General features: G+C 41.1%; 1 protein-coding gene across 5 annotated transcripts; it reads right to left on the bottom strand.

The window, feature by feature from the left end:
• Positions 1-108119: 108119 nt before the first annotated feature.
• On the bottom strand, positions 108120-247811 carry Eya1 (EYA transcriptional coactivator and phosphatase 1). 5 transcript variants are annotated; one of them, XM_052175936.1, is made up of 18 exons: positions 247485-247811; positions 242304-242353; positions 240626-240753; positions 219134-219211; positions 208642-208711; positions 208173-208318; positions 204820-204957; positions 190016-190098; positions 189435-189621; positions 166195-166334; positions 164165-164248; positions 145435-145524; positions 122777-122835; positions 122497-122657; positions 121491-121605; positions 121267-121388; positions 117961-118061; positions 108120-110153 (listed from the first exon to the last, which is right to left on the bottom strand). In XM_052175936.1, exons 3-18 carry the CDS (start codon positions 240747-240749, stop codon positions 110073-110075), a joined length of 1779 nt encoding a protein of 592 aa, XP_052031896.1. In that variant the 5' UTR covers positions 240750-240753; positions 242304-242353; positions 247485-247811; the 3' UTR covers positions 108120-110072. The 5 variants fall into 5 exon arrangements, with proteins under 5 accessions (XP_052031896.1, XP_052031897.1, XP_052031898.1 ...); XM_052175937.1 differs by having other exon boundaries at positions 204820-204942; XM_052175938.1 differs by having other exon boundaries at positions 204820-204942; positions 208173-208315.
• Positions 247812-288358: the final 40547 nt, after the last annotated feature.

Raw genomic sequence — 288358 nt, 5'->3', positions numbered from 1 at the left:
TGGGAATGCTTATGCTCCAGGGGCTTGGAACTTATCAGGAAAACTCCTTACTGAGATTTCCAGGAAATGGTTGACTAATTAAGGAGCACAGAGGAGACATGAAAGAACAGAAGGAAGTGAAGCAAGCAGCGGTTGTGAAGAAAGGTCGATCACAGAGACTGCCTCGCTGCAGAAATCATTGTACAGCTTTGCATTTTACACTTGGGTTCATGGTTCATTTTGAGTTCCTTATTGTGAAGAGGATATGGGGCTCAGAGAACAACACCACAAATGTGCTAGCAGGGAACTGTAATATAGCACCCAAGTATGCCACTCAGGCCTCAAGCTACTTTGAGTTGTAAGAAATTGAGAAGTAGCCAACACAGGCAAAACCCTTCTTCTACCCATTACATTGCCAAAAATAAATAACTAAACTTCACAATGAGAAATGTGTCCGTTGAGGGTGTTGCCATCCTGGAAAAAAAGAACTAATCAAAAACTTAGCACCTGGGACACTTTGATCTGTATAATAAGGAAGTATTCGCTGTTGTTCATCTTCCCATAATTTGCTCCCAACTCCTGGGAAGTTCAAGCCCCATTTCTGTTCTCCAGGCATTTGATTCTTTTTCATATATATTTAAGATTAATTAATTAATTAATTATGAGTACACTGTCACTCTCTTCAGACACACCAGAAGAGGGCATCTGATCCCATTTCAGATGGTTGTAAGCCACCATGTGGTTGCTGGGAACCCAGTGCTCTTAACTACTAAGCCATCTTCCCAGCCTCAATTCTTGTATTTTTATGTTAGTCTGTGCATGTGTCTATAGCTTAAAGTGCATGTGTTTCTTCTGTCTTTCTGGTGTTAGTTTTGACAGAGATCCCCAGAGAGGATGGAAGCCATATTTCTGTTCCCTGTTGGGTGGAGATTTGTTTTATAAATGTGGACACTTAGTGGTTTCAGCATTTTTTGTTAAGGTACAAGTTTATCAGGACATTGTTTGAAAATATCTTTATTTTGTGGCTTATTTTGAGGTATTCAGTAAGGTGTAAATATTTAGCATTTATACATCATCAAAATTATCTGGTTTTCCCATCCACTTCCTATAGTGATATTATAGCTACAAAAGCATACTGACTCCAAAGCCATGAATATTTAATACTATTGTATTTGCCTCCTTCCATTTTATAGTTGGTGCTCTTATTTAGATCTGTGATTTATTTTGAGTTATTTTTACATTGAGTTATTTTTTATAAAGTGTGAGGTAAGAGTCCCGATTCTTTGACATGAAGATATCCAGTTCTCTGGGCAGTTTGTCTTGGCATCTTATCAAGAACAACATATATACAAAGAAAAACAAGTACGAAAAAGACACAAAATTCTCCCTAATGTTCAGGGGGCTATTTCTGAGCTCACTTTCATACTGTTGGTCCATGAACTGCATCACTCTGTATTGTATAGTGTAGGGTCATAGTGAGCTTTGAAATCTGGGAAACTTTGTTAAGATTGCTTTGGCTGTTCCTCATGTTTCACAGTTCCACAGAGATGATAGGACCACTTTACTCTTTTCTGGGTATTTGATAAGGTGTTTGTTGGGTCTTTAGATCATATTGAACATGATGCCACTTCCTCTGGCTTCTACTTCATGAATATAAGAAGTTTTCATTTACTTACATCTTTGAAAACTAAAAATAAAATAAAAAAATTCTACTTTTGGTAAAATAGTCTCAAGTTTTATACACTGTGTCAGGATTTTGTAGACAAACAGAATTAGGAATTAGCACCAAAATGATGAACAGTGTGTGGTTCCACAAAAGAAGGAGGAGTCACAGGCACTGGGAAAGTGGAATCTGAAAACAGGAGCACCAAGAGCTAGTGGGAGGGAGGAATGAGAAATAAGGAGCCTCAGCATCCAAGAGCAGCTCACACCCCAGCACACGTTTCAGATAAAATCTACCACGTGGATAACCTTGGAAAACATTGTAAGTAGTCAAATGTTACATAGTTTAAGTGAAAAAAACATCCAGAATAGAGCAACTCCAAAAGGAGATGAACAGTTGTTTAGAGCTACAGGAGTGGGTGGGGCTTAGGGCTTGAGTAAGGGTTGGGTTGTGGGAAAATAGTGAGCTCAAATAGTGAGCTGGTCATTGTCAGCCAACATGAGAACATGTACATATATTCACGATATGTACATGATACAATTTTCTCATGTTGGATATATATATATATATATATATATATATATATATATATATATATATATATATATCAAATGAAGTCCTATCCTTTCCTATACCTATACCAAGTAGGGTACTGCCTATGTTTCCTTTTAGCAGTCTCAATGTTTCAGATTATATGTTTAGGTATTTGATTCATTTGGAGTTAGTCTTTATACATGGTGATAAATATTGGTGTAATTTCATCCTTTTATTATTGAGATCTAGTTTTTCTAGCAGCATTTGTTGAAAATTCTTTCTGTTTTTTTAGTTCATGTTTTTGGCATCTTTGTCAAATATAAAATCCCTGAAGTTATGTGTGTACTCATGCTTAGATTTCATATTTCTTTCCATTGGTCAAGATCTGGAACTGTAATTCCTCTAGTATTTTTTTAACTCAGAATTGTTTTGGTTATCTGGGGTCTTTTGTGGTTTTATATTAATTTTAAGATGTATGGTTTTTTCCTCCTTTGTGAAGAATGAGAAGAATTTTAATTGGCAATGCATTCAGTCTCTAAATAGCATTAGGTAAAATGGTCATTTTCACAGCAGTAATCCTACCAACCCATGAGCATGGAATATCATTTAATTTTCTTTCTCTCTCTTTCTTCAGAGGTTTAATGTTTTCATTGTAGAAGCCCTTCACTGCTTTGGTTAGGTTTATTCCACATTTTGTTTATGGCTATTTCGAATGGGAATGTGATGGTTTATATATACTCAGTCCAGGGAGTGGCACTATTAGAAGGTGTGGCCTTGTTGGAGCATTTATGTCACTGTGGGTGTGAGCTTTAAGACCCTCACCCTAGCTGCCTGGAAGTCAGTATTCTACTAGCAGCCTTCAGATGAAGATGTAGAACTCTCAGTTCCTCCTACCCCATGCCTGCTTGGATGCTACCATGTTCCCACGTTGATGATAATTGGACTAAACCTCTAAACCTATAAGCCAGCCCGAATTAAATGTTGTCTTTATAAGAGTTACCTTGGTAGGCAGGCGGTGGTGGTGCACACCTGTAATACCAGCACTCTGGGAGGCAGAGGCAGGCAGATTTCTGAGTTCGAGGCCAGCCTGGTCTACAGAGTGAGTTCCAGGACAGCCAGGGCTATACAGAGAAACCCTGTCTCAAATAAAAAACAAAAAACAAAAAAACAAAAACAAAAACAAAAACAAAAGAGTTGCTTTGGTCATGGTGTCTGTTCACAGCAGTAAAACCCTTACTAAGACAAGGAGTATGTCTATAACCTCCATCTCTGTATCCTAGTTCTTAGTGTAATAGAAAAGCCCAAAGATCTAAGGTAGAACCAAACATGACTGGGAAAAAATTGATGAAATGATTCCTAATGATATTCTGCTATACTCATAGATCTGTGCCTTGTTCACTTGTCAACAGAGAGGTTTCCTCTGGCAGCAAATGGGAAAGGGTGCAGAGACCCACGGCCAGACATTATACAGAGAGAGAGAGAGAGAGAGAGAGAGAGAGAGAGAGAGAATCTACATTAGAGGCATTCACTTGGTCTCTCCCCTTAGAGATCAGGGAGCCCTACTGAACCAGAAGAGGAAATATTGTTGTAGTTAGAGGGAATGGAGAACACCAGGAGAAGATGGCCCAGAAAATCAACTAAGCAGGGCTCACATGGACTCACAGAGACTGAAGTACAAGCACAGGTGCTGCATGGGTCTGCACCAGGTGCCCTATATGTATGTTATGTCTGGTAGTTTTGTGGGACCCACTGGATGGGTCTGCACCAGGTACCCTGTATGTATATTATGTCTGTTAGTTTAACAGTTTTGTGGGACCCATAACAGTGGACCAGAATGTCTCTGACTCTTTTGCCTGCCCTTGAGATTCTTTTCTTCCTTTTGTGTTGCCCTTCCCAGCCTCCATATGAGGGCTTTTATCCGGTCTTATTGTACCTTGTTTTGTCCTGTTTGACTGTCCTCTTCTTGGAAGCCTTCTCTTTTCTAAAGAAGAAATGGAAGAGCAGTAGATCTGGGAAAGAAGGGAAGTGGGGAGAGCTAGGAGGAGTAGAGGGAGGGGAGTGACTGAGACATATTGTATGAGAGAAGAATCTATTTTCAACTTTAAAAAAAGTTATTGATTGGTGCAAGTTGATTCTGTATCCTGCCACATTGCTGAATTTATGATTTCTGTACATTTCTGGGATCATTAATGTGCAGTATGATGTCATCTGCAAATAATGATAGTTTGACTTCTTGTTTCTATATTTGTATTCCTTTAATGTCCCTGCCAACCTTATTGCTAGTTCTAATGCTTGAGCACAATATTGATAAGGAATGGAAATAGTGGACATTCTTAGATTCTGACTCCAGTAGGATTGCTTCAAAATTTTCTCCAATTTGGATGATGTTGTCTGTGGGTTTCTCTTATACAGCTTTAATTGTGTTGAGGTGTGTTCTATATAGCCCTAGATTATCTAGTATTTTTTATTATGAAGACATTGGGTTTTGCCAAGAGCTTTTCCTCCATCTATAGAAATTATCATGAGATTTTTGTCAAGTCCATTTACATGGGTTCTTACATTATTGACTTACATATATCAAAATAGCCCTGTATTCCAGAAACAAATCCAATTCAGCATGGTGGATAATCTTTTTGATAAATGTATTCTTTTGTAAATATTTTATTAAGCATTTTTTATTTTATATTCATCAGGGATATTTGCTTTGTGCTAGCTAGTCTTATGTCAACTTGACACAAAAACTAGAGCTGTCTGAAAGGAGGAAACCTTAATGAGAAAATGCCTCCATTAAAATTTACCTATGCTCATGGATCAGTAGGATTAAAATGGGAAAAATGGCCATCCTTCCAAAAGCAATCTATAGATTGTACCAATTCCCATCAGAATTCCAATACAATTCTTTACAAACCTTGAAAGAACAATACTCAACTTCATATGGAAAAAACCCAGGATTGCTAAATCTATCCTGTACAATAAAAGAAGTTCTAGGTGAATCGCCATCCCTGATTTCAAGCTGTACTTCCCTGTACATGCCTGTATTTCAAAACAATAGAAATTAAAAACCAATGTGGTATTGTCATTAAAACAGAAAGGTTGATCAATGGAATCAAATCAAAGAATAGGAAGTAAACCCACACACCTATAGTAGGAGGAACAAGGTAGGATGCTTGAATCTCACTAAGAAGGGGAAATAGATTAAACATTGAGGGTAAACAGAGGGAGGGGACTGGGTGGGGGATGAGTGCGGATGAGAACAAGGGGAGAGTACTGGGGAAGACAATTGAATTTGGGGGGCAGCATCTCTGTGATGAGCTAGAAACCTAGGACAATGGAAACTAACAGGAACCCATGATCATGAGCCAAGCTAAGAATCCTAGCACTGGGGAATAAGGAACCTGAACCAGCCATCTCCTGTAACCAGGCAAGACTGGAAATGGAGGGATTGGAACACCAACCCAGCCAAAAGACCTTAGATCCACAATTTGTCCTGTCTATAAGATGTTCAGGAGTAAAAGATGGAGCAGAATTTGAGGGAAGGGCCAACCAATGACTGGCCCAGCTTGATACTCATATATTGAGAGGAAGCCCACTCCTGACACTATTAATATATTCTGCTATATTTGGAGACAAGAGCCTAGCATAACTTGTCAGAGAAGCTTCACCCTGCAACTGAGGAAAACTGATGCAGAAAATTAAGTGGAGCTTGGGGAATCCTGTGGAAGAAGGAAAAGAAGGACTGAAGGAACCACAGGGGTCAAAGATACCATAAGAAAACTCACATTATCAACTAACCTTGGCCAATTGGGGCTCATAGAGAACTGCCAACCAGAGAGCATTCATGGGACAGACCATGGGACAGATCATATCAACTTAATATGCCAAGGTTGGCTGAAATCCATGGGAGACCTTCTTTTTTTGAGGAGAAGGGGAGGAGGAATAGATGGATAGGAGGGGAGGTAAGTAGGAGGAACTGGGAAGACAGGAGGGAGGGGAAGCTGTGATCAGGATGTAAAGTACATAAATAATTTAATAAAAAGATTCAGCTACAATGTATTTTCTTAATTAGTGATGATGGGAAAAGGGAGAAGGGAGACCCACAAATATTAGCCATAAAATACAGGATAATCTATTGTGATGAAAGACCTAAGCCCCTCATGAAAAATATTAGACCCCTAGTGAACTTAGAGCCTGAGATCTAAATAGAGTTGGTACTGCTTGTTTAGCTAAGCCCCACCTTACTGAAAACTTAGTTCTGGGAATTGGCATGGCCCCAGGGCTGGAACATCCTGCTCCAGGAACTAGGTAACCCGCAAAATTTGTAATTCTCCATTCTGTACTTCCCCATTCTGTGCATGTTTTTTCCTCCAACCCTTGCCTTGTGATTTTTCCCATTAAATACCCCTGACTTCAGTTGCTCAGGGTCGAACTCCTCTACCTCTGCGTGGGAAATGAGCTCGGCCCCAGTGCACTGGTTTCCTGCATAAATCTCGTGTGATTGCAGCAAGGACTGCTTTTTGGGAGTTCTTGGGACTTGTATTATCCCGTGATTTGATTGAGGGTCTCCCTTCTCTGGGGGCCTTACATTTGGGGGCTTGTCCAGGATTTGAGCCCACCCTCATCTCTAAAGACCGACTTTGAGGTAAGGGGCTCCCCTCTGGAATGTGTGTGCCAGTTGATGTCTTTGTTCTGAGTGCCCTGAGTGTCTGTCCTGTTCTGTTTTCTGAATCTGAATCTGAGGAGTCACATGCTTTTGGTGTGCAGCTGTTCTCTTGAATCGTGAGGACCAGAGGATCGTTGTCAGCAGATGTGCTTGCAGGACCACAGGCTGCGATCTTGGGAGACATCCCATGAGGTTTGGGGGAACTCCAGGGATGCCTGGAAGATTCCCATCTGGGTGTCGGAGAGGACATGGTAGTTCTACTGAATTGGAGAACTTATATGTCTTCCTGATCGTCTGGTTTTCTGATCTGGTTCTGTCTGTCTCAGTGGATACGAATACTTGTCAGTCTTTGTTTTGTGTGTCTTTGTCTACAGTTTGACCATTGGACGGGTACCGTGGTTTGTTTTCTGTCTGTCTCACTGTTTGTCAAAGTCTATAAGCCTGTCTGAAAATTTCGGTTTTGCTTGCAAGCGTCTGGGGCTTGGAGTGCTTGTCTGGTGTGATGAGTTCTATTGGCAGCCATGCTAGAGTCAAGACCCTGAAGAGGGCTGAATAAGGCTCTTCTTCATCTGTAAACAGCAAGACAGTAACAGTGGGAGCTGTGTTTTGCTGAATCTGGTTTATCTGGTTCCTGCAGAGTGTGTAGGGGTACTTGGTGTCTGAAACTGGGCCCCTCTAGGGGCAAATTGTGTGTTGATTTTCCTTGTTCTGTGTTCTTGAATCTAGAGGCCTGAAAGTGGCAGGGTCAGGCTGTCTGTGTGATGTTATTTTGTATCTTGTTCTGTGTTCTTGGATGTAGACTGACAATATTTTTTGGACTTTAGACTGACTGAAAAGCAACTCTCTCTGCGGTGCCAAAATCAGGTCATGTGACTCAAGCCCGCCAAGTTAGAACAAAAGGAGAGACAAAATACTTGAGCTTTGAGGCCCCCTGGTGGGGAAAATAAGCCTTAACAAGACACTCAAGGTGGCGGATGTGGGAATTCTGGATTTAAGTTGAAACAGACGGTTTGTTTCATTTATTTTAAATTGTTCGAATTACTATGATGGATATGATGCTAAACTTTGTGGTTATATTATTCCACTGGGAGAGAGGTCAAAATAAGGGAGCTTTCCAGGAGACTAGATTCTAAAATATTAAATGAAAAATCTGTCTTTGTGATACTAAAATCTTTATGATTGTTACTAAGTTCAATGCATAAGTTCTTATTTGATACAGATTTTATTATGATACAAAATCAACGTTTTCATTGGTATAAATATTAAAAATGTGAAAGTACAGGATTTACACCCACCCAGTCCTTCTTTGCTGTTATTATTACAGATCTGAGATGTTTAAGTCTGTGAGTTTAGGGCCAAATAGAAATAGAAGGTTCTGAGTTTATTGTTAGGGTGTTTTCTAGGTTTTAATCAGAAATAGCTGAAGATAGTTTAACAGACAACAGTCCACACTACTTTATATAGATAGTTGGTTTTCAAAAACATCAAAAATCCATGGAATATGATATTTTCAGTTAATATTGGTCACTCTTAGATTTCTGATGGGGTTGAAGACTATTAGTCTCATAGACAGCCCAAGCTGTTTAATCTTGAGAAAGCTGATATAGATTTAAATAAATGATTTTTAGGTGACATAAAATTTAAAGCCAAGACATGAGTCAATTTTTACAATGTTAATTTTTTTAAGTGTTAATTCTGACAGTCTTTTAAAATAATACAGATTAAAAAGTTTCTGTTTAATTGACAGGGATGATAAGCTAGGTGTTATGTCTATCTTATAGTTTATAATTTACAAAATGGTAATAATTATGCTCAATAGATATTTAGAGAGGACCACAGAGTGGAGCAGGAGAGGACCTGAGACTACCTATCCTGATATCACGGTAGCTCTCTCACTAAGGGTGTATTTCCCAATTAATAATTGGGTATAATTAATCTCTTTGAGACTGTTTTATTTGTAATACATGAAGCCAAAAAATCCCCTCAGACAAAAGGTAAGAGGCACCTGAAGGACCAACACCAGAATCCATTGGCAGGTCTCGAGGGCATGGCGGCAGCCCATAAATTTGACCAAGATATGTAAGATTAAGCAGGGACCAGATGAGTCACCTGCAGCTTTTCTAGAGCAGCTCATAGAGGCATTCTGCCAATATACATGATATGACTCCAGGGGCAAGGAATATAAAGTTACTGTGACAATGGCTTTTATAGACCAGGCTAGTAGAGATATCTACTTCCCCATTCTGTACTTCCCTATTCCATGCATATTTTCCTCCACCCCTTGCCTTGTGATTTTCCCCTTTAAATACCCCTGACTTCAGCTGCTTGGGGGGTCGAACTCCTCTACCCCTGCATGGGATATGAGCTCAGCCCCAGTGCACTGTTTTCCCAAATAAACCTCGTGTGATTGCAGCAAGGACAGTTTTTTTGTGAGTTCTTGGGGGTTGCATTATCGCACAATTTGAGTGAGGGTCTCCCCTCTCCGGGGGTCTTTCAGTGGGTGGTGCCATTCTTGAGCAGATGGTCCTTGATTCTATGAGAAAGCAGGCATAGAGAGCAAGTCAGTAAGCAGCACTCCTCCATGGCCCCTGCATCAGGTCTTGCCTTCAGGTTCCTGCTCTGTTTGAGTTCCTCTCCTGACTTCCTTTGATAATGAACAACAATAAGAAAGTATAAGCCAAGTAAACCTTTTTCTCCCCAACTTGGTTTTTGGTCATGATGTTTTTGAGGCAGCAATAGAAATACCAAGAAAGTTGGTACCAGCCTAGTTTTGTAGGAGCTTGGAAGATAATAATATTGAGAACCTTGCAGAAGATGGAGGCCATGCTTGCGAAGTTTCAGAAGGAAGTTTAAAGATTCTCCCAAAACCATTTTCTATTTTTCAGTTAAGATCTTGTCATTCTAGTCAGCTGGGGCTAAAGTGTCAGGAGTGATTAACAAGAGACCAGCACTATTGAAATGAAACCTTATGTTAATGGTCAGCTGGAAATAAGAGATTAGCAATGATTAAGAAGAGACCAGCATCACTCACTGAGGTCTAATCTTCTGGAGAGTGTTTCCTGAGAGCACACGGATTCTGTGTTCCAGGGGTGACCCAGTTTGCTCTACTTTGTGCTGGCAGCTGAGCTTGGTAGTAGAATCGTCACCCAGGTGGTCCCATATCATGAGGTGAACACTAAGAACAGCAGCAGTGGAGTGGAGCCAGCTGGAACCTAGGCCACAACAACCTGTGTGCTGCAGAGGGCAAAAGTGGAGAAGAAACCCAAGCTCCTTGGAGGATCATGGGACTTTGTGAGTAAATCCCAGATAATTGGGCATTGAGCTATTTATATTGTTGGAGTATTGCTTGGTTCAGATATAACTGTGCCCTGGTTCTTCCCTCTTAAAGAAGCTATTTAATTTAATTTTGATTTTAACAGAGGCTTACAGTAGAAAGACTTTGAACTTTTAAAAAACAATTTTCCTTTTATAGAAATCCTTCCTTCCTTGCTTCCTTCCTTCCCTCCTTCCTTTCTTTTCTTCCTTCCTTCCATCCTTCCTTTCTATCTTTCTTTCTTTCTCTTCTTTCTTTCTTTCTCTTTCTTTCTCTCTCTCTTTCTTTCTTTCTTTCTTTCTCTCTCTCTCTCTCTCTTTCTTTCTTTCTTTCTTTCTTTCTTTCTTTCTTTCTTTCTTTCATTCTTTCCTTCCTTCCTTCCTTCCTTCCTTCCTTCCTTCCTTCCTTCCTTCCTTCCTTCCTTCCTTCCTTTGTTTTTTTTTAAGACAAAGTTTCTCTGTATAGCTTTGGACGTCATAGAATTCACTGTCAGAATTCTGTAGGCTGTAGACTTTAGAGTGAGTTCAAGGTCAGAGCTTGAACTCATAGAGATCTGCCTGCCTCTGACTCCCAATTGCTGAGATTAAAGACATGTGCCACTACCTCCACCTGGCCCTATTTATTGTTTTGTTTTGTTTTGAGACAGGGTTTCTCTGTATACCTCTGGATTTCCTGGAACTCTGTAGACTAGGCTAGCCTAGAGCTCTCAGAGATCTGCCTGCTTCTGCCTTGCTAGTGCTGGGATTAAAGCTCACTCAACTTGAGATGGGATACTTTAAAGAGACTGAAATTTTAGTGTATTTGAATTTGCAAAAACTGTGGGATGTTTAAAGTTATCTATGTTTTTAATGTGAGATCTTGGGGATGAATAAGAAAGGTACATGTGGCTCTATAGTGATGTGCTTGTGTGTCAAGGTCACAAGGAGTCAGTTGTACTGGCTAGTCTATGTCAGCCTGACAAACAAGAATTATCTGAAAGGAGGGAATCTTAATTGAGAAAATGCCTCCATAAGATCTGAATGTAAGGCATTTTCTTAATGGTTGACTGGGGAGGGCCCATCCCTGGGCAGGTAGTCCTGGGTTCTATAAGAAAACAGGCAGAGCAAGCTATGGAAAGAGAGGCAGTAAACAGCTCCTGAATCTAGGTTCCTGCCTATTTGAGTTCCTGCCCAGACTTCCTTCAATGAGGAATGGCAATAGGAAAGCATAAACCAAATAAACCCTTTCCTCTCCAACTTACTTTTTTGGTCATGGTGTTTTGATGCAGCAGTAGAAACACTAACAAAGAAGGCCTGTAGATCTGTCTGTCTGCCTATCTATCTATCTATCTATCCATCTATCTATCTATCTATCTACCTACCTACCTACCTGCCTACCAACTACCTACCTATCCATCCATCTCTCCACCTCGCCACCTATCTATCTCTATTTTGTTGTGTCTTTACCTGGTTTGGGTATTGGAGTGATACTAGCTTTATAGAAGGAGTTTGGTAGTGCTATTTCGGTTTCTTTCTCATTGTTGACATTGTTTATTAATAGTTTAGGATTGATGGTCCTCTTTTTGTATTTGGTAGAACTCTGTGAATTCATCTGGTCCTTCTTTAAAGCTAGAAGGTTTTGTATTTACTATTTGATCTCCTCAGTTGTTATGGGTCTTTGTTGACTCTTGACTTTTTGGTTTAATTTTCATACTTTGAATCTAGATATTTATTTCTACCAGGCTTTCTGGCTTAATTAAGTACAGGTTCTTAAAATATTTTCTTATAGAATTCTGAATTTCTTTGGTGTCTGTTGTAATGTTTCTCTGTTCATTTCTGATTTTGTAATTTTAAAGTATCTCTTTCTTTGGTTACTTGGGACAAATGTCTGTTGATGTGTTATTTATGTTTTAAGGAAAAGCAGCTCTTAGATTCTTTGTATTATATTCTTTATTTTTGCTTTATTAGTTTATCTGATTTTTATTGTTTCTTGATATTAGGCTAAACCCTGGAGAAGGCATTTGAGGTCTGGTTGAGAGGAAAAACTAGATGTTATTCCCTGATTATTTTGATTACGTTTTTCTTTCTATTTAGTTTGGACTATAAGCCCAGGTCACTTTGATTACAACCAAGATGGACCAGATCTCTAAAATGTTCCAATACTGGGGGTGGGGATGGCAAGATGGCTCCCAATATGTGGAGATGTTAAAAAACTCTGACATGTACACTTTAATGGAGTGAAGCACACAGTACATGATCTGTATAAATGAATGTATAAAAGTAGGGGGTCAGGTCGAATTAGTTATCCTGCTGGGTCTTTTATCCCTTGTACTCTTGAGTAATGGCAGTGATACTCTTAGAGATGCTCCCTAGCTCCTGCATTTTACAGATGAAAAAATTGACCTTTCAGTTAAGTCCTTGTTTCAGGTCACAGTAGCTTATGAATGACTGGTACAGGATTTCAAGGGAGGCAGTGTGGGAGCAAAGTCTTAAGGCCAATCATGACCTCTCTTAGCTGAGAAGGCTTATTTCTAGTTAATCTCTGATCACTCCATTTTAAAATTCTACGACCAGCCTTTTTTTTTTTTTTTTGTACTAATGTAGAAAAATATAAATGGAGGCTAAAAGCTGCTTAAGTAACATAAATGGCCCTATAAAGTTGACCATCCTGACAAAGAAACAGAACAAGTCATGGAGTCTGTTTAAGTTGACAGCTCAGCTCTCATGTGTCAAGTGGTTTTCCCTGTATGGATACATTATTCAAGAGAATTTATGTCTAAGAGCCTATTTCTTAAAGAACTTGAAATGAGAAATTTAAAACAATGATTTTTGTCCTGCATTAAATTAAGGCAGGGGCATGAGGCTCTATTTTCCTTTTGTAAAAAAAACTTTTGCCATCTGGTTCTCAGTCCCTTTGACATAGTTTTCAGGCTATGAAATCCTGTACATCTTTATGAAGCTCGAGATTGACCTTGAAGAGGGAAAAGTCTTATTTTATTATGCTGACACCACACATCATAACTCTTATTTTGCTTGGAGATCTCATTCAATGTCATCACCAACATGTGCAACAAGAGCTACGTCATGTTTATGGCTCGGGTATTCCTTTTATTTTCAGTTGAAGTTTTCCCATAAAATCTCTATTGAAAAGAATCTCCGTGCAGTCATTGAATGTTATTGCTTGGAACAGAAATGCTAAAACAATTTGCTTATTTAGGATCTTGAGTTTTTCCAAGATTTTAAGTGTCTCACTCAGACCCTCAAGAAATGGCTTTACAGCCAGAGCAGTAGTGACATAAATCTGTGGCTTTTCTTGCCATGTATTTTATGGGGTTGTGTTACTGCCATAATATATTTTGTATCTCCTTCCTTGTATTACAGTACAATTGGTAAATAATTCCATTTTGAATCTTCTTTCTCAGATATATTTCGGCTATGATTGACATTCTCTCTAGGTTAATCTTTTAAATTTTCTCCTAAAGGACCAAACAATGGTTAGAGACAGAGCCTGTGCACTATGCAAAGACCCCAAAGACACTTGTATGCACATCTCTAAAATAAGATGCCATTTGCTTTCTATTTATCATCTTTATGTGCAAGGTCTTCGTGTTGGACAGAGGTCAGTTTAATCTTTATCACTGGCTGAAAGACTGAAACACTGCCCTAGGAAGCCGTGACCAGGAGAACCTGTGGGGCCATTGAGAGCCCTTGGAGGTCAAGCCCTGGAAACAAGATCCCATGGAACGGGGAGCAGTGTGTAAGGGAAGTAGTTGAGGTCAAAGTCCTGGGGGAGGGGATGACAGACTAGCAGACTTTCCATAAAGGCAGCTGAGCTAGCTATGACTTGGTATGTAAAATCTTGGCATGGTAAAATGAGCATGGCTTTGGCAATGGATTAGATTCGCATCTTGAAGAGCAGGTTTTGAATACATGAGCTAAGGTCTGAATCTGAGCTTTTCTCCATTTAAGTGAGTATTATTGCAGTTACCTTGATACCACTGCAATAACTGTCTCTTTATTGTCCTAGGTGCTTTCTATAGGTACTCCTGCTTAATCCACAGTACAATCCAATAAGGAATTAGCTGCTATGCTCATTGTTTTAAAACAGGCTCTTAATTTTTATGCCTGGATGACTGGATACTTGCTTTGTAGACAAGACTGGCCTTGAATACACAGAGTTCTGCCTGCCCCTCCTTCTGAGTACCAAAGTTAAAAGCATGCACTACCTCCATGGGCCCCAGCTATTCTTGTTGGCATGGATAATGAAGCCAAGCTCAGAAAAGATGAATAATTTTCTCAAGATTCTTTCCTGTGACTGAAAAATAATTGAGCCAGGATTTTAGACCATGTTGTCAAATTCCAGATCATTAGACCCGTAGGTGAATGACCTGGTACTCTTATCATTCAAGGACACCTAAGCTGGGTAGTGGTTTCGCACGCCTTTCATCTTAGCACTTGGGAGGCAGAGGCAGGCAGATTTCTAAGTTCGAGGCCAGCCAGGTCTACAGAGTGAGTTCTAGGACAGCTAGGGCTATACAGAGAAACCCTGTCTCAAAAAACCAAAATAATAATAATAATAATAATGGAACCTTAGGACTTAGCATCTCTATGGAAGAGGTCTTGGAACTTGGCTTTGGATCCACCTCACTCACTAGGCTATGCAACAGTGGTCTATGGCCTTGGTATTTAGGCATGGCCTGCAGCTTGGAGACAGTATCAGCAGCAGCCTCCCTGCTGAGTTTATGAGAATTGTCTCAATCCCCACCCTAGCCTTGCTTTCATGTATTAGAATCTATCCTCCAACAAGATTTCAATGGGTTTGATCTGCTCACTATAGAATGGGAAAATAGTCCTATTTCCCATGCTTGACTGGTGATTTGAGAGTCAGATGTACTACATGTGTTTTCCTTGTTAATGAAGTACAGTGTTCTTTGGGCTTCCTGTGGAGAGCTTTGCTTTCCAGCTCTTGCACAGAGTACTTATGCTGTTTCTGGGGACCCACCATTTCTTGCTGAACCTTCCTTTCCTGAAGCACATACTGCTGTGGAATTTTTGTCTCGATTCTCTACAACATATCAGTTTTGCAGGAGGCATAGATTTGACTCTGGTCTAAATGAAATCTATGACTTTGAGAAATTAAGCTTCATTGGTGTCAATTTTATATTGTTATAATTTTAACACATATTGATTGTATGAATTAAGGGGTTCCACTGTAGAATTTGCATGCATGCATCTATCACATCCTGATCTCATTTACATCCTCCTTTGTCTTCCTTATCTTATCTCTCAATCCTAATGCCCTCCCACACTTTCAGGCCCCTCCCTGTCTTTTTTCTCTTCCTTTCCCCTCCTTTCCTCCTTTTTCATTTCACTTTGCACAGGTGAAATAAAACACAATATACTTGTTTTATTTTGCTCAATATGTTATCTTCAAGTTTTATCTATTTTCTTATAAGTGACATGATTTCATTACTCTTATGACTTAATAATACTTGATTGTGTATACATATTATATTTTCTTCTCTTGATAGATACCTAAACTTCTTCTACATCTTAGTTCCGATAATAATAATGCAATAAATGTGAAAGTATTTATTTTATATGCTAGCTCATATCCTTTACACATGTGTTCAGGAGTGGTATATCTGGAACATATGGTACTTTTGTTTTTTGTGGTATATCTGGAACATTTGTGTACTCTTGTTTGTTGAGAAACTCCCATAACTGATTTCCACAGTTGTAGCACAAACTTGCATTCCTATCAATGGTATATAAAAATATGTCTTATCCATATCCTTACCAGCATTTGTTATTTATTTGCTTATTTGTTATTTAGTTATTTTTGGGAATTTTTCCGTCTGGCGTGAAATGAGAGTCTCAGTGTAGTTCTGATTAATATTTCCCTGATACCTAATAGTGTTGTCCAACTCTTTATGTGTTTATTGGCCCTTCGCACTCTTTTGGAAGGGTGTTCACAACATTTGCCCATATTTTTATTGCCATGTTAACTTATTAGTTGTTTGTTTACTAATTCTTTTAAAAGTTCTTTACAATTAGCCTTCTGTTGGGTAAATATCTGTCAAGATTGTCTAATTATCAGCAGATCATAGCAAGAATGAAAATAATGCATCTTCTCTGTTCTTTAAGCCAATGTCATGTCTGCTCTGCTTTCCCTAGTGCACCAACCAGAGAAGGAAAAAACATTGGAGGGAAAAACAATGTACTAGATTGTGTTATTTCTTCTGCTAAATTTGTAAACACTATAATCCTTTCAAATAAATTTCACAATATTGTTTGCTCTGCTGTAATAACAAAAATACTCTCTTAAAGAAAAGAATCTCTCAATGAAAAATGAATTTAGATATGTTCAAGTTTCCTTTTTGTTGCTGTGATAAACATCACGACAAAAGCAACTTAGGGGAGGAAAATTTGTTTGGTTTATCCTTCCAGATCATGGTCTATCATTGAGAAAAATCAGCGCAGGAATTCAAAGCAGGCCTGTTCCATATTTCATGCAACATTCCCTCCAGCCAGAGAGCTCATTCACAGCCAAAGAGGTACAGCAGGAATCATAGAGGAATGCTACTAGGCAGCTACCTCCCAGGCTTATGCTCAGCTGCTTACAAAGCTCAGGACCACCTACCTAGGGAACTATACTGCTCACAATAGGGTGAGGTTTCCTCAGTCAATTAACAGTCAAGGCAATCCCCATAGACATGCCCATAGGCCAATCTTATCTGGTCAGTTCCTCAATTGAAAGACTCCATTTTCTAGTTGACTCTTGACTGTGTCAAGGTGACAGTTGAAGCTAACTACAAGATCTAAACTCATAAAATATTAAAATATGGTGGAGTGTTTAGATAGATGTTCATGCTATTGAAGTAATTGACTTTCATAGCAATAGAAATTACATATTAGTGACATTTATGATATCAGGATAGTTGATGGGTGCAATTTTAACTGATACAATAGTTTTGTAGAAAGTTATGTTTTATATATATAAGAAAAATGTTTAGTCATCAACAATTGAGGGTAAGTAAAAACCCTCAAGATTAGTGTGATGATATTTCTTTCATTTATGGAGCAAGCTCATTCCTGAGCAGAATATTAGCAAATATTCATTTATAGCTAAGGAGGAGCCATGGTGAGTCAATGAATAGAAAAATCATGAAGAGGGACTATTTAAGGGTGTGTTTATTGTGTGTGTGTATAAGAGATTGATGGAGAGAGAGAGAGAGAGAGAGAGAGAGAGAGAGAGAGAGAGAGAGAGAGAGACACCTTGAGAAAAATGACCTATAGTGTTTATGCTGGACAGATAGGCTGGTAGGGAAGGAAGGAGACCTCAGCATCAAGTAGGGAGTTGTTTACTCAAACTAGCTTTTAAATCAATGAGATGCTTATGATAGTTCAGGAGCCTCGCTAAAACATGGAAAAGCAAGGAATCTTTGCCCAGTGCTACTTTTCTAAATAAAAACATACCTGTCTTAATAAATACCTAATAAAGGTTCTATCTTTGTACCAATTTATTCATCCTGATACCTACCTGACTAATATATATTGAAATTCAATTCAGGATTGTTTTGTGATTCTAAAAATAACAATACAAGATTTCATTTTCCTTACAGAGGCACTTTAGTTGGTTCTGGACGCTTTTGTTTTTCATTGACCTTCATGAGAACCCTCAGGAATTTAGAATTGGATGCAGACTGTCCACAATGGAATGGTTGGCAATCTGTAAACACACCTGGTTACTAGTCTTCTGCAGGGAACATTTGGCAATTCAGAACAGGGTCAAAGGGGAGGAACACTAACCAGTCTGAGCCAGTCTCCAAAGTCAAAGTCTATTTTAAGGTTCAATTTATTCTTTCTAGGTAGAGAGTTCTGGAAACAGTATGCACAATGGAGCTTCTAATTAATCCCCAGTATCTCTGTCAATCCCTGACTTACCTTAGAGGCAAAAGCAGGACCATTGTCTGATCCAATTACTTGGGGCACTCTGAATCTTGGAAAAATTTCCTCTAATATCTTCTTAGCTACCACAGTAGCTGTTTCCTGTTTGATAGGAAATGCCTCAACCCATCCAGAGAAAACATCTACAAATACTAGAAGGTATTTATAACCTTATTTTCCTGACTTAACTTCTGTAAAATTGACCTATCAATATACTCTAGGCCCTCTCCCCTAGGTCTTTTGCCCTGTTTACTCTTGGCTGCATAAGCATTCACTTGCTGGCATACCTTACATTGTTTTATCTTATACTATCTCTCTGACCTAGAACCTGAGGTCTATTATATATACTTTAAGTCATTTAACTGCTTAGACAAGCTTTCTATCCCCTACATGAGTCCATCTGTGCATTTGGTCTAGTGAGTCTTTTGCTTGCTTTCTGGCAAGCATAGTTCTCCCTTCTTGTGCGCACCATTGTCCTTCCTTCTCTTGGTAATAGTTGGTAGGGTGGCTAGCAATCTGAGTCCTTTCTTCTTCAGCATATTCTAAGTGATGCTGCCCCTTAGTCCAATCCCATTTCCCAGTGGGTGTCTCTTGCAGGCCCATACCTGGGATAGGCTCCTGCATAGCCACTTCTTGAGCCACTTGATCTGCCTGGTTATTGCCCAGGGTCACTGAATCTCTTCCCTTCTGATGTCTCAGGCCATGAATACTATTCACAGTTGCTGGCCTCATCAGATCCAAGATTTCTGCTTGTTAATTTCTTTTCCCTCTGATATGAGCAGTCCCCTCAGTATATAGCTCAGTGGACATGGGCTGTGGCAAAGGCATGCCTGCTTGGGACTCTGTGGAGGAAGGGTGTATAGGTTGGTCTGTCTCCCTTTGAGTGCCAGCACCAGCTGTCTTTCAACAGGTAGCCCAAATAACTTAATTTTCTTTGGCAAATTTGGGCCTTCTTGACTGAAGCTCTGTATCTCAACCTTCCCAGCACCTCCAAGAGAAATTTAGTCTCCTCGAGACAGTCCTCCTTAGTCTTGGGTCCAAGGTTTCTTCACAGGCAGGAGGGAGTATTTCAAGCTGATTGGTGCTTCCACAGGATCCCTTCTTCTAGGAGCCTGGTAATGTGGGAACTGATTCTGTCCCGGACTCCCTTCACATAAGATATTGGTGCAGAGATACTGAGGAGGGTTGGGCTCTGAGCTCCACATGGATGGGGGGCTGGTAGGTAGCCCTTCCTATCCCTGCCATCTTAGCCTAGGCCCAGGGAAAGGCCACCAATCTAGGTTCTGGGGTGCCCTGTCTGAGGTCTCAAAGAACTTGTATTCATCCTCTAGCCTGAGAGTCAGAACTTAAGAGTGTTTTTTTCTGTTGTGGTAGACTTTCTCAGCAACCTGCACTAAATCCCTCAGTGACTTATCCTGTAGTTGCTTTAGTCTCTAAATCTCTACTAGCTGGGTCTATAAAAGCTATAGTCACAGTAGCTGTCTTTGTGCTCCTCACTGCTGGGGTCATAGGGTGTATATTGGTGGAATACCTCCATGAGCTGCTCTAGAAAGGCTGCAGCGACTCATCAGGTTCTTGCTTAACCTCATATACCTTGCTCAAATTTTTGGGTCATCATGCAGCCCCCCTGAGACCTGCCAATGGAGTCTGGTAGACCTTCAGGTACCCCTTAGGTCTAGTGAGGAAAAGCCCACTGTCCAAGACAGCCTGGCCAATTGATGGTGCCTCCGTGTCTGAGGGGGAATTCTTTCTGACTTCCTGCATTATAAATTAAACAGTCTCAAAGAGATTAGCTTGTCCCTTGGAAAGGGGGCTGGAGGATTGGGCCTTCGAGTTCTACAAGTTGACCAAAGAGAAGGGCCAGTATTGCATAGCCTGATTGTCCTTTTCCAGAGGCCCATATGCCCTTAGTGGGAGAGCCACTATGGTATCAGGGGAGGTGGCTCTCAGGTCTCCTCCCATTCCTCCTCCTGTAAGAGGGAGGGGTGCAATGGCCCTGGTGCTGTATGGGCTGAGGATCCCCTTGTTAGGATTCTGTCTAAACTCCACCCCACAGTTACCTGGCAATAGCCAGGTAGGTCTGGTCCACTATAAAAGGGAGTGCTTGCCCTTCCTCTCTCTCTTATTCTCTTACTCTCTTGTCTCTCTCGCCTTTGGTTCTCTTGGGCTCTCCTCTCTCCCTATTCTCTCTTCTCTCTCCATATAGTCATGGCCAACCTCTACTTCTCTACTCTCTCCTTCTCTCTGACTTTCTCTGCCTCTACTACCCCCTTAACTCCCCTCCCCATGCCCTGAATAAGCTCTATTCTATACTATACCATCTGTGTTTGGTCCCTCAGGGAGAAGGGCCTGCTGAGGCACCCCTCCCCCCACCATAGAACGTATTCTTATGCAGCTTCCTCTTGTTACAATCACAACACCTGGAGCTGATACTGGTGCTGGTGGGGCTGTGGGGGCCAGGATAGGGAGATATGGAGGAGGAGGGTCTTGGAGCAACAGGTCAGCTGCTGAAGGGTCTTGGAGGATTGACTTCTTCTCAGGTTTTGATCTCTCCTCCTGAGCTTCCTTCTTCCTGAAGGCCAGAAACTGTAAGGTGGGTCTTGGGAAAAGAAAGGCTTTAATCTATGAGGGAGGAGGAAGGTCCTCCACTAGATTCTTCTAGGTAACTATATGGGGCACTTGGTCCAGGTGCTCAAGGGATCCTGGCCTAAAGACTCTCTCCTCTCCTGCTTTGATCACCCGCAATTCAAAGGTCCCTACAGGTGGCTACCCTACCCCAATGGTGGGTCATTCAGAGAAGCAGAGAGTAACTAAGTTGTCTTTGAGTCTGTCCAATGTAAAAAAAAATGTCGTCAGTCTAAGTCCAAGACCATAGAACAATATACCAACAAACACAGAGAAAAACAATCAACACAGAGACAGCTCGACTCTGCCATGGGCCCAGTTATAGACAGTTGGCCCCTTCCATTGACGCAGAACAGAGTTGCTCAGCCAGCTCCAGGCGCACCAAGGCAAACCAGGTGCCCTTGCCAAATACAGCAGGAGCCAGATAAACCAGGTTAAAACAAGACTCAGCTCCTGCTGATATTGCTGTTCCCAGAAGGAGTGGAGCCTTTCAGGCTGGGGAGGGTGGGGGGTGGGACTGAAGTGTCCTTCAAGCTCCCCAAGGTCACAACTTCTGCCCTCTGCACATGACCACACCAGACACCATAGGCTCTCTGAGCCACCCTCACCCCCACCCCCGCCCCCACCTCCCAAGCTTGTAAGCAAACTGAAAGTTCTAACAGACTTACAGACTCAGACTTTGACCAAACGCAAGACAAACAAGAACCACCACGGTACCTGATACCTCGGATTCACCGCTCTGGTGCATCCCCACAGGGGGTGATTCCCAGCCAACTCACCAAGTGACTTACTGGAGACTTCCTCACCACCACCACCACCACCACCACCACCACCACAAGTGAACAACAAGGAGCCAAGAACGCAAATGCAAGAAGAATTTTATTGTTCCAGCATGCTGAGGTCACACTGCACCCGAAGAAGAGAGACCCTGCGAGTTTTTAAACAGTTTTCAGAGCAACAGCCATTGTGCACAGTGTGATTGGCAGAACAGTGTGACTTTTAAATTGATTGTTCTTTAGGGAATGAGGTGGCAAGGACTTCCATTGGTAGATGACCAACAGTCGAGGAATGTGTCTACCATGCTCTGGGCCTCCCCCACCTGCAGGTGACTGATGGTCAGTTCCACCCCCCAACCCCAAGCTGTGGTCTGAGGAATGTAATTAGCCTCTGCTTTCTGGAGAGGAGGGGGCCTATGTGCTCTATGACCTTTCTCTTCCAGGAGGGGAGGGGTCTGGTAGAATTTTCTGAAGTTCCTGAGCTCTTCACAGGCACAGGTTGGCAATCTTTAGACATACCCTGGTTTTTTAGTTCTCTGCAGAGTGAGCATTTTTTGCATACCTATCCTTCATTGCTTTTAAAAATCACTTCCTCAAGGAGGTCTTCCAGGCTACCATACTACTACACATTCTTTGTACTTTTCTTTCAACATCCTGTAGATCTTTTCTCAGAACTGCTTAATCACACTTGTGATAAATCCTCTCTACATTAGTGGTGATTAACAGCATCTAGAGACAGCTTTCGTTGTCACAACTGGTACAATTGCACATGTTTAGATGTAGAAGGTGATGACTCAACCTGCCCACCAAGTGCACAGAATAGACCCCAATCCAAGAAACTTGAGTATTGATTTTCTTGCTTTTTACATGAGGTTACTACAGTGGCCAAGTCTGCTGGATTTCCAGTATGAATCAGGACTATAGGAAATAGTAGGCATTCAGAACCTGGTCTCTGGATTGATTTTTAATTAATTGAATAAGTAGAAATGAAATGAAAAGTATAGCAGTCTAGTACTCTGACATAATATATGTGGTCTGCTTTTAAGTGTAAAGTGGAACTAACAGCTTACGTTGGAATTAGAGACCATCAACTTGGTAAAGTTGACTATGTAACAGAGCACTTTTCAAAGTTTTGATTAGCAGAAATAATAATGGAACATGTAAAAACTAGAGCCCATGCTTAATGCTCTTCACTTAATGATGAGGTTGTATGCTAAATCTATCTCTGTAAATTGAAAACACAGAATCTTGATAGCCTACTCAATATCCTCAGTTAACTCAGAGCACTGCAGAGGGGGTTGGACTGTGGATTGTGCTGTTAATGAGCAGCAAGGCACTTCCAGAGAGTGTCGCTCTGTAACTCAGAGACAGCTCAGTGGTTTCTGCTGAGTGTGAATGCTTTCATAGCACAGAAAAGATAAATTACCCTAAGTGTAGCCATGGAAGGGTAAAGGTCATCTCTGTATGCGGCTGTTCATCTAAAGGTCATGCCAGAATGTTGCACTGCACTTGTGTGATTCTGTGTTCATTCTTACCCCCTCAAACAGTTGTTTACACTGATGGTGAAGAGAGAGGACACGGATGTCAGCCTGTGTGTGGACCAGCAAAGGAAACAGTTGCAGAAAACTAGCATGTTCTTGCACAAGCTGGCCCTGAGGACCTTGCACACCATTCCATGTTTCCTACTAAGTTTCTAGGTGCCCTCTGTCTTCCTGTCTTTACTGTGCTTTGAGCTTTATCTGAAGAATGTTCTGAATTATAGTGATGACAGTGTTCCAGTCATCATATTGGCTACTGAGAAGCTGAAGAATAGTTTGATAGCTTCTTTTGTGTAAGCATGTTTTGTGATACTGGAATCTCATACCTGTTTATCTTAGTATCTTTAAATTTTGTTTCCCTTCAGTTTTATTTTAAAACACTTATTCCTCTTCTCCCATCTTATATGTTTGATACACATTGTCTTATAAAATATTTTGAGAAATAATTTATATTGTAATTACTGAGCAATTATCTTATGCTTATAGATTTCTAGGAAAAAAATTAAAGTAGCATACTTTAAATATCTAACAGTTTATCAAAATGACTATGATGTTGACGGACAGCATTTCTTTAAGTCAAGAGCACAATCTGTTCATGACATCCTTCACTCGCTGTTTTTAGAGCATCGTGTATAGGGCTGTCTGAGAATGTAGACCCGAAAGGAGCATTGGATCTACCCTAATCAAATTGTCTCTGAGTAATGCAGCCAGTTGCCCACCCGCATAGCTCAGCATTAGCTCCAGGCTTATCCTGACTGGATAGGTCTGTGGCTAGTATGAAATTTCTTCTGGTCTTGGTCTTAAAAAGTAATTACTGTTGAGAATTAACAACTTTTAATAAAATTTGGGGTTTGGGGACTGATAAGTGAAAATTAATCATGATGTAGTTACTGGCAGGTCATAGCTATTAGTCTAAGCAATTCTTGTGGCCTATGAATTGTGAAAACAGCTAAGATATTTTAATCTACTCCCTTGTACTTTCCCATGTACTTTTGACCCTAATACTTCCAGGTATATAATATTGATGTAGCTACTCATCTATCTCTCTCTCTCTCTCTCTCTCTCTCTCTCTCTCTCTCTCTCTCTCTCTCTCTGGAGCAGCTCTCTCTTATACAGACATAGTTTATTAACCAAGCCAGCATAGTTGGACATTAAAGCGGTTTGTATCATGAGTATTATTAAATTGACAAGCTTATTTCTGGATGCAAATTATAAATATAACTTTAAACAGCATGACTCTGTGATCCAAAACTGGAACACTTAATGACTTCAATTTAAAATTCACACACATACACACAAAGAGAGGGTGAAACGTGTATATGCAGACCAATATAGCTGGATAATTTTGTAACATTCAATTATGTGAACAGCAGTTAAATACTTTGTGTTTATGTTTAGAGAGAGACAACTTTAAGTTGTTAAGAAATTAAACATGTAGAGCCTAATTCCTTTTTGCATATGGCATGCACACATCTAATCTAGCTGAGTAGCATGAAGGAAATGCCAAAATTTAATTTAATATTGTACCCAGTTTTGCATCTTCTTGACCACAAATTAGGCTGGAGAGGTTTCTTTCTTTTTAAAGCAGAACCTGGGATCTTGGAGATTGAATTTCACTGAGCAAATTGTTCAAGAATTAGCCTGCTGCTGATGGAGCACAGTGGCCCAAGCTGCTTTCACAGGTAGGTATTAGGAAGACTATTTTATTTTCAAATAACTGAAAGGAGGTAGAGATAAAAGAGAAGGGCGGGACCATGAATCCCTAGAGAGTCCCCTGCTGTACAGGTGGGATTCGGAAAGCGCCTGCTGTGTGAGAAGGGCGCCATTATGAAGAAACCCTCCTCACATTTCTCTTCAGAAACAATCAGAAAGGTTCCTGACTGAGGACACCTTTCAACATTGTCACACTGCCACAGCAAATTTAATTCAGCCAGGCTGACTTCATGCTGTGTACCTCTGTGGAAACTTTTCTTTCCCTCTGGCCCCGGCCCCACCCCCACACTCGTTACCTAGGAAACAAGGGAAGAAAAGGCAGCAGACTCAGGGTAGCACCAGTCAACACCAGGGCATGTTGAAATGTATTGCTGTTATAATCCTGGGGTCAGAGTCTGTAAGGTGTTCTCCTTACTCTCCAGCATAAGGAAGGAAGAGAAAGAAAGACATTGATGTTTCAGGTCTTGGTATTGCAGACAGCTTCTATCTTGACTGATACTCTGCTTAGTTTCAATGGTTCTTTAGAACCAGGAGTTAGAACTCTGGAAGGACTTTAGCCCGTGCTGAGGCTTGTAAGCAAAGACTCTGTAACAGTGGTTCCCAACGTTCCTAGTGTTTCGACCTTTAATACAGTTCCTCACATTGTGGTGACCTCCATCATCAAATTATTTGTGTTATTTAATAACTGCAATTTTGCTACTGCTATAAACCATGATGTTAATATCTTTGTTTTCCAATGGCCTTAGGTGATCCCTGTGAAAGAGGTCACCAGGTGAAGACCCTTTTGAGAGGTTCCTCTCGTTAGGGTCTTACAAGCATCAATTTGCTGCAGGGAATTATGGTCAATGCATAGCTGAGCCCCATGCAAGGCCTGGTGGGACCTATTTACCCTGCCCATTCCATGCAGGGTCATGATTTGAATTGTATCTCCTTGGGTTCATAGCAACCTGCTAAGATTCCAGAAGAACTCTTGGCCTAGCCTGACTCAATCAGTGTTCCCAAATAGCCTAGTGGCCTTTGTTATCACATGCTAAGAAAATCAAATGATGCTCCATTTTATCCAGATGACACTTAAATGCAGTGTGTAAACTGGGCATTCTGTAGGGATCTGTCATGTTAAGTTTTCAATCACTTTTCTATACTGCATTGTCTTTGTAGTGAGATCTATGGTGTCTTCAAAAAAGACCTTTCTGACTTTGCTAAATTGAAAAACAGGGAAATGAAGGCAAAGCTACAGGAACAAGTATCCAACCTGTGTCCAACTCAGTTGCCCTTCTCTTTAGTAAATCCAAAACACAGAGAAATTGCTCCAAAGCCTGTGCTTGAACCAAGTGCTGCGCACACTCTCTGTGGGTAGATTATCTTTCCTGGGGCCCCAGGGCAGGCTCAGCCTTCCTGCACCTAGACATCAGTTTCTGTCGGAAAGCAGAGACACAAAGCCTCCTTTAACTCCCCTGCAATGTGCGGTAAGATGAAACATGCCTGCTGATGGGTAACATATCTGTCCCCAAAGACACTGTTCCTCAGAACCCAGCATTTGTTGGCTCTGGGTGGAGGCTTTTTAGCATTTGCAGCATGGTAGGAGGTTTGGCCCATAGCCCTTCTGTTGATTGTCTCCATCCCTAGCCAGAATAATCAATTACCAGTTCCCTTTCTTCATCTCTTCACTAATTTTTTTTTGCATATTTCCCTCTGATTCCTGGGTATCAGAGATGATGTGCATCATTTTCCTATCACTGAGATTCCTTAACAGCATAAAGACAGCCATGAACACTTCTTCCCTGGGTAGGGCTTCAAATGTGGGAGTGCTCTTTCTTCTTAGCTGACAGAGGGCAGGGGAAAATAGTGATTTATAGAAGAAAGATGCTCATTTGTGAATGAAATAATGGCATAGTTTATTTCCAAAGGGCACATTTGATGAAATATTTTTCCCTTTAACTATGTTAAAGACAAAAAACAAAGAGACAAACAAGAAGGCTGCTATGCATGTCTTCTGTCCTGATCCATCTGAGGATGGCCGCTCTGTGGGGCCTTTTCCTATCTGCTGTATCAACAAGGTAAGAAGAAATCTATAGGAAATAAAAGAAACAAAGAGGCAAGACCCAGGAGAACCAAGAAGTCAATGTGCCTTTCGTCTGAAAGTGGTTCTGCATTAGCTTTCTCCAGGCCTCCCTCCACCTGCTGCTCCCCTGAGCCTCCTGCCCCCCAGCAAGAGTTCTTTCCAGAAAGGACCACTTGTTTGTGACCTGCCTGCTCTGCGGCTCTCTAGAGGTTTAAATTCCCTGCAGTTCTGGTTTTAACGCAGGGCTTTCCCATAACTAGCTCTCTTCCATCCAAAAGAGAATAGCTCAGATCTCACTAGAATCAGACTCTTCCATCTATGTCAGAGACAGGAGGGATCTGAGATGGATTATTTTGAGGAGTGTCTCACAGAAGCTGCAAAAATTATTCTCTGGGTCCCATCTCCAAAGAGGTATCTAGATCGTCACACTGAATAGAGATCATGTGTTAGGTGTCTTTCCAGGACAGTGACAGAGACAGTGACAGGACCTACGACAACTTACAAAAAAGAACGGTTTGCTTTGGCTCCCTGTTTCAGATTTTTTTACCTAATGATAATTTTGTCATCACTCATGGATGTGGTAGGGCAGTACGTTGATTGCCATGGGAACAAGAGTCAGCCACTTCTTACCACACAAGGTAGAGGATGGGAAATAGGGAGCAGGGGGTGAGGTGCAGGAAGTGGCCAGAGAACCAATAGTATTTTCCTCAGGCTGTGCATTTAGTAACCTAACTTCCTTCTGTGAAACTTTGGACTAGGGATATGCTTCAGTGTGTGGCTATAGCAGATCTGAGCTATTGGTACTGTCTGGACTCCACCCCCACAGTTACCTGGCAACAGCCAGGTAGGCCTGGCCCACTATAAAAGGGGCTACTTGCCCCCTCCTTGCTCTCTTGTTCTCTTACTCTCTTGCCTCTTGCTCCTTTGCTCCTCTCTCCCCATTCCCCTCCCCCATCTCCCCACATGTTCATGGCCGGCCTCTGCTTCTCTATTCTCTCCCTCTCTCTGCCCTTCTCTGCCCCTACTACTCTCTTAACTCCCCTCCCAATGGCCTGAATAAACTATACTATACTGTTGTGTGGCTGGTCCCTCAGGGGGAAGAGATGTCTTGGCACAGGCGCACTGAGGCACCCCCTTCTCCCACACCTCACCACACCCCCCATAGAACATATCCTATCTCTCATCTTTTTATGACCACAACATAAGCAGTGAAACCCCCATCGGCCGTGCTGGTTCTCTGTGCCGGCCTCTTTAGTACACATCCCAAAAATAGTTTCTCACCTTGTCAGGGCATTTTCAGGGATGTCGTCTCTACTTTTTTGGTTGAGGGATGCAACTACTGTTTTGGTTTGGATGAGGTTTAGGAACTGCAGCAGAGCCAGTTTTGGTGGCTTCGATGACTCTAAGCCCTCTTTCTGTTTGGTTTGCTGCCTCTATTCCTTGGAGAACCCTCCAAAGGACTCCTTGCCAATGCTGCCTGTAGTTCTGTCCTCCTAGTCCTCTCTGGCAAGACTCCAACACTATCTTGAATATCTGCTATCAGAAGAAACGAATCTTAAGAGGAGGAGCGATCTAAACTCTGAAACTGGATGGGTTAGCCCCTTACACACGCTCCCTCACGTTGCACTTCTGTGCCGTCTAGTAGGCTTTCGGAGAGTTGTCACTGGCATTGCCACCCTCTTCCAGCTTCCAATAATACCCGTGGAGCTTCATACAAGCAGAGGGCAATGGAAAACTTCATCCCCTCTCTTTCCAGAAGACTTGTATCACATCAACATTGCGGAGCAGTTTCTCCCTCTGTTCACACCCTTTCCCAGGGCAAATGCCCTTAGGTGAGTTCTTTGAAGCCTCCAACATTTCTCAGTCTCCTCTTTGTTTTGCTGATTAAGCTTAACCCTCTTCCACTCTTGGTCTTGGTTTAACTACAGACCGAGAGAAAAGACCTATATCTCTGCTAACAACCATCAAATGTCTCTTGTTTTTTTAACCTAGGTCACTAGAAAAATATTTCATACTTCTGGTATATTTTTTTTCTATTTTATTTCGTTAATAATACTCAGCCTTTATTTATACTATTTATATTACTTGAAGTCCAACTAGACAAAAAGAAACCACTTCCTTAGCATGTAAAGGGGATATAATTTAGGGGAACTGGTTAAATCAAAGGTGGAAGATCTAAGATACCTAAGAGGGGAGGATGGGTACCCAGAGACAGTGGTAACTAGGAGTTGTTAGGGCATGAATAATAGAGGGACAGTTGGGGGCACAGTCATAGAATTGTGGATTGGCAGACCTGATCAGTAGGAATGGAAGTCTCAGAAGGGATGCAATTCATTAAGTGCAGAAAGGGCCATCCAGGGCAGAGGGGAGTAGGCAGGGCCTTTCTAGTCCTTTCCACTAAGTCTCTTGTTAGTTGAACTCAGCCTAGTTGGGAGTCGTAGATGCCAAGAGCCTGTATACAGATTATACAGCATGGAAGCATCAGAGTGACTCTGAGGTTGACTGGAGCAGCAGTGATAACTGCAACTTCCTAGGTGACAAATTCAGTGAAGCTTTGAGTAGTTTTCTTAGATTTTTCTGAGTTATATTGGTGATAACACTATCCTAAGAATGCTCTTGGCTTCTAAGAGGCACTGTTTTCCATTAGTTCTGTTGATTTTTTCTGTCTCTTTTAGGAACTTCTCTCCTTCTCCTGCCCAACACGTAAATATCGATGTTGTCCAGGATTCTCTCTATCTTCAAGATATTAATTCTTTTGGATACTAGTAACTTTAAAATGTGTCACTGACTCAAGTCTTTCTCCTGGAGTCTTACCTCTTCTCCACAATCTTTTTCAATCTAACAGGTACCTGTTCCCAGCTCACTTCCTGTTCATTCCTATATTGCTCAGAGGTAATGCTAGCCATTTGTCTGGAACTACAATCAATCTGAGATTTTATTTTAATCATCAGACAGCAAAGCTGCCTGGCACAGGTTCAAGGGAGCTGGGAGGTCTCCTGTTTAGAGGCAATGAATGTTTTTGCTTTTCATGGTAGATGTGAACTGTTTGAACAACATGACTCTACTGGTTTCCCTTGTCCCTATGTTCCACAGCTTCAGTGGAACAGTTCAAGTGCCAAACCTAATGTGTATGGAGTCTGTATAACCTTGGAGAAACCATGACTTTAGGGGACCCCAGCTCCTGTTGTGAGTTTCTGAGATTTTTTTTTTTCTTTTTGCTCTGGAAGAAGAAATTACAAGTATGATATTAGAGATTGAGGCAAGCCTGTTTACTTCCAATGGATGATTGTTTTAGGGTTATGCGTGCTACAGACAGCCTTGAGTAAACAAAGATAAGGATACTGTCTTATGAAGAAGATGCTTTAAGTTCTGCTATGTTCTCCTTCTGATGCCTCTCTCATTATTTGGCTTCCTGTCTAGCTAAGAAAGCTCTTCTCCTCCTCCTCCTCTTCTTCCTCCTCCCCCTCCCCTACCTTCTCCTCCCCCTCCTCCTTCCTCTTCTTCCTCTGCTCAGTGGTCTCACATGTCACCCTTTACATCTACAGTAACTCCCTTCAAGGACTCTTAAGAAATTCAGCATGTGTCTTAAGTTCGATGTGTTGCATACACGTTACCCTTTACATTCAATTGTGAACATTTGGGGTAGGAAGGATTTGTGTACCTTGTCTCTCACTTGCCCTGCCTCCTCTGCAGGCAGCTGGTGGCTCTTGAAGACATCCAACAAAACCCTGCCCATCCAGGTTATGTTGTCTCTGTGACATCTGCTTTACTCCTTGTCAAATGGTCTGTGATATCTCCTGGGTTTCCATGCATGTATCTATAAGATTTAGCATGCTGTTATAGGAGGAGTCATTGTGTTGACATCCTTTGTTTAATGAGATGATTAAGAAGAATGTGGGTGGGTGTGTATCAGCCAGGATATTTATATTGTTAATGTGCTCTCATGAGAATGCTAGGTTGAAAGTTACTTCCCTAAAGAGAGCAAGCAGCCCCAGCCCCAACCTTCTGCCTCAGTTTGAGGACCATTTCTTTCAAACAATACTAAAGACTCTATCTCCTTTTGTTTTGAGCATTTGTAAGAGTGAGTTTAGAGGAAGCTGTCTTTAATCAATCTTGGATGACATGTTTTTAGAGCTTTGAAGGCTGGCAAGCAGAGAGAGTCTGGCAGAGATGTGGGCACATACATTTCAAAGTGGCATCCAATTCTATTTTTCTTTTTTGAGTAAATTCAAATTTGGTCATGTTTCTTTCCATTACTATAAATTCTAGAAAATTTAATGTTATTCTAATCTCATTGGAAAAAACATGTAAGTACTTTCACAGTGAGTTAATCATCGCTCAAAATTGTTTTTCATCTATCTTTCATACAAAGATAAAGCCAGCCCACTAGAGACTAATTAAGGGAATGCTAAAAAAAAAAAAGTAATTCTAATGACAGTGACTTTAAAAAATACTTTAGGCTTTATAGAAATATTGTATCAATATTGTATGTTTTATTCATAAAACATATTACTTGGATTTTTATGGAGATCATGTGGATTGTATACATTAGGTAGAACATTTGGACAAGGTTCCTGGAAAATTATTTGATTTCTAGTAAAGCTGATTAAAATTATGGTTTTAGTCTTAATCAAAAATATTAGGGAAATGGGCCCTTTATGCTTTATAATCTGCAGACATGATGTCTCTTTTTTTTAAAAAGCTAGGCTTAAAAGAAGAGGTGACTGACCCCGTATGTGCTGAGTAGTTGCTATAAGCAGATACATAGTAAGGTCCTCGTAATGCAGATCACCCAGAGTTGAGTCAAATTTTAAAGCCTGCTTAAGGTTTTGTGTAGGTGATGAGTGGAATTTAAGGTGCTCAGAAGTTTTGGTGTATCCAATATGAAGCAGTTAATCTGGATAAAACTTCTGACAGCTAAATGGTGCTGTCACAATCACAGTGGCACTTTGTTTCCCTGATTTTCAGACAAATAAGACATTTGCCTGCTGTTGAATCCTTTGTGTTTCAACCATTTGCTGCTTTAGTTACTGTTTTATCCAAAAAGCTCCAGAGGAGAAATGGTTTGAATTTTTTTTAAGCGTAGAATATTTGCACATATATAATAAGGCATCTGGGGCTGAGATTCAAGTTTAAACACAAACTCACTCATATTTCATGTGTATGACCCTTGTCCACACAGCCTGAGGACAATTTACAGACTGTCTTTAGTGGACCACATGTTGACAGTGACTCTGTGCTCAACCTCAGTCATGGCATTGCATACTGCTGGGCTCATGGTGGTGCTCAAAATAACTCAGATTTGGGAGAATTTGGGATTCCAGAATTTGGTTTACAGATGTTCAGCCTGTGCCAGCGTTTATCAGTCTAAATTGTTCCAGACACCAGCACAGGCAGCTCTTAAAATGGCTCCACAGAAGCTTGTCATGCAGCGGGGGTAGATGGAAGACACCCAGAGCTCTGTCTGCCTGGTGTAGGCCTGCAGCTGGAGCCACTAAGAGAAAAAGTACGTGGTAGAGAGATGGCAGAGAAAGAGAAGTAGAACAGTTTGAGCACTATGACGAGAGGAAGAACTGGAGACTCAAAGGTGGTAAGGAACAACCTGATGTGACTAGACTGCCCTGCCACCTGAGGCCACTGGGAAGTATGTGCTGCCACTGAGGGTTATGTCTGAGTCTATGGCCACAAGGTGTGTGAGTTGTCATGAGGGTATGAGAGCAGGAGAGCTGGCCCTGCCCCTTGCCAGCTGCTACACTTGGATGAAATAGCCCTGACAGTGCTGGAGAGCTGGCATTGGTGGTGTGGGTGCAGGAGAGCTGTCAGACTGAACAACTCAGCTACTACCCAGGTCCAGACCCAGGGCTTTGTGTTGGCCCACCCCAACATCGATAAACTGCTAGAATGCATAATGTAGCAGCCAGTCCTGCAGATGGAAAGCTACAAGATCTCCATGGCAGGGCAACAATAGGATATTTGAAAGGAGTCCCAGTAAGGATCCAGTCAATGGCCCAGGACTGAAGGAGTCACGTAAAGCATTTGAGGCTTGGCACCATGAAGAAAGTCTATAAGAGGCTATTGATAAAACCTAGTTGCAGTGGAAGACCCAGCGTATTGGTGATTCCAGTACCATGGGATGATCACCAAGAACAGCAGCAGCATTGGAGTGAATCAACCTGAGCTTAGAGTGCTACAGAGAACAGAGCTGAAGAAGTAACACCAGCCTTTGGAGGAGTCCAGAAGACCATGTGTGGATCCCAGACATTGAAACAAGAAGCTGTAACATTGAAGTTGCTTTTCAGATCCCAAAATGTTCAAGATGCCAGAGCTATGGGATATCTGCTGAGGAAAGCTGCTAACAGGAAGTGGAACCAGCCCAGGAGAATGAAGTTCGTTACAGTCAACAAAGATGAAAAAGGAGTTGGAGATCTTAAGACTGCTTTGACATGAGACATGGAGATGCAGAGTTTGGAGTTTGCTCAGCTGGTTTCCTGTCTTGCCTTGGGGATTACAGTTAAGTGATTGGATGACTCTCAGAAGAGTCTTTGAACTCTGGACTTTTAACATTGTTGAGCCTGCTATAGATGATGGAGACTTTTGAAGTTGGACTAAATGTATTTTGCATTGTTATGTTTAGGTATGGCCCCCATAGACTCATATGTTTGAACAAGCATATGGTGGCCAGGGAGTGGAATGTGATGGTTTGTATATGCTTGTCCCAGGGGGTATCATTACTAGAAGGTGTGGCCTTGTTGGAGTAGGTGTGTCACTGTGGGTATGGGCTTTAAGACCCTCACTCTAGCTGCCTGGAAGCTAGTATTCTGCTAATAGCCTTCATATGAAGATGCAGAACTCTCAGTTCCTCCTGCACATGCCTGAAAAGATGCTGCCATGCTTCCACCTTGATGATAATGGACTGAACCTCTGAATCTGCAAGCCAGCCCCAATTATGTTGTCCTTATAGGAGTTGCCTTGGTCATGGTGTCTGTTCAGAACAGTAAAAACCTAACTAAGTCACTTTTCTTGGGATATTTAAAACCATAGTAATTCTTCTGACATGATTCTCCTTTTAAAAGCTGTAAACACCATTGAAAACATTACAAGTTATTGTTTCACTGAAAATAACATTGAAAAAAAATACCTTTTAATCTAAATATGTTGCTCCACTCAGCTGTTCTAAGGTTCAAGTTCACTGAGTTGGTTCATTTTGAGTCCACGAAGAAACGCTATTTTTGATACACTATATAATATTGATCACCAGCCAGGGACACATACCCTAAAAATTTGTAATAGATCAAAAAAATCATAATCAGTCCTTAAAATATTTTTAATGCCCGTTTGCTATTAGTAACTTATTATCAAACCATTAAAAATGAAAGTATATTGCTCCTTGTGATTTCCATTTTGGGGCTGTGAGCTATTTGTCTTTTTTATACATCCATCTATAAACCCTGCTGATATGGGTATCAGCTCAGCCCTGGACGGTTTTACCTGTGTGGGAAGGGAGTTACATGCAGTGATTTAAAGAACACTCAGCACAGTGGCCGTGGTATCCTCCTCAATGTGGTGAAGATAGATTTAAAGCAACCATTTTAATTTTGATCTAAAAAAAAAGAATTATAAAGATGCAAATATTTAACAATTAGGACTTAGAGGTAGATAGTACATAAAAACAGATGAAGAATTAGAGAAATATGAATATTAAAGCCCAAATCAGTAACCCTTGTAACAATTACTGTTTAATCATTGTTAGAGTCAAGCTTGAGTCCCAACCACAGATTCTTGTCAGATATTAAATTTCAGTTCTGATTAATACTTGGCTTGTTTTGAGATAACTTGTCAAGGCTAAGAAGGAATTGCTATCTACAGCCAATGATGTTTCCTTCCTCTTTCAATCCTCCCCTCCTTATTACTGACTATATGGATGTTATGATAATAGCTTTTGTCAGATAACCACATTCTAGTTTCACTTCTTTCTTTATCAAGATTCAATTAACATTTAGTAACTTATTTATGTAGCTTAGAAGTTCTTTGTCTTTAAATATACTTTGAGAAATTTAGTACTGTAGCTGTGTCATTTCCCCCTCCCTCTCCATCCTCTTATCCCAACTAGCCCTTCCCTACTTCCTCTCAAATTTATGGGTTCTTATTTTGTAATTATTGTCATTGAATTTTTATGCACACATACAGCCTGTTGAGTCCTGTCTTAGTTAGGGTTTCTATTGATGTGAAAAGACACCATGACCAATGCAACTCTTATAAGGACACCATTTAATTGGGGTTGGCTTACAGGTTCAGAGGTTCAGTCCATTGTTGTCCAAGTGGGAGCATGGCATCATCCAGGAAAACATGGTGTAGGAGGAGCTAAGAATTTTACATCTTCATCTGAAGGCTACTAGGAGAGGACTGGCCCTCATGTAGGTTGGAAGGAAGGTCCAATTGCCCACCCCCCATAGTGACAAAATTCCTCCAACAAGGCCACACCTACTCCAACAAGCCCACACCTCTTAACAGTGCCACTTCCATGGCCAAGCACATTCAAACCACCACAGTGATTTTATCACACACCACTTGAGTGTTGCTCAGATGCATGGCTAGGTAACCTATATAGGGGATCTTAGCTCTAGGGAAGATCTAATGTGCTGAGTTTCAGAAAGAGAGCTCTTCCATCAAGCTGTCTACCTACCTTTTGGTGCTTTGTTTTAAAAATAGGCCCTGTAACTCACTATGTAGCCCAGGCTGGCTTCAGCACACAACACCTGTTCTTCAGGTATTGAGATTATAGGGACTGCTCCTCATTATAAGGAGGGCAGACTCCTTTCATCTCAAAGTTATAAAATCAGAGTTGAAGTTCACGTATGGATATGAAGGATATACAAATTGCCAATGCGAATAAAGAGTTTGATGTCATTGCACTAGAAAATGAAGTAATTTAGGATTGGAATTTATGGCAAAACAGCAATTATTGCAAAGATGATCTCCATCTATCAAAGGAAAATCTAGCCAGTTCCTAGAAGGTAAAAGAATTTAGCTCAAAACAGCAGGAACAACCAAGAAATGGATATGTCAGATGGATGTTCCTGGCATATGGCCAGAAAATGATGTTTAATGTCTTGCTCTGAAAAACTGCCTTATGCCTCTACCCTGAGAACATTGGTCATGTGAGGAGAGGTCACAGTACCATTAGAACCAAATACTTATTCTTTTTAATCACTCTTTTATAGCTCTTCAAAAAGGGTTCGCCATAGGGATGCCTGTAAATTCTGTTTAGGCGAAGAGCACAACTGTGTAAGTCTGGATATTGCCACAGCTATGGCCAAACAGCAGTACACTGTAAAAAACTGCTTAGTAAACCCTGTCATCACTTCTGGAAGAATATATCATTTCCAAGGTCTGTAATGTCTAAAATATGTATTATGAATTAGTATTCACAATATCTGAAAACTGATATGGACCATGCTATTTACATGAGGTCTTTGCTTTTAGATAAGTTTCTCAGCCAGCATCCAATCTGTCAGGACTCCAGCTGGGTCATCTTACTCACTCATCACAGCCTCATTCCTTCCCCATTGAAAGGCTTCCTGGGGTAATGTATGCAGGGAGTGGGAAGGCCAGGTCTTCTTGGCCAATCGTTTTTTTTTTCCTGTTGCCAGTTAATCCCTTGTTATTTGTAGGTCTACAGGGACAAAAAGTGAAATGGAATCCTTCCAATTCCTGGGACTGGTATTTTCTATCATTTCCCAAAGCCATTAGTACTTAGCACCCAAAAAAATTGTCCATTAAATTATAATGGAAAATTATTCCATACTTTGTCTTCTCTCCACTTTAGCCCTTGATTTAGATGCTGGTGTGGTGAAATATAAAATCAGATTGCTTAGGCCACATGATACAGTGGCAGTATTTCTATAAAGATATCTTCTCTTATCATTCCTCTAGATGTGGTATCATAACTCAAGTATGTGTACATGTGAGAACAATATTAGGTTGATGTTTCTATCTCAGTTAAATCTTGTTTTAAAAATATACAGAAAGCAACTGATGGAAAACAAAGTGCCTTGTCTTAATTTGTTTAAGCTGCTCTAACAAAATACCACAAACCAACACCTCTCTAACAATAGAAATGTAAACTCACACCCTTGGAGGTGGGAAGTCCGAAGTTCATTCAACATCTCATGGGGCTGCTTTCTGGTTTGTAGATGGGAGTCTTGTTGTGTGTTGGGGGACATAGGGAATCCTAGGTTTTCTCTGGTGTGTCTAAGGGCATTAATCATGTTCACTTCATGAGTGTTACACCCTCAAAACCTAATTGCCTCAAAGGCCCACCATCTGATATTGCAGTGATGAAGATGGTTTTAACACACGAATCTGGGAAAGCCACAAACACTAGTCACAATGTTCCTTCAGATACAGTTGCTGCTTCATGATCTACTCACTCTTTCAGATTTGTTTCTTCTTCTTCTCCTTCTTCTCCTCCTTCTCCTTCTTCTCCTTCTTTTCCTTCTCCTCCTCCTTCTTCTTCTACCTCTTCCTCCTTTTCCTCCTTTTCCTCCTTTTCCTTCTTCTTCTTCTTCTTCTTCTTCTTCTTCTTCTTCTTCTTCTTCTTCTTCTTCTTCTTCTTCTTCTTCTTCTTCTTCTTCTTCTTCTTCTTCTTCTTCTCCTTCCTCCTCCTCCTTGCTCTTCCTCCTCCTTCCTCCTCCTTCTTCTTCTTCCTCCTCCTCACTCCTCCTCCTCCTCCTTCTTCTTAACCTGTAGTGGAAAACTGGATTCTTATACCCAGTTTCATTCATATGTTTCTATCAACTCTTTTTTTTTTTTTTTTTTTTTTTTTTTTACTTCTTGAGAGTACCAAATGGTGTGTCTGCCATTTTAATATGTTTTTGTCTTAGCACAGGTACAGTGTTGAACACATCTTCTGACATGCCCACACCACTGGAAGGAAAAGAGCATTTGTCTTAGTGTTTTCATGCAGGCAGGATAGGTCATTTCTTCTCTTGGTTCCAAATAAAGTAAGGAAGCAACTAGGTTTACTACTGCAACTGAACAGAAAGGGCGCTGGTCTCTAAATTAATATTAAAATTAGTACATTTGTGTCCACAGTAGGAGAGCACAAGCCCTCCTACCGTGCAGATTACTAGAGAGGGTGATGCTCCTGTGAGGTATATGGGAAGAATTGCTCCAAATTATAAACTCAAAATTCTTAAGCAAAGAAATACTATAAGAGTAACAAGCTCGCTCTACTAGGATTGACTTGAACCCTATAATCCCCAAATCCCAGTCCTCCGATTCCTGTGATTGCTTTTTTGCCCTGACTACAGCATGTTTCTGGGATAGTGGAGAAAGTTGCTTGTGCATAACTGTAAGAGAAGTCCAGTAGGGACGTGCCAGCTCATGGATGGGAAAAAATAAGTTTGCATATAAAATACAAAACCATAACTAATTAACACCAGGCAGGTGGTCTTGATGGAAAGTTAAAATTCAAACTGGGTCACCAGGGAATACACACTTGGCAGATGAAAGTGGAACTGAAATGACTCCCCTGAACCTGCCAACCGAGCCTTGTGCCAACTGCCCTTCCAGAAAGGCTTCCTGTGCCAGTCAGTGCTGGGAAAATTGAGCCAAGGACAAATGACTGAATTTCTGAAAGTAGATAGGATAGCATTAAGATCTGGAGGCGTTCAGATTTGTAAAGAAAGTGGGAGCCTGGATGCGGTTCCACATGTACTTATTAATAATAGCAGCAAGGACCATGGGGAAGAGGCTAGCCAAGCACTCAGCAAGAAGGGGGGATGACGGGGTGGGGGAGTGGCGGGGGCGGGGTGGGGTGAACATTTGCTGGAAGAAGTTGCAGTTGAGAAGAGAGGAACTATTTAGACCCCCATTGAGTGCCAGCGCTAAACAGCACCAATAAGACCTGAAGTATCTGAGTAACAGCCAGGATTTGCTGAAGTGTTAGGAGTGAAAAAGAAGTTTTACTGCCAAATGACTGTCAGGAGAAAGCAGGCTGAGAGGGCGAGATGAAATAGAGAGAAGGGCCTTGCAGAAGGTGTGATTTCTATCAGGGGGCCGAGAGGACAAGTCAGCCTGCTTGCTGCTCCTCCCCAGGAGTATATAGATGGCAGGACTGCAGTCCTGGAGGGGCCTCTGGGAGACAGTCTGGCTCACAGCTCTCCTTTCATAGCAGGGCAGGCTACCTCACTGAGAAAGGTCTTGCAGGGACCATGCTGTGAATTCTTTAGCAGAGTCCAGAGGAAACTCAAGTTTCTGGCCTTTATACTGGTTTCCCTTTGTACCTGGAGACAAGAAAATGTTGATTTTGCTGCTCAAGCATTTATTCACTGTGTTTGTACACAAATGGAATGGCAAACAAAGCCCTGATGAAAACTGGAGCTTGTGCAAACAATGGATTGAGAGTTGTTCACGAACAGATGTGATATAGGTAGGTTTATTGCTAGGTTTTAAGTAGCCAGCCCTGTTCTGGACTGAGTATCAGTTTGGAGGACAACAGCTTTCTTTCGGGAAGATAGTACTCTCTCTAATGATGAAAAATATCAGCATGCTTATCATTGTAACTAGAAAATATAAATTCACTTAGTATAAGCATTGTTTTTCGTGACTAAGAGGGAGATAGTATTTTGATACTAGCTGGTCTTCCTAAAGTATGTTGTGATTTTCTAAAAATTAAGAAATTAAAAATTGCATATATAACAATTAAGATAATTATATATTGATAATGTATAATTGAAACTGTATAGGATTATTTCACATAGGTGAAAAGATAGCTACAGTTAGCTTTGTTTATCACAGTGGTCCAATTTTCAGGGAATTCGATGAGTGCTGATGGTTCAGGCTACCCTCAGCCATGCTTGGGTGAGGCTGTACTTGCCTGGTTTGGTCCATGCATCTCCCAGCCCCAGACTTCCTCATTTATTTCTTGATCTCTTGGTCTTCCTCCCTTTTAGGATCTCTTTGTGTTCCTCTCTGTGGGACTTGTCTTCCCCCCCCACCCCCCCACCCCGCAGTTTCCTAATAAAGCCTTCATGTTGAAAAATTATCCCCAGCTTCCTTTCTGTTTTTACCCAGAGCTCTCTCTGCTGGCTGGAAATGCAGAGGCAAGTACAGAGAGAGTGAGGGGTCATTGCTCATAACTCATTAATTCCCAGTAAAGATGAAATGAAGGCATTTCAGAGGTCACAATCAGCTTTGTTCTCTAAAGGTAAGCCTTCCTCTCCTCTTTCAGAAAATCATCAAGGTGTTTCCGGCACTTAGTCTCTATCCAAGAACCCATTTCCTTTGTAAGAAGCAACCATTTTCTATCACACCCCCTTTTTGTTTACTTTTGAGATTGTGTTTTAATTACTACATTTCTTCGTTTTCTTTCTTCCAGATTATGTCATACCCACGCCTCTCTCCTTCACGCGCACGACCTCTTTTTCCATCCAATGTTGTTATCCCATGCACGTGTGTAACCTATTGAGTCCTTACAATGTCACTTGAGTGGATTGTCTTTAGGGCTGACAATTTGGCACAACCAACTGGTGTGCTCTCCTCTGGGTAGCACCACCTCTCCGGCTCCCAGCTTTCCTCGGTTGCCTATAGTTTTTTGTGTAGGGTTGAGGACCTCATGGGTTTTTTCCCTATGCAGTTTGGCATGTCTACTGGTGTCATCCTTGTTCAGCTCACTGTTGGTGAGACTTTATAGATGTAGTTCTGATATTACTAGAAGACACAATTGCATAGCGAATTCCCTTATCCTCTGGCTCCTACAATCTTTCTGCTTTATCTTGAGCCTTAGGGTGGAAGTGTTGTAGACGTATCCATTGGGGTCGGGCTTGAAAACTGTGCATATTGATTGGCTGTGGTTTTCTGTAGTTACCTCTATTACAAAGATAACTTTATAAAGTGTAAAGACAATTATTTATAGATTGATATTAGTAATTTCTGCCTTAACACCACTCATTTCTACATTCATTTAATAATTTCTTTTTTTCTTTTCTTTTCTTTTCTTTCGTTCTTTCTTGTTTTCTTTCTTTCTTTTTTTTTTTTTTTTTTTTTGTTGTTGTTGTTTTTTGTTTTCCAAGACAGGGTTTCTCTTTGTAGCCCTGGCTGTCCTGGAACTCACTCTGTAGACCAGACTGGACTCAAACTCAGAAATCTGCCTGACTCTGCCTCCCAAGTGCTAGGATTAAAGGTGTGCGCCACCACTGCCCAGCGATTCATTTCTTAATTCTCTTCCTATTCCTTAAAACCTGAAAATTGTTCTCTTTTGAGTCGCAATCCTTATCTTAACACCATCTTGGTAATTATGCTAATGCTGTGGCTGCTGTAGTGGTGTCCTGTAGGGACAATGTCCAATGGGTGGTGTTATTGTCATAGGTGAGGACAGTATTGTTGTAATACTTTTGCTTTAAGTAGATACAAGTTTGCTTTAGGTAGATACATGATAGGCAAAGTACAGACTGTGGGTTATCCTGTGTTTTGCTGGCTTAGGATGCCATGCAGTCCCCAGGAACCTGGTCAAATATCTGTATATTGCTTCAAAGGTGTTTCATGGATCTGCATAATGCACAGTCAGTTACCTTTAATAAGGGAGATTATTATCCATAGTCTGAGTGGATTTATGTCTTTGTCTATGCTGTATAGTTTTAATATAACACCATAGACTGAGTAATTCATAAAAAGAAAGAAAACTGTTTCTTAATTGTGGAGGTTTGGCCCATCAGTATCAAAATGCCAACATCTGTCCAAGGCCTTGGCATGGGAAGGCAGAAGAAGGTTGACCAAACAGGAGAGTAAGAGGGAACCATGCTGGCTTTTGATAACAATTTACTTGTGGTATTCCATGCACCATCTTGATAGCAGCATTTGTCTATTCTCACAAGTAGATCCTTCCTGACCTCATCAGCTCTTGTTGGATGCTACTTTCCAACACTGTGGCATTGGGAATTTCTTTTCCAGCACACAATTTTGGGAGACATATTTAAGCCTTACCAATATGATTCGGTCAGATCTGTAACTTTCCTATAAGGAAGAAATTCCTTCAGCTCATGGCCTAGCCTCCAGCTTGCACTTCCCAGTGGCCCGCACTATGCATTTTGGACTGCCTCCAAACCCCTATCACCACACACAGCAGCTCCTTGCAGTAATTCCTACCACACATATCTACTGCTGATTCTCTTCTCTGGTTGAACCCTGACTGATACAGAAAGAAGCTCTCCCAGGAGGCCAGGTAACAAGTGTCCAGGACAAGGCTGCTATTTTATACTGTGGTTTCCCTTTCCTGCTAGACTGCTCTATGTCTTTCAGGGGGCTAGGGTTCTCTGCCTAATCAGTAGTCATACATCTGTCAGGGCATAGCAAAGGGCTGCTCAGTTTATCATATGAATCTATGAAGCTCTGAAACGTTCCTAAACAGTTTAAGGGTTATCGTGTACTCTTTGATTTTACAAGTAATAAGTTATCACTGAGTATATTTTTATTATTTATTCCATCAAAGTAGAAATATTTGAGATTTTCAGTAAGTTAGCTTAGCTTGTAACTTAGTTACAGTAACTGGGATGTGTGTGTGTGTGTGTACGTGTGTGTGTGTGTGTGTATACGTGTGTGCATGCATGTACTTCAATTTGTACCCATTATTTCACTAGAAGTACATTATTGAGACAGACAGGTCAATCAATAGAATTGAATCAGAGACCCAAGGTGACAGTGTCCTGGCAGGCCCTGCGCCCGCTACCACTGACCATCGCTGGCCAGCCGGGCTGAAAGTGGCAGTGGATGTACAGTGCCTTTCACTGCACTGAAGCTACATCAGAACTCTGCCTCCCGCCAGTCAGTTACTAGAGACTCTCCACCATCTTGGCTATCAGATACTAGAGAGAACCAACAGCCCGAGGTATTCAGACTTAGCCCGAGGCCAACATCGTGGGGGTCTAAGCCCAACAGGCTTGGCCTGCGCCCAGGCCCTAGGCTGTTTGGGGGGCTGTCGGTGTGTCAACCCGACTAGGAGGTTGTTAGCCCAGCAGACACTCCCAGCACTCTTGGGGCGCATGCACTCCGCCATCTTGTCTACTTGACAGAACCAATTAACAGTCATAGCCCGAGGCTAACATTGCTCAAGTCTAAGCAGCCCAGGCTTTTGCTTAAACTCAGGGCCTGAGCAGAAAGGCTAGCCTTGTGTGCACCAACCCGGTTGGGGTTACTGCTGCCGGGCAGAGAGAGCTTGGCTGATCCCTGCAGAAAAGGTCCCTGCAGCATACACCATCAGCACCACCTGGTTCACAGACACAATCTGGGGCAAGGCACACCAGGGCTACAAGGGCACCCAAGAGGAGGGCAGTACATCAGCAATCTGTGACAGAGGAAAGCCAGCCATCCAGTGTTGTAGAAATAGCCCTACAGCCTCACAGGAGGCTCAAACGTCAGCCAGAGACAAGATCAACTAACACCAGAGCTAACAAATGGCAAAGGGCCAACATAGGAACAGTACTAACAGAAATCTAGGCAATGTGGCAGCATCTGAACCAAACTCTCCAACATCAGCAAGTCCTGGATATGCCAACACTCCAGAAAAACAAGATTTGGATTTAAAATCACTGTTCATGATGCTGCTAGAAGAACACAAAAAGGACATAAATGAATCTCTTAAAGAAATACAGGGGAACATGAATAAGCTAGAAACTCCTATAATGGAAACACAAAAATCACTTAAAGAAATTCAGGAGAATAAGGCTCAAGAGATAGAAGCCAATAAAGAAGAAACACACACACACACACACACACACACACACACACAAAACCTAAAAGAAATGCAGGAGAAAGTGAGTCAATTGGCAGAAGTCATGAAAGAGGAAACACAAAAATCTCTTAAAGAATTAAAGGAAAACACAAACAAATGATGGAACTGAGCAAAACCATCCTGGATCTAAAAACAGAAGTAGAAACAACTAAGAAATCACAAAGGGAGACAACTTTGGAGATAGAAAACTTTGGGAAGAAATCAGGGGCCATAGATTCAAATATCACCAACAGAATAAAAAAGATGGAAGACAGAATCTCAGATGCCAAAGATACCATAGAAACCATGGACTCAAGAGTCAAAGAAAATGCAAAATGCAAAAAGCTTGCATCCCAAAACATCCAGGAAATCCATAACACTATGAGAATACCAAACCTAAGGATTATAGGTATAGATGAGAGTGAAGATTTACCACTGAAAGGGCCAGCAAATATCTTCAACAAAATTATGGAAGAAAACTTTCCCAACTTAAAGAGAGAGATGCCCATGAATATACAAGAAGCCTACAGAACTCCAAACAGACTGGACCTGAGCAGAAATACCTACGGTCACATAATAATCAAAACCCAAAATGTACTAAACAAAGAAAGAATATTAAAGGCAGTAAGAGAAAAGGCCAAGTAACATATAAAGGAAGACCTATCAGAATCACACCAGACTTCTTACCAGAGACCATGAAAGCTAGAAGATCCTGGGCAGATCTCATGCAGACTCTAAGAGAACACAAATGTCAGCCAAGACTACTATACCCAGCAAAACTTTCAATCACCATAGATGGAGAAAGCAAGATATTCCATGACAAAACCAAATATACACAATATCTTTCCACAAACCCATCTCTACAAAGAATAATAGGAGGAAAACTCCAATACAAGGAGGGAAACTATATCCTGGAAAAAGCAAGACACTAACCTTCTTTCATCAAACCCAAAAGAAGATAGCCACTCAAATATAAAAATAACATCAAAAATGACAGGAAGTAATAATCACTATTCCTTAATCTCTCTCTCTCTCTCTCTCTCTCTCTCTCTCTCTCTCTCTCTTTTTTTTTTTTTTTTTTTTTTTTGGATTTGGTTAGTTCTAGACAGAGTTTCTCTGTGTAGCCCTGGCTGTCCTGGAGCTCACTCTGTAGACCAGACTGGCCTCGAACTCAGATGTCTGCCTGCCTCTGCCTCCCAGAGTGCTGGGATTACAGATGTGCACCACCACTGTCTGGCTATTCCTTAATATCACTTAATTTCAATGGACTCAATTCCCCAATAATAAAACATATTTAAGAAAACAGGACCCTACATTTTGCTGCACACAGGAAACATACCTCAGTGTCAAAGACAAAAACTACCTTAGAGTAAAAGGCTGGAAGACAATTTTTCAAGTCAATGTTCTCAGGAATGAGCCAGAGTAGCCATTCTAACATCAGATAAAATTGACTTTCAACCTGAAGTCATCAAAAGAGACACAGAAGGACATTTCTTGCTGGTCAAAGGAAAAATCCACCAAGAGCATAAGCTATTGGTGATCTGTTCAGGAACTTTTCCCTGTGCCCATGTCCTCAAGGGTCTTCCCCAGTTTCTTTTCTATTAGTTTCAGTGTGTCTGGTTTTACATGGAGGTCCTTGATCCACTTGGAGTGAAGTTTAGTACATGGAGATAAGAATGGATCAATTCGCATCCTTCTGCATGCTGACCTCCAATTGAACCAGCTCCATTTGTTGAAAAGGCTATCGTTTTTACCACTGGATGTTTTAGGCTCCTTTGTTGAAGATCAAGTGACCATAGGTGTGTGGATTCATTTCTGGATCTTCAATTCTATTCCATTGGTCCACTTGTCTGTCACTGTGCCAATATCATGCAGTTTTAACACTATTGCTCTGTAGTATTGCTTGAAGTCAGGAATGCTGATTCCCCTAGAATTTCTTTTGTTATTGAGAATAGTTTTAGCTATCCTGGGTTTTTTGTTGTTCCAGATGAATTTGAGAATTGCTTTTTCTAACTCTGTGAGGAACTGAGTTGGGATTTTTGATGGGGATTGCGTTGAATCTGTAGATCGCTTTTGGCAAGATGGCCATTTTAACTATATTAAGCCTGCCAATCCACGAGCATGGCAGATTTTTCCATTTTCTGAGGTCTTCTTCAATTTCCTTCTTCAGAGACCTGAAGTTCTTGTCGTATAGATCTTTCACTTGTTTGGTTAGAGTCACACCAAGATAATTTATATTGTTTGTGGCTTTTGTGAAGGGTGTCATTTCCCTAACTTCTTTCTTAGCCTGCTTATCCTTTGAGTATATGAAGGCAACTGATTTGCTTCAGTTGATTTTATAACCAGCCACTTTGCTGAAGTTGTTTATCAGCTGTAGGAGTTTTCTGGTGGAGGTTTTCAGGTCACTTAAGTAGACTATCATGTCATCTGCAAATAGTGATAATTTGACTTCTTCCTTTCCAATTTGTATCCTCTTGATAGCTTATGCTCTAAGATCAAGAATTGACAAATGGGACCTCATAAAATTACAAAATTTCTGTAAGGCAAAGGACACTGTTAAAAGGACAAAACGGCAACCATCAAATTGGGAAAAGATTTTCACCAACCCTACATCTGATAGAGGGCTAATATCCAATATATACAAAGAACTCAAGAAGTTAGACCCCAGGGAACAAAATAACCCTATTAAAAATGGGGTACAGATCTAAACAAAGAATTTTCACCTGAAGAAATTCAGATGGCCGAGAGGCACCTTAAGAAGTGCTCAATATCATTAGTCATTAGGGAAATGCAAATCAAAACAACCCTGAGATTTCACCTTACACCAGTCAGAATGGCTAAGGTTAAAAACTCAGGAGACGGCAGGTGTTGGCGAGGATGTGGAGAAAGAGGAACACTCCTCCACTGCTGGTGGGGCTGTAAGATGGTACAACCACTTGGGAAATCAGTCTGGCGGTTCCTCAGAAAACTGGACATGACACTTCCGGAGGACCCTGCTATACCTCTCCTGGGCATATACCCAAAGGATTCCCCGGCATGCAATAAAGACACATACTCCATTATGTTCATAGCAGCCTTATTTATAATAGCCAGAAGCCGGAAAGAACCCAGATGCCCCTCAAAGAGGAATGGATACAGAAAATGTGGTATATTTACACAATGGAATACTACTCAGAAATTAGAAACAATGAATTCACAAAATTTTTCGGCAAATGATTTGATCTGAAAAATATCATCCTAAGTGAGGTAACCCAATCACAAAAGAATACACATGGAATGCAATCTCTGATAGGTGGATATTAATCAGCCCAGAACCCCTGAATACCCAAGGCACAAATTGCATAACAAATGACTCCCATGAAGAAGTATAGAGAGGGTCCTGATCCTGGAAAGGACTGATCTAGAATTGGAGGGGAATATAAGGAGAGAGAAAAAGGAGGGAGGTGATTGGAGAATGGATGGAGAGAAGAAGGTTTATGGGACATATGGGGAGGGGGGATCCGGGAAAGGGGAAATCATTTGGAATGTAAACAAAGAATATAGAAAATAAAAATATTAAAAAAAAACAAAAAATAAAGCTTTACTAAAAACAAAACAAAAAAAGAAGAAGAAGAAAGAAAGAAAGAAAGAAAGAAAGAAAGAAAGAAAGAAAGAAAGAAAAATCCACCAAGAAGAACTTCCAATTCTGAACATCTATGCGCCAAATGCAAGGGCACCCTCATTCGGAAAAGAAACTTTACTAAAGCTCAAAGCACACATTGCACCTAACACAATAATTGCAGGTAACTTCAACACTCCACTATCCTCAATGGACCGATCAGGAAAACAGAAACTAAGCAGGGACACAGTACAACTTATTGAAGCTTTGGACCAATTGGATTTGACTGATATTTATAGAACATTTCACCCTAAAGCAAAAGAATATACCTTTTTCTCAGCACCTCATGGTACCTTCTCCAAAATCGACCATATAATTGGTCACAAGACAGACCTCAACAAATATAAGAAGATCGAACTAATCCCATGCCTCCTATCAGATCACTATGGAATAAGAGTGGTTTTCAATAGCAACAAAAACAACAGAAAGCCCACATACACATGGAGGCTGAATAATATTCTACTCAATGACACCTTGGCCAAAGAAGAAATAAAGAAAGAAATCAGAGACTTTTTAGAATTTAATGAAAATGAAGGCACAACATACCCAAATCTTTGGGACACAATGAAAGCAGTGCTAAGAGGAAAACTCATAGCCATGAGTGCCTCCAAAAAGAAACAGGAGAGAGCATACAATAGCAGCTTAATGGCACACCTGAAAGCTCTGGAACAAAAAGAAGCTACTTCACCAAGGAGGAGAAGAAGACAGGAAATCATCAAACTCAGGGCTGAAATCAATTAAGTGGAAACAAAGAGAACCATACAAAGAATCAACGAATCCAGGAGCTGGTTCTTTGAGAAAATCAACAAGATAGATAAACCCTTAGCCAGACTGAGCAAAGGGCACAGAGAAAGTATCCAAATTAACAAAATTAGAAATGAAAAGGGGGATATAGCAACAGAAACTGAGGAAATTCAAAAAATCATTAGCTCCTACTACAAAAGCCTATACTCAACACAAGTGGAGAATCTGGAGGAAGTGGACAATTTCCTAGACAGATACCAAATACCACAATTAAGTCAGGACCAAATAGATCATCTAATCAGTCACATAACCCCTAAAGAAATAGAAGGGGTCATAGAAATTCTTCCAACCAAAAAAAGCACAGGACCAGGTGGTTTCAGTGCAGAATTCTATCAGACCTTCAAAGAAGAGCTAACACCAATACTCTTCAAACTATTCCACAAAATAGAAACACAAGGAACACTGCACAACTCCTTCTATAAAGCCACAATTGCACTGATACCAAAACCACACAAAGATCCAACAAAGAAAGAGAACTTCAGACCAATTTCCCTTATGAACATCGAAACAAAAATACTCAATAAAATTCTTGTCAACCTAATCCAAGAACACATAAAAATGATCATCCATCATGATCAATTAGGCTTTATCCCAGGGATGCAGGGTTTATTCATTATATGGAAATCCATCAATGCAATCCACTACATAAACAAACTCAAAGAAAAAAACCACATGGTCATTTCATTGGATGCTGAAAAAGCATTTGACAAAATTCAGCATCCTTTCATGCTTAAAGTCTTGGAAAGAACAGGAATTCAAGGCCCATACCTAAACATAGTAAAAGCAATATACAGCAAACCAGTAGCCAGCATCAAACTAAATGGAAAGAAACTTGAAGCAATCCCACTAAAATCAGGGACTAGACAGGGCTGCCCCCTTTCTCCTTATCTTTTCAATATTGTACTTGAGGTACTAGCTTGGGGAATTAGACAACATAAGGAGGTCAAAGGGATACAAATCAGAAAAAAAGAAGTCAAAGTATCATTATTTGCAGATTATATGATAGTCTACCTAAGTGACCCAAAAACTCCACTAGAGAACTCCTAAAGCTGATAAATAGCTTCAGCAAAGTGGCAGGTTATAAAATCAACTCAAGCAAATCAGTAGCCTTCCTATACTCAAAGGATAAGCAGGCTGAGAAAGAAATTAGGGAAATGACACCCTTCACAATAGATACAAACAGTATAAAGAACCTTGGTGTGACTCTTACCAAACATGTAGAAGATCTGTATGACAAGAACTTTAAGACTCTGAAGAAGGAAATGGAAGAAGACCTCAAAAAATGGAAAAACCTCCTATGCTCATGGATCGGCAGGATTAATATAGTTAAAATGGCCATTTTGCCAAAAGCAATATACAGATTCAACGCAATACCCATCAAAATCCCAACTCAATTCTTCACAGTTAGAAAGAGCAATCCTCAAATTCATCTAGAATAACCAAAACCCCAGGATAGCTAAAACTATTCTCAACAATAAAAGAAATTCTGGGGATATCAGCATCCCTGACCTCAAGCAATACTACAGAGCAATAGTGTGAAAAACTGCATGGTATTGGTACAGTGAGAGGCAGGCGGATCAATGGAACAGGATTGAAGATCCAGAAATGAACCCACACACCTATGGCCACTTGATCATCGACAAAGGGGTGGAAAACATCCAATGGAAAAAAGATAGCCTTTTCAACAAATGGTGCTGGTTCAACCGGAGGTCAGCATGCAGAAGAATGGGAATTGATCTATCCTTGTCTCCTTGTACTAAGCTCAACTCCAAATGGATCAAGGACCTCCACATAAAGCCAGACACTCTGAAGCTAATAGAAAAGAAACTGGGGAAGACCCTTGAGGACATTGGTACAGGGGGAAAGTTCCTGAACAGAACACCAATAGCTTATGCTCTAAGATCAAGAATTGACAAATGGGACCTCATAAAATTACAAAGTTTCTGTAAGGCAAAGGACACCATCAAAAGGACAAATCGGCAACCAACAAATTGGGAAAAGATCTTCACCAACCCTACATCAGATAGAGGGCTAATATCCAATATATAAAAAGAACTCAAGAAGTTAGACCCCAGAAAACCAAATAACCCTATTAAAAATGGGGTACAGAGCTAAACAAAGAATTTTCACCTGAAGAACTTCGGATGGCTGAGAAACATCTTAAAAAATGCTTGACTTCCTTAGTCATTAGGGAAATGCAAATCAAAACAACCTGGACATTTCACCTTACACTAGTCAGAATGGCTAAGATTAAAAATTCAGGAGACAGCAGGGGTTGGTGAGGATGTGTAGAAAGAGGAACACTCCTCCACTGCTGGTGGGTTTGCAAATTGGTGCAACCACTCTGGAAATCAATCTGGCGGTTCCTCAGAAAACTGGGCACTTCACTTCAGGAGCATTCTGCTATACCACTCCTGGGCATATACCCATAGGATTTCCCAGCATGCAATAAGGATACGTGCTCCACTATGTTCATAGAAGCCCTATTTATAATAGCCAGAAGCTAGAAAGAACCCAGGTATTCCTCAACAGAAGAATAGAGGCAAAAAAAAAAAAAAAAAAAAAAAAAAGGTATATATACACAATGGATTACTATTCAACTATTAGAAACAATGAATTCATGAAATTCTTAGACAAATGGATGGAGCTGGAGAGCATCATATTAAATGAGGTAACCCAGTCTCAAAAGATTAATCATGGTATGCACTCACTAATAAGTGAATATTAGCCTAGAAAATTGGAATACCTAAAACCTAATCCACACATCAAATGAGGTACAAGAAGAACGGAGGAGTGGCCCCTGGTTCTCGAAAGACTCAGTGTAGCATTATAAGGCAAAACCAGAACAGGGAATAGGGAAGGGGTGGATGGGAGAACAGGGGGAGGGAAGGGGGCTTATGGGACTTTCGGGGAGTGGGGAGGGGCAGAAAAGGGGAAATCATTTGAAATGTAAATAAAAAATATATCGAATAAAAAGTGAAACCAATTAATTAATTAATTAATTATTTAATTAATTAAATGGACATCATCAATAGGACAATATAGCAGCCTACCTAATGGGAAAAGATCTTCACCATTCCTTCATCCTACAGAGAGCAAATACTCAAAATGTATTTTTTATTTGTGTGATGAGACAATTTTTGGTTCCTGGAGGAGTGGGGAATTTAAAACATCTCCTGCTTTTTTCAGACTTTACCAGACACTGGGGGAAAATCATTACTGAAGACTAGTCAGTCACATGTTAATTAAGCAATTGATTTCTAATTTCTCAGATAAAAGAAGCACTCTTTATTTGAAAAACAATTTTATATCCACTTTCCATCTTAAAATGAGATTCATGGATAATACAGCTGGCCTCACATATACTAGAAAACAAAAACATAGTATAAAAATTATACTGAAAAACAACTGGAACTGACAGATGTTTACAATACCTGTTTCTGAATATAACTGCATAGACATGGCTATTAGAGAAGAACATGGAAGTGGAAAACATGTGAATAGTCCATGGGACCCTGTCAATGCAACAGCCATCAATAAGGATAAGATAGACACGCTGCCCTAGTGGTCTATCTAGTAGTGATACAATTAGTGATGTGGTTTCCTGATACAATGAGCAATTGTTGGAACCTCTTGGAATAAAAAGCTCCATATTTCCTTGATTTGCATGGTGGTTGCATTTGAGGAAAACACTGGCTATTCAAACAGTACAAAAATACTATCTGTTAAAAATCGAGTTAGATTCCATGCTCGGGGAATTTAAGTATGATTTTATAAGTCCCAGACAGAAGAGAATGTTATTTATCCTGAATCCCCTAAAGAACATTTAGCACATAGTAGGGAAGTGATACATTTTGTCATAAGTGTATGTACATTTTTCTTCTCCATGAAATTAAGCCAGACATCTGAAAGTTATGCAGGGTAAGAGGCAATTACCCGCTGTACAGTACTGCCCCAGACACCACAGAGGACAAGTATCTGTCACTCTTCTCACCAAGGCCTGTAATGCACCTAATTATTGTGAGTCCCTTAAAGCCACAGCCACTAATTTCAAAATTGCTCCTTTGGGGTGCTCCTATTTAGAACCACAAAATGAAGTAATGATGGGGGCCATGGTGTCTACTAGATCCCTGGGAAAATGTGCTCACAAGATGATGCAAGAGTCAGTAGAGATGAGGCAGCCCTGTTTAAAGGACCATGCTTTGAAGTATGCAAACAACGGCGTTGACACAACACTGGGAAAAGAGAAGCTTCCATGGGCTGCAAAGCAGAGCGCAAAAGAAGCTCTATGGGAAGAAGAGAGAGATGGCTGTTCTGGCTGTACATGTCAGTCACTTGTTCCATAGCTGTGACAAAAGACTCGACAGAATAAGTTGAGGTTGGGACAATGTAGTCCGGTTTCTGTCTTCAGAGAGTACAGATTCTTGTCCCTGTGCATCTGGTCTGAATGCACTTGGACAGGATGTCAAGGAAGTCAGAGTGTGCGGGATTTGCTGACTCATTTCCTAGTGGATGGTTAACAGAGGGAAGGGGAAGGGTACAGGAAGAGGCCAAGGTACAACTGCATCTTAGTGAGGCTCTCCATTGCTGTGAAGAGACACTGACCAAGGCACCAAAGGAGAACATTTAAATGGAGCTGGCTTACAGGTTCAGAGGTTCACTCCATTATCATCAAGGCGGGAAGCATTGCAGCATCCAGGCAGGCAGAAGTTAAAAATTCCACATCTTGATCAGAAGGTAGCCAGGAGAATACTCAAAGCCTACCTCCACAGAGACACACTTCCTCCAACAAGGCCACACCTACTCCAACAAGGCCATAACTTCCCATAATGCCACTCCCTGGCCCAAGCATATTCAAACTACCACAAGCTGCAAGGACACTTCTCTGGTGACCTAGTCCCACAATCTAGTGTGGCCTCCTATCTTCCCATTACTTTGTAACAAAGCCATAATATTATGAATACATTAATGAGACAATCCATTGATGAGGTAAGATCTGGTTCATGGTCTCTGGAAATGCCATCACAGTTACACCCACAGATATACTCTGCCAATTACCTAGGCATTGCTTAATCCAGTCAAGCTGATAATGAAAATTAACCATCAACAATGGACCACTTAGGAAAATAGTCCTGTCCAGTGGTTGATGGAGCCCATACTATTCCTCTCAGGAGTTTGTAGTCAGAAGACGGTAAGTGGATTAAAATCATTGTAATAAAAAGAGTAGACATTTGAATATTTGCCCCAGCAAGCCATTCTCTGCTCTTTCCCATTGCTTAAATATGTGAATTCTATAAACAATACTAGTGCAGGAGAAGTCAGAGTTCCTGTATTTTAAGTATGACGTGAGCAAATAAAGAATTCTAGCTTCCAAACAGTTGACTAACCCATTTGACCCATGGGTCATGACAGAATATCTTAGGGCTCCTTGGAGGTATGAGAAGAGGAAAATCACGTGTGTTGTATATGTAATAGTTACAGGGGTGTTCTGAGGAAGATGTTTAAAGGGTAAGTTTTTATCATTCCATACCTTAAACTAGTGAGCTGATTTAATTTGATGAAACTTCCCGAGAGATGGAGCCAAAACACAAGGTTGAGCCCCAGAGTGAATCCTGGCCTGTTTAAGAAACTTCATGCCCTTTGTACTGGCCAAAAGGAAAGAAAGGGCTTGGAGAGATCCAACTGATCCAAATGGGATAAATGTGCCTGGGAATATGAGATCTACTCCTCTAGTCATGGGGGGGGAAAGCCTGGATGATATCCCCGACCTTACATGATCCTCATGAGAGTGACAGCCCTCAAAGCAAAGTGTTGCAATCCCGAACTCAATTAGTCACTACAATTATTGCTAGCTGAAAGAGATCTTTAGGCATTGACGTTAATGGGCAAATGACTGCACTTTTTGATTACTCTGAAATGTGTATTGTAAGGAAGAGGAAAGATTGTATGAGATCATCGGGTACCTACTGAGAGATTCAGGGAGAGAGCTGAGGACCCAAAGGAGGGTGCATAGATTGGAATCATAGCATGCTGGGAGCAAGAGTAGCCCTGGTGTCTCCTTGTGAGAACTGAGAATAAGTCTGTGAAGTGTCTGTCCGAGGTACAACAGGAACCCAAGTCCTTTCTTGGTCTTTTTCAACTCATCGGCTACTCAAAGATCCAAGATAACACAGTTCTTCATGGCCTTGTCTTCCTAGGCAGGGAATCCCCTCACTTGAGCATTCCCTTTGGGAGCATTGTTCTTGGGGAGGTAGATTCCCAGAACACCAGTGATATTGTAGGTACATTTTTCCTCCAATTCAGTGGAAGCTCTACAGTTGTAGTGACTCAACAGTTTTGTTTTGGGGAAATCCTGTAAATAGATTAGATCCATTAATAAGGGGTAATTTCAACTATATAGATCCCCTAAGAAGGGTTTTCCCTAGCCCTGATAATGTAAAACCCTCTATTATGCAGCCTGTCCTCTCTCCCCTTAAATTGGTCAGTAGAAATCCATATTTACTCTTATAACTACAAGTATACTAAGGCAGTGTTTTTGGTCCCTATCATGTAATCAACACCATATACCAAGGTTATATTCTTTTGATGAGAAGAATAAATTCTGCAGCATTCTTTCAGGTCAGTTCCTAACTACCCCTTGATAGGAACCCAAGTTCTATACAAGTACCACATTTCTCTCTGAGACTCTCATGGCCATTTCACCTCTACAAGTGTTTTGCTCCTGACTCCTGACTGAGTCACACAGAGCTCCAGAGAGGCAAGTGCCAGCACACCATTGGGGCAGCTCTGCCAAAGAGTGGTCATGCTCTGTGGCACGGTATGGCACAATATATCAACTGCTGACATTTCTGCTCATAAGCCAAATAGAAGTAGGCAAGACCTATTAAGGCAACTTTGTTCTGTTTCTCCTCCTCTCCCCCCCTCCTCCCTTTCCTGCTCCTCCTTCCCCTCCTCCTCCTTCTTACCCTCCTCCTTCCCTCCCCCTCCACCCCTTCCTCCTCCTCCTTCCCTTCCTTCTTCTTTTTCTTCTCTTCCCATCCACCCCTCCTCTCCTTCCTCATCTTCCTCCACTCCCTCCTCCCCCTTCTTCCTCTTCCCTCTCCTCCCCTTCTTCCTCCTCCTCCTTTGTCTCCTCCTCCTACCCCTCCTCCTCCTCTCCCTTCTCCTCTTCCTCCTCCTCCTCCTTTTACCACCACTCCTAAGTAAGGCTGTAGAAATGCAGCAGCCTGGACTAACAAAAGGAAAGCAAATAAGCACACTGGGAAGAAGAGACCTGTTGTACAGTAGGAACCTTTGGCCAGCAGTGCTGCCTTCCAGCTGAACCACTTACATGTCATCGGGATGCTGGAATCTGCAAAGGCAGCTAAAACAGGCCCAGAGTCCACAGCAGTGATGTCCAGTATCCCATGCCCTTCATTTCCTCCTGACAATCACTTTAATCTGCTGGTTTTCTTTTGTATGCTATCAACAACTAAAATCAAACATACAGTATATACTATTTTGTCTGTAAAAGTTCAAGTGGGAGGTCCCAGTACTGACCCTTTGTCTCATCATTCTCAGAGCCAGCCCTGAGCTCTTTGACCTCATCTTCTACTGTGCTGTGGGGCATCTTTGTTTCACTATTTCCAGTTCTGTTTTCCCATGGCCTCCCTAATGCTTGCTTCCTAAGTACCACATCCATGGCTGCTACATTCTGTTTGACCTCTTTCCTACCTTTTCTCCTGGATTGCTCTCCTAAATCCTTTGCAAAGCCATCAGTGAAACCTGGATGTAGAAGGTCAGTGGTACTACAGCCCATGCCTCTGTTCCCTCTCTGTTAACCCTGGGAAATTCCACACAGCCCGCTTCCGGCATGGCTTCTTCAAAGTTTCTCCTTTTCATCTTGTTCACTGGCTGCCCTGTTAGGCTGTGTAGATGTTGCCATGTGAATCTCTCATCAGTCTGTCTCAACACTGAGATACTAACTTAACAATTGAGATTTGGAAGGATAGTGTAACACATTTTGACAGAAATCTCTGACTTCCAGAATCTCTAATACCAGGTGGTATTAGAGATTTCTAATACCAGGTGGTAACCTGGTATTTTCTGAAGATGTTCTATGGGGTCCTAGCTATGAATCTTGGTAACCTGATATTTCTATTCAGTGGCCAAGATTGCATTGGAAATAGAAAAATTAAAGACTGCCCATCTTTTCTCATTGCCTACCCCACCACCCTCCATGGGGCTAGGGAAACAGCTAAGGAAAGTTTTCAATCATTTCCTTGAGGAATAAAGACAGATCTGCTGAAGAAGCATGAAGGGCCACAGAGGCTGATTCTTTCTCTCAGGTAGATAGATGATAACAAACCCAACCCTCTTCCTGGAGCTCAGGATTGACAAGCAGATCATGTTAATGAGCTCCATTGGGGATGGTACCAAAGTCTAGAGAGATAGGCAACGTATGAAGGCATCCACTTGCATCATGATTTGAGCTTGAAATTGTGGCCCTAACTGAGGGCAGAGTTAGCTGTGTTTGCAGTGTACTTACTTCTGTTAAGGAACTAAGCCTACTGTATGTGTTCCTGAGGGCAAAGTCACACAGTCCTGAATGCAGGGCCTCCTTGAGTATAATTCAGCATTTAATTGCTCATCTAGCCTTCACTGTTGGTGTCACACATGCTTGTGATTAGATGCACTTGAAAGCCCTCCACTGATGAGAGACTGCTCCCTTCCTTCACAGAACAAATTAGGAAGGGACCTATTCAAAACACTTAATTCTTAAAGCCAATTTCTTTCGTTTCCTTTTAGTTCTAAGTTGCCTTCAAGTTTCTAGAGAGTTAAAGCAACCACTACCACAGGGAATTCCGCATCTGACTCATATAAAGCACATGAAACAGAATATAATAACTGTGGGTAGTTTGCAATTAGAGCATAAGTATTGTACAGATGTGGCGTCTCACATCTACCCGCAGACCCTTCTTTTTCTTCCCACTTTTTCAGGTTGGGAACTTGGGACATGGAAGCCAAGTCTTTTGTGCGCCTCACTGATCAGCAGAAGCCAGGAGGCAATAGGTTTTGGTCAGCAAGTGAACATTTCTATGTATTTTTCATTACTTTACTCAGAAGGAGAATCTTACTGTTCCTTAATTTTCTAATTTTGTGGTTCGGTTTCTTTCTCTTCCTCTCTTTTATTAAATCAATGAATGATCTGTTCTTTTGAAACTTTTGGATCCTGGAGCTGGTACGAGAGCTCAGATGGGGAAACTCAAGCATGAGGACCTGAAGTCTATCCCCAGGACACACATGGGAAGCCAGGGTGGTGCTGTGTGCTTGTAGTCCTGGTGCTGGGCATGTGGAGGCAAGTGGATGCCTGGAGCTCACTTATCAGCCAGCCTGGTCTATGTGATCTTCAGGCCAGTGTCCCACTGCCTTAAAATATAAGGCAAAGGCTCCTGAGGAATGACACTTGGCTTGACTTCTGTTCTCTATGTGTACCCACACACACATACATACATACATAGCCTGGTGAAGAATGAGTAGGCATTTTTACCCATGCCATGTTGCTTGACTATCATGGTCCTTTGGCAGTGTTTTTTGATTCATGGTATTGACCTACAAATGTCAGAACAGTGGTTCTGACATAAAAAGGAATTTATTTAGTAGCATAGTGACTTAGATACTGTGAAGAAGCTGACAAGATGCTACTTAGGTCTCTGAATAGCCTACTGGCATATCCACAAATCAGCTGTTGTTTGACCATGTTCTTTTCTAGGGCCAAGTCTACAAATGAGGCTAACACCTCAAATAGCATTCTTCAGGTGCATTTGAGGCATAAAGTCATAGGTGACTTCTGAGATCCAGATTATTCAGGAATCTGAGGCTTGAATCCATCTATTTTCCTTTGCATGCTCATTTCCATGACAGCAACACCAAACATTTTCAGATGAAGATTTTGGAAATGGACTCACTTATTTTTCTCATCTCTTCTGCCTTCCCATATTGAGTAGTTTATAGAGATTTATATTCTATAAATTTAAGTATATGTGCAATACATTTAAATTTACATATTGTTTATTAAAAGTCATTTGACCTATGTTGTATAGTCTTTGCAAAGTGCTTCTATACCTACATCTACACCTTTTCTGTTGCTTTTCCTCTCAAGCATTTTATTATTTGGTCATGCTGAGAACTGAAGAGGGCACTTTAACCTGGGTTTGACTCAGGCTGATTTGGCTTACTGTAATTACCATGAATGTATCACCTAGACATCAGCTATGGTGAAGAGTGAGTATCGAATATAAAATATTGAGGAATCAATTTAGAATTGTACAAAAATCTCAAGATGTTTTAGAAAATTCCCAAACCATTAAAGAGCTGGGGCCATCTGTCCACTTGCTAATGATCTTTAGATGTGGCTTATTACTGAACAAACAATACATGCTAAATAGTAGCAATAGTTGTTCATTCCTAATCCCTTTACAGGAAGAAAGGAGCAAAAATTAGGCTAGATACAGGTATATGTCAAGAAGGTCCTAGTAGGCAGTGTGAATGGAATTACCAGTGTGGGTGAAGAAGGGTCTTCAGGATACAAAAGCCTCAGACTAAGGTCAGATTTCTAAATCAGAAGATCAAGCATGGGGCTCAGACATCTCAGCTTTTTCTAGAACATTCTTCAGTAGTTATGATCCCTGTGTTGTGAGGAAGAACTTCTCTTCCAGTCTTGCTGGAAATATGCTTTCTCCTGCTGTGAATATTGTTTGTGTATCATGTGTATCTGTATCTGTGTCTTGTGTATTTGTATCTTTATCATGTGTACCTGTATCTGTACTTGTACCTGTATCTGTTTATCTGTACCTGTATCATCTGTATCTGGAGTCAGGAGTCTGGAGTTAAAAGATATGGATTTAATTTTGGACTCTACATTAAAGTTCATGAAGTTGGGCATGTTTCTCTTAATGGCTTTTTGCTTCCAAGTACTAAATGGAAAGGCTGAGATGGCAATGGTGGCTGGTAAGACCAGAGAGAATAGTCCAGTATGAACCAGTGATAATTAATGATCATCAATGGGACTGTACTTGTTTTACACAGTTCTTGTTCACTGCTGTTCTATGTTGGAAAATCACTTTCTGGTCCTTATTATAGTTCCCAGTGGTGTTGAACTTTATTCCTAACAATAGTATCAATATTTTTAAAAGTATATAACTTCTTGTAGGGGGCTCTGTGTAAAGCTTGTATCCTGTGACTACATGCCACCTCTGCTCTCCAGTGCTACAGCCCTGATACAACCTGTCTTGTTCTAATCTGAGTATTATTCTGGAACCCTTGGTTAGAATAAAGTCTCTTGCCAGAAGAAAAAAAAAAAGCATGCACGTTTGAAAATGTGATGGATAAGATAATTCTACCTTCCTCTTGCATGAAGGAGGAGACATCGGTTAAAACCTAGTATTTCTTTTCAATGGACACACCGCACTGGATGTGTGTGGTTGGCTCTTGATGGCTGCTGTGTTGTTTCTCAGCTGTGTTGTCAGTTGCTCAAGGGCAGCTTTATCCTGCACATGGATTGGCAGAGCTCTGAAAACAAGAGGCATGTGTGCCAGGCAGGCCTCTGGCACAAACAGGGCTTGTTTACTGTGCTGGTTTAAATTGCTTCTTGTATGTACTAGTATTTATATGTATGACAACTGGGGGCTGGCTAATTATGTGGTTCTTAGTAGGAATTGAGCTCTGTTGGAAACAGCCCAGTCTCTGCCCACTATTTATAACCTTCATATGTCCCAAATTTTCCAGTTCTGATTTCAAATATTCTATCCCACTGTCTCCAGAAGTACACTTTATGCTTGTCAGACCACATGTCAATTTATGGTTTGAGAAATATAGTCACAGTATTATAACTGGCACCCTAAACCCCACATTTTCTGACTGTAAGATTGGAATCCCATCTTTTAACAACAGTTTGGACACACATAGGAAGAGTAAAACAATCTTTTTATTTTTCAAACATACTTGGTAAGCAATTGGCTCAAAACTTCATCTAACAACATGTTGAATGTAGGCTAAAAACACTGGAGCACTGGAGAGGCTGAGCCTCGTCGTGCCTGTTGGCTAACACCTTTCACAGAAAATTCAGTCACAGCATGAAATTATGATAGAGACTTTCCTATTACTGCAAACTACAGACCTCTGACTCAGATATGCCATGTTACTTCCCAGTCATGGACGGAGACACACATTTTTGCTCTAGTATGTGAGGAAGGGACAGGCTTCTAACATGATTAAGCTTCAATTTTACATAGCCACATAGGCACAGCATCTGCCCCATCTTCTTAACACTTATTTAGGATAGCTTGAGGGTATGGACATTGTATGTGAGGTCTTTAAGAACATATCATTTAACATAACTCACTCCTTTCTTACAAGTTATCACAAATTATTTCTTTAAGTTTGTAATCAAAATCAGACTCTATAGACTTGAGACCAACCCCTAGGCAGTAATTCATGCCTAATTCTGGAAACCTGGTTAAAAGCATGTGACTGGGGAGGTCAGAAGCCCCAGGGAAGGGGTTACACTTATTGTTCTGCTAAATGAACAAACTGCCTTCTAAATATTTATCTTTGTTCCCACAAATTTGTGTAACTTGCAGCCTTCATCAGAGAAGCTTCATTTGGCAGAGAGTGGCAGTTAATAGAAATAACTTAAAATTGGCCAAAGTGAAGAGAATATGCAGAGTACAGAGAGATGTGGAGTACTTAACCCTAGACTGGACATCTATATAGCCTCTTTCATGGCTCAGAGAAGAGGGGTTGAATATAAGAGTCAGGGGGTAATGCTATGAAGCATAATATAGCCCATTATTGTCTTCAACACAGCCAATATCGAGGATTCAATGGCTCGAGTAATTGAAGAGCAGGGGTAACTGTACAAATCCTGTACAAGACTGGACCCATTACCAGTTTATCATTTGAGTGAGAGGGAATTCTGAGGCTCACCCCTCACTGAGGGACTATGGCAATTAATAGGAACTGGAGGAAGCCATATCACTCTCTACTGTGGTGTAGCCACTGATAAGCTGCCTTTGTTCCAGTAAATAAACTCAACTCATGCTCATATAAACCACTGTAGCTAAACTTTGTGGGAATTAAAAAAAAAAGACCCTAAAGTGGTGTTTGTTGTTATTGTTGTTTTGGAAAGAAGAGTTTCAATGGGAGAGAAAGGAGGATGAGAGGAAGTGATGGGGTTGAAAGACACAAAATTCAACATACATATTAATTAATATATATTAATACTAATTAAAAATTAGGGATATGCTTCAAGTTTCTCTTAAGTCAGGAAATTATTAGGTTTAATAACAGAAGAGTGGCATAATTTGAATTAAAAATGTAATATTGCTTGCTAAATTACTACATTTGTATAGGCATGCTACCTTCTATACATTTATATGCATTATTTTATTAGCATATATTACTTGCTAAAATGGCTGGGTTTGGGGTTGGAGAGATGTCTCAGCAATTAAGAATGAATAAGTATTGTTCTTGCAAATGACTTGAGCTCAGTTTCTGCACCCACAGTCAAGTAGCAGATAGTTAACAACCACCCATAATTCAAACTTCAATAGTTTTTAACTACTGCTTCTGGATTCTGCTAGTACCTATACTTATACATGCACATACCTCCCATACATACTCACAATTAAAACTTTATGATTAAAAATTAGACAGTTTCATCTTGACATTTTCTTACTTATATACCATTCAGTTTTCTGAGTGTCAAGGTTTATTTTATTCACCAGATGTAACTTTTTTTGTTCTCCCCCCCTTCTCCCTTTTGCTCCAGCCCCACTTACTCTCCAGGCCCTGCTCCCTCTGGTCCATAGGTTCTTTTTATTCTTATTATTTATTTCTCGTTATGGATGGTTGTGAGCCACCCTGTGGTTGCTGGGATTTGAACTCATGACTGTTTCAGACCAAAGTCTGCCATGGGATAACCAGGCTCCTCTGGTCCAGGAAGGCACAGGTCTGGCTGAGATGACAGACAGAAACAGCCACACACTCACAGAGGCGGCTGGATCTGAATGTATTTTGGAGCTCTAAGGCAAGGATTTTTATACATGGAGTTGGTATTACCATTTCAAAAGATGTAGCCAGTGAGGCAGGCACAATTATCACAACCATTTGGTACAATGCAAAATCAATCAGGTACAATGTTTCCATTGTAACAGATACAAGGATCAATTTACAGATACCATCAAACTTCCTAATTAGAATATAGAATCACTCATAGTTTACAGTAAACCTTCAAAGAGTTTGAAGTTTCTTATACCACCTAGGTCTTAACAAGTTCTTGTGAGAAATCCCTATCTAACATTTAGCCTTTTACCTTGTAAAACAAAAAACTTCCTGACTTAATCAATGCTTTCAGTACCAGAGTGCCAGAGCCATCTTCATACACATACGCACAGCCACAAAAACCTACATGTGGTTGGAGGTTGTAATTATGTAAACAACTATGAGGTAAAGCATTGCAATTCTTAAAAGGGAGTTTGGTGGTCAGTGAATCGACTTCAAAGACCAGATTATCAGCCAGGTTATAGGAATCCCCATGAAAAGAGAAAAGGAGGAAGTCAGGGCAAACTGCTACTTGAGAACTACAGGCCCGTCTTAAATAGCTAGGAAGTACGAGAGTATAGTAAATTGCCAAGTGAGATTTTCAGCTTCTAAATTTACAGAGAGTTCCGTTAATCCCAGGAGACATTTTTCTTTTTTGCCTCTATCTGTAAAATATCATTTTTACAGACTTCACTGGGCCACCGTGGCACATGACCTTTGGAAGAGCAGTTGGTGCTCTTAACCGCTGAGCTATCTCACCAGCCAAAGCTTGCCCTGTATATTTCTTTCTGAACTCCTGTCTGGCTACTTCAATTCAACTGTTCTGGGTCAAACTCTTCCCTAAACTGACTGATTCAATCTGACTTCTCTCAGCTTCGCACTGAATTGCTCTGCTTGACTACAAACTATGACGATTCTTTCTAATCTTCTGGCTTCTTCTTATTATCTGCTTCAACTACCTCTGCTAACCTGCACTGAACTGTATGAACTCATGAATGAACTCAACTCCACTGTACTGCACTGACTCACAACTGACTACATTGCTATTAAATAGCTTCTCTTTCTTGTGTTGTTCTTATGAGAGTTGGGTGTATTCTAGCTCTGACTTACTCTGTCAGATCTTTCTCTGATTCATCACTTCATCTACTGCTCAGCTAGACATCACTTTCAAACATGGCTGCTTCTTCTATAAACTACTTTTAGCTTAGAGGTATATACTACGGGCATGTCTGTATTTCAGCCAGATCATGCAGACCTAGGTCTTTGGATTTGATCCTTTGCCAGAGCAGGCATATTACTGGATTAAATTTCTTCTATAGCTGAGACTCAGTGATTAGGAAACTGGTGGAAATCCATGAGCCTGGAAGATTTTTCCATCTTCTGAGTTCTTCTTCGATTTTTTTTCTTCGGAGAGTTGAAGTTCTTGTCATACAGATCTTTGACTTGTTTGGTTAGAATCAAACCAAGATATTTTATATTGTTTGTGACTGTTGTGAAGGGTGTCATTTGCCTAATTTCTTTCTCAGCCTGTTTATCCTTTGAGTATAGGAAGGCTATTGATTTGTTTGAGATAATTTTATATCAAGCCACTTGGCTGAAGTTGTTTATTAGCTGTAGAAGTTCTCTGGTGGAGTTTTTTGGATCGCTTAAGTATACTATCATATCATCTGCACATAGTGATAATTTGACTTCTTCCTTTCCAATTTGTATCCCTTTGACCTCCTTTTGTTGTCTAATTGCTCTAACTTGAACTTCAAGTACTATATTGAATAAATATGGAGAGAGAGGACAGTCTTGTCTAGTCCCTTATTTTAGTGGGATTGCTTCAAGTTTCTCTCCATTTACTTTGATGTTGGCTACTGGATTGCTGTATATTGCTTTCATTATGTTTAGGTATGGACCTTATAATCCCAATCTCACCAAGACTTTCATCATGAAGGGATGCTGGATTTTGTCAAAAGGCTTTTCAGCATCTAATGAAATGACCATGTGGTTTTGTTTGTTTTTTTTGAGTTTGTTTATTTAGTGGATGGATTTACATATATTGAACCATCCCTGCATCCCTGGGATGAAGCCTACTTGATCATGGTAAATGATCATTTTGATGTGTTCTTGGATTTGGTTGGCAAGAATTTTATTGAGTATTTTTGCATCGATATTCATAAGGGAAATTGGTCTAAAGTTTTTTTTTTTCTTTGTTGGATCTTTGTGTGGTTTTGGTATCAATGTAATTGTGGCTTCATAGAATGAGTTAGTTAGTATTCCTTCTGTTTCTATTTTGTGGAATAGTTTGAAGAATTGGTGTTAGGTCTTCTGATAGAATTCTTCACTAAAACCATCTGGTTCTATGCTTTTTTTTTGTTGTTTGTTTGGTTGGTTGGTTGGTTGGTTGGTTAGGAGACTTTCAATGACCACTTCTGTTTCTTTAGGGGTAATGAGGTCATTTAGATGGTCTATCTGATCCTTATTTAACTTTGGTATTTGGTTATCTGTTTAGGAAATTGTCCATTTCATCCAGATTTTCCAATTGTGTTGAGTACAGGCTTTTGTAGTAGGATCTGATGATTTTTTGAATTTCCTCAGTTTCTGTTGTTATATATCCCTTTTCATTTCTGATTTTGTTCATTTGGATACTGTCTCTGTGCCCTCTGGTTAGTCTGGCTAAAGATTTATCTATTTTTTTTTTTGATTTTCTTAAAGAACCAGCTCCTGGTTTAGTTGATTCTTTGTATAGTTCTTTTTGTTTCTACTTGGTTGATTTCAGCCCTGAGTTTGATGGTTTCCTGACTCTACTCCTCTTGGGTGTATTAACTTCTTTCTGTCCTAAAGCTTTCAGGTGTGCTGTTAAGATGCTAGTGTATGCTCTCTCTGGCTTATTTTTGGAGGTACTCAGAGCTATGAGTTTTCCTTTTAGCACTACTTTCATTATGTCCCATCAATTGGGGTATGCTGTGCCATCATTTTTATTGAATTCTAAAAAGTCTTTAATTTCAGACTCAATGCAATCCCCACCAAAATCCCAACTCAATTCTTCATAGAGTTAGAAAGAGTAATTCTCAAATTCATCTGGAATAACAAAAAACCCAGGATAGCGAAAACTATCCTCAACAGTAAAAGAACTTCTGGGGGGAATCAGTACCCTGGACCTCAAGCAGTTCTACAGAGTAATAGTGTTAAAAACTGCATGGTATTGCTACAGTGACAGGCAGCTAGATAAATGGAATAGAACTGAAGACCCAAAAATGAACCCACACACCTATGGTCACTTGATCTTTGACAAAGGAGCTAAAACTGGAAGTGGAAAAAAAGATAGCCTTTTCATCAAATGGTGCTGGTTCAACTGGCAGCTAGCATGGAGAAAAATACAAATCAATCCATTCTTATCTCCTTGTACTAAGCTCAAGTCCAAATGGATCAAGGATGTCCACATAAAACCAGACACAATGAAACTAATAGAAAAGAAACTGGGAAAGAGCCTTGAGCAGATGGGCACAGGGGAAAATTTCCTGAACAGAACACCAATAGCTTATGCTCTAAGATCAAGAATTGACAAATCAGGACCTCATAAAATTAAAAAGGCAAAGGACACTGTCAAGAGGACAAAATGGCAACTAACAAATTGGGAAAAGATCTTTACCAACCCTACATCCATCAGAGGGCTAATATTCAATATATACAAAGCACTCAAGAAGTTAGACTCCAGAGAACCAAATAACCCTATTAAAAATGGGATACAGAACTAAAGAAAGAATTTTCACTTGAGGAATATTGAATAGCTGAGAAGCGCCTAAAGAAATGTTCAACATCCTTAGTGATCAGGGAAATGCAAATCAAAACAACCCTGAGATTTCACCTCACACCAGTCAGAATGGCTAAGAATAAAAACTCAGGAGACAGCAGGTGCTGGCAAGCATGTGGAGAAAGAGGAATACTCTACTGTTGGTGGGATTGCAAGTTGGTACAACCACTCTGGAAATCAATCTGGTTGTTCCTCAGAAAACTGGGCATGATACTACCAGAGGACCCTGTTATACCACTCCTGGGCATATACTCAGAGGATTCTTTAGCATGGAATAAGGATACATGCTCCACTATGTTCATAGCAGCCCTATTTATAATAGCCAGAAGCTGGAAAGAACCCAGATGTTCCTCAATGGAGGAATGGATACATAAAATGTGGTATATTTACACAATGGAATACTATTCGGATGTTAAAAGTAATCAATTCATTAAATTCTTAGGCAAATGGGTGGAACTGGAAAATATCATCCTGAATGAGGTAACCCAATCACAAAAGAACACACATGGTATGTACTCACTGATAATTTGATATTAGCCCAGAAACTCAGAATACCCAAGACATAATTCACAGATCAAATGATGCCCAAGAAGAAGGAAGAAGAGGCCTCTGGTCCTGGAAAGGCTTGATGCAGAAGTGTAGGGGAATATCAGGGCAGGGAAATCGGAGGAGGTTGATTGGGGAACATGGGGAGGGGAGATGGCTTATGGGACTTTCAGGGAGGGGGGAACCAGGAAAGGGTAAATCATTTGAAATATAAGTAAAGAATATATCTAATAAAAAAAGGAAACTGGTATGAAATGCTGAGGTACTGAGCTATGTAGCTGGTACTAGAAGTCAAGCCAATGTTATTACAGCCACTTTAAAAATTCTTATATCATTCTCCAGTTCTCTAAAATATAACAGGTGAGATTTAACTAAAATCATTATGTATCAGCCTTAAACTCCCTATTATTTTAAGGAATGTTTGTAGATGTCATCAGCATAATAATGACCATTGGCCATAATGCAACATGTTACACTATGACAAGAGTGTGTGCTTGGGCAATGGATTACTGGCAGTCTAAAGGTGTGCTATGAAGACATCAACTGGAGGATATTGCAGCCCTCCAATGACTTTGCATAGCCACACTCTATCTTCAGATCTGGCACTTCTAATGGCGCACCACAATGTCATTCAGGCTGTACATTAATATGTTTTAGAAAGCATGAGGGATGAGTCCCCCTATGCCATGTGTGTCAGTAGGTCTAGTGTAGATAGCATCAGTACAAAATGACAGTTGCCAGATGCAGGCACCCAGTTGTTCTTTTGGATGTATTAAACTGTGTGACAACTTGACAAAATGCTAACAAATTGAGAATGCAATCACTGGGCTGGAGAGATGGCTCAGAGGCTAAGAGTGTTCTTTCAAAGGTGCTGAGTTCAATTCCCAGCAACCTCATGGTGGCTCACAGTCATCTGTAACGAAATCTGATGCCCTCTCTGGTGTGTCTTTACTTACCCAAAACAAATCTAGAAAAAAAAAAAAAGAATGCAATTACTTTTTCTACAAGAAGAATTGTCCCAGAATCTAGAGTGGTACTTTTTCCAAAATTGGAATTTGAAAACCATTATGTGTGATTAAATGAGGGATTAGCATGTCTTTGAAAATGAGAAAAGTCCCTTAGAAAATTACAAAATTAGAAAATTTGAAAATATAGAAAATTAAGGGTAGTTCTATTCTCAGAGGTCTCTGGATGCCTCAAAAAGTATACCACCTGCAAAACCTAAATATCCTAGCATCCAGTACAGCCTTCATGCAGAAGAGGTATATTATAAGCAGTCTGAATTATATGAATATAGTGTCTGAATTATGGCCAATCAGTGTCTTAAGATTAAGAACTGGAATTCTTTCCGCTCATAGAATACCCACTATGTTCTCAGAGAAACTGAGGCAGCATTTGGATTCAGCTGTTAAAAAGAAAATGAAGAATTTGAGCAGTCTAATAGAATGACCTCCAGTTAATCAAACAGCTATGGAGTATTGACCTACTATAGAGGAAAAAACCAAACACATTGGAAATTTGCAAAATATCATTTGCCATGCTGTGAGTTAGGTCAATTACGATTAAAAAAAAAAAAAAGCTTTTCAGTTCAATAAGGCTAGAAAACACCTTCCCAGCATCAGGTTAGTGAACCTTGGAATGAACTGGTTGCTGAGACTTTAACCTTATCCATTATGATAAGGGCCACTATAAATAAAATGGGATCATCATCATCCTTGTTTGAATTTCATGTGTATGTGATGTGGCAGAATGTATTCAGAACTTCATTCTGCTTTAGTGAAATCTGTCTCAGACTTGCTTGTGTGTGTCACCATGCCTGGCTTTCTTACATGGGGTCTGGGAATTGAATTCAAGTCCTTGTGCTTGAAAGATTTGTACTTTTCAAACTGAGCTGTCAGGCCATCTCCTTGGTCCCAGAGTACCTCTTGACAAAAGCAAGCCACACTTTTGCCTCTACCTTCTTTAAAACAACAACAACAACAACAGCAACAACAGCAACAACTCCATCCTACTCCCTCCTCGAAGGCCCTTGGGTCAAGAGGTAATCGTTTACCTGATTGAGGTAATCAAGGTCAAGAGGTGATTTGATTAAGCTTGACAAGTTGTGAATGGAGAGCCCTCCTTCTCCAGGATGCAGTGGCCTTGCCCAGAGGCAGCTGCAGGATGGAAGCTCCCTCCTGCTGGTAAACTACTATTCCATCTGTCTAGGAAAACCGAAGGCCAGGGAAGAGGAGGGCGGGCCAGAGGAGTGAGAGATGTGTGTGCGCCAAAGTGCAGTGTGCACTGGCTTCTCAGTGGTGTGCATCCATCATTTTCATAGCTGTCCCGTCCACCACAAACCAAAAGTCTGGGGAGAGGAAGGCCGATGAGCAAGCAGAAAAGGAAGGGGAGGTTTAAGGGGAATTTATACGAAATTTGGTTTGGTTCTAGAAAGGGGAATGAAAAGTGATTTAATAGTTGAACTGACTTAGCTGAAAACCAAGTTTCCTCAATTCTGATTTCTGTTTCCTTTACTGTCCTACTCTTTTAAAGCTATTGTGTAGATATAAAGACTATGAACTAAGATTCTATTTCCTTTCTCTACGTTGAACTCAGTGGGACCTTCAGGAAGTCTGGGATTTATAAGATATGTAACTTGGCTTCGTGCTTCTAAACCAGGAACTCAGGTTTTCAGAGGAGGCTTGCTGGTTAGCGACCTGATGGGTTTTATTTTAAATTATTAAACAGAACAGTTTTTTTTTTTTTTTTTTTTTTTTTTTTTTAGATCCAGAAATGACTAACTGTAGATTTGGTACATTTTTTTGCAGTGTTTGTATTCTTCAAAAATAGTTCAATGTGAAATTATGGAAGTTTGGTTCCATCCTAGGGCAGTTTGGGATATAGTCAGTGGCTCAGTCAGTATTTGTGGGAAAAGTAAGTGAAGAGCTGGAGCAGCTAGGATTCATTCATTGGCTTTCATACTCTTGATCCAGCTCTAGAACTCAGTCAGCCACAGGCTGGAGAGAACGCTTTACTGGTAAAATTTGTTACTGATACAACTCACCAGGCAGATGCTCATTATAACACATGGAATTAATGGGGCCAAGGACCTCAATTTAGCGCCTCTGGGGGCCAGTTATCTCTGTTCTATTTTGTGGCTGCCTCTGTAGCCCATAACCTTTGCCAGCTGTCGCACACCAGGGCATGTTCTTTGTTGCAGAGAGGTCCAGGAAGGAGAACAGGGGCATTAGCTCAGATCCATCACGACTTTGGAGAAAGAGAGCTCAGGCATATGTTCTGCAGAAAAGACACTTTTATAATTAAGAGGTAACTACACGCTCCAGCCTGGTGAGCTTCTCAGTGTATGATGGTTTGAACCATATTGGCCACAGAAAGCTCCCCATTTGCTGAACACAGAGTCATGCCAAAGGCTGGACTTGAGCAAAATGATCAGCTCACAGGATTCAAAACAAACTCAGGCATATTACAGCCCCCTACCCCTTCCAGGAAGTCCCTTTTTGCTAAACCTATATATTTCACATTATTTCAACATTACCTAGAAACATTCTTTGCAAAGTAGACTAGTATATTTTCTTCCTGGCAAGCCTCACCTTGATCTGCATTATCATTTAGGCCCCATCTGAAAACACCATTAATTTAAATAAGCAACAGAGACTGAAATAAAATTCCATTCGTGCTTAACTCTCCAATGCGGTTTGAAAATGTTTTCTTCTCCAGCCCAGTCTTATGTTACACACTGGATGGTCTTTTCTTTGACCACCTCATAAAAAATAGCTCATAAATACTTTTCATGTGTTATTTAAACTAGCAGGACTCCCTGAGGCCCTGCACTCCTATTTTTTTTAAGTCCTTTGTATATTTCAAAGGGCTTTCTAACCCAGTCGCAGAGGTAAAAGTGTCTCCTAACTTGAGAGAGTCATGTCCTGTCACTATCAGGGCATCAGGTTCCTCTACTGATGAACATTTCTCAGCAGAATGTTACCAATGTCTAATATGCTCTCCTGGTTAAGTGACCCTTTGTGCGGTCCATGCCAGTGTAGGAATATGCATGTCTTTTCTGAGGCATCTGATGCTAGAATTGGGATCTTTCTGCTGTACGTGGCACCCTGACAAACAAGAGCTCTGTTTCATCATAAAGGTGAATTAACTTCTAATTAATGAAGAGGAAAACAGAAGAGTGTCTGTCTGTGTACAAAAGTGCTGTGTTGTATGTGATAATGTCCTGGCTCGAGACTCTTTCCCTCACAGTGTCTTAGTGCTTATATTTCATATTTTGCTGCCCTCTCCCACTTTGAAATAAACTTTAGCTGGCTCTGTAGTTCATTCAAGCATCTCACTCCTCATTTCAACTTCACATGAATATATCAATATATCGCTGCTCTCATTTCCACCTATGTCACAGCTTTGGAATACAGAATAGGTTTCCGAAGTCAGTTAGGAACCACCTCGCTCAGCTTCCCTCTACAGAAATTCTTCCCTCAGTATTCCCCATGGGCTCTCCTTCAATGTTTGTTTCAGTATTCTTAAGTAAAGACACATGTTCTCATAAGTATGGACTGTGTACTTACCCCTTAACTTATTAGAGATTCTTTTTAAAATTTATTTATTTAGGTATATGTATGTGCTGGTATACGTGTGTGCACACAGGTGTTTGTCAAGGCCAGAAGGGGGCATCAGATCTCCTGAGCTGGAGCTAGAAGCCATTGTAATCTGCCCAATGAGGAAGCTAGGAACCAAACTCCCATCCATTGCAAGAACAGCAAGTGCTTTTAAGTGCATAGCCATCTCTCTTCCCAAGAATCTCTAAATATGGTTGATACCATCAACCCTCTGAAGCCACTCATGGTCAAGACAGAATTCATGGGCATGGATTCCGATGAATTTTTCCGATAACATTTATTCATGGGATGATGAAAGCAAAGAAACAAAGTACATGTCCCATGGGTTCCTCAAAACGCACATGCTTAATTCTTAGAAGGTGACTTCCCTTTAAATGACCTCTGAGCTTCGTGAGTCTCACCTCAGGGCTTCTTTTAGTGTGGTCTCCAGAGCAGCAGTGGTGTCTCCTATGATAATGCAGGTCCCCAGACCCTGTACTGTTCTCCTACACTAAAAGTGGAATCTAGTGATTGTCACAACAAGCCCCCCAGGTGTCTCTAATGCACGTCCAATTTTAGAAGGGGGGATCTAAATGTAATTACTCTATCAAAGTAGATACCTTGGCTTTCTCAGCCTCTCTCTTTTCCCCTGTCATGAAGTTTTGACATTTTGAGGAATGTCTTCAAGATCTTCAAAGTCTCCATGTTTTTTGTTTGTTTGTTTGTTTGTTTTATTCGATATATTTTTTATTTACATTTCAAATGATTTCTCCTCTCCTAGCCCCCCCCCCCCAAAGTCTCCATGTTTTAAAATCAGACTTCCTAGGTCTCATCTGATGTTTAGTGGCAACTCCCTACCTAGTCCCATAACTAGTCTTGCTTTCCCAGACAATTTACCCTGTATTGAAAATCTGGTCGTCTACGCATACAACATCCCAATGACACAGTTAGCACATACGTAGCAGCTCAGATTGAGTGGCACTTAGAGTGAGTGACAGGAGGCCTGTGGAACCTGAGCAGAATGCATGCTAGATCCGCATCTCTGCATCTGTGTGCTCACTCGCTGCTTGCCTTCCACCCTTGGTAGACGGTCATGCATCCCTTTCCCTTCTGAACTGTATTGCTCTAAGCACATTGGACAGCATTGGAAGAATGCTCACCATGTCAGACATCCATCTTGATAGCCAAGAGTGAGACTCACAGAGCGTGTGAGTGGTACAGGGATGCACAGCAGTGCATCCAGAGCTGGACAGCAATGGAGCTGGACAGCAATGGAGCTGGACAGCAATGGAGCTGGACAGCAATGGAGCTCAGGATGATCCAACATCTCCTGGATGACACTCACGCAGGTTTTCTTTTCTTTAGATACTACCAGTGAAATCCAGGAGATTTGATTTAATCCCAGGGAAAGCAGGAACCTTTCAGGTTTTTGTTTTGTTTTGTTTTGTTTTGTTTTTGTTTTTTGTTTTCTGCCGAAAGCTGGAGAAACCTGAGGAGTGTTTTGTACTGTTGGCGTCTCCTGCTGAATTCCCATACTATCAAGATTCTCTTACAACATCTGGCTGTTTTACAGGGGATTTCATGGAGCAAATCAATTAACATTTTTAAAAAGTAGGGTAGAGAGAAAGGAAAAGAATATTTGAGTGGTAGCCTAGCCTTCTGAGAATTCCCTGGGAGGCAGCTAATGGCAAGATTGCCCAAAGCCGTGTAACAAATCATATCCATATAATACAGCTATTCTTAAGCAAAGTCGATAGCAAAGGCGTGCATTTAAGGAGATAGAATGTTTGCTCTGCTTTAAACATTACATGAAACACACATGCATTGCAGAAGTACATGGTGTCCTGTGAATATATATAATTTTTGTGTCACTGATTAAAATGAATTCACATTAAAGCCATATGTAAACAATTTAAGTTTAGATTAGGGTCATTTGATTCTTTGGGCTACAGATAACACATACATGTACATAATTCAGTTGAATACTCACAGCTCCACAACTGATATATCTTTTTTTTTTCCTAACAGTGGGGGCTCAGACCAGGACTGTGGGTTAAGTTTGTAGATGGAGGTCCTGGGGGGTGGTTCTTCCAGGATGTAATCATTGGATTCCAACTGCACAGTGCAGGAGGATCTTGGCAATCGCTCCTGTAAACACTTGACGAGTGCTTGATGTACTCAAAACATACAGGCTCTTTCCACTTGTGAGCTTAAGCCCTGGTGACCCACTTCAAACACATCAAATGGCCATTCCCATGGAGTCCCTGCAGGAATGTGCACAGGCAACAGAGCCCAGTGCCATGCATCTACTTCTGTGCTGAGCCAGTAAATGCCACATGGTTTCCCATGTTTCTAAAGGCCCTGGGACAGTGCTTCACATAGCACCACTTCACCTTCTTCATAGCAGGTGGCAGTATATGTGTTAACGAAGGAATAACAATGCGGGTCAAAAAAACCTAACTGATGGCCATTTTTAACCTTGGAGGACCATCACTTTTGTTTTGTTTTGTTTTGTTTTGTTTCCAAGTTCTCGTTGCTCTGATTGGGAGAAACATTCTGTAGCAAGGGATGATCACTCATGTGTGTTGAGAGCACGATTGAGGGAAAGAATGTGTTCACCATCTCTATCACAAATTACCAAGTCTATGAAATCAGCAAATTAGACTCAGTGAGTCTGTTTTTTTTTTGTTTCTTTTTCCCTGCACATGAATTTTCCATTTCAATCCAGGCTACCACTAAGACAGAAAGTCCAGGGGTTACTTTCATCTGCCTTTTCATACTGAATTTATTGCCTTATCTGTAATATGGGGATTAAAATATTGGGTTTATGACCTTCCTAGGGCACAGTGAGTATCCAATAGCTCATAATATGAACATGCAGAGTCCCAAATGTCAATGAATGTAAGGTATTGTTAATATGACTTTATTAAGAGTTCTAAAGAAAACACCATTCTGTGACACTCCACATTTGTGGGGCAAACATTAGGATCTTTAATTAAAATGACTTTTGAGATCACAAGGTTTGACCTAACTTTAATCACCTCTCAAACGTGATCAAATGAATTTTCCATTAAGAACCTTTTTAAAAATAAAAGGGTCCTCACTGTCGTTTAACATCTATAAACAAGGCTGAGGAGAAAGCGGATGGGGGGGGGAGCAGTTCAATCCTAAGTAGGCCATAAAAGGAGACCGGTCACTGTTCTTTCATCTGCCCCCAGCCGCTTTGAATCTCACTTTTCATTTAGATATTTACCTCATTGGCATGTCCCTTGCCCCCAGGATAGCACAGAGACGCGAGTGAGCAGTCTCCAGTCTCTTCCCACTCAGACTTGCTGTGACCAGCACTGGACTATGATCCATTGGAAAGGGAGCACAGTAGTCACTTCAGAATGGAGCCTTCCCAGTCTGCTGTGTTCTGCTGTAAGTCAAGGGAGACTTTCATCAAAATCTCTCCTAAGGCTTTTCCAACTGTGGCTAATCCTCAGCATAACCCTGGGGAAACACCCCCAGGGTTCCCAGGAGTTGCAAAGGAAGCCCCACTGAGTTGGGAAGCTGCTGGAGAAAAGGTGAGAAAAGGAAATGAGTGCCTCTTAGAGCCTTGGTACCTCTCAGCATATGCAGGCATGCCCAGAAGTTCACAGAGCAAGATAATCAGAGGACACAAGGAAATTTGTTCCAAATAAAAATAAACTCAAAAATGGACCGAGAAGCAGATTGCTTTTTCATAGCTGAAAGATTCTGCATTTGCCAAACAGTGGAATCAAAAGAATCTGCCTGTAATCAATGACTGTCTTGTGGCCACTCCTGGAATTCTCTTCAGGACCAATTTCATTATTAATAGTCATTCACTCAATAAACATTTACTGAACACATTTCAGGTACTGTAGTGGGTATTGGAGAGAAAAAAACCTGTTGTGTACGGAACTGTTCCTTGTCCTTGGGGTACTTCTTTTCTGTATTGCATGTTTTATACATACCCATTCAGTACATATGTGGGAAAGCTTACACCTTTACCTTCAAAATGACATGTAGGAAACCTATTTCCTCTACTTAAAGTATTTCTCTGAACTGTTGAATCATTCTTTGTCCTTTCAGGCTGGAGCTTCTCTTAGCCTGCCTCATGGATACACACACACACACACACACTTTTCTTTAGGGGTCTTTATGCCTTGGAAGAATAAGATTTCTAGAGAACTTATATTTACCCTCTGAGCATGTGACACAGTAACTTTTCACATTATAGGTGCCTAAAAATGTTTGTTGAATGAATAGAAGAACAAACGATTCAAACATGACAAATCATGTAAGGAGTAGGACCATACTCGAAGATGAAGCAACCATCAGTTTCATAAAGATACCATAGGTGACTCTTCAAGAGGACAAGAAAGCATGATAATCTAAATATGTGATCTGAATATCTAAAAGGAAATTCCCAGCTACCTTAAGGAGAAATTTAAATAAAACTTAAATACAACACACTTTCCCTCTTGGAATTTAGTTGATAAACAACCAGAACAAGTTGTAGGATTTCACAGTCCTTAACACTTCAAAACTCAGACAATGCTATCAGATAGAATTTATTTCTATTGTACATTTGTTAATATGACAAACTTAGACAATTAAACACTGAATCCCCCCCACTCTCCCTTGCTCAAAGTTGGTGTCTGACACTGGTTAATTCTCATTGTCAGTCTTGAGCTTAATGTGAGTGAATTCTCTGTGTTTACAGACATTTCCAGGAAAACTTAGAAGAGTCTGATGAAAAGATGTTAGGAAGAACAGCCATGAGAGCTTGGCGTACATGTGTCTGCTTACTGTTGCACTGCTGTGAAGAGATGCTAAGGCCCAGGCAACACTTAGAAAAAACACAATTTAACTCCGGGACTTGCTTATAGTTTCAGAGGTTTAGTCTATTCTCATGGTGGGAAGCATGGTGGTGCTGCATGGGTAGTTGAGAGCTACGTCCTGATCTGCAGGCAGAGAGAGAAAAGAAAAGAAAGTGGCGGGGGTAGGGGAGAGAGAGGAGAGAGAGACAGAGACACAGACAGAGACAGACATAGACCTAGACAGGGACAGACAGAGGCAGACACTGGGTCCGGTGCCAGCTTTTGAAACCTCAAAGCCTCCCCACTAGTGACACACCTTTTTTTGACCCAATGATGTGCTTAGCAGGAAAAAGGAAATGAAATTAAACAAAAACAGGTTTCCAAATATGCTGTAGTTACTTGACCAACTTAAAGTCCCCCAAAATGTTAACATCCATAATTGTGTACTTGGTAAAGGATCATCCAAAATAGAAGCCAACAGGAAAAAGGCACATTAGGCCAAGATATTCCTTGAAAGCACCTAGTCACACCTCCTAATCCTTCTGAAGTATTGTCACTCACTAAGGACTAAGCATTCAAATCTATGCTTACACAGCCATTCTTATTCAAATCAACACAGCAAGGGCTTTAGAGTTTCTATTCTTGTCATAAAACACGTGGCCAAAAGCAATTTGGGGAGGAAAGAGACTATTTCAGCTGATAACTCTCTCCCTGAGAGCAATCAGGACAGGCCCTCAAGGACAGAACCTGGAGGCAGGAACTGAAGCAGAGACCATGGAAAAGTGCTGCTTAGTCGATTGCTTCACAAGGCTTCTTCAGCCTGTTTTCTTATACAAGAAAAACCACTAGCTCAGAGGTGAGCTTGGCTCTTCCACGTCAGTTATTGATCAAGAAAATGGATGGTATAGTTGCTTACAGGCTAGTCTTACAGAGGCATTTTCTCAATTGAGAATCCATCTTCCCAGATGATTCTGGCTTGCGTTAAATTGACAAAAGCAAGCAATCAAGGCAATGTAAACCAGTAAAGCTAGGTAGTCTTCAAATAATAGATATAAATAAAGATGCTAATAACTCAGGCTCTAGATAAGCAAATAGATCACAAAGTAACAGAGTGACAGATGATATACTATCAGCCCCAAGAAAGCATGCCTGCCAGGAAAACAAACAAACAAACAAACAAAATGTCAGCTCATGTTCTGGAGTTCAGCACTGGTTTGGAAGCATGCTTCATAAAGTATTCAAACATGAAATTTCCATAGAGGAATTCAGGACGTATTTGGGGATGGAGTTGCATGCCTCCAGTTCTGCTCAGCCCTTGTTGTCTTTCTAAGCTGGGGAGTAGGGGTGGCAGTGGGTGTTTTTTTGATAGATTCATGGTCCATATTGGGGGGTTGGGTTGTCCTTTCCTACTGCATGGCATGTTGTAGTTACTTGGTTCAAGGCTGGGATTCGCTTTCAAGGAATATCTTGGCCTAATGTATCTTTTTCCTGATGGCTTTTATTTTGGATGATCCTTTACCAAGTATACAATCATGGGTGTTAACATTTTGGGGGACTTTAAGTTGGCCAAGTAACTGCAGTATGTTTGGAAACCTGTTTTTGTTTAATTTCATTTCCTTTTCCCTGTTAAGCACATCATTGGGTTAGAAAAGAGAAACCTGGGGTTTTTGGATGTGTGTATGTTTAGTCCTCAGTCCAGAGGAAATACTTGAAGGGGGGAGGTGAGGTACTTGTGACTTCCATGGTTCCCTTGGCTGAAGAGCCTGAATCTCCAGCAGACCTGCCTGAGGTGATTAGTGGAACATGGGAACAATAGTCATTCAACACCAGCATGGCATTACATAAGCACGTTCCTTCCCTTCTAGAATGTGGGAGATACGTGAGAAGCGAAGAAGAATCTGTAACCCCACCACTCATATTTTCCACAGGCCTCCAATTACCCTTTCATCTGTCCCAAGTATGGAGGGTGATGTTAAAAGCTTATGTGAGAACCTGGCAGAGTTTTATATATAAATGTTGTCTCTGGTCTGGTTTCCAAAACCATTCTAGTAATTTGGAAAATTTGCCAGTGAGCACCGTTTGTTCTACAGGAATTTTCAGCTGAATTTTTAGACAGTGGCTTTCTGTGCTGGGCTTGGTGTTCTTTCTTTAGAGAACACAGAATGTACTCAGCAGGGTTGCTTGTCCCTGTTGTGGCAATGGTATTTGGCTTTCCCATGACAAACAAATCAGTATGATCCTTACAGGACATCAATTGTTATCATACGAGAGAAGCATCATGAAACGTAATGGACTGTCTTTGAGAAATTTATACTTGGATATACTTGACCTTGTAAAACAAATGCCAATAAAATGCTAATCTAGACTAACCTCATCCAAGAAATATCTACTGACACTTATTGTGAACAACAGGATTCCTATACAAATAATGTAGATTACAAAATAGACTTTACTTTCCAGTGAACTTTGTCTAGTGAAACCTTGTAACTGAGGAACAGTGCTCAGTTGAAGAGCAAGATATCATAACCACTAAGCTCCAAGGGTAATACATGGATGACTTTTTCTATCTCCTGGAAGAGTAACAATGCCAGGGCTCTGGTGTCCCTCTTGCTTTCCTTGTATTTAAAACTGAGATTTGCCAGGTGTCATTTACAATCATAGCATAAACCAAGAGCTGAGACAAGCCTTAGGATCAGGTTGTGCACAGGCCTGCATGACAACTCATTTGAGGAAGGGATTATTGGTCTGTCTAGATGTGGGATGGATACCCCTTTCCAAATCTTGGCTCCAGATTTATTTCCAGTTAATGCAGTTTGCACAGTGGCATACATACATTATAGAGACACTTAGTGCTGGTCAACAGTGAGAGACACACAACCAAGCTCACTGTCTCCTACCCCTGCCTCATTAGTACCTTGCATGACCCCCCTCCTTTCCACAAACCCTCCGTCTAATACACCCAGTCCACAGAATCTCTGAAACTCTTTTTTAGGTGGATGAGAATCATGAGCAAAGTAAAGAAGCACCGGAGGCCACATCTTCTCCATGTGCCATTCACCAAAGCTCAGAATGTAGTAGGCTGAAGTGAAAGCTCTCAATCCCAAGCCGGGAAAAGTTAAAACAGAACAGACAAAATGAAACAAAACAAAAGCATCCATGGTCATCCCCCATCCATTTCAGCATCTGATAGATGTCAGAGTGGATTTGGTGACCAACATGCTTGTCAGAAACATGCTAGTGCATTGTGACATGTTCCTGGATGACTATTGCTGTCTGATTTTATTAAAACTCTGATGAAACACATCTCTTCTTCCATAAAGTTCCTCAATGTCTTCTTCCCCTAGCCTGGTGTGCTTGTCTACAGGATGGCTAGCTGGATTTCAGGACTTCTAAACAGTTATCATTGATATGCTGGTAAATGACTTGAACATCTAAGTTCTCACCTCAATCACAGGGCACAGAGTCCTAGCAAATCTTTTCCACCAGAGGAAACAAAAAAGTCTTGGCATAAAAGTAAAGGAGAAGAGTATTTAAAATGGAAAGCCCCTGTAATATCCTGCTACTTCATTTTACCTATTGACAAGAAGTCAATTTCTCAGCTTGTTACTGAACTTTTAAAAATACAGAGGTTTTCTGGTTATTCTCTCTTTGGATTCTGGGTTCTTTTCACTTTGAAGTGAGCCTAGCTGGTGAGTGGTTGGACACTGAACTAATGAGATTTTACTGTTTGGAACAGCTGGTCACATCTGGAGGCCCCTGGAGCCTAAAGGCAACTGCTGATTTACAAGGCTTCTGTAATATACACAGCCTTGGCTGGTGCTTTGTTGTTGATTTAGGCTAGAGCAAAGGTGTAGATTTTGTGATGTTGTAAAAATGTCAAGTGATTGATTTGAGAATATGTAATACCTATAGGTAGCTCCCACTAGGAGCCAACATCTTGTGTGGTGCATACTTGGGGGTGATTTCAGAAGGTTCAGTTTTAAATATGGCAACACACTCTACAAAAGGGTCTAGATACACTTGCTCTTTAAATAGGCACGGTGACACCTGTAATCCAGGATTCAGGGGATAAAGGCAGGAGGATCATCGGTTCCTGGTCACACTGGGCCACAGAGCAAGACAGTCTCAAAATGAAGCAAGACAACAAAGCAACACATGACTGACTACTTATTTAGATAGGTCCTAATTCCATCTTTCTTTTCTGTTTTCCTTCCTTCCTTTATTTCTTCCCCTCCTCTACTTTTCTCATTCTTTTCTTTGCTGCTTCATCTTGGTGGTAACTAAATGAAAACAAAAAATCTAGAACTTGTTTACATCTTATCATAGATCTTTAAAAAATATGGGCATTTTCCTGAGGGTCTATATCTCCATTCCTTAGGATCACTGACAGCCACATATCTTCCCTTTCTATTATTCTTAGAATTATTTTTCTTCCAACTGTTTACTTCATATAAGGACCCAAATAAGGCCACATACAACATTTGGTTCCTAAAACTCCTTATTCCAATAGTCTCTGCTAAGGACTTTTATCTCATTTGCAGACAGGGAACACCGAGGTAGTTGTTTGAAGAGGCCATGTTCGCCTCTCTCTGTGCATTTCACCTCTGCTTGTTTCTTAGCAGGGTCATTCCTGTGTGACTCTGGCTTCTTCCCTCCGGTTATCTTGTGTTTTCTTTGGTGTTTGATCCTCACCTGTCTTGGAAGTGTGTCAGAAGGGGCACCAACCTGGGTGTAGAATGCAAGTCACATGTCTGTAACCTTTCTCGAATTAGTCCAGGGCTTGTGAACTGCAGAAAATGGGCAGTGAGCCTCCACTTTCCAGAGTTCTCCTGGGCCTGGAAGTCAGCCCTTGTCTCTCTGTGGGAGAAGGGAAGGCTGCTTGTAAGAAGACACATGCATACAATTATTTATCTCTTTATAAAAACAGAGAGGTGCAGCTCTGATGTTGAGGTCTCTTTGTTAATCTGCGTACACTCCCAGATGGAGTTTTAAGCTTTAACATTCATAGAACAAATCCAGAAAGTACAAGTTCCTCTCAGGTTGGAGAGAGACCTAAAATTCCTTGCTGGTCCTTTGCTTTGGTATGTGAAGTAGTGGGAGCAAAGAAATACAGGAGATGCTTTCATAAAAGCCTCTGTCCACCTGGCCAGTACTCCTTAACTTCCTAGGTAGAGATGTACATACTGACCCTCAGAAACAGCATCTTGAAGACTCAGACTTTCAGGGATTTGTCTTCTCTTCCCAAATCAGTTCAGAGCCAAGTTTGCTTACAGAGTGTACTATCCGGATGCCCTTGAATGCACTCCTTGCTCTAGAAGCACACTGTCTAGTCAGGTATTTCAGATGCTCAATAGCCATGGGAGGTTAACACTTCCATGATAGACAGCAGTACACAGAAAACATTTCCATCAAGTGAGGAGATATCTTTGGGTAGTACAGCTCTCTCCATTTAAGTGGGGCCATCTAACTAGCCTTCATTTTAACTGTATTCTATTTACTTGTTACTAGTGAATTAGTTGAGGCTGTTGCTGTCTGAATATGAACATGTCTGTCTACTGACCTGAGGGAGGTAGCTTTCAGGGTTCAAAAGGATTTGTATATAAACCAGCAGTACCGTTTCTTTCTTATTTTGCCCCATTTGATTCTCACAGAGCTAGGTCAAAGCATGAGCAGCGTGAATTCTTAGAAGTTTCAGTCCTACTCATGTTTTCAGACTCTGCAATGACAGATCAGTCCCGCAGGCCAAGCTCTGGCTTCACCCAGAGTGTCCCTGGATGCTGCCCTGGGTAGCTTTGTCACTTTTCTGGTCACTTACACCTCTTTCCTCACAGTTCTATCTCTTTGTTTGTAGAACTACATCATGAACCCCAGTTATACAGTCACCAGAGTTTTTAGGTTCAAAGCCTAGGCTCAGGCAGGGTTAGGGATGAGGTTTATACTTAAATACCAGAAGTCTGTACAACTAAGCACTCCTGGTTGAGGTATGGTTCCACCCATCACTGGCACATCTTTGTCTCTCTTCCTGTTTGTCTGGAAAGGTGTCAGAATTTTATGGAACCTCTTCCCGCTCTATCTGGTACCAGGACTTCAGCCTTCCTTTATCCAAGGAGAGGACTCCTGGGATATTTTAATCCTCTGGAATCCATTGTTTCAGTGGAACGATAGCCAAAGAGGAGAGAAGGCATGCATGTCTCTGTAGAGTAGCACCTCCTCTCCAAGACTCTGACATAGTTGCTCACAGCATGCCCTGCACAAGTTCTGTTTTAACCCCTGTCTACCTGACTGGGCTTGAAGTTTTCTGTTGCCTCTAAGCTTTGCTAATGCTTCTGTCTCCTTTCCTTCCTTACCCTTTCTGACTACTGAACCTGTTCTAAAATGTTCTAGCTCTGTGTCCCTATAATTGAGACTCTCTCTCTCTCTCTCTCTCTCTCTCTCTCTCCTAACATCAAAGAGGGCTATATTTGAATCACTACTCAGCCATGTGTTTCTGGTCTTTCACAAACCTCAATTACTCAAGTCATACCATGCCCGTCTCTCATGATAAAAATAAATAAATAATGAAACCCTAGATTACTTATATCCCAAGCATCTTTGGATTAACTGCTTGCTGGCCATTTCCTTTAAGTCTCAGTTGACTTGGGATGACTCTGGCATAGGTCCTTGTATGCCAAGTCTCTTCTTTCCCAGTTGAAGCCACGGCTTTGTTACGACTATAACACTGCTGTTTACAATGTTATAGTCATAAGACTATATACTATATACTATATAGTCAAAGACCCCAAACACTTTTTGCTTCATTTCAAACCTACCACTTTCCTCTGCTCATCTCAAAAGGAAGCGAAGTCTCTTCCTGGATTCCAAGTAAATACTTGTTTGTTTATTTGGCATATATGTATAGTCGTTATTGTCTTCTGCTTTTCTTATATTCTCAGCTGTATATTTCTTTCCTCTTTACTGGGTTGTGAGTCCTTCAGAGTAGTAGCCTGAGAGTCTGAACTCAGGTTCCTACCTCAAGCCCTTAGTTTAACCTTGTATGTAGATATTAGCCATCTAACAATAAGGGGGCAGGGGGAGGTCCTCAGGGATGCTTGAAGAGCAGCAGGCTAGTGATTTCCACTTAATCTCTTGCTTTGATTCTCACACTGATACGACAGGAATAAGAAAATGTTAGTTAATTTCCATATTGCTTTGACAAAGACATGGCAGGAGCATCTTAAGGAAGGAAGAATCTGCTTCAGGTCATGATATGACGGTCTAGTTTCCTGGGCCACAGGGGAGTGTGGCACTTGGTCACACTGGGTCTGCAGTCAGGAAGCAGAGAGAGGTAGACTATTTGTGAATAGCTTTTTCCTCCTGTTTAATCAATCTAGAACCCCAGGCCATGGATGGTGCTGTCCACATTTCTCAGTTCAACCTCTGTGGAAATACCTGGAAGTTTGTCTACAAGACAAGTTCTACTTTGAGTAAGTAGGCAACCATGTTGAATCATGATGGCTGGGGAGGATCTGAAGTTAGGGCCCCAGAATCTATATTAAGCCAAACATGTATGCATGTGTCGATAGCCCAAGTATTGCTATGGTAAAGACCTGGGAGGCAGAGATAAGTGAATCTCCAGATGCCCACAGGCCAGCTAGCCTGACTTATGCAACAGAGAGAAGAGTCTGTTTCAAAGTGGAAGGGAAGGGTTGGCACTTTGTCCTCTGACCTCACACGTGCACACACACACACACACACACACACACTTTTTTTTTAAGACTAACCATCACAGTATTAGAAATTCTAAGCACACAGTTCATCATGTGCTAGTCCACTCCCACTGAGGTCCTATCCTTTTCTAAGTGAAAAATTTCCTGTCAAGTATAGCAGGGTTTGCCTCCTGGCAAGGCTCTTTACCATCTCTAGGTATTCTGCCTCTGGGATTATTTTTCTAGTGAATTCACTAAAAATCAAGCAGCAACATTATCACTTTGCCCTGCACTTTTCATTTGCCACATTAATTCACTTAGCATGGCATACAGTATAAAGCTATGACCTAGGAAGGGAATAGGAGCTTGCCTGTGAACCCCTGGAATCATACATGTTATTATGTAGGTGTGTGTGTGTGTGTGTGTGTGTGTGTGTGTGTTGGTAGGGGATCAGAACTCACAGATTCTATCAGATTTTGGAGCTGTCTCTGTCACATAAAAGGTTAACACTTCCAGGTCAGATAAAAATGGCTTCCTTCCCCTCACACTAGCATTGCTGATCTGTTCCTTTGTGATCCAGGAGTCCTGTTTGCCAAGGGAGTGAGTGGGCACAGTGCAGACCAGGCCCTGGACAGGCAAGAGTAATTTTACTATTTTTTGTTTATAAGGGCTCTTTAGTTAACTCTAGAAACATCAAAGCAAGACTGACTTGTGTCTTTCCGTACTCTGCAGGCCAAGAGTGTCTGGTGCTAAAATAAATAACTGGCAGTTTCATTAGACTCCACAAAAGGAAGGAAAAGTTTGTGTTTCATACCTTTTATATTATGTAAAAACATTGCTATGCAGACTTCAATTCTTCAATCTGTTTATTTAAACTTAAAAAATAGTATTAAATGCTATAAATAGAATAAACCATGTCCAGTTATGAGCAGTTACAATAAGTATGTAGCTGGTAATATAGCCTTAGAAATAATAAACCACTTATCCCTGATGGTTACCCTTAGATTTTATTAAGCTACAGTTGACTGAAGGAGGAGTGGGTGGGTAGGGGCAGGTTCTACTTGTTTAAACTGTCGAGAAAACCTTTAGTTCTTATTTTAGGTCCACTGTAAGTCTTACATAATCATGGAACAGCTGAAGTGTGCCAACCAAGACTCAAGTTTGTTTTACTTTGCAGAGAAATCCGAAGTCTGTTCATCAAAGACATCTGTTTATTTTCAGTTCATTTTGTTTCAGCTCTAAAGATGCCTTCGTTCATATCACATAAAGATGTGAGGATCTGAGGCTGCTACCCTGACTCTATTGGAGGTATGTGCAGAATATTACTGGCTATTACACAACCCAGTTACCCTGACTCCTCCAGAGGCACGCGCTAAGTACTGGTTAGTACATAACTCAGTTACCCTAACTCTATTGGACGTATGTGCTGAATACTAGCTATAACATAACCCAGTTACCCCAACTCCTCCACGGGTGCATTCTGAGTATGGTTAGTATACATAACTCAACAGTAGGTTGTATAGGGGATGAAAATACAGCTACTCTTAAATGCACTCAATATAGTAGGGGAAGATTTGTAGCCCTAACACTTATACTTGGTGTTAGAAAATTGATTAGATTGTCTTTGTTATAAAGTCCTTTAAAAACCCAATATCAGTTTTGTATGTGTCTCATAATATTTGGGGAAGTGGGATTTACTTCAAGGAGGTAGGTTACTGGGAGAGTGTCCGGAAGGATCTATCTTGTACCCAATCCCTTTCATCTTTCTGTCTCTGCTCTCTGCCAACTTCATGGTGAACTGCTTTGCTGCATCATGTGCTCCCGGAAGCTCAGCCCAGCAGAGGCCTAGAAGCCACAATGCCAGTGTCTGTGGATGGAAACCTTGGAAAGTGCAAGACAAAGTACATCATTTGGCCTTTGTATCTGTCGAGCATTTTGCCACAGAAATGTAAATGTAACTGACTCTTTTGTATAATTATCATGAACTACACTATTTATATTGTAGATATCAGAGAAAATCCAAAATAATGAAAGAGAAAATAAATACAATGAAAGTTTTTTTTTTAAGCAGAAAAGTCCTTCTTAAAATTTATGTGAACTCCCAAGGAGACTAATGAAGTTAGTAATGTTTCAAAACTTACCTCAAAGTGAGAGTCATCAAAATAGCTATTTTGTATAGTATAGAGATAACCTATGAACCAGTGGGACAGACCAGAAAATCCAGGCATGAACTCTCACATGTGATCACATGATTATTGAGCAAGAGTTCTAAGAACACTTAAGGAAGTGGTGGTATATTAGCTGCTGTTCTAATGCTGTGCTAAATACCACGACCTAAAATAGCTTAGGGAGAAAACTATTTATCTGACTTACATGTCTGTCTTAGTTTGGATTTTATGCTGTGAAGAGACATCATGACCAAGGCAACTCTTATAAATGAAAACATTTAATTAGAGCTGGCTTACAGTTTCAGAGGTTTAGTCCATTATCATGGTGGCAAGCATGGTATTGTGCAGGCAGCCATGGTGCCAGAGAAGCCAAGAGTCCTTTATCTTGATCTACAGGCAGCAGGAGACTGTGTCACTGGGCATAACTTGAGCATATATGAGACCTCAAAGCCCATCCCAAGAGTGAAATACTTTCTCCAACAAGGCCATACCTACTCTAATACACCTTGTAATAGTGCCACTTCATATATGCCACACAACCAAACACATGACTCTAGGGAGGCCGAACCTCTTCAAACCACCACAACATATTTTATCCATTAAAGGAAGCCAAGGCAGGAAGTGAAGATGGGAATCTGAAAGCAGAAACTGAAACCATGGAGAAATCTTGCTCGCTAGCTTGCTCCCATGGCTTGCTTTGCCTGCCTTCTTATACTGTCCAGGACAACCTGCCCAGGGTTGGCACCACTCACAGTGGTCTGAGACTTTCCAAATTATTCCTTAATCCAAAAAATGCCCTACAGACTTGCCTACACACCAACTTATGAAAAGATTTTCTCAATTGTAGATCCTCTCTTCTGAGACATATCTATATCTTTGTTAAGTTGATAAAAACAAACAAACCCAGCCAAGACTTTGGAGAACCTGTATACCCACATATAAGTGAAGTTGTACTTTACTCTTATATTATATATAAAAAATAACTCAAAGTGGTCCAAAGATTTAAATGGAAATGCTCAAATATAAGTAAATTTTGTAGATGAAAAGATCAATGACATTCAACTTGACAATGACACTATGTTGTGTTATTGTGCTTCAGTACGGCTGGGAAATTGAACTAGGGGCTAAGGTAAGAAATATGACTTCAAATTCAAGACTGTTTCTAATTCATGTGATCGTAAGCATGCATGCTCTCTCTTTTCTTTTGGTCCTAGCTTTCTTATGTGTAAAAAACCTGGGAAATGAGAATGGTACGGGGTATAAGCATGGGAAGAGCTAAGGTGCGTGAAGGACTTCATGGTGCCTGGCATGCAGCTTGTTCTGCTAGTGCAGGCAGGAAAGCAGTGGGCTTGGAGTCCAGTTTCCTAATTCAGATGCAAATGATAGGCTTCACTACTTGTAGTATTAGGAAATAGATATACAGTGATGGAGGACTTTTTAATTCTGAGTTATTAGAATTAATAGCAATCTGCATTCCATAAAGATATAGCAAACACATGCATCAATTTTGTATGGCTCTTTGTATTAGGAACTTTCTCATTGTTGAGACAAAATACTTGACAAAAGCAGCTTCAGGAAGGATAGATTTACTCTGGCACACAGTTTGAAGGACCAGGCCGCCATGCTAAGGAAGGCATGGTAGTAGGAGTGGGAAGCAGCTAGTTACCTTGCATCCCTAGTCAGGAAGCAGAGAGATGGATGCTGGGCTTTGCTTGCTTTTTCCATTTTCATTCAGTCCCAGGCCCCAGCCCATGGAGTGGTGCCAACTACATTTAGAGTAGATGTTCCCACCTCAACTAACCCAGCATCTAGAAAATTCCTAAGGTCACACCCAGATTTTTATCTTCTAGATCCTGTCTGGTTGGCAGTGACTGTCACACTCTTATATCTGTGGCTCTTGGTACAGCATCCAACAGGCATTCTTGGTATAGACTTTCAAGCTTATCCTTCACCAAATTCAGACATTCTTAGTTTCGTGTCACATATGTAAAAAAAAAATCAGATAATGTTTAGTGTGGTTATCAGATGAGTGTATTTATTTAGTTGTTCATATTTGTATACTCTGCAGAGATCCTACCATACGTGCTTACTTTTAACACTGGAAAAATATTCAAATATCCTGCAGAGAGAAATGGGAGCCATTCTGTGTCCTGTCATTGTGCACTGGATCCTAGATGTGGCACTATGGCCTTCACTATAGTTTGGATCCGCACTATCCTGCACAGACCCACATGGTAAAGAGTATTCTGCAGAGTGGCCCTATTGGGGTTGGTAAAACCTTTAAGGGGGTGAACCTAGGATGAACTTTTATGCCATTGAGAGTATACATTCAGAGTGCATTGCAGGGTGCTCTGGGCCCTTCATGTCACTTGATTCTTGGTTTACCTTGTGCTAAAGACCTAAAGTATTGTAGCAGAGTGAGCATGGACTGGCACCTCTTAAACTATGAGACCACATCATTTGCAAAGATGGAAGGTTGATTTCAGGCATTTGTTGTAGTAGTAAACATTGGAGTATTGCCACTCTGAAGTGAACTGAAAGTATTGGTCTTTATTGGTCACATGCCATGTGCACCTTCCTGAGAGTCTGAGATGCTTGAAGAGTAAAGGACTTTGGGTAGGCATCTACATCAGCTTTCTTTCTCTCTGCCTTGGAGTCTAGCTCAACTGTTAGGAGCACAGAGCTAGATCCCACCCAGGGTCTGGTACATATGTCAAGGGCACAGTGCATGGATATTTACCAAATGCCCATGGAAGCACAAGTGGAAGTAATAGTGGAAAGATGAACTCAAGGAAGGATGCCCCTGTAAGAGGCTGGGGACCCTCAGAGCAGGGCAATTAGAAGGAAAAGCAGGGATCACAGACATAAAATATCTGCATACTTTGGACTGTTCTTGGACACTGTTCTTGATTATACAGAATCAAGAAATGAGTTACCATCTTCACTCCTGCAACTGAGCAGGCTTTTATAGCCAGGAACACAGGGAACACCCAAGTGTCAGATCAGTTGAGACTTGAGCCACCAGGGCCCCACCTGTATCGAGGAGCTGGGCAGCACAACAGCCATTTGTGCACCTATCCTGCCAGGGGACATCTGCTCTGCAAGGAATCCCACATTTAGAGGGAGTCCCTCATTTAGAGGTGAGGCTACCGTCTTTGCTGCTGTGACTGAGCAGATGGGTACAGCCAGGAATGCAGGGAACACCTGCATGTCAAAACAGCTAGAGCAGGGACCACCAGGACCCCACCTGAACCCAGGACCTGGGCAGTGCCACAGCACTCTGTGCCAGGGGAGAGCCAATCACCCAGGGGTGCTGAGACAGTCTTGCAGGCACACAGGAGGGACAAGCACCAGCCAGAGATAGCAGGACCAACTAACACCAGAGATAACCAGATGGCAAAAGGCAAATGTAGTAAAATTTCTAACATAAATCATGGCTACATGGCACAATCTGAACGTAATTCTCCCACAACAGCAAGTCCTGGATACCCCAACACACTGGAAAAGCAAGATTTGGATTGAAAGCCACAGCTCATGATGCTGATGGAGGGCTTCAAGAAGGACATAAATAACTCCCTTAAAGAAATACAGGAGAGCACAGGTAGACAGGTAGAAGCCCTTAAAGAATTACAGGAAAGCACAAACAAACAGGTGAAGGAATTGAACAAAACCATCCAGGATCTAAAAAGAGGGGTAGAAACAATAAAGAAACCACAAAGGGAAAGAATTCAGGACATAGAAAACCTAGGAAAGAAGTCAGGAGTCAACAGAATACAAGAGATAGAAGGGAGAATCTCAGATGCAAAAGACATCATAGAAAGCATTGCCAAAACAGTAAAAGAAAATGCAAAATTCAAAAAGCTCCCGACCTAAAACATCCAGGAAATCCAGAACAAAATGAGAAGACCAAACATAAGGTTTATAGGTATAGAAAAGAGCAAAGATTTCCAACTTAAAGGGCCAGTCTTCAAAAAAATTATAGAAGAAAACTTCCCTAACCTAAAGAAAGAGATGCCCATGAACATACAAGAAGCCTACAGAACTCCAAATAGATTTGACCAGAAAAGAAATTCCTCCCATCACATAATAATTAAAATGCCAAATACACTAAACAAAGAAAGAATATCAAAAGCAGTAAGGGAAAAAGGTCAAATAACATATAAAGGCAGACCTGTCAGAATTACAACAGACTCCTCACCAGAGACTATGAAAGCCAGAAGAGCCTGAGCAGATGTCATACAAACCCTAAGGGAACACAAATGCCAGCCCAGGCTGCTATACTCAGCAAATCTCTCAATTACTATAGATGGAGAAACCAAGGTATTCCATGGCAAAAACAAATTTATACAATATCTTCCACAAATCCAGCCCTTCAAAGAATAATGAATAAAAAACACCAACAAAAGGAGGGAAACTATACACTAGAAAAAGCAAAACATTAATCTTCTTTTAACAAACCCAAAAGAAGATAACTACAAAAACATAAACATTACATCAAAAAAAAAAAAAAACAAAAAAAAAAAAAAACAAAACAAAACCAGGAAGCAACAATCACTACTGCTTAATATCTCTTAACATCAATGGACTTAATTCCCCAATAAAAAGACATAGACTAACAGACTGGATACATAAACAGGACCCAACATTTTGCTGCATACAGGAAACATATCTCAGTGTCAAAGACAAATACTACCTCAGAGTAAAAGGCAGGAAAACAAATTTCCAAGCAAACGGTTCCAGGAAACAAGCCAGAGTAGCCATTCTAATATCAGATAAATTTGATTTTCAACCAAAACTCATCATAAGACACAGAAGGATACTTTATACTCATCAAAGAAAAAAAAAAATCTACCGAGAAGAACTCCAATTCTGAACATCTATGCTCCAAATACCAGGACACCCTCGTCATAAAAGAAACTTTACTAAAGTTTAAAGCACACAATGCACCTCATACAATAATTGTGGGTGACTTCAACACTCAACTCTCCTCAATGGACAGATCAGGGACACAAACTAAACAGATGCATAGTGAAACTAACAGAAGTTTTGGAACAAATGGATTTAATAGATATCTATAGAACATTTCATCCTAAATCAAAAGAATATACCTTTTTCTCAGCACTGCATGGTACCTTCTCCAAAAATGACCATATAATTGGTCACAAAAACAACCTCAACAGATAAAAGAAGACTGAACTAATCCCATGACTCCTATCAGATCAATATGGAGTAAGAGTGGTCTTCAATAGCAATAAAAACAACAGAAAACCCACATAGACATGGAAGCTGAATAATGCTCTACTCAATGTTAGCTTGATCAAGGAAGAAATAAGGAAAGAAATCAAAGACTTTTTAGAATGTAATGGAAATGATGGCACAATATACCCAAATTGATGGGATACAATGAAGCAGTGCTAAGAGGAACACCCGTTGCTCTGAGTGCCTCCAAAAAGAAGCTGGAGAGAGCATACAATAGCATCTTAACAGCACACCTGATAGCTCTAGAACAGAAAGAAGCTAATACACCCAAGAGGAGTAGAAGGCAGGAAATCATCAAACTCGGGGCTGAAATCAACCAAGTAGAAACAAAAAGACCTATACAAAGAATCAACAAAACCAGGAGCTGGTTCTTTGAGAAAATCAACAAGATAGATAAATCCTTAGCGAGACTAACCTAAGGGCACAGAGACAGTATCCAAATTAACAAAATCAGAAATGAAAAGGGAGATATAACAACAGAAACTGAGGAAATTCAAAAAATCATCAGGTCCTACTACAAAAGCCTATATTCAACACAAATGGAAAATCTGGATGAAATGGACAATTTCCTAAACAGATAACCAAATACCAAAGTTAAATAAGGATCTGATAGACCATCTAAATGACCTCATTACCCCTAAAGAAACAGAAGTGGTCATTGAAAGTCTCCTAACCAAACAAAAGCATAGGACCAGATGGTTTTAGTGAAGAATTCTATCAGACCCTCAAAGACGTCCTAACACCAATTCTTCAAACTATTCCAGAAATAGAAACAAAAGGAACACTAACTCATTCTATGAAGCCACAATTACATTGATACCAAAATCACACAAAGATCCAACAAAGAAAAAAAAACTTTAGACCAATTTCCCTTATGAATATTGATGCAAAAATACTCAATAAAATTCTTGCCAACCAAATCCAAGAACACATCAAAATGATCATTTACCATGATCAAGTAGGCTTCATCCCAGGGATGCAGGGATGGTTCAATATATGGAAATCCAACAATGTATTCTACTACATAAACAAACTCAAAGGAAAAAAAACACATGGTCATTTAATTAGATGCTGAAAAAGCATTTGACAAAATTCAGCATTCTTTCAGGTTAAAAGTCTTGGAAAGAACAGGAATTCACAGCTCATACCTAAACATAGTAAAAGTGCCATACAGCAATACAGCAGCCAACATACAAAGTAAATGAAGAGAAACTTGAAGCAATCCCACTAAAATCAGGTACTGGAGAAGGCTGTCCTCTGTCTATATTTTTAAATATAGTATTTGAAATTCTAGCTAGAGCAATTAGACAACAAAAGAAAGTCAAAAGGATACAAATTGGAAAGGAAGAAGTCAAATAATCACTATTTGCAGATGATATGATCATATAATTAAGCGACCCAAAAAACTCCACCAGAGAATTCCTACAGCTGATAAACAACTTCAGCAAAGTGCATGGATATAAAATTATCTCAAACAAATCAGTAGCCTTCATATGCTCAAAAGGATAAACAGGCTGAGAAAGAAATTAGGGAAATAACACCCCTTACAATAGTCACAAAGAATAATAAAGTATCTTGGTGTGATTCTAACCAAACAAGTGAAAGATATGTATAACAAGGACTTCACATCTCTGAAGAAAGAAATTGAAGACCTGAGAAGATGGAACCCATACTCATGGATTGGCAGTCAAGCAGTACTACAAAGCAATAGTGTTAAAAACTGCATGGTATTGGTACAGTGACAGGCAAGTAGATAAATGGAATAGAATTGAAGACCCAGAAATGAACTCACACACCTATGGTCACTTGATTTTTGACAAAGGAGCTAAAACTGGAAGTGGAAAAAAAGATAGCCTTTTCATCAAATGGTGCTGGTTCAACTGGTGGCTAGCATGCAGAAGAATGCAAATCAATCCATTCTTATCTCCTTGTACTAAGCTCAAGTCCAAATGGATCAAGGACCTGCACATAAAACCAGACACACTGAAACTAATAGAAAAGAAACTGAGGAAGAGCTTTGAGCACATGGGCACAGGGGAAAATTTCCTGAACAGAACACCAATAGCTTATGCTTTAAGATTAAGAATTGACAAATGGGACCTCATAAAATTACAAAGTTTCTGAAAGGCAAAGAACACTGTCAATAGGACAAAACGGCAACCAACAAAGTTGGAAAAGATCTTTACCAACCCTACATCCGACAGGGGGATAATATCCAATATATACAAAGAACTCAAGAAGTTAGACTCCAGAGAGCCAAATAACCCTATTAAAAATGGGGTACAGAGCTAAACAAAGAATTTTCACTTGAGGAATATTGAATAGCTGAGAAGCACCTAAAGAAATATCAACATCCTTAGTCATCAGCGAAATGCAAATCAAAGCAACCCTGAGATTTCACCTCACACCAGTCAGAATGGCTAAATCAAAACTTAGGAGAAAGCAGGTGCCGGAGATGTTGTGGAGAAAGAGGAACACTCCTCCACTGCTGGTGAGATTGCAAGCTGGTACAACCACTCTGGAAATCAGTCTGGCGGTTCCTCAGAAAACTTGGCATAATACTACCAGAGGACCCTGTTATACCACTCCTGGGCATATACCTAGAGGATTCTCCAGCATGTAATAAGGATACATGCTCCACTATGTTCATAGCAGTCCTATTTATAATAGCCAGAGGCTGGAAAGAACCCAGATGTCCCTCAACGGAGGAATGGATACAGAAAATGTGGTATATTTATTTACACAGTAGAATACTACTCAGCTATTAAAATCAATGAATTCATGAAATTCTTGGACAAATGGGTGGAACTGGGAAATATCATCCTGACTGAGGTAGCTAATCACAAAAGAACACACATGATATGCACTCACTGATAAGTGGTTATTAGCCCAGGAGCTTGGAATATCCAAGACACAATTTATATATCAAATGATGCCCAAGAAGAAGGAAGAACAAAGTATGGATAATCTGGTCCTTCTTAGAAGGGGGAACAAAATACCCACAGAAGGAGATACAGAGACAAAGTATGGAGCAGAGTTGGAGGGAAAGACTATCCAGAGACTACCCCACCTAGTGATCCATCCAATCAATATACAGTTACAAAACCCAGACACTATTATCAATGCACACAAGTGCTTAGTGACCGAATCTAGATATAGCTGTCACTGGGGAGGCTCTGCTAGTGCATGACAAATACAGAGGGAGCTGCTCTTAGCCAGCCATTGAACTGAGCACAGGGTCCCCAATGGGGGAGCTCAAGAATGGACCCACAGAGCTGAAGGGGTTTGCAGCAGCACCATAGGAGGAACAATGGTATGAGCCACCCAGTACTCCCAGAGCTCCCAGGGACAAAACCATCAAGCAGATAGTACACATGGTTTTACCCATGGCTCCAGACACATAGGCAGCAGAGGATAGCCTTGGTGGACATCAAAGGGAGGAGAGGCCCTTGGTCCTGGAAAGGCTTGATGCACCAGTGTAGGGGTATACCAGGACAGGGAAGTGAGAGAGGGTTGATTGGGGAACAGGGGAGGGGAGATGGCTTATGGGATTTTCGGGGGTGGGGGCAACCATGAAAAGGGAAATCATTTGAAATGTAAATAAAGAATATATCTAATAAAAATGAAATTAATTATCTCTAAACATAAGGCATTGTATTTGAATTATATTTTGCCAAGGACAATGATTAGAAGATGAAAATAATTTATTTAAACTTTAAATTCCACTAAAAGTGCTTTTAATAAAATGAGAAAAAGTATTGAAGTCCATGCTGATTCAAAATGTCTATCAACAAGTCCACTTGTACATTTAAAAACCTCTGGAACTAGAATGTAGTTTAGTTGGTAGAGTACATGCCTGGTATTCATGAAGCCCTGGTGCAACCCTCATTGCTACATTGTCTGAGCATAGTAATGCATGATTATAATCCTATCATTTGGTGGGCAGAGGCAAGTGGGTCAGAGCTTTAGAGTTATCTGTGGCTACTTAGTAAATGAAGACCATCTTAGAGAACACGAGACCCTCTAATTGCTTAATGCCTCTTTGCTTCACTGAATATAGGTAAATATACACATATATGAAGTTATATGGGGACATATGCATATATGTATCTATATATTTGTTTTAACTTATAAAAGAAAGCATTAGTGTGGGGGCTCAAAGTTCCATGGAACTGAAATCCATGAGTGTCATAGCAGGGATCACGACAGCAGGCAGGAACCATGCTGTTGTCTTGTATGTCAGCCCATGGCACATGGCAGAGAGAGTGTTAACTGAGATGGCATAGACTTCTGAAACCATAAAATCTACCCCCCCCCCGCCCCCCGTGACCCTCCTTCTCCAACAAGGCCATTCCTCCTAATCTTTCCCAAATACTTCCTTCAACTGGGGACAAAACATTCAAATAAATGAATCTATGGGCCCATCCTCATTCAAACCACCATAATATCTCCATCTCCATCTCTCTCTATCTTCCTCTTCATCATCTCCATCTCTATAGCATCTCTCTCTGTTCTATTTCTATCTCTATCTCTAAATATCAGCTATATCTACATGATGCATATCTCTATTTCTTTCATTCATTCTCTCTCTATATAGATATAGATAAATACATATAGATTTCTCTCTCTCTCTCTCCAAGTTACTACATATACATATACACACACATGCACACACACACACACACACACACACACAAAACCATCATTGCAGAAAATAATTTTAAAAGTTAAAATGTTCAAAATTGTACCAAAGATAGTTACCATTTATAAATATTTACAGACGTACCTTTTTCTTGGCAATTGTTGATCAATAGAGTATGATAAATATTTATGTAATGTTTACCTGGCCTTGGGCATTATAAATACTTTAGAAAATGCTTTATAATATGCAGACGGATTTGTATAGATTACATGCTATTTATAGAAGGAACTTAAGCATCTGAGGACTTTGATATACAGTCAGTCTTGAAACCAATGTCCCACTAATGCTGAGGGGTGAATGAATCATCCATTATAATATTCTCTACTTTGGATATTTATACATTGTTTTTATATGATTCATATATATCATATATGTATATCATGTATCATACATATATTCTATACCTTCATTTTTTTGTTTCAGCAGACATCTTTAGGAACATAGCTGTATATCATTTGACTTATGGTGCTCAATATTTCATTGTATAATGGGTACTTCAATGTATTGTTAGTTCTTTTGTGTTCTGGAGCTCTAATGGATCAACAGGGATGAAGCTTGCTTTTATGACATGAAGACTAGAGGAAATTCAGGCAGTCAAACCAATCCAAATAAGCTTGCTAAATTCTGGGTAGGTCTTTCCCTTTTAGCACAGAGAAGTTCTCACTGTGCTGGGACACACATTGGTCAATACTCATACTACCTTTGTGGTTGTCATTAAGCATATGTCCTTGTGATCTGACTGTGATGATCCCCATCCAGGGTAAGTGCCACACTAGCAAGTGTGTAATTGTGTCAACCTTAGCTTCTGATGGTGTTGGTCAGCTTTTTGTCTATGACAAGAGACTGCAGCAACCAGCTGAAGAGTAATAAACCATTTTGGCTCACAGGTTCACAGGTCTCAATCCATCCTTGAGCAGCTCTGTTTCTTGTGTCTATGGAAACCCAGTACACCATGGTGGAAGTGAATGGTGTAGGTGCTGCTGACCTCACGGCAACTGGGAAGCCAGAGAGTAAAAGAACCTTGGCACTACCTGTTCCAACATCTCCTAGTTGTACAGGAAATGTCTGCTCACAACTTTGAAACATTTGTTTTAATCTTGGGTGCATTTTTTCATCCATTTCCCATTGATTTCTGTATCTTCCTCTGCTCTGTTTTGAATTCTCTGACATCATGTGTTTCTATCTTTTCTCAATTGCCCTTTCACTCTGAGTTCTGTGTTGCAATAAGCAGAATGCTCTTATGCCAGCACTCTTCAATTAACCATCTCCCAGGTGAGTCGTACCTTCGCTGGGGCCAATTTTCCTAGCATTGCTTTATTTTACATCTGGATTCACAATCAGGGTGCTACAAGTGTACCTGGAAGTACACGGGTACACGGGGCTGACATTATTATTTTTTTCACATGGGTATTTAGCTAAAGCAGTATTTGTTTAAAACTCTTGTCTATTTTCTATGGTCTTGGCTCCTCCTCCTCAAGTGGCAGGGCATGTATAGCTCTTCTCTCTGCTCTTTTCCTGTTCAGTCTAGTGTCACTATCACTCTTCATTGCAGGAGCTTTGGGACCAACTTTAACAGCAATTTGTATAAGCATTCCAGCTTTGTTTATTTTCAGGAACCAGCTTGGTGTGTGTGTATGTGTGTGTGTGTGTGTGTGTGTGTGTGTGTTGTATGAATGTGTACATGCTCATGTGTGCATGAGTGTATACCTGCATGTATTGAAATGTCAGTGTACATCTGTACACATACATATGGAAGCCAGAGATCAAATGTTCCTCTTATCTTTTGAGAAAAGATTCTCTCTGAACCTGGCGCTCACTGAGTAAACTGGGCAGGCTGGCCAGCCAGTGATCTGCAGGGTCCACCTGCCTCTGCCTCCCAGCGTGAGAGAGCGGGTGGACACTGATGTAACTGAACGCTATGTGTGTGTTGGAGATCTGAATCTCAGATCCCCCTGCTTGCACAGTGTGGAATTTAACTGACTGAGCCATCTCCACAGTCCCCTTCACGATGTCTGTTTTTATGGACTGAAATTTAATCAGCATCAGTTTGAAGAGGATTGAGCATAATATCATCTGTTCTAATTCATGAACATAGTATATCTTTCCATTTCCTTAGAACTTGTTTGATTTTGGCCAATAAAAATCTGTAGTTTCAAATTTCATTTCATACACACATTTAATGTTCAACTTGCACTTAGATTAATGTGTCAAAAAAGCTGGCAAGTATTAGAACCACATTAAACATTTTACAATATTATGATTTCTGGACCCTGCCTTAGGCCTATTATACCATATGTTTATGGGAGTAAGCAATCTAAGAAGTCTTCTGGATTCTACCACATTTGTTTGTGGGATTAAAAATCTTTTTGTGTGTGTAACAGGGTCTGACTGTGTAGCTTTAGGCTATCCTCAAACTTGTGATTCTCCTGACTCAGCTTCTCAGAGTACTGGAATTGCATATATGTATGACTATATCTGGCTTAGTAAAAATCTTGTAAAACATTTTGGTAAAATTTAATTGGCATTTAAATGATTAATACGTGTTAGCCTTGCCACCCCACCCCGTCTCTCTCTCTCTCTCTCTCTCTCTCTCTCTCTCTCTCTCTCTCTCTCTCTCTCTCTCTCTTTCTGTGTGTGTGTGTGTGTGTGCTTGTTATGACATAATATATAATATGGAATATTAGAAATATTTTATTCCAATAAGTTATTCTGTTCATGTATGATATTACTGGGAAGTTGGTAGAAGTTAAAAAGTAGTCTACGAACTAAAACAGAAAGATCTATGGCAACTAAAAGTTTAAAAGCCAAGAAATAGGAAGTTAAGCATTATATAAGCTGATACTGTTCCACAATATATATCTACATATGATACACACATGTGTGCACACATAAAAGATAGTCACATGCAGTATCCTGTGAGGAATGGGAAGCTTCCTGGCACTCCTCCTATGTTTCAGCACCTAATGAGCATTAGGACTATCAATGAGTGAGAGCCTTGCCTCATGGAAGACTAGACGATTTCAGTGGTGTGATGAGGCTATTGCCTATGAAGTACATGAACCCAGTGGTTTGAATTCTTAGTGGTTTCTAGTAGTCACGGGTGTGGGTAAGGACTGGCCACATTGCTATGTGCTCATCAGAAGAAACTGGAGAACAGAAATCTAACAAAAGATTCTACAAACAACCCTTGAAAGGATGAGGACAAGGCAAAGAAGACAGGTTATGTCACTGATGTTCCAGGTCTTTCTTCAACTAGAAAGGCATTCTGACAATCTTAGTATATGTTTCTGGGAAATGGCCTATTGTCAGGACTTCCTATCAGGAGAATCATAATATTTCATGTGTTCAACTTATTAACAAGGCATATCCATGTTGTAGAACGTAGAAATAGACATTTAAAGCGGTCAACATGGGGGGGGGCATTTTAGATTTCATTTTGATAGAAGCCAAGTTTGGCACTAGTAAGGTAGATGAGTTTCTAAGGTATAAATGATTCTCTTATTTGAGCTTTCTTGATCCTCACCATCTTATCTGCAGCTCTCAGTTCTGCCAGTACACTCCTGAGAGACCAGCCTAGGTGTGATGATGTAGCTCAGTGAGGAGAGCATTTGCCTGGCATTCAGGAAGACTTGGCTTTCCCCAATAAACTTGGTGTGGTGGCACAGGTGTGGTGGCACAGGCCTGAAATTCCGGTATAGACCATTTGCGGCCCTGGCCTACTTGAGAACTGTTTTTTAAGTAAGTCCTACCCTTATGTAACAGTTTCTACATGAAATTTTTCTAGACATCTAGACTGACATATTTTTCAATACCTGAATGTTTTATTAATTGGCCCATAATTTCTGTTTAATTAATTGAATGCCAAGGGTGTGTGGACTTGATTCTCTTTCCACCTTTATGTGGGTTCTGGGGTTGAACTTGGAGTACCATGCTTGTGGAACGAGGCAGAGTATATGTACTTACCTTCTAAATTACCTACCTGCATTTTTTGTTATTGTTGTTTCAAATTTTGATCTGTAATAGATGAGGCTTAAGATTGCTAGAATGAAGACAAAATGAGCTCTGGCAGAATATATGGCTCCTGGGAGCTGTGGGACCTCTGCCCTGAGCCAATGTTCCTACATGGGAACAGTTGCACACTAGCTGAACAGAGGCTGCCATCTCTCCAGGACCTCTCTTCACAGTGTGACAGGTTGCTACCACTCTGTTGTTTCCCAAGCTCTAAGCATGCCTTTTGCTCATTAACACCACTTGCTTGTTCTTACAGTTTTTTTTATAATAAACAAATAACTTCTCCACCCCTGTCACTATTGAATGAGGGAATTAATAACGATCAAGAGTGTTCTGGATTTCTAGAATCTACATCTCTCACATGTGGACACTTTCAGTCACCACCTATAGGTTATGTTCTGAGGGTGCAGTGCTGGGTAATTTTCATTATGTTGAGAACACTGTGACTAGCACACACTAAGACTGCTGAATCATCTCTAAGGAAGATGACTTTATGGGGGGGGGGGAAGTTCTATTTATGGCCAGGTGTTCACTGAAGAATCATTATGTAGCATCAGACTGAATATCATCTACATTCTGCTTGTTGGCACCTGAGTTCCCAAACTTGGCTGCCGTCTGTCTGGGCATGTGTGTGCACAACATACATTTTTCTATGCCATAAGATTCTCACATAAAAAGTGCAGAAAGCAGCTCTCAAGGACTGTCAGGTCCTCTCCTGCCTGCTGTGCTTGCAGAATTATTTGAAGTCAGTTTCTGACAGATTTAGATGTGATCTCTTCTCACCCCCATGTTCTCCTTACACTTCCATGAAACTCCCTATTCTTTGAAAAACAGATCAAATAGCATGTTGTCCAGTTTTCCCAAAATAACCTTAGCCATTTTTTGGCACTTCACCTCCTGTTCTTCCCCACACCACAGACACAGCCAAGGCCCTCTCTGACACCTTTTCTTCAGTATCATGTGACCCCACTCAAAGGGAAGTAGGAGCCTTGGCCCCTAGCCTGGAAACATGCACATAGTAGGTTTTCAGAACGTGTTGCATGAATAAAACACCAAAGGGAAATATTTTCCTGGCATCTTTAGAAGGAAAATCTTCAAGGTCTGTCTTTGTGAGGCTGTTTAGAACAGTCTGTTGTTTTTTCTGATTCCTGCATTTTTCTTTGTTTTTCATGGAATCCTTGGTGCTGAGATTTCCTGTCAGGCTTTGCAAATAAACATCAAGGTCAGGGGCTGGAAACAGTTCGGGGCTGTCCTGGTACCTCTTGATTCCGCTGGGCCAAGAAATGCTTTCAAGCTTGAGGGCAGAAGTTTTTCAAAACAAATCTGTTCCAGCAAGGGCGTGAGCCCCCTCCATCCACAGGTGCCCCTCCTTCTTGCATTTTTAACTACTTTGGAAAGAATAGACATTCTGGAAAGTCTTTGGTGTTTTTGAACTTCTAGGTGAGCTGGGTGATGAGGCCTGTGGTGATTTCTCAGTGAGAGGTCCCTACAGTGGGAGACTTGGGACAGCGAGGTGGTGACAGATGCCTTTCTCAGGGGCCAGGAGGGAGCAGGCGTCTTGCTCTGTCTGCCATGTGCTCCTGCTCTCCTGGCTCCTGGCTGGCTGGCTGGTCTCTTCCTCAGAGGAGCTTTGGTCCCTAAGCCCTGGTGCCTGTCCAGGCCTCCTTTGTGTCCGAACTAAAGGAGGTTTAGAGGACTCCTCTGCACTTTCCCTGTACTTTCCACATGTTGCTGTGTGAGGCAGGCTCTGTGCTTGCAAACAAATACAAGGAACTGGTTCACTGGGTCCTCTGCTGCGGAGCTTCTTGGCCCACTTGGAATGACAGAACACCCTGTTCCTGAGACTCCCAAAGAACGGATGCTGTCAGGTGTCTGTGGCCTTAGGCCCAGTCTAGAGATGGCTGAGGTTGGGTCTATACCAGAGTCCAGCCCTGTTGGGACTTCAGGGGTGACTCGAGGTGGATAATAAAGATCTTCATGTTGAGGGTTTACAGTCTTTCCAACCTCTTTCTGCCAGCCTCTTCACTCCATTTGAAACGGCAAAGTGACATTTCCTCAATTATACATAAAGAGTTCCAGCCTGCTCGCTGGAGCCACGTGGGGAGCCTGGCTGCTTAATTCTTACCCCCCCTCCATACAGTTCACCACAGCACACACATTCAATGAGATATAAAATTACTTCCAGACAGCAAAGCCCTCTAGTTGGGGAACAGTGAGATAATTTGGAAAGAGACCCCAATGGCACACACACAAACCGTTGGACCTGACTTAATTACCTGCAACTCTGAATGTGGCTCCTGTCCAGTGCTGGGGAGGTAATGGAGACTGGGATGCCCGCCCCTCCGACCTGCTCTGCCTCTGGCACACCTGCTGCGCGGCTTCCTTCCACCTCTCAGTCCCTGGGGCTTCCCTGGGACAAGTTCCCCACGTCATGCTTCGGTTATTACCGCCACCTCCCACACGTCTGGCAACCTTCTCTTCCGGTTCACTTCCCTCTCATAAATCAAATGAATTTGCATCCAACTGTCAACCCCCAGATTAAGATTCTCTGGTGGCTTCATCATAACAGATAAAACCCCAGATCCTGATTCAAAAAAGAAAAAAAGAAAAGAAAATCTCACCAATATTTTTTAGGATTTTCTTTCTTCTCCTCTACTGTCTTTCCACATTCCACACAGCTTTATTTCAACAAATACTTTAAATATCTCCCACATATACTGCACTCTCAATTCCCAATATTTTTGTTTACCTGTCCATCACCTACATTGCCAACAAATGCTTTAGTTTCATTATCATAAACACAAAAGCTATTTGTTAGTCCAGCATTGCCCTCTAGAATTCAATGGTAGCAATGGCTTTTTCCTTTCTGGAATTTCTTGCCTCCCTAAAAGAAGCAGACAGTATAAGAGCAAGCAACAGTCTAAACATGGCAAAATGTAGTGACTTGAGGGAGGAATCTAACAGGGGCTTTGAGAGTGGCAGGGGAATAGAAGTCTTGGGTGACAGCTGTCCCTTGGATGGTCTGGACAGAAAGACACATGCAGGGTGCAAGACTTAGGGTGCAATGTGAAAGCTGGGGAACATCAGAGAGTCCTCTCTGTAGGGAACACAGGCCAAGGCTGAGGCCTTCACATGCACATTCAGGGATCCAGCCAGCGTCTTAGATGATTAAAGCTTGCTTAAGAAGCTAGGAAAGGAAAGGAGGGGGCACACGGGGCTGGTGGGGACTCACGGGGCTGGTGGGGAGTGGGGTGGGGGGGCGCACGGGGCTGGCGGGGGGGCGTATGGGGCTGACTGGGGGGACAGACGACCAGACGACGCATGGGGCTGGCGGGGGGAGGGGGGCCGATACATGGGGCTGGCCGGGGGTGGGGTGGGTTAGGGTGGGGGTGACACACAAGGCTGGCGGGAGCAGCCATGCCATGCCCATGCAGCTCATCTTGGAGACCAACTGTTATTCTGAAACAGGTTCCTCTGGCTACAATGCAGGCAGAGGGTCAGAGTGCGGATGGGGGGGCCATACAAGAGGTCTGGAGGACACCAGTGATGTGACTGCGGAGACAGTATGGGAAAAGAACACATTGGAATAAACACCTAAAGAAGGACTTACAGGATGGTGATGGCAAGGATGCCCTTTCAGTGAGGCTTACGCTGAGCTGGCACCTTTTTTATTTTTATTTTTTGTCTTTCATGCAGACCAATGAGCAAGCTACCTCCTCTTTAGGACTTTGTTTGCTGTGTTCTCAGGATTTCCATCACAAAGTTCTTGGCAGCTCTTACCCACCTCCTTGAAACCCAGTGCTATCCCTGTCGCAGGGTGTCGCTTTCCACAGTTGTTCTTATGACACACAGCAACCTCTGAGGACACCATGGGCATCGGATCCCTTGGAACAGCAGTTCTCAATCTGTGGGTTGAGACCCCATTGGGAGGTGAATGACCCTTTCACGGGGTTGCCTAAGACCACTGAAAAACAGATATTCACATTATAATTCATAACTGGCAAAATTACAGCTATAAAGTAGCAATGAAAACAATTTTATGGTTGGGGGAGAGTCAGGAGAACATGAACTGTACTAAGGGTCGAAACATCAGGAAGCTGAGAACTATCACCTTAGTGGGGCGCCTGCAGCAATGTGGGGAGTGGGACTGAATCATCCGGGCTTCAGAAGCATAAACATGGTCACGTACCACACAGGAAAGGAATGGGAAGGAACCAAAAAGGATCCTTCACACCCCGGCCTGTCTCGCAGGCAGGGCATGGTCAGTAGCGCTCATCCCAGCTGCTGGTAAAACAGTGCAGCTCAAGCACCACCCAAGGTGGATGAAATTAGCATAAAGGGCAGGGCTCAATCAGATATGTGCCAAAGCACTCAAGAGGTTGCCAAAAGTGCACCTCTGGAGATCAGCACTCAATGCACAGAGGCCTTTGCTTTGTACCCAGGCTGCTCAGGGGTCAGGGCTCGGTGGCTGGCGGGCAGCATGCGGATAGAGGCAAGGCAGAGGGCCAGGTGTCAGGAAGGACCAGTGTAGAAGGGCAGGACAGTGAGGTGCCACCTCAAATCACCTTGGATATGAACTTCTGGGTGCAGGTATTTCTAGACTGAGCTAACTGAGGTAGAAAGATGCACGCTAAGTTTAGGCAGGACATTTAGGTTTTCACAGTTCAAGTCTTTTACTGGGTACAAAACAAAAGGAGAAAGCAAGCTGAGCCTCTCTCTCTCTCTCTCTCTCTCTCTCTCTCTCTCTCTCTCTCTCTTTCTCCTCCCTGACTATGACTGCCCTGTGACCAGCCACATTCCTCCTCCTACCACTATGGCTTTCTGCTATGATCACCTGTATCTGTAAACCATACACCAAAATAAAAACAAACTCCTTCCTTATGCTGCAATGAGAAAGGTAATCCAACATCCAATTTACAGCCTGTCTGTCTAGAACCTTGGTGCTCTGAGTCAACTGTGATCAAGTCAGGGTAGGCCCTGCCTTGCCTGCAGCACAGAGTCGTCCATCTCAGCAAACTAGAGGGAGTTCATCTTTAGGGAGGTTGATCTAGCTTTGGTCTCTAAGTGTGCTCCCAGAGGCTGTACTCTAGCAGACATCCACCACTGTGTAATCACATTCAGGGGCTGGAGATGCCGGAGTCCTCTTTGCAGAGCGTCTTTTGGCAGAACATCCATTTTTCTTCCATCACCGATGAAACTCCCAGTACTGTTCGTTCTCCTCTGCCTCCGCTATTGCTTCTGACAGAGTTTGCCAGTTAGCTGAGGTCAGGATTTCCTTTTTACAAACAACCTGCTTTCAGTCAGCGGGGCCAGAGGTTTCCTAAATTACAAACCCTTTCATTTCGTCTGCCACAAGTCACCCTGTCAGTTCCTATAATCACACAGAATGGAGGCGAGTGGAAACACTCAGGGAGACACAGAAAGAAAGATGTGCTCTGGCGAATGCAGCTTTGGGAGTCAGAGAAAGGCGTGGATCCTGCTAGACTGTTGCAATTGAAGCTTCCAGTATTTGCAGGGAAATTTCTTCTGCATCATAAGCGGACCAGCAGGGTCTCTCTTCTCCAGGTTCTGTTAAGCAAATGGCCTCCTTTACAGTCATTTGAATTGAGAAACAACCATTTCATATGCAAATGTTTTGAAAAAACAAATGTAAAACATTATTGGGAAACATATCTGTTTACCTTGCTTTTGTAAATGTTGATTGGAAGATAATTTTGAAAGCAAAAGACTGACCTAGGATTGAGACTCTAAGGCTTAAAAAGAAGCCCCCATCGCTAGTTCTCACCTGTGGGCACTCATCAATCCTTTAGGCTTCCTGCTTCTAGGACTGGCTCTTTGTTCCCCTGCATCAGCTAGCCTACCTCCTTCCCAGTCTAGCCTGCTGTCAGTCTTGCCTTTATTCCACGTTTTATAGGCCAGCTCTATGCTTTGAGTCTGTAGGAGTCCGTGCTAGCCTACTGCTGGCCTCCATCAGCACTGCTCACAGAGATGGTTCATGGAAGTGAGTTCTCTGACATCCACTAGCCAAAGATTTGTCATCTGGGGCCTGTTTTCTAGGCCTAGACTCAGCAATGTTGTGCTCATCTATATGGAAATATATTGGGGAAGCTGATTCTTCATGTGGGCAGAAAAAAAACCCAACAAACCTGTGTGTATTATTCTAGAGCCTGTGTGGCTCTGGAATAATAGAAATCTAAGCTTCAATTAATGGTCAGAGGGGAGTCCTTTAAAATGGTTGGGCTGATTAGAAACAATGAATTCATGAAATTCTTAGGCAAATGGATGGAGCTGGAGAACATCATACTAAGTGAGGTAACCCAGTCTCAAAAGATCAATCATGGTATGCACTCACTAATAAGTGGATATTAGCCTGGAAAACTGGAATACCCAAAACATAATCCACACATCAAATGAGGTACAAGAAGAATGGAGGAGTGGCCCCTGGTTCTTGAAAGACTCAGTGAAGCAGTATAGGGCAAAACCAGAACAGGGAAGTGGGAAGGGTTGGGTGGGAGAACAGAGGGAGGGAAGAGGGGCTTATGTGACTTTTGGGGAGTGGAGGACCAGAAAAGGGGAAATCATTTGAAATGTAAATAAAAAATATATCGAATAAAATTAAAAAAAAATGGTTGGGCTGGGGGGTGTGTGCCATCTTATAATAGGGGGTGACATTAGAAAATCTGCTAGGCAGTGGTCCAACACTTCGAAAATATTAGCTTAGTTTTTCCTTATAATTCTTGAAATAGCTCACTGTTATTCCCATTTTAGGCAACCAAGAATACAGTTAAATGTGGCTTTGCTATGCTAGGATTGCAGGCTGTCTGTCCACAGACTCAAGGTTGTGAACTAGAATGCCCTGTCTCACAATGGCACAGACAATGCCCCTTTACCTCATATGTACCCCCATTCCACTGTGCCTCAATTCCCCTCCATGTACCGTCTTAATCAGTCTGAGAGTTGCTATGTCAACAAAGCCAGATTCCAGTTTTCCATCATCCTCATCCTAACTGGATTGGCCTTGCCCCCACCCCTCTTTCTCTACTTCCTTCACTACAGCCCACTGTCTACTTAGCAGATAGGGTGATGACTGCAAGAGTAAATTAGATCCAGCAATATCTGTGTCTGCTCCTCAGTGACCTCTCTTTCACTTAGAACAGCATCCAGAAACTTGGTTTCCATAAGGAGCCTTTCTAACCCGAGTTAATTCACCCACTAATTCACCCACTGTTCTACCAACTTTACATTGCAGTCAGTTTACCATGGGTCTTGTCCCATGGTACCTAGGTAAGGTGGGGCAGTGACACATGAGATGGTGAGTCTACGGGATGGAATGTGAACTGCCCATAAAGGCAGAGGTAGGCGGGAAAGACATTCAAGAGAAGGATTCTGTGCTTTGTGACATTAAAACAAAGAGCTTTGCCAAAGACGATGGATAAGAGCTAGCTATGGTGTCTGTGGACTGAAACTAGAATGCTAAAATGTTCTGAGTGAAAATGAAGTGGGACTCTTGGTCTATGTACTGACCAGGGGGTACTGAAGTCGTATTCACTACAGCAGTGCAAGATAATGCCAATAGGCAGGGACAAGCTGCATTTGTAGGCTCTGGAAAAATAGAAATCTAAGCTTCAATTAATGGTCAGAGGGGAGTCTTTAAAATGGTTGGGCTGGGGAGGGGTGCCATGTTAGAAATGGCAGAGATTCATCTTCTGAGTGTACAACCCCCACACTGTCTAAGATGCATACTTTCCTTACCTAAGACCTGATACTCCCATCCCTTCCCACCTCTAACTTGTCAAATATTTCCCTCTCAGCCCTCGCAACTTTCACATTGGACACCTAGTTACTCATGTGACTTGGGGTAGTAAGTGCCTGGGAAAAAGTGGACATCACAGGGCTGATGAGCAGGCCAGACAGACAACTGTGTGTTCCATTGTCATGTATTTTTACACAGGAATGTTGTATTCCTCAGGTTAAAGTCTCAAGAGAAAGTGAGTTGTATAGTTTTATAGTCTTCTGTCAGTGATTAATCTGGCAAATCACAGAGATATATGTTGTGAATGTTCCTTTTGGACAAAACTGCCTCATATTGCTGTCTCTTGGGTATTTAAGTGGGCAGAGCTATGTTCTGTGATCTGAGATAAATTATACCTAATTCTGTCCTATCATAGATAAATTTGAGTGAGGATCCAGTTGATGCAGTCTGGGGGAAATAAAGAGCTTTTCCATTCTCTAGTCCTTATGATGATCAAAGAAACAGCTGCTGCCTTGCCGCTCAGCTCCTAAAGGACTGATAAAGCCATCACCGGGTTGTCCGAATGACTTCCTTTGGCTGCAGGGTTCTAATGCAAACAAGATTCAGCTCCTCCACATAACCAAAACCAGAAAGATGATACGGATATTCAAGGAACATACAGTACTGCACAAATCAAGTTTATTAATTTAAACACAAAATTATTGAAGAAAAAATTCTGTACACAATCGTGGACACAGCACACCTGTTTACAGTAAGGCCAAGGTCAAGGCTGTCTTTTCAGTCTGCAGAATACAAAAGCATCAAATGAAGAGTTTCAACACTGGCCATGTCTGTCTGCCTCAGGGGAGAAACTAATTCCATTATTCATTTTAACAATTTGGAGAATTTACAATGACTAATTTTAGCAGCAATATGGACTTTTAGAATAGGAAAAAGTAGGGTGGTTTTTCTGCTACTCTGGGTCAAACCTGGCACCCCCAAAATTAAATAATATTATTAATAACTTAGTAATAATATTAACTAAAATTGATCCAGAGGGTAATTTCATGGCAATGCAAAGTTCACAATGAGAAAGACTCCTGACCGTATACAAATTCATTATTTTCGAAGAATCTTTTTTATAACATGACAAACATGATCATTTTTGTGTCTCTCCCAGCCCCCTCCAGGTTTATGTCTGTCTTGTCATACATAGAGAGCAACATTATGTTTCTGATGATGGCCATACAGAGCCACCATGGGGTAATGAACCTTGTTCGGGTGGGGAAGGAAAGAGTAAGAGGTGGAGTAAGAAGTACTGCTGACCCAGTTATGTAGCAAAGTCCTCATTGATACAAACAAGAACCCCAGACACGGTAATCATTCTGAGTGCAGGAGACTCTACTAGACTCCAGTTAATTTTATTAATAAAATATATCTATCATCTATATTCTTTCTGTGGGATGAAGCATTCGAATAGTCATTCTTTTCCAAGTAGTTACATATAATACATTAGTGTTGAAATGAGAAAGTCGAGGAGGTGGTCAGGAAGACTTCAAAACTTTTCAGCTGTGAGCCACTGTTATTTTTATCAAGGCCCTTCTAACCAACACACACACACACACACACACACACACTCACTCACTCACATACATACACAAATTAGAAAAATGGATGGGATAAAAGACTGAGAAAATAAAATCCTTGTTGACACTTGACATTCATGCTTTTGGTCTTAGATATCATTATCAAAAAGATCCATTATCTACAATATTTATACCCAATCCTTAGATAAGGCACTGCAGGAGTATGTGCCCAAGCTTCCTAGGAGGCATTTCTACCTTATAATAGCGTTCCCTAAACAGAATGTATAAGAATCATCCATTATTACAAATTTACACCAAAAATTCTTTCTGTACACGATTGTCTCAATGATGTACATTTTACACATTTAAATTAGACATACTTTAAACTACTTTGCAATGTGCTAAAATTCAAAGTACTTGCCATACTCTCAGGCAAAGGCCTTTCATTGATTATTTCTTATGCTATTGTCCCTTCAACTATTTGAAGCTGAGAAGTCTGTCTTGGTGAATCATATGGTATGTGAATTATACCTCAGCAAATCTGTTTTTCCAAAGTCTTTTTCATAAATAAGTAGCAAATTACAGATTGCCCTGGGTGGGAGACACCAAAAGGTAAACTTTAGAGAAAATAGCTCCATGGTTGTCCAGGAGACACATGTCAGTCATATGTCATCACATGTCAGTCTTTCTTGTGGGATCAAGTTTGCTGGGTCGCAGACGCTATTTGTATCACATTTGCTGAAAACCAAAGTGTCTGTAGGTCTTTTCTTCACAGGTTTGAACCATGTAGTTAATGTAGCCAAGACATAGCACACTGTGTGAGAGCATTCTCATGGCTTACTTTCGCTGGATTCACAGTACTCAAGTCAACAGCTGTTTTGAAGAATACACATGGTCCTCCATTATCCCCGAGGGTAGCAGTCAAGACCACAGCAGCTGTGCATCCATATGCTGAGACTGGTATAGCCTGGAGACCAGTGCTGACACAAGAAGACAAGCCTGCTGGGTTATCTCTGGCCACAGGACAGCTGCTCAGTGTCAAGTTGGCAAGAGGCTGTCACAGGTACTCTAATTCCAAGGCGTGATGCAGTGCCATGAGGTCTGAGTGACTGGAGACCCTCCAGAAGGGCATAGCATGCTGCAGGGAGGGCAGACAGATGGTAAGAACAGAGATCCCGCCAGCATAAGCCCTCCATCTCCGTTACAGTGGCTCTGCTCCATTTCAGCACTGTACAAACTGTCAGCCAGCATGCTCACATCTACTAAAAACACAAATTCAGACCCTCCTCACCTCAAGGAACACTGTGAGAGGGGAGTGCCATTTCTCTCCACTGTGACATGAATGACATTTCCGAATTTAAAAGTCACTGAAGAGAAATTGGTGTCATTTGAGTACTGCTAAGTGCTGAAGGTTTGCAAAGCATATACTTTATGAGTTGAGAAGTTTTCCTTAGTTGGTAGTATTTTATAGTTCTTATTTATAGACACAATCTTGCTCAGAGATGATGCCACTATCCCTTTTTCATGGCTATTCTGTGTGGGAGAAATTGTAAATGAGTGTCTATGGTTGGTGTGAGTGTGTGTATCTGCAATTGTTTAAGCCATCAAGGCATAGAGCAAGTTTAGTCAGGACTGTCTGGGACACTTGGACAGACCAGCATCCTGGAAACAGGCTATCTCCTTCATTGGAGGCTGGAGCAGACTTCTGCTCAGACGCATTTGAAAGAGTATTTATACAGCAGCAAAATCTCTCTCTGAGAACACACTTTCTTTCACAGGAAAACAGATTTCTTTCGCACATACTCATATGGAGGCAGCAATTATGCTTCTGAAGAATTTGAGGAAACTTCATAAGAAGTGGGAAGTCTGTCACAGAAGTGAGATTATAAAGATTTGTAGGTAATAATGGAAACTTCTAGTCTGATAAAGCTCATAAAGCTGTTATATAATGGCATACATTGTTTAATGTACTCACCAACAATGTTGGTATTGTTAATATACTCTAATCTGCTAAAGGCTTTTACTGAATTCACTATTTTTGAACATTCTAGACTCAATACTATGTCAGGAATCTATATATCTCTGTTACTTGTTAATAATAGAATAGTTCAGAAACAAACGCCAGAAGCTTCTGCAGACCATATAGACAGATTTCTGCTTGGCACTATTAGATTATAACGTGTACTATGGCTCATTCACTTATTTAGATTGTCTTTTGTGTTTCTGGGCGTGTTCATAGTTTAGGAATACAAGAATCAGAAACATAGATGGTGCTGGCTCATCTTCTTAGACAGAAATACAGGAGCAGGAGAGACACAATTGGCTTTGCATAGGGAACTAGGATGCCACAAATAATAAAACAGTTGAGCTGAGTGCAAAAGGAGATCATCTGGAAGGACACTCAGGTGTCTCCGCTGGAGCCCAGCCAGGGAACCTAATGGACACTGACTACATGTGAGATATGGCTGGCTGAAAAGCCAGAGAGTACACTGTCCCATCTACTAACTCTAGGTCACTTTGTTGATAATAATGAGTTAAACATCAGCTGTTCTGTTGGGCTCTGTGTAAAGTGACGCTATGGCATTATCATCATCTACACAGAAGGGAGAGAAGAGAAAGGTTTAAACAATAGCTGCTAAAGACAGAAAGGTAGATCCCTACCAGCTCTGGGCTGTCTGAAGCCTCCACACTGCAGTGTTCAACTCTAGCCTCAGCACTGTCTCCTCACACAAAGCACAGACAGTGATGTTTGCTGCAGTGAACAATTTATTCTCACAGAACCTGATGGACTCTAAGCAGTGTCCATGATCAAGTGGCTGGTTCACTGAGAACTGAGTCTAGCAGAGAAGGCCTGTGCCTCTTGTTAATATGTCGTCAGTTCAATACTACATAGGGTAATATTTTTCTTACCCAAGTACTTAACAATGCCAAGATTTTACACTACCAGGGACAACTGGATGCAATGAAGTGTGAGCATGTGCAAGTTTATGTGTATGTGCAGTGTGTGTGTGTGTGCAGTGTGTGTGTGTGTACGTGTACAGTGTGGTGTGTGTGTGTGTGTATGGGCATGCTATTCTTGGCCACCAAAACGGATATTTCTTATATAAAACTGGGAAGAAAGGTTGGCAGAAGAGCAAAAGAGAAGCACATGGCTTTAAAGAAACCTGAGTGCAACACTTCCAGTAGCCACAGGAGGTCCCTTCATGGCACTATATTCTCAAAGCTGCAGCTTATCAGTAAATGAAGGAGTTGGTGTAAATGAGTCCATGTTGCTTCTAAGTTTATGGTTAAAACAAAGGCCATTATTTGCAGAGCACCATAGCTGCAACAAGAATTAACAGATAACATAAGTTCATGCTCCATGACTCAGAGCCATGGACAGGCAAGACATATCTGCGGAACCATCACAAGCCCTGGTGATGTGAGGGTAGGGACAGAAAGGATGAATGTGGAGTGGTTACCAGCTGGGCTTACCAAAGTTGGAAGAATAAACACAGATAGAAGGGTCAATTGGAAGGAATGGGCCTCAAGGTTAGAAGGTACACAAAGGTGTAGAGATAAGGGACCAGGAAGCATCTTCTGTAATTAGCCTGGAATGTCATCAGGTTGGAATAGTAGGCTTTCTAATGAGGAAGGGGGCTTTTCAGGGGAAGGCCTTGAGAATTAACTAAGGAGTTTAGATTTTTATCTTGTAAATGAAAGGGAAGGGCTGCAGAAGGCTTGAAAACAGGGAGAAGAAGCTATTTAAAACTGCTTGGGGGGAGGTGCAGAGAAAAGCTGGACCCAGAGAAAGCTGGGAAGCAGTTTGTGTGTAGAGCAGAAGACATTCTGAGTAGAGCGCTATGAGTGGCCATTGGCTGGGAACACCTGGGTCCATTGGGTGAGGTCAGACACTGAGGCTGTGTCTGATGGAGGTGGAGATGCTCCATTCCTAACAAGGGGGGGGGGGGGGAGGAGGCAGCTACCGAAACCTGGAGGAGCACAGGCTTGGGAATCTTCAGAGCCACAGTATGTCCCAAGGGGAACACAGTGACGGGCCATTTCTGCTCTTCTTGCTTATGGTCACAGCTCTTCAAATCCTCCTCCCACTGAAAATCTACACTTCTGGTTACACATGACATCTATCATGTAAAAAGCTATGTACACAGCTCCTCACATGGAAATGGACATTTGCACAATTATTAAAAATGCACCAGTAAGAAATTCTTCTATAATTTAAGAGCATCTTCTCTCTGATGCAAATATTGCACTTTCAGAAATAAATTCCCAGAATGTTCATCTAGGATCAGCTTATAACACTAAATGCCAGAACCCCCTAAAGGCTCAACCTCAAAGCTTTGGTGAAATAATTGCACATCCACATGGTAGCATGCTAGTGTGGTTACATAAAGGATTACTGAGGCAGATCTACTGGAGGGCCTTTAGACAAAGACCTCAGAAAATGGAGAGATCACCCATGCTCATGGATTGGTAGGATTAACATAGTAAAAATGGCCACTCTACCAAAAGCAATCTACAGATTCAATGCAATCCTCAACAAAATTCCAACAGAATTCTTCAAAGACATGGAAAGAACAAGTCTCAATTTCATATAGAAAAAACAACAACAACAACAACAACAAACAGGAGAGCGAAAACAATTCTTAACAATAAAAGAACTTCTGGGGCAATCACCATCCTGGACCTCAAGCTATACTATAGAGTGATAAAAAATGCATGGTTTTTTATTTTTAAAATTGATACAGAGACAGACACATTAATCAATGGAATAGAACTGAAGACCCAGAAATAAACCCACACACTTACAGACACTTGATCTTTGACAAAATCAAAAATATACAATGGAAAAAAGAAAGCATCTTCAACAAGTGGTACTAGTCTAACTGGCAGTCGATGTGTAGAAGAATGAAAATAGATCCATATTTGTCACCTTACACAAAGCTCAAGTTCAAATGGATCAAGGACCTCAACATAAAACCAGATTCATTGAATCTAATAGAGGAGAAAGTGGGAAATAACCTTGAATCATTGACACAGGGGGAAATTTCCTGAACAGAACTCCAATGGCTCAGGCACTAAGATCAATAATTGACAAATGGGACCTCATGAAACTGAAAACTTTTTTAAGGCAAAGGACATAGTCAATAGGGCAAATAAGCAAACCTACAGATTGGGAAAAAACTTCACTAATTTCATATTTGATAGAGGACTAATATTCAAAATACATAAAGAACTCAAGAAGCTAACCTCCAAAAACATCCTAAAAACCTAATCAAAAAATATAGAGCCAAACAGAGAATTCACAACAGAGGAATCTTGAATTGTTGAGAAACACTTAAAGAAATGTTCAAAGTCCTTAGTGATCAGGGAGATGTAAATCAAAACAACACTGAGATTCCACCTTATACCAATCAGAATGGCAAAGATCAAAAACTCAGGTGACATGTCCATGTTGGCTATGATGTGGAGAAAGAGAAATATTCCTCTATTGCTAATGGGATTACAAACTTGTACAACTGCTCTGGAAATCAATCTAGAGATTCCTCAGAAAATTGGAAAGAGATCTACCTGAAGATCTAGCTATACCATTCTTAGGCATATACCTCAAAGATGCTCCACCATACCACAGAGGCACATGCTCTACTGTTCATAGTGGCCTTATATGTGATAGCCAGAAGCTGGAATCAGCCCAGATGTCCCACAATGAGAGAATGGATACAGAAAATGTGGTCCATTTACACAATGGAATGAAAAGCATTCAGCTATTAAGAATGAGGACATCACGAATTTTGCAGGCAAATGGATGGAACTAGAAAATGTCAACCTGAGTGAGGTAACTCAGACCCAAAAGGTCATGCATGATATGTACTCACTAATAGCTAAAAAAGTACAGAATACCTAGGATATAATATACACAACTCAAGAAAGCTAACAAGCTGAAATGAAGATGCTTCAATCCCACTTGGGAGGGAGAAAAAAGCATTCGTGGGAGGCAGAGGGAGGGAAGGATCTGGATAGGAGAGGGGAGGGGGAGAGGAAAAGGGGAAAATGACCAGGTATTGGGGGTGGGGGAACAGAAGTCCTGAGGGTCAGCAGAATGAATGGAAATATGCAACCTGGGGAGAGGGCTGGGGAGAGGGTTGCTCTAGAAAGTACCAGAGGCCTTGGAGGTAAGAGACTCTTAGGACTCAAGGAGAGTATGATGAAATCTTCAACAGTGGAGAGGGAACGTGTAGAGTCCATATCCAGGAGAAAGACAGGGCATCAAGCAGAGGGATGGGGCTGCCATCCCACAGTAAAAAACTCTGACCCAGAATTGTTCCGATCTAAAAGAACTGCAGGGACAAAAACGGAGAAGAAACAAAAATGCAGGGAAAAATGGAGGGAAAGGTGGTATAGTGACCAGCCCAAATTGGAATCCAGCTCAAGGGGAGGCTCTAAGACCTGACACTATTACTGATGTTATGATGTGCTTACAGACAGGAGCCTAGCATTGCCATCCTCTAAGAGGCCCAACAAGCAGCTGACTGAGACAGATACAATACTTACACCCAACCAATGGACTGAAGTCAGGGACCTCTGTGGTTGAATTAGGGAAGGTCTGGGAGATGCTGAGGAGGAGGGCCACGCCATAGGAAGACCAGCAGTCTTCACTAACTCAGACCCCTGAGATCTCTCCAACACTGAGCCACTACCAACCAGGCAGCATACAGTAGCTGGTCAGAGGCCCTGACACGTACACAGCAGAGGACTTCCTGGTCTGGCCTCAGTGAGAGAAGAAGAGCCTAATCCTCAAGAGACTTGAGGCCCCAGGGAGTCTGGAGGCCTGGCGGGGGTCTGGGGGTAGGGATGTCCTCTTGGATACAAGGGGGAGGAGGAATGGGATGAGGAACTGTGGGAGGGTGGACTGGGAGGGGGTAATGACTGGAGTGTAAAGAAAATAAAAGTAATAATAATAATAAAGGGTTACTGATGCAGCGTTCTGTGTTCTGCACAGGACAGATTGCTCAGTGAGAGAGGAAATGCAGACAAAGAATGCTTAGTTACCATCTGTGTTTCACAAACATAAAACCTATCTGCACTGTGCAGACGTGATTTCTAGGCAGTTTGCATATAGAGTTTCAAACACTTCAGTCGTAAATAATGAGACCTCAAGAGACTAATCATTCTAAGAGCTCCCAGTAAAACTTACTGCCCTGCACTGCCCACTTAGTACTGTGTCTCTGGTTCCCTCTAGCCCAGTGGTTCTCAGCCTTCCTAATGCTGTGATCCTCTAATACAGTTCCCCACACTGTGGTGACCCCCAACCATTAAGTATTTCCATTGCTACTTCATAACTGTAATTTTGCTACTGTTATGAATTGTGATGTAATAAATATCTGTGTTTTCTGCTAGTCTTAGGTGACCTCTGTGACAGGGTTGAGAACCACTGCTTTAGGCAGAGAGGGCCAAGCTCGAGCTCTTCATATGTAATCTGTAAGCATGAACAAACAACCTGCAATAATAAACTAATCTCTACTTAGTGTTTTGTCTCTGTGTCCCCCTTAAATAAAAAGAATCAAATTGTGTTACAAATGTTGTCCTCCCCACCACCCACCAAAGTAGCTTTCTCTAGAGTTTAAAATGAGGCATCACTAGGTTGGCATTTAGCTTAACTTTTTTATCTCAGCAGGTTTTGGAATGCATACCTAAAAGGGACTATTTGTAAATGAAATCTTGGTCAGTATACAGAATAATAAACGCTTGTTATTTTACCTGTCACAAAGATTTAAATGGGTTTCTGAAAATGTAGATTGAGCAATGAGACCTAGCTCTCCGTTCTTACCACTCTGATGTTTTTAAAGTCATACCTGTGCTTAATTATTTCCCTCAAACTGTGTTGCATCTTCATTTTTGAGAAGCAAGAGAAGCAGCTAAAATTGGTTTTGAAGAAATGTAAAATGGCGTGCTTTTGTTTTGATTGCTCAAATGTGCACCTTCACCGGGCAGGGGCGCCCACTTAAGTTCAGTCAGTACTCGGAAACTAAGATAACTGAGTGATGACTGGCTTCGTAAGTAGGAAGGAGGACTGTGACTTTAGTGACCTTCTATAGTGATGAAGACAGACCTTGCCCTGTGTCCACAGGGGGTGCTCCCTGCCATCTTACGATGTAACAAGAGGGTCCTCACTGAATACTGACACCATACTCTTCTAGTTGTAGCTCTAGAACTGAGCCAAATAAATTTCTATTCTTTATAATCTATCCAACTTTAGGCATTTTGTGATAGTAACAGAAAATGGACTAAGGCAGCAGGTCTCCAGATGAATGTGAGCGCAGTGTTGGGTTGATGAGGGAGAAAGACCACAAAGGCAAGTTGGAATCAGATTGTGAAGACCCTGAGTGTCAGGTAAGGAAGGGGGTCCTTTAAGAAGCACAGTGAGACACCAAAGGAAATATCATTCTGCTAAGGGAACATGCCAGCAATGGTGCCACAGGGAATATCTTCAGGAAGCTTTTATACTCATGTCCCAGGTTCCCTCCTTTCCAGCACTCCAAGCAAGGCAGATGGTCTTTGGGGCAAAAAATCATTTCACCTTGTACACTGGCTTTGACATCTTTCCAAAGCACTGCTTGAGAGGGTTTGAGGTTGCATTGGGATTGGGTAACGAGATGTGAGCCACCTGACAATGTCCTGTATGCCAGGAATAAGGACAGTATGTGTCACCTGGTTCTGGAACATTGCTGCAATGCTAAGCTAGCTTTTCTGACCAGCTACCATGGAAAGCTCACTCTTGTCAGTAAGGTTCTTCACAGCCCCCCCCCCCCCCCATGTTTACAATTCTTCACATTTCATCGTCTGGGGCGGAAAACTGGCGTGGTTGGAGGAGCCGATACTGGCGACTGAGGCTGCAGTCGGCCCTGGGGGTGTGTGTGAGGGGGGTTGGGGGGGGGTAGGGAGCTTACCTTTTTTGCCCCTTGTTCTTCTTCCACACCGTCCCCTATGACAACGTATACCACTTTCCTTCCAAACCTTTGGATTATCCTCTCAAAACAGCTCTCCTTTCCTAGTGGGGAAAAGCAAGTTACAGAAAATATAATTTGATGCTGGGAAATCGTAAATAGACACTTTGTCCATGCTTCTGAGTCAGCTCTATCCGACCCAGGGAAACCTGTCAAACCACTTAAGCAATATGAAGACCATGCGGCAAAGGTTGTGAATTCATAGGCAGCATTATAGCCATTTTTTGAAAATTAATGCCAGGACACAAGAGGTCAGGCTAGCTATCAATGTGGCCTGACACAAAATCACAAACTTACTTAAATTCTGAGGTTTTGCTTTTAGTTGCATTGCACAACTAATAGCACGAACTTTGAAACACCATGTCTCAAAGCCAAAGTGTTGAGCAGCCTGGTGTAAATACTCTTTTCCAAAGAACTTGATGATACAAACATAAGAATGTGTGTCCACGTGCCTATGCCGGGGTGTACGTGTGTGCACACTAGTGTATTGAATTATAATAATAATGTATAATAATAATTCTCTCCCTACAAGCTGAAACTAAAAGGCATACAATTCTAGCAGTTTACTTCAGCTTAAAAACTTGTTATATCAAGCTGAGTCACCCATGCAAGATCAGTGAGAGTGACTTAAAATCAAAAATAACCAACCTTGAATTTGGCAAAGCAAAAGAAATCAAACACTTGCCGGTTAAGAGAAAGACACACAAAAGCTAATGTCTTTACTTAAAGATATGCCATACATATCTTTATCCTCTGAAATAACTGTCGGCTACTGTAGGTATGGGTAGTACAGTGAGACTGTGGCCACCTCATCCAGCCATCTTATACCCAACCAAACACTTTCCTAGAGGAAAGCAGGATCCAGGCAACAGAACACCGCTATCTGTCTATTATCTTGTCGGGCCTTTCCCTGGGCTTGGATGTCAGCACATCTCTGTAGCTAATGCTGGCATTGTTTCTTCTCACAGAGAAGATCGGCATTCCGGTCTCGGCTGCCAATAAGGTCATTTTAATGGACAAAGGGACAGTTGATAGCTCTCAAACGTGAATGGCTGAGCAGGGCCTGCACGTCTTTCAAATGAGGATCAGATATATCCATGAACAAATTGCTTGTTTGCTTAAACAAATGTCTACTTTATATTTGTAGTTTGCACTAAAATCTTTCGTTTGCATCTGACAGAGTGTACCACGGACAGCCTTAGTCAAAGATGCCTTCCAGTGCTTTAACTGCCCACTAAACCATGAAATTTTAAATCACTTTAAGAAACATACTTTTTCCTCTGAAGGGAAAAATACTTACATGTTCTGCAAAGAGGCATTACTTTTGACTTGTACAGAAAGGAATATTAAGTTGTTTGCTATATAAATGTGAAGATTTTCTTTGTTTTTTGTTTTTAATTTTTTTATTATAGTGTTAAGGATCAGACCCAGGGCTTTTTCCTGGTTGGGCTAATGTTCCCTGCGCTAATCTCCCAATTCCTTCCAGGTTATTGAAGGGAGAATTTTGGTGAAAAAGAAGAAAAGGAAAAGGAAAGTCTTGCACCTACAGGTTTCATTGCAAACTTCGGGTTATATAGATTTTTTTTGCACTAAATATTAAAAAAATTAAGTGTTGAGCTTGTCTACAGTGACCTCCACACTGATTTCACTTGATGTCAGCCAGCGATAGTCACAGGTCTTTCAATCTCTACTTTTCTTATAAAAACAGGACAAAACAAAAGATTATTCTTAAAAGGAGCTTGCTTTTATTATTTTTTGTTTTCAAAAAAGTTTTAGCATAAAAGCATGAGTTTATGAGTTATGCTTAGACATCAGCTAGGCAGGTTTTTGAGGTGGCAGGCTCTTCTGCCTGGGCTCCTACTCATCCCTGTCACTCACGGCAACCTCATTTTCCTGGTTAGCATGTCAGTGTTAACATGCAGGTCGGCATGACAGTCCCGACTGCCTACAGGAAACTCCAGGCCCTCCCCAGGCTCTTCCAGTGCACAGATGTTTGCCCATGCCATCCAAACCCACTTTCTACATGTATGAGGAACGTTGCACACTGCAGTCACTGTGGTGAAAAAGAAACAAAGGGCCCTGGGAATGTTGTGATCTGGTAGGAAATCCACATTACAAACATGTAGGCGTTTAGTGGCCATTGAGCAAAAGCTTAGACGGCAGTGTGACCTACAAGGTTCTAAATGTTCAGGAAGATGGAAGTTAGACCAGAGGGAGTCGATTTTTGCTCTTTGGTCTTTAGTTGGTGTCAGCAGCCAGAATCAGCCTTCTTTCCACTGAGCATGCCCATCCTTTCTCTGTCTTGTGGTAAATACACAGGGCAGGCACTATTGCTCATGAAATGCTGAGGCTGGAGAGCAGCCCTGAGCAGGCCACTCAGGGACAGCCACGAGGTTGTTCCCTCGACCCCAGTAGCACAGCTGCTCAGGAAGAATTCTCATTTGTTCTTCTCTACCTGGTCTACACTGACCTCTGTTCCCTCCTGACCAGGAGTGACAGCTTCTTCAGCCCTGCCCACAGCCAGGCACTCAGCAGGAGGTCTCCTTGTGGCGAGGAGTTCAGAGTAAAGTGACCCAGACTTGGTTCTCAGCCATTTACTCAAACAACTAAAGCCTGGGCTCTTATGTTTCCTCATTTGTAAAATGTAAAGATGAATATGCAAAATGGCTGGTACAGTTGTCCACAGCCAGCGCCTGCCTGTGGGAGGCTCGTTTGCATATTGTCATAATGGATCACAGGTAGTTCTTTGCTCCTCTTGAGAACAAGTCAGGACTTCTCATCCTTTTTCCTCTCAGTTTATTATATTCTAACTGCACCTCACATCAGACGCCCCTCCCAACTGTGTCTTTTCTGGTGGGAAACTTCTTTTTTTCCATCTTCCCAGAATTAAAATGAAAAATCATTATTTTATACATACTGAGCTAAAACCAATAAAACCCCACTTCCAGTAGTAAAATAGAGAAAACTATCCTGAAGCGTTCATTTCTACTCTGTGTGGGTTTGTATTAACTTTTGCTTTAGCTTACAAAATGCTTGTGTTAAAAGTTATCTAAAAGAATCGAAGTGAAATCATTTGTACCTTAATGCCCAGACTTTACCTCCTCTAGTGAGTTTTATCACTCAGCTATGTGGGCTGTATTTGATAGACCCCATTACCCTTCCCTTTTTCTGAGGATAAGCTTCATTCAGTGTCTCCCCATTCACACTGGCCTCGGGGAAGAGGGGTAGGTAAAACCATAAAGAGCTTACCTATTTTAGTTGCACTGTAAATATTTTCTATTGGAAACACAATTCCTAATCCATATAGCAGGACTTTTGCCAACGCTGGGATGAGCTGCGTAGTCGTTACTAAAATATTCACACAGTTCGTCCTACAAGAACACAAAGGAGGAAGAACTGTTGGCAAATAAGTCTTCAAGACAAGCAAGCCTGAGCAATGGCCGCCACCCAGCCCATGCCCACGGGGGCCTCACCGGGAGTGGATGAGGGAGAGGGCCTTCAGGGCCAGGGTCAGCCAGGAGTCCGTGAGTGCCTCAATTTCAGCCCTCAGCTGGAGCCAGGCTTCCCTCTTAGCTGGGCCAAGCAGACCTGAGGGGTAGAAGGCTCATGAAACCCACATCCTCACCCACATGGCCATGCAGATTCACAAAGAGGAAACAGTTCACAGAGAGCAGCCCTATCCTTAGGCCGAAAATGCTCAGTTATTGTTCATTTGCAAATGTGTGCTTAGTGTGCGGGCACACTTAGTGTATGGGCACACTTAGTGTGACAATCCCAGCTGCCCATCTTTCAGTGGACCATCTCTAACCATGGGGAGGAGCTGACTCCCCTTCTGGTTATAGGATGGGTGAGAGTCCTTAGTGTGGTTAGGGACACCATCTTGGCATGTTGTCTGACTCTAGGGAGTGATGTTTCTCCCCCCAGTTGTGGGAATCATAGATGAGCTAGGAGCCCGGAAGGCCTAGGCATCGTTTTGTCCTCCTTTGAGTGACTGACCAGGGCTGGCTCCTGGCTGGAGGAAGACACATACTTACTAAGCATATTTTCTAGCCATACTGGAAACAGCCCCATTAATGTATCTGGCATTATATTAACTGACTGTTATTTCCTTTATAGTTAAGCCACTTTGACATCCATGAACCATGCTGAAAAAACCTCAGGCTAACACAATACAGGACAGGGAACAATGTTATAACCCATCTTGTGTTGTGGACAAAGCTTCTTTGGAAGGATCACTGAGTGTTGAAAGGTCAAGGAGCTCACCCCAGGTCATGACAGCCATCCCATTGGCACTTGGCAGCCAGGGAAGCTGGCTCTAGTCTTATGTCTGTCATAAAATTGTAGTAGAATTTAATCAGTTAGATAAAACTGTCTATTCTATTATACCCAACAGTGTGGCCCTGGGGTGAGTAAATCGCGAGTGTGCAACCCTAGCCCAGCCCACCGAGGCAGCCGCCCACCCACCCGCCTGCCACTTGCCTCCCACATTGTTTTTGTAGGTGTTGTAGATCTCTTTGACTCTTCTGTAGCGGAAGGCCAGTTTCCGCATCCAGTCCACACCACCTCGGACACCAGTTGCCAGGCATAAATTAGCGCTGGTGGCTGCTGCAGGGAAGCCATCTGTTCCAAAGTTGTATGTGCTATTTAGACACAAGAGAAGCCCGGAGTTAATCAAACAGAAAATTCATCTTAATTAGCTGAGTAATTAAACTCTTTTAGCAGAGGAAAACTCAGCCTGTGCACCAAGGCAGTCCCTTACCTTAAGTCCTGGCCATTGTCATCTGATGAAACATCATCTATATGGACTTGGTCACATTCCTGAAATGCAATTTAAATGATGTGTGTTAATTTTTAAGAATCACCTTTGAAAAGAAACCCAAAGCAGTCATTTTAAAAAACAACTTAATTGGCATTCTTTTCAACTATGCCCATCAGTAGGTGGCAGTCTTATTAAATTGGCATTTTTACCTAATTGGGGACCCTTTCCTATAAGAAACAAGCAATGCCACCAGGACTACTGTTGCTCAGCTTCAGAAAACACATTTCTGTGTTTAGAAAGGAAAGTGATTGAAAACAATTAGCATGTGTGCTCCATAGACCTCAGGTACCTAAACACACCATACCGTTCAAAGCTTGACTCTGAGAGTGCTTGGCATAACTAAAACCAGATATCTTGGTAAATGCAACATGCTAGAAAAATTAAACCTGATGCTAACTGCCAATGAAATTATGACCTTTGATTGCTTGCTGAGCCACACACCAACACAGCCTGAGGCAGGCTGCCGGGGAGCCAGACAAAAAATCTGTTACTGGTTTACCATTTATTTGAGAGATGTGAGTATTATTCATTCTCTCTGTCTCTCTCTGTCTCTGTCTTTCTCTCTCTCTGTATGTGTGTGTGCGCACACATTTAAAACCGCGTGGAAGACTTTAAAACTAGATAAGAACAATCAAGCCATATGGTATGTTTTTCCCAAACCTTTTCCTGTTATTTTTACTGTTTTCCTAGCATTACATGTTCGTGGTAAGCACTGGATTTATTATGCTATTGCAAACAGGCTAAGATAGGCACTCTTCGGAACACCTAGTCACACTCATGGGCTGGAGCTCGGCTCCACAGGCCCCCAGTTTCTGCACCTGTTCACAATGAAACACTGGTGAACATCCTTCTGCTGTCTCCCCAGCCCAGGGGGTGACTGTGGGAAGCAGAGCTCCTTGTCAACATCATCAATAAATGACGACATGGTGATTTAGAAATAGAGATGGTGTCTGGCACAGAGACAAGGGATCCTTATACTTGCCCTGCTTTTATATGTTGGTCACATCTCTGACATTTTACCCAGTTTTCCACATAACACACTGGACCTTAGGATACTCATATCCATTAGAGTTTTAGTTAAAAACTACTATTAGAGGAAGACTCTCCAGGCAAAGGCTCTAGCAGGTTTCTGACAAAGTTAACCATGTCAAATCTAGGCCCTCTCTGCAAGTCAGCAAACAGCTAGGCCACAAAACAGCACACCATAAGAATAGAAGGTAGTTTCTTCATGCTGCTGGCTACTTCTGGACAAATCTTCCTCTCCATGGGTTAGCGAGGAAGGCAGCAGGAGACAGAAGGGGAAAGAAATTCAAACCAGCTGCTCCTTCCCAGAATTACAAAGGTGATGGCCCCAACCTTCCTCAAGGCGTCTATTTTGCAGGCTGCCTCTCTCAGCAAGCAGCAAGTTCCAAGGAGAAGACTTTGACCTTGTAACCCTTCAGGGCTCTCTGGAGGTCTGTGACCTCAGATAAGAAAAAGGAAAAACAGGACTCAGAGCTGAACAGTGAATTTAACATTTGCAAAATGGGTAATTCAAGGAAAACACAGCAGGCACCTTGCTTCTCTGGCATTAGCAATTAAGTCTTAGTCTAGAAGACAGGATAATCGCGTGCTAAACAACATAACTCTAGTTCTAAAGGGGTCCTGAATCATGAAAAGAGATTCCAGATCCTTACCAAGCAATGCAGTTGTTATGTCCCTCCAGCCCCAACCCCACCCCACTCCCAAAAGGAAGAAAAGTCAGGAACTAGCCCAGGAAAAGCTGTATGAAAAGGTGGGTGGATGGGATAGTCAGGGAATCCAGGGTGGAGGACTCCCTAGGTAGGGATGGGAAGGCCTGTTTGGAAAGCAGGGTATAAGGAATTTCATCTTAAACCCATTTAGTTTTAAATTTCCACCCTCTGAGAAGTGAGCAGTTGAAGAGCCTTTGTTGCCATAGTTTTCCAGCCCTGGGTTTCGATTCCCTTGCTACCTGTATTTAAACCTCATTGTTCCAGGCTGGAACTTGTTTAGTATCTTTTTGAGGAAATCAAAAGCCAACAGCTTTGGGCTTTTCCCTTGGGGAGAAGATAATCTTGAAGGTGGCACGGTTAAAACAAAGTCTCCTCCTCCTCCAACAGGACCTCCTCATCCAGGGAACTGACAAAGCCTCCTCCTCCTCCAACAGGGCCTCCTCATCAAGGGAACTGGCATTGTAGAATGATTTTAATAGAAAGAGATTTTTAAAAATCAAGAGTGCTTTTAAATGGTCTCCGTGAGCACATTTAGAAATGAAAATGCCTATTATTGTTTAAAGAGCAACAGAAAAGCGTATCAGTGCTTTAAGCACTAATAGAGTCCCTGCAAAGGATCCATTTACTTTTGAGACTGTGAACACGTGATTAACGAGTCATGTGAGCACAGCTCTGTGTTACATATGAAACAGTTGATCTGGGGGGGGCTTTGGCTGAGTGGTAACACTTCCCAAGCATCTGTGAAGTCCTGGATGACCCCTACCAATACCACACACACACACACACACACACACACACACACACACACACACACACACACACAAAATACAAAAGGTTTCAAAGACTCTCAGAAGTCTGGAGAGCACTAAGAGACTGCAATGCCCTGCAGGGTGTCACGTGTTGACTTGTCTGTCCTAAGTGTGTTTTCTACAAAACTGGAGCCCACACCTTCATGCTTATCTCCTGAACCTTGGTGTCCCTGAGGATGAACCTCTTTTCTCTCCAGTTTCAGAAGGTACCCTTGGCTTTCAGGGGCCCCTGACGCGTGAGGGTGCTTGTTTTTTAATTTCCAAATCTTTAAAGAGCTAGATAGCAGAGGGAGGAGACCAGACTACATTTTAGTTGAAGGAGCCCTGGCTCCAAGAAACCATTCCAAGTTCAAAGTCCTAAGGAGTCTATAGACTTGAGAGACAGCAATGTTGAATCCATTTCCAGGAGCCAGAATAAGTCTTGAAAAACCCAAACTGGGTGCTTGCTACAGAGAGCAGGGCATACAGGATTCCAAAGCGGAAATAAGCTTTTATTCCCAAAGCATACCAAACGTGCTGACAATGGTCTTTTGAAATGAACTTTCAGAAAGTATGTGATGGACTGCAAAGAGCCGAAACCACTGCTGAACACAGGTCCTGGCACAGCGCTCGCACTTCTGGCAGTCACTGCCAAGCAGGCATGTTTTATGTATTAATGTGCAGCCCTGCGGCTGGAGAGTGCGAAGGGACTCCCACTCTCTGGCCTGTCTGCAGGGTTGGGAAGCTAGTGACTATTGGGGTGAGGGGCACAGAGCTAGTGCAGGGACCCCAGACAGTCTTTACTTCCACTCACCCGAGCTAGCTAACAAGTATTGTAGATTAGGAAGATGCCCACTTTCCAGGCCATGTCTGTGAAGGGCAGCTTCCTTCCACTACTGCATCTGATGCTGAGACACAGTGGGGAACACAAAGGTGCAATCTAACTTCCCAAAGACAAACTGATTCTACAATCTGTGCTAAATACAGTAGCTCTGGGGTCCAAAGGAGCCTCCTTCTGCTATGGCTGCAGAGGTCTAAGGAGCTGATGTTTGCAAGGAATGACACAGCCCACTCCTGGCCTTCGTTAGTTTTGAGGCTGTAGGAAGCAAATATAGATAATGGGACCACTGATCTAAGTAAACAGGTCAAGACAACTTTTATGGTCCGAGACTGCCTTGGCAGACATTTCCTTCTGATAGCATTGGGATGGGTAGAGAAACAGGCAATTGTTGGGTGAGCCTTCATTTTCTTTCTCAAAACAGCAAACCCAGACCTCCTTCAGTGACATAAAAGGCTCTATAGACTGAGCCAGCAGCTTAGGTAGAGAAAAACCTGGTAAAGAAACTGTTTCTCTGGGTCTCCAAATCTTATACATCACAATTAATATAGAGTTGAAAATAGGTCATATATAAAGGGAAAAGTTGTTTATGGTAAGGGCTTTTGGGCCAGAAACTCTGCATAAGGGAAAAACAACGTGATAGTAACAGAAAACAGAATTATAACATTTAAAAACACTTATTGCATTTTTAGTGTATGTGTGTGTGTGTGTGTATGTGTATGTATGTATGTGTGTGTGATATGTGTAGATAAAGGCACATGAGTAACATAGAATATGTGTAGAGGGAGAAGATAGATTGTTAGTCATTTCTCTCCTTCTATCATGTAGCCTCAGGGATCACACTCAGGTCACCAGGCTTGGCAGCAAGTATCTACCTGCTGAGACATCTTGCCAGCCCATAACTAACATTTAAATTTGATCAGTTATATATGGAAGCTAACCACACAAACAATTTCAGGGAGGAATAGGGGTCATTGCAAAGCTATGATTATCTTTTCCTGAGAAAACTTTATTAGTAATTACTACATTTGAACATCACTAAAGCATAGCCACTTCCTGTCCTGGGGTTGGTCCCTTGCTGTCCAGAAGCGCTGAAATACCAGAGTTGACCACTCCTCCGAACCTGGTTAACAAACTATTCTGCATTGACATTTTATATACCTCACAGGACCCTCCAATAATGCAAGACCACTTTATTAGGAGCCAATTCCTGTGCAGGCAGATCACCCCTACCCCCAAACCCCAAATCCAAAATGTTCCCCAGTCATAAACTCTTTGAGCCAAGATGCCACTCGTGGAAAATTCTGTACTACTTAGGCAGTGGGTCCACAGCCAAAAGATAGATGAGCTTAAAATAAAGTATAATATTGCCTTTGGACTACGTATGACATGTATATGTGGAATGTTAGTAAGTTTTCTGTTTATATATGGATCACATTCCAAAGTTACCTTACTATGTATATGCGTATATTCCATAATTTTAAAAAAAAATTAAAAATCACCAAATGTTTTAGGTTCCAAATATTTTGGGGAAAGGATGCTTTGCTTTCATGACTTGTGGAATTCCTGAAGAGGCAGGAAGGGTGTTTTCTTTAGTTTGTGGGAGAAAGTTCAAGGACATCTAATGTTCTCCTTCACAGATGAGAAATGAAGTCTGAGAAGTTCAGGGCAGCAGGACGCTCCCACAGCCATGGGACACAGACACCTGACCACCATTGTCACTTAGGACCAGGGTTCTTTGTGGTTTTTGTCAGTTGCTTGGACCTTAGGGGACTCCACCTGGGAAGCGTGTCCCCCCCCCCCACGCCAGCAGGCCATGGTCCAGATCCAGAAAGGAGACTCAATCACACACAAGTTACTGTGTCTTTACTAGGTGAAAAAGTCCATACATGAATGTATGTGGTGAGCATGTGTTCATGTATTTTTAGCATGTTACACTGACAACCAGCACACTGTGAGTGGGGAAAAACAGGAAGGCCAAGAGTACAGCTTAAGCTACCATCTCCATGGCAGGGGCTGGGCTGGGCAGAGATAAGCTGTTTGAGGTGTGGGCATGGGCCCTCGAGCCCTTAACTAAGCTGACTTGTCTTTCAGATAAACACTAACAATCAAAGAACCCAAGTTTCTGCTTCCTCTGCTCTCTTTCACTGTGATTCACGGAGGAGCAAGAGACATAAAAGAATCGAACTGCAGGCATCGATGGGGTCCTCAGTCGGTAGCTGCTAACATTCCTAGAGCCAGGCTGTAAAATGCCACATGGGTGGCTAGGGAACAAGTCAACATACCAGGCCTCAGAACCTGGCTTGGGTGCGGGCAGCTGGCACAGAGCTGTGCAAGCCTGAAACCCACGGCCATCAGCAGACGGGTCTTTGCTTTTAGGACTTTGCTGCACTGTTTTTCTGCTTTTTTGGTCCCTCCTGTCTTATTCTTGGCATGGCATCTCCAGCTGACCTTTTTCTGATCCGTCATCATCTCTGGGTGTCTAAGGGTGGGCCACAGCCTTGTTCATTTGGATCAAGCCCCGGGAATAACTCAGATTTTGTACAGGGCCTCATATGCAAAATATTAACTTATGGCAGGATTTTTCTGCAAATATTTATTCTGCTTTGATACTGTAGTGGTTGTTCTTCCCCCCAAGCCTTTTGCTTGTACCACAATTATGTAAAAATACACCGAACGATTCAAGCTAGTTTAGGAAAATTAATAAAGAGAATTAAGACAGTTTCAATGGGCCTTACTCTCAGTGCCAAGTGGGATGATGTCACTAGCTGACACTGATGCTTTCTACTTCTGAACACGAATCTAGAAACAAAACCTTGGCGTAACTCTGAAGCCCTTGAATAAGCCGAGGCTCTAACAGGGTGCTGAGGCAGTTATGAAAGGCAATGGTGAGAGAGTGGTAGGCTCCTGTCTTCAGAGAAGTTGAGTTACCCTACCCACATTCTTGTGATCCATTCAATTGAGTTTGTCAATGTTCTAGATTTACCATGAGAAAACAGACAGCTGTCATGCCTTCTAATTGTTTCAATACCTTCCTATCTGGATTTAAAAGGGAAGAAGTCATTGGATGGGTAGCAATCATTACTGCCCCCTTTTAAATGAAATATTTACTCTACTTTTATGTTTGTGTCTTGTCTACACATTTGTATGATTCAGAAAGTCTGAGGAGGGAACAAGGTAGTCCTGAGAAAAGCCCACAGATGGAAAAGGTGAAGGGCGCTGCCTCTAATTATCTCGTGACGGGTTGAGCTCCTACACCCTAGAAGTTAGGTGAACCAACTTCTCACTTGCCACCTTCTGTCTATAAAAGGAGTATTCCCAGTTGAGATGTTGTGTATTTATGGATACTAATGTAACCCCAATGGCTTCCCAGAGGTGTGCCCAAGCCTAACTCATACTCCCTTAGCTTGGCATCACAGAACAAGCCCAATCCCTGGAGATAGGGTGGGCATGCGATCAACAGCCCTCTCACACAGGCGCTGGCCAGCAAGGACCTACCTGGACTCTACCTGAGGCATGCCAGTGACACAACTCCCTTGCATGTTGCCTACCACTGAGGTATTGAAGAACAAGGGACTTTTGAAATTTAGCCCCACTCCCATCAGAGAGTGTGTGGACATGCAAGATACAGAGTTAAAACAAACCCAGAAAATATCAATCCTTAAATCCCTGCTCTAAATGACCTGCCCAGTAGACCACTGACCTTGATGTATATGCTAAATCAATATTTCAATTTCAACTATTTGTTTTGATAGAAATATGATGACACAAGTCTGCTATCCAATGAGAAAGCAGACAGACTTCAAAAAGAGACTGGCAAGAGCAGCTACATCATCTATTACTGAGTTTGTAGAAAGCGACACATCCTGTCTGTTTCTTACTGTCTTGCACTCCTGAGACAGACTTTGACTCTATTTGTGCCTGCCCTTTGCTTAGGCTTACCTAAGTGAGGGGGAATTTTGCTCCATTTATGTTTGCATTAGGAGGAAGAGCTGGATTCCTGGGTTAGAAACCCAAGATTTGATTTATAGCAGCTTTAACAAAGATACTGTTTGCTATTTTGTTCCAAATCTGTTTGTACTAATAGCCGTAAAATACGTAGAGATTAAAGTATTTACTAAAAGTGCCTACAGATGGCATGCTAAGGCAAAAGAAGCTCTTAAACTCTGCGTTGGGTATATGATATAATTGGGATAGATATTTATGATCATTTATGATATTTATGACCCTGCCAGCACTGCCACACTTATTAACAACTAGAAGACAGCAAAAACTTTTCAAAATTTGAATATTTTTATAATAATCCCTTTAAATTTTATTAATTAAAATAAGATGTCAATTTAATAATACCTCAGCATGTGGCTTTCCAAGTCACGGGGATTTCATGAAGATCAGGACTTCTTAGAGGCACAGTCTTCATAAACGTGTGCATGTCCCTTGGGCTGGGCTTTCCTCTTACCGTGAACACCTCCTTTACCACATGATTACATTAAATCTGTCTTTATCTACACTCAACCTCAGGGTGAAAAGTCTTGCTTAATATAAGCCAGAAAGAACTAAAAATAAACTTTTAAGACAAAGTAGGTTTATTTAAAATATGTCCATGCCGTGTATCTAATGTTAATGGATGGATCTAATTAACAGTTATGATATAGCTAGCTACATTTAGTCTAATGATACCAATACTTAAAATATTTTTTCCTTTCAAGTTCAATAAAGGTTTACAATTGGGTGTAAGGTTCATCTTTAATTAGCTTTGGGGGACTTCACACATGCTATGTTTGTGTTGTGCTGTTGGGCTATACAACCTTTCTGGACCGAGCTTGTACAACAGCACAAGGAGTTTCGGTGAATCTATGCTACAGCACTGATTTTGTATATAGAGGCTGATGACCATATACAGCCTCTTTTATTACTCAGTTAACAAGACAGGCTAAGGCCTCTCACAGCACAGGGCAGCATGTTAGTGTCTGGGTCTTTTTCCCATTACATATGTAATTAGCTCATTCGGTATTGCATGCACTTTACGTTATATTATGGAACTTAGAGTATGGTGATGGAAGACTAAAGCAGCAAGTTAAAAGACAGAATAATTGTTATCCACACCACTTGACAAGAGGACTCAGTGCACATTTAATGAGCCCCCCGCCCAGTGAAGTCAACCAGCAGGCTACGCTTAAGCGTCCAGCGTCCAGCGTAAGCTTTGGTTTACTGCTGAACCAATTTCTCAATTTTCAATGGGCTTGCCCATCATTTTTGCACACATAATTTGTCACTGGCAGCAGACAGTGTTCTTTGTAAGTCTTGTCTCCTTTCTTTTAGATCTATTTTTCCGCTGAGAGTATGTACTAGAGAGGAATTTTTCACAGTGACACCAACTCAAGGCTTGCTGTGAATAATCACTTTCTCATAAGAACCATTCTTTACATTGCAGCCTTGCAGGCTGAGTCTGGAAAAACACCCAGGCCAGGGGACCTTTTGCCCCTCTCTGCAGTCACTTTCTTTTTACCCCCGTTGCCACCTGAGGAAAAGGAGCCCCATGTGAATATATCTACAAAGTGTTTTACAGCACACTGCAATTTACACAGAGCATGCGTGCTGTGCATGGACCTAAAATGGTCAGCCGTAAACGGCAATAGGTGATATTTTAAAGAAGGTGTTCTTTTCCCTGCAGCAAGTTTGCACGCTTTCTAGTTCTTTGCAACAAATGTAAGTTGCACTTTTCACTATTTATGTCCACAGATTCACTTTTACCTGAAAAAGAACTATTTTCATGTAAGTTTCCTTTTTTTGTTTGTTTGTTTTTTTTTTGTTGTTGTTGTTGGGTATGGCTAAAGTTTCAAGTTTGTAAGTTTAAAAAAGGCCAGTTTGTCAACTTCAGTTAGTTTATTGAGTCAGAGAATCTTACAATGGGAAGAAATACTCACTTGATTCTAAAGAACTATGTGGCTCAGAATAAACAGGCTCTCATCAGAGTAGCCTTAGCTGACCAGTTTCTACAGTATTCCTAAACCAGTGTTCTCTGCTGTGGAATTATTACTGACTCCAGAAAGAAAAATATGCAGAACCGGACACAGGCACTTGAAAGGGGAAGAGGTTCCCTGTGAGTTACAGGAAGCCAGCCGTCATCACCTCCCATCAGCGGACCCTGAGGGCAGTGGGTCCTCTGAGGGGATTCTCATAAAATACCTTCTCTTCCAAGTGGCAGTGGACTTGGAGACCCACCAACTCAGCCTGCCTGAGCCTTTTGTTAGAAGACACAGTCTTCAGATAAGAGCAAAGGATCCAAGCTTCCGTAGGGCTTAAGGAGAGCTCCCCACCAGATCTACTCTTGCCAGTATGAAGAACCCAGTGAGCTCTAAATCACTGACAGCCTGAGAGGAAAACAGACCGAAGCTTGTTCATACTTATATTTCTACTATCTGTAAAGCCCCTTCTCCAGAATTAGAGCTACAGATATGTTTGGGTGTTTGTGGTCTTAGGGGAAAATACTGTATCATATATCAAGAAAGCATGACTTTATTACATATTCTCTATGAACCATGACAGTAACACTAGAGTACATATAGAACACAAATTCTGAAGTCTCTTATTTGTTTAGTCCTGCATGCTATCAATAATGTCTAAAGGCACCTATTTATATCCCAGCCAGGAAGCACACAAAAGTGAGTAGGCATGGCGGATGGCTGAAGAGAAGGGGTGCGAGGATTGCCACCATCTTCCTTCAGGGAAGGTGCTGAAAATCTCGCATAACCCTGCTTTGTACACATTCTGTGCTACAACTTCAGGTCTTGCGGGTTAGGGAAGCAACACCAATGTATGTCTCCTTCTGTCTCACTTAATTGGTGCCTCAGAAAAATTACAATCCAGTGCAATCCAGTGCAGCCAGACTGTTGAGAGCCTCTGCAGTGACCCAAAGGATCCCAGCACAGCCTCCTCGCCCCTGTGCAATCAGGAGTGGTACACTGTCAGTCCCTCTTTTCCCGATGATAGGTTTGTCCACAGCTTGCTGCAAAGCTCTCTTTCTCCATTCCCTCATGCTCAGGCTAAACTTTTATTGGTTTCTTTCTTTCTGCAAGTCCTCCAATGTCCTCCACACAACTCACCCTTTGAGTAACAGTAGCTGCCAGCATTGAGCCGTTGGTATGGGCGAGACCCTGTCAAGTGCTCTTTCCAGCCTTCCTAAATCACTGCGTCTAACATGGAGACATCTGAGGATAATTCCCAGGTGCCATGCCACATAATAATCTCTGTGGGGGAACACACCGTTTCTTTTATATATTTTTTCACCCTATATATTTCTTAACAATGGACCAAGCACACGGATACCACTGAACATAGCCTTTCACGTGGTCTCTTTGGCAAGGCTGAGTCAGGAGAGAAGACCTAATCAGAAGCAAATTGATAATGTTATGGTATGGCACCATTAGTATAAGAAGGTTATAAAAATGAGATTATCATATGACTGTAAAATGATATAAGCCCACACAAAAATTCATGGAAAATGATAAAAGAGACTGACTCCTCCCTAACTTGTCAGAAATTATAAGCATCTCTCATCCCTGCTGTACCCTCCCACTTAGTCACTGATCCCAAGTTGCTCAATGTTCTGTGAAGCTTACATTCTCTAGGGGACAGACAAGGGCAAACAAATCCAGATTAGGATGATTTATCCCCTCCTTCCACAATATGTGACAAACCTATAACAAGAATTAATCACCTATGTTATTCTTAATATGTACCTCTGTCCTTCTGCCTCTGTCTCTCTCTCTTGTGTGTCTACGTGCGCGTGCGTGTGCGTGTGCGTGCGTGTGCGCGCGCGCGTGTGTGTGTGTGTGTGTGTGTGTGTGTGTGTGCAAATGTGCATGTGTGTGTATGTGTGTGTATACTTGCAGGAGATTGAACTCAGGGCCTTGTGTGTACTAAGCAAATGATCTGCCACTGAGCTATCATGATTTATATCACTGTGGTGGATTTTTTGTTTGTTTGTATTTTGTGTTTTTTTTTTAGGTTTTTGAGGTGAGCGCTCCCCAATAGCCCAGACTTGCCTAAAACTCTCAATTCCCCTGACTTTCCCTCCTGAGTGCTGGGATTACAAGGTATTCACTATACCCAGGAATTTTTTGAAAGACTGTGTCACATTTCATTTTATGTACATTCTATATTTTTTTAGTTAAACAATGGCTGACAGCATTTCCCTGGACTGTTAATTCTAGCAGCCTGGCACACAAGTCCATTCTTTCTAATTCTATTTTGAGTATTGAGAATAACCCTTCGCACACAAGTACTGCTCTATGAAGGCTGACATGGACAGTGACTGTAAGGAAAATGGCTAGGCAGAGAGTTGACATCCATTCATCTCCTGTCCTCTTTTAGGTGTTTCTAGCTGATAATAACCCTCCGGCTCTCCGGTTTTGCTCATTGTCTAACTCTGGCTTGCAACACTAATTTCTAACGTCCCTCCTTTTACCACTGCTCTTCCCACTAAGCTTCAGTGGTAGGTAGTTTCCTGTTCCTCTTTTCTTTCAGCCACACCCACGGCCTTTATTTGTACTACCAGCTCCAACCCTACTACTCCATAAAGAAGTACATTCATCTGCTTTATCCATATAAATCCATATCCATATCCACCTAAAGGTGTTGCCATAGACTTGGTTTCTCTCTTACTTCAACCTGAATAAAGCTTTAACATCTTCCCTGAGTGTTTGAAAAGTGCACCTTGACAGTTTCCAGAAGGCCTTCGCCACTCTACAAGCCATTGTCTGGGAATATGATTATAAGTGTGAGTTTTTCATCTTAATTCCCTATAATTTAAATAACTTATCATACATTTAAAAATCAGTTCCAGTCAGTCATTAAAATGATTTCTTGTCCATGAAATCCCGGCGTGCTTTTCATGCATGCTAACACACTGCCTTCCGTGGTTAGTTTCCAAGGTACTTCTACTTTTTTTGTTTAAAGAAACACTTCATCTTCAAGTCCAGTAGGACTGTACTAATAGAAGCTTAAATCTCTAAAAGGGACAGTGTCTTAGACATCTGTTTCCTTTAACTTAGTGAAAATACCCCCCCAAGGTAATTCTTGGTCACTTACACCCAAAGAGGCAAAGGAGTTGGCAAAAGAACATTGTTTAAAAGCAACATCCTCTGCCTGGGACCCGGCCTCCACCTGTTTACAGAAGAGGAGTGAGCAGAGAATGAGCAGCGAGAAGAACCGAGCATTTAGAAGTCACTGTTGGAGCCACCCTTGGAGTACCTAGTGAGGCTTGCACAGAGGCTCCATTGTAGACACGCTGAAATGGGAGAGGCCCCCAGGGATGCAGCTGAAACACATTTGTGGAAAGTTGGAGTTACAGGCCTTCTCTTGTGCTATTCAATATTAAAGAAGGAAAGAGAGAGAGAGAGAGAGAGAGAGAGAGAGAGAGAGAGAGAGAGAGAGTCAGACAGACAGAGAGAGACAGAGACAGACAGAGACAGAGAGAGATAGAGAGAGCACCTTTCTCTATTACTCCAACTCCCTAGGTCAGTAGAGTTCACCTTGGATTTCTAAAGTGCTGGTGCTCCCCCAGGACAGTGATTCACCACCTGTCAGAGTAAAAGGTCAAAACTAGACACTAACCAGACAATTTTGAAACAAACTTGGTCTTGGTGGAGCCCACTACCGCAAAGTCATCATTGTCCCCAAGGACTCTCATTGACAAGAATACTTTTGTGTCAGCGGCCTAGCTAGGACTGCCTAACTCCAATCCATCCTGGTTGCCCTTTACCCTTGTCAGACTATAGTGTGAAGATGACACACAGTGGGAATGACACACAGTGGGGATGCAGTGCCACACCTGGCACTAATTCTCTGAGTCTTCACAATGTGCATGTCACCTTCAGTGGCCCCACATGACAGAAGCACGTGCATGGCCGAGGAGAACTGGACTCTCCCTGAAGGTTAGCCACAGTCTTGTAGACTGACACTCTAATTGATTAGAGTGACCCTTAGTCAGTTTGTCTTACTATGTCATTTAGTTTCCTGAACCAGGAATTTTCTGAATTCCTGATTCTCTGTCCCAAGCTACCATTGTGGATAGGTACCTTTCCCTGAGGTAGCTATCTTTTCCCCTGTTTCTGGGACATGCTATGGGTGGTGCTTCCTGTCTGGTACGCTCTGCTGAGCTTTAGATTTGTGTCATCTTGCTTGCTGAACATGTCAGGAACGCCTTGCACATCCAATGATTCCAACTTGAATGCAGCATCTTCCTTCCGAGGCTAGCTCCTTCCTTGGAGGTCTGTGTCATTGCTCAGTCAGGCTGAGCTAGGAAGAGTTAGAGCTGACTTCAGAACTGCTCTCCAGCTTCTTTTGCTTTCTCTTCTTCAGGGAAACCTAGGGCCTCCCACTTAGGTTACTGGTCCTTTTGACCTTATAATTTACCTCCATACTTATGAAGAGTATTATAATAATCACCCTCGGCTCATATAATGTCAGCTTTCCAAAATCCCTGCCTAGAACCTTGTCTTCTTTTCCATGCTCTGACTTCCTAGGTGTCCTCTGTGCTCTGCACTCTCTCAAACTCTGACCCTCAAACCCATGTGCTCACGCTCTGCTGTTTCCTCGAGAGGTCACTTCTCTACCCTCTCAGCTCACACCTAGCCTGGATCCCACAAGCTCCCACAGATTGCCATCTCCACTATACCCATCACGTGATCATGTTTTTGGTATATCTGGTATGGTTTCTTTGAAATTCTACATGAGCTTTTTGGGCAATAAAGCATATGTGGTCCACACACTTCATTTCATATTCTTCCTTCAATAACTTATGTTTCTCTTTTCTCTAGCTTAACAATGTTCTTCATGAAAAAAAAGCAACAGACAACAATAGCACTTATGACCTTGTCAGTGTTTCCTATGTGCCAAGGACCACTGTATGTGATTCACTCACACAGCATTCATGGGGACCCTGACAAGTTATCACCACCCAGTCTGACAGCTGGGAAGGGTAGAGGTACAGGATGGGTAAATTCAAGCTCTCTAAAACTGTAAGTTAACACTATGATGTTAGGACTTTGAGTAAGGTGAGTAGAGCCCGTACTATAATCACTTGGGAATTCATGGAAATGATTCGGGAGAAAGGAAAACATACAGGCTGTTGCAAGGAAAGGGAGGAATTTCATAATGAACATTGCAGTGTTGGGAGAGAAGCAGTATTGAACCAAAACAGATGAATATGCGCTGTATGTATGTGTGGAACTATTTAGTGGGTTCTATTAATTTGTACCACTGTGTTAATAAAAAATATTAACTGCAGTAAATAAAATTTAAAAAGCAAATAATCTGTCATTCTACTATCCAGAAACAAATAAGTTATTATTTGTTAGAAATTATTATCTCTCATACTTTAATGACTGAAATCCTTTTATATTTATATGCATACCTTCATTTTTTTTAAGCCCTAAATTAGAACCATGGTAATTATCATTTGATGTCATACCTCTTTCTAAATAAATTTTGTTTTGACAGTGAGACTTTGTGATATGGCTTTTAAAAGGATAATTTCAATGCGCCTTGCCCCAGCACATAAGAAAGAATGATTGAGGAAGATTTTTGTATCAACCCCAGGTCTTCACATTCATATACCCTAAGCAGGCATCTCTTGATTTTACGCTCCCCCTCCCCACGCTACCATGTCTGCATCTTGTTTCCATGGAAACTCTCAGCCTTCTTATCTTCCTCTCCTGTACCTTTCAGGTCAGGCTCATGTCTTCCTGCTTCCCTGAAATGCTGCTTATCAGATCCACCAGCAGCCAACATCCCAGTCACACCAGGACCACTGTCCAGCTTACACCCCAGGCAGCATAGAACACAGTAGCACCCCCTGTTCTTGAAAGTTCTTCAATCTTGACTCCACAGGCCTTTCATATAGGCCGTATGTCCCTGCCTGTCTCACTGGCTTGTCCTTTCAATTTTCTTTGGAGCTCCTCTTTCTAGCTGGCAGGGTGCCTAACACTCAGCCCTTGGCATCGTCCTCAACTTACATTCCATCCCCCATGGGACATGCCACCCGGTCCTCGTGATTTTTATCATTTCTCAAACTATACTTTCAGATTTGCTTCTCTGCTGAGATCTAACCCTGTATGTTTCTCTGCCATTTCTTGACGTGGGTGCTGACTAGATCATTAAGCTTCCTGTGCTCACTACAGAGGACGCGACTCTCCCCTCCCCTGCTACACCTCCTGCCACGCAGACCTAGTCTTCATCTTCTTCAGATATGGACCCACACTACTAAGACTCAGGTTAAAAGCAAACACACAGAAACCCCAGCAGTCCTTGCAGACTGTGTTCCCTCTCCACTAGCACTTTTACCAAGATGCATTGTGAATCCTGTGATGCCCAACTGGTCAGAACTGTGACAGCCTTAGTTCTGGTGACTGTCCCCTGTGGCTGCAAACATGTGGAATTGGTTCCACTATACTCAGCATTCATTCTTCACTTGATAGGAAAGTTCTTTTTTTCTTTTTTCCTTTTTTTTTTTTTTTTTAAGTATGATGCTGTTCCATTCAGTCCATGTTTTAAAGACTCCAGTGGCTTCCCAGTGCAATTAAAAAAGACTGCACCACAGTCTATAAGGCCCTTGTGCACTGAGCCTGTCTGTCTCAGCCGCACAGTTGGCTTCTCTCCTTCCTACCACAGGGCCACCATGCTCGCCATTTCTCTCTCAGAATGATTTCCCACCTGACCCTTGCAGCTGCTTCCCGGTTCAGTCCCTGGGTTTCCCTCCCACAGGCTCCTATGCTCTGTCTCATTCTCTATGTGCAGTGCCAGTGCTAGAACCTATGGGCTCACATGTGTCAGGCAAGCACTCTGTATCTTTAGCCCAGTAAATGTCTCTTATGTTAACCACTGTTCCTGTTGACTCTTAACTTTTTGATAAACATCAAATTATCGAAGCATTTGAATAAAAACGTATATGTCTATTTTAAATTTTAGATAAAATAAAGACAATCTTATGAGAAATTATGAATACATAAGAACAATAAAATAACATTTTAGTAAGAATAATGGATAACATAAAAGCTCTTTGTTGTCCATTAGTTGTAAGACAGGTAAAACGAATTCAATATAATTCATTGTGTTAACAATTATCTGTTGCCTGGCAGTGGTGGCACATGCCTGTAATCCCAGCACTTGGGAGGCAGAGGCAGGCAGATTTCTGAGTTCAAAGCCAGCCGGGTCTACAGAGTGAGTTCCAGGACAGCCAGGGATACACAGAGAAACCCTGTCTCGGGGGAAAAAACCAAATCAAAATACACACACACACACACACACACACACACACACACACACATCTGTTGCTAATAAGCTTGTCTTCCCCTAACCTGAGAGGGTTTATTTTACTCTAAACTAGGGACATAGACGAGACCAAGTAAATCTTGCTGGGGAAGGAAGAATCAGTGTTTTGTCTAACAATGAAGATGAATTCAACTTAATAAAACTTACCTTTTATTTGCTTGTGTTTGAGACAGAGGTTTTCTGTGTAGGGGTTCTCTATTCTGAAACTCACTCTGTAGATGAGGCTGGCCTTGAACTCAGAGATCTGCCTGTCTCTGCCTCCTGAGCGTTAGAGTTAATGGGTTATGCCTGGTGCTTAATAATCAACGTGTACATGGCCATCAGGAAGAGTGTTAACTGGTAAAGTAATGCAGTTCTTTACATTTATCTGTAGACCCCAAAGGCTATGTACAGAGCTGAAAATGTCAAGTTGTGTGTGTATAATGCAGCGGGACATTTATGTGTAGCATGTAACTACTGGCTGGCCCACACATTTTTCTTCAGTTACTTTGGGCTCCTGAGAGTAACTAAACGCAGAAACCAGCTTGGCTCTTTTCTACATGCTTTCCTCATTAGTACCCAAGAAGTCCTTTCTCTGGCTGCTAAAAAACCAAGGTTTCCAGTATCCACAAAGCTGGTTGCTGGGCACCAGAGCTTCTATTTATAGGGAAAATGTACTTTCTAGGTGAATCATATTTCTCAAACTCAAAGAAGTCAGCTTCTGAATTCACTGTTCCATGATTCTGGAGGCACATGCAAGGCCAGTACAGTACACATCATTTGCAGTCTCTCAGTGCTGCCATGACTGACAGTGTGAAGAAAGATAGTTTTCCCAGATAAAAACAGATGTCTAAATAAGATATATTAAGATAACTACCAAATAACCCAAGCTTTAGAATAATAAAATGCAAATAACCCCATTAAAAAGTGGGGTACAGAGCTAAACAAAGAATTTACACATGAAGAACTTCAGAGGGCTGAGAAGCACCTTAAGAAATGTTCAACATCATTAATCATTAGAGAAATGTAAATCAAAACAACCCTGAGATTTCACCTCACACCAGTCAGAATGGCTAAGGTCAAAAACTCAGGAGACAGCAGGTGTTGGCGAGGATGTAGAGAAAGAGGAACAGTCCTCCACTGCTGGTGGGATTGCAAGATGGTACAACCACTTTGGAAATCAGTCTGGCGGGTCCTCAGAAATCTAGGCATGACACTTCCTGAGGACCCTGCTGTACCACTCCTGGGCATATACCCAGAGGATTCTTCAGCATGCAATAAGGACACATGCTCCACTATGTTCATAGCAGCCCTATTTGTAGTAGCCAGAAGCTGGAAAGAACCCAGGTGTCCTTCAACAGAGGAATGGATACAAAAAATGTGGTATATTTACACAATGGAGTACTATTCAGCCATTAGAAACAATGAATTCATGAAATTCTTAGACAAATGGATGGAGCTGGAGAACATCATACTAAGTGAGGTAACCCAGACTCAAAAGATCAATAATGGTATGCACTCACTGATAAGTGGATATTAGTCTAGAAACTTTGAATACCTAAGACATAATCCACACATCAAATGATGTCCAAGTAGGACGGAGGAGTGGCCCCTGGTTCTGGAAAGACTCAGTGCAGCAGTATAGGGCAATACCAGAACAGGGAAGTGGGAAGGAGTAGATGGGGGAACAGGGGGAGGGAAGAGGGCTTATGGGACCTTTGGGGAGTGGGGAGCCAGAAAAGGGGAAATCATTTGAAATGTAAATATAGAATATACCGAATTAAAAAAAAATCTGAAAAAAAGAATAATAAAGTGTTCACCATAATGAAAGGCTGACTTAATCCAAGGAACACACATATGTCTTTACAAAATAAATCTCCTGATACCTTCTGGTGTCATCAGGTACCTTCTACAAGCCTTCACATTGATCTCTGTTCATCAAACCTAGAGCCTAGTGAGGCCAGAGTGACCCTAGTGAGGCCAGAGTGACCCGAGTGAGGCCAGAGTGACCCTAGTGAGGCCAGAGTGACCCTAGTGAGGCCAGAGTGACCCTAGTGATGCTAGAGTGACCCTAGTGAGGCCAGAGTGACCCTAGTGAGGCCAGAGTGACCCTAGTGAGGCCAGAGTGACCCTAGTGAGACCAAACCCTCTATTCTTTATTTTAAAAAGAAGGTAACAGCATTTTAGTAGAGGTATAGGTATTTTTTTAAAAACAGACAAACTGACCCAGACAGGAGTTAAAGTATTTGTACTAGGTATCAGGTACAGCAGAAAATCAACTGGACTGCCACATCTCTCTTAGGGTTCTATTGCTGTTACAAATACCATGACCAAAAAAATCTTGGGGGAGAGAGGATTTATTTCAGCTTACAGCTCAGACCACACCCTATCCTGACTGAGGGAAGTCAAGACAGGAACTGAAACAGAGGCCATGGAGGAATGCTACTTACGGGCTTGCTCTCCAAGGCCTGCTTAGTCTGCTTTCTTATACAACCCAGGACTACCTGCCCGATGGCGGCACCATTCCAATGAGCTGGGCTTTCCCATATCACTCATTAATCCAGAAAATGCTCCACAGACTTGCCCATGGGCCAATCTTCTGGAGGCATTTTCTCAATTAAGTTCCCTCTCCTTAGATAAAACTGGGCTTTGTCAGATTAACAAAATTTCGAACTAGGACACCCAACTCAACACCGTACTAGAGAGCTAATGAATAGTGTAGCTAATGACCTCACATGCTGTCTTTGCAGATGTTGGGGCAGGTTTCCACTGGCCAGCCTTCATCTCTCCAGGGGTAACACATGAAGTCTGTTCCTACATACTTCTCAGGGCCACCATATTGAGACCACGCATTAACATGGCAGCTAACATGACAGCGACCATGATAGCAGCCCCAAGAGAAAGCTCAGAACAAATGGAATGCCTCGTTTCTTTTTAGACATCCGAATCTGCACCAAACATTTCCTTTTAAATGAGGAAAGCTCCAGCAGATGAAACCACAGGACACAGCTTACATCCCAGATTACTGCTGTTGTCCCTGTCTGCAGATGGCCTTTGAGTGCAAATTCAGCAGAGAGAACTTTTTTCTCTACTGTTAGAAAGTCATATCTTCTAAAGAAGCCGAGAAACTCTCTGGTTCCATAGTGTCATTTTAAAAAAATGACTTCCATATATGCAACCATTGGATTGCATGTGGGGACTTTTTGTAAAGTGATATGTCTGTCTGCCTAGGAATCAGGAAGTCAGAGGTATGCTTTGTAACTAGTATTTCAGCCTGCCTCTGCCGGGGAAAGTATTATATTCCATGATAGTTATGTCTCCCTATCATTTTTGTTCCTTAAAACATCTGACATTTTTCATGATACAAAGACAAAAAACTTTTCTTTCAAATTTATTTTCCTGCTGCATTAATGGAACTAATGTGAATTTTGATATTATAACTAAAAAAAAAAGCCACTGAGGTGGCAAGTGTTATTAAGTACGTTACTAAACAGTGTTAAGAACTAAACAGTGTTATTAAGTACGTTACTCTTTAGAGGTCCTGATATTTCTGAATTCCTTTAAAAGTCGTACCTAAATCTTTTAAATCATACCCTAGTGCTTACTGTATGCACATACTCTGGGGTACCACCAAGTCACTCCCTGCATTGTGTTTTTTGACCAAATAGGAGCTGAACAGAACGTGCAGAGGGGCAGCTGGCAGAAAGCCAAGGAGTCAGAAGGAAGAAAAGGCAAATGTCAGTAACCAGAGTGCAGAGATGATACTGCAGACCCAGGGAGAGCTTGTCCAACTCCTTACAATCTCCTGGGTCGCAGAAGACCGGAGGCTAAGTCCTGTGGTTTAAGTATAGTAAACTGCCTGTCTTGCATTCTGTAATGTGTGTGTGAAATTGGGCATTGCCCACTACTGCTGCCTGATAAGATCACTCTGGTTTTAAGAGTATTGCCAAGAGTCTCTTTTTTACTTTTTATAGTCAAAGGAATTTGTGTTTGCCATGACTAGTACCAGGTTTGCTGAGTTAAAAAAACGTGTAAAAGTTAAGGCTGTGTAAGTGTAAGAACCAATTTATTTTTAAATAATATACAAGTCTAAATACAATAATGTCCAAGGACAGGCTAACTGAATCTTTCACAACTACATATTATTCTTGAATAAAATAACTGAAAAAAGCTACTTGCATCTGGCCTAGATCTTGAAAATATTTTCGTTATCATTTTATGTATAGGGTTGAATTACATATTCATTCTCTTTTGCTCTTCTAGTAAGAAACAACGTGCATGCAAGAGTAGATTCTGCCATGTCACTTGCTTCAAAAACCATTTAAAATTTTTTTCAATACCCACATCCTTAAATTAGAACTTTGACTGTGCACTTTTAAGATATTTGACTGCCATATCAGTCTCCATTCTTCAGTGGAAATAATGTAAATTAAAGAAAAAATAAGTATTAAATAAAAACTGAGTTGGAATCTTTCATAAAAACCATAATAAATCTTCTTGCTTTTGTCACACCATTTGGCACTTTTAACAAGCTAAAATTTTGAATCAGTAGCCAAGCCTCGTGTTGATGGATGTGCGAACAAAGCCGTCCACGCGGGACAAGGTTCCATTTAGCAGAAAATACCAGCCTCGCCGGTGTCCTTAGAGAGAGGCAGAAATCTGGGTAGAGACTTTTAACAGGCTGGTAAAATGTGGAGTTTTTATATTGCTCTCTCATGAAGTGCAATATGACCACAAATCAAAAACATGTTTTGAAAATAAGTGTTGATTATGAAACCTTTATAAAGGTAATTCTGAAGTTGTCACTCAGAGGAAATTTTCCCCATGTGAAATCACAATGCCTTCCATGTCATTTCCTTGGGGAAAGCAAACACTCAAGAATGTGAAAATTAAAAATTGCATTTTACTTTGAAATATAAAAATAAATATATCTCCAAAGAAAGAGAAAAAAATCAAATACATTTAAATCATTTTATTGCACTGGAAGCTGTCAATTTGCCTGTGAGTTGTTTCACTGCGGATGAAAAGAAATCAAAACCCAGGACAGATGTTGAGCAAACCACATTTGAGTTCCGTCGCACGCTGGCTTTTTCCAAGTGATTTTGGCTCCTCTATTAAATAAGGTGCATTTTGCTTGATTTTGAGAAGGGAAACATCAGGAAATATTTAAAGGCCAATTGCTGCCAATTAACTTTGATCAGTAAAAAGTTCTATTTGAATCTTTGAGATTCTTCTGTCTGAAATAACATACGTTTACAAAACCTAGCAAAGCAACAACTTGATGATTAATGCCTGTTGGCGGGCCTGCCGCAAGCTTGCTTAGCAGTGAGAGTTAAATAAACAACTGTCCCGTGGAGGAGGCAGGCTGCACGATATGGCCATGTTTTGTCGTGATGGAGATAGGTGAGAACAATGCCCTTCTTTGTGAGGGACACAACTAACTACAATTGTGTCTGTTGCCTTCATTCACAGTCAGCTAGACAGCTTAGAGACATTTCCTCCCAATAAAATGAGCTGCAGTAAAGACATGAGAAATCCTAGTAGTCCAAAACAGCAAGGGCCTGATGCAAACAATCTCCAAACAATCAGACTGGACAGAAAAGCACAGAAAGAGATGAAGGGACAGTACAGTACAGTGCAGGCGGTGGCATAATGCCTGCCAGTGTTTAAGGACACACATTTCAACGGCGCTTATACAACTAAGACTTACAAAGCTTCTGAGAGTCATGCTTGACACTTGAGAATCTTGTCACCAAATTTTAATAATGTAGGGTCTGATTTTAAATAGCATGAAGATGAAGCCCCTTGCCCTATATGTACTTTGTCTCAATATTCCAATTATAGGTTGAAAAAGAGCAATATCCAATCATTCCTTCAGAACCAATCACTTATTTTCAGATATGTTCTAAAACAATTACAACTTACTTCTAGGTCATTGAAAAATAGATGTGTGTCTGCCAAGTTGAAAATCATCTCTTCCATTCGCAGTCCCAGGGAAACAGAAGTAGGTGGATCCTAAAAGGAGAATTTTACAGGTCAGGAATGTGTATGGTCATCTCATTTCACAGGGAAGCAGTGACAGGGAACATGTGCCACTCCAGGAGAGCCAGAAGCCAGCTCAGCATTGTGAGTCATTTTTGCCATGTGGAGTCTTCAAGGGCCTCCTATAGGAAAGGTACTTCAAGTAATCTAAGCATCATAAAGAAACAGCTTGCACCCAAGTGAGGGGTCTTAGACATATGATGTAGAGGGAATTTATGCCATGATCCATAAATATCTGCATATCCAAATATTAGAAAATATAGTCTAGATTACGTTAGAGAGGCAACAAGTAGAAACCTCTAAGTGATAAGTCGCTGTCATGTTCCCATGCAGTCAGACTGCCAGCCAGACTCCAGTCTACTCAACAAAGGAAGAGGTGGCAGCGCTGACTACTTGGTGGCATGATCAGTCTAGGCCGATGCTGGGACACCTCCAGGCACCACACAGCCAGTTCCATACTGAAGGAAGTGCTAAGCCAAGAGGATCCAGTAACTGCCTTATAATGCTTCAAGTCATGGCCTGTCCATCCGTCCTAATACCATCTTAATCACATCTACTGGCATTGATGAACTTGGGGGATATGGAGATAGTATTATTCTTTATGATGATACTGCATTTTTAATATGTAAAATCCCAGAATCAATATGCTTTTTAGTTGCAATCATTTATGCTAAGTAGAAAAAATCCTAATCAGAAAGTATTAGGAGTGTATCCTCAGTTTCTAAAGCTTTTATTGGCACCCAATAACCACTCTATGTATACTATTTTAGCTTTTTCCAAAGAATAACAATTTCTTATAGTAATATCAGGTTATATTTTATTATCACAATAAACATTTGGAATAAATACAGAATCTACCTAACAGGAGAATTTTAAATATACAAATCATTCCTTCAGGTGGGCCATCCATGCAGCAGTTATTATTTTGTTGTTATTTTGTTTCTTACCCAATTCCCCAGTAAAAGAAATCTCAACTCAATTAGTAACAAAACAAGCTATAAGCCTAGACTGCGCAGATCTCCCACTACACTACTCTATTCCCATCTATAGTCTTCTATAAAACTTGCGGTTTCTCCAGGCCACGAGCTTCTCTCTCTGTAGCCTCTCCGTTGATCCCTCCTAGCTCCTCCCCATCTTGTTCATCCCCTTGGCTCCTCCCCTAAACTCTCAGCTCCTCCCCCTTCTTCCTGCCCAATCATTGGCTCAAGCCTTGATTTGAAAAAGTTAAGGTGGGGAGAAGGTTCACAAGGCAACTCCTCATCTGCAGCCCCTCTGAGGAGTGGAATTAGCATCAAAATATAAGCCCGGGGCTATCCACAACAGCACCCTGTGTCTCATAGTCTTTGAGTCAAGAACCTAAAATTCAAAGAAAACCTCATTCCTCTCTATCACTACTACCCAAGATGGAGGACACACACTTCCTGCACTGTTTACACATTCTGTTGCTGATCTCGAGACTTTCTCATAGCTTTGAACACTGTTCATGTATGTGTTCAGTAAAGCATGTCCTGGAGGATCCACCACAGGACTCAGCAACTCCTGAGCCCTAGAGTGACCTCGAGCCCTAGAGGAGCCCTAGAGTGACCAGTTAGGGCCTTCTTCTACTCTCCCATAGACTAACAGAGCAACAATCACAGTAGGAGTCTTGCCTCTCACTTTGCCAGGATCCTGCCATCTTTAGACGCCTAGCAGAGAGAAGGAAGCTGGAATGGAAGGATGGGGCGCAGACTCTGTGCACCTCAGGATAACCAGCTGAGCTCAGCACCTTTGATCAGCCCTGTCCTATTAGCCCTGCCCACTTCACTAGCTCTGCCCACATTGTTAGATCAACCCAGCAACGCCTACTTTCTATTTTTGTAGAGATGAAAAGGAAGAGGGCATGGAAATGTGGAAGGTGGCATTCCTAGCCTCTCCACTGCCCTGCTAACTGACAGACAGTGGAAGAGAGACAGAAGGCAGAACAGAGAAATGAAAGCAGCGCCTACGGGCTTCTCAGCAGGTCATTCTGACTGTTCCCCTTCCTTCCATCGTCCTTGTTTAATGCCTCCTGATATCTAAGAAAGGTCTCGTGTTGTACAGGATGTAAATACAGCTTATGAATAAGTAAAACAAACAGACAACTAACTCATTGACTCTTGGTTTAGAGGAAACTGTGCTCAAGGATTCTGTCAATGCATATCTTAGAAGAAACCAACATTCAAATTTCCAGACCAGAACAGATTAGTTAGGACAGTTCAAACAGCTGTTTCTAAAACAAGACAACAGACTATGGCGTACAGAGGCCCTAGACCAGTGGTTCTCAAGCCTCCTAATGCTGCAGCCCTTTAATATAGCTCCTCAGCGTACAGTGACCCACCAATATAAAATTATTTCATTGCTACTTTATAACTTCATTTTCATTGCTACTACATAACATGTAATTTTGCTACTGTTACAAATCATACTGTAAACATCTCATATATGACCCTATAAAAGGGTCATTTGACACGCAAAGGAGTGACACCCACAGGTTGGGAACCACAGCACTCATTGTTCAGGCCAATGAAAACACCCTGTCTTGCTACAGTGCCCTGCCAGCAAGTCTTTTTATGTGGCGAGAGTAGAGACTTACCATATCTATTTAATTGCCAACCGTGAAATATATGTACCTCATAGCACTGCTGCTGTTAAAAAGCCTTATTTCTTCAGATATGGTTGCTGATTTACATGGGCATCAAAAGAATTACTCTATTGCTTGTTAACACGTAGTATGCTTTAACTTTTCTTCATAAATTACAGAAACAGCTTACTTGTTATTAATATTTTTCTTTCATAGGTTTTATACCTGCCACTTTATGGTACTGTTTCAGAAACATTTCCTACAGCAAAAATACACCTTGGCACTTAGAAAACAGGAGAAAAAGCACTAGGAAGGAGATTTGTGGAGAATAGTATTCTTGGACAGAGGGTCCCCAGTGGAGCAGCTAGAGAAAGGACCCAAGGAGCTGAAGAGGTTTACAGACCTGCAGGAGGAACAATAATATGTACCAACCAGTACGCCCAGAGCTCCCAGGGGCTAAACCACCCACCAAAGAGTATACATGGAGGGACCCATGGCTCCAGGACATGTAGCAGAAGATGACCATTTCAGACATCAATGAGAGGAGAGACCACAGGTGCTATGAAGGCTCGAGTCCCAGAATAGGGGAATGCAAGTCAGGAAATTGGAGGGGGGTGGTAAGCAGGGAGAGGGGGATGGGATAGGGGATTTTCGGAGGGGTAATGCAGAAAAGGGGATACAATGTGAAATGTAAACAAAGTAAATATCTAATAAAAAAAGAAGTGACCCCCCAAAAATAAAAATAAATAAAGATTTTAAGGAAACAAAACAAAACCATGATCTAGTCCTCTCCCCTTCCCATCCCTCCCCTCTCTTCTCCTCTGGTTTGTCTTCTCTCCCCATCTCTCTCCCAAACCTAGACCCTCCTTAGCTATTACAGAAATAAAAAATAAATGAAATAAAAGTTTGGCAAGACATACCATTTCTTGCTACCTGGAGCATCCGCTGATGTTTTCCAAGCTTACACTACAGTTTGCAAAGTAGAGCCCTAGAAGGTCCTCCTCCTTGACATCCCCGCATTCTGAGGAGCTGTATTTATGCATGGAAACTAACCCATCAAGTGCAAAGACACCTCACGTTGTTTCACCCAAGGAGACAGACAGCTTGCCTGGATTTGCCTTTACAATTTGAGCAGCCAATATTATCTCAGGACAGATTTTATTATCCTATCATAACATCATTTTAATACCCTTATACCTTTTTTTTTTTAAAAAAAAAAAAAAAACATGCCTGATGTAAATTAAATGTGAAGAGAGCTAATCCTGGACCATTAATAAATTAGTCTTAGCTGGATGGGTTATTTCGGAAAATTCAGAAGAAACAAAACAAAACAAACAAACTCTCCACATTCTTGGACCAAAAGTGAGACATGGAAATCACCATGTCTTTGGCTTAATTTTACTTTTCTTGAAATATGCACTTCTCTTGCAATAACAGATTCCAGACCTGCAGTTATGAAAAATTCAGAGCTTTGCCTTCTCTTCAAAGTAATATCTCATTTTAAGAAAGACTCATTACCAAATGTTTCCACTGTCCTTCAGGGTCCTTTGCCACTGCTGTCCTCTCTCTTCTTGGCATTTCTAAAGCACCACTTTTCCTCTTACTACTTGAGCTTTGTCCTCTCCTTGTGAGAAGTAACAAGTAACATCTCCTTGTAAGAAGAAGTATTTCCCTTGTGCAGCCCCCGGGGCGTTCAACACAGCTGTCTGCTCTTTCTTTCTTTCTTTCTTTCTTTCTTTCTTTCTTTCTTTCTTTCTTTCTTTCTTTCTTTCTTTCTTTCTTTCTCTCTCTCTCTCTCTCTCTCTCTCTCTCTCTCTCTCTCTCTCTCTCTCTCTCTCTTTCTTTCTTTCTTTCTTTCTTTCTTTCTTTCTTTCTTTCTTTCTTTCTTTCTTTCTTTCTTGTCTTTCTCCTCTCCTGGTGCTAAGGACACCATTAGTCTTTTCTGTGCATGCACTTAGAATTTGATTATCTATCATTTGGTTAGAATCTGATCATCTATCAATCATTTGGTATTCATCCTTGGGCCTCATCTACCTTACAGTCAATTCAGGCCACTATGAGACCCAAAGAACCTCCTGGCCACAACCATATCAGACTTGAGATATTGGCTATCGGGTCACAGATTTATCAGCTATTGTTCTCCTGGCTATAAAACATCTGAATCTTAATGGCTGCCCAGTAAAGTCCATATTTCCCCATGTCTGATGCATTCCTTCTTTTACAGGAGTTGTATCCTACCAACTTCAAACTGCGCATTTTAATAAACAGCATTCTATTCCTAAAACAGGACTCACAGCATTGTGACGCAATGCTTCAACCTGAGCTTTCCACGTTCCCTACCTTCTTCCACACCTTTACTTTGTGGTTGTGGCTTCAGTCATGGTCTTTTCATTGTATCAGTCACTGGGATCTATCTCGTAAGCTATCCCTCTCCCACTTTTAAAAACAAATATCCAAACATTTTATCTTAAACCAAAGACCCATAAGTGTCTTATTTTTGTTTACTTTTCCAGTGTATGCCTTGTTTTTGGGTTGTCACAAAATACTTCTTTCAAGAGATTGGGAGTCAGAAGACTGATACCTATTAATTATGTCTGTATTTAACTATTTGTTATAATAGATATAGTTAATTTGTTCTATAAATATAGCTTAACTACATCAATTCAGATGGTTATAAATTCAAATACATAAATGTATATGAATTTGAAGATGTTATGTGTTTAGATATATTTAATTTTCATATAATAACAAAGCAAGTAGTGAAAATTCTCACCATATGTCTGAGGCAAAGGAACTGCCATCAAGGGTTCTGTTCCCAGAGTTTTCTTACATTATTATATTCTGTTCTCTGATCAACCTATGTTTTCATGCCCTTCCTGAACATTATTTCCCCCAAATATGATTCAACATTATTTATTTTTTCCCACCAGGCTCTGAAATAATGTGGGGGTAAAACCATTTCATTTGCCAATTAAATTTGGAAATACATATGAAGTTCTAGACCAGTATGTAACAGATTACAAAAAGCCAAGGCCATTCTGATGACTGCTGTCATTTCTACCACTAATATTATAGCCACAGCTGTGTGATTCTCCAAACATGGGACTGCAGGCCACGGCTGCAAGAGATATATCATATTCCACATTCAGTCTGAATGTGGAGCTTAAGCAAGAGCTGTTCTAAGAAGGCCCATCCTCTGAATTTCAATAGACAAAAGCCAATTAGTTATTTCTATGGACCTTGAGAGTTCTCTAAAGTCATACAGTAAAATCTTCATCCCTGGGGTTGAATGCTAGAAGACAAATGGTATAGCCTTTAAGAGGATGGCCCCACTAGGAAGTTCTAAAGCACGTTGGGCGTTTATTTCAAGTGGAAAGTGAGACCCTCTTTTTCATTTCCCAGGAATATGAAGACTCGCTTGTCTTTGCTAAATTCCCCTACTAAGATGTGCTGCCGACCCAAAATAATAGTGTAAATCATTCGTGGATGGCTGCTTCCAAAGCCACAAACCAGAATATACTCCCTTTCTTTATAAACAGATTATCTAGGGATTTGTTGCAGTGTTAGAAAACAGAGAAACATGGTCACCTATAAGAGTTAATACTAGTGTTTAATGAATCATGAGTTCAGTTCTATTGTAGTTATTACATCAAGGTACATTCTACAAATTTTCTTACACAACTTTTCATGCCAATATTTCAAGAATAGCTATGTTTTTCAGAGCCTGGTCAAGATAATTCTGGTTTGGGCGGAAGCTCAGTTGAGATATTCAGCATAACCACCCTTAGGAGACACTGCCATGACTTCTCCCTAAAGATGCCAGCCAAACTTTAGGGTACATAAAATTTATCAGCTGTTTTACAGCTTTATCTGTTTATCAGCATATGGATGGCACAGCTCCAGGATGGTGGCAATGATGTCCAATACCCTGAAGATCTAGGGAATTTAGGAAAAGAAGTCATGTCAATGAAATCTACACATGTTCATGAATAAAAGAGGTATATACACACAGATTGAAAGCCAAGAAAAATAGGATAAGCTGTAAAAATAAATAGAAATCTTTAGCAAAGACACCACAAACTAAGGGTCAAAGAGAATGGCCTGGACTTAGTGTTAACATCCCTCAAGTTCACAGCTGAGATTACACTCGATGGTTAATATATAGAGATGTTCTAGGATCATGAATGATCCAGGATCATTAATAAGGCAAGGACACTGCTTTCACCACATCCATTGACCATAGTACTGGAAAGTATGAGAAAAGCAACTATATAAAAGGACAAATGAAAGATCTGTTTGCATTGACTTACTCATATTATGGAGAATAGCCCAAATAGCCTGAAAAATGGTAGAAATAATACATTCAGCATACTTTCAAGATTCACATTAACATGAAAATTGTCTTTCCATAAGAAAATTATTTAATTTATAATAACAACTATAAAAGTAAACTAGTAGCTATGAAGGATCCAAGGAAAAAAGAACCAATCCTTATAAAATATAAACTGAAAATAAAAAAGCAAATGCATAGAAAAAAATCCCATGTTCATAGATATAAGATACAACATCAAGCCGGGCAGTGGTGGCACATGCCTGTAATCCCACCACTCTGGGAGGCAGAAGCAGGCAGATTTCTGAGTTCGAGATCAATCTGGTCTACAGACTGAGTTCCAGGACAGCCAGGGCTATACAGAGAAACCCTGTCTCTGAAAAAAAAAAAAAAAAAAAAAAAACAACATCAAGATGTTAATACACCGTGATTTATAGATTTAGTCCACTCCTTAGCAATCATCATATTTGTATAAATAAAAAAGAAACCATCCTAAAATGTACAAGAACCCTCAAGGGAACTTAGGTAGTCAAAAACAATCATGAAAAAAACCCAACAGAGTCAGCAGTCTTACATTGTTAAAATTTAAATTATATAAGACCACAGAAAACAAAGCAACATGTTTTCAAAATAAATAGAATTTTGTATTAGTGGAACAGAAAAGGCCAGAAATAAATCCCTGTTCATATTGCTAAATTATTTCAATAGTCTCCACTACATCTGGATAGCCAGATTCAGTAGAATGATGTTGGGTCTTTACCTTAACACATACAGACATTAACCCACAATAAATCAAAAACCTAAACTGTAAGTTATTTAGAAGAAAGCCTTCAAGTCCTTGGACATGGCAACACTTTCTTGATGTGACATCAGACATGCAACAAAAGAAAACAGAGAAATTTGCCATCCTTAAAATTAGAACCGTGTGTGCGCTCAAGGGCAGAGCCAACTGAATTAAAAGGCAACCCAGAAAATGGGGGGGGGGGGAAAGCAGAATTCTTCTTACACCTGGTAATGGGTTAGTGCCCATGATGCATAGAAAATGGCTTCAATTCTAAGAATTACAACAGCCAAGATGTGGGACAGTCTTGATTTTCCTTTGCTTGTGACACTTTGGATTGAAAAGACTTTTTAAAATCTTTAATCACACCTAAAGCCATTTTACAAAGGTTTAAAAACCTTCCTGAAAAAGTGCCTGTGGGGACTTGGTTAATCTGCGCCCAGAGTGAGAAGCTTAGCACAGCACAGGAGTTAAGTCTCTGCTCTGCCTGTGTTAACTTGGCTTGCTTCACTGTATAGAGTTCTTCCCTGGAAACAAGAACGCCTATGTTTGTAACCCCAGCTGTGGAGTCTCACTGCACTCCTTTATAATGCTATTGTCACAGTGCAGGCGAGACCTACTGTGGAGCATCAATCTAAGTATACAACAGGAATCACAGTAACACTAGTGCGCCTCACTAGGGCCACTGACATTTTGTTTTTGATTGTGGGACTCCTAAAGATTCTAAGTGCCATCTCCCCCAAATATCCACCATACCAGAGTCATCATTTGATCTCTATTATTAGATATTTCACACTGCACAGATATTTGCAGCTTCTAGGCAGTACTTCTCATGGCTAAGCCAGGGATACAGGATGCCTCACTGCTGTGGTTAGTCCTGGGCATACTCTGTAGCTTCACTCTTAGTGATGTGGTGTCACTGGTTTCATTTCATACCAATAGCAGACTATTGAAGCTTTATTCATCTTTTGGTAACAGTCACCTTTATAAGAAATTTCTTGGGGGCAAATACTGTGGTTATGTGCCTATAAATATATAGGCCATTAGTATCTCAGACTAGGATAGTACAAAATAGAGGCATGGGGAGATGTGTGTTCTAGGTACCACAGTAGCTACAGCCCTGAGGTTTTGTCTATGCTTGTAAGCGGGCCACTTATATGCAGTCCCATTTTCTGATTTACTGATTACTAACACAGAATGAAACATTGGGTACATCTACTATTTCTACTTAGAAAAATTCTTTCACTGGAGTTTTAAAGTTTAGGTAGTCCTAACAGTGTATTAACAATAGGTATCACACAGTTGTGAAACCTGCAGTTCTGGGGTAGAGAGGCCATTAGGTTCATTGTTCTGGGGACTTGCTTGATTCTGATGACTAACATCAAGTCCCTGATCCCATCTTGGCTCATTTATACTGAAAATGGCTGCAGTTATGGAGCCATTTGGTTGCTGAAATTCTACTGTTTTCACATAGTATTTGAACTTAAATAAATACTGTTTGCAGATGCTAGGTCATCATCCCCAATTCTCTTGCCTTTATCAGCAAGTTATACTATTTTATGTCACAGCTGTTACGATGAGCTTTCACACTCCAAGGGAAAGAACCAATAGGAGCGCTTTACTTTCCTGACTGAACAACTGAGCAATGTCGTACAGTTGCTTGGTCACTCTCTGTAGAGCACAGCCTGGTGAAATGATCAGAAAACATATTTCAGCGCTTTTGAAAGGAAAGACAAAGCAGCCATAAGATTGGTCTTACTGATAGCCTTGTACAAGTATGCATACTTTGTATACATTGGTGGCTTCATCTCGGTGACAATGTAATTCCTTTATACCCTGGGGACTACCCAGAGCCAGCTGGCCCATGCTGCTTGATCTCTGTTACAGGACCCAGTACTGTTGAGCAGTCAGAGCGTCTGCCAAGGGCTCACTCTCTCATTCTCTTTGCTACTGGTCTTTGATCAGTTTGGGTTCTCCCTTCTGGAGCTTCTTGCATGCCCAGAACAGTGAAAGGACATTCATCAAGCACATTGCAGCAAATAAGACAAAAGAACAGTAGAGTCTCAGCCAAGCCCTCAATTGTTCTGTCTACCACTGGAGATGGAAGAGTTGCACACTGGACACCGTGGTCACAAACAGCCAAAGCAAGAAACATGTAACACATCTCACCAGCCAGCTTCAGGCCATACTGCATTCTATTTTTAGTGGTAAATACAACCTCCTATAGACCCAAGGCCACCTCAGAAATTTGTTTTTATTCATTTTTTTCAAAGGGGAAAAAAACCAACAACTTTTGGCTCAGTGTTTGCTGCTTCTCAGGATTCAACAAAAGTCTTAAACTTGAAGGAAATCCCATTTTTTTTTTTGGCTTTACAAATGGGATACCAAATATTTTCTGCACATAAAAGCAAAACATCCTTTTTCCTTTGTCTACAAAGCTTAAAGATAGACATTTCTCTAGAAACCACCACAACTTTGTATGAAATTGCATTTTTAAAGGTATGCCCTGAGCTACTTAGGTTTGATTGAATGAAGGCCAAACATCACAGTAGATTTATGCAGTCCAAAAGTCATTTCAGTTTTATTATAAAAATCTTTATAATAAATTTATTATCTTTTGATCGAAATGTCAAGTTTAGAGTTTTCATTGCTTGGGGATTGCTTCCAGTTCGGATGAACTTCTGACTTAGTTAATTAAAAAGCAGAATAATTTACCAAATAAATCATAAGTTAACTAAAGATCAAAACCAAAAAAAACCCCTTAATTTTGCTCTTAACATTGTTACCATGCTCCCATTTTTGATGTACACGTGTGTTTAAAATATATGTTGTCTACTGCATAGCTCATTCCCAGGCATGTATTCCTTCAAAATCAAGGCTATACCAATTCCTAGCAATCACTCTGCAGCTTGAGAGCAAATTAAAGTATATCCAAAGCATATCACATTCTTTTAAGTTGCTATTTATTCATCTTAAACCTAAGATGAAAAGAGCTTCTACAAGACAGTTCGGCCTTTATGGAAATTACAGAGGCGCTCTGGGCATGGTGCTTATCCGTTGAATTCATGCAAGCGCACCTAGGGCTGTGAAATGCTGTCTGCACTGCTTCTGCACTGCCTCTACGTGGGCAGCAAAGCCTGGCAGGAAGCAGTCACAGCTGGCTGGACCCAGGAGCAGGTTTACAAGGGTTTGTCGGCTCAATGTGAAAACCACACTCAAACCAAGCACAAATCTTGGGGGGAATATCAATCAAATGAATGGAAACAAATATTTGTTTAAGCCTGTTAAACAATACCTTATTTAGAATGCTAATACTACAGCCACAAACAGGGCCTGGCTGTCATTTAGAAATTCCCTCTATTCAGGAGCTTTTGTTTTGAGAGGAAAGGAGGCTGAAAAACAGGAAGGGGCACTTTGAGTACTGAGGTGGTTTATTTTTAAAGCTCCATACTCGTCGTTCACTGGAGGGAGTTTGATGGTACGCTTTGTAAATTGCTCATTTAATCTGAGAAGAACAAAAATATTGTGAGATGTTTATTTCTCTTACCAAACATTGTAAAAAGGTTTCTCAAGTGGTATGTTCCAAGTCCCAAGTCTCCCCTGAGGTCTCCCTTCATACCTGATGGACACCTAGGAGGGAGCAATGTCTTTGTAGAGGGGGGAAGGCCCTCTCCATGGGTAGCTGGGGGGAAATGCTATGCTTGGAGTGCTGGATGTAGTTCTGTTGCAGACTAGGAAACAACCCATGAAAGCTAGCACACTTTCGAGAAGCAGGCCATGGGTGAACTACCGCCTTATTGAGTTGGACAGAAAATCCAATGATGTTAATCAGGTCATTTTACCTGACCTTAACCTGTGTTCATTTTTTCCTTACTAAAGAGATGCCCTTTCAACATCAAGGAAATAATACCTAGTAGAGAATTAAGAGAAAGACCTTCGGCATTGTAAAGATTAATTTCAATTGTGAAGAAAACCCAATGAATCGCAAACATGGGTCAATTGCCAAGACAGTGGTAGAAAGAGGAAGGAAAAGAAGGGCAGTAGTGTGCACCCAGCCAGTTGGCCTCCAACACTCAGAGCCCACAGATGCCAAGCGCAAGACCCACAGCTAAATCCAATCTAAGGACCTATCAAGATCTCATTTGTGACCGCTCTCCTATCTCTCTTTCACCTTTCTAGTGTTACAGCCGCTGCTCTTTAGACCTCTAGTCCGACCTATCCTGAGCACTATACAATGATTTTCTTTGCTATCAGATTAGTCTCAGCTGTACATTTTCATTGTGTCAGTCTATCGTGTGATATTTCTCATGGTATCCCCGTGCTCACCGTGTAAGATCTTCACACTAAATTCTGCCCACAACTCTGCTTTGAGGGTGATGGGCCAATGTGAAGACTATACTTTATTCCTGGTGTTGTCTGGTAATAGATGTACTTCCTTATGTGAGTAATGTTAAGTTTTCCCTGCCAAATTTCTTCATTGAAAAAGTCTAAAAGCTCTGAATACTCAAGACACAATTCACATATCAAATCATTCCCAAGAAGAAGGAAGGAGAGGGCCCTGCTCCTGGAAAGGTTCAATGCAGCATTGTAGGGGATTCCCAGGACAGAGAAGTGGGAGGGGGTTGATCAGGGAATGGGTGTAGGGCAGAGAGCTTATGGGACTTATGGGGAGGGGGGAACTGGGAAAGGGGAAATCATTTGGAATGTAAACAAAAAATATAGAAAATAAAAAAATAAACAATAAAATGAAATTAATTAATTTAAAAAAGAAAGAAAAATACACATTTCTCATCAATAGTGAACAACAGTTTTCAAGTGTCTTAGCCAAGTCTGAAATTATTTCCTAAAGATAGCAAAACAAAGAGTTATGAAAAAAAAGAAAAGAAAAAGTCCAAGACATAAACCTTAGAGGTAGGATGAAGTGCCACCAGCCTTATTACCATATTGACACATTTTCTGCTATTCATTTTTTCCAAGGATGGTCCTCTATGCTCTATAGGTCTGGGTTTTTGATATTTATTTTTGTTTTAAAAAACAATTTACAGGGCCACCCATCACATGCACTGGACTCCAAAACAAGAAATAACAGGTTTCAGACAGGCAGTGCCATCAGTACATTTTTGGATACTTTGCATTGTTTCCAGCAACATCTAGGATTGCTTCCACATTTTAGATGGGGCCACACCTTCAATGTGTGAGGCAAGCCTGGGTTATTTATCCCCATATCCCATAGTGCTGAGGAAGAGGAAGAGGAATCAGAACTAACTCAAAGTTCAGAGGAAAGGACAAACCTTTCTCTTACGGGGCAGAAAAATCAATATTTTAGGCTTACATTTCCTGTGGTACATATTCTTGTTTTGGTTTTAAAAATACTTTACAAAATGAAATAAGCCTCCTGGCTTAAAGAAGCTGCATAAAGCAGGCTGTGGAGCATATGTGGCCTGCGGAGTCAGGTCTGTCAGTATCTGGTCTAAATGTTGAAAAACTGTGAGATGTGGAAATTGCGTGAAGTACCTATTCTGAAATTTAGATCTGGTTTTCTTGGAACACGGCCCTGTTTGTTTCTGAACCATCCTCAGCTGGTTGAGCACTGTCAGGGAAGAGTGAGGTAGTTATGCCATGATTGTGACTCTGGTCTAGTTCTAAAGTAGAGGCAACAATTTTAAGTGTCTAGACCCTCTTGGGAATTTTGCATTGTCTGTCAAAGGAAGAAGAAACAACTATCATCCCTGGCGGACTAGAATACCCGGATGAAATGGTCTAGAAGAACTGCTCTTACCACTACCCCCGCACCCCTGCAGTAAATGCTTTTTCTTGCTAGCGAGACTCAGGCAACAGAAGGTCACAATGACTTTCGAGAGCCTCTTAGAACCGAGGCACCATCTACCACAAACACTTAAAGCACAGCTCGAAGCTCAGCAGTTGATATGTCTTTCTTCCTATTGGTTTTTGCCATTAATTAGACATAGTGTACTTGTTGGAGCAATCCTGCAAGCCAAGTATTAAGCTTGGAGGATGGGCAGTTGACTCTCAATCAGAATATGAACCTGAAACTGAGACGGATATACTTGAACTTAAATCTCCAATTTCTACCATACCGTAAGACATGTCACATACTTCAATTCATGAGGTTGAAGCCACCATACTACTCACGGGCAATCTTGTCAGGATTCAAGAATTTTGTTGTTTTTTTCTGATACTTAAGGCAAGGGATTTGCTGCTGCAGTTATAGTTGACAATAAAGTCTCATCTATATTCAAATATATGTACTTATCATTTGATATAAGCCAGGTATAATATTCTGTTTTAAATACTTTGTGTGTGATCTCAAATCCTGTTGATTAATAATGTGTAAGTTAAGCTTGGGAACAAACTAGGAGAAAGGCTGTAATCCCAGCACTCGGGAGGGAGAAGCAAGAAGACCCAGCTGTTTACGGTTTCCCTTGACTTCACAGGTAGTTTCAGGTCAGCCTGGGCTACATAAGACTGTCTCAAACAACAGTAACAGCAACAACAAGCTAACAAACAACTAAATACAACAGTCTATTAGCCGGGGAAGAGAGCTTAATTCTGAATCCAATGAGTGTCAGACAGTGAAGTAGGAGGAGGACCGGCAATTAAACCTGCTAAGCTTCCTGCCATCCTTTTATCTTATGTGTTATGCTTTGATTTTTGTATAAAATGAAGGGTGAGTTGTTATACTATTAATTTCCACACTAACTAAAACTCCAGGAATGAGAGATACTAATTAGTAATAAAGAGTGTTGTGCTTGCAGACAGGAGCCTAGCATGACAGCCCTCTGAGAGGTTCTACCCAGCAGCTGACTGAGACGAGTGCAGATACCCACAGAGAAACACTGGACCCCTATAGAAAATAGGGGACCCCTATAGAAAAGTTAGGGGAATAAGGCACTCAAAGTGGTAGCAACCCCACAGGAAGACCGAAAGTGTCAACTAACCTGGACCCCTGGAGCTCCCAGAAACTAAGCCACTAACCAAAGAGCATACATGGACTGGTCCAACTCCCCCCTTCCAGCACATATGTAGCAGAGGCTGCCTTGACTGGCCTCAGTGAGAAAGGATACTCTTAATCCTATGGAGACTTGATGCACCAGGGTGGGGGGAAATAACTGGGAGGGGGCAAAGGGGCAAAGGACATGGGGGGCAAAGGGAGGACCTGGAAGGAGGGCAGCATTTGGGATATTAATTAATTAAAATAGGCAGTTAATAAAAGGAAAACACTGTTTTTTATAAGTATGAAAAGAAAAAGAGTAAGTATTGAGGGATCAAGGTACTTGGGTAAAGATACAACATTTTCTCATGAGCAAGGAGTCTACTTGAGTCATCTATGTAAAAGTAAGTGAATACTGTTAAGTTTGGGTTTATAATTCAATATTGAAAATTGGATTACATTGTATGTTTTAAGGAGAACAATCGACTGGGGGGAGGGACCTACATTTTCTTTAGTAAAATTTAGGAATTTTGATTTAGCTTGGAAACAGTTTTTAAGAATGCATTAAACAAAAGTGGCTAGAATAGAGATTTCTACAACCACCCTAAAGACAGACTCTACATTCCTGTTAATAAGTGCAGTTTCTTTCCTCTGCCTTGGTAGGCTGTACCTACCACCTTTTTGTCCTTACCACCTTTGTTACAAAACAACACTTCCATAAAACACCCAGCATGCCTTCTTCCCACATCTAGGATTACACAGAAGGTGGGACATTCTTGAACCTTTGGAGGGAGGTATATATTGCTATAACATGCCCTGATTTTGCATTCTATCTACCAGATCCTGTATCCCCTTACTAGACGGCCCACTCATTGAGTTGCCTAAGCTAGTGTGACTAAGCTCCTTCTCAGGTATCTGGTTCCCATAGAGACAGAACAGCCACCACTTTGTTCAGCATTCATTTCTTTCTATGCATGTAGAGGAAGGCGGAGCCACATACTTCCCCAACAATGGCCAAGAACACAAGTAAATCTGCACTGCGAAGAGGCAGACTGCCACTAAACTACCCTTAGACTACTGGGAACAAAAGGGATGCAGGCTGTTCCAGTCTGCTTGGTTACTGTCATTGTTTGGAAGAATTCTGAACAAACCTCATAGTTTTCAAGGAGTGATCACCTAACTTGAGAACAACTTCTCCCCAATTCTAATGTCCCCTAATGAGGGTAATATTAAGTAAGCCCCCATGCATAGTTCTGGCTGCCTCTCATTGTCTTAGCAATGAATATCCCTGAAAGTATCTCCAGCAAGGAGACAATAGGTTGGTCATAGCATCCGGCACAGAGAAGATGCTAGACACACGTTTGGGAGGAATCAGACAAGGCGCTGAGGTGCTTCTAGATCTAAGCTTCACAGTATTAATGTTAAATCTGGTGTCCACAGCTCTGGCCAGTTCAACAAAGAATACTGGCTTTACCTGCCAGCTGCCTTCTTGCTTGTCTAAGAAAGTATGTCAAAACTGTCTACGATTTCCCTAATACCCATATCCCCAGGTTTTCCCGACAAAATGCATCCTGCCTGTGACTATTCTGTCCATCTAAGGACACAGCCCTGAAATCGTGCTTCTCTTTCATCTACTGTATTCTGTCCTCTGCCCCATTCCAAGTCTACATTCTAGTCACTACTCACAGCACAATCCAGATCCAGCCATTCTCTCTAGACTGATCGTAACCAGATCAATTCTCTTCCCCTGCCAATAACTCTCCATGCACATGTAACGTAATCTAAAGCTTTAAATCATTTTCTCCACTGAGGACCTCATGTAGACCCCCACCAATGACGTTCCTGGTTTCTAATAATGAGATCTGTCTGTGTGCAGATGGCTGAGGGGGCTGCATGAAGGTCGCTCTTCTCCCTGACCACAGGAGCTTTAGAAAAGCTCCATCTCCAACACTCCACTGCCACACAAGCCTTCTCATCCCTCAGACAGCAAACTCGTCTGTACTCCTGCACTTGGTACTTCTTCCACTTAAAACCATTCCTTCTGGTGGGCACAGTGACCTGAGGGCAGGCCGGCTTCAGAAGCAAAGTTACATGCAGGAAGATTTTCTTTGGACGTATTGCCCAGTGTCTGTAAGACTACTCAACAGGAGAGTTCTATCCTGGGATCCCACATGATAGATGTAGAAAACTGACTTCTACAAGTTGTCCTATGACTTTCATGTTCATGCTATGGTGTGTATGCACATGTGTACACATAGATTACACATACAATAAACAAAAGCAAAAAAATTAAAAATGAAATGGGCTTCCTGAAGCATAAACCCTTATTATACATTGGCTCTGCCTATGGCTCTGAAAACAGTGGTCACCTTCTCTGTATATCAGTGTGGTCAATAAAGGCTTGTGACTTTCTATGTGGTTTCCAAATCCTGCATGTGTAAACAGCTACTCTTTTCAACACTTCTCAGTAGGCTCCAGACACCATGAGCTTTCTTCTTTGGGAATAACTGACAACACCCTGTGACTTAGTTAAGATGATTGTCAAGGCTCTACTAACTACTTATAGTTATAGTTAGCTTTATGTAGTAGGTTTTAAAATAGTGATTGATATAGTTATAGTTCAATCTTGTATTGTACCTAATACAAAAACACCACCAACAATCACCCAGCTAGGATTGACTGAATCCTTACTGTGTGTTCAGTGTACAAGTTTCTTTTTTTTCTTTCTTTTTATTTGGTGTGGGGGGTTGCTGATAGATTATTTGACATGTTCTCATTGTCTTCTCACAGGGAATGTATTTAAGCAGAAGATGGGCTTTATGGGGCTTCTCATAGATGGCTGAGTACAAACTGAAAGGGTGGGATTGCGCAGCTCTTGCAGGAACGCATGTGCTCATGTGTGCGCACACCACAAGGCTTTTATAATTAGACTTATTGCTAATAATTCGAAACTTGGACTGTGAAGCTTAAGGGATAATGTCTTCCTTTCACCTCCAGACCGAAGTCAACATCAGGGACTGAATGTATTTTATTGAAATAAGTATTTGTTAAAAGAATGAATATACTATCATATCTATAATGAGAGTTTGTTACCTTTTACAGTGTCAGTTTTGATGTTGATAAATCTCTAGTCTTACTAATATAAGAACTTAGTGTCTTTGTTTCCAAACCAATCTTAGCTTTAAGGATCTAGGACCCATATTTCTTTAGCCATTAAAATTTCTTTATAATTTTTAGAGTAATTTTAGAAAATACCAATGTCCAATATAAAAAAACATGGTTTTGCATGGCTAAAGTGTTTTAAAATCAACAAGCAACACCTCACAAACAATTTCTAAGGTTTTAGGAAACCTAAATACCAAAACAATGGGAAGCTATCTTTGTATTATTCTTTACCAATTCACCAAAATAAATACCACAATAGACAAATTAAAAAACTTTAATAAGGGAGTATTAATATTACTATCATCTAGGAGCTTAGTATCATATACTATTTACATTAATTTAGCCCCAACAGAAAAGGGTCACATAAAAGTATCCACAGCAGATAAAAGCAAAATACCAACCCTTCTAATCCCTGCAGACAACAATGCATGGAACTCGCCACACTGAATGTTTTGAGAATAAACAACAGTGAAGAGAGCAAAAACACAACCAACAGTCTTACTTGTTACTTATTTTAAGAAATGTCCAATTACTTTCCTGTGGGGAGGAAAACCAAAGCATGAGCCAAATGCAATCTGTCTCCTATCAAGGCATGGGTATAATCTTTCCCTCTTCCCCACTTATACTTTTGCCTTGCTTATGTATTTGGCCACAGTAATAAATTATGCTCCTTTTTCATCTTAAATGCATTGCTTAAACTTAAATGCCATTCACTGGACAGAAATGAGTAAGTAAACTCAAGGCACTTTCACTCTGGAGCAACTCAGCCGGTGCTGGTGTACTCACCCTCCCATATCTGTTGGCGTAGGACCCCGTGAGCAAGGAGTGGAAAACGATGATTGTCTCGTCCAGGTCCCAGATGAACACTCTCTACAAGGGAAGAACGCGTCAGTGCACCTCTGCTCTGGTCGGCAACTGCTAGCAGCTAATATTGACATGGCACGGGAGTTTTGAAATGATATACACAATCAAAGATCTGAATTTATGCATCTTGCAGACACAGCTCTTCCTAAGGCCATCACCCAGCTGTCAGGTCTAATCTCGGATGAGGTACGGGAGAACAGTTGTGTTAGTGAAGTCAATGTGAATGTAGAAAAGAGTCTTTTCTAGTCAACCCTAATGTCTCCATTTCAGTCCCCAGGAGATGAGCCATGATTTGACAATGCTCTATTTGTAAGTTCTAAGAGACAGAAGAGACTCAAGTTGAAAGCCATTCAAAAGAGACCTTACCTCAGAAGAAGAATTAAAAGTAACTCTTTTGACTTATTCTAAGCAAGTCAAATATTAATCATTTCAAGAAATTGAAGCTTTACATAGTTTATGTCACATTAGCAATCAGGCAGTTATCATAAGGATGAGTTATAGCTCAGGCTCTCAGGGTATCTGAGTTCTGCATGCAGCAATAGAGATACTTCAAAAAACAAACTATCTTCATTGCACATGTGCACATATATTATACAATTCACGGTCCAGGATACAGTCATTTATAGATGACTTATATTAGATTAGATATATGAGTAGGCTAGACATGGTTTAAACTGGTGGGAGACTAGAGATGCTGCTAAGTAGGAGAATGCTTGCCTAGCATGAGCCAGCTCCAGCCCCCAAGACAAAGAGCAGGGAGACTGCATAGGGTATGTGTGAACTGCATGTTGCATTTGGGGGACTTGAGCATCTGTGAACTTGGATATCAACAGGAAGGGCCTTTGAACATGTCCCCTGTGCATATTGAGGAGAGACTATATATTTTTAATCAGGTGTTCTCATTTTCAAATTAAGCAGCCACCCACATATACTCTGACACTCAGGGGGTATTTTAAACTGGATTTGGAGTTCATTTCAAAAAGTTCTTTGAGACACTACGACATCTCCATAGCCTGTTCCTCTCCTTCCTATTCGCCCTCACAGCAGCACACATTCATGTGTATAGATGCTGCTGGAAAATGTTCATCTTCTCAGCAAAAATAATCAAGTTTTCCACCATCAGATTTTACTTTGGCAAAAAGCAGAAACTTAATTGCAGTGGCTTCGAGGCAATGAGATCTGCTACCCTGTCAGTTGCTTAATCCCCGCCTTTGAACTCGACCAAAACATGTCCTCAGTAGCTGATTACTATTTCATTTTAGAACATTCCATCTTTCCCCTTCTCTGTGTACACAGACGTGTCTTTAATTTCAAAGTGGTTTTGCCTGTGCTCTCTTAGGATCACACTTATCTAATGGGAATGGCAGTGACACACAGCAGTGTGGTAGAATTTTGTTTAAGCAGAACTGCTTTGTTTCCCTTTGTGTTTTGTTGTGTGAAATGGTGCCACACAGCCAGGCTGGATTCAAACTCACTATGAGCCAAGAATGACTTTGAACTTTTGGTCCTTCTACCTCTATTTCCCATGAGCTTGAAAGACATGCGTGTGCCACCGCACCTGGCTACTTTTAGTTCTTGAGAAAGCAAGACATAGATGTAGTATTATGTACACATTATGAAGGAAAATACAGAAGTAAACAATTGCATAGAGCTGGGAAGACACTCAGTGGTGTAGCACATATGTAGCTTGTTTGAGATCTTGTGTTCCATCTCCAGTGCTTCAGAACAACAGCAGGAATATCTACTAACAAACCACATCAACTATGAAAACTATGGATGATAGACAGGTAACATGAAAGAGGGAAAATTGTTCTACTTTGTTAATATGAGCAATGAGCAATACCAAAAAGTGTTGGGGTACTTCTTGCCTGATGTTCACAGGCCAGTTCTGTAGACCCATTAATGAGCAATGTAACGCCTTGTTCCTTATTTTAGTATAGGCAATGCCATACCTCAAGATCAGAATCCGGGGGAGGTGAGGGATTATTGTTTCTCCTGCCTCGGCCACGTGACTTCCCATCTGAACCTCGACGCAGTCGATCAGAGTCAGACTCTTTGATGGGTGTTGAAGGACTGTGGATTGTACTGTATTCTGTAAGAACATAAGAAGAACTTTCAAGTCCCACTACCACAGTGCCAAGAACAGTGTAACTCACAGGGACGTTTAGAGTAAGCTTAAGCTACATTACATGTAGCTTAAATCCAACATTATCTTTTACATGCGTTAGGAAATAGCTCAGGAGATGTGAGAATCTAAGACTTGGTTTGAAAGCACAATGCGATCATGGACCACTCAACTTTAACTAAGCATGTAGGACAGTAGGTTGTCCTGAAGTGCCTCTATTTTCCTGGGGTCAGTGTGACGAGCTGGTACTCCCTCCTCAGTGGATTCCACTGACCCTTCCCAATGACCTGTACCACTTCACCCTGACTCCATAAATGGCCCTGGGCCACCCGGGGAGCCTGCTATTTGATTCAGCTCTGGCTGCCCCAGTTACAAGCAGGATTCTGGTTCATGGAGAGAGATGAAAAGACAACCAGCCCCAGGGCAGGGAAATCTGAGTCATAGGGCAGAGGCTTTTCCAACATTTAAAATCCCCACTTTCTCTCTCGTTGTATGTGAGAATGAGAGAAGGAGCTGATGCAGGCCGCAGGCTTTCAGTCAGGGCCCACCTGGGTCTAGCACCCACCTGCGCTCTTCTTGTGTCACAGCCTTTTTAAAGCAAACATCTAACGCCAGGCCTAACATTAAAAGTACTCATTTGGCTAACTCAGAGAAACCACTGGAATAATTGCATGGAAACCACAGAATGAAGAGCAACTCCAAAAAGGCTGGAAGCAATAGCTGAGCAGTTGTTGTAGACTTTGAGGAAGATTCTTATCCTGTGTGCAGAATGAACAAACCCGCCACTTTCACCTCCTATTCTGGTCAGGACTCCCATCAGATAATGTCCACTTTGCTCAAGGTCCAGATGGCCCTGTGACGGTTCTCCCTGAGAGGCTCAGAGCCATATTTCTTCATTAGATAAGGATGAGAATCTCTCTATTTAATATGAATAATTCTTCTTCACTGTGATCTTATTGATCATACATTACCAGGCAGAAAACTACAAGGGCAACAGAAAGCCTGGCAGACATGGCTAGTACACCCGAGTCCTAAGTCCACCTTATCTACCACCAGGGCCTCTGAGAAATGCTGCTCTGATCTTTGTGAGAGAGAAGCCACTAATCATTTCCAGCTCTCAGTCACTTGAACCTGCTCTGCATGTCTTGTTAAATCTTAACTCAGCAGATCCCCAGGACTCGGCGAAGGCACGTATGTGTCTCCTTCATTACAAACAGAATGAATGATATCCTCTCTTATATAAGTGACTGATGGCACTCTCCTACCCAGAAGCCACCGGGATGACCTACAAGCCAGTCACTCACTTGCTTTCATAAGAAAGTCCAAACAATGTTTCTTGACAGGTCTGCTGTTTAGTTATTAGGATTCCTTTTTAAGCTACCTCATTTCATAGAAATGTTATTCCTCATTTCATAGAAATGTTAGACTCAAGCATAAAGAAGAGTAAAATTATGTCATTTTTAGAAAAATTGATGAAATGAGATTATCATGAGAATCTAGATTTAGAAAGACACATTTTTGCATTCTTTTTGTGATATAAAACCTAGATTCAAAATATATGACATGAAAGCACATGGGGACTACTCTTTGAGAAGAGGGACACACAATAAAAAAGTATATGGTAATAAACCCCAAGATGTATATGTACGTGTATATGTATATGTGCATATACACATACATACAGAGAGCGAGAGAGAGTATATAATTGTCACCCAAGTCAACACTAACATTCTCTTATTGCAAAGGCAGAATGGCAAGGCCTCCACGCCCTCTGTCTGCAGTCTTCTAAGCAAGCATTTCTTTTCTGTATGTTATGGAGAACGATGGGCTCCAGATGAATGTTCTAAGCAGTAAGACTGATTCAAAGGAGTATGTTTGAGGAAAATTTAGCCTTACATTTTAAGAAACATTGCACAATGTGTGGAATCTGGGTGGTCCGTGCTCATTTAAGAGAGAACATGTGCAGTCTCTACCAGGGCTTCAATATGAAGCATTCTTTTGAAGAGTTGGTGTTAGATGCATCTTATACTCTAAGTTCTTTGTAGGAGCAATGATAAACTGGGGACTTCCCAGTTTATCTGAGAAGAGTTAAAGACATCTAGCTGTATCTTGTCACGTGGTAACTTCTATATATTGATTTTTGTCCTCAAAAATCTTTATCTAACTTGGGTTTTATTACCATACACTTTTTAGTGTCTACTACTTTATCTTTTTGGTGAATATTTGTCTCTAAAATACAAATTATAATTAAAAAATTTCATCACATTTTTTTGAAATAAGCTGTAGTTAAATATGGTTTACTGAGTGCATTGAACAAAACAGCAAAAAAAATTATGTAAAGTTTTTTTCCTGGTAGAGGAAAATTATTTTAAAAGATTAATACTATGACATGTTTAAATATTAAAATATGTTTATATTCACAACTTAGAAACTTAAGAGAAGATGATATTAAAAGTGATGCAAACTAGCTTTGTAAAAATCTCTTCCTTTTTGTTCTGAGGTGGAATTAAAGGCTTCTAGCTCTAAACCAGCTTTACTGATTTCTAATGTCTTCTTCCTGCAACTTGTGCAAAACAGCTCAGCTAATTTAATCTGCTAAATCACCCACTGCTCAAACAACTCAGCTAATTTAATCTCCTAAAAAACGCCCACTGCTCAAGTTTCCCTAAACCCTCTCCAATTGTTCAGGTTTATCCACACTGAGCTGTGGGTGTGAAAATATTCTGAAGAGAGTTCTTTTAAGAAATACTGGCTCCATGTTGTGCTCACAGGCCTAGCTGCAGCACATAGGAGTGGGAATACATGGCTGTACTAACTGGACAAAGCTCTGTCTTTAAGGGCTGAAAATTCATGGACACCTAAGCAAACACAAGAGGGTAAAATTAAAGGGAAAGGTAGAATTCTGTAGACTGTGAAGGAAATCCACACAAATAATTCTAATGGAATAGGTGTGCTAGTAAAGAAAGAATAGAAATGTGCTCCAGGTAGTGGCATGGCCAGTGGGTAGGGGACAGAAAACAAAACAACAGTTTGATCTGGGTCTACAGAGCCTCTAGCAGGGTAACAAGGAAGCTGGGATGACGGTAAAGAATTCAGCCAAGGAGAGGAAGCTTTACCTCTTGGGTGGCAAGAGGCTGAAGACAAGTTACACCCAAGAGTAGGAGACCAAGGAAGAGATAATTCAGTAATTCACATGAGAGAGGGCCATGGTCTGGATACAGGTTGTGGCAAAAGAGCAGCCGTGAACATGAATTACGAGGCACAATCAGTAACTAAGGAGACCAGAAAAAAGTCAAGGCTCATGTCTGTGATTTGACAACTGAATATGGAAGATGCAAGGTAGGAAGAGGAGGTTACAGGGAAGAAGGGAGGGGAAACTTCAAGATTAGCACTAGAAACAACAAATGTGAAGAGGGCTGGGAGAGTGATGGGGGTTTGGGGAAGAGAGGAGTGGGGGTGGGAACATCTCTAGGAAGTCCTAGAGACCTAGGATGGGGGAGGTTCCTGGGAGTCTATGGCAGTGACTCTGAGAGTCCTAGCTGTGGGAATATGGAACCTGAAGTGGCCACTTCCTGTAGCCAGGCAGGAACCCCAGTAGAGGGATAAGGACACCAACCTACCCACAAAACCTACCTAAACTTTGTCTGGGCTATAAGAAGTACGGGAACAAAAATGGAGGGACAAAGAGGGTAAAGAAATGGCCAACCAATAAGAGGCCCAACTTGAGACTTATACCATGTGCAAGAACCTGACACTGCTTTGCTGAACTGTCCTCTGAAAGGCTCTGAGGAACTGACTAAAACAGATACAGAAACCCACAGCCAAATACTGGATGGAGTTTGGAGAGTCTTATGGAAGAATGGGTGGGGGAGGGGGGAAGGACAGAGGGATCTGAAGCATATAGGAACTCTACAGCACGATCAACATAGTCAACTACCCTGGGCTTCTGGGTTCCCAGAGACTAAACAACCAACCCAAAAGCACAGGCCCCACACAGATAGGTAGCAGATGTGTAGCTTGGCCTTCATTCAGATCCCACAACAACTAGAACGGTGGCTGTTTGTAAATCTGCTGCCTGCCTGTGGACCCTGTGCTCATGCTTCTTTTTCCCCCAGTTTTATGATCCACTGCTTTAATACAGACTGCCCATGTGGCAGTGGGGTTTGGAACAATCTAATGGCATCTAGTAGGCTCAGGATTTGCTATACATAGGTTCTTCCAAGTCTAGCTCTTTCTTTGCTATAGCTGTGCAGGTTACCTCATTATTTCTACCAGCCATGCAAATATACATACCAAAGAAAGGGCTTGGTTTTAAAAAGCTAATGTTCACTTATGGAATTATCTAATACTAACAATCAACATAGGATCAATAGAATTCTACATTTTCCCATACTGCAGAAGTTTTCCATTCATTCTTCAACATGAAAAAGACAGACCGGAAGGAGCCTTGGAACTCAGTAGAGTCCAGTCTTGGCCAGTAATTTCTACTTGAATCTTGGGGATGTAGCTTCCATTTTTTTCTAGCAACCCAACTCCTAACTCACCAAATTGAGGATATAGCCTGGATTATTGAGCTTCAAAGTTCTCTTATCTTTGGGCATATAGTGGAGGTATTTTCCTACCAGTAAGCTCTTGCAATAAAGTAGTCAACATACAACTAAAAAAGCCTCCTGGGGAAGCCCAGCCTTGAGGATTTCTTCCTGCTACATGCTAGCCAAACACCTCATGCTTCCCTCAACATGCCTTGTGTTGTTTGCACACAGTGCCAAATAGTTTTCAAAGGCTTATATCAATTTAATTCAAGTCAGCTTTTTTTTTAAAGATTTATTTGTTTACTTTTTGTATATGAGTATACTGCAACTGTCTTTAGACACACCAGAAGAGGGCATTGAATCCCATTATGGATGGTCATGAACCACCATGTGGTTGCTTGGAATTGAACTCAGGACCTCTGGAAGAGCAGTGTTCTAAACCACTGAGTCATCTCTCCAGCCCCATCAAGTCAGTTTTATCACAATCTTATTAATGCACATAGGCTTCCTTGATGAAAGCATTATGCCCAATTAAAAAAATTATTTTTAATATGCACATTTTAGATGCATTTGTTTAACAGTTCTTTTCTTCAATGAACTATACAAACAGAATTTATAAATACTGTTTTATTGATGAACATAACTCTTCTTTTCAAATTTGAAGGTACTCTTCCAAGTCTGAGATTTCCTTAAAGTGTGCTTTCCTTCCTAGCAGCCTTTATTTATATGGTATCTTGCAGCCCAATATGAAGGCCTGGTTACCTCCATAGAGATTTAGGGATCACATTTATTCTATAAAAGGGAACCTCTGATCTAAATTTACACTCTGCAGACTGGATTCCCCAGTGGTATTGTGAAAGTGGAATTGTGAGTTACTGGTTGCTTCTGTGCTCAGGGAGGATGAAAGGGCTCCTTGCTCATTTCTGCTCTGAGTCAGGGGAAAGACTGTTCCCACAGCAAAACCTAGTGATAACCCAAGGATGCTCTTATCCCAGGCACAGTGACACAGGGATGTGCCAGAGGTCCTGTGATCTCTGCTATACCCTAAATCTGTATGCTAGATGAGACCATGACGAAGTGAAGAACTTAGTGTAAAACCTTTAGGCTAGTGGTTTTCAACCCTCTAAGCATAAGATTATTCTCATTGCTGCTTCATAACAGTAATTTTGAATCATTTATGAATTATTATATAAATATAATCATTATATAATATTATGAACCATTACATAAATATTTTTGGAGATAGAGGTTTGCCAAAGGCGTGGCAATGCACAGGTTGAGAACTATTTTAGGAAGAGTATCTGAGCTCAGTGAACACAAGATGTGGTTATTGGTAATTGTGTTGTGGTTGTGGCAAACATGGGGCTTAGACTAGCAGAGCAGACTCCCACTTCAGACGTGGATAAGGCAAAACATTCCTATGATGAAAATCGTTCAGAAATTCCATGCCTAATGCCTCTGATGTAACCTGTATGATTCCTGGGCCTAGCCTGTTGTTTGTAATCATCGGTGTCCTTGGTACAATAAGAATCCAGGACAGGTGAGCACACAAGTGCCACCATGTAGCAAGTGACACATTTCTGAAAAAAGAAAAACTCGTGGCCTTGTTCAAAGTCAAGAGTGTCAAAAAAGAAAAAAGTGTCTTGTTCACTGTATTGGAATATCAAACAATCTGGGTAAAACGTAGAGTGGAAAAGAACCCTGGAGGTGTTTCTCACTGAGCAACTTTGCCTGACATTAAAAGAACTCTCACTGCTGAACCTGATAGATGTCTCTGATGGCTAGATGGTACATGAAATTGTTGCTTTCTCCCATCAGGCAGGTAGGGGAAAGGCTATCTGGATTCATGCTCTATGGCCAGAGACCGCCAGAATGGAAACCTGACATGTCCATTACTCTCAAACCCCCAAAGACTTGTCAGCAGTGACTTCCACTCCATACTTGAATTTTCATGTGACTCAATACCATAGAAGCCAAATATTCACAGTAGAGTGCATATACTTATACACACATTCCATCAGGTTTCCTGCCTTTCTTTAACTAATTAAAGGAGAACAATGTTGAAATACTTCTTTTAAAGGTCCTTAATATAAAATTCTTTTGTGAAAATGATCTTGGAAACAAATCTGTCTGGAGCAACCATACTAACCTTTGCTCTTGGGATTCAGGAAATGGAAGAAATGGTTTTCCTGTGCCATCCTTGTGCTTGTGAGTACTTGCTGGGGTCTGAGCATCATGCATGGAGTCTCCTCCATTAACTTCGATTCCCATCTGTGCCTTCTAATGGTTGTCAATGTCATCTGTGGACCACAAGGCCGGACAGGCTCCCTATCCTGTCTTTCTATCTATCCTATCCCTTAGTATTCTGACGTAAGAGAACAGCTCGATGACGACAAGGTTCTGTGGGTCCTACATATCACTGAAGTGTTTCCCCCTCACGTTTTCGATCACTCCCATGCCACTATCTCTGCTCATCTGTGTGGATGGCAGCTCCTCCCAAGTGCTGCTTCCCATCCCACTTCCCACTTTAGTGACCTCTCTGCCTTCCTAACCCCATTCCACTAGTCTCCTTTAACCAGGCCTTTCCTGGCACATTCTCAGCCCTCCACACCTGGCCTCCCTTCCAGGCCTTCCTTCATCCTGTTGCCTTTCCCTAGAACACTCTTCCCAAGATACTGAGGTGGTTCCCTCCTCTCTAATGTCAGGTCTTAGCTAAAGTCGCCTTACCAGGTGAGTTTCCTAGATAGGTTGTCTGCCCTGATTCCACATACCTCCCCCAGCTGTTCATCCCTGCAGGCCCTCAGGACTCCAGCTCATTGTATTCTCCTGCTTCTCACGCCAATAGATGCTCCAGAGAGCCACTGCTCTATTTTTTGCATACTGCCAAGGCTCTAGCATCTAGAATTATGCCTGGAAGCTATCGAGGTTCAAAACACATCATTTTCACACCCTGGCAGGGAAACAGTCTGTGCTTCACATACCAAAATGCACCTGATCATTGATACACCCCTCCACAAGTCTATTAAGCTATTTTCTTGAGCAATATATCAGAGGTAAATACTGCTTGATGTATCTCCATTCTATTTGAAGAGGAGCTGACAGTAGGCATCAGCCAAATGCACTAGATTCATTTCCAGCCTCTCACTTCAGGGGATTTTAACAGTAGAGAGCTTGATAGAGATCTGATCCACTCATGGTGAGGTTGTGTTCGAGTTGGGAGTGGGGGTGGGGGGAGGAAACAGGACTTCTTTCAGACTTCAGGATTACTTCTACCAGACTGGTCAAGTGTATGTTAGGATCCTCATAGATTCTGGTTAGTAAGTTGTAAAGGCTGCCAGCTAGCATGGACCCCAGCCAGAACACAAACCCAGGGCAGAATATGAATAACTCATTTGTTTAAGGTTTTGTTTTTATATCCAGTCTGCATACATTCCAGAGTAAGTTTACTTTCTATTTATTTCATTATACTGATGTTGTATTATCCTGAGTTCCCTCCACAGCAAAATTGAGACAATAGTATTATAAAGATGTCACGTAATTGATACATGTAAAGAAATATTTTGCTCAAGTTCATTAGCGTTACTGCCAAGTTATCTGTTCAAAGTTGTCAACCTGGGCTTGGCTATGCTGTTTGTAAAGACAATGATATTGTGATCTCTCAGAACTCCTTCACCCTTCAGTGAAATTCAAATGCAAGCATGTTCTGCTGAACGAAGTGCCCTGCCCCAGTGCCCATGCATAAATGCTCAGTTTTGCTCTTTAGAAACCTGTCTCCCCTCTCTGCCTTCTGTCTGTCTCTCATGCAGATATCAATGAGGACAACATTCATCTTCTTTGTTATTTTCCCTTCAAATTCCTTCTATATGACATCTCGGTTCAAGCTCTCTTTAGGACACTGCTGTTCCTTCTAGCACTGCATTATAACATTTCAACTTCTTTTTCAAATACACGGCTATGTTCTATATTGATAAAATACTCCCGAGGTCAGAGTATGACCTCTTAAGCTCTTTATCTTCCCCACACCAATGGAATATTCAAAGCAAGGAGAGCTTGATCTCATGAGATAGATGTTGGAGCACATTCTCTCTCTCCCTCTCCCTCCCCCCCCTCTCTCCCTCCCCTTCTCTCTCTCTGTCCCTCACTCTCTCCCTCCCCCCCTCTCCCTCTCTTCCTCCTTCCCTCCCTCCACCCTCTTCTTTCTCTGTCCCTCTCTTTTTCTCCCTCCCTCTCCCCCACCAGTCTTGCCCCTCTCCCCTCTCTCTCCCCTCCTGCACTCTCTCCCGCTCCCTCTGATCTTTTTGATTTGGCTTGGGGGTACTAGGGCCTGAACTTAGGACCTTACACATGCTAGGCAAGTGTTTAACCTCTGTTCTGTACCCCAATCCCCTTCAGATCCTCATACTTCTCCACAGAGAAAGCAGTGTTTTCTAGGTCCCCTAATGTTAGGGAACAGAGCAATGTGATTTAATAGCACAATTGAATATGTCTCAAGGGAAATGGAAACATAGTCTTTTATTGTAACCAGAAGCTGAGTCCAGGAAGATGATTAGATTGACAACTTCTGAAACAGGTGCTGTAGGGAAAGCCCTAAAGGATGCTGGGAGAGAAAGACCCCATGCAACCCAACAAATCTCAGTGGACTAAGGACAGAAGGTAGTGTAGGGTGACATAAACTGACATAAACTTCAGTTCTTACATTTGGGATCTATTTTACCACAGACGATGCAATTTTAAAAATAAAGAATTTGAATTAAGGAGGTTTGAGGCTCTGAATATAAAGAAGGGATGAAACAGTATGTACTCTTGGAGGCTATAACTAGTGGTGCTGTGGTTTGAACACTGAATATCTCCTGAGTTCTCTTTGTTACAGACTTGGTCCCCAGGCTAGCACTTCTGGGAACAAGTGAAACTATTTTGATTTCTCTTATTTCGCAGTGCTGGGAAAGCATTCCAGAGTCACATGTCAGACAAGTGCTCATCCCTGAGGCACACCTGCAGCATCACTGCAATCCAGGGATGGGCTCTGGGTCACTGGGTTTCCTCTGGAAAGGACTGGTTTCCTCTCCTCCTCTCTTCTTTTCCTTCCTGAGAGAGTGCTTTTTTTGTGCCACACCAAGGATGTGTGGCCTCTCTGCAGGCCCAAAGCAATGCAGCAAACACATCTGACACTACAACTGCCAAAACTGTGGACTCAAGGAAACCTTTTCATGTGTTGATTTTCTCAGGTAGCTTGTTATGGTGACAAGAAGCTGACTGACATATGTGAATGCTCAAAATGGTCTGTGTACATATTATCCAAAGAGGTGATATCACTCAGTGTCACAGCTTTGAGTCAGTATGCAAATTCAAGGGCTTCCTGAGTATGCAGTGACTGTTGAATAAAACATCTTAATTTTTAATTTTATTTTCCGAATGATCTTCACCCTACTTCTCCAAGAAAGGTTGGCAATATCCTACCTACTAAATATTAAATCACATGAATGTAGGTTCTAAGTGTACATGTGTATTAGGGCCTGAGGTCTTTAATCCTCAGGAGCTATCCACCTGTCAACAGCTGCAGGGATCCTCCTGCTCTCACTTTCCCCAGGCTCCTCAGTGCTGGGATTGCATGTGCATCACCACACTCAGATGTCCTCAGTGCTGGGATTGCATGTGCATCACCACACTCAGACGTTCTCAGTGCTGGGATTGCATGTGCATCACCACACTCAGATGTCCTCAGTGCTGGGATTGCATGTGCATCACCACACTCAGATATCCTCAGTGCTGTGATTGCATGAGCATCACCACACTCAGATATCCTCAGTGCCGGGATTGCATGAGCATCACCACACTCAGATGTCCTCAGTGCAGGGATTGCATGAGCATCACCACACTCAGATGTCCTCAGTGCTGGGATTGCATGTGCATCACCACACTCAGACGTCCTCAGTGCTGGGATTGCATGTGCATCACCATACTCAGATGTCCTCAGTGCTGGGATTGCATGAGCATCACCACACTCAGATGTGCATCACCATACTTAGCTTTTTCCTTGGATTCTTGGAAATCAAATCCAAGCCCTCTTAGCACCTTACTGATAAGTCATCTCCACATCACCCCCTCCCCTTTTTTGGCAGGAAAGGGAAATGATGCCAGGGGACTATGGAACACACAAGTTTCTGTGCTCTGGGGTTTGTAGTCAACACTGAACAAAAAGATGCATATTGAGGCCAGGGAACAACTTGAAGAGTTAGTTCTTTCTGCCCACAGTATGGGTCTTGGGTACTGAACTCAGATCAGGTACTTTATCAGCTGAGTTACCTCACTGGCCCTAAGCAGTTACTTGAAATGTATTCTGGGTTGAGTGAAACAATGAAGTAAGCCATGCTGAGAGACATTATATTCTCTGAGGAAACTCACAGGGCACATCCAGGAAGAGTCCAAGCAGAAGGTCAGAGGCCTAAGTGAGCCTGTGATGTTCCTCAAAAGGAGCTTGGGCTTGGCAGGGTTGCCAAAGCAAGGGGCTGTTAATCTTTACAGTTCCCTGGAACAGTATGCTAAGAAAAATACGTACTTGAGATTTTCTTTTATTGTATCCTGGTAAATAAGAAGGGCAAAACAAACAAAAGAAAGAAAAAGAAGAGGACTTCCATAAAGCTTTGAATACATTCTTCTTATTATAATTATTATAGTAATTACAGTAAATATTACCTTATCAAAAAATATCAGACTTGAGATGGGAAACATAGATCAGCGGTAAGAATGCTCACTGCCCAGGCACTAGGACCTGATTTCAGATCTTAGCACCCATATTAAAAACTTGCCTCCCTGTGCTGTGGGAGGGGAGGGCATGAATTGATGGGGCTTGCCAGCCAGAAGTCTAGTTCCAGGTCATGGTTACTGGCACCATTTCAAGGGAGCAAAGTGGACAGAATAGAACAGAGCACCCAATGTCCTCGTCTAGGCACCACACATGTACTCAGGCACACATGCATGCATATGCCACACACATATATACACAGTGCACATCATGTACCCCCACCAAACAAAAACTGAGACAAACAACAAAGGTAGTAGACTTAAAGGAATCTTCACAGCTTGGGTTGCCACAAGTGTAATCTTTGTCCCATAAACTCTTGCATGGCATCAAGTGGAGTCATCCAACTTGTTGATTGGCATTAGATCATACACCAGTAGTTCAGAGATCAATGCTGATTGAATTAATTGTGGCAGACATCCATGACTTCTCTATTTGTATTCTATAACCACAGTGCCTCTTTCACAAAGGCACTAGTTGAGGTTTTCTAGATACATTAATTCCTCAGTCATATTCTAGTAACTAAATAAAACATTATGTTCTCTGCAGTACATCTATTCCCTGCTGTTTAATGCTCTGTGGATAACCTCACTGGCCACATGTGGCTTCAATTCTCACAGTCTTTCTATATAAGGAAGCCAGGTAAGTCACACTTTGCAGGCTTCTCTGATACAACTACAGGACATAATGTACAGTAATAAAGGCCTGCAGGCTTGGAGCACCCATTGCTGAACTGAATTAGTATTTCTTTATTCTGTCACCTCTTTAGCCTCAGCATTCATCATGGTATCTGTAACATAAGTATTTACAAATCCCCACTAGGAAATTTCCATACGAATGGAAGGGAATACCTGAGGGCCTAGGACATGCGAGGTATTTTGTTAATTGTTTCATTTTACTGGTGAAGTTATCTTTCACCACAGATGAAAAGCATCCAAGTTGAGAATTTCAATCCAAAACATAAAAAATTTTCCAAATGTCCAAGATATTTTGATTTTTAACATGATCCCCAAATGGAAAATACCACCATAACCTCATGTGATGGGTTTCAGACACACTAAAACATTACTTGAAACCACTGCCATACTCTGTGTACAAGGAGTATATTAAACCAACTCAGACACATTTCATTTCCATGCTTTCTTATTATGCAATGCAGAATTTTCAGCATTTTGAATAGTCAAGTCTAGAATACTTCTGCTTTCTATAATTTCACATAAGAGACACTCAAACTTAACTATTCTTAATTCCAAGAGATCTGCTGCTGATGGCCTGCCCAGAGCAAATGGCAGAACCAGGGTTCAAATCCAGGGATAGTTAGCCCAATCCCAATTCCCTGCATTCCATCTCAGTTTCTCTATGGTGAATTCTTTAGGAGTTTGGTGTCCAAAAGGCATTAAGAGATATTCTCTGGCTGAGGTATGGGGTAGGTGAAAAGAGGGGTTGCAGACATAGTCAGGGGAGCAAAGTATACTATGTTCATCCTTAGTGAGCATCATTATGTCAAAAGGTTAGGAGGAAACTAGAAAAGCAGAAAGATCTATAACAAGACTGGGTAACCCATGTTTCCATTTTATCTTGGGATTTTGGAGGAACAACAGAAAACAGATCTCCAATGCTAGGAGAAGGATGAGTTGTGTGGGAAAGATTAAGCCATGCCCTTCTGTTTCTCCAACATATCCACTTCAGCACCCATCAGGAGCCTTCACCTATGACAGGCTGAGATGCTGTGAAAATTTAAACGTTCTAGATTCCATATATATTCAATAATGTGGCAGATGGCCTTAGACAAATGAATTGAAAAGTCAGTCCTGAATTTATAGTCAGTAACTGCCCAGTTACTTCATGTGAAATTTGTTAAGTGGATTTATAGATATAAGATAGTTGTGGACTTACAATCTACCTACATTCTAGATATTTTTTTCAGTCAGTTTAAAACTCAAAATCTATTTTCTTACAAAACAATGACAGATATGATTTCCAAATCAATCTATGGCCACAAAACCAACTTATAATCCAGGTGAAAATGGCACATACAACATAAAGTGGTAAACAAGTATACCCCTAAGTAGCAGCATCAGTATGACTTGAGAAATGGTAAAATTCCATAAAGAGTGGTACTAAGGAAAACTGATTTTAATTTTAGGACAAGATACTTGATAAAGTTTCAGAAGGAGTTATAAATGTTTTGAAAAGTATTAGAAAACTTATTTCGGACTCTAAGATTCCCACTTTCACCCTAAAATGGTTAGCTTTCATATAACTTTATATGATTATTTGTTATTCCTGTACTTAGTGATCTTCAACCATAACCTGAAAGTGGGTAAATAAAATTTTATAAAGTAAAAATGCAAGTGGACAAGGTGGGGAATGGTGCTTTTAAGGGTGAAGAGAAAGGGAAGAATACAAAGATGACAAAGTGTTCGCTAAGCAAGACAGACTGGGTAGCTTAGGAAGTAGAGGATAGGAAGCAAGGAGGAAGCACCCAGCACCATGCTCACTCAACCTGGGAGGCTAGCAGAGGTGGAGCAGGAATAAGGATCCAGAGTGGGGGTTGGGAATCCTTCAATGATGATGGCGCCCCAAGCTGGACTGGCCTGTGGCAAAACCTGCAAGACCAGGCCCACTATGGCGCAGACACACTTAAGAAAGTGAAAAAAGCCTCAAGTGACCCACACATCCATTTTAGAATTCTAAGACCTTAAAATACACAAGAACTTCAAGCCTGCCTTATCCTATGGGGGTAGCTGCTCATTCAACCTGTGACATCTATTTAACAGAATACTACAGTGTATATGTCTCTACTGAGTGCTCTGAATGACTCCAGAAACTGCAACATTGCTACAGCCCTTGCTCTGTGGTTACATTTTCACTTTTCTGCCCCTTTAAGTGTTCAGCTCTAGCTTCTCTGGGAAGCAGCATGCTTTACTGATTAAGAACACAAGCTTGAAGCCAAGGACAGGTCTAGAGCTGGTTTGACCCATTGACATGGACTTCATCTTAGCTTGCTCATATCTGTGAAACATTAGTAATTGTCTATACTGTCCACATTGCACATATCTGGGTGAAGATTAATTAAGTTAACGTGTTCAGGCGGAGGAATTGAATGTGGAAGAGTGGTAGCTATATTAGGTGAGAGCAACCTTGGGGCTGATTATATAAGATAAGGGGACACACACTCTTCTCTGTAAACATCACTGTATCTTTCTCACTTTGCGCTATGTTCATGCTTATTACTGCTCAGTAATAAAACATAGTCATTAAACTTACTGAGTTTGCAAGTTTAGATATCAACCCACCAATCATACCATCAACACTTAATCCAGAACCTGTTTATTGGGATGAGGGTTAGATTGGTGGTAGAACATTTGCTTCGCCATTGAATTGATTGTTAGCACTTTAGCAATCAAACAAGCCTCAGCATTAAGCTATCTTATTCCAGTTAAATGAAGTGGAGGAATGGTGAGCCCAACTAATCGTCTGTCTCTGGTCAGTCATCTCTACTTAGCATATCTGTGTCGGTCCAACAGGATGACTAATATTTTACCATATTGCAACTAAGGAAGCCATTGTGAAGAAAGCTGAAATAGCGAGTGTTTGGGGTCATTAATTTAATTAGATTCAATAATATATGACTTTGTTTTTTATTTTTTCTATGTCTAAGACAGACAATACATATAGATATGCTGTAGATGTTACTGGACTACATGACCTGTATACTAAATGACCAGTAAGCTGCCCTGACTGTTGGTGAACTCATCAAAGTGAGTCAGGAAGTAGATCATTTCTCTGTCTGAATTTGCACTTCTTAGAAACAAAGTGCAAAATTTGCAAGTGATAAAGGCCATTTTTATTATATTTTGACATCGTAAAACAAAAAGTGGACTTTATTTGCATGTAGTTTATAGTCCCTTCAAGGGTAACACTACATGTCTTCTGGGGAAGCAGAAAGGAAGAAAAGACATGCCATCAAGACACACAAATTCAACAACCCCTAACAAACATCTGTTTCCTTTTCTCACATCCTAATAGCCTGGCTATTTTAGATACAAACATTTGTTTTACTGACAAATGTTTCCAAAAAAGTTAGTGGAGTTTGTTTCACTGAAATGGTTTATTCTTGAGCTGAACAAATTGTAAACTTCTCCAGCATCTACAGGCATCTGTGAAAATGAACAAGTATGGCTTGCAGATTTTCCAACCATTCAGGGCATGGCTAGCATTTGGGGAATGGGGTGCATGCTATCGCAAACCTCAGTTTCATTTCTACAGTGAGCACCCCCAAGTATGGTCATACTGGACCGCCTCTCCTAGGTTTAGGGGAGATATCTGGCAGTTTTGTTTCTCGTTCTGTCACATGGAGTTCCTGGGGGAGCACAGAGTCCTGGGCTCTGCACAAGATCCACTCCCCCTTTTCAAGTCCTTTGCTCCAGTTTCTTGTGCCTTGGCAGGGATCAAAGAGGCAGCGGGAACAAATGGTTTCCCATGCATATTGAATTCCCTCTTACACTGATTTTTTTCCTCTGTCACTTGAAATTTAATATTGGCAAGGTTCTGCATATCACCTTAGCTGCTAACTCGTCTCCAAGCAGTCAGTGAGAGCAAAAGGAGAGTTTTGCCAATTTTAGTGGGGTAGGAATTCATGTTTCTTGTGGTATCCATGCTAAAATTTTCTCTTAGTAAATAAGCAATTAGCTTTTATTTCACATTAACTTCAAATTTGGTTTTTACCACGTACCTGTTTCAGTCACTCTGATTGCTTTATAACAGTTAAAGAATTACGAGTAAAGAATATTTTTCTAAGAATTCAGCCAAAATATTCTTATCTTACTACCTGATATTTATTGAACATTAAATAGCTATGTACCTTTAGGATCCATTGTACCAAAGCTGACTCTGTAACATATTCTGACTTTTGGTAACTCATCAAAAACAAGTTAGGTAAACTTGTAAGATGGGGGCAAATAAAATTAACCTCATGGTACATTGCAAGGCTGTGTATAATAATGAACTTAAAACTATAAGCCCTGACTTGTACTTGAATATATTTGATTATGTATTATTCTGAAGATAATAGTTGGTATATTTAGTAGGAACTGTTCTGAGAGATTTGGGAATAAATATATGTTTTCAAGACAAATTCCTCAACCAAGAATAGTAGCTGGGTTGCAAATTATATCTATATGATTCATGTGGTAAATATATATAGATATAACTGTATGTATATGGTCACACTGGACCGCTTCTCCTCGGTTTAGGGGAGATATCTGGCAGCTTTGTTTCTCATTCTGTCACATGGAGTTCCTGGGGGAGCACAGAGTTCTGGGCTCTGCACAAGATCTATCCCCCTTTTCAAGTCCTTTGCTCTAGTTTCTTGTACCTGGCAGGGATCAAAAGAGGCATATATAAAATGGCTTGAGGCTTAGGTTCTTCCTTAAGAAAAGTCAGTTAATTTTGAAAGTTCCTTTGTGATAATACTTTCAATTTGCTAAATTATTTTATGCACTCTTTTGAACACACACTTTTGATTATGTTAATTTAAGGGTTTGGTTTAAGATTCCATAATTTATATCCCAAAGCCTAAGAGATGGTGTATTAATATTAGCAAAAGATAAAACAGCTTAAAATTTCTTTTCCATCTTTATATATTTTAAACTGAAAGAAATCATTGAGCTATTAATTTAAAAAAATAAAAACAAATGCAGTCTATCATTTTATAGTTAATAAAATCATGATTTGATTTTGACACTCTTTCACGTCAGGGATTGCACAGGAAACTACAGAGATGATTTTGGTTCAACTTTTCTTTAATAGACAGTGCAATTCTAATTTTTATAAATACCCTTCTTCTAATGATAGAAAGCCATTAATTGAGAAGAGAGAAATAGTTAAATGATCATGGTTACTGAAAGTATTGTATACCACAAAAATTCTCAGATTTTACTTCTTGTAAATTCACTGAAAGAAAGGATTTCAATGGGAGTCATAATTGTCTAAAAATATTTGGAGTAAATTAAAAATGAAAACTGTGAAATTTTGTGGTACACAGAAACCCAAGTCTGAAAAAGACTTTAAATCAGTCATCCTAACAAGGAAATCAGAAAGACTGAAGCCAAAATACAACAACAAAGTAATCACAAAAGAAAGTCAATGGAAATAAAAAAATAGTAATACAGAGAAGAAAAGAAACAAAACAGCCTTCCCTTTTCTAAAATATGGTCAGTTGATGATTTGGCAACACAGTCTGACTAACCACAATGAAAAAAGTGCAGATTGCTAATATCACAAATGAAAGAAAGACATCACTGAAAATTCTACAAGTGTTGAAATAACAATAAAACTTCTCATAAGTCAGGAGTATATATGCCTATGGCTACAGCACTTGAGGATAAGCCAAGTGCCAAGAGTCTGAGGCAAGCTGGAACTACATGTCTCAAAAAATCCTAACCAGAATAAAACACAGTATTACAAACAACCCTATGTACACAACTTAGGTAGACTCGGTGAAATGAACTGTTTTCTTCAGAGAAATAACTTGTTGAACCTGTCATAAAGGAGATAATTTAAACAGACCCACATGTATATGAACTAATCTCAGATCCAAAGAGAAATCACTAGACCCATGCAGGCTAACTAATAGTAAAATTATCCAATATTTAATGAATAAACTATATGAATTCCCTGTCCTTGTCTAGAAAACACATGGAGAGAGAATGTTTCCAGGTTTAGGCAGTGAGGCCAGCATTATGCTAATTCTAAAACCAGACAAGGGCTTCTCAGGATATGAAAACTGTAGACAAGAATCTCTCATGAATATAAATGGGAAGATTCTCAGGAAAGCATCAGCAACCGAGTACAAGAATGCACATGAAGGACTATACACTATAACCAAGTGGGATTTACCGAAGGTATGCAAGGCTGGTCAGCATTGGAAAAGGAAATGAATGCGATCCTTCACATCACCATACTAAAGAAGAAAAGTTACATGTATTTCAACATATGCAGAGAAAGGACTCTACAAAATGCAACAGCCTCACTCAGGATGAAGTGGCATCCCAGCGAAGGCTCCTTTCTTGATAAAGGCCATTAAAGGCAGGGATAGTGTTCACACTCCACTGGGCGGCCTCACAGCCAGGACACACAGACAGACAGCACAAACTGGAGCCAATGGAGTATTTTTACAAAAGAAAAAGAGAAAAATTAGACATGTAGTTGGGTCTGGAAGAGGTGGAAGTGAGTATGGGTAGAGTTAGGGAGAGGAGTTAATTGAGATTAAATATGATCAAAATATAATATATAGAATTCTTTACAAATTAATACAGATATATATTTTAAATGATAGAGTTAATCTCATACAGAAAGAGTGGGAAACTAGATGCTTTCTCCCTAGAATAAGGACAGGAAAAGAGAACTCCTCCCCCACTCCTTTTCAACACTACTGTGGGAGGCCTAGCTGGTCAAAAGCAAACCCAGAGATGCATTTGTGGTGGGAGAAATAACTCTGTTTTCAATATCAACCGTCCTCCTAGTCAATACTAAAGAATGACTCTCTTACCTAAAGATGGGAGAGGAAAAATGCCTGAAGTTAGTCAACATAGCAGGGTTAAAACATAAAAAGTAACAAATAGATCATTGCTTTCTTACATCAGCAGGGGAGAGAGAGGGAGAGAGAGAGAGAGACAGAGAGAGAGACAGAGAGAGAGAGAGAGAGACAGAGAGAGACAGAGAGAGACAGAGACAGAGAGACAGAGAGAGAGACAGACAGAGAGAAAGAGAGAGAGAGACAGAGAGACAGAGACAGAGAGAGAGGGAGAGAGAGAGAGAGAGAGAGAGAGAGAGAGAGAGAGAACTAGACTTCAGACATTTACAAGAACGATATGAGGAGAAGAATCACACCCATGGGAAAGAAACACAAGATATTCTAGGCTCATGTTTAGAAAAGTTCAGCATTGTCAGATGCCAGCTTGTTAGCAAATTGATCTAAATATTCAACTGAATTATAGGTGGAAGTCTAGAGCCACCGCTCTCAGCCTCCAGGTTGCAGCCCCAGTGGTCGTCAAATGACCTTTTCACAGGGATTGCCTAAGACTGTTAGAAAACACAGATATTGATGTTACAATTCATAGTAGTAGCAAAAGTACAGTTATGAGTTACAGGTGGGAGTTGCCACAACGTGAGGAACTGTGTTAGAGGGCCACAGCATTACGAAGGTTGAGCACCACTGGGATAGACATTCACTGTATGAATCATTTATGAATATGATTCCAAAGTTTAGATGAGGCCAAAAGCTTTGAAAAAAAACAGCATCATTTTGGAGAAGTGTAAAATCACAAGATATTTTCTGACTTGAGGACTTAGTGTTGAGCTATAGTGATCAAGACAACATACACTGAAGAAAGATAATCACTGTATTAGGGAATCGAATATGGAGCTCAGAAATGCACATCAGAATGGTTAACTGATATGTGACAAAGGAGAAGTTGCAATGTAATGGAGAAACTTCTTTTCATAGTTATTCCAGAACAACTGGAGCACTTCATGTAGAAAAGAAGGAATCTACAGCCTCACCTACATCTTGTACAAAAACAAATTCAGTGTATAAATACACTTAAATGTAAAATGCAGAGCTCTGAACTACTCAGGCAATAGCAAGGGAGACATTTTTAATCATCTTGAGTTTGGCAATAAATTTTTAATACAATATCAAAGGTGTGATTCACACACACACACACACACACACACAAAACCTGATAAGGTAAATTTCTTCCTCTGTGATAAATCCTGTTACTAGAAACCCATGTCCTAGATAAAAACATTTGTGAAATATGTGTGTGCCATGAGGCTTGAGGGCAAAATATAAACAGAATTATTGAAACATTAAGAGAACAACCTGATTTTAGAGCAGACAACAGTGTTGCTCAGAGACACCGGACCAAAGAAGACATATAAGATTTATGCATATGAAAACACACTCTGCTCAATGCATCATCACTAGGGAACAGCAAACTAAAACAAGGTACCACAGCAGTGATAATGGCCAAAATCCAAAATATCAACACAATGGAGTGTTGACTAAAATGAGGAGCAACTAGAATATTGTTGGTGAGAATGTAAAATAGTAGTCACATGAAAAATACTTGCATGATTTTGCATATAATCAGCATAACTTTGCATATAATCAGGAACCATACTTCTAAACATCTACCAAAGAAAGAGTAGAAAATGTACATGTCCACAAAGACTTGTATTCCCATCTTGTCAGTGTACAGAGAAGAGACGGCTGGAGAGTATTCAGCTCTAACTGGGACACACACAGCATGCCTCTCTCCTGGAGGCTCAGGAGTCATTGCTGGAGAGAGGGCAAAACCCCCAGAAAAGCCAGAAGCAGTGGGTGACTAAAAGGAAACAGCATTTTCCAGACACAGCAGGGCAACTGCAGAGCAACTGTAACAGTATGCAAGGGACCGGAACAATCTCAAGCCATACAAAAATGCCATCGTAGAGGTGGGGGAGGGGCACAAAGTCCCACCTCTACCTGAGTATTAGCACTTGATTGCTGCTGGAAGAGGAAAAGTCAGTTTTATTTAAGGCTATGATCTCTGGTATGACCCCTGATATGTCCACTATGCTCCAGGACAGGCCCCACCTCCTAGAATCTTTGAGCAATACAATACAACACAACACAACACAACACAACACAACACAACACAACACAATACAATACAATACTTGAAGGACTTAAAGAGAGAGGAGTACAGATATCGATAGAGAGGCAGAGCTAGAGACACACAATATGAGGTTGGGAGATGGAAATGGAGTTGGATCTGAGAAGAACTGGATGGATCTCTTAAAAGATGCATTGTGTGAGGTTTGTAAAGAATAAAAATATTATTTAAAAAATGAACAGTATGAAAAAGTTGGCTCTCTACATGTTTGCCAAAACAAAATAACAGCAAACAGCAGCAGCAACCAAAAAGCCGTCAGTTACCATTCTGTGCTCTGTGATCGCTGTACAAAATACCCAGTGAGCAAGGCGGGCACAGACGCCACGGGTGTCGAGAGGCCACCTGCGCACCACGCCAAGGAGAAGGTAGCACAGCTTCCTTGGATTTCAGACTACTGACTTTAGCCCAATAGGTTACTCAACTCAAAAGAAATGCACATGAAATGGTTCGGATAAAAGTATATATTTGTTAACTTCAATACTTACTTCTATCTCAAAAACCATCAGATAATATTTAAAAAATCATTCAAATTCTTGCATTTAATGAGTTCATGAATTTTACCATCAAAGTTTCTCTTTCATTCAGAGTGAGAAGGAAGGGAAGTTACTGCTCCGAACTTAGTGTTGGGATCCTTTGGAATTTTTTTTCAATGACTTCTGACTGTGAAACTTAAGAAAGGCCAACTCATAAACATTCATTTTAGTGAGAGACTATGAACTTTTAAGAAATTTGAAAAATATTATTTACTTCTCGTATCAGTTATACTCTACAGACATTAAATAGTAAAATTAAATTGAGTACATATGCCACCAATGTTTTTCCTTAGGAAAGCTACATTGTACTGTCCACTCTTAAAGTAAAATCATATACACATTTTGAAAATTATGATATTTTTGTTTTCTATATGGCATATTTTTTGTGCCCAAAAATATAGAAGATTTGGTGGTATCTGTTAATATTTATTAATACACCACAATTAATATTTACGTTAGTACTTGTTAGACAAAATCTGTTTCCATGTTTTAAGACAAACAGCTAAAACTGACATGCGAAGATTCTGCCAGGGTGCTGGGCCACTCTGCATGGCGCTGAGGAGGCTCACACACAGCAAGAAAGTGGGCTCTACTGCGGGGAATAGGCAGCAGGGCTCTGTGGGAACAACAGCTGCTCTCAGGATCCATGACATGAAGGCTAGCGGTTTTAAAGTTAGGGCAGCAGGGTGAAGTTGGAGAGAAAATGCCAAACCTAGATTAACCAAGGGAATCGCGCATATGATGCTTGGGGGTGATTTGTCCCACAAAGAATGAATCAGTGGGAAAAAGAAACAGAAAAAGACACACTGTAGGAAAAGATCCCTAGGTAGAGAAGCGCTTGTTTGCTGGACCTTGGGCAGAAGCAGGAAAACTGCTCACACTGGACACATTGTTAAAAAAATTCACAGTATGTCTGGAGCAGGGAAGGAAGGAGCTGACTTGTTGGTTGGCACAATTTCCCTTTGGTGTTATCTAACATTTTTCTTTTCAGTTCTCAGCAGTGTAGTGCTGAGATGGAAAACATTGTATAATGATCAAAATATTAAATTATAAATAGAGTAATTTACTTTTGTACGTCAAATTTGGTATGGTATTAAAGTATTCTTCTATTAGTTATTATTAGTTGTTAATAACAAGGAGTTATTTTTAGGTATATGCCTAAAGACTGTGTGCTATATATACCATATCCTAAAAAATTAGAAATTGTCAAATAAATAAAATTTCTCATGCATTGACAAATTCACATACCTTATATCAACATGTAGATAAATAAATAAATAAATATAAATAAATAAATAAATAAATAAGTGAATAAATCCAACAAACAGCACAGTGGTACCACAGTTGTGCAGTTCAATGTCGTTAAGTGTTTATGAAAAGTAGTCAAAATGGTTCAGCTTACTGCATGAGCTCATGACCTCAGAAAATGCAGTTAAGCGCTGAGAATCCAGCCAGGAGAAACCAGAGCCCAGGATTACCTGCTGTGGGGTCTGTCACTGCTTGACTCGTGGCGCCAGAAGGTGGTTCCTGGAGCTGGTAAGTGGCGTTGGTGGATGGTGTAGTTGGGCTGGTGTTACTGCTTGTCATGTAGTGTGCTGGATACGGCGAGCTGTTATAATACTGTGCGTACTGACCCTGGCCAAAGCCGGGATAAGACGGATAGTCCTACCAAATCAAAGCACAGGAATGGTCTGTTACAGGACTGCTCTTCATTCCCTGCATTGCAAAGTCAAGTCATACATGCTTGTGTTTCCGTGTCTTTCCTGAACTCATAAAAGCAAGTGCAAGTCTACTCGAGCTCAGGGTTGCAAGTAAAGTTTAGGCAAGGATGCAGGCGCTCCTCAGAACTTCCATTCTATGCTAGGGTTCAAAAAAGGAAACCCATTTGAAAGCCCTAAGACTCACCAGAAGTGACTGCTATGGAGATTGTATAAAGAAAAAAAAGTTTAAAAAGCTTAAGAAAGTACCCACTCACATTTTAACATGAACAATTCTTTATGTAATACAATCATGTTTTATTTTTAAATGTTTCACAAGTTAAATTGCCTAATTAAATTACCTGCTGTGAGCTGTTGAATCCAGAGGAATTCGTGAGTGAATTATTTCCTGCATATAATCCTGATGATGTGGTAAAACTGCTACCTGAAACAGAGCAGAAAGAGTTTGCTCAGTGAAGCGCTCAGTCAGCTGGGGGAATGCCATTCCTATATGACTGGGGTGAAGCCAGCTCTGTCTTCCTCCTGCACTAAAATCCACTGTCGTGAATAACATTTTACTTTCCTAAAATAACTGATAATTTTAGGGGATAGAGAAATGGCCCAGTGGCTAAGCACTTGGTGCTCCTTCAAAGCGGCCATAACCAGTTTGCACGTTAGGTACCTGCAGCTTCAGGGGTCCAATGCCTCTGGTCTCCTCTAGTATCTACACACAGACACACACACACACACACACACACACACACACACACGCACATGTACACGCACACGCACACACGTGCGCGCGTGCATGCACACACATACAGACACACAGACACACACACAGACACACAGACACACACATGCACACGCACACATGCACACGCACACACGTACACGCACACATAGACATACATACAGACACATACACACACAGAGACACACACGCGCATGCAGTGCACAATAAAAATTAAATATTTACGAAGATGGTTAATCATTTCAATTGTACTATGTTGTAGTAAAGTAGTTTATATTTCAGAGTGCATGAGTAATTCAGAAAAAAAATACCTAAGGTCAAAGGTATACATTTGTCCAAAAATAGTAGCTGATATATTTTCCATTTTATTGTGTAAAACACACTAGTTTTCATGTCTTTATGTAAAATATGCAAAATATAAATGGACCCTTTCTCCCCGGAGCCCTGTCCACTCTCTGCCCTTAGCCAGTGTTAATACATGGCCAGTCTCCTTCCTTAAATAAAATAAAGTTATCATATTAGATGAACATTAAAGTTCTTGCTCAGAAACTGTGTTGCTACTGCTAGGGAGTTGTAAGGCTCCCTGATGTCCTTATTTATGGGGCCATTATAACAGGCCTTTGAAAAGGCTCTCATTATTTTATTTCACAGGAGAATAAATGGCAGCACTTGAAATTCTTAATACAAAGAAGATTAAAGGGGAAGATTTACTGCCACAGGTGTGGCTGTGAGCAACACTGGCATCCACATTGTTCAACAAGGAACAGTAGGTACCACACACACACCTCTGAGTTCCTCCGTTACATCATTATGCTACTGCTGACCTGTGCCAGAGAAAACACAATCGTCTTCCGATGGTCTAACTAGCAAGCACTTCTGAAATGATTAAGCTCAGAAATGAACAAGTGTGTGTTTCTAAAGATGTGTTATACACTGAAGTGCACTGTCACATGGTACATCTTTGTGTGCCAGACAACACAGAATTTTACTGCTAAGAATTTACTCTAGGAAAAAATAAGAAGTTTGTTTAGGGAACTTGTTAGCAAGGACACCTCAACATCAGAGCAGAGCAGTCCCGCCCTCCCAGGGCACTGCTCTGAAATGGAGGACAGTTACTGCTGCTGGTAACAGATTTTCTTCCATATTATTTTATAAAAGCACAAACGAAACCAACAAAAATATTCTTAATTATCTTATTTTTTAAATGCATTGGAAACATGAAAATGTTAAGAAGTACAAAAATTGGGCTAAAGAGATGGCTCAGCAGGGAAAGGCGCTTGCTGCCAAGCCTGAAGATCAGAGTTCGGTTCCCAGGACCCCATGGTAGAAGACAGACCTGCCTTGGGCAAATTGTCTTTTTATCTCATTTATGCTATGACTCCCATTCACCCCTCACATACACACATGTAATAAATGAGTTCATGGAGCCAATGTAGATTTCTAAATTTTGTATTCAGAGCCTATACTGTTTCTAGCATTTTTTTCAAAAAGCAGTTTTTGAAAGAATAAAATTGCGTGGCAAATGAGCATGTGTGGGCAGATCAAGGAGAGTCCTCAGTGGAGACTCCTGGCTTACAGGTCGATTCAGGACTAGCACACAGTGGCTATTTACTTACTAAACATTTAAACCCTGGCTTAGCAGTCATAATACACAGCTGTAGGGGTTTTAATTTGGGGAGGGGCTGGCAAGGGAGGTCAGAGCACAGCCCCACTGCCATTCCTCCCAGACTTTCCGACATTTGGAGGCAGTGTCTGCAGAACTTTGCCAGCTGCGGCAAAGCAGAGCAAGGCCAAGGGTTGTCCTGCCTTTGTCTCCAGTGGCAGCATCACTGGGATGTCAAGAGTACACCACCTTGCCTGATGCTCGCTCAACGTGGGTTCTAAAGATTCAAACCTGGGAGCACGTGCTAACTAGACAAGTGCTGTATGGATGGAGCCTTTCCCCAGGCCACATTAGAGTTATTAATGCATGATTTAAGAACTTCCTGGACTCTGAACAGTTCACCTATATACTCTAAAATATGATTTCCTAATCTTCAGGTCTTAAGAGGGTTCTTAAACCAGTGAAGTAATATTTCAGAAAGAAAACTATTCCTCCACACGCAGAAAAGGGAGGCATTATTGTTTATCCCAGAACACACTAAATTCTCCATTGTATTTAGGCCTCTTTTCCCTCTTTTGACTTTTCTAAACAAGAAAAATACTTCATCTCTTTGTATATTAAACATTCTTTCTTTTTCATTAAGCACCAGAATGTGTTATTTTCATCAACTGGGGAAATGTTTCCTAAGGTAATCTCAAATGCACTTTTCACACAGACTCAGAGTTGAGGTTTCCTCTTTTATACATTAAAAAAATAGCCATTCTCCCAAGTCACTAGAACACCTCCCTTGGCCAAGGAACTCATTCACACTATTAATACTTCACACAGTGAGGCTCCAATAAACAATCCATGTCTATGTCCATTTGCATACGATAATCATATACACGTGAACACAAAGGTAGTGGGCTCACTCTTATGATTCTATTGGGATAAAAGGATGACTAAGACGTAGACTCTCAGCACACAGGACTTAACAGTATGATCTCAGTGTTATGTTGTCCCCTTCAGCCTCCTGGCTGGCCTGGATCTCCCTTGGCTGCCCTCAGACCCAGAGATCTACCTGTTTCTGCCTCAAGCTACGCACCAATACCCAGTTTATTGTGCTTTCCAAACATCAGCTCTCATGGGGATATGATTTTTTCTATATTTGTATGTCAGAGAACAAGTAATTAATAATCATAGTAGATACTCCCCCAAATCCCCCCAAAATAGTAGGCACTTTAAAATCCCTTCTGAAATCAATCTAAATTTCTTCTGTATAAGAGGACACATTTCTCAACTTTGACTATTATATATATTCGATAGGGAAAAAAGCACTTTAGATTACAACCTTTTACTTTAATTTAAACTATACGTTTTTAGGTTACGACTTGCTACTTTCAGTTAAATGACACATTTTTGGGCAATAAATACTGACCTCCATAATCCCCACTCACCAAGAAAATGAATAAGATATAGAAAATCTATTTTTAAATGGATGTTTTCATTCCATAAGTTATTCGCTGGAACAAAGTAGAAAAGACCATGGAAGCTATATTGGCACATACAGGCCACTAGGGCAGGGCCAAGTAAATCACAGTTCACTCCTTCAAATGGCACCCAAGTGACTTTCCAGACATATGCTGCCTCTAAAACTGTGCACTAGCTGGAAGGCAACATCAGTTATAGTCATTTGCAGGCTGAGATTCCATTCCAGTCGGTGCGCTGAAGCAGGGGTTTAATGGTGCCCCAGTGGCCTTCCAGACTCAATGCAACTTCCAAAAGGATCTCACTTGCTTCAGAGAGCAGCGCACAGCCTAGAGCCTGGGGCTCGGGCCATATTTGATTTGCTAGAAGCAAGATCTCAGGGCTACTCTACTTGGCTTTACATAAAGCTTGGGTAAACACCGCTGCTTTCTGGTCTGGAACTGCTAACACTAGCTTTTAGCTCCAGGCTCGCTCTGCTGGTTCCCGTCCTCCCTGCCCAGTGCTCTCCTGTCCTCTTCCCATTAGAGGCCGACTCTTCCTCTAATGAGCATGACAGATCCCCTCACCCCTGACTTGAAAAGTAACTGTTAGTGGCTCCCTGTTGCCTTTGGGATAAAGTCAAGCTCCCTATGGGGCCTATTTATTAGGTCTTAGCTGGTCTGGCCCCTATTTATCTTCTGGATTTGTTTGATCTCTTACTAGAGGCCCCAGCCCCACACCCCAGATGCCCATTAGTGACCCAGCCCAACTAGTGACGCATCATAGTGTTCTGTGAATGCAATGCGTTCTGCACAGCTCATTTCTGCAGTCAAGTCCTATCAAACTTTCATTCTGCAGTGTCTAGAAATGTGCTTCTTCGGAAAGCCCCCAGTCTAGCTCCCCACCCATTTCTGTATAAGCCTAGATCGTTCTGTGTTCTATTCACTTACCTACCATTTTTACCTATGAATGAGTCTGTCTTTGTAACATGTATGTATGTGTATATGATCACATCCATGGCTGTCAGTATTTTAGGTCAATTGATACTAATTCATCTACAACAGAAAAGTAGTAGTTATACTTGTTAGTCCTTTCTCTAGGAGATGGGAGTATATAAATGCTATGCACTTATACATGATTGAGTTCATAAAGACACAGGGGTGTCTGCATACTACATATAAAACATCTAGATAGTAACATGTATAAACATGTATAGAGGCATAGCAACTATTTTTTTTTTAAGTAGACACTCTCATTTTTTCTGTACCTTGTTAGGTGAATGCTCATCTTCGCCATGATTTAATATGCTACAATACTGATATTTTTTTCTCATTTTTTTTAATTTATTGATATACATTTCAAATGATTTCCTCTTTTCTGGACCCCCACTCCCCGAAAGTCCCATCAGTCCCCTTCCCTCCCCCTGTTTTCCCACCCAACCCTTCCCACTTCCCTGTTCTGATTTTGTTCTATACTGCTTCACTGAGTCTTTCCAGAACAAGGGGCCACTCCTCCATTCTTCTTGTACCTCATTTGATGTGTGGATTATGTTTTGGGTATTCCAGTTATGCACTCACTAATAAGTGGATATTAACCTAGAAAATACTGATATTTTTTATTTCATTGAGAGAGAGACAGAGATCAGAGAACGACTTGTGGAAGTTCATTTTCTTGTTCGACTATGTGGAACCTAGGAATTAATCTCAGGTTGTCAGACTTGCCAGCAAATTCCTTTACTCCTGAGCCATCTTGCTGGTTAATAACTGACAAGGTTAATATTTTAATTTTTCAGGTAAAATAATGATAATTGGGAATAGTACCACAGCTTCCATGGGGTCCAAGTGATATTCAAACAGATGCCTGCCTGCCTGCCTGCCTGCCGCATTTAAAATCTAGTCAGTGCTCTCCTGCCTCTTTTTTGTCTGGTTTAATGGGTAGTTGGAAACACACTGAAATATTCCCAGGGCGTCCTTCTACCAAAGAGACAAAGGTAAACACAGCATGTCAGAGTCTCAGAGTTCATCCTGCATGGTGTCCACACTAAGTATTTGTCCCTACTTAATGCTTCCGGTCCTACTTCCTGCTTCCTCATAAGGGAACAGTCGCATGCCATTTAACACATGCAGAAGACACCTGCATGTCTATAAGAGGTGCAGTAGAGCTGTGAGCCCATCTCTCCAAGCCATTCAGTTCTAAACACGGAGCCCTCCGTGTCCGCAGTGCAGGACTATCAGAGGAGCCAGAGTGCCTTCTTATGCTTGAAACTATGCAGTTGAAATATGGTTGGTGAACGGCCTCTGAGTAGTCAGGAGACTCTGCTGAAAGGTGCCCTTCCCCTGACCCAGGATCCCAGCAGTTGTGGTAAAAGGTTAATGTATAACTTCAAAGCCTATATGTTAACCAAAACACCACAGTGCCTGAGTTTTACTACTGTGTTTAGCACCAAATTCACTACTGGTGCTTCAAAAGCATGTAACCAAGATGAGCTGTCTTAATGCACAAAGCAAATAACTGTACTCTTTAGCATTTGTAGAACTTGTGTTAGGCATTGGTTGTTCTTTTCAAAACTTTTTAAACATTTATGTATGCATAGATTTATCACGTGTGCACACCTGAGAGCATATGTAAAGGTCAGAGGACAACATTAACAACTTGCAGGAACCAACTGTCTTCTACCAGGTGGATGCCAGGGATGCAACATGGGTCATCAGGTTGGCAGCCAGCACGGTCACCTGCTGCCCCTTCTGAGCAGCCTGTACTGAGCTGGGGGACCCTGAGCTGAGGAGTGGGGAGGGGGGAGCCATGATGATTGCTGCTCTCCGCAGATACAGCAGTATCAGTGTGGCCCATTGGACTTCCCAGACATTCCAGACGAGACAAGTGCAGCAGAAACAGCCTATGGTCAAATGCTTTAGGCTTTATTTTACACAAAACCATTAAAGTTACCAGCATGGAAAGAATCCGTTCTTATAACCGATCTTGGTGGAGAAGTTTGGCACAGGTTGGCTCGAGTGACTTTTCTGTGACTCTTGATGAAATTATACTTCAGGAGAGTGTGGAGGGGCCTTCTAGTCAATAGCTTAAGAAAATCGTATCTATTAAGAGTTTATTTCTGCAAAAAGTCACACTTCCTTTGTTATGGGAGAAGAGATTCATCAGAACCAGTGGAAAATATATTTTCTTTCTGAAAAATCTCTAAAGGACAACATATTTTGCATATTGGACTTTTAAAGTTGAGGCTGTTTATTGAATAGGCCAATTACATCTCCATTACCACAAAACCAAGTTTTATTCTATCAACACATCTTAAAAATTCCGCAAAGTCACAAGGACAGTGGAGGAAAGTGTGGGTTTGCACTGAGGTAGGAGACATCAGAAGCTTGGACAGAGCTGCCTCACCTTGGACTTGAAGTCGCCATGCAGCCTGGAACAGAATCATAACACTACCCGGAAAGAGCCCAGAGCAAAAGGAAACTTTATAGAGAAGCAGGAAGGGAAGCTGAAAATATATGATGGGGTCCCTTGATCATTTCTTAAAGGAAAACATAAGAAGAGAAATAGCACTGGGGCAGTCTAAGACTCCTAAAGCTCAAATGCAGGATGAGGAATTGTCATGAGTCTCCTCTCAGTGATGGAGAAGGATGAGGGAGCTACAGTAAATATTAGAGTATGCATGTACATCTTGGCTTGGAGACTCGGGCTGGGCTCTAGGATGTGGAGCTGGAATGAGGAGCTAGGACAGAGCTAATCTATTTCCCAAGGCCCTCATTCATGGCCCATCATGTCAATTATCCAGAACATGGTCAATGCTGTTCCGTGGCCCTCTTCCTCTCAATTAATGCTTCTCTTCATCATTTATTTTCCCCACTCTTCAAGACCTAGGCAACATATCTTTCCAATAACCTTGACTATTTCTGTATATACTGACTATGTTCTGGGAAGCCTGGCTCACTTATAAATGCTATGATGGGTTCTTCCCTAGATCAGTTTTGAGTAAACTTTTCTTCGTCTCTACATTCTGTTTTCTTCTTAAATTCATTTTGTTGCATTTATTTTGCACATGTGATATGTGCAAAATATGATATATGATGTGCAAGCATGCTCAAAAGTCTGTGGGAGCTGGTGGGGGTAGATATGCATATGAGGGAGAGTTTGCAAAGGTCCAAGAGCTTATTCACTCTAAGTTAGATGTTGACTGTATATCATACATGTATTGATGAAAATATGTTTTGCTTGTACATAAAAGCTTCAGATTCAGAATGCAAAATTATCTTGTTTGTATTCCATGTTGAGTTTATTGTTACATATAGTGAGAGAGAATAGAGCACAGCTTCATTCCTTTGCATGTGAATGACCAATTTCTCCCACGACACTTACTAGAAAAGACACTCCTCTTTTAATGTGTATTTTTATCACCTTTGCTGAAAAAACTAGTTGACTATTTACCTCTAGGTTGTTGGTTCTCTTTCACTGCTGTTTGACTTGATACTAATATTGTAGGTCTATATTAGATCTATATTAGCTGGTTACTATAGCTCTGGTGTATTCTGAAGTCAGGTAGTATGATGACTTCCAGCCTAGCTTGAATTTGCTTAAGACTATCTTTTCCTATATTTCTAGAGGACACTTACATTTCAACATTTCTACTTTGTGTCTTGTGTTATTTCCAAAATTAGTCAATGCGTAGAATCTATGGATGGGGGGTTGTTTCTCTTCTGGAGAATAGCCATTATTTCTATGCTCTGGTTTACTGTTCACTAATCTACCATGCAAACTCTCAGAATCAATAATGGTGGCATGGTCTCAGACAGTCCAAAGATTGGAATTAATTTTGGTTTAGACAAAAATCATATACACACCAAAACCAGAGAAAATGACATGTAGAAATTTAATAGAGAAATTTGGCATCACACTGATTCATTCCTAGAAGGCTTGGCTGTCACCATTTTTATTAGGCTGGCACATCATAGAAGTCACCCAGAGATAGGCTAACGCCAGGCTCTGGTTTCTTGTTGCCATTGTCAGAGGCTCCCACAGAGAAAGGGTGGGACTTTGTCAACCATAGCAAACAAGAAACAGTCTTTCTGGGAGACTCTGTCTGGCTCCCCTGGCCCTGTAAGTGTGAAGCAACTGTATCTTTAAAACTCACCATGCCTTAAAGCCTTTCATTAAAATGTTCCTACTGCTTTTTCTCAGTTAAGAACACAGCCTACCTTGCTTTGTGTTCTGTGTATGGTTTCGCTGGGAGAATGAGGCCCATCTCTAACTTCAAAAAGCATAAAAAAATATAAAAAAGTAACACATAGGTCAAGGGTCAACTCCACAGTGAATAAGGACTCACATTAAAAACCAGAATCCCAGCCAATGTGAGCGTGCTGAAACCTGCTGGGACCTGTCTGTACTTCCCATGTTTTAGAGTGTTTTCTAGCATTTATTCAGTAAGCAGGATGCCCTCTGGCCCTCGTGTATTTTCACAGAAGGCCATTTGCTTTCCTTTGCTGGCCTTTTTTTTTTTTTTTTTTTTTTTTTTTTTTGCCATGGGCTATGTCCATCATCGGGTGCAATCTTTGTGGCAGAAGTTAGCACAAGTCCATGGGGGAAATCTCAGAGAGCCAGATGGGCTAGTGAAAGGCAAGGCCATGAAAGGCAAGGCCGCCTCCTGCATCTCGGGCAGGGCTTAATGGACCACGCTTCCCCTTTGCTTCCAGTTTATTCTCAAGGAAAAGCTTTTACTTAGGTAATAAAGGCTGTAATCCATTCATCTTTCCTGATATGTTTCTATATATTTTAACCAAAAACAATTCATATAGACAATAAAATTGGTAATGGTCACAAATTATTGCTAAAGCTAGATTTCAAGGGATTTCCATGTAATTTTCAACACTTGAAATAACACAAGATGCCAAAGAGCTGAAATGGAATGTTGCCTTTCAAAAAAGCAACTTAGGAAAAAAACAGATGTAAAAAAGCCAAGAACTTAAAAATAAGTATAAGGTGACAGGCAAAGTAATTAAAGCAATTAAGGGGAAAATTAAAAATAAGGCTGTGATCCAACCGTAACCTTCTGGTGTCAATGAGCCAGGAAGCACAGTTCTCAAAAATGTTAATAGATTTTCTTTATAAAGACTGACCGAATTTTCTTTATGTTGTATCTTTGATAAGAGTTCCTCTTGGAGAATACCATTTCTAGAGCAAATAGCATAAAGTATAAATAAAGTAAACCTAGGATCTGGTTTTATCTAGTTTCCAAGTATCTGGTAAACTGGAACAATTCATCTATATGTCTGAAGAGCCTTAGAAAGGAACTGAATGGGAGCAGCAGCAATGTTCTTACCCCATTCTTGATGGTAAATTCAGTGAAAATTTACTACATGAAATTCCAAATTCTTTCCCCTTATAAATCACCATGGACTATAGATATTACATTTTAACTTTCACTGGGCAATATATCTCTCCACCTCCAACAACCCTGCACATGTTCCAGACATATTAATACTAGACACTGGGGATAGAAATATGAATGAAGAGGGTGCGACTTTGACAGTCTATGGTCCATAGAACTAAGCTGCAGTTAAGTGATGTTAATTTCCATTGTTTTTGTGTGAGCCTGGAAATCACTGGTCATTGAACTCTATGTTCCCTTTCCTCCAATAGCGAGAAGTTCCACATTCCATACAACAGAGCTTTTGGAAGTCTGTGCTAGATGGAGTGAATATTCTCTGTGATCTATGGTGTTTAAATGGATAACAAGGGCTAGTTCTGTACTGTTCTTTCAAATACATTGGATGTTTGCTTGCAAGTCAGCTGCCTTTTTTTATATAAAAGACATAAAAAGGTTTATGGTGTGGCTGGCAAGGAGTTGGGGGAGATCAATCAGGGAACCACGGACATTAGCTTCACCTCATTGGTTTTCTTACTCCTATATAGACTCTCATGTGTGTATACATGTGCACATGCGAATGCCTTCATACGACTCTCCCTTTGCTCTGCTGCCAGTGTCTTTTGACTGGTGATCAGCACTGAAAGCTCCCCATGCTTTTTGAACACCCAAGCCAAGGTTCTCTAGCCTCGAGCCCCTGTTAATACCCAGCCAACCCTTCAAGCCTGTTCAACCACGAAAGGTTTGTATGTGAAAAAAGCCTCCTGAGAGCATTCAAAATATTCTTCCAGGAATACAAGAGAGCACTGAGAAGCAGGAAGAAACCAAAGGGAAAAGACAAAGACTTGGCTTTCTTGGGGTGAACTATACAGTGACTGAGAGCATGGATGCTACTGTCTTCTTCAGTTGAAATTAAGTTTATAATCTTTCACAAAAAATCACAACCAAAATAATTAAACAGGAAAAAATTGTCTAGTGATCTTGCTTCAAAGGTAAAAAGCAGATTTCTCAAATGCAGGGATATATTTAATGAGATTTTAGGGACATGCACTAAAACAATAGCTGATGCCTGAAAATCAATCGCAAGTACTAGACTCCCTGAAGCTCACTGCCAGGACAGAAGCAGTGAGTGTCAGAGCGAGGCATCCAGGAAGGATGGAGGAAGGCTGTCCCAGCACACCAGGCCCCACATTGCCAAACAGGTCAGGCATTGCTGAAGGAATGTGTTATTTGGGAGCTCTGAAGTGTTCAAACTCAGATAGGACTCAGAAATGAGTTTTTCTAAAATATTTCTCAAGAATTCTAAACAGAGAAGTAACTGACTACACAGTTAGCTGTGGGCAATGTGTCTGTGCTTCAGAAGACACAGGGGAGTTCTTGCAGCCATGTTTACCATTGTGTGGCTCTAAAAGCCTCTTCTGTAGACATGTTTACCACGTGGCAGGATCAGTCAGTGCTACACCATTCTCCCTTGTGATGTTAAGTGGCCATCTTGGAAAAGTTAGTCATAACATACTAATTGAATGAATTGCTAACACATTCTTCAGGGATTTCAGAATCTCCTTTCTGCAAGATGCTTAGAATTTTTGGAAAGCTTCAGACTGTATGTGTGAAAAAAATTAAAATAGTGCTTGCTATTCTAGAGGGCTCAACAAATGTTGCTTCAGTGTTATGTTGTGTGGGGCATTAATGTGCACCACAGAGCAGAGCATGTTACATCCCTCCTTCTTCCTGAACTCTTCTCCTTTGTCTATTTTAGAATGAGACTTGATATATAGCCCTGGTACAATGTAGCCTAGAACACGACAATCCTCCTGCCTCAGCATCCTGAGTCTTAGGATTATAAGCACACTCCACCACAACACAGCTTCCCCCCAAAGCTTCTGAACTAGAAACAACTCGATGATTAAATGACTATCATCTTCTGCTTTTTTTCCCTTCCAATCATTCCTTGCTCTCAAAATAGGAGCATGAGGTCAAGGATAAGTAGGGGACAGTATGTCTAACAAGGGTAAGTGGGGAACAGTGTGGCTGACAAGGATAAGTGTGGGACAGTATGTCTGACAAGGGAAAGTGGGGAAGAGTATAGCTGACTTCTTTCTCAAACTGAAAGACTGAAGTTACTTCTTTGTCAATGATGTTGTCACCTGCCAACACCCATCACCACGGTCACTCACACAACCTTTTTTCTATCCAAGCTGTTCTTGTTGTTCCTGCTGCTTTTACCTGTTCACTCCCACAACACCTCTTTAAAATCATACACTCGACCCTCCCCTTCTTAGCAGTAATTTTCCCTTCATGTTAAAACATTACATAGTTTTACCTCTTGTTTAATTTTTTCCTTTCTTTTCTGTGCTTTTTGGTTATAGTGTTATTGGAATTTTTTGTTGGTTAAAAAGTTTGAAAATATAATTTATTAAATACATTAATCATTAATCAAATTTTATGCACATATATAAAAATATATTAAGTAAAATTATACATTACACATACAAACTCATGTATGAAACATACTGTATGAAACATACAGATGATGTTTCATAATCTGGAATTATCACAAAAATTGGATCATCATCATTATCTTCCTCTTCCCTTCTTCCTCCTCTTCCTCCTCCTCATCCTCATTATCAAATGCTTAATCACCTCCACAGAGGAAACAGTAAGTATGAAGTTAGCACAGGGCTTATCATAGTGAGGTCCACGTAGGTCAGGGTCATTTGTACATCTGAACTCCATCTTACTCTGTTCCCATGGGGAGGCACCATCTCCTTTGTGTCTGCAAAGATGATTGGAGGCAGCGGGCAGGCCAGCACCTGAGGAGGCTCTCTGGCTCCAGAACCGTGCTCTCTAACTAGGGTCAAAGTTCTCTAACTTCATCTTTATACTATCTCTCTGCATCCAAAGTGTTGGGACAGGTGATGGGTACCTGTCCTGTCTTCATGTCAGTCGCAGGATGCTTAGAGGAAGCACGTGCCACCCCTCAGTTTCCTCAAGTCATCTAAACTACTGAAGTGTTTTCCCTGGTGACTATGATGTTCTAGCAGCTAACCCTGGGTACCCATCCTATCCTTTAAAGAGTGAAAAGCTCCTCTTGAAGGAGAAAACTAGAAACAAACAAAAAAAAAAAAAAAACAAGTCACCATAGATTGCTAAAATACATTCTGGGCCATCTTCAGGCTGGCAGATGAAATTTTTGTTTTCATTTGGGAATTAAACCGAGGGTCATGCAAATATCCAGTCTATGGCCAGCCCAAGAAGAAATGAAGCAAAGTAGCAGTGTAATTCATTATGGATTACTACAATCTGAGGAATTCTGAAAGTCATTTTATAGATGACACAGACACACTGTTAAGACATGTACTGCGGACTGGAGAAGAAGACTCTGTGGATACAAGCACCTGCTGTACTTGCAGAGGACCAGAGTCTGGTTCCAGTGCCTATGTTAGGAATCTCTTAGCTATGTGTATCTCCAGCTTCCTAATGCCCTCTTCTGAACTCCATGGGTACCGTTCCCTCTACCTTCACACAGACATGAACCTAGACACATAAATAATATTTTAATCTTAAAAAATGTGTTGGGGCCGGGAAGTGGTGCACGCCTTTAATCCCAGCACTTGGGATGCAGAGGCAAATAGATTTCTGAGTTCAAGGCCACCCTGCTCTACAAAGTGAGTGCCAGGACAGCCAGGGCTACAGAGAAGAGAAACCCTGCCTCAAAAAAACCAAATAAATAAATAAATAAATAAATAAATAAATAAATAAATAAATAAAAATGTATTGGGAAGATACCTGAGCTGGATCTGGCATCAAATACATATAAGTCCAATACTTGGTAGGCTGAGGCTGTAGAATTAGAAATTCAAGACCGCCCTGGCTAAGTGTGTCAAGTCTGAGGCTAGCCTGGGCTTATATAGTAAGGCTGCATTTCAAAGAGGCTCCACAGGCAGGCATACAAAGTCACTGATCAATGGCAGAGGTTTCATGCTACATTTAATAGGGGTACATTTGGGAGTGGCTGAGGCGACTCAGTTGTTAAAGCACTCACAGCACAGTCGTAATAAAGACCTGAGTTAAAATCCCCAACACCTGTGTGAAACCAGCCAAACCTGGAATGACCCCAGCCCTTCCAGTGATGGGAACAGGCAGATCCCTGGAGTAGGCTGTACACCCACATGCACAGAATGCAAAGTTTCCTCCTTAGTTTTTATCTCCAAGATCAGTTGATCAGTCTCTCTATATGGTGTGTGTGTGTGTGTGTGTGTGTGTGTGTGTGTGTGTGTGAAATGTCCCTAAAATCCAAAAACATCTGACAGTACAAATATTTCTGTCCTCAAGCATATTGGTAAACACATCCAAATCACTATTTCTCAAAGTATTGAAGTCCAAGGCCAGGTGTTCTGCATCCTAATCCTTTACTGATTGACAATAAAGCAAAACACAGTTAAGGACACATGACTAGAGGAGTAAATTTTAGAATACATTTAGAACTATTTGTCTTGGGCTGAAGATATGACTCAGCAGTTAAGAGCACTTGCTCCTCTGGATAGAACCCAGACAAAATATCTCTAACTGCAGTTCCAGGGGAGCTAAGACACTCTGCTGACCCCCATGGGCACCAGGCACACATGTGGCACACATACATACATGTAGGCAAAACCCCCACACATATCCTATACAATTAAGTATATGTATTTTCTTTTTCTAACTGGTAGCAGACACAAAAGCAGAGACTTCAGCATTAAAAATAAAAGCAGAGCATTTGAAATACCAACTATAGAGATCATTCCATCTAATTCCTTCACATCAATATGAAAACCCTGATCCAGAGCGCAGCAGGTGAAGAGCCTAATTTGAAATGCGTTGTCATCCAGTCTCTGAGCCCAATTCACTGGCCTCAATAACTCCCAGCTAAGGAACATCACATTTGCTTTAGGAACCAACAGCCAACAGTTGAAGGGAGACAGCCAAGAGGTTGTATACAGACCTTGCATCTGATAGCTGTACGGCGCCTGTCCAGGTTGAGGGGTACCAAAGCTTGTGCCATAGCTGAGAAATCCCGTCTGTCCAGGTGACTGAGACTGTGACAATCCACCTTCCGTCTTGATGCCTGCCCACAATGCACCTAAATCAGTTAGTGACAGCTGATCTATCTGTTCATTTTCAGAAGCTGGTAAATATAGACAAGCATATACCCCACAACTGCCTAGTCAAATGCCCCCCAATTAATTCTTCTGCAGGAATACAAGATGTAGATGCTTACAGTTGGATGCCACAAATCTCAAGGTCAATTTTTTTTAAAAAAAAGTCTTGATTTGAATGTATTTACATGATTCTCTCTGATTTTCCTGCACTCAGCTTTCTAGAAAGCAGCACAAAGAACAGTAGGCCACTCTGTCATAGTCAAGAAATAATCACAATAAAAGGTTGACCCCACAGTTCCACAGTCTCTAAATCTCCTTTTTCCGAGAAGTAACTACTGAGTTCCTACCATTGTCATCTTTTTTCTCAACTTTGATGCTAGTGCACTCGACATTTTAAAGTCAAAGGAAGCAATACAGGGTATAACAAAATGGGGGAGCTTTCTTCCAAGTATCTAAATCAATGGCTCTCAGCTTTCCTAATGCTGTGATCTTAAACACAGTTAGTTCCTCATGTTGTAGTGACCTCCAACCATAAAATTGTTTCATAGCTACTTCATCACTATAATGTTGCTATTGTTATGAATTGTAATGTAAAGGTCTGATATGCGACCCTCACGGGGGGTCAAAACCCAGAGGTGGAGAGCCACTGATCTAGATCTTCCTGGAAAGGAAGCGTTAAGAAAGTGGAATGTCAAAGAACTGAACCTCAAAAACAGCAGAGTGATTTAGAAACCTCTGAGTGTGACCAGTAGGGCCTTTTATCCCGACTTATTTTCAAATATTTCAATGTAATTCTTCTAAATGTAGGCTAAAGTATATCTGAATTTATATTATTATATAAATGAGAGTTTATATTGTATAGGATTACAGAAAAATAATTTACTTTGGGCCTCAAATACTTTCCCAAGCACCAAGATGATACACTCATTCCAGACTGGGACTTGGCAACATGGAGGTAGGTCACTGGTCTTAATTATACTTAATGGCAGTCATGCAAATGAACAACTGTCCTTAATTCCCACAGAGGGAAGACAGAAGCATTTCTGCCAAGCGGATTCACATTTTTCAATAATCTCGGTTTTCACTAAAGATAAATTATATCTTTAGAATCTAGGATACACAATAGTCTGGCTGTTTATTTCCATTTTAGGGGAATTTCATCAGCAGAATGGAGTTAAGTAATTATCCTAAGGCAGTAGAAGAACCTGACTTGGCTGAAAGCAACTATTCTCATTTCTTGAGTATTTCTGAATACTTCATGATGACCTTAACACTGAACACTTAGTACAAATCTTAACATAGAAAAACGTGATGTGCTATCTACAGGTAATTGCAAGTCAATGAACAACTCAAGACATGTAAATAATCCCTGGAAACACACTTGCCCTAGACAGGTGGCTGGACAGTTCTAGAAACTCCCTTATTTCCATGTTGCCACCAGTAGGGAATTTCCCACTTTGTTCTCCACTTGAGGGTGGATCTCTTTCCAGCCCTAACTGGGCAACCTTGGAGACTTGGAATGGGGAAATGGGGAAGGACAGGGATGGAGAAACAGGAGGAGGTGAGTAACACTAGTCTACTCATGGGCAGAAACCCACTTTCCTAGGAGCCTGCGGGCAGATGAGTGATGGATGGAATCTAAGCTGAAACAAATTTCTTTTCTATCATATCTGTATTCTCACTGTGAAAATTTCCCACCCCACCATGGCTGCATGGATCGAAGACTAAAGAGAGGGCCATGAGGAGGGCAGGAGGGCAGGGGATCGGGGGTCACGTCCCTGGCAGCACAGGTGCCTGTCTACTGGGAAGTCCATGGGCACGGCAAGCAATTCCCTACAGATTCAATTCCGATCACACAAACTGAAGACTGCTTTCATCTATATTGCAGCATACAAGCTGAACAATGCAGATCATAGGTTCCCTTCACCCCCAGAGTAGTTTAAAGGACTATTAGGGGAAAAAAGATCTATTATCTATTACAGTGAAAAACTCTAAATGAAAGCCATGGAAATGAAGGACAATTTTAGAAAATTCTTTTTAATGCTGTTTCTAAAGCTTACTTCTAAAAAACCAGCACATTGGCAGTGAGTGCTGGTAGTGTTTGAAATAAATCTACAGAATCTGGAGTTATATATAAGTTATACTTGATTTCTATTTATTTTAAAAGAAACTAATAGATGGTAAAATTACTTGAGGTCAGGAGACAGTGGAAGAAAGTTGTTTACCTTCTAAGGAATGGTAAAATACTTTAATAGAACATCCATGGTTTCAGGAGAGTACTGGGAAGTGCGTGACACAAAAATTGTACCCGCAAAAGTCCAATGAAACAGTTGCCAAAATGCATCCATCATAAAGGCTACATCAGACTGACTCTTCTAGTCTCTTTCTATGAATACTCATATGCTTTTTCTTGATCATTCTGTGGGGTTTTTCCTTAATAAAATGCCCCATATTAATATATTTTATTTGATTTAATTGGTTGAAAAATTGCAATCACAACTCACTGAAAAAATGTATTTTGAAATTTGAAGTCTTTTGTAAATAGAGCTTTGGGATTTGGCTGGATTTATTTTTAATTTGCAGGTATTGACCCCATGACAATTGAGTTAAATTACACCAAGATAAAGATAATGTCCACGTGGGAAGGAGCAAATGGCGTGTGAGCTTTGACCGTTTCCTGGTTCTAGTCTTCAAAGTGCAGTGCGGGAGGTGGTATATAGATCACTTTTCCTAATGGGTGATAATGCTGAAATCTGATCATGGAACCACCCCCAGGTTTGGGGCAAGCAAGAGTTTGTTGAATTCTGCATGTACTTCCTTAATCATAGCTGGGTATCTGATAAACAGGAAATGGATCTTTATACCAAAAGACTTCATTCATAGAAGTTTTATCACAAATATGCACAAAAATACTTTGGATTCCAGAGTCAAGTGCTCAGATGCCAAATTCAGATATAAGCAGAGAGAAAGGTGAGCTAGGGGCCTACAACCCAAGCAACCTGTTCACTACTTCTGACCCCATGGTAAGAGGTCACTGTCTTCACAAAGCTCACTAGCAAGAATTGCAGAGACTTTATAAGAGACGGGTAACAACGCTCTGTGAAGTGGACCAACAACCTCATTCTTGAAGTACTGCTTGAGCATAGAACATCGACCCACCAGAATACATTATGAGAATAATGGACCAGTGACTCACCATAGGAGGAAATTCCATAGGGCTGTCCCGGCTGTGGGTACGTGGCGTAGGCTGTGGCTTGTTGCATTCCTGTGGTAAACTGTGTTTGCCCATATGCAGCCATAGTTTGTGAGGAAGGGGTAGGGAGAATATGTGGGTATGGTCTGCTATTTGTCAGGAATGACAGAAAATAGAAAGCCCATGCATTAGATGGAAACATGCAAGGTAACAATGAACAACTACATCACAAATTCCAGTTAAAGAGTCTCTTACAGTTAAACTTTGGACTAGCATTGACAAAGCATTTCAAAGTACTCCAGTGCTACCAGGTGGTACTTAAAATAAATTTGCATATATATGTATTTAATTAAACCTCTAGAAAATTCACTTCCACTTAAATTAAGATCTAACATGGGCATAGACATGACATAGAATAAGGTAAAGTCGACATAGAAAAGTCACGTATTGATTAAGAGAAAATACATCTTACTTGGAAGGATAAATCTGTGGTGGAGAGAACGGGTGAGCTGGTCTTGGACTAAAGCTGCTGCTTCCGAGAGCTGAGGAAAGGAAAATACAAACAGAGCACACAGAGTGAGTCAGGGAACCCAAGGATCATACTGACCGTGCAAAAGACCAGAAACAAATGTAATGCTGTATCTGACCTCTGTGGTTTGTAGCCTGGGTGATTCCATATAGGAGGTCAGAGAAGGCTGGAACGATGTCTCCTCAGATAAGAGCATCGATAAGAGGACGTGGGCTTGATCACCCCACCCACCCACACATTGGCTGACAACCATAGTAAGCTCAGGTCTAAGGAGTCTGATGTCTCAGTATGGCCTCCTCAGGCCATGACCACACATGGTGTGGAGACACATGCAGGTGACACAAGCATACACCTAAAATAAATGCAACTCTTTAAAAAAAAAACTGGGGCATATACGTGCTGATAAGTGGTTTTTATTTTAAATAAACTTTTAAAAAACAAAGATATAACCATAGTCTTCAAAGTGCTGTGATGGTGGAGTACTGTCTCCCACAAGAAAGCCAGGGTGAACCAGAGGCAGGAAGCTGATAGGTCCCCTGCCCATTGTCCATGCACACCAGGAACACACAAACGTCAGCATGTATTAGCAAGAAGCATGGTCTAATCTTTCTGGGGAGGCAAATGGGAGTCATTCACATTTGCCTGTGTTGATTTAACAATGTTGTTTAGTAAATCTGCATTCCAACAGCTATCTTTAATGTCTCAGGTTGCAGGCCTAGCCTGTTTGTTCTTGGGTTGTCCTGTATGTTCCTGTTCTGATAGTTGTATGCATTCTTCTTGGATGTTAGGACAAACATTTTTCTTCTTTAAGGAAGCAGTCAGCATTAAAGCTAAACTTATTTCCTTTTAATCAGATTTTCTTGACTCTGGATGTTTCAGAAATTTACCAGGCTTCTATCAAATGTTCTTCAATACTGATTTAAATTTAAAAAAAAATGCAAAAACCGGTTCTCAGTAATGTAAGGGTTTAAAAAGTTGGCTATTGTTATAAGTAGGACCTGTGTAAAACAACATGCATTTGTGACTACATATTTTCCCCTTCAAACATCCCAATGTTCCCTAAAATGCACAGTGTGGGTGCAATTCCTACAGACAGGGCTCTTTTCTTCTCCTATTAATGGTCACTGCCATCAAGGGCTCTGTCACATAACATCTGCATCCCACACTCAGTGTCAAGTCTCATGCACTCAGAGAGTCACGTGCTTTCTCTTTTGTCTTGTAATACATTTATGCATGTCACACTTCATTTCCTAATGGGTGCTGGGGAGAAGAGTAGGAGACTGAGTCCAGGGACAACTAACAGGTCTGGATATATTCTAGCCACACACTCCGTCAGATTTCCACCACTGCTGTCACCTTAGAAGGGACAGAATCCATGTGAAAGGGATGGCAGGACAAACTGGTTCTCGTGCCCTAGCTTTGAGAACTTACTGAATACCTACTTGGTCCCAAACCCCTTGCAGGATGCTGCGGGAAGAATAATGGCAAGACAACCCCTGTCCTCCTCATGGGGAGATTTGTGAAATGCTTCAATTTCTGGAGGGAGGGATTGCAAACCATACACTCAGACTAGGAGGGATTCCTGACCCCGCCCGGCTGGGCCTCCAGTCGGGACAAGCGCTCCCACGCCCCTTCTTCTCTAGACATAAAAACAAAGCCAAGGGAAAAGTAGAAAGTGTCTTCAGGCTGCTGGGAAGAATTATCTCCCCTGGACAATCAGAATTAAAAATAATTGTTTATAAAACAAATGCCAAATGCCATCTGCTAACAGAAGCTACAGAGACAATCCTTTATTCTTTCTAGGTCCAGATCTGTTTTCCAGCTCCTGGGTCACCATTCCTTAAAACACCCAACCGTGTTTTTACAAAGAAACCAATGGGAGATACAATTGACTATCACACAGTAAGTATGTGAAATGTGCATTCAAAGTATATGCTGTGTGTGTGTGTGTGTGTGTGTGTAAGTAATGAGAACTGGGGGCTACAGGGTAGGGAATCTGAGTCGAGAACCAGAATTAGAATTGAACTTCAGCTCAAATTCAAGTCCAGAATCTCATGTGGTCTCAAGCCCTTCGCCCCCAGCTTCTACTCATGAAGAAGGTGACAGTGCTTGCTTCTAGCTAGGCGTCATAGGAACCTTGTGAAGGTTAAGTGAGATGATTCACAGGAAATGGTTCATACAATGTTTGTATAAATGAAGGATCAGTTCTGATTCTCACACCCGTTTGTCCCTAACCTTGCCCTTCATTCTGTTATTGACATGGGATATGTGTACATGTGTGCATGTGTGTGCAGGTGTTTGTGGAGGCAGAGGCTAGAGGCCAACCTTAGGCATCTGTTCTGTATCTCTGACGTGCTTGGAAGTCACACATTAGGCTAACTGGTCAGTGCGTCCAAGGGTCAGCTTGGCTCCATCACTCCGGGACTAAGATCACAAGCACAGGTCATGATGCCTGGCTTTTGAAGGCGGATTACAGGATCAAACGTAGTCTTCATCCTTACACACAGGTACTTTACTGAATGAGTTATCTCCCCCAGCCTCTCCTCTGTAAGCACAATAACCACCTGTCCAGAAATGGGAGAATTTTTGACCCATGGTTTACATATGAGGTGTTCAGGATACATAGATGTAACATCTTTGAAGATGGGGGTTGGGGCCTCAAGCACGCCGACCTTTGAACCCATCTCCTGTAGTCTCTTTCCACCAAAGCACACATTTCTCTTACACCCTACATGGAAACTAGAAAACTCAGTCGCCATCTCAGGTCCTTCTTCCATTCATTCATTCATCCTAATGCAGCCTGCTGATCTAGCCATGGCTGCACACCTAGCCTCACCCAGGACTCTGCTTCACCCTCTACCCATGTCACACTGACATGACTGGAGCACCCATGTGGACACTTAGGGACCCTCCCTCCCTCCCGCCCGCTACCACAGAGACGGCGCTTCAATGAAGTCATTCCACATCCTTCTAAAGCTCACAATCTTGTATCTACTCACATTACTCAAGGAATAATAAAACTCCTTGGCAGACAATTTGAGGAGACCAAGGCTTTCATACTCTGCTGTTTCTAATACAGTGCCTGGACTTCAGGACTCCTATACAGATTGTCTATTTGGTCTGTCATGGATGTTCTTCAAGATAGATCCCCTGCCTTATAATTCTTTTCTTTCTTCTGGCTGACAAACCTACCACCGCAGAGACTTCACAGAGACTTTCTTCAGGGTAATATCTTCTTTCTCGTCACTTTCTTGGAACATTGCCCATATCTGCAAAGCACCACTAGGCACATTGCGTTCTGGTTAGTGTAATTTCATTTATAGCTATTACTTTCCTCTGCACACTATGAGCTTCAGGGGCTGGAGATGTCTAGTGTCTGTTTTCTTAGTACGTGATAGGATCTAACACATGATAAGTAATCAATAAGAAATACTTATGTAGGGGCTAGAGAGATGGCTCAGCGGTTAAGAGTATTGACTGCTCTTCCGAAGGTCCTAAGTTCAAATCCCAGCAACCCTATGGTGACTCACAACCATCTGTAATGAGATCTGACTCCCTCTTCTGGAATGTCTGAAGACAGCTACAGTGTACTCACATATAATGAATAAATAAATCTTTTTTTAAAAAAGGAAAGAAATACTTATATATAATAAGAATGAGACCATGGCCCTGTGAAATAGCTCAGTGGGTAAACCGAATGTGACAACCCTGATGATCTGAGTTCAATCCCTGGCACCCAAATAATGGATGACTCCAGTAAGCTGTTCCTCTGATCTTCATATGCACATATGACACAAGTGTGGACACATAGATAAATATATACATGCATACCCCACACACAAATTAAATAAAAAATAAAGTAAAATTACCATCATAAATAAGGTGGGTTTTGTAACTAAACTGAAGGATGGTTCTGACAGTCTGACCTGTGAATTGGAGAAAACAGTATCCTCTATGAACTAGTAAATAGCCATGAAGACTTGCTGCTATTCCCTTAAGTGAGTGCACTTAAAATTACTACAGAGTTCAACTGCTATATAACATACCGCATATAAGAGTCCAGCAAATATCTGGAAGCCAAGAGCCAAGTGTCTACCATGTTAAACCACAAGTACCCTTCCCTTAATTGCCTAAACTGCTTTCACAACAGTAATCCAGGAATCCCAATTGGTTTTAATGTCCTAAAACCAAACTAATTGAGAGCAAATGGGATTACTAAAGTTACGTCATGAGGGTAGAAACGACCTTATCCATTCACTAACTCTGAAATGACAGGAATCCTAGTGCCCTGGAGACAAGACAATCCACATCTCCCTATCAGCTAGCACAGTTTGTGATTATTCTATTCTTCCTCTTCCTTCTACCATAAAATGCAAAGAAGCTCCTACAATCTTGTTGTGAGGAGAGGATTCAGAGTTAGTAACAACCTCAAGCCTGTGCGTCCAACAAACAGAGTGAGAAAACACTCAGAAGTCTCCTCTGCTCAGTCCACACCTCCAGGAGGCAGCCCAGTTGTTACCGGCAATATACCCCTTAGTCACATCAAAATACTCAAAATACTTCAAAGTACTCAAACCTGACAGCACCCTACTCATCATTGCTCTGCTTTAGTCCCTGACACAGATCAATAAAAGAAGGTTCCTCCCATGTCTCCACAGAAGGAAATAACTTAGCAAGGGATATGCAGCCAAGTTCCGAAATCATCTTCATAGATGCAGGGATGCCCCTGTTTCAAGGGCCCCTCCCGGCCAGTGGTGACATGCTTGACCGGACAGCAGCAGGTCTGGGGGACCTGTGAGTTCCTCAGTGGGCTTGCTGACACGTATGGACAGGAAGCCTGAGACTCGCGACCCCCTGGCTCCTCCTGGAAGATGTGAGAAACCAGCCAACTTTCTTCTGAGCCAGGGAAATTCCAATCTCCTGATTCTACCATGTCCATCTAAAGGCCTTTCCATGCAATGGTTTTTGAGTGTGTGTGCGTGCATGCGTGTGTCTTCCTCAATCGCTTCTCCATCCTATTTTTTGAGAATGTATACTTCAAGTTTTACATGGCCACAGGAAATCAAATTTAAGTTTCAAGCATCTGGGACAAGGATTTGGCTGCTGTTACCCCTGAGGCCCCAAAACAATGATCCCTTAAAGATTAAAGTTAGATTATGCAAAAACCTGAAGTACCAACCAGTTCAAGACCCCTAGCCAAAACTCTTTCCTTCGCTCACCACGGACTCTGCTCAGATGACCCCTCTCCACTGTGCTGTGAACTCCCTTCATTTGATTTAAAATCAGACCTTCAAAGTTATGTATTTTCAGAACCAGTTGAGAAGGAAACCATACTTATTATTTATAAGGCTTTTCTCTCCAAATGGCACCCTAGGCTCTATTTTTGATACTATTAGACAATGTATGATTGATTCCATGAATGGATGCTTAACTACCAAAATTAGTAACCAATTACAATTTGGGGGAACTGACAGATTAGTCAAAAGCCTTAGAAATACGTTGTTTAGCTGGGCAGTGGTGGCACATACCTGTAATCCCAGCACCCTGGGAGGCAGAGGCAGGAGGATTTCTGAGTTCGAGGCCAACCTGGTCTATAGAATGAGTTCCAGGACAGCCAGGGATATACAGAGAAACTCTGTCTCGAAACAACCAAATCCAAAAAACCAAAAGAAGAAGAAGAAAAAGAAGAAGAAGAAGAAGAAGAAGAAGAAGAAGAAGAAGAAGAAGAAGAAGAAGAAGAAGAAGAAGAAGAAGAAGAAGAAGCACATTGTTTGTAGCCCCTGCTATGTTAAATTTTTTTAATGACTAAAATAATTGTGCCAGGGATGGAAAGAACTTGCCAATAAAGATGCTAGGTGGCAAGCCTATAGACTGAGTTTGACTTCTGGGACCTCCATGGTGGAAGGAGAATTTATTCTTGATAGTTGATCTCTGACCTCTATACAACAGCATATATTTGCATATATATATACATGAGTACACACACACACACACACACAAACACATACAATTAATTAGTTCTCTAATTAACTACTTTGTACAGGTGATGAGTAAGTGAGCAACATCACAGCTGTTTCAAAGCAAAGTAAACAACTCTGCAGTTTTCAAATCCGCACCATGCCTTGGCAAATGGAGCAGTCTCCCCCAACGTCCCCACTGAGAGTAGAAAGGGAATGACAATGGTACCACCAACCTGGCCCTGAGCCTTCTTCTCCTAGCTGACTGTTCTCTATGAGGATGGAAGTGCTTCATTTCTACAGCATTCTGCTTCTGTGGGCTTCACCCCACTCCTCCGGTCACCCACTATTTCCCTCTTCATATAAAGACTCTAGAAAATATGATCTTTCCTAGATCCCACAATGGATTCCTCCATCTTCACCTAAGCTCTGTTCTGGGACCTTGCTTTTCCTATGTATCTTTTCAAAGTAGCAGCTGCCAAGTGTCTTAGATTCAGGAGGTTCTAAGGACCCCAGCCAAGCTCTTGAATCTGGAGAAGCTTTGATTTTCTGTAGCCCCTGAAAGCTCTTTAGCATCTCCACGATGACTACCTCCTAAATGTCCCATGTACTGTGAATGTCTTTAGTATTTGGCAGTATCTCCCAATAGGTTCTAATATCATTATCCTGGAACATCTTTTCTGTCTAGATCTCCACTCTGGCTCAAGACCATAGTCCAAGCTTTTTATTTCTCCATTTCACATCTCAAACCACAAGAACATTGGCCATTTCCTTTCTTCATTTGGGAACATATAACAAGCACCACTAATGCACTCAATATTATCATGTCTTCTGGCACTGTAAGTGTGGCTAATACTAAGAAACTCTTCTCATAGGGCTATACTATAAACAGGAAGACTGATAATGAATAGGAATTTCAAAACTACTGATGAAGGCTAAGCAGGGGAGCACAGAACTAACTGGAGAACTGCGCGGTGCCACCCCACTGGGTTGGAAATTAGGGGAGCTTATTTCTTTCCAGAATGTCCCTTTGTACCCATTTTACGTCTTTTCCAAGGCCATCATGAGATCTTGGACTCTTGACAGTTTGTCTCCTGTCAAGTTATTATTGGCTTGCATCTTCTCTGTTGAGGCAGCTGAAGAAAAGGTTCTATTCTATTATCCCTTTCGAATCCTCTCAGCTCTCTTACCTCTACTTTCCCTCGCATCCTCTCTCCATGTTCTTGACTCTGGATCAAGCCAAAGGTCTTTCCACCTGGGGTGATAAGCCTTAAAGCAGTGGTTCTCAACCTCCCTAGCACCACGACCCTTTAATATAGTTCCCCAGGTTGGGGTGACTCCAGCCATAAAATAGTTTCATTATTACTTCGTGACTATAATTCCGCCACTGTTAGAAAGGATAATGTAAATACCTGTTGTGACGTGTATCTGACATGTGACCCGACAAGCTGAGAATCCCTGCTTTAAAGGGAAACTTGCTGGGTGAACACACGGTCCATGTTCCAGAGCTCCAGCTGTGTCTGGACGTCTGACTGTGTGTCTGTCCTCTTTTATGTTTGTAAGCCGCCTTGCCACGCAGGGCTATTCTCCACAGCATGTTCTCTCTCCCACAACTCTGCACATTCACAGGTCTTGCTAATCCTCACTCTTCAGAGGAAAACACAGACTGAATTCACTACTCACTTATTCCTATGTTACTTTACTGAGCAAAGATGAATGGCCTGCCACAGATATCCAAAGCGCAAAGCTAACAAGGGGCAGAAGCTCTTCAAATTCTGTTACCTTCCCCTAGTACGGCTATTTAATTTGTGATCTAATAATACTATGTTTTAATCTATAAGTGCCATAAATATCAATACATATATATGTATACACACATATATGTATATATGTATATATATATACATATATACATACATATAGAAATAAAGAAACTCTGGAAAATAAACAATAGCAGAAAAAAAACCAATTCAAAATGTATCCCACTACCCAGACACAAGCACCATTTCTGTTCCACTATACATAGAAACACAGTTCTGCAAAGAAATTGCCTTTCCTTAAAAATAAAACCATGATTATACTAAAGATAGTACTGTTTTATTTTATTTTTTATTATTTTATTTTATTTTGGTTTTGTGAGACAGACTTTTTCTGTGTAGCCCTGGTTGTTCTGAAACTCATACTATAAACCTGGCTGGCCTTGAACTCAAAGCTCTGCCTGCCTCTCACTCTGAGTGTTGGGACTAAAGGTACATACGTATCACCATAGGTTTCCAAGATCATATTCTATAGGAGCTTCACTTTCACTTCATAGAACTAAGATTTTCTTCAGGTCATTGTTTTGTTTGTTTGATGTGTGTGTGTGTGTATTGTGTGTGTGGGTGTGTTACACATATACAGTGTATACAAGTATTTATACATGTACATACTTGCACACGGGTATAATAGCTGTGTAGGAATGAATCTGCCATAGACAATGCTTCTTTTAAATTCTTCTCTGCCTTTACTTCTAGCTCAACATTCACATATTATCTTTAATCATCTCTGTTGCAAGGGATTATGTATGCTACATATGTGTGTGTGTGTGTGTGTGAGTGTGTGTGTATGTGTGTGTGTGAATGTGTGTGTGTGTGTGTGTATGTGTGAGTGTGTGTGTGTGTGTGTGTGTTTATGTGTATTTGGGGAGGGGGTTTCTGGCTTCTGGCTTCAATGTTAATAAATTCCAACTTTACCACCCTGTGTACTCCAAAGTTCCCATCTGCAAACTTCTTGAGCTTTAGTGCTTAATGTAACCAGTCTCTTCAGGTATCTCATACCCTCATCCAACATACCCTGAATTACAGGGCCAGACATGCTCCAAGTGTGCCTAGCTCTACCTCTCTCTTACTTGACTGACCCAAAGACCATTGGTCTTATTGGTCTTAGATGACTTAAATGTTACGTCATAAGTGTATCGCACCCCTCATGTTCCCATTCCCATTGCCAGAATTTTACTGCAATTCTTCAATATTTCTCAATAAAATTAATGAAAAACTTTAAAAATGGCCTTTCACTTGGATTCAGGTATCTCCAATTCATTGCCTTTGTGCTCATAACTATGACTAATTAATGTAAGCATCATTCTGTCCTTTAGTGTCTCCCATTGCACAGGGCCTACAACAACTCCAGGCAGAACCTGCTGGTCTCCTTGGACTCTGAGACCATTCCCTCTGTAGTACATCCACATTGCCCACAAAGTACCCATTGGGAATGGCACTGTCAACTCCCATGGCTCTGTGTCCTCTGTACCATGCTGCCCTCCAATGAGGTAGCCAATCGGTCAGTGTCCCCCCTCCATGGTCCCATGAGAACTTTCGCTACTTGTTTCTGAGATCCAGAGTGTAACCATCTAGTCTGGGATGTCTTTCTAATGGTCTACCTTGGCCTGATCTCTACCAGATGTGTACCCATGTGGGCACTCTTCAGCCTTGGCTCTTCCTCAGCCACTGTCAAATCACTGGGATCATTCCTCAGTCGTTCATCCCATTAAGGCCTGAACTGTCACCATTCTCATATGTCTATGAATTTATGATGGCACAAATCACATTGCCTGGGAGGAGCTATATCCCATCACATGTGTTCTGAAAGAAGAAACTCACATAATGCCCTCTGTGATTTTTTGTTGCTCACATCTAAATCATTAGCACCAAAATTGTGTATGTGTACTTAATTGTATATCTGCATGTAAGTTCTTTCCATTGTGATATGTTGTAAATATGATTCTAAGAATTTGACCATCAGTCATAAATCTGAGAAGGCACAGCACTTCTAAAACACAAATCTCAAAAACAGAACAGACCTTAAAACCATAGCAGACAATACAATGAAGATATACAATTTAAGGACTGCCTCTGACAGAAACCATTTTTCAATAAAATAATCCACTCTGGGTGGTGTGGCAAGTGTGTGGCAAAGGTCTCACAGGAGGTTACACCACCATCAAGTTCTTTGGAATATTTCCGTTCTAACCAACATGAAGTGTGTGCTTACTAGATGACAGATGTGAAGTGTGTGTGTGCTGTTTGCTAGAGGATGTGTAAGGAAAACCTAGGAATACCACACTGTTTCACAGAGTCAAGACCCCCTAATACAACCCCCTTCAGGTGAAAGTCAAGCTTGAGGGTACAAAGTCTACTTAGGATGCTTTCAAGAGTCAAATTTTGCCTACGCAGACTTGCATGGTTGGAAAAAAATGATATGAATAGACAAAGAAGCATCATTCACATATAAAGTTAATTTTGTTGAAGAGAGAAGAAGTTTCTTCTTTTATCTATTTATCTTCTTCTTTGGACAAACACATCAGAGGGAATATTTGGAGGAGAGCTATGTCTGGCATCTGTATCTGTGAATACTCACTTACATAAAAACATATACTCATATAATAAACTAGGAAAAACAGCGCTTAGTGAGAATGGGAAAATCTAATTTTTGTTCCTTACCTGAACCTGAGAAACTGTCTAAAGACCCGTCTGCTGCTGTGGAAGCTATTTCGCTGCTGCTCATTGGCTCTGTTTTAACTACAAGAATAAACACACATCATATACTGAATTAGTGGTCATTTGTAAATGTATGGAAAATATAACATTTAAAATAATGAGAAAAAATCGTTTTATAATACAATATTTTCACACTTGGACATAAATCAGATTTTTTTACTAGACACTCTTGAAAAATTCACATGTTAAATTTTTCCTCTATAAGAATGTTTATTTTTCTGTTACAAAATACCCTTTAGATTAGTGGTTCCAACTTTCCTAATGCTGCAACTCAGAGTTTCTCATGCTGTGGCGACGCCAACTATAAAATTATTTCATTGCTACTTTATAACTATAATTTTGCTACTGTTATTGATCATAATGCAAATATCTGATATGTAGAATATTTAGTATGTGACCCCTGTGAGGATTAAGACCCAGAGGTTGAGAAATACTCCTTTAAATGATGAATTAATTTTATTTTTACAGTATATACTTACTAATTTGCTTTTTAGTAAAAATATTGCAAAATATATAACATACAATCTGAAATTACTTCTTGGTGTTTGTACAGAATTTGTTATTTAGCCAACCAATAAGAAGGAAAAATTCAAAAAAGTTTGAAGAAGTAAGGAAAAATAAGTGGCCATTTTTACACCTAGCAGGTTCTATGGTGATTTTGAACATATGTGTTTATATGCACCTACTTTACTACTACTACCACCACTACTACTATACTACTCCTCTCTCTCTCACACACACACATACACACACACACACACACACACTCACACACACTCACTCACACACACTTACACATACACACTCACACATACACTCACACACAGACACATACTTCTTTAGATATCTAGTGTGATGCAGACTCAAAAACTCAACCTTAAGTTAATAAACTCCTATCACCACAACATTTCATATGGTCAATTCATCAATATTTTTGCACTATGAAGAAAAAAAGGAATTTTCCCATTTCAAAATAATGTTGATAGAAGACACTGTGAAGCATATATATGATCTTTTTCTCAATTTAGGGTCTAGAATGTCCACAAAACCCACTCCTAATCGCATGACAGGCTCCTGTATACCACCAACAAAGCCTTACTGCTTCAGAACTTAGCACATCTGCCTTTTCCTCCCTAGGTTCAGAATCCCTTTATTGGAGTCCTATCACTGGACTGCTCTTAACCTATGTGTGAAGATGACTTATTTTCTATTTCAAATGAACTAATACTCTAAATTTGACCTGAAACTCTTATGTTCCCTGAAGTGAGAATATTCAGAGAGAGGCTCCTTCCTCAAAGTAAAACCATTATGGAATGGAAGAAAATAACTCTTTTGTCTCAAGATGTAACCTATCTCTCCAAAACACTAGGCAGAAGACTCATCCAGCTCAAGTCCTGGCCCTGGACATTTTACAGACACAGACACAGATACACGCAGACACACACACACACACACATACACACACACAAAATAGGTTGTTTTCACATGAGCATTATAAGTAGATGGATCAGATAGTCATTTCAGGGAAGACTGTTTCTTGTGATCTTTTGTTGTTGCTGTTGTTGTTGTTGTGTTCTTTTGGTTTTTGAGACAAGGTTTCTCTGTGTAGCCAAGGCTGTCCTGAACTCACTCTGTAGACTAGGCTGTCCTCGAACTCAGAAATCCACCTGCCTCTGCCTCCCAAGTGCTGGGATTACAGGCGTGGCCACCACTGCCCGGCCAGATAGTCATTTCAGAAAAAGTATTTACTTACATGGTTTTTAAACAAAGTTGGGGGAAATACACATACATGCACACAAGCACAACAATGCACACACATACACACACACACACCCAGAAACTAATGGAAATCATTCTGCCTGATTGTTTTCATGTAGACCACACAACAGTGAGACTCAAGCTCTGACTCAAGTTTTTACTTTTCTGCCGGTTGTTTTGGGTTAGAAATCTTAGTTGATGCTAATACATGCTGACAGAAGCCTGCCGTTCCCTTCTTTGCCCCATGCCACCAGCCACCTAATGTTCTTGCTCTTCATAACCACGACATTCCCACCACAGCTGTAGGAAAGCCAACAGTAACTACAAGAGGGTTTCCTGCACAAGATGTCCAAATTATACTCCATGTTCCTTTAAATATCTAACCCAAGGCCCTCATCAAATCATGTGATCACAATTGGTCTAGTCCCCTTTCTAGACAGTGGGAGACTGAACTCTGAACCAGACAACTTTTGCTAAGCAAAAGGGTAGAATGGGGTGAGATCGAAACTGACCATGGAAAATGCCTACCATGGGTCAGCTTTCATAGGATGTTATCATTGTAAGAAACCCTTAGGTCCTTGCAAGGTCTCAGAAACTCCTTAGTCAGGTACTACCTTGTCTCTCTCACACATAAAAACTGAACCTAGAGGCTAGAAAGTACTCAAAACTGCAATTTATTTTGGCAAGTTCCTTTATTCTGAGGCCCCTGACCAAAGCTCAATGAAATGATAATAAGTAGCACTTTGTGAAAGTTAGAGTCAGGAGAAGCCGGCCCAGGCTCAGTGTCACAGGCTGCGGCCTGATTAGAAAGCAGTCCTCTTCCAGTGCCCACCCTTAGAGCTTCCATGCTAGTGAGCTCGCTGGATGATCTCAAGCAGAAATTCCTTGCCAAGAGGTCAAGAAAAGATGAACAACTCTTCTCCTGCCTTGGTTGTTGGTCCAGATTGCTTCTAAGTCTGCCAAATATAAAGTCAACGATTCTATAGCTTGAACTATACAATTACTCTGAGGATGCTTACCTACAACAAAACCCTTCTATCTCTGTTCCCCTGAGATCTACATCCCCTCATGATCACGCTCAATCACGGGGCAACTCTTACTCCCACCAGGAGCTTCAATTGTTCTTGAAATCCATTAAAACTAGGCAAAAAAGAAAGGAAGGGAAGATGATACTCTCTTTGAGGTCCCAAGATCATTGCCTTTTTGCTGTCATTCAAATACAGCCATCTATACACTAAAAACCATAGTCCCACTGAATCTAGATTCTAAAAAGGCTCTCTGTTAAAGAGGAGATGATTTCCAAAGAGTAACTACCAGGATGTGCATGATTCTATCAGACCTGTAATCGAATACTTTGATCACAGAAGCCTAATGATTTATTGTGATGTAAGATATTCTCTGAGGGGCTGGAGAGATGGCTCAGTGGATAAGACGCTTGCTATGTAGCCTGAATACCTGAGTTCATATCTGCAGAATAAACTATGCATGGCAGCATGCACTTGTAACCTCAGCGCTGAAGACAGAGTGAAGACAGGTAGATCCCAAGGGGTCTCTAGCCAGACAATCTAGTCTATACAGGGAGCTTCCGGTTTAATGAGAGACCCTGTCTTAAAGGTAAAGTAGAGAAGACACTCCACATCAATACTTGGTCTACACAGGCACACACATGGGTGAGTACACACACATGGATACTATACAACACACACACACCCACACACACAAGTTCATGAAGGACACTTCCTCCCCAAAAGAAAAAAAAACTGATCTAATTATTCTGGCTTTTTTAAGGGCAGTTATACACCAACTGAAGAACTGAAGAGACAAAGACAATATGTGTCCACTTAAATCTTACCCACTCCATCTTACCCGAGTGATCGCACAGGCTATAAGCTTCAAAGAAGAGGTCTCCTAAGCTTCAAGTTTTTAATACTATGTGCTGACTTTTTATAAAGGGTACTGTACTACAGAGTAGCCTTTTTTCTTTTTTTCTGTTATTGACAGTTCTATATCTCCCTTTTCCTCTGCTACCAGTTCTGGCTTGACATCTGTCCCTGGGCAACTGACTCATAGTTCTTTGAAGTATTCATAAATTTCATCACACGACTGCACACGGCAGACCTCAGCTATGCTGGGCCATCACTGTGTTTCCGATGTCCCACAGACATCTGTCTCCTTTGTGCATCAGTGCTGGGGTCAGAATCACCTGCTGCTGGGTTTCCTACAATTTCATTCTTTGGACCTAATCATCTTTCTCACATGATTTTTTTAAAATTATTTGTTACCAAATATAATACGGATTCACAAAATGTTATGAGAAAGATCTGGTACCAAGAAGGAGCTGAAAAATATGTTCACTGTCATCACTAGTAGAAACAGCAAGCAGTATAAATTCTGCTCTGTGGAACACCCATCTCTTTTGTACTGGAAAGAAGAAATACTATGATATAACCTCAAATACAGAGTTGAAACTCACAGCTTATTACTAACAGTACTTCAATCTAACTTTACCACCAAGAACGCAAACCTAGACTAAGGTGCTTAGTGCTGGGTACCTCACTTTCCTCCTCTGTTACTGGGTATTGTGTATGCAGATGAGAATAAAGAAAGATAAAGATTATAATCCTTTCAGCAGCATACTTGATTGGGGCCGTAATCACCTTTGCTCTCCTTACAGTATCTCTTTAAGCACGAAAAATTAAAATATTTTTCTCCCACTGGTTGAGTTGCAGTCTAGGAAAATACTGTGCCATGGAACTGCATCCCTGGCTCCAAAAGCATTTTTGAAGGCACATAAAACACTGCTAAGATCGACCAGAAGCCCAGATTAAAGTCAAGCTTATGCTGCCAAAAGAAACGCGAGGATCTAACGGGAAAAAACAATCAGCGGGCCTTCCCTGAGGAATGTCAAATCAAATTAAATAAGGTTTCTTAGGAATAACTCAAGGAGGTAGGACTTAACTGTGATTACATTAAGAAAGCTTGTGCCGTGGACATTACTGTCGTCAGCACAGGCTTCTCCTGAAGAAGCAGGTCAGCAGAAGGAGGACGGGGCAGGGGCTAGCAGTGAGCAGCAATTTCAGAATAAATGTGGAAATTCTACCATTCTTCACCAAGTAAGCTGACCCCTGAAAACAAGAACCTCTCTTTTTATACTGTAGGTGGAGAGTCTTGACTATCAAACCACTGCAACGTGGGGAGATTAGCTGTGACAGCAGTCAGCCAACGAGGCCCGCGCTGTGATTCCAGGCTCGCCGACTTCTGGATGAACTTTAAATGTTATGGCCATGAAAACACATCTCCAAACTAACAGGGCAATCAGGGAAGTGTTCAACCCATTTGATGAGTGATAATTCTCCCATGTATAAGTTCAGACCTAAAGGAGAGCTCTGCTGGCTGGGTCTGTGCCAGCCTGTGCTTGATGGATTTGCCCAGAAAAACACATGGATGTGGAACAGCATCAGGCTGGGCACACATCAGCCCTGAATCCTCCCCCTCATCTCCAGTTCTCCTCCCCAGTCAGCATCTAAATTCATCTTCCTGCGGTTCTTGGGTTAGCATAAGCCCAGATACACAGGGACTTGAGAAACCCGTTTGACAATCCTGTTTCCCATGGTTCCTTCCTCTCAATTGAGACTAAAACTACATCACCTCCAAGAAACATCCCATTTTCCTCATTTACTCCCTTCCCCCGCACTCACTCAGAACACGCATCAAAACAGCAGGCTTGCCAAAGCCCTGTCTGTCCTTCCCCTCCAACCTCATCAGCCTCACGTGGCAAGTGTGGAACCCAGGGCCTGCCCTGTCACGTCTCCACTCCGTGTGCTGTGTGGTCTCATGTTTCCTAGCGAATTGTTATCAAATCTAATCACAGAACGGTCCACTTCCATTGCCCACTCTTCAGCCAGCGGCTCTGCACGGTGAGCAAGATGGAGCAGGCCCAGGGAGCACGCTGGGGGACTTCACAGAAACAGTCTTTTCTTTTTTTCAGTCCCTTGAGATATCCCATCATGGGGCAGTCTCTGTTTTCCATTTCTTGCCAAGTATCTGTAACATCTTCATTGATTCTTTCCCACATTCCTCGGTCTATAAACCACACCTCATTCCTCACCCTTGTGTCCTCACCAACTATTTTATAGAGAATAGTGAGGCAGCATTAAATTTTCCCTCTTCCTGCAACATGCCGGCTGATTAACTTCAGTGAAAAGTTCCCAGCACCGGGCTCCTCTGGTCTCTCCTGCAGGCTTCCTTTGCAGTGATGCCCTACTGCTTGGCTTCAAGGATGTTCTCACAAAGCAGGGTCTCTCTACCCAGGGCCATGGGCGGACTCCCAGAACACAGCAGGACCCTAAGCTACCATGTGCTCTGCCCTGCCTCCCCCACTGTCCATGAATTGCCTCTCAGCTGCGATCCTTGCAGGCTGTCCCCTGGGCACTTGCTTTTAAATGTCAGCATCAACTGCCTTTTTTTCCTCCACTGATCACGCAGTTACTTCCTTACATGGCTTTTCCCAATTTCTCACCTTAAACTTTTCTTGGTTTTACTTGTTTAAGCCTTCTAAATAAACCATTTTCTGTAACAGTTTTCAGTCATTGATTCCCTTTTTTCTACTGTATTATCTTTCCTTTTCTCCCAGATTGCTTGTCTCTGTCTATTCTGGGGTTCCATAATTCTACCTCCTTCCCACCTCACTCGTTTTCCATCACAATAATGTTTCTTGCCATTCATACCTTTTAAAAATGATTTTTATATAGACAACTCCTCAATCTCCATCCACATATACACAGTGTTGTCATAGAAACAAATCATCTGGTTTAAACCTGACTCACAGCCTGACCAAACACACCACCACCTCCCTCAGAAGCCTCAGCTGTCATGTCACAAAGACCGGACGTTTCCCTTTTGGTTGGATTTCTTCTGCCGCCACGTTTCTTAGATCCCACTACCAAGCATGATGGCTTGGATCTTGAGTATGCCTCAGAGACTAATGAAGAGACATGATCTCCTCTGGATGATGCTCCTGAAGGATGTAAATTTTAATTTTGTTATTCTTCATATCTTTTCATGTCCGCACCATGAGATGAGTGATTTTTCCTGTACCATGTGTTCCAACCATGATGAAGTGCCCTTCCTCTGACCAGAACCTGAAAAGCCGTGGTGTGGCCCACTGGGACACTGGTAGAGTGCCTGCCTAGTGCGCAGAACACTCTGGCTTCTGTCTCTGAAAATGAAGGTGGGGGGTGGGGGAGTAGTGTAGAGTTCTTCTGTTCTTGAACTCATAAAATACAAAGTCCAAATACCTTTCTTCCTAGATACCTCGGGTAATTTTTTACAACGATAGGAAGCTGATCAAATCTAAAACTTCTACCACTGTATTCTTTTCCATCGACCTTCTAACTCTCATGGTCATTCACCTTCCTGATCACCTTCTGCCTCTTACAAAGGTGGGAAGATTGGAGCAGCGATCTCCAATCTCTCGACGGTATATAATTGAAGTCAATTATATATTTTAGTGGGGCACCTCACTTCCAGAAGATCCTGCTATACCACTCCTGGGCATATACCCAGAGGATTCCCCACCATGTAATAAGGATACATGCTCTACTATGTTCATAGCAGCCCTATTTATAATTGCCAGATGCTGGAAAGAACCCAGGTATCCCTCAACAGAAGAGTGGATGCAAAAAATGTGGTATATCTACACAATGGAGTACTATTCAGCCATTAGAAACAATGAATTCATGAAATTCTTAGACAAATGGATGGAGCTAGAGAACATCATACTAAGTGAGGTAACCCAGACTCAAAAGGTGAATCATGGTATGCACTCACTAATAAGTGGATATTAACCTAGAAAACTGGAATACCCAAAACATAATCCACACATCAAATGAGGTACAAGAAGAAAGGAGGAGTGGCCCCTGGTTCTGGAAAGACTCAGTGAAGCAGTATTCGGCAAAACCAGAACAGGGAAGTGGAAAGGGGTGGGTGGGAGGACAGGGGAAGAGAAGGGGGCTTGCGGGACTTTCGGGGAGTGGGGGGCTAGAAAAGGGGAAATCATTTGAAATGTAAATAAATTATATCGAATAAAAAACTTAAAAAAAAATAAATAAATATATTTTAGTGGTCTAGATTTGTATAATACTTCTGGCACTAAGGTCTTAGGTAGATACACAATAGGCATAAATGAAGTTCTTACAAAGCAAACAGTCTAATCTCATTGTCCTGACTCTGTGTGACACTATAGTTTATGTGCTATAAAGAAGGACCCCCATGCCCCACGTGCCCCTATAAACAGAAACTTAAACCACAGTGGCCAGTGCTTTCTCCCAACTCTAGCTTGGTCAGTCTCTTAACTGCTGACATTAAATATTGGATAAGTTTTCCATGGCTGAATTATACATTTCAAGTTTCATTTAAAAATCCCACTGAGTCTTCCTTAAAGAAGTCTATGACTATGACTTAAGCATAATTGTTTCTCTTTGAACTTTAAAGCCTGTGTCTGTGCTCTTTTCAGGAAATATATATACATACATATACATATATACATATACATACATACATATACATATATATATACATACACATACATACAGATAGCTAGATATAGATATATAGACATATAGACATATAGATATATAGATATCTACTTCAACCCCACTTCATACCTCATAGTCTTATCCATCTTGATTTATGATAAATTTTTTCATAACAGGAGAAACATTTTTAAATTGTTCTCTTGACACACTCAGGCCAATGCATGGCTCACAGAACTCAGTAGTTGTAGAAGGAACAGAACAAGTTAAGAGGTGCACCCACCTGAAGACATGTTTCACTTAACTTAAACCATTGAGCACACTGCTCAGGCAAATATAAATATCACTGAAATCTAGGACAACTTCGATCCTCTCCTGCATTATCACTCTGGGAACTTATATGCAAGTTCTTTCATTAAATGATCTTATGGACAGGATATACAGACAACACTTGCGCCATTTGAAATCAGGTACAATTTGAACATGATTATAAAATAATATGTCTTTGGGTGTTTGTTTAGAGTATGCCCTTCCTGATGTAGGAAGGAGACAGGTAAATAAATAAATTATCATAGTTTGGATAATAATTATGCCATAGAGATCAAAGAGAGAAAAACAGCCTAGTAATGGTTCAGGTTCAATGATATCACTTATCCATTCAAAAGCTCTTTTTCTTAAACCATAGGCAAAAGTGAAAATACATGTTTTTGAAAAAGAACTGCACCAAATGGTACAAAAAGAAACAAATGGCACCAAATGAAAGGTGACAAAAATGAATAAAATTCTACACAATAAATTAAAGTGGAAAATCTTCCTAAATGTATATTTTATATACCTGACTGAACCGCACTAATCTACCATGTTACTTTTCCTTACCAAAAAAGCACATACAGCTGTGCCTCCCACCTTGCTTCCAGGAGGCTCTCTCAGAAATGAGGCACCTCTCTGTGTTTGGACTGAAACTACAGCTTGACATCCTCTAGGGACTAAAGTCATCTTCTCTGTCTACCAAGAGGGGAGAAAAATATTAACTCTTCGAAAGGAGCACAGCTTGTGCAGCCGTAGACTAGCAAGCCATGGTTACCACACTTGACCATAAGAGTATTCCTGGTGTGCAATGTCTCCCATTGGCTCAGGAACTGGGTATTTGCATGCTAGCAGGTAGGCTTCTGGGAAACGGCTGCATTCTGAGGACTCGAACCAATCAATCAAGGCATCAGTCCTTCCACTGATGGTCTTAGAATACTGCAGCATCACTGGGAAGTGGTGGAAGGTAAGAAATGGGGTCTAGATGAATGAAGACGGAAACTAGGGGTCTGTTCTAGAAAGGCAGCCCTTGCCACTTGGCCCCTTTTCTCTTCCTCTAGACCACAGTGATCTGAATAAATCGGCTGTGGAATGCACGCCTTCCAACAATGATGCTCTCTCTCACCTCTGACTCAGGTACATGCAGCCAGCTGATCACAAAATGAAACCTTTGAAACTAAAAGCCAAAATGCAATCTTCCTCCCTAGCTGGAAGATTCAGTTACTTGTGTCAGGCATTTCATCATAGTAAGGAAAATGTAACCAGCACACATAGTCGAGAGGAAATGGTAGGGAACTTTAAGACCCAGTAGTCACAGATACAGAGCTTGTGAAGAGGCTGAGGCTGGAGACCCTCTTGTAGTAGTAGTAGAAAAAGAAGAAGAAGAAGAAGAAGAAGAAGAAGAAGAAGAAGAAGAAGAAGAAGAAGAAGAAGAAGAAGAAGAAGAAGAAGAAGACGACGACGACGACACAGTGAATGCAGGCTCTCTTGACAGGTCCTTCACAGCACTAATTAGCTTTTTTTTTTCACAGTATTCTTGCCCCCACTGGCTCAGGTTCCCAACACATGAAACCCTGGACAGACCGAGACCAACCTGGAGCTCACAATCCAAACATTCCCTGAACATGGTGCCAGCTTGCAACCCATAGCACTCTCACAGTATTGGCTGGTCCCTTGCTCAAAATACTCACTGGCTTCTTCTACTGGCCCAGAAGTTCAAATTCCTCAGCCTGATACTCAGGGTCAGAGCTAGCTCCAGTAGACTCCCCCAGTACTATCTCCTATCAATTCCTTCTGCCGCCCAACCTTTCTCATCCCAGGGCCTGAGACTATCCTACCTTTGTTCACACCGCTCCCTCATTAGTGAGCATTCCAGCTCTTCCCCACCTATTCAAATTCTACCCATCCCCTAAGGGCTCAGATTCCACCTCGGCCTTGAAGCTCCGCCAGGACCTAGCGAGCTGAAGAGCTCTTTCTTCTGAACTCTGAGGGCACTCTTGTTTTCACCCGTGGCTCCTAGCCTTCTTGAGAACGAAGCCCTTTTTATGACACCAAAATATTTCAGAACCCAAGGATAGCTTCTTTCTGATCTGCTGATGGAGAAAGTGCGGAGTCACAAAATGCAGTGAAGCTAAGGCTGCAAGCTTTGCATTTGAACAGAGTAGCTGCATGCACTCATTCCTGCAGGAAAAGGCTATGCCTGTGACTTGCTAAAGGCTCACCAAATACACGAATTTGACTCTAAACACAAAACAGTGTTCTCACCTTCAGCCTGTAACGCTCCTGCACTGCATCATGGCCTTAGTCTCCAAAACCTATTTTGGAATATTATTGTCCTTCAGATTTTTACCAAAAGTCAGAGTTTGTATCTCCCTCAATGAGACCATGAGCTCCTTAAGTCAGGGTCCCCTGATATTTTTAGTTGAACTGCTGAGTTCCTTCACAATGCTTTGTGCACAGTAAAAACTTTCTTCTCTCCTTCTGTCCCCAGTATTGTCTGAAGAAGTTTACAAGAGTGTAGAAAGGTTGGAAGGACTACCCGGTGAATCACCATAACCAACCACTTAGAGTCATTAATTAATATTTTACTGCTGTGCTCAGGTGACCAAGCTAGGAGGCAGCTAAGCTTTCCTGTATCTGTCCTCAAGAAGAAGAGAGGAGGAGGAAGAGGAGGAGGAGGAGGAGGAGGAGGAGGAGGAGGAGGAGGAGGAGAAGGAAGAGGAGGAGGAGGAGGAGGAAGAGGAGGAAGAGGAGGAGGAGAAATCTTGTTTTTCATCTATCCTCAAATACGTTGCATATGTCAACGATTTCTTCCAAACATTTCATCATTTACATCATTAGCGTCCGTGTTTGTTTATGGCTCTTCCTTCTTTCAGTAAAATTATCCAGACTGCAAGGTGCAGGTTTTAAATGTGCCCTTCGACGATTCCCAGCAGACACCAGCCTTTAGAAACCAAAGTGCAAGCTACATATGCGCTTTAGCTCACTATAAGGGAAACACAACACAGTGGTAAAAAACGAAAAAGTCCCATGCTAAGAATTTAGCAATATAGCAGTCTCCATTTCTGACATAAACAATGCCTTGTGTAGCTTTTAAAATGGAGGAGTAATAATTCATTACACAGTTATTATGTGTTAAGCAGCTCTTGTGTGGTCAGTGTGTACTGAGCACTTTACAAGGCAGCAATAACTCCTCCACTCCCCCATGGCAAGCTTAAAGAGCACGCATTATACTTGTATCCTTTCAAAGATGTGAAAATTGCAGCCTAAAGATATTCAGTAACAGCCCGAGAGATCACATGGCTGGTTTCTCACTGTTGCAGTTAATTTCTCTTCTATAAACCTGAAGAGTTTGATGTTTCTTAAGTAGAGTTTTCTCACCCTGGACTGCTCCTCTAGCTAGATAGAGATAAACCAAAGGTGGCACTGAACAGGCTAGTCAGAGAACACCAGGGCACCGAGGAGAAGTGTATCAGTGTATGTTACAAATTAGCAGATGGTAAAATCAACCAGTGTTTGAAGATTGGAAGCAGATGATCTGGCTCAGACTCAGAATCTCAATCATATCAATATGGAAGCATGGTTTATTTGCCCAAAATGCAATCAAGCCACCAAATGATTAGTACCCCTTTCCTGTCTTTTACTAAGCCCCAGGAGCTCCCAGATTGCTCACACTCAATATTAACTGAGTGAGTGCTATTAAGTGTATGAAGCACTCTGAGTGCCTGCACACACTGTTCAGTGATACCAAAAGTCCAGAGTAGGAACAGACATGCATCTCTCCTATGGAGACACTGCTCTATCAATTCCAAAGGACATGCTTCTTTAAAACACAACATCCATCATTATTTCATAGTAGCTACTAAGGTTTGGAGCATGCAGCAGATGCCAGTAATCATTCTCTTAATTATTCTTTCTGTCACGAGTAAATGGGTAATCCCTACTGCACAGAATGGGCTTAGAAGTTACAAGTCTATCCAAGGAACAGAAGCACTTTCTTAGAGTCAGACCATCTTCAGTCTGCTGACTGAGGCACTCTCTGTATGTACCATTATCATCTTGATTGCACAGGTCAGAATCAAAGGCCCAGAGGTATTGCTCTAGCTACTGGGGACTGACTGCCCACAGGGTCCCTCCAGCCCGCTCTGCTGCTTCTTAAGACCCACCTTTGTTCCATGGGACACAAGCCGCTGAACTGACTCTGAGTCCCAACTAGCCTGCCTGTAAAAGAGACACTCTTGAATCAGGACACCACTTCCCTACATTTTTTAGTATGACTTTTGTCCCACCCCCATCTCAAGACAAATATGAATTGGTGCTGAGCTAATATATGTAAATAATTAGCATGGCCTCAGCAATTCAACCTGTCCTTTCTCACTACCCACACTACATCAATGTATTGGTTAAAATACAAACCCAGTCATAACACTTCTATTTACCTGCCAAAGCTTTGAGCCTGGTATGCAGAACTTGCATCACCTGTTCGGGCTTACACTTTGGCCTCATTTCTCTGTACTCTGTGTTGTGTACTTAACACACAACATACACACACACACACACACACCCTTTACCATGCCTGAAGTGTGAACTTGTTATTACTCCTTCAATTGTTCCCTACATTACATTTTTTGCCTCCAATTACTTTGGCCATATTTTAAAGATGCTTAGCCCATGTTTACTAACAACAACCTTGCATATCATTATGCCACTCAATTTTATCATAGTATGTGGGAGTGGCTTTATCACTGCTAAAATTCAATAGTTCTCCTTGTAAAACAGTAAGTTATTATGGGTCAAGTGTAGATTGGCTACTGTAGCTCAAATCCAAGGCTGGCGATGATGTTCACTGAGGCAGTTTGCTGGATGAACCAACTAATGGCATCTTTGTGACTTGGTACATGAAGATGAGTACTTTCCAATGAGTCGAAAATGAAGCTTGAACTAGTTCCCTGAAGACTAAATGTGTTGTAAGTAATATGAGTGGGTTCCCTGTGCCTGTAATGCCTCATTTACATGATTTACGTAGTAGCAAGGACATTCATTCGACAAATGCCTGTTCCAAGGCTGACAGATGTGGGATGCCCACGACACTGAACAAGTCTGTCCTGCATTCAAGGACTCAGGGCTCTACCAGCAAAATAATAGTGGATATGGATACCACAAACCTTGCATCTTGGCCATAATATTAGATAAGGTGATATAAAAAATCTTCAGGTGGGCAAAGGACTTCAGCTGGCATGCAGTTCGTCATTGAGGAGCTGGGGCAACACTGTGTGAATCTCATGTTTCAGAGAACAAGAGAGTGGGGTCGGAGGCAATCCCAGCATGCTTAGGTAGCTCCTCTCTAACACAGTCCATGTGCTGAGTGAGAACACATCAGTCACTTAACTGCTTTCAAACCAGGTGCACAAACCTCATCTTTAAAGTTATTTGGAGGACGACGTGACTAAGTATATAGAGCATGTCAGAACAGTCACTCAGTGGTAAGAACTCAGCCAGTTCAGTTCATAAGTTTTTCTTTCAAAACCTAACTTACTATTGATAAACACAATGATAATATTGGTAAACAATGCAGATTTTGTTTCATTCTATAGGGAAAAAAATGTCCTAATGTCTATTATGAAGAATATATAAACATCTCTCCTCTGTGGATAGTGAAGGCATGAAATAAAACTCAAAGCAAGCAAGCAAGGAACAAGAAGAAAGAGAAAGAGAGAGAAGAAGGAAGGAAGAAAAAAGAAAGGAAGGGAGGGAGGGAGGGAGGGAGGGAGGGAGAGAGAGAGAGAGAGAGAGAGAGAGAGAGAGAGAGAGAGAGAGAGAGAGAGAGAGAGAGAGCTGTGAGGCCTGCAAATTGCCTCAGGCATTTGAGGGCCTACTAAAACTGCCTAAGACTCCTTGGCTTGCTTCGCCTAACTCAGATTCTCTCTTGGTAAAGATGGTGTCTGCCTGCCACTGAGAAGATTAGAAGAGAGGTGACCTCTCTCCCTTTATGCTGCTCAGCGCCAAGGCATCCTGGGACGGCATAAGAAATCAGGAATCACTTAAAACAGGCAAGGACTTGCCTAAAAGTTCATGTCTTCCTTGAAGGAACCAGAGTTTTCTCCCAGAAGGCAAGATGTTTTGGGGCAAGCACACCTTTGCTCATACAGAAGAACAGGGTAGAGACGACACAAAGTTCTTCTTCTCTATCAGCAACCAGAGAACTGGTCACATTCCGAATCTTGTCACCAAGTACCAAGCAGCCGAGCAGCCTGGAAACCCTCGGTGGCCTCAGATCTGAATAGGTTGGACTTCATGCATCTGAAGTCCTGGGTTTACTACAAGCACCACAATAGTTTGTTAACAGGTGACAGGTGAGAACAGACTGTCCCCCAACTGGCCCACATGTGCCGCCCATTTAATCCTCTGTATTAACCCACTTTCTCTTCCAACCACACATAGCTCCTAGCTGTCCATGGCTGATTCTCAAAGCCAAAAGAAATGGGACCATCCACATCACGACCCTCTGAAAAATATTTCCTGAAGCAGAAAGTATTTCCTCTGAGCAGTAGCAAAAATGTTTTTTGAATTTCACAAATGTGCATATAATGATGGCTATTGTAATGAAAAGCAGGGATGATTCCCCTTCTCCTTTTCATCTCAAAGAGGCTTAACGCGAGCAGGGGCTGGCTGACAGAACTATAATTAAGTCAAAAGCTTTGAAAACTAGTTAGAGACAGCTCCCCCAAAGTTAAGCAATTGAAGCAATATGCGGGGCATGTGTGGACACAGAAGAAATCACCCACACAATCTCAGACATAAGATTACAGGCATAAGTAAGCATCCTAGGCAGTCACCATATTGTGAAGTCCATTTTCTATCAAAGAGGCTGCTCAGCTGGGATGCAGTCTGAGGTGCACTACTCAGTGACGCCCTCCATGGAGAGGGTCCTAGCATGGTCGGCCTCTCCCTTAGGACGAACGATTGAGAGACATTCGTACATAGGGAAGAGCATATGTTCCAAACACCAAGGTTTTGGACTTTGCCCACAGCTCCTCAGACACCAGTGCAGATTCCAGTGGTACCCATGACAAGTTATGTGCCTCAGAACTTGGCCTTTAACTTTTACAGCTTTCTTGGTAAGACACGAATCACACTATTGAAGTAGCTACTATTTACTTATGGCCTAGCTGTTAATAGCAATAGACAGAGCAAGTTCTTGCTCACTAAGTTCCAAATATACCACAAGGTTTACATCACGTGCTCACGCAAGCCTAAAGTGAGTTCTGCTGTTTTCCTCATTGCTCTGAGAAACCAGAGTCACATGATAGCACCTCTGACCCACTTCCTGCAGCTGGCATGCTGTGCAGCTGGGGTTCAAACCCGCTCCCCTAACCTTCTTCCTGGCCAGTTCCAGGAATTTTCTGAAGATTTAATAAAACAAAATGTGGCAAACAGTCAGTGCAATGACCAACAAATTATTCTTAAACTAACTATTGGCATTATTAACAGACATGTGAGAATTATTGCCATGTATACAAAACATAGCAAATATTAAATTCTGACTAATAATTGTATTCCTTCATAGGTTTTGCTTTAGAATAATTTCTAAGAAGCCGATTTTGCTGCCATCGACAAAACCCTAAAAATGTTTTTTAGGAATGCCTTTCCTCATGATGCCCTTTAATCTCCCAGAAACTGAATTATGTGTAGTACATAAACAGGGGTAATATTAGATTAACATGTTTCTATTGACATCAGAATATTCAACCACAGATACGCAAATATTGCCAGTAAAAAGCAGCCTCAGCCCTAACTGCACACATTCACTTCGTGGAGAGACTTCTTGTAAACAAGATTGAGTAAAGACACTCTCAACAGGCAGAACTATATTTTTTTTTACTGAACTATGTACGGAAGAAAACTAGTTCAAAGAATTTGTTAGTGTTCTAAACTTTGTAAAAATTACAAAATTGCTTTAAAATAGATTCTGGTCACATAGATGTGGATAATTGTATCAACCTATCACCCTAAAATATGCAAAACACAACTGGAAAAAGTTTTAAATGAAGCCAATTTAGCCACCTAATTCAAGACCACAATCTTGGAAATCTGATACACCAATTCAAAATTACTATTTGAATTACTGTAGGAATTCCTGCAATGAATGATAGAGAATTCCAGCTACCTCGGCTTTTAAATCATTTAAAAACTGCAAATTTCAGGTCTGAGCTTTGCACAATCTCCCCACCACCACCCCGCCTTTTCCCAGCCCCAATACAACCAAAAATAAACACTAATTGGCAGTATAGGACTCATCAATCTCAAACTCCTTCGAATTTAAGACAATCTGAAAAAACAAAGATGTTTTTTAAAAAATCTGTTTTGCAAACAAGGCTCTAATTAGGTGTGTAAATAAAAATTCCTTTACTGCTATGGCTCTGAGTCCTTCACGAGGAAAGCAGTTTGCAAAGACTTCTCACACAAGGCTTTGCATACTGCAAGCCTGAGCGCTCGCCCACACCAGAAAGCCGTCCTTTCGTTCACACTGGATACTTAGCTACTCAGCTAACTTTATCCAAAAGCTGATTTCTTTAAAATTATGCACTCAAAATATCAACAGATAAGTCATGTAAATTCAGCCAAGGCCAACTGTAAAGCCAGCTACATGGAAGGTTTGCTGGTTGTTTAATTAATTTCGATTGAGCTGGGACTATTTTCATTTAGGTTGTTGCACTTAAGTTGCACTTAAATATCTATAATGATCTGTGTGTGTGTTTGTATGTCACACGCGTGCGCACATACTGAGAACTGTGTATTTGATAAGAAGTGTCTTTCCCATTGTACCTTAGAAGACATTCAGAAGACTAGGGGAGAAGGTCCAGGATCATAGGTTCTGTCTGTCCAGTAACTGAAATATTCATTGACTCCCTTGGAAACCTGTGTCTTCCAACAGAGCTCCCAAGCATTCTCTGATGCTCACCACTAGGTAACTAAGATTACCTACTTGTGTTCTATATCTTAAAGGTTTAGAAGCTGAGTAACACCAGTTGTGAGTTGCAACAAGAACCAGAGATGTTGGCATAAAAAAAGAAAAATCCAAGGAGTTTTCAAATATGCAGCAATCAATTATTACAACTCAAGAACACTGTGTTTGGAAAACCAAAAAGCACAGCTCTTGAGCCTGGAGCTTGGGTGTTTCTGTCCTTGTCCTTGACGTAAACTGTGAAAACAGGCACTGGCCTCTAGGACAGAACCTGCAAGCACCGAATCCTAGAATAATTTGGCAGCAGACTTGAGAAGAAACTGAATATTCTCTGCTTCTCCATTTTATTGCCTTCTTGTTTGTTCTTAGGATGAAGCTATGGTTATTCACAGAGGAGATTTTCTGTTTTCTTAGCCGCATGATATGGACAAGTGGTGGCAGGAAGTTTAGAAACTGCCTCTGAGTTAGAGACCACGCATGTTCGTTCAGCCAGAACCAAGCATGGACAACATCGAAGTTCTCTGCTGGTCATTAAATTAATTTCAGTTGAACTGGGACTATTTTCATTGGGCTTCTGGGAAGTCATTTAAGTACCTATTGTGGTATGTGTGGTGTGCAAAGTATGTATGGGGAGGTTTTGGTGTGATTGTGTGTGCGCGCATATGTTGGGGCATGTGGTGTGTATGGGGTGTATGTGGTGTGTGTGTGTATACAGAGAACTAAAACACTTACTATGGAATGATGGGATGTGTTATTTTAATGACTTGTTTGGTTTTTTTAAAAATAATTTATTTAATTTTATGTGCATTGGTGTGAGTTACAGACAGTTGTGAACTTCTAGGTGGGTACTAGGAGTTGAACAATGGTCCTTGGAAGAATAGGCAGTGCTCCTAACCACTGAGCCATCTCTCCAGCCTCTTAATGGCTAGTTGTAATGAATTTCTTTCCTTCCTGAACCTCTAACTCACCATTAAACACTTCAGATTTCAAGCTAAATCATATCCCAAAGAAGGAATAGGAAAATCTTTAATGACTATATCCTAGGGAAGCTTGCCAGATGTTAATAAATTTACTCATTTTAAGCACAGGTCCTAGGATGGTGGGCGAGAGACATGAAACAGGAATAGGATGGAATAGAAAAGGAGCGTAGTAAGTTGATTCACGAACTTAGCAATCTAGAACATCGTGATGTGTCTGGAACTAAAGTCATATAACAGTGTGAGTATAATTCATGTTCATAATCTTAGGGTGTATGCTAAGAAAATGCTCTAAATTTTCCAGTAAACTGACAAAAATCTTCCTTTAGAGCTCTGAATAATTAATTTATAGTGAGAGCTTCTATCTTTGCTCCTGATGCTACAGCATCCTAACACCTATCACCTCTGTAGGCACACTAGTGAAGAAAACCTGAAGCGGGCTTTGGTCAATAGCTAGTTATGCACTCCTTTGAAACTGGGCCTTGAAGGTTCATTTCCAAGCCTTAACACAGCCGAGGATTTTTGGTATTTTTGATTCATTGAGACAGGATCTCCTGCATGCAGTCCGTGCTGGGCTCAAACTCACTTCCACTGTTGAAGCTGACTTTGAACTGCTGATTGATCCTCCTGTCTCCAACTTCCTAGGGCTGGGGTAGGAGCTCATCATCATATCACCAGAGTCTGCACAATTAACTTTGTTGTTGTTGTTTGTTTTGTTTTAGTATAAGAAATTACTTCTAAGAAAGAGATGAATTTAATTACAGCACTCAGGAGGCAAAAAGGCAGATGAAGATCTTTGAGTCCAAGGCCAGCCTGTTCTATATAGTGAATTTCAGGACAGCCAGAGCTATATAGTAAAACCATATCTCAAAAAAAAAAAATTAAAGAAGAAAAATGAATGAATGAATGAATGAATGAATGACAGCAGGCAGGGAGGGAAGGAGAAGAACTTAGTTCTAATTATCTCACAAACTGAATGTTTTAAAAGCAATCATAACAATTACTGTAAAAATATTACAAAATGGAATATATTCATGAACATGGATGGCATATCAAGGTATGAAACATGAATACTTAAAAATATGTTGGTGCTCCATATTTTCCTTAAAATCAAACCACATCTCATTCCCACAAATCATCCAAGGCAGCACTCACTGACACATGCACACTGCTTAAACAGAAGCCGGCCTGTCAGTAACACGTTGAAAAGATGAGAACTTCTTGCTCCTATTTCCCTATTGGATACAAAGTTATTTTTTTATTTTTAATTATTTATAATTTTCTCCTCATAGTGAATCTCTAGACTCACAGTAGTTTGGCAGGCTCAGTCGACTGCGGGGACAGGTTTGTACCTACGGCTCTTCCCTGGCCACACAGCTCCCAGACAAACCATGGGGCCGATCTGAGGCAGACCCTGCACTGGGCGCTTGTCTGTGCTCTAAGGCTTTTAAAACTCAAGATGGATTCAAGCAAGAGAGGAAACAGGGCCAATCGCCTGCTTTTACTGTACAAATTCTATACCCGCTACTTATACATTAAAATTGTTTCTGTGTAAATTTCATTTGACGTTTGAGATGGAGGGAAAATCTGGGAAAGCTTTCTCTCAGCGCAAAGCTTTTCCTTTCCCAGCAGCCATTCTCCATCAACACTGGGCAGGAACATACTTACTTGTAAAGAAAGCCACAGAACAGTTGTAGATAAAAGTAATTACTGTTGGCATAAAAACCAAGACATAACTGAAAACTCCGAAATAAATGATTTCTGTGCTTTGTTATGAATTTCTTAGCTTTTCACATTTTAAAAGGCTTTCCTCAATACATATTCAATTACTGTACCCAAATGATAATATTTACATAATTTACAAAATGATAAATAAATTAATTATGCTCATGTTTTTTTTTAAAAAAAAACCTGAGATAAAAGCTCATGTCAATTGAAGAACTGATATGTAAGGGTTTGTCTATAAATGGAATCCTGAGACAGATGACCCATTAAACTTCTAATAAATCTTAATGAATCTATCACTTTCCTGAGGCTTAATTAACAAATACATGAGCACCAATATCAGTGAAGAATTTTTCCACAGGTTCTGACTGAAATTATTGTAACATAATGGGCAATATATCGTCCCATACATCTGAGTTATAAAAATATACATAACTCCTAAGTGGCCATACATAACAGACAGTAATGTGTACATAAAAGCCTTCTATTTTGAATGAAATATGTGTGGATTGAAGTAGATGTGTCTATTTATATACAATTTACATGAACATCTATATGTACTAATTATATTAAAATAATTATAGCACCATGTTTAAAGTATTCTACTCAATCTTCAAGAAAGTGAATATATGTTATGCATACTTGCCAAATAGGTTTGCATACTTCATAGGTATTAAGTTTTAGTTTTTTCTTGTTTAAACTACAGTGGCCAAAGACACAGGCATACTAGACACAAAAACTGTTTTGTTAATTTAAGAAGTAATCCAGTTCAGTGTTGACATTTTAAAAAATTTGGTTGTATTTGCTAACAAACAGAAAATAAGATGAAATAATTCCAAATTTTCAGTAGTCCTATGGCAAAATGATGTAAAGTAATACCATGATGGGGATATGCATACCAACAAGAAGAAACATTCAAATTTTAAAGTATTGTCTATATACACATTGTATATATTTCAATACACATGTTTATATATGTCTTAAACTAACGCCAGTCTATGGAATGTGATAATCCAGTAATATGGGACTCCCAATTAGAGGAGAACACGGATTAAGTCAAATCGCTTAGAAGCGAAGGCAATGTCTGATGGATCTGAGGGCTGGCTCACAGGCAGCAAGAGAGCAGACACTGAGGAAGAGACAAGGGCAGAGCAACAAGAGACGGACTCACCTTCGGTGCCATTGGGAGTCATGGAAGTACTATTTATATGAGAGCTATCGAGTTTGGGACCACTGGGGGATTCGCTACTACCACTCAGTCGGCTATGCGGGCTGGTTAGATCCTGCATTTCCATAGACCTAAAGACAAGAAGCTTTCCGTGTGACAGATGTACCAAATTCATAACACCACTATTTAATGTGCTAACGACTTGACACCTCCTTTGAAACACACTCACACAAAAGCCCCATTGTGTCTATTTTCTTAGACTGGTAATAGTTCACCTTGCATCTGATCCCAGCCCTTTCGTCATGTGTGTTACTCTCAGCCTGTGTAGCCAAAGTTTCACATGCAATTTTTAAAAGTCTTTCCCCCCTCTTGTATAATGGAAGTCATAAGCTAATGTCAGACAATGACATCGATTTTAACATTCAGAGGAAAACATGTGACTTATTTATATTAAAACAAAACCCCAAGCATTAATTTCCTAAAAGAAAAAGCAAATACATAAACACACGGAATAGAAATACATCACTATTCTACACTATTATACAATGTGTTTCATCTAATAAATTAGCACTGGGTACTCCCTTTATAATTTAACACCCAGTTGTTATTTAATGGGTCTCCAAACCAAATAAAACCCTTGAAAGCTCCTGCCCAGTGACAGGGAATGAGACTGTCCTGATGCATATGTTTACTCTGGCTTACTACTTAACTGTTCCTCTGTTTCCCTTGAAACAAATGCAGCATTAAAACACTATGATGTCGGCTCACTTGTTTGCTTTGTGGATTACATACAGCGTAGCCAATTGAAAATGGATAAGGCCAGCAGTTCAGGCTGTCCGTGAGACCATTAGCACTCCCAGTACCTCAACTGTCACTCAGGGGGAAAATGGCAATTCTATGCAATGCTGTAATTTTGCATTTTCACCATATTTAAAACAGTTCAATGCCTCCCAGATGGTCCTAAGTTTGCCAGCTTCTTCTGCTGTAGAAGAGAGCAAGGCGTCATATTGACAACTTCAGAACTCATATGTAGTACTCTAGTTCATGAACAGTGAAACTACTTAAAATCACTAATTAGATACTTAGATACAACTCCATTTTCTGACCATACAAACTTTTAAAATCTAACACCCATTCACTATATCCTAAAATTATATATTTATTTCTAAAGAATCATAATCCGGGGAGGGGTGCGAGAGTTAATGTCACACATATAATGTTGATAGTATTTGCTCCTCACCTCACCTGCGTCATTTTAATTGAGACTACGCTCAATTAAAATGACTGTTGAACATCAGTTGTAAAATACCTTTACATGAGCCATATTACTTCCTCAAAGTATCTGAATTCAAACAAGAAATTATTTCAAATCCAGTGATCCCTAATTATCATTCCACATTCAGCTTCCCAGCAGACAGAACTGCCTCAAATCAAGACTCTTGTGCCTTTCCCACGTACATAATTATTTTTTACAAGTACACTCATGTACATGTGTGCATGCGTGCGCACGCGCGCGCGTGTACACACTCACACACACACACACACACACACAAACTGTTAAGTCGTTCCCAACCCAGCCTGTTGCTATTAATAGAAATAATTAAGAAATACTAGACAAAAATAGATCCGGGTCACAGAAAGGTAAGCTACAAAAAATGTTGAATATCAACAAAAGCCTTACCTGCAACTTGCGGAAAGAGCAGCATGGGAACTGGTGTGAGATGTTTGCACCTGTGGCCAGGGGTAGACAATTAGAAGTGGTTGTTAACTGCGATTCACTGCCAGCTTGTAATTACATACAGCACACGCTGAGCCCCACAAGGCTCACTTTTAACCAAAAGAGAAAAGGGAGGATACTGCGGCCAGGAAAGGCATAGTGTCTTTAAGTGGAGGGCTCAACTGTTGTTTCTTCCTGCAGGTCTACCCTCCTCCCCTCCCCTTGTCAGGAGGGGAAGGCAGTCAAATGACGGGCTCGTGATTCATCACTGGCCTATGACAGCTGCAAACGGGATTACCCCTCCCCCAGTCAACTCGCAAAGCAATCTCGCCCCAGCAGCTTGGGAAAGGTGCTTGGGAAGAAAGAAAAAAGCTATTAACAAATGAATATGTTTAGCAGCAGCAGTAGTTGGGGCAATAATCCCCCAGCATCCTCCGATCTTTCATCCTCGCCCTCGCCGGTAGAACTAGAGTGCCCGCCCACCCCCTAGCCTCCTCTCTAAGTCCCAACCTTATCAGGACGGTTTTCTCTCAGTTACCTATTTGTCATTTAACATTCTAATGAAACAGCTTCGGGCAATGCTGCGGTCAGGAAACAAGGCAAAGGCAGGCTTTCACACCCAAAGTCCCTGCGCTCAGCAATGTACCCGTTTACTATGCCAAGGTAAAAGCCAATAAGTATTTTTGTTCAGTTATGCTGGACAACATGCAAGTGTGTGTGTGTGTGTGTGTGTGTGTGTGTGCGCGCGCGTGCACGCGCACGTCCCATCTTTTGTATTCAATTAGAATGCATATTTGAGTACTCAATTCACTAGCCCAGTCAGCCTGCATGTTTACTTTCCAGATAAGTTTGAATTGAAGAATTTTACCGCACAGCCTCACTAATTCAAAGGAGTACTAGTATTGCTCTTCAGAGGCAGTGGGGAAAGGCCCGCAGGTAATGCGGTTCCGGTGAGGTGGACTGCTGCCGCTTGCAAGCTCCCACCAATGCTGGGCAGGCAGGAAGCAACACTGCCTAACTTCTGAAATGGCACACAACTCCAAATCTTTGATGTACGTTTTCATTCAACCTGAACTGACATCAATTAAGGCTGCAGAACAAAGATGAGAACTGAAGCGTCTCAAATGACATTAAAGTTATCCACCTAAACATCTTCTGTTGAGTCCTGCTAGTTTTTAATTATGATTTATGAAATTAAGAAACAGCCTTTCTAACAAGAATAAAGACCATCATCAAGCTCTAACGTCTTGGGATAACGTTACTCGAAACTTCTAGGTATGCATTTTTGACATACAAAACAAAAACAATTCTTTAAGACATTTGAGTTATTGAAGTTACGGAGTGCTAACTTTAATGACTGCAGATGGCTATTATTTGATAACAGGTTTCTGTCATTTTTTTAAAGTTAATGTTCTCACACAAGATTAAATAGTTTTCTTTAGAAACTGCAGCAATATATCTTAAGGATAAGAGTCTCCTTCTTTTATACACCTGGAATAAATTATAGGTGAGAACAGACTTCATTTTAAGAGCTCTCCTGGCTTAATTACATAAGAGCATGCTGAAGCACACTTACTGCTCAGAGCTAAAGAACATCCTCACTGTAAAGTCAGCCAGGACACCGAATCTTGAAAATAGAATTTTTATTTCATTGTAAACTTTTAACATTTCATTGTATTTATATTTGAAGTTTAAAACCTTCTGTTTCTCAGATGGCAAAATCATCAAATTTGGTAATAATAATAATAGTAATAACAATAATAAACAAAGAACCTACAAATGAGAATATTCTTTTGTTGAAGAAGCCCCTTTAGAGCGAGTTCCTCTGTGCCGTCAGCCTAACTTCCACTGTGCTTTCAGAGAGCAGTTTTTGAAAAGTCCGTGCCCATGAGCTTCCTCTCATTAAGTGTACTTCAGATATATTCTTTTGTGTCTCAAGGATTATTTAAACCATGTGTTGTGTGTTACTGTATTTAAAAATGACTCTTTAATCAAAATAACTTTAAAACAACTAATCCTCACTTAGGCTGGTCAGCTGAACCCACATCGTGGTCCAGGAAAAATAAATCTACTCTCAAGAATGCGAATGCAGACAACAATTAGACACAGATGTGAGTGAAATTAGTTACAGTTTACAAAATGCTACACTTCACATGCTTTTAGTTTTTATGTGCAGTGCAAGGTTACAGTGTGGTAGGGAGAATCCCTCCTCTTCCAAAGGCTTATCTAGAAAGCACGCCTCTTTCTGATGGCTTGACATTTCCTCCCATGTTTGAAAAGCTTTTTTTTTTTTTTTCATTTAAAGCTCTAAAACCAAGGTACATTTCAAAAAATAGTTAATGGGGACATTTTCATTCAAAATAAGGGGAGTTTGTGGTTTCTAAAAGCAATCTACTAGGTACCCTGTATGACTACTTGTTTTATCTGTAAAGTTAATTCCTGTTATCTTCTAATCTGCTTTTTTTTAAAATTCCAATACTCTCAGGAATGCAAAATTAATACACATTCTATTATGAATGACCATCTCCTAGCACAACAATTTCATTCACTTTAATGTTTTTTAAGAAAACCCTTCAAGTAGAAGGCACGCTGTTGTAGCTTATAGGCAGACATGTGAAAAGAGAGAAAACAGATAACAGAGCTCCGGAGAATTTAGATCAAGACTCCTACACTCGTAACTATGACTTCTGATTAGTTAATGAGGTCTTTTAAGTTTGCCTTTTTTTTCTAATTAAATTTATAATTCTTCACAGATGTAACTTTTGTTGATGTTCAATTTGTCTCCCTCATTTTGTTAAAGCTCACATAGTACTTCGTCAATCCATTGAACAGTCACATTAAATCTGCTAATACCATGCTCTTCAACCCCAGAAATTATTTCCAGAAGGCAAACGTGCTTTGAGAGATCATCAAACAAGACTTAAGGTACGCATTTTATCACACTTTCCCTACCACAGAGCTCAGGCACAGAGCAAAATTCATGACTTTTGCCCTGTTTATTATACTTTGCTAAATCACCAATCAAAAGCATCTGACAGAAGATCATGTATGAAGCTAAAAGTTAATAATGCTCTGTGCAAAGTAAACTGCAAATGGAAAGAGATTCTCTCGGCAGCACGGAACAAGTAAAATGGAGAGACTTGTCTAAATTATGGGGTTTCCATGGGCTTTTTTGCTTGCTAGAGGCAATTTTTATAAAACGACTATAATTTAAAACTTTTTTCAAACTGAAAATAAATTTTCAAAGTGAAAGCAGTGAACACACAGGAAGCAGAGCAAGCTGGGTTTTTGGCCGAGACAGATCAACCTGTGTGCTCCCCAATTTGAAAGACAATGGTCATTTTCTAATCAGAATGTATTTTATCAGGAGCAAAGACTGCCTTCACCCTAAGGCTGCTCCTTATACAGAATACAGTCTGGCCACATTTCTCCTCTATCCACATTTCCAGGTCTCTGTTGTAATACAAACCTCAAGTCTTAAAAATAAAACTTCAGCCTAAAGTGGGAAAGAACTTCTAAGGGGAGGTAAATGTTTGTCACATGTTAACACTGCATTTTTCTTACTGAACTTCCATAAACTAAATGCTCAAATGCTAGTGATGTTATCTTAATGTGATATTCTATATAGCTTTTTGCACTATCTCCTTTAAATAAACTGAGAAAACATAATCATTGAAACTAAAAACAAACAAGTGTTTGGAACACATTCCTGTCTTCAGTTTTTAAAAGGAAGGAAAGGACTTTTTTCAAAATCAGAATTTATTGAAAATGTTGGCTGAAATACTTTTGGTTATATGATGAAAGAGATTTTGCTCCGCTGCAAGAACCTCTTTACTTCCCATTGTATTCTTAGGAAATACATTTTCATACTCCAGTGAAAATTTTCTTTTTCAGAAAATCATTTATCATGCCTGTGAAACTCTCAGAGCAGCTGCCTGCATTTGGCACTTAAAAGCTGAACTGAACGGTGGCTCAATTAGACTTCTATGTCTGTCACCACAGAGAGTTTCAAAGGCTGGCAAGCCAAGGCTGCTTGCTTACCACACACTTCGGGCCTGAGGAGAACTCAAGCGTCAGCAAAGTCAAATATCAAATGTTTCATACGAAGGCAGGACTATTCTGTGTGCATGTCCCCAAACTCTAAACAGAGAGGGGAAGACTCTCACAAACATAAAATAAAACCGTCTCTGAAAGCCACTAGAAACCTTTACAGCTACACACCGTGATTCCCAGCTAACAAGTTTCTATACCCATGGCCATCTTAAGAAATAGAACTTAAAAACACTCGTCTAAACTCAATGACAATAGAATCTATTAAATTCTTGCAAACGGTATGCTTAAATGTCTTCAAAACTCCTCCCAAGAGTGTGAGCCAGTGATTTGTTAGCAATTCAAATACTGATTTTGAAGGGAAGTACTTTACAAGAATATTCAAAAGTTTCAAAATCTGGAGGTTAGCTTCCAAGACCAAGAGCACTCAAATTACAAAAAGGGCCAGAGAAGGACAAATACATTGAGGGGCCCAAGGCATATTGTATCGAATACTGAAGATGAGCCCACTTAATAAAGTCTTTGATAAATTTGCTTTGGAACAAAAAGGCATCCTTCTTGAAAACATGGTTATCAGTTCGTTGTTCATCTGTTGAGGTTTCCGTCGGAAACCTTTCCTCATGTATCAACCTAGCCGCAGAAAAAGTCGTCCGTGTAATAGATACTGCTAAGTATACCTTTAGAAGCTATACATCTATGTATGGATATAACCCTGCTCAATAATACTCAGAAATATTCTGGAGCTAGTGCAGCAATTAAGAAAAGATATGGAATAACCACCACCCCTGTCCAAGAATATTACCTAGTGCTCTACTTATTTATGAAGTTTATAACAAAAGTAGTTAATTTGCAATGATCCTTTAATGATCCTAATGGCTCCGATCATTTGGTGAGTAAAGATTACACTTTTACGACGGAACCCCGTGGCTACTAAAGTCCCAGGAACAAAGTGTTATTGTTTTTTCCCAAGCCACTGCTTTTTTTCTTTGAAAACAAACCAAAACACTAATAAAGGCGCTCTGGTTATCTAGGACTTTGCCCTCCATACAGTTGTTCTTGGTCATTACAATTTTTCAAACACCAGCTTGTACTTACAGCGCTCACATCTGCTGCCTCCACCGGTTTAGTGTGCTCCTTGGAGTTTTCTGTGTTAGTAGACCTCCATTCCTGACATAGTTTGGCTGCTGGGCAGGAACGCGGGGACCCGGGAGCTCTAGAGGCGCTGTGACGCGGCTGGCAGCGGAGCGCGGAGGCCGGGGATTGCCCGGCTCCCGGGGACTGCGCCCAGGCGCTGCTGCAGTCTCGGGCTGCCGAGCGACTGAGCGCGATCGCCTTCCCCAGGAAGGACCCCGCCACCGCGCACCACCACAGGAAGGCTTCCAGTCGGAAGTGGCCCTGCACACTCGCTACCTCGCCGCAAGCTCGGAGCCATCAGCTCGTCGCGTTCTGTTTGGGAACGGCTTTGCGCCCCAGCGAACGGCAGCGGCAGATAGCATCTGAGACGCCTAGACAAAGAAACGGCACAATCTCATCCCGCGATTTGTTTGCGCAGCCTTGTAGGTCTGCCCACGAAGCCTCGGGGCTTTTTGTTTTGTTTTGTTTTTGCAACGCAAACCACAGCTAGTCTCTTGTCCTAACCTTATTGGTTTAAATGCTACAATTGAGAGGCGCAGAGCTTGGTCAGACTCAACCTCACTGCTTTAAAAAAAAATTATTATGTAAATGACGCGCCCCATGATATCTGAATAAACAGCTGTGGGGAAAGAACTTGTGGGAACCTCTGTCAACACACACACACACACACACACACACACACACACTCCCTCCCGCATCAGCAGCTCCCAATTAAGATCTTTGGGGAGTTATCTTTTACACTTTTTCAGTACTTTTTTTTTTTTTTTTTTTTTTTTTTTTGAGGATCCGAAACTTAGGAGAACGGATACTTTTCACACTTCTTCCTAAAGTACCTACCTACTTACAGGTCTGGAGAAGATAAAAAAGTTGTTTCTATGAAGTAGAGGGAGAATGGGCAAACGTGTTAGCTATTAGCAGCTTAACAATGAAAGCCTGCCGGAGGATTCTGCAAGGGTTGCTAGGAGGCCAAAGGCTTCAGCTCTTTGGCTAGGACCCAGATAATATTTCACCATTAACATTTTTAAATGGGTCTTGAGAAGAGATTCGTTTAGTCTGGAACTTGCTTTGCAACTTATCCTTTTAAAAACTCATAATCTTAATCAATTCAGAATCCATGAATTAGGTGGTCGGTGACACCTAGGACCTGAGCTTCAGTTAAGAAACTATTTTATCCAAGTCAGGGGCTTAGCCATTGTGATAATTTGGAATCTTGAAAGAATGCATCTCCTTATATGGATTAATATCGTATCTGTCCTGTATCACAGTTTAAGTGCAAATGCAAACTAATACTCACTCTGAAATAAAGTCTGTATAGTCATTTTAAAAAGCCAGTTTCATCATTACCAATATTTCTAGTCTATGTGCTCCTTATTTTTTTAAAGTCCCCCTTCTTTTAATTTCTTACCTTGGTATGAACATTTTTTTTAATCACAGAAACTTCACATCAACTAATAGAAGAGATAGAAGAGTCTTACCTTAGCTCTGCTAATTAGAAAACGAAAGCACCATCCAGATGATGCAAACAAAACCCAACTAAATGGTTCTAAGAACCAAAGTTCCATGCAGGTGTCCCCCCACCACACACACACACACACCCCAGAAAGGATGCCAGTCTAAATTCCTTGCAAAGTAGCACTTTGTCAAACCTAAGAGACAGCTTAAACTGCGAACTCACCTAGGATTTCATTTTGTGTAGTACCAGCAAGGACTCATGGGCCAGGCATCTACCATATTTGGGAAGCCAGGTCAGAAAACAGTTGATTGCTATTGGATCATATATGCAGCAGAAATAGTTACGTTACCACCTACAGCACTCTCTCAGACCAGAAAGATCAGTTATTCAACATACCAAAGTGCGTGTGCAGAAAAAAACAAAGTCTATTATGAAGTTTTCTATTGCAGTCAGGTAAAATCTAATGCTATATTAGTTCTATTTATAACACCAAACACACAGACAGTAACTTCTTTTGCACTAGATTTGTTACTAAGTTCCCCAAGACATAAAATTTAACCTCTGGTTTAAACTTTACATTCAGGAACCGCATTCATGCTTCCCACAGGCTAAAATTATTTTAAACATGTAGACATGTATTGCTAAAATGCTATTCATCCAATCCATAAAAGATTATATTGGAGAATCTAGAATGTGCAGACTACATGAAGTAGAAGTGGCAAAAATACCATGTCAGCTTTACATGCAAGTTACTTGCCTATGTTACAGTCAAATTTATCGTATTACATGCACTTTTGTAATGAAATTCAATAATTTTTATTTAAATAACCAAACAAAATGCCTTCAAAGAAATGACTCATGTAATTATGAATAAAATTAGGAAAGATATGATGAATTTAATGTGACCACTAATGGATATAATATAGCTCAGACCTCATAATTATGTAACACACAGCTTAGTCACTGGTTAGAAGAAATAGCCATGTGCATATTTACCACTCTAAACAGTTTCCTCTTTCTTAAGTAAAACTAAATGTATTAAAAAGAATCACATGTTTACCTATAAATTTTGTCTGGTTTCTAACTCCATACTCCAAATATATAGCAATTATTCCATATGCAGCTTGAATCTAAAATAAGATATTCTATGATAAATAACCAAAAGGTAATATTATGAAATTTTCGTCAACTATAATTATATAACTTGATCACATACCGCAAAGAACTAAACTGTTTCCTAAATCAGGCCTGGAGCTTACACAAAGCTGAGGAACGTTTGCTGGAAAGTTCGGTCTGAATAGAATGTGTGAGTATCCTAATCGGGATGCGGAGATCATCCCTAGACCACTGTCCCCACCAGGCAGCAGCTTTCATCGCCAGGGCAGCTCTTGCCTCCATAGGCTCCCACTTAGACAGCAGGCATCTGCCATTTTCATAAACGCTTCCAGTACTTTTAGGACAGAATTTTAAATAAAGATGTGCTCACAAAAATATCAACAAATGTCCTAAGACAAGGTCAAATGCAAGAGAGTCCTTGTAACAATACAAGGGAACATTTAGCTAATTTAACACTTAACATTTAGTTAAGGGAGCAAATAGCTAATTAACTTCATCAACATAAATGCTGAGAAAATCAGGCTGAGTCACAGTAGGGCCTTACTTCCATTTCAGCAATGGCAGTGGATTGCTTGAAGGGCTGCGAACTTTCCAGTAAAAGATGTCTAATCCTATTTCTGCTTACCCCGATGGATTAAGCACCCATGCCACCCTGGGAAAGCTCTTTCCCTAGTTTCTCTGCACATGCAACTCTTAAGAGACGACTGTTTCTCAGGAGAAATGGCAGTGAGTTTCATAATTTAATTAACACTTTAAAAACAGACGCCTTTTCTCCCAAAGCGAAGTGACTACTGTTCCTCCTCTTACAGGATTAAAATCAACAATATTAGAACATACAGTGTCTCACAATTTAAACTGTTGGAAGTATGATAGGAAAGAAAATATCCCAAGATATTATACATAGTTCAACTCCCCCTGCCTCCCGGTATATTTGCCTGTCTTTTGTTCCACACCATAGCACTAGAGTGCTAGCTTCTTTGTAACCCCCTTTAGGGGGTAACTGAGTAGTTAGGCAGTAAGACTGGCTGGGCCGTGGACTGGTCCCTTCCATGGCATGTGCTTTCTCCGCTGGCACGAAATCTACAATGAGGGTCCTGCTCCCAAGTACCCGTCAGTTGAAACACGACCAAGAAAAACATCCTCTATTTATTTTAAGAACGATATTAAATCCACCAAGCAAAATGTCTACCAACATTTGCTAAATGCTTTCCATTCAAACTCCAACATGAATAGCTTTTAACAGTAAATTTAAGGAGGCAATTACTAACTATTAGCTGTACCATGGACACTTATTTTCATAAATAATATAGGCTTCATACCAACACAATATGAAAATAGAACCCATTTCCTGACCCCATAATAAGCACATTGCTTTCTATGTATAAATCATAACCATTTATTTATTTAGAGAAGGAAACTTGTTATCCTATGTAGTAATGACTGCCAATAGGATGTTTTTTTAAAAAATTATTATTCTTTTTTTTTTTTTGGTTTTTGGAGACAGGGTTTCTCTGAGAATTATTATCCTTCATATGAGCTTTGGATAGCCCGTTTTCATAATAAAAGCATAAGCAGTGGCAGCTATTGTTTTTCTCCTCAGGAAAGGGCATGGATGCTATAGGCTCTTTAAAGAAAAAGATGACACAGTAGATTTTTCTCTTCCATAATCATCTGATTTTCCAAAATGGCAAACAGAGTTAGTTTTTCTTCCTTCTGTCAAAAATATGTAAATAATTGTTCTTGGAAGCACATGTTTAATCTCAGCAACAACCTCTTTTGCCTTCCCACACTGTAAAATGGATCTCTGTTGACATGAGGCAACCTAGGAAACCCAGGGTGTCTCCTCTTCAGCATTTTTTTTCTCTCTAAGCCATGGGCAAAACCAATCTTGTCAGCACCTCCCATAACATGTAAGAGGATCTGGAAATTTGTTTTGCGTTCTCTAGCTTCCCCAACAGCTGAGTTCCCAGTTTCTAAATTCTTCGGTAACAATGAACAACTCACAGAAGAAAGGCAAGACTGTTGACCAAGCACTGACCAGGTGCCCGACGCTATGCTAGAAACCACTTGTATGCCTGAATCCTGATTTTTAATAAGTTGAGCCTTTTTCTCCCCACACTATTTGTTTGGGAATTTGCCTCTTTGTTTTGGTAGCAGATCACCTCTAAACAGCAGATGGAGCACTGAGTACTGTGTCATCATCCTGGAGCAAGGTAACAGGCAATAAAGTTACTCCAGAAAAGTGTGTGCTATGCTAATATATACATAGTGTGTGTGTGTGTGTAATTTCAGTTATACATATGGCTAGATAATCATGCAAGTCATGCAACACCACCCTATAGCATGAGATTATTCATAAGGACAAATTGCAAAATTAGCTCACTGGTTCAAACACACAAATATCTTAAATGGCCAGTGGGAAAAAATATGAAGACTCCTTAATCCTGAAATCATCAAATCAAGAAGCATGTGTATATTCAGCATCATTTATTATAACAGGTGAGTGATCCTCCTCGAGTAGGGAACATATAGATAGATAGATACACACATACATACATACATACATACATACATACATACATACATAGTTAAAGATATATGGATCTCCTCAGAACTTTCTGAATGCTAAAGGAAGAGTTCTGAACTGTACCAGGCAACTGTATGGATAGCTTGCTTTACCAGTGTCCTCGTCTTTGCCTGTAATTTCAGTTACCCAGTGTGATGTGCTTTGACCCTAATAGCTACTACACGATAAACACTTGATTTGTTCGCTGTGGAAATAATCACATTAAACTGCACTCCGGGCTTCCCAAGGCATATGGGGCTTGGTTTTAAGTCTTCATAATTAAGGAACACTCTATTTTATAAAGACGCTTCTGTGGGAGAAAACAGCCCCTCGAGATGCTTTCTCCTTCAAGCTTCCGTCACTCCCCCTTCCCTCAGAAAACTAAAGGGCAACCTCCACAGCTTTTCAGACGGAAGGTCACAATTCAAAGGCCTTGTAACTCAATCCGGTGCAGCAATCACAGAGCTGTTGGGAACACAGCCAGAAGCACACAATTCTAGCTATTTCTATTACCGTCCATAGGTATAGAACCTGAAGGTTTCTCTCAGCTGTGGGGTTTCATACATTCGTCCTGGCAGGGATCAAGTTGCCTTGGGATCTTGAATTTTATTTTAGCTGGAACAGAAGAGGGAAGGAAAAAGGCGGACAGTACCACCTCAGCAAAGCAATGGCTGGCATTGTTCAAATGAGGAGCGCACCCTCCAGAAGGGACTGAATAGCTGAAGTGCTTCTCAGCTTGTGAATCCCTGCGAGGAACCAACCAAAGGGCTTATGGTTTGTGGTTTCATAGCCAGAGTATCCTACTGATTATTTAAATTTGTGGTCTAGGTTGCTTCTTCGGAAATTTTTAATTTTTTAAAAACGAATATAAGTGGCCTGGTTTACCTGAATTGCAGAGATTGAACAAGATGGGACACCGGGAATCTCTTTTTAAAAAAAATGAGGCTCTGGTCGACAGGGAGTTAGTGTTGGTGGCTTGGTTTTTTTTTTTTTTTTTTTTTTTTTTTTTTAAAATCAATACAAGGAAAAACAAATAGTTTATCAAGAGGTCAGAGTGCCAGTGGAGAGTCCTCCAGTGCCTGATTCTCATTGACAAGCCCTGCTGAAAGATCGGCACAGCCCCCATTAGTCCGGCCCCCTGGGGTGACTGTTCACTTTCCTTCCTGTCCTTGCTTGAGAAGATGGTCTGCCCGCCCTGCCCGCCACAGTGAGAGGGGCCACGAAGGAGGGCACACGGGGGGGGGGGGGGGGTAGGAGGGGAGGGGGCCGGAGGGAGTGGGCCAAGGAGGAGGGCAAGGGGGAGGGGGCCAAGGAGGAGGGCAAGGGGGAGGGGGCCTAGGAGGAGGGCAAGGGGGAAGGGGACAAGGAGGAGGGCAAGGGGGAGGGGGACAAGGAGGAGGGCAAAGGGAGAGGGGGCCAAGGAGGAGGAGAAGGGGGAGGGGCCAAGGAGGAGGAGAAGGGGGAGGGGCCAAGGAGGAGGAGAAGGGGAGGGGCCAAGGGGGAGGAGAAAGGGGAGGGGCCAAGGAGGAAGAGAAGGGGGAGGGGCCAAGGAGGAGGCGAAGGGGGAAGGACAAAATAAAGGAGACCCAGGAAGAAGGGGTCCATGGCAACGGTCAGAACGGCCTAAGCGCAGGAGCCCCTAAGGTTAGAAAGTCTAAGAGGAGAAGACAATGCACATGGATACATGGATTCTATATGTGTTAAACGGACAAAGCCATCACTGGTATCTTGTATGTGAGGAATTATATCTGATAAATCTAAAAATACAACAAATATAGATGATTCACTCCCCAGAACTAAATTTATTCATAATTAATTAATGAAGAGTCTTTAAGAGGAGGGACTTAGAATCAGACCCCCAGCCTCTAACCCTGGCTGTTGGTTTGACTATTGTTTATGACTGAATGACCTGCCAAATAGGGCTCAGTGAATACTTATTGTGTGTCTTATATTTACCAGGTACTGGGAGTACTAAATGAAGAAATAACCCAAAAGATAAAAATCCTTACCATGAAGAAAAATTTCTCATGTATGCACAGAGTATAAACCTAACCTAACCTCCCCATCAAGGCCCACAGAACAGTCAGCTCCATCCATACACATACAGCCAGAGCCTGGACTCAACTTTCCTGAGAGTTCTGGTTAGACTAAAGGGAAATAAATATCTGAGATTCTTACACCTCATCACCCAAAGTAAAAAGCATGGTCTTTATTTAGGAATCAACTTTACTATAAGCCAAAAATTAAATACAAGTAAGAGTTTAAAGAAAGCCTCTACTAAGACACACAGAAATCAAATGAAGAGTATCAGAGCAGACCAAGGCAAATGTTGGGCAAATCAAAATAACTCCTGTTATCATTCCTAAGAGAACTGAAACAGTGAAAGGACAAGAGAGAAGCAACGGAGCCCCCAACATACACAAAGTAAAAAAGGAAGAAGATCCAAAGAGCTGGGGCGTGGCTGGAGGGTAGAATTGCCTAGTATGTGCAAGACCTTGAGGTCTGTCCCCATCACTCAGGAGGGAGAGAAGGAAGATAAGAAAAACGAAGGATGAGGGGTGGGAAAAGGAAGAGGAGATAGAAGAAAGGCTGGAAAAGATACATGGGAAATAAAAATTAGGATAGCAGCAATGTCCAAATCAGTAACGCTGGCAAAATAAACCGAGGCAATCTCCCAGAAAGCAGGAAGAGGCAAGAAGCAGTATAATGGAGTCCTATGTACTCCTGCTGGTCCAACATCTAAATAAATGGAGCTTTAGAAAGCCAGGGGAGTAGTATTCAAATGCTAATTTCTCTGTCCTACTCTCTGGATTCAATCTGGACGTGGCATTGTAATGCCTTGTGTTAAGAATCTCCAGTCTCAAGTTTGTGTAAACAATGTTCACCCTTTATTCTCTGCTTTGTCAAGGAAAGCTGGAAAAGCCAGTAACTAGGCAATAGAGAAAATAAGGTGGGACATTCTGCAGAATCTGGGAGAGAGCAGGCCAGGGGGCAATTCAGCCAGGAGGAGGGAGAAAGAGACATCATGGGAGTTCAACTGGACTATGGAATGTCCTAAAGGCAAGGATTATGGGAATTTCAGTTGGGAGTTAGCAAGATTAGATTAGAGGATTAGAAGAGAATCGTAATACCTAATTATTGTACTTTTAAGATGTAAATAAATCTTAGTATCTCTGTATCATAATTTGAGAACTATTTAGGTTTATGAAAACTGCTGCTGTATTAATTTCTTGCATACATTCATAACAATATTGTTATAAGAGAAAAAGGACAAAATTCAGCCAATGACTCTAAAATATTTCCTAGAACATGAGGTTTCAGAGTAGAAGAGCTCTGTGAGTACCCGATAAAATAGACAGGGACAGACTCACACTAATGGTTGTTGTTGAAATGTGTTCAGAACACTGAGAAAAAAATCAAATAGAGCTAACACAGTCCTAGAGGAGGAAAACAAACCAGAGTTGAATTGAAGACCAGAACCAGATTTCTTAACTGGATCATATAGTTCTAGAAGGTTAAAGGAACCAATGACCTCAGATTTCTTAAGAAAGCAACATCCCACTTAGAATTTTATAACCTACCAAACTTACAAAAACAACTCATTTAAATTAAAGTCATTTTCAGAAATATAAACCTCAAAAAAAAAAAAACCCTTTACCTTCGATTTTTTTTCTTCAGTAAGCCAAGAGAAGAAGACAGTTTCCGTGAAAGTTAGGACCCACGTGTCTTTTATGACAGATTATCTACATTGAAAGAATGTGAACATAAACCCGAGTCCTCATGAAATGGAAGTGGACCCTGTCTACAAAAATCAATCCAGAATAAACTCACATACCATAAAACTCTAAGAAAAAATATTCGGGGAAGTTCCTAACATTGGTCTGGACACTGTAGCTCTGCAGAGGACACCCAAAGGGGAAGCAGAGGCAGAACTCTAATGGGACCACAGTAAAGCAAAGTTGCCCCAGAGAAGACAAGACAAAAATGTCAGTCTGTGCTTTGCAAATATGTTCACCTATGATGTCTGAGACAAGTGGCTACTATCCAAAGCGTGAAAGAAACTCAAATCATTCAACAACACACCAGATAGCCTAATTGAGAAATGGACAAAGGATTTTTAAAAGAAGACATAAAAATGGCCAACCAGTATATGAAAAAGATGTGCAACAGTCTAGAAACACTGGCCAAAATCACAATGAAGGCTGGGCAGTGGTGACGTACGCCTGTAATCCCAGCACTCTGGGAGACAGAGGCAGGCAGATTTCTAAGTTCGAGGCCAGCCTGGTCTACAGAGTGAGTCCCAAGACAGCCAGGGCTATACAGAGAAACCCTGTCTCCAAAAAAAAAAAAAAAAAAAAAAAAATCACAATGAAGAAGGGAGGTAATTCATTGTGCAAAAGCATTTGCTATGCAAGCATGAAGATGTGCATTCAAATCCCTAACACCTACATAAAAAGCTAGTGTGACTCTGCAATTCTGTAACCCCAGAGCTATGCAGACAGAAAGGTCACTAAGTCTTGTTGGCCAACGGCCTAGTTCCAGGTTCAGTGAGAAACCCTGTCTCATAGGAATAAGGTAGAGAGTCACAGAGTATAACACACACACACACACACACACACACCCTGTGGTATAATTTCAGCTTTGTTACAATGTCTATAATTAAGAAATCTAGAGAGCAGTCTCCATGAAGATGTGGAGAAAAGGAAAGCTCTCTTCACCACTGTTGGTGGAAATGGTAATTGAAACAGGTGTTTTTGGAAAACAGTATAGACATTTTTAAAAACTAAGAGTAAAACTATAATTTTAATTTTTTGAAGAATCTCTCTTTACTGATTTTATTATGGTTGTATTAATTTTTAAGAGATTTGTTTTATTTCCTGTGTATGAGTGTTTTCATGTATATATACTTCACGTGTGCCTGGTGCCCATGCAAATCAGAAGAGGGCACTGGAGTTGTTTTGGTATACACTGGAGGTGCTGGGAACCAAACCTGGCTTCTCCCCAAGAGCAATAACCCCTGAGCTGTTTCTCCAGCTCCTATTTTATTTCCACCAACAATGTCTACAAGTTTCTTCTTAGCAACATCCCCATTAACATGCTATTTTTTGATATTTAGCATTTGTAGATATTTAAAATATTTAACATTTTATCTTTGAGATACAACAAATGTCTAATCCATTTTTCAATACTGTATACATGTGTACAGACATATATAACAGTATATTATTCAGCTTTAAGAGAAGAGATCCTGGCATTTGTGATAATGCAAGTAAGGAGGAAAATACACTCAGCCAAGTAAACCAGACACAGAAACGAAAATTCTGCATGGAAGAGTAGAAAAGTGGTTTCCAAGATTCACAAGGAAAGGGAATAGGAAAATGTGAGCTAGACATTATAAACCAGGAAGTAAACAGGGTTAGTAAGCCTGGAGAATCTGTGGGCCAAACAAGGAAGTGTAGTAAGTAATATGTTGTATCATGAAAATGTGTTAAGAGTATAGACACTAAGCACTCTTATACATAAAAAGCAATTAGGAAAAGTGTTAAATAAGTTAACTTGATTGGCAATACTAATTATATATATTCATCAAAACATTGTGCTGAATACTTTAGCTATATACAATTTTAGAAAAAAAAATCAAAATAGTACATGATGCTGTAAAGGCTTATATATACATGGAGTAATTTAAGTGCCAAGAATGGATCTAGCAAAAGCTAGCAGATACCCATGCTGGAAGATGACAGGCTGGTGGTGCTGATGTATGTGTGTGTGTGTGTGTGTGTGTGTGTGTGTGTGTAAGAAAGGGAGCGGGAGCAAAACAAAGGGGGCACAGCATCATCTTACAAATTAAACACTGAAAGTTAAGAAAAGACAATGGGAAGCCAGAAGTGGTTTTCTCTAGGAAGGAGAGGGACCATGAAGAGATGCAGGACACTCTCTCCCTTTAACCACTTTTATAGATTTACCTGAAAATTTAAATTATGTGAATTTAATGTTTATTAAAGTAAAAATAAAAATAGATATCATATATATATATGTATGTGTTATGTATGACTTATTGACAGATACATAGAAATAAAATTTGCATACTATTTGATATGCACAAGGAGAGTGTCAGGAGCCATTTGAGCTGGTCAAGGGTGCTCTCTGATAAGGTGACAGTGTGTGGAGATTAGAAATACAATTTAGTTATGAAAGCAGAGCATGCAGAAAGTTCTTTATGGGAGATGAATTGTGAGATCAAAGGAAGCATGTTTGGTAAGGATGAGGGAAGAAAGAAAGACAAATGATAGTGAGGAGGGTGAAAATCTCAGAGCTGAGACTGGGAGAAAGACACAGGACAGGGCAGGTTAGGCAGAGTCAGGATCTTATTTTTTGATGTAGCAGATGGCTACCAGAGATTTCTTTGGTTTGTTCCATTTTGTTTTGGGGCAGAAAGAGACATATAGAGACACATGCTCTTTCTTACATATAAGAAAGAACAATCTGGCTGTACTTTGGAAGATAACCAGGAAGTCCAGAACAGAAGCAGGAGGATTGATTAGGATGCCATTGAAGTGGTCCAGGTGAGAACTATGGGAAGCTACTCTATGGCTTTACCCTGGGAGTTGGTGATATGTGGTCATAGTTTGGTGCATGTTTTAGAACCAATGATAATTTAGATGGGATGGGTCTGGGTAAAAGACAGAAATTACAGATGAAACCACAGAAATGTCTTTCCTCATAAATGACAATCATCTCAGATTTTACCTTCATTTCTATTCATTTTGTTTATTTGTTCTATAGTTCACGCAGTGAACAAATTCAAAGGGCTGAACAACCAGTATGTAAAGAAGTAAAAGTTAACAGAAAGCCTTGTCATAATTACCTTACCCAGCCAAGACACCCCTTCTATGCACAGGCTTGTGCACTAGTCTCTCTGCACTGTCCCTGTGTGTTCATTCAGCAGCCTCATAGGAATGTCTTTACCCACAACCCCCTTACTCATCATTCACTCATTTATTACAGTAGACTGGTGGCACCCGATGAGCCCACATACCCAAATATTAAGTGTGATGAATGAGATACTTTGATTAGCCCAGTAGCACTGATCTCCTGGGAATCCTGACTTTGCATCTAGCTACCAGAAAAAAAAAGAGCCTGTGTGTGTCACTGTCCTTTAAAGGAACAGAACTGATAGAATGGATGCATATATTAAAAGGGGATTAATGAGACTGGCTCACATGATGCTCTGTGTAGCCCAGCAGTGACTGTCTCCTGTGGGAGAGGCCAACAGTTCAGTGTTGTCACTCATACACGCAGCTCCAGTCTGACGCTGAAGGACTGGGAGACGCTGGAACTGCTTCTCCCCTTCAATCTATGTCGGATGGTTGAAGAAGCTGATTCTAATATTGGCAAAGGAGTGCCACAACAATAGTCTAGGTGAACTTGCCAGTGAAACTGGGGGCAAGCAAGGAGAATGGTAAAGCATCCTTCTTCCATGCCCTTTTATGTGCACTGTCTCTAGAAGATGTCTTCCACATATAGACTGAGTCTGTCCACTTCACATAACCTAATGGGGAAAAAAATCTCTCCCAGAAGTGCCTACCATCTTGCTTTTCTAGTTGATTCCAGATCCACTGAACTTGATAATCAAGACCAACCACCACAGAGCTCAAGCGAGCCATTTGCAAGAAGACTCTGCATGCCAGTTAGACCACTAAGGGACTAGATATGAAAATAAAGTCCAATTGCCATCGCACAGAAATTGGAACAGATCTCAAGGGGTATAAATAGAGAGGCCACACTTCTAAAATTAGCCAGTTCACAGACATATTAGCAGATAAAATGGTGGCCTGTTCACAACATTGAAATATGTCTGGGAATGCCCAATTCATGGCTGCCACACTCACGGAAGGTTGCAGTATATCCCTGGGCACAGGTGGGCATGCTGCTCTGCAAGCTCCATTGACCTATGTGTAGCAGTCTACACTGTCTTTCTTAAGTTGGAGTGTGCACTTCAGTGACACACTAAGTTCATTTATGAGGCCACTACCACCATCATTTCCGGAGTTCTTCCAATACACAAACTGAAATGTTCTATGTATACAGGTTCATCTCTAGCCCTCACTTTCCCCTCCTTCCAGCCCTTGACAACTACCTTTTTACTTTCTTATCCCATGGGTTTGGCCCCTTAGAATACCTCCTGAAAGAGAGGTCATGTGATATTTGTTCTTAACTGTCATAATATTGCCATCTTTATTTTACTTGCATATAAGTTGCTCTTAATTCTTTCTTTGAGATGTTTTCACCAGGAAATCCTATCTGGAAACTTTCTTTAATTCATCCTGTTCCGTTTTAATTCCTCTTCCACGTTAGTCATTTTCTTTTCAATCCCAGGCATTCTCCGCTATTGTTTCCTATCTGGTTTCATTCCAAAGCTGTCCTAATCACTACGTACATGGGATTGTGGCATCATCTACAATACAATCCCGCTACATTTCCATGGAAACAGTTCCTGGCATTCTCTGTTCTGCATGAATATGGCCCTTCATCACATCCTCTCCCACCATGTTTCTAATATTCTGATTCTGCTGAGAAGCTAGGGTTCAGAAGACAGGAAAGTGATAGATGCTTATTGTTTGCTTATGATTTTCAAGACAGGGCTTCTCTGTGTAGCCCTGACAGTCCCAGAACTCACTGTGTAGACCAGGCTGGCCTTGAACTCAGAAATTCATCTGACTCTGCCTCCCAAGTGCTGGGATTAAAGGTGCGCCACCACTATCCGGCGATAGATGCTTTTCTAAAGACACACAGAGAGCAATGCGGGTGTAGCTTGGTGGCAGAGCTCTGTGTACCTAGAATGTGGAAAGCCTGAGGGCCACCTTTAAAAGGAAGGAATAAAATTAGGAAGGAATAAAATTTGAAATGCCTTTCGGTTTGGAAACCTGGTTGCCAAAAAGGTAAACTTGGGCAAGTGGTTAACAATGGTACATGTAGGCAGACCTCCTAGCACACACCTTTAATCTCAGCACTTCAGAGGAAGAGGCAGGCAGATCTCTATGAATATGAGACCAGTTTTACATACTTAGTGAGTTCCAGAACAGCCAGGACTACATAGGCAGTCCCTAAAAGTACATGGGTTATATTCATATGTGACATGAATGTGTACATGGGTTATATTCACAATAAAATATAAAGATTAAAGAAATGGATGAAATCCTTGTGTGGTAGTAGACATCTTTAATACTAGCACTGGTGTGGGAGAGACAGGCCAAGCTCTGTGAGTTCAAGGCCAGCCTGTATCACTACAGGAAGTTCTAACCCAGATACATAGAGACACCCTGTCTTAAACTAACCAGCCAACAAACACCAACGAATGAAGAAAGAAACGAATTAAGAAAAAGATTTCTGTTATTGATCACGAGGACTGAGGGCAGATAAGGCAGTAAATTTTTATAATAATTGGATTCCTTCATGTGTCTTTTGTTTTTAGGATATTGGGAAGTTTGCTTCTTCCTTTCAGCACTAACTTATAATCAGAGTTGCATAAGTAGAATCTGTGTGGAAAGAAGATTGACTCCCTTAAACTTAGGAGTTATACTAACTCAGTAAGTAAAAATTTATTGCCTTGTGAAACATAGCCATATCTACAAGTAAAATATACTCCTCAAGTTGATGTATAAGTGATGGGCCTAACAACTATTTACCAAAGCACATGTGAATGTGGGATATCTTTCTCTATATAAAAGGCTTCTTCAGGTTGGGAAAGACTCCCTCTGGTACAGTCAAGAGAAGACAACCAAGAGCCCCCGAATCCACAGTGGAGGCACTAAAAAAATGCTTAGAAATTAGGTTCTGGCCTCCAGTGAAAAGAGAACACCATCAACAGGTCACTTGAACCTGGAGGCGATGCTGGGACCACAGTGATGCTGGCCAAAGGGGAGCTGCACTGTGTCTGCTTCCACAGCTGACTCACCAAGACCAAGTAGGAAAATGGCAATTTTATTGAGTCAAAGAAAACATCCAGTACCTCCCAGTCACCCCGCTGTAAGGTGGCCTAGGGGAAGGACATGTGTGCCTCAACTTACAGGAGTAACCTCTGCTGTCCTGGGGAGAAAGGGCAAGGACGGTGTTCTAGAACAATCCAGAAATGTTAGAATTTAAATGCAAACAGGACATGTCCTCCCTAAGACATGTTTCCTTGAAGAAGATGTTAGCAGATGATTCTGTTAATTTTTGTTTGGCTACTGCCTGCTTACAAGCAGGATACATTACATTGTGGATACTTTAATTTCACAACTGAGTTGTATACAGTAGGTATTAATCACTCTTTAAGAAACATTTTCTGAGACTCCAATCCAGCTTTCCTACAGCAGACCATCTTTACAGAACATTGCCCTCTCTCTTCAGATTCCTTCAGAGATTTGAGGGTGAGTGTCAGACTCCCAGCATGCTGTAATGACCCTGGATGATCTAGGACAGTCCACTTTACCAGCCCCCAGTCCTGCCACGGGCAGCTATCTTCTAAACTGGACAAAAGACCCTGTGCTTTTGTATTTTCACTGTACTCAGAATGTCTAGCCTCTACTGTCTTTCAAACTGTGGCTTGGTAACACTTAGTAACCTGGCATTTTGACTGCTTTTTAATGTCACCTCTAATTTATCTGAACCAAAGTTAATTCATATCTGTGGCTCTCCCTAGTTCTGCTTTTCTGTTCCAATAAGGGGAACAATGGATTCCCCACAACCCAAATTAGAACCATACAGCTCTCCCAATTGCTCCTGTGCTGTGTCCAGAGTAAAGCCAAGGATAGCTGATGTCACCAGTCACTTTCTTCGCTTCTTGTCCCCCTGTCTTATCTGGTTCCTTTATCCAATGGATGCCTCCCAGTTTGGCACTGTGGCCATTAAGGTTGCTATTGCTGTGATAAAGCACCATGACCAATGCAACTTAGAAAGCATTTAACAGGGCTTATGAGTCCATGGTAGGGCAGAGGCATGGGTGCAGGGACAGCTTGAGAGGTCACACCTTGATCCACAATAATGAGGGAGAAAGAGTGGGAACTGGAAATTGTGTGAGACTTTTGAAACTCAAGTCATACCTTCTTATCCTTCCCAATAGTCCCACCAGCTGGGAGCCAACTAGTCAAACATATGTGTTTACAGTTACCTTTCTCCCTCCCCACTGCAGTCCCCGCTTCCCAGCCTTTAAGTACACACTGTAGGAGACCTAGACTTCCTGCAACTGCAAGGATGCCTACCTCTGGCCAGGATCAAACTCTTCAATGGTGGACAACATGTCACTATAAAAGCTGAGAGTCCAAACCCTTACAGCCTACTAGAAAACAAGTTAAGACCATGGTATGTCCATAGTGCAGTTTATAGACAGGAGCACACAAATTCAGTTTCTGCTTTGGCCTGCTCACATATGTACTTCAGTCCACAGGTGCACACAGGTCTTCTGTATGCCTATTTGAAAGAAGTATCCCTTGATTTCTTCTGTGATTTCATAGAAGCCTGGAAGTGGGCGGTTGTGACAACATTGAGAAAGTGTGGGAGGAAAAAGACAGAAGAATAGAAACAGAAGCAAGCATGGCACAGTGTGGTTTTTTTTGCAGACACAATGGTGCCAAAGCAAGGCTGTGTGTGCCTGCAGGTGCGACGGTGCAGAGCAGCCCGGTCAGCGATGAGAGACACAGAGAGAACAAGACTTCATCAAATGTACATAGTAGTCTTGCCTGCAAAGTTGCTGCTCTGAAGTGGTGTCTAACAATCATTCACAAACATAGAAACATGGTCAACACTGCTTTGAAGGATAGTTCTCATCGGGGCCAGAGAGAAGAAATGGGTTAAAAAATAAAAGCACTTACAACCAAGCCTAAAGATCTGACTTTGATCCTTGGGACTCACATGGCAGAAAGATAGAACAGACTTGTCAAAGTGGTTCATACACACTGTGCCAGTCAGGCACACACACACACACACACACACACACACACACACACACACACACGCACATGCACACATACACACACATGCACACGCACACACGCACACACACACATACACACACATGCACACACACATGCACACACACACACGCACACACGCACACACACACACACACACACACACACACGTAAAATCTTTAAGTTGCTTTCCCCAGGTTTCTTAGCTGGGGCCTTCTCAACATGCTTGTCCTCACTGTTTTGCAGTCTCTGCTCCCTATTCAGCATACAGCATTTAGAATGGTCTCTTCCAGAGAGTCAACTGGGGATTGACTGGCATTTATTTAGCAGGGTTTTTTTCTAGAATGGTATAACACAAAAAACTTATTTTGTATACACAACACAGGCATGGATCCAAACTAAAGTCTTTAAAGCCTGGGGCACTTGAAAATTTGTTTTACATCAGGCTAATCATGTTATGAATCTGCATTTTCTTTATACATTACAGCCATCCTTATTTTTACTAATGTCATACAAGATGAGAGGAAGCAGCACGTGGATAGGACGGCTACCATCTGATCTTCCACTTGTTGGAGTAAGACTAGGCATGTTAGCAGAACCGCAGCTGAATTACATAATATTTATAAAAGGATCTTATAATAAAAATGAAGAAATCAAAACCAGATGAAAGTAGATAAAAGCTTTATTGTCATAATTAAAATTATATTACACTGAATTCAAGTTGTACTTACACAGTGGTAGCAAATCATTATGTAGAATATTGAGTTACTTCCAGTTACAAGTTGCTAAAACACACATCAGTTTAGGACATAAAAGTATCTCTGGGTTTTCTTCCTTAATAAACATTCAAATTTTAAAGAGAAAAAAAACCTTCTTGGTCGAGTAGTCTATCTTAAACCCAAAGTGAAATGCACTAAGTGTATTACGTTTAATGTTACACTCATCTCAGATACATTTCATCACACAATATTACCTTATACAACAAGGATTTCTCTTTATTCCATTAATGTTACCAATTATCCCTTTCCAGGGCACACGCTAATAGGAAACAGATAAGAACACTGTTTTGGTGCACGGAGTGTTCTCGACCAGCATAGGATGGATGTGCGCATTTCTTAAATCAGTCTTCAAAACGAAGCCGAGGAGGGTCATGGACCATAGATGCTGCCTCCATTACAGTAGGAGCAGCTCTGCCGTAGATGCTGCCTCCATTGCAGTAGGAGCAGCTCATAGATGCTACCTCCATTGCAGTAGGAGCAGCTCTGCCGTTTGGATTCTGTAAGTGTAGCAGCTTCTTGCTTGAGTCTTGGAGCTAAGTCATCACTCGGGGCACTGACTACCCAGAAGGCATAGTGAGCTCTGGGATGACTAAACAATGATGACTCTCATTATTATGTCAGTAGAACATTGACACCAGCCCACATTTCAGAAGGACGATAAAAGCAAATGGGTATGGCATGTCAGACATGGGAATGGGACATTGTCACCTTTTAAAATCCTCAGACCACAGTGTGACTGAGAAGGTACACACTTGCTTAATTAACTTTTCTTCTGGGTAGGATTTTGTTGTGACTTATTTTAGTTTTCTAAGAGCACATTCTCCCTTTCATAAACAATTAAAAAACAAGACTTCCTTTAAGGAAAGCAACCTAACATGATATACCATTTCAATCAAGTACTAATTTGATAAAAATGGTGATTCCTAGCAGTTTTTTACACGTCTGAGAGAATGGCAACATTTGGACAAAGTTACCTTTACACCCTGATTGAGGTTTGGGAAGGAGTGAGGAGGGAGAGGAGATAAGAAGGGAGAAAAGAGAGGTAAGCAAATAACTTGATAAAGAAAGGAACAGGGGGCTGGAGAGATGACTCAGTGTTTAAAAGCACTGGCTATTCTTCCAGAGGTCACTAGTTCAATTCCCAGCAACCACATGGTGGCTCACAACCATCTGCAATGGGATCTGATGCTCTCTTCTGGTGTGTCTGAAGACAGCTACAGTGTACTCATATACATAAAATAAATAAATAAATCTTGAAAGAAAGAAAGAGAAAAAGAAAGACAGAGAGAGAGAGAGAGAGAGAGAGAGAGAGAGAGAGAAAGAGAGAGAGAGAAAGGTAGAAGCCCTTAAAAAAGGAAACACAAAAATTCCTTAAAGAAATATAGAACATGGGTCAGCAGGTGGTAGCCCATAAAGAGGAAACACAAAAATCCCTTAAAGAATTACAGGAAAATACAAACGAACAAGAGAAGGAACTGAAGAAAACCATCAAGGATCTAAAAACAAAAGTAGAAACAACAAAGAAATGACAAAGGGAGACAACTCTGGAGATAGAAAACTTTGGAAAGAAACCAGGAGTCATAGATGCAAATATCAACAACAGAATACAAGAGATAAAAGAAAGAATCTCAGGTGCTAAAGATACCATACCATTGACTCAACAGTCAAAGAAAATGCAAAATACAAAAATCTTGTAACCCAAAATATCCAAGAAATTCAGGGCACAATGAGAAGACCAAACCTAAGGATTATAGGTATAGAGGAGAGTGAAGATTTACAACTTAAAGGGCCAGCACATATCTTCAACAAAATTATGGAAGAAAATTTCCCTAACCTAAAGAGAGAGATGCCCATGAACATGCAAGAAGCCTACAGAACTCCAAACAGACTGGACCACAGCAGAAATTGCTCCCATCACATAATAATCAAAACACCAAATGTACTAAACAAAGAAAGAATATTAAAAACAGTAAGCGAAAAATGCCAAGTAACATATAAAGGAAGACCTATCAGAATCGCACCAGACTTCTCACCAGAGACCATGAAAACAAGAAGATCTTGGGCAGATCTCATACAGACCCTAAGAGAACACAAATGCCAGCCCAGGCTTCTCTACCCAGCAAAACTCTCAGTTACCATAGATGGAGAAACCAAGAGATATTCTATGATAAAACCAAATTTACACAATATCTTTCCACAAATACAGTCCTACAGTGGATAATAGATGGAAAATGCCAATATAAGGACAATTACATCCTAGAAAAAGCAACATAGTAATCTTCTTTCAACAAACCCAAAAGAAAATAACCATGCAAATATAAAAATAACATAAAAAATAACAGAAAGCAACAATCACTATTCCTTAATATCTCTTAACATCAATGGACTCAATTCCCCAATTTTTTTTTTTTTTTAAAAACATAGACTAACAGACTGGATACAAAAACAGGACCCAGAATTTTGCTGCATACAGGAAACATACAACCAGTGTCAAAAACAAATACTGCTTCACAATAAAAGGCTGGAAAACAATTTTACAAGCAAATGGTTCCAGGAACAAGCTGGAGTAGTCATTCTAAAATGGATAAAATTGACTTTCAACCAGAAAGTCATCAAAAAAGACAGGGAAGGAAACTTCATACTCATCAAAGGAAAAATCTCCCAAGAGAACTCTCAATTCTAAACATCTATGCTCCAAATGCAAGGGCAGTCTCATTTGTAAAAGAAACTTTGCTAAAGCTCAAAGCATACAGTGCAGCTCACACAATAATTGTGGGTGACTTCAACACCCCACTCTCATCAATGGATAGATCAGGGAAACACAAACTAAACTGAGACACAGTGAAACTAATAGAAGTTTTGGACCAAATGGATTTAACACACACACACACACACACACACACACACACACACACACACACACACACAGATCACTGTGGAGTAAGGGCGTTCTTCAATAGCAACAAAAGCAACAGAAAGCCCACATACACATGGAAACTGAACAATGCTCTACTCAATGACACCTTGGTCAAGGAAGAAAAAAGGAAAGAAATCAAAACCTTTTTAGAATTTAATGAAAATGAAGGCACAACATACCCAAATTGATGGGACACAATGAAAGCAGTGCTAAGAGGAAAACTCATAACTCCGAGTGCCTCCAAAAAGAAGCTGGAGAGAGCATACACTAGCAGCTTAAAGCACACCTGAAAGCTTTAGAACAGAAAGAAGCTAATACACCCAAGAGGAGTAGAAGGCAGGAAATCATCAAACTCAGGGCTAAAATCAACCAAATAGAAACAAAAAGAACTATACAAAGAATCAACAAAACCAGGAGCTGGTTCTCTGAGAAAATCAACACGATAGATAAATCCTTAGACAGACTAATCAGAGGGCACAGAAACAGTATCCAAATTAACAAAATCAGAAATAAAAAGGGAGATATAACAACAAAAACAAGAAATTTAAACAATCATCAGATCCTACTACGAAAGCCTGTACTCAACCCAACTGGAAAATCTTGTTGAAATGGACAGTTTTCTCGACAGATACCAAATACCAAAGTTAAATCAGGATCAGATAGACCATCTAAACATTCCCAAAACCCCTAAAGAAATAGAAGCAGCCATTGCAAGTCTCCCAACTAAAAAAAGCACAGAACCAGATGATTTTAGTGCAGAATTCTATCAGACCTTTAAAGAAGACCTAACACCAATACTCTTCAAACTCTTCCACAAAAAAGAAACAGAACGAACACTACCTAACTCGTTCTATGACGCCACAATTACACTGATACCAAAACTACACAAAGATCCAACAAAGAAAGAGAACTTCAGACCAATTTCCCTTAAGAAAATCAATGCAAAAATATTCAATAAAATTCTTGCCAAGGGAATTCAAGAACACATCAAAATGATCATTCACCATGATCCAGTAGGCTTCATCCCAGAGATGCAGAGATGGTTCAATATACAGAAATCCATCAGTGTAATCCACTATATAAACAAACTCAAAGAAAAAAAAACATGGTCCTTTTATTAGGTTCCGAAAAAGCTTTTGACAAAATTCAGCATCTTTTCATATTAAAGGTCTTGGAAGATCAGGAATTCAAGGCCCACACCTAACATAGTAAAAGCAATATGCAGTTTTAAACCAGTTTTAAGTCCTTTGGGTTAGTTGCGCTCTTCCCACATCCATTCTCATTGGAAGCTCGCTGCAGTCTTGGGATTGGAAGAACTGGATATGAGTCCTGAAGATGAGGGAAAGATGGGATAGAACAATGACAGAGGCAGCCTCCGCTGGCTACTAAAGCCTAGGTTGGTCAATGTTTCTATCTCTTTTTAGATCATGGTGGTCAGTTAATTTCACTTTATTTAACAAATACTCCTAGCAAAGTGTATCTTCCCTGTAGCCATTACATTTTGAAATCACTATAATGGATAATGTTGGTGGGTTGGGATTAGCTGGGCATTTTCCTTTGAGAACATAAGCTTTCAGAGGCTATCTCCTAGGAGACTGTTCAGAGCATGCAGTGGGTGCTGCGGCCGCTCTTAGAACTGATAGATATCAGGTGGACGACTTCACATTTAATGCTTTGAAAACCTATCTTCAACTTTGCACCATTTAAGTATGTATATAGCCACCTCCTGTTTGTGTGGGTTTGATAGAAAATACACATCATTGTGTCATGCTCAGACCACTTAGAAATACGACTATGTTTTCTGGGAATGACAACACTCTGAATTTTCTCTAATTTTGTAGTCAGATTCTTAGGTTTATTTTATAATATCATATTTTGTGTCTCATTCTGACAAAGTCGACACACTCTTCTGCATCTCAGATCTGCACTGTCTCTCAGACCAGGGTCCACACCTTTGACATGGGTGGAAAAATCACAACATCTCCAATGTGGGTGGCATGGGAAAGAGAAGTGGGCATGGGAGCAGCACAAGACTTTCCCATACGGGCCACGCAAGCTCAGCTCGGTAGGGCATTGGTAGCTCAGCTCAAGTTGTTTATTGTCACACAGGACTGTTGTTTTGTTATAGCTATATCATCTGAGGGTTTTTGTTTGTTTGTTTTGAATCCAGAAATTCATCTATTATTAAAAAGTTTGCTCTTCAAATATGCAAATCATGTTTTAAAGATTACATGGACCAACATTGCCTAGTGGTTCTCAACCTTCCTAAGGCTGTGAGCCTTTAATCCAGTCTCTCATGTTGTGGTGACCCCCAACCATAAAACCATTTTCATTGCTGCTTTATAATTGTAATTTTGCTATTGTTATGAACCATAATGTAAATATCTTATGTTCAGGATATCTGATATGTGACCACCAAAGGGATTGCAACCTTCAGGTTGAGAACCACTAAACAGCATTTGTGAACTATAAGTTTATTACATCTGGTTCACTCTTCTTACCCAGCAAATGTAAATGTTCAAAGACAATCAGCTTATACCATTTATTAAGGTCTTAACAGGGAAAGCTATTTTACATGCTGGTTAAAATGCAGCTGTTAGGCAGCAGCTGGAGAGATGGCCTTGTGGCTTAGATGGCTGCTCTGCCAGAGGACCCAGGTTTGAGTTCCAGCACCCACATGGTGACTCAGTGTCTGAAACTGCAATTCCACAGAACACAGCATCCACTTCTGGCCTTTACAGGCACCAGCATGCAAGTGGTACCCAGGGAAAACAACAATCTGCACAAAATACAATAAAAAAAATGTAAAAATCCAATTGCTACGCACATTCGGAAAAAATTAGGATGGTATCTGATATAAAGATAGCTAGAGTGCCAGTTAGTTTTAACAGTCAGCCTGAACAACACAACATTAAATAGATTTGCACGAGTGTCTCAGTAAGAAATCACCTAGATCAGGTTGGCTGATGGGCATGTAGGTGGGGGTTGTCTTGATTTGGCCCAGACCACTGTGATTGGCACTGTGCCTAGGCTGGGCCCTCCTCTGACTGAGAATAATGGAAGTTGGCTAAGAACAAGTGCCTGTGTTTGTTTCTCTTGCCTGTAGACTGTGGGTGTGGCATGGCTAGCTATTTCCAGCTCCCATTCCTTGACTTCCCCACAGGAAGGGGGAACAGAATTGGAGTTTTAAACCAGATTAGCCCTTTCCTCCTCTATGTTGCTGTGTCAGGATATGTAGAGAGCCGTATTGGGGTGCCGTGCCACCTGGCAGGAACTTGACATTGACCAAGGTGAGGTTCCTCTCCCAGCCTTTGAGTGGGAATTCCTGGGCTAGCTACTATTGCTCCACTTAGGATGGAGCGCTCAGACCAAGGTGAAGCCCATTGTTCTCCAAGGATCTGCAGTTTCCTGAGAGGCACTAGCCACCAGACACTGGCCACCTGTGGAGCAAGCAAACCAGTTCTGTGAGTGGTTCCAGCCTTTGGGGGAAGGGTTTCCCACCCCCAAATGTATATATAATACAATACATAATGTATATATTTATATAATATAAAATATATTTATAACATAATATATAAATATATTATATGAATATATATTAAGTATACATATTTAATCACAGCAACAGAAATGAAACTTGAAGGACTCATATACTAGAGAATGCAGAGTGGAGGGGAAGACAGGGTTCATGGCACTGTAAGTGAGTGCTGAGGAAGAAGTGGGAATAGGAATTTTTAAAATGAGAGGCTGTTGCTCTCTGCTATCTTAGGACAACCTGGACTCCTAAAATAAATGAAGCAGACACTGTCATACTGAGTCAGATCACTGCATCACCACTGTCTCATGGCTGCACAAAGTGGCTCCTCACATGGCATTTGTTGATTGAATAGGAGAAGTTATTTCAGCTCATGTCGGCGGGCATTTTCATATTCCTGAAGGGATTCATGTTGTGACAAGTGCTAAGAATACAGGTCAGTCGGGACCTGATCTCTGAACCCAGAGCACATGCTCTAATAGCCAACCAGAGCCTGAAATGATATATTATACAAAATGATATTTATTACACAGGCTGGCAAGATGGCTCAGTGGGCAAAGGTGCTTGTCACCAAGGATGCTGTAAGACCCCAAAACCGAGGGTGTCCCAGCACCCCACGCCTCGGAAGGCAACACCCAAATCACTCTCGAGAAATGGTCTCGATGCAATAGCAGGAGGATTTCTTTATTCCAGAATTCTGGGTTCCACAGCCATACACCACGCAGGGGTAGAGGACTGAGGACCGAGTGCCTAGTTGATAGAACAGTCTGAAGCCAGCTTGATGAATAGAGGCAAAAATGCAGAACACAAAGGAGAGTGTGATCATGTTGACATCAAAACAATATCAAGAAGGAAGCAGGACTGACAATATATCTTAGTTGGCACAGTGCTTGCCTAATGCCCTGGGTTGGACCACCAGCATGATAAACAACAACACTCCATAGGTATTGCTCTTTGTCTATAATTCCAGAACTCAGCAGGTAGAGGCAGGAGAGTGGGAAATTCAAAGTTATCTTAGATTTCATAGTGAGTTTGAGGTTAGCCTGGGCTACAAAGACTGAATGATGCAAGGCATCACTCAAGGAAGAAGTCAAACAAAGCACCATTTGTAATGGGACAGAAAATGGAAAGTGTGGTCTTTTTCAATCTATTGCTGACATGTATGAAAACGATAACATTCTCATTTGGAAAGGCCATCCTGGTGTGCTGTGCAAATGACAAACCATGGAGAAAAAAATAAGAGGCAGAAATACCGCGTCGGGGCCGGGAAGACAGCAGCGCAGAGGTTAAGAGAGAGCACTTACTGTACACCCAGGGTCACTTCCATGCATCCATACTGCGGCGACAACCATCTGTAAGGCCAGTTTCTGGGGAGTCACCAGACACACACACAGTGTACACAGGGACATGCAGGCAAACCTTCATATGCATAAAAGTAAAAAATAAAAACGTTGTAAAAGAAATGTCACTTAAGGGCCCATGGCAGTGGATTCAAGGGATAGGAAAGAATTAAGATTAAAAAAAGAGAGATAATACTATTTAATAAAAAAGAATCTGAAAAGGCCTATGTGGTTTACATCAAGGCAGGAGAAGGTATTTCTTGGTCCAGCTTGGGGGTGGAGAAACATTGCTAGTTACTGAGAATGACAGTGAAAATCAATAGGAAATGAACAGAGTTGCATAGGTCAGGACGGCATAAAATGATAGGAAGCCCCCTTATGTGGGCTGGTGTATGGTATAAAAGATCATGAAGACACTGCAAGATGCAGAGCTTGAAAGTAAAATTATTAAAAATAAAAACGAGACGCAGAGCAAAACCTCTCTCAGGCTCCCCCAGACCTCCACACAAGAACGTCAGAATCAGAACTTTGGTACCTCCCAGAACTTTGGCAAGACAATGGAGACACAGTCAGGACAAATGGAGGGATGGAGTGATGGAGAGATGGAGGGATGGAGACATGGAGGGATGAAGGGATGGAAGAAGGAATTGCACTCAGAAAGAGTGGCAGGAAATGCTCAAGATGGTGTTTTGTTTTATTTTTCTCTGTTCCAACAGAAGATAACATTGTCTTTTAGTTTTTACATTTATAACACACGGCATTTAATTATATTGCTAAATCCTAATTTCTGTAAAGCAGGAATGTGTCATCGCACGGGTTTTTCTTCTCCTACGGAAAACTCAGTTCCCAGCTGCAGGTCGGGTGAGACCTGAAGTGCATCAGAAATCACCGTGTATTAAACATCTTGCACATAACCACATGCCTGTGAGGATTTTCCCATTCTCTTACCCACCCAGCTGTTGTCAAGAATCTAGAACTTTCATGTCCTCTTTCCGAGTTTGGCTTTTGAAGGTGGAATAATCAATAACATGAGAAAAATCCTTAAACAGAAGCTATTAGTCCCAGACAAAGTAATTTGAAGAAATCTGATGGTCCATGCATGATGGCTGTTGATGGATATGGAAACCATTTTGAAGCTAATTTTGATACAAGATTCTCCACTTTGACTGTGGGTTTCTAGTTGTCCCAAAGTTTCTTATATGACATCAGCAAATTTTAGTTAGAAAGTTTGAAAGTTTCCAGATAAATATTGAACAGCCAGAATTTAAAGATTGCATGTTTTTAATGTCAAGTTAAATATACCAATAAAATTTCCTTAAAGCTTTCAAAATCTTGTACTTATATTTGTAAGTGAAATTTGTCAATTAATCCTTATTTAATGTTTTGTTTTGCTAATAATGTTAAGCTCTTGGGTAAAACTGCATAGGAGAAAATAACATCTGTATATATTAGTTTCAAAACTCTAGGAAGATTCTTTCTTTAGAGACAGACCCACCTGTCAATCCTTTCTCCAACATTAATTACTTTCCTTTCTTGACTTCTGATAGAGTGTCAGGCTCTGCTACATTTTTGTATCTCTCTTTTCTGACTGTTCTTCAGACTTTCTGGGTCAAATGGTCTTACTCTATCTGCATTCCTATGCTATCTCTGTTCTTTTATTGGGTCAATAAGTGAGGTTTCTATTTTACACATTTGTTTATTTTTCACTAAAGAAAACTTCCATCCATCCTTGAGAGTGCACTGTAGCAAACTATTTTTTAATTCATTTCAAGAGGGTTTGCCTGTATAGCCACCAGCATGATTATTACAGAATCTTTAAACCTTTGATAACTGCAAGATCTTCATTCCCTTAGTTACTAGTTTCCTTTTTAATTCTGTATGGCAAGTAACTGTGGGGTTACATCTCAGACATTTTGATATTCTGTTGGTTTATTCTGGATCCAACTGAAATCACCTGGAGAATGTTATTTTTCATCCCCTCAGGTAAGAGATCTGGTCAGTTTCAGACTGTACGTTCTATCTTACCTGTCTAGGCGGTAGCTCCAGCATTACTTCCAGTTTTAGCCAATGGCTCACTGCTTGAGACTTACCACTGGGGACCACTTAGAGCTTAGCCAGGGGCTTGGACAGTGGTCTACATGCAGAGGGGGACAATTCTAGAACATTCTGTTTCATGTCACACATGCAGGACTAGAGGTGAAAACAAAATTAGGGACTCTCTTGTCCAACTTACTCCTCTATGAGTCCAATCTGCTTTGTCTCTTAGGATCTACTTATCTATTTTATAGCTTAAAAGATGGTTTCTCTCAGAACTGTAGTTGAATTCCTTGGCCAGGGCCTGCACACTATGCTTTATGCTTTGTCATAAGGAAGGTAAAAATAAATAGAACTTCTCTCATCGATTTTAAGTCTCAGGGCTCTCTTCTCCCACTTCACCTCTCCCTAAGCAGAGAGACACACATTTTCAGTGGCCTGAATCTTCTATATCCACAGCTCCACAGGAGATGGGAGATGGAAGATTTTATTGTAGCAGTTTTGGCTTGAATTGCTTTACATTCCTAGTTTTATGTCCAGAAAGGTGACCTGCACCCCATTCTTGTTTTCTATGCCTCTGAAGCCCCAGGACCATGGTTGGAAACCACTGTCACATTAAACCTCTCACAGCAAAGAGGGAAACAAGACTGGGACAGGTCCCTATGGAAGTCGCCCCATCAAGTCTTGACCATGCTCCGTTATCTTCCTGCATTTTCTTCTCAGGTTAAATGGCTGTTTCTCAACGTTGTCTAGAGCTTTGCATATAATTGGTGGGAGAGATGTTGAAAGAGCTTTTTCCTCCCTTTGGTTGTCCAAGGAAGTCTTCTAAAATTTTCATTGTTAGCTTTCTTAGCTTTCTTATCTGCTACTTGGTTATTACTATTTGGGGTTTTTTTCATTTCTCTTTTGGAGGCAGGTCTCTCTCTGTCTCTCTCTCTCTCTCTCTCTCTCTCTCTCTCTCAGTGTGTGTGTATGTGTGTGTGTGTGTGTGTTTGTGTGGTGTCACACATGTGCAGAGAAGACATCACATGTACTATTGAAACTCCATTGTATTTCTTGAAACAGAGTCTCTCACTGAACCTGAAGTTATGCCAGCAGCCAGCAAGCACCCATCATCCTCTTACTGACAGCCACCACAGCACTGTGGCTATCAGTACACAGCTACACTCATCCTCTTTTATTTACATGGATACTGGTGAATCTGAAGAGTATGCAGAGAATACTCGTTCCATCTGAGCAGTTTTGTGAACCTGGGGTTGAGTTTCTCTTGAGTCAGTCTTTCTGTGTGCATATTTTTGTAGCAAGTCATTTAGATCTAAACTGTATTTCACACTATTCCCTCATATCTCATAATTCCTTGTCTGTCTCTTCTATACATGCAGTTCTTTTACTGGCTTCTCTTGAGACAAGTCTTTGTTTTAACACCTCCCCTTTAAAAAAAAACAGTTATTTTAAAACCCATGAGCATCTATATTTTGTTAGCATTTCCAAAGAGCAAACTTCTGTTTCCTTTTAATTTTCTCTGTAATATTAGTCTTTATCAACTATTATTATATCAATATTCTTTGTTTACTTGGTAAGGTTCTCACTACTACAATGACATTATTTTAATACTCTTCTCCAAGACTAAAATCACTCAGTGATGTAAACTTTCCTTGTGGCTATAACAGAACATACACATGAGCATTTTACATGGGTTTGCTGTGAAACACTCTCACTGAGAAGCAATTAGGATACTGGCTGTTTGGATTTTAAGTGTGGCCTATTTAGCTTCTTGAGCAAGTTACTTAGCTTCATCTTTCCTTAGTTTATTTATCTGTTAAATTGAAATAATCATGGGACACAACTCCTAAGAAGAGTCTGAAGGTTCAGACACGAGTTTTATCTAAAGTAGGCATGGGGGTAGATCTGAGGTTGATAATGAGTAATAGGTAATCACCATTACTGTTACTACTGCCATTGTTTCTTGGATGGGTTTTTAGTGAGTTCCTCTTCATGAATTATAACTTTATTTTGTCTGTTGATGCTTGCTTTCTCTCAGCAGCCATACAAGTCAAGCCATCAAGACTTCTCATGGATACTGGGGAATCTGAAGAGTATGTAAACTCTTCAGGAAACTCTTCAGTCTCAAGTAAGCAGAGGGATGAACAGTGGGTCTTAGGGCTGTGTCCCAGGGAACTGTCCACTGTTAAACACTGGCAGAAGGTCTCTACTCCCAACACTGCTTAGCACAATAAAGGCCTTACTCTAACTCCATTAACCCAGGGAGCTCCACCACCATTATAGGCTCTCTCCAAGTCTGTAAATTGTAGGGTTGAGCAGCTGAGAACCGCATACATCAGGTAGTCAAATTCTCATCTTTTCAGTCCATATCTTTCCCCTCAGGAGTGAGGAGTGATGTGATCTACAAAACTCCTAGGTCTTAGTGGGAGACAACCAGCTTTTCCTGTGACACCTGGGTCTCTTCAGATGAAAGATGATAAATCTGTCAAGAACTGAAAATGAATGATAGTCATCCTAGGTTACATAAGAATTTCATTCTACACAAAAACCTAAGGATGAACTTAACTTGATATGCAGATGATAAACAAACAAACAAACACCAAACCTGTTGTTAAATGTAATGGATCCAAACATGTTAATAAAATCTAACATGCTTAAAGATTAGAAAGTTTAATTATTGTCTAAAATTACTTTATAAGTTTACATTTAACACATATAATGCATTCCAATCAAACTGTCTTGAATGTGAGGGGCAATGAAAAACTCGGGCAAATTATTCCGAATTTATTGGAAATAAAATATATTGAGGATGAGTTCCTGAGTCCAAGCATGTGTCCTGCACCTGCCATTCCAGCACCTGGGAAGCAGAGGCAGACCAGAGCATCGAGGCCACCCTCAAGTTTGAGAGACACTGTCTCAGAGCAAAAAGTGAAGACTCCAAGGGGTTTTGGGTTTCTATTATTTGTGGTTTTTTGTTTTTTTTTTGTTTTTTTTTTTTTGAGGCAAGGTCTCTGTACATAACTCTAGCTGTCCTGTAACTCACTACGTGGACCAGGCTTCTTGGAATGCACAGAGATCCACCTGCTACTACACACAGCCTTCTCTGACATTTTGAACTGAATAAGATTTGTTTTCTAATTAATAAATTATTATAAGACTAATTAAGACAACATATTTTCTTTTTCTTTTTATTTCTTTCTTTTTTTTGTTGTTGTTTTGTATTTTGGTTTTTTCAAGGCAGGGTTTCTCTGTATAGCCCTGGCTGTCCTGGAACTCTGTAGACCAGGCTGGCTTCGAACTCAGAAATCCACCTGCCTCTGCCTCCAAGAGTGCTGGGATTACAGGCGTGTGGCACCACCGCCCAGATAAGACAGCATATCTTCAGCAGAAGAATACCTACAGAAATTGTAGAAACAAAAAAATGACTAAAAATAAATCCAAATAAATAAGGAGATTAACTTAGGACAGTAATGACATTTCTGTTCTGTAGAGAGAGAAGGGCTTATTTAATAAATAATGCAAATGTAATTGGCTAGAAATAGGCATATCTAAATTTTGCTTGCATACTCTGTATAAAAATTAATTCCAGATGGATTAACAATTCAAGCATGGATATTTAAAAAAATACTAAAAGGAAGACTAGGGTGCCATTGGTACAAGCTTTGAGTAGGTGAAATATTCTCCTCCCCCCATCCCCTCACCCCACCCCTCACCTCAGGCTAAACAAGAAACCCAAGTTTACAAATGAAAAGATAAACAAAATTGAGTACATTAAGGCTTTAAACTGTGGCGTGGTAAAGACAGCCCAGCTGAGGTCAAAGATGACAGAGTGGAAAAATATTTGATCCAAATTGAGTTAATAATCACCAACAAGCAAAACACAAATTGATTAGAAAAAAACATACAATCTGATAAAACATTGTTCAAATTGTTCAATCAGGCAATTGGCAGAAGAAGAGATGCAAACAGCCAATAAACACATGCAAAGGAATACATCATTACTGGTAAACCAAACACACACACACACACACACACACACACACACACACATACACACACACAAGGGGTAACAAACATCAAGCTAGTGAAACTGTCATAGCTCAGGTAGAAAATCCCACAAATGGTATCGTGCAGTAAAGAATGATACAACAGAAGATTGGGAAGGCAACATCAGACTTTGAAATGATGCACTGAACCGGGATCCCACTTTTGAGAATGTATCCTATGGACATTAACAAGGACTGGTTAGCAACAACCCATGAGAGCACCACCTTGCTGGTGGCAAGGACGGAAGTTGTTCCATCATCTGCCAGTAGAGAAAAGAACAAATCAGTTACAAGTGACCAGTGTCTGCTGCTTATAAAAGAATGATCCTGCAGGGAGGTCTGTTGTCAGGTTCAGAAAAGCGTGCTGCACGGCACTTGGAAACAAACCCAAAGCCATATGACGCAGATGGAGAAAGTGGTGACTGTGGGCTTCAAGGCAGGTCAGAGAGCTGAGGATGGAGGAAGGTTGAGGAAAGGCAGTGAACTGCTCAGTGTAGCTTTAAATTGCTTCATGTCTTAAACACTCACCTGTTCTCACCTGTGCTAAGCAGACGAAGGCCTCTGCAGAACTGGCCGCCATACTCAGGTTGACTCTAGTACGGTGGCTGAGAAAGACCCAGGAGCTCAGATAGAAGTCGGCTGTAGGCATCTCTCTAACTTATTAGGGCACTCTCAACTTCAGTTGACTTTAGGGATCTTCCAGGTTTAAGAAAGCAAGCAACCTAAACCTTAACTGCCCATTTAAAACAGTAATAAATGTTGGTGGAGAGAGAGCCTTTGACTATAGCTGTAACATAATTATTGAAAAGCCCCAGCCAGGAATGGCTGAGATGCCTCTGGGAGTAAATTTGCCATGCAAGTTTCCTGGTCTCAGTTCAATTCCTGGAACTCACACATAAACGTTAGAGTTATTCACTGATCTCCACGAACATGTGGCATATACATGCAGGCACATGCACACAATAATTGGTAATAATTACAATAATAATGATGATAATCATTATTATTATAGAAGCACCCTTATTGGTTGTCCAATACAAAGTGGCTAGTCCTGCATTTATGATCAACAAAATCAAGCTCAGCAATTGTTTTCATATATTTGTGCATACAATACCTACACATTTATGTAATGATAATAATTAAGGAATAAAAGGCTGAAAATTTGAGAGTGGGGCAGCACAGGAATTGGAAGAAGGAGCCTTGGGAAGGACTGGAGGGCCATGGAGAAGGGGAAACATGATATAGTTGTATTTTAATCAAAATGCATAAAATTAATAAGTAATTTTGTTAAAGCTCTAGCCAGAAGAGGGAAAAAGAATGTGGGGTAATGATTTTCTAAGTGCTGGCTAGAACATAATAATTGGTCTTGGAGTGAGGTGAATCAGACTATAAAATATCAACAAGCAACACACTCAGATATTAGTCCATCAACTTTCTCCAGCACACTGATTTCATACACGTACACCTGTACTGGATGTACAGTGATGAAAACCATTTATTACCCTGAGTTGCTGTTTAAAATGTTTGTTTAAAAGTAGTGGCTTATGGGACTTTTGGGGAGGGGGGATCCTGGAAAGGGCAAATCATTTGAAATGTAAATAAAGAATATATCGAATAAAAAAAAAAAGTGGTGGCGTATACTTCTAATCCCAGCACTGGCAAGGCTGAGGCAGGGGCATTGCCCAGAGTGTAAGGAGAGCCTGGGTGACAAAGGGAGTTTCAGGATATGCTGAACCACAGAGTGAGACCCTGTCACAAACAGGCAAACAAAGCCATTGCTTTGTCAACCTGATAGAACAATGAAGGGAGAGGCACTTGATCTCAGTTTCCACAGTCATAGTCACCTCAAGGACATTGTCTTCAACAATGTCTACTACACGGCCCCCAGTCAAGGCAGACCTGATCTACAAACACATATCATCTATAGGTATCACATGGTACTACTGTACCAGGCATTGTAGAAGGGCAAATGGGCATAGACTCACCCCTGTGACACCTGTGCCCTAGACTCACACTTGTGACACCTGTGCTTTAGACTCACCCCTGTGACACCTGTGCCCTAGATTCACCCCTGTGACATCTGTGCCCTAGACTCATACCTGTGATACCTGTGCTTTAGACTCACCCCTGTGATACCTGTGCTTTAGACTCACCCCTGTGACACCTGTGCCCTAGATGCGCCCCTGTGACACCTGTGCTTTAGACTCACCCCCATGACACCTGTGCCCTAGACTCACCCCTGTGATACCTGCACTATCACCATCATTGCTTTTCTTTCTCAGAAGCATTGGTCACTCCAGACATGGTCTTCTTATTTTAATTTTTAAACCGGGAGATACCGGTTAGAATAATGTTTCCTTAGCCCATAAACTTATCTCCATTCTCTCTTCCTAGGTCGATATTGCTTCACATATGCAAGTTGGACCAATCAGAACTAGATTGGAACTTTCCTTCTACCAATCCATACTGTTCCCAGCAGAGAATGCTTGGAAACTGCAGTCAACATGTGTAGGACAGCTATCTCTATAGTACCTACTGTTTTGACTTCCCCAGGACACTGTGATCTGTCGGGGATCCAGTGGTATAATGTTGGGATGAGTGAGTGATCAAAACCTCACTACTTGCCAAACCCAAATTTCTTACAGCTCTTTGCTTCATAGTTTTATGTTTTTACATTAACATATGTTTCTATCCTCTGTGTATTCCCTCTTTATTATTTGATATTTATAAGCTTATTGTATACATTTTACAAAAAAATAAGAACAACTTACCAGACCTGTAAGGTCTTTTTCCTTCAGTCTCTGCAAATGTTGTAAGACAGTGGCTGAGTTTAACTATTTTCCCATCTTAACTCTTACACTGCATTTTCCTCTTATTAAACACCAGGACCAATGACAATATGAAAGAAATAAAGATGTCAGAGAAACAGACAGAATAAAGGAATCGCCAACAAATTCCAGGATTCTGTCTAAGCTCCACCCCACAATTTTCTGGCAACATCCAGGTATGCCCCTCCTCACAGTTACCTGGCAACATCCAGGTATGACCCTCCTCACAGTTACCTGGCAACAGCCAGGTATGCCCCTCCTCACAGTTACCTGGCAACAGCCAGGTAGGCCTGGCCCACTATAAAAAGGGCTGCTCAGCCCCTCCGCTCTCTCTTATCTCTTGCTACTCTTACTCTCAGCCCCTCCCTTGCCCCTCTTGGGCTCCCCTCTCCTCCCCCTCTCTCCATGCCGGCCTCCACTTCTCTACTCTCTACTTTCTCTGTCTCTCTGCCTCCACTACCCCATTGACTCCCATCTTCTACCCTGAATAAACTTTACTCTGTACCATGTCTGTGTGTGTCTGGTCCCTTGGGGGAAGGGATGCCTCGGCATGGGCCCACCTAGGCACCCCCTTCCCCACAGCGCCATAAACCATATTCTTTAAACCTCTTTCTCTTTTTATGAACATAACAGTGGTAAACTACTGTAGAACAAGGAATTTAACTTTTTAAACAACAGACAGTGTGTACATATGTCCAAACTCATGCAATTACATCTATGTCTTCATAGATGGTTCATCAACTATTCCTCAACACAGCTACAGAAGAGCAAGCAAGAGAAATTGAGAGAAAGAAGAAAGAGAAGCAGAAGCAAGCAGATTTTTAAAGATACTAATGATCTCAAAGCATAAATCTTTATTATTCAAATATTTGAAAGGAATATATGATATTCATGCCAAATGATAGACAGTAGCAGTTCTAGAAATTAGAATTCATAGGACACTTGTCATATAACTATATATAGGAATATTTCACTTAGGTATAAAATGTTTATGACATAATATTTACATCATCTAACTATATATGGGAATAATTCACTTAGCCACAAATTTATATGATATTATATTTATATGTTTTAACTTTAACTTTTACCAATATATACTGAAATATATAGGGATGAAATAATATGTTTGAGATTTGTTCCAAACTAGCACAGGCATATATGCAAATATGCAGACAGGCGATGCGAGATGAAGCTGACCAGGCACTGAGAACATCATTAAGTGCAACAGGTAGATGGGTATTTACTATGTTATAGTTGAAACGTTCCATAATTAAAAACCAAACAGGAAATAACATTCCGAACAACCTACCAAATGTCTCCAGTCACCTAAGTGGCCACCTCTGAGGGCAACTTTCAAGTTGTAATCCTGGTCTCCACCTGTATTTGTTACCTTTCTTGATGCCGTGAGTGCATATCTGACAAGAAGCATCTTGGTGAGGAAGGGTTATTGTGCCTCACAGTTTGAGGGTTCAGCTCATCATGGGGGGCAAGGCATGGTACAGTTTTATAGTGCTGAGAAGTGCTCCTACAAAGTCCTCACTCAGCAGATCCAGAATCAGGCTCTAGGAAAGCGGGGATTCGGCTGGCTTTCTCCTTTACCCCTTGTAATTCATACCAGGATGCCCATCTACATGCTGGTACTATGCATGATCAGAGGAACTCACCACACATAATTTAAATCTCTGTGGAAGCAGCTTCACAGACACATCTAGAAATGTGTCTCCTAGGGGCTTTCTAATCTAGCCGAGGAGCAATGGCGACTAACTGTCACAACGCCATGCCTGATGCTCAAGTTTGATTTCAACATCTCCTCCATGCCAGCTTTCCCTCACCTCCACTATCCACTCTAATGTCCGCTGGGAGCTCTGCTGCCCCGGCGGTTTGCTAGGGTGGAGGACTTCAAATTTAATTTTGAGGGAGTCAGAGAGATAAATCAGTTGAAACTGGTTGAGAAGCAATAATATACAAAGAAAACTTTAAAGGCAAAAAAAGTCACAGTCTCTTTACAGTGAGAGAAGGCATTACTTTGGGACTTTAATCCCAGATACTAATGACACTGAGGCAGGAGGCTCCCAGATTCCAGGCCCCCAGATTCGAGGCTTGCCTGGATCACAGTGAGTTCAGGCATGGCCCTGGTGATTTAGAAACACTTAGAAAGACACTACCTTCTTCTTCTTCTTCTTTTTAAAGGGCAATAAAAGGACTGTGGAATACAGTCAGCGATAGAGTGCTCATCTAGCATGCAGAAGTCCCTAGGAGAAAGAGAAGAAGGAGAAGGGGGAGGGGAAGAAGGGGATGACTATATTGATGATGAAGACAGTGGAGGAATCAAGATGGAAGGGGGTGGTCACAAAAGCAAGAGGTTGGAAATAAGAAAGTGAGTGGCATCAAGAAAAGAAAAACTCAAGGAGATTATCCTTTAAAGTAAAAGGGAGTCTCTTAGAAGGTGTCCTAGAGTTCTACTGACAAGCAAGCAGCACTGGCTTGCATTGTGGCGATGACAGCACCAGGTGCCGCCCATGAAGCAGCGGCCTCCCTGGCAGGCACGTCTCAGTCCCCTGCCCCAATGATGCCAGTGTGTATTTGCATGCCGTCCATGTGCTTGGCTCATTATCCCAGCTCTGCTTCTCATTTTACTTCCTACTGATTGTTCTTAACCTCGTTTGGGTCATGGACTCCTTTGGGAATCCCACACAGGGCATGGTCCATTTCCTCAGGATAAAGTGCCCATAAACACCTACACTCAAAATTTGGCATGTCAGTCTTTTATTGCAGTAGAATATGCTGACTATAAGGCAATCTCTTTGGTGTCACAAAATTTAAGAGCCATTTCCTGACTGTAGGCCGAGAAATGCGAATTGTGTGTGCAAGAAACATTCTGTCCATGACAGAAAATCACAGTACTGGCATTTTTGAGAGATCATCTTAGAGCAAAGTGACAATCTGGTTCATTTGTTCCATATTTGTGTATAACTGATTTTAACTTTCATTTAGATAATAATTACAGCAAAGACACCCACTCCTCAAGCAGTGTATCAAAAAAGACTCATTTTGCTCTGCCCCTTCTCAGCTGAGGCTAGGTGTCACAAGCTAGGGTTCCTAGAAAGTAGGCCGAGATGGTTGACACCTAGAAGTTTACTAGGGGATGCTGTTGGGTTAAGGACTGTGGATGAGTAGGGCAAGAGCAAGAGTAGGAGGAAAGGAGTAATGAGAGATAGCATCTAGGAAGGCCTCTCCAGTCAGGTGGAAAAGCTCCAAAGCATTGCCATGCATTGAAGAGTCTAGGGTGGCACAAGTCGATGTTAACAAGCCACCGGATGTGGGTGGCCAGGAGGGTGTGCCCTTGCGGGAGGCTGTGCTTCTTCTTCCAGTCTCTAGAAAGAACAGAGAGTGAAGGAACAGGTCCCAGAAGCTGCAGCGATGCGATGAGTCCTTTGTTCTTAGAGAGGGTCTGGGAAAACCCAATAGGGTCTACTACAGGAGACTTCATCAGTAAACACTATAATTTTCAAAGGCTCTTTGAATTGAGTCTTTATCCTGTCAAGTTCTGTGTGTGCAAATCTATCGTACCATCCTTCACTAGGGGTGGATCTTCTGATCTGGTTGCAGAGAGAATGTCCTCAGGCCTCCATTGCTCTTGATCTTGCCTATATTTTATCTGCACTCAAGGTTTCCTATAAAAGCTCACCTACAATTCCTGTTCCTCTTTTGGGACTAAATAGTTTCATAAGCATGTTTTGAAAGAATTCCTTAAGGTCGTTAAATCTAGATATTCATCCCAAAATGTACACATTAGGTCATCCATCCATAAGGGAAGCAAGGCTGTGCTGTGGTCCTACCTGCTCAGATGGTCTGGAGGGCCTTTCCCATCCAAGTTGCAAGTTAAATGGCTTAAAGCTTGAAAACCTGGGAACTTTCTTTTGAAGCAGAGAAAACTCAAATTGTAATTCTATTTATGCCAATGTACTTCTGAAATAGATATTTAATGCAACCTAAATCTGTGGCTCTGATCAAGTAAAGGAAGATGATCATTTGAGATGAGATCCAACATGGTCCAGAGGAGAATATTGCAGATATTTTGTTCACAGAACAGTGATACTTTCCATGACCAAATCCTTGTCCGGCAGGAATTCTTGGATACCACCAGCAGCACGCACAGAAGAGATTTTCCAGAGCACTTAGAGCTTTTGGAATTGGTTCTTATTAAAAGAAGAAATTCTCCTTGGCTCTTCTCTTTTGGTATGAGACAGCCAACTCCCCTTCACAACAACCAAACATAGAGTTAGCAAGGACACCTTCCATGTTGATTGTAATTCTCAGTGTCTTGTATAGTCTCACAACCCACAGTACTCGGTGCAGGAAGAGGCCGCCTTGTTCCCGTATGGAAGAGAAAACTGGTACACCATGAGATTAAGAATCTGGTGATGCACATGAGGTAAGGATGAGGGGAGGGTCAGACATAGGCTGACCTCAGACTTTGGCCTCTGACCTTTACTTCATGGTGTTTCAAGAATTTGAGAGGTGACACTGTTAGTTTGCAGATAATCTCAATATTTGTATATTGAAGGTTTTCAATTGCTTTTTTTTTTTAAGTCTATGGTGGCTTCATGATTCTGTCAAGAAGCCTTGACCACAAGGAAGCGTGGTGGTTTCTATGTGCCATGCTGAGCAAGCAAAGGAAAACTAAAGATTGCTGGGCATTTTGTTGGTATTTTCCATTTACAGGATGGTTCAACACAAACCTAGTCAGATTCTTATGATCATGGTGGCAGGGTATACTACTTAACTTCTACAACAAGAAAATACATTCATGAGTGATGTGGGGATACTGATAGAGAACCATCCCTCCTGAGTGTGGGGATTACAGGGGTACAACGACAGAACCACAGATTACAGGAGGTCAAACCTGGGCTTTGCACGTGGTAGGCAAGCACTGCCCATGCCTAGCCACAGAGAAGTTTTGATATACTACCTCTCTTCATCTTTTCCATGCCCAGAACAGCTATCTTAAAAGTATTTTTATAATATATTGTATAATCTATTATATATCACATTAGAAAAACATAGTAAATTATTTCATTTCAAATGAATAGTCACTGACCATCTTAACACCCTAGATACTGTTCTGGGCTCAGGGAATACAGAGAGAAGCAGGAGACATAGCTGTGAAGTCTGTCTGTCTGTCGCCTGTCTTTCTGACAGGGATGATAGTGTGAAGGAAACTACTCAGCTGAGATGGAGAGTGACAGCTGTGAAAGGAGTTACATATTATCTGTGGTCTCATGATAAGAGGAAAAGTGACACCCAGGAAGGCCAGTGGGAAAGCAGGCTGTGGATGCCTAAGGAGGAGCAGGGACAAGGCCTGCATGCAGAAAGAACTCAGAATCTGGAAGGAGATGAAGTTAGGCTGGAGGATCAATTAGGACATCTGATGTTGCAAAGCACTGTAGCTCAGGATAGACCCTCTGGGGCATGGGACCATCCTTCAAAGGACTAAAGTAACTACTGTGGGAAGAGTGGGATTTGGAAGACCAACGTGGGAGTGTACCAGTCCACTATTTTACATCTATGTGTGCTTGTGTCACAGGTTTCCTTCCAATGCTAGCTAGGGTGTCACAAATGGTATCAGAACAATGATCAAATTCTGGGTTGAAGAGGCCCAATATAAATATCTGTGAAATGAGTTGATATTACCACAGTAAATACAAAAAAACCTCAGTGCACTGTAAAAAAAAGTTTCTTTTTTGAGACCCCCACTCTCGATTTTTAAAAATTTGTCTGTTTGTTTTATGTACAATTGGTGTTTTACCTATATGCATGTCTGCGTGAGGGAGTCAGATTCATTGTAACCTGAGCTACAGACAGTTGTAAGCCCCTCTGTAGTTGTTGGAAATTGACCCCTGGTCCTCTGGAAGAACAGCCAATGCTCCTAAACACTGAACCATCTCTCCAACCCCCCTTAATTTTTTTTTTTAGAAAAATAAAGATTAGTAACATGATATAGTGATTCAGTTTTGCATTCGCTCCTGGAGACAGAGGCAGGAGGTGAACTTGATACCACCTTGCCTATAAGCTGAGAGAATCTGGAAACCCGGAAGCTGATTACTCACAAGTTCATCACACTTCTATTTTCAGCTACCTGAAAAAAGTCATAAAATTTTATTTTTGCACCAGAAGTTGACATATTACTAGCATTCACATTGTAATATAGGGTTGTTTAAAATGCATTCTATTTATTTATTTATTTATTTATTTATTCATTTA

Source organism: Apodemus sylvaticus, chromosome 3 (assembly GCF_947179515.1).
Source record: "Apodemus sylvaticus chromosome 3, mApoSyl1.1, whole genome shotgun sequence".
Lineage (NCBI taxonomy): Eukaryota > Metazoa > Chordata > Mammalia > Rodentia > Muridae > Apodemus > Apodemus sylvaticus.
The sequence above is the reverse complement of the archived record's forward strand: the minus strand, read 5'-3'. Positions and strand labels throughout refer to the sequence as shown.

Bases quoted from the DNA above. Each gene is read 5' to 3' on its own strand.
- Eya1 (XM_052175936.1), bottom strand. From the start codon at position 240,749: ATGGAAATGCAGGATCTAACCAGCCCGCATAGCCGACTGAGTGGTAGT. The intron at 190,099-204,819 runs GTCTGTATACAA...GCTCTGTTTCAG, and splicing joins GTACAGCTATCAGATGCAAG to GTAGCAGTTTTACCACATCA. The intron at 164,249-166,194 runs GTATGGCATTGC...CTTCCCTTGTAG, and splicing joins CCCCGGATTCTGATCTTGAG to AGAGTGTTCATCTGGGACCT.